Consider the following 288,358-nt stretch of genomic DNA (forward strand, 5'->3'; position numbering starts at 1 on the left):
CGTTTAGCTCTGATAGCTCGAAAGGCATTACTTTCAGTTCAAAATTACCTTCAAGGTGTCGGGTTGACTCTATCGGGGGAAAAATATGGCTTCATCATGTTTCCAGGTAGAGGAAGAAGGTATGCGCGGCTGAAGATAGACCTTGATCAATCTTGCCTTCGACAACTGAAACACAAGCGCTTTTTGGACGTCATTATTGACTACCGGCTACAGTGGCGACGAGCTGTGGACTCGGTTGTGACATCGATATCTTCGCGTCTCAATGTGATCCGTAGAGTTGCAAGTGAGCAATGGGGAAATCACCCTTCTTCAATGATCAGGTTACACGATGCACTAGTGACGAGTCGAATAATGTATCAGCTCCCTTTAATTTCCTCCTCGATATCACAGCTGGAACGACTTGAGGTTTTGCACAGAAAGGGCCTAAAAAGAGCTCTTGGCGTTCCGCAGACTGCTCCTAACAATGCAGTACTTTATGAATCTCTATCGAGACCTCTTAGCCTAGTCGCTTCACAAAGGTTATTGATGCAAATTGGCGGCCTCAAACAGACGGCAGCCGGCCGAGCCCTTCTACAGCGTCTTCGAAAGAGATCTGAGTCCCGAGCGTACTTGGCACTAAATACTCTTGGTTACCTGGGTCTTGACGCTAGGGGTCGAACTAAGAGGTTTAAACCACCTTGGTCATTCGCGAGCCTCGATTGTTCGTTGACAATTCCTCACGTACGCTCTAAGCGGAGTTCTCCTCTGGCGGCAACGCGTTCGCTGGTACTGGAACATCTTGAGACTGACTATGCACGTCATCTTCAAATCTTTACTGATGGCTCTGTGGACAAGGTCAAAGGATCTAGTGCAGCTGCTTTTCACATTCCCTCGTTGAAGTATGATTGGTCTGTTCGCTTCACTGCAGTCGTGTCTTCCACGACGGCTGAAAGCGTTGCAATTGAGGCAGCTCTAAAGAAACTACGGTTTTGTACGCCTCAATCTTTTGTCATTCTCACAGATTCAAAATCGGCCCTTCAAAGGTTAGAGCACGGGTTCCCTATTGATGCCTTATGTCTTAGCTCCCTATACTCGGTGCACAATCTCCATATCAAAGGCTTCTCCATGCGTTTCCAATGGGTGCCCTCGCACATGGGGATCATTGGCAACGAGATGGCGGACAGCCTCGCCCATAGAGCACTGTCTGGGAATCCTTGGAGAAGAGTGCCTCAAGAGGACAACAGACTCTTCAGAGAAACGGTGTTGTGCCACTTCAGTTCTTTGTGGAGCTCACCTCACAAGCGATGTGTAATCAAGGGTCTCAAAAGAAACCAAGCCACCTTACTGCTCCGCATTCGCACGGGCTCTGCTCGTACCCCTTCGTGGATGTATAAGACTGGCCTGGCGTTATCACCATTATGTTCAACGTGTGGCGTATGCCGTGACATAGAACATTACATAATGTGCTCTACTGTGTATAACGCGGAAAGGAGGGTATTATTCGGGTCCCTCAAGAAGACAGGAGTTTGTCACAGTTCTCTTCAGGACATTGTTTTCCCGCGCGGGAACCGGTTGTGTAGGAAGGAGGTCTCTCGCCTTCTTTTGAATTACCTACAGGACACGGATTTGGCCTCCACATGGTGAACTGAGGAGTGACCATTTATAATTGTGAGGTCTGTGTCTGATTATGTGATTTACTTATTTTAAGTGTCGCTACCGTGGAGCAATTGCCGGCAGCAACTGCAAGGCTAATCCCACCAGTAGCCTACAACAACTCGACTCAACTCAACTCACTAGCTTTAGACCTCTGACACACGCACAAATGTAACGTCCTTGGCACTAAACCCCTTTTGTTATTCTGGGAGACCTTTTGCTGAAAGGAGTTGCGCCAATGACACACGGCCCCGCACTAACCTCTTTAGTGGATCCGCAAATGAACGCTGAGGCAAAAAAAAGGAAAGAAAGAAGAGTTAGCGCTGCTTGCTAGAACAGCAAGAGAAAAAAGATTCAAAGAAAAGCTGCGTATGTAGTCACTTCAGCGATTCTAGAACCTAAAATCATTTTTTTTTTCTATACTTGATGGCTGTTAATGTACATATTCGCTTACTTTCATGACTTTGCGTTCTTAGCAGCAATTTAACTCGGCCCAGGAAATAGGGACGGTCAGTGTTTTACTGTGCATGCTGTTTATTATGGCACTGCCCACGTTTCTGGCGCCCTTTCTCACTTTTGTGTTGGGATACGAACGCGAGTTGCCAGCGTCTGAAAGTATGGCTAGAGTACATTTTCATTGTTAGACAACTCGCATTGCCGCTAAAAATTGAAACATTTTCGCAAGGTGAGAAAAATAGTTATGGGTCGCCGTAATCTTGTGGGACAGGTTTCCTTCTTGTGTCCATGAGCTGTGCACGCTGTGTGCGAGAGTAACACCCTTTCCGTTCGAAAAGCAGATGCACGATCTCCTTTCCGGCAAATCAGCCTTGGCGTAAGGGAGGTACTCCTTGATCGTGTGTCACTGCGCTTGAAGGCCTTTCCAGTAGATGTCCCCTTACCTAAAGTACTTTAGAGTGCCCGTATGTCAGAGGTATTGCGTTATGGCGCCCCAGGGCTTTAGCTCATGAAGCTATTCGTTCTTAAATGCTGTTTGTCATTTGTCAGTCGCCTTCGTTGATGATATTTCCAGCATCAGGATTGGCTAGAATTCACTATTTACGAACAACTGTAGCGTAAGATCGTTTTGTGAGCATTATTCGCACATTTGGGTTTTCTGAATTTCACTTTCACAGGCCCAGGCCTGTGCGAGTAAAGATTCAATGATAGAATAAAGGCGGCACAATTTAGTGAAATAACTTTAGAGTTGGCCTGGGATACAACATTGGTAATTACACTAACAAAACTAGTCGTGAAAGTGGTACGTTGATAGCGAGGCGTTTTAAAGAGTCTTGGGAGAGTGAACATTTTCTCAGCAGCGCTGACGCACGTTGTAGTCGGCAGTACGGGGTTGAACGCGTACGCAACCACTAAAGACCTCACGAGTCCTTTCTTTTTTTTTTCTTTCATGACTGATTGAGAACGCTTTGTCGAAACGTAATATACTGCCTAGAGTGGATAGCCGCTGGTCTATTATTGAACGGATAAACTCGAATGGTGGCAGTTGCGTTAGAAGCTGAAATGGGGCTAGGAAATTTGTTATTAAAGGAACACCTTCTGTAGCATGGACTTCTGAAACGAGAATGCAACCTTTACGCATTGTGAGCACTAAAGAACATGGGTGGAATGTTGATTAACATACGATCTGCTGCGAGTCCCTAGCTAAATCTTAAAAGCTTAATTAGTGCAGTGTTTTTACTTGGGTAATTGTGCGTTGAAAGGATCGGATGCGCATTTGGCAGGTAAAGATGTTGGACTTCTACGTGCGTGTTGCTCGAAGATGCGGACATTGCATCGCGCGACAAGCGGTGACAAGTATTCAGACATTAAACTGCTAATTAACGGTAAATCGCAAATATCTTTTTAAAATAGGCAACGTAGGAATTATTTATGGCATGTGTTACAATCCAGAATTCAAACCCCTCCCTCCCGGCTTTTCTGAAGGCGTGTCCATTGAACAAGAATGCTAACACCATAATACCGGTTTCAACATATCCGTTTCCCAAAATGTTACGCGAGAGACATTCGTGTAAAGCCCCGACCCCACTAGAGGAGGAACGCGCGTCGCGAAATCCCCCGCGCCTCAGCGATTTGGTGCCCCGTGAGGGATTCGTCTTGGACCCATTCTACGCGGCCTGCTGCGCACAGCAGACGAAGGAAACCAATGAGAGCGAGCCCTTCGGTGACGCGCATGCGGCAGACTGCTGTCGCGTGACTGCTCGATTCGCATTTGCCTTTGGTGTCAGCCCGAACGACTAGTTTCGCACTGTCGTCTGCTCGCGTATGCTCTTGTTCGCGCATCATTTTAGTTGGCTTTAGTTGGCATCCTAACGAATCGACACCGATACGTTAGGATGCAAAGGGTTCTTTTTGGAGACAATGCACCATATCCGACTCTGTACGACAAGACGGACCCCGAATGCGAGGACGCGGAGGCGACACCTAGCAAGTCATTATCCTTGTCTCTTAAACCACGCCGACGCCGCAGCAGAAGGAAGCGCTCCGACGTGATTGTGATCGCAGTGACAACGGGCTTGTCCACATCGTCTGGAATGACGCGCGTTAAGGAAGAAATTCGAAGAACGTAAACACAGCGCCGATCTGTCAGCAGACGAAAGAAACGGCGCGCGACATCTTGTATCTACCTACCTACCTCTCCTACAATAAAGGGTTTTCTCTCTCTCTCTCTCTCTCTCACCCTAGCATAAAACTAAAAGATAGGAGGCGAGATTTTCACGCTGTCACGTGACCGCCACAGCGGAGCACCGCCAGCCGCTGTGGTCGCACTGCCGCGTCAGCGTTTTACCGCCGTTGGCGCTCCGCGTTCGTTTTTCCATTCGGTGTGACCTGGGTGTGACTTGGGTGTGACCTGGGTGTGACCTGCCTTACATTCAGTGTTGGCACGCAGTCTGCGATGTAGGCTTTATGGGAGAATGTCGTCGAGCACATCCAGAAAATACTTCACGTTTTCGACCTGCTCTACACACAGTAAGAAAGCAAGACCACTGAAGTTCGTTTCGCGTCTGACATTTTCGGCTCCGCTCTCGAACGTCAGCTCGAAAGCGCTTTCAGCTTGTAGCGGAACTGCGCGAGAAGCTGTTCAAGTGTAAATGGGCGCTCACTACGGCATGACTTTAGGTTTTAACAAAATAGCTTATTGAGACCGGAAAGGACACTTCCACTGACGATATGTATACTCTTGGAGCCTGCAATGTGCTCCTCCAGATGCGTGATAACCATTGTCTACTGCTACTTCCATCAATCTTTGCAACGAGTGCATCTGCACGCCATCCCCGAGCTTCTGACAATTCTTGTTCGTTACTTCCGATTATTTAATTTTTTGCTTACATTTTTTTTTGCACAGCACTACGAGAAGCACGGGCGTCAAAATTGCTTGATGGCTTCAAACATGGATTGATATGGCTTGACAGATGGCAAGCTAACGCAGAAATATTCTTTCTTTCTTTTTCCTTTCTTTCTTTCTTCATTTCTTTCTTTCTTTCTTCATTCTTTCTTTTTTACTATGCACTTTCTCTTCCCACTGAAAACAAGGGACAATAGATTATAGCCGTGACGTGTACTATGGTGAAATGTCAATCCGCCAAGTTCCAGTGCAACGAGGTCCTCTACACCGTCGCAGTTAGAGTCAGGCAACGCGCATGCTGAGTTGGAAACAAAAGAAACATGTCACAAGATGGCAGGGCTGTTGTAGAAAGACCAGACTTAAAACCAGAAGGACAAACTGACGTTGAAAGGTAACGAGGCAAGATGGACATTTCATTCTTGTTAGTGCTATGTAAATTGGTCAACGCAGCAACATTTTAAATTACATAGCATCGCATAATCTTAGCTCGTTCGTTCATACTCGGTGTAAGTGAATCGTGCATCCCATCCTAGGTGGAAATGGAACCGGATGAAGGTGTTCCACTGGGTGTTGGTTGCGTCGGCCGTGATCTACGCCATGTGGAGATTTTCGATGAACGAAGAGAGTAAGTCAATACAGCGAGTATATATCACTTGTATGTTGGAAACTGTTGGTGCAAAGGCCTAAAGAAACGCTACATGGAAGGTGTGTGGGCAGACTTCCGCTTGCGCCTGCCGGCAGCCAACGTAGTTGGCTGAATTTGGCAACCAAATTTCTCTGTACCGGCGTAGTTAGACCTGCAGGCAACGCCCACTGTGTCTGCTCGAATCCTACCCTTTCGCACAGACTCGAACATCTGCTCATCTACATATACAGTTGCCCATCAAATGCACTCATGCTTCTCTAATTCCAGACATATATTTAACGTAGGCATGAAGCTCCTTCGTGTCAGCTTTTTGAATGACGTCACTTCTGACAGGCGATTCAATCATGTGAAGGAAAAGTGCATGCCTAAATAGTTAATCAGTATGGGCGGATCTGGCACTCGTCGAACGACGTTTGGCGCCCGTGAATCCCCTCGAGGTGTTTTAAGAGAGTTCATCAGCCGCGTGCCGCAGCAGGCTTCTTCACGTGCCTGCATCAAACCACGTAGTCTAACAGTTCATTGCTCCGTGACGATGGCACCTGCACGGTGATAACTAAGGGCAAGTGTGGTGCATAGTGTACAGTGAATAGTGAAACTGCGGAAACCTTGAAAAAGCGTCAAGTAGCAGCGACTCGACAACTGTCACGCCAACTGTCACCGCAGCAATGACAGGGTATCTGAAACGGGTGCAGTTTGAGGATGCAGTACTACCTACTGCACCCTCAAACGGGTGCAGTACAGACAAAAATAAACAAATTATGGTGTTTTACGTGCCAAAACCACTTTCTGATTATGAGGCACGCCGTAGTGGAGGACTCCGGAAATTTCGACCACCTGGGGATCTTTAACGTGCACCTAAATCTAAGTACACGGGTGTTTTCGCATTTCACCTCCATCGAAATGCGGCCGCCATGGCCGGGATTCGGTCCCGCGACCTCGTGCTCAGCAGCCCAACACCATGCAGTATAGATAGTATATACATTTGTCCTAAGCTTGCTTTAGCATATATTTGCCTCCCTACAAACATTTCTTATTAGGTATTGACAGCTCATGTACTGTTTGTAGAAACAAATAACCAAAATATTCCCAAGTTTCCAGGTGACATTATTTTTCGCAGACACTTTACAGACGTCAGTTGATAAGCATGAGTGCACCAGTCTACACGTACTCCACAGACTTGATCTGTATTATTCCACAGACAAAATGTCTGTGGGCTATTTAGAAACCTTTGCTTAGGTTAGACTACTCCCCTCAACACTTCAGTTGTACCACAAGCCTGCCGAAGTCCTGTGAAGCTCATAAAGCTAAAATAAATCTCAAGAACTAACAAAAAATTGTGCTGAATAACATCAGAAACATATATTGCGACGGAAGTACATCCGCAAAGACTCGTTGCCAGCCTCCTAATAGGCTATGTGCACACTTAATTCTTATAATAGTAGTCATAACGATAAAAACTTTCAAGAACTAAAATTTGTACGACTTTGTACACACATATGTTTGCCTTCCTTGAGTTATTAGGATAAAAACTGCTTGTAGCAAGAGACACAACGCTCCTATTCCAGGGCGTTTTTCTGGCCACGCTCCAGCGCTCGCTGAATGTGTGCCACGAGAAACCGTTTGAACCATCCAAGCCGGGCCAAGTGGGATGTGGAGCTTTGACTGAGGTTGATTGGTACTTGGTTGAGGTGCGGCCCGATAGTGGGACATTCTCAAACAAACGCTGAGGTACAGCGACGTTTTCGGTCTGCTGAAAATATAAACTGCCTGGTTTTCAAAAATCCACCAAAATGCCTGTAAACGCATCAACCTTCAAGTTCAAGCCGGGAGTCTTTCAGAAGACACAGCCTTCCTAGACGACTTCAAAAGGATTAGACGTATCTGGGATCTGGGTATCTTGTAACCACTTCTAGAAATAAACGGTCAGTGTGATGATTTGTAGATGTTATGTGAACATTTACAATGATAATTAATGATACCCCGAGATGCCGAGAATACATAGCAGTATTCAGCAACTAAGGAAATAATAAATAAAGAGAGTAGGTAGTTTAAGCGGGTGGAATGTGAGACTGTGGCGAAAGTGTTGGGCTGCTAAGCGGGAGGTCGCGGGTTCGAATTCTTGGCGCAGCGGCGGCATTTCGATAAGGGCGAAATGCGAGAACGCTCGTGTACTTCAAATTAGGTATACGTTAAAGAACCCCAGGTGGTCCAAATCTCTGGAGTCCCCCACTACAGCATGCTTCATAATCAGATCGTGGTTTTTGCACGTAAAACCCCATAAAAAATCTTAGCCTCTGTGTCGCTGTCGCCCCCAGCCGTACCACCACCAAGAGCCATCCAACTTGGCGGCCGCGCTCTGCACCAGATGGCGTGGAGCGTCCGCGTTTAATGCTCATCCATCAGGGAGCCAAATACAAAACAGTAAATTCAAAATGTCAAGAGCATCTTTGGTTATCAGGTACAATGAGTGAGAAAAAAACTTGGCTTGGCGTAACGTATTTCTATACCGGAAATAATTGCATTGATAAGGATCAAGAGTTAGTGGAATGCATAAGTACTGATATTAATGGTTTCGGTAATGATGCCGAAATTACACTATTAGTGAAAAGAATGCCCACATACAGGATCTAGATGGCTATGCCGACAACAACGGGAAGTCAATGCTAGATCTTTGTGAGCAACACAATCTCGTTATCGTGAATACCGGGCCTAAGTGTGAAAGGCAGATCACGTGGGAAGTGAGGAACCATCAATCGAGCAGTGATTACTGTCTGATGACAGAAAGAATTCACAATAAGTTGAGAGAAATGGTCATTGACGACGAAGGGTATAACAGCATAGGGACTGACCATAAACACATCATTTCGAATATGGGATAAGCAGTGGGGAAAGAGAGAAAGGAGTGCAAAATGGCCAGTCTTAATTTGAACACTGAACAAATAAGAAATATAGTCACAAGAGTCGAGGTAGAACTCGGCAAATGGCCAAGTAAAGAGTGGGGATATAGCACTAGTATAGGATATAGTAATTAAATGCTCCCCTCGTTCATAGGAGGTCGCATTTGTTTGCTTGAAAAACGAACATTGCCTGCATTGAGCGGCTTGTCTTATATAATTGGCTCACAAGAGGCGAGGAGCATGCTCAAGTTGAGAGGGATTCGATGGGGCTGAGTCACTGCACTGAATATAGACAACCATGTAGAAGGTGGTGCCGGCGTCTGCGATTGGTCCGCTTTCTCTTACTTGGCTTGCGGTGGCTCGTCGACAATCGCAGCAGCATGCAAGGGAAGCTTAAGAATGAGGCTAAAACGGGTCCTCGGCAAAGAAGAGTTGGCAGAACGAGGTCGTAAACATGCCGAAAGTTCTCGAAAACGTTACACGACCATGCGAAAAGTTTTATTACACACAAATAAACCCATGCTCTCCGGCAGGGGCGAGTAGCGAGTGCCTAGGCGATCGGCGGCAGCCATCTTTTATTCATTTCGGAACAGGGCAGACTGCGGCTATTTAGAAGAAAATTCAGTTTTGTTCGGCATAGTAATGCATCTTTAACGCGTACGCGTCACTTTGACGCGGTAAGTTTTTGCGGTGTTGTGGCGTCTCGTGAGAGGCAGGTGAAGTAGGTGCAGCCCGAAAACTTTGACCAATAACCGAGGGATAATGGCAAAGAGGCGCCGAATCCCAAATAATAATTTTTTTGTTCGGTCAAATTATGCATAATCAGTGTGTACACGTCATATCAAGTGGGGCGCTATCGCCGTTTTCGTGACGTCGCGTGACAGACAGGTGAAGTGGGGGTGGTCCAAAAAAGTTTTTGACCAATCGCGGTGGGCTGATTACCGAATTGTAACAGAAAGGTTTGGAATAGTTTTACGTTATAGCGTCCTATATCTCGAAACTGATGGTATATTGAAAATTGGTTCCAAGTGGATCCACCTTGCGAACTCCACGGATATAATTTGTAAATTGCAATATGGGCCATAATGTAATTAATTAAAAACTTAATCAGTTAATGTTTAATAAATAGTCGACTTTGCCTCTCAATTTTTTGCGCAAGTATTGTCCTCCGCTTCGAGTAGACCAGCTCATGAACTAGAATTGTGATATCTGCCACAGGCAACTTTTAAAGATTTTTGAAAGTGTTCGCTGAAACACCCTGCGTTTATGTATGTGTATGTATGATTATTCTTAAAAAGAACAAAATAAAAGAGAGCCCGCTACTTATAGACATGCTGAAACCACCTAACTCCACGCACACATTTTATTCCCTCGTTGTTTTTTCTTTAATACACTTGGCATACAAAGGCCAATATTGAAGAACAACTTTCAGCAGCATGTTTCCGCCATCACTCCCCAAATTTAACAGACCGCAGGCGCTAACGCTACGCTTACTACAGACGCACATGAACCCAAACCGCGCCAAATTACACGTTTTCTATCTCGACGCGCACCCCAGCGCCACGTGCCCCTCGTGCGGAGACACGGCGACACTCGCACACATGCTCTGTCAGTGTAGAAACGCTCTCCCCGACTCTACCTCGGACAAGGGGGAGAAGTGCCTCAAAAGCTCATCCCTACTCGCCGACCAGCAATGGGCCGTCCAGCAGGCCCGCGAAGCGGCCGCCAGGTACTCCCTGTCGGTTCCTTATACGTGGGAGATGCCCGTTACGCGCTAAGCGCGTACCCAAGGGCCACGATAACGTTTTCCAGTCCAGTGTAGTAGCCCGACAGAATTCGGCAGCGCTACCGCTTTGGTTTCACGAATTGCAGCTACTGAATCAGTGTAGCTCGGAATCTGCGACAGTTTCGAATTAACCGAAACCCGAAAGATCAAAATATAGAATTGCATTCAAGTTGCACACTGATGGGCAGGTTACTTCTGACCGATGTCGCTTCTGTGGTAAATGACAAGTTCCTCTTTCCTGTTCCGAAAATGAAACAAACGCCTACGAGACTGGGGGACCATTTTAAGAGCTTTGTTAAAGCGCGCGCTTCACCTACACATTTATCGCTTCCTTTTCACGAATAATTATGTGCGAGTTTATTTCCTGCGATTACGAGGTGTCATCCTGGCGAGTACACTTGTGTATGCAGTGCCACAAAGGACTATGCAAATGAAAGGTCACGACAGTACTTTTACAACTGTCTTTCTTTGATGTTTTCTTTATTAGATGCGTTCCTCCAGCAAGAAAAGCGAGGTGGGTTCAGACCCAGCCCGTACGGCCTTCAGCAAAAACAGGTGAGTATACATGTACAATACAATGAAGTACTTAAAGCATAGGTTTGGTCCAGTGGGTGCTCAGTGTAGCGCAGAAAATGAACAAATGGCAGGGGACGAGGAAGAAGGACGAGCGCTAACTTCCAATTGACTTTATTTATTGCATGTGCACATATATACATGAAAAAAGGAAAGCGTACACAGGAAAAAGTACACATGAACAGAAGAATAAGAAGATTGTCAAAAAAACTATGTATTCTCTGGCACCTAATTGGAAAACAAGATGCCACAGAGAGTCATAATTTCGCGAGCACACACGTTCAGGTATTATTATTTCGCTCAATCCTCAGATATTGCTATTCTTTCTTTGACGGTGATACTGTCGATGGCTTGCACATTCTTCTTTTGTACATGTTATTTTTAGGCTGTCTTCACAAATCTCTTGAGAGATAGAGAGGGGTAAATTTATCTGCAGAAAGGCAGAGAGGTCGGCAAATCTCTCGAGGGCACTGAAAAAAGTAGCCATAAAGGATTGCGCAGTTTCGCATTCTTCTATTGCAGCCACATTTACCACATTCCTCGGCAAAATTCCAGTCGAGCTTTGTAGGCATGGAAAGCATGAAAAAAAATTATTATGAGAGAAATCGTTATTTTTATTCTCGAGGTGCATATGCAATGTTATTGTGGTGAACATCGCTGTTGGGGTGTTAATTTGTTATATGACACCGTTGTTCGCATTATCACTTTAAGTTGGTCTTTGCAATCTGGTCATGTTATTTTTACTCGCATGATTATGACGACGCAACTTTGTTGTACCTATGTTGTATATTCTTGTATGTTAAATGCTGCAGCTGTATTTGGCACCCACTACATGTTCGAGAGCCAAGGATTAGCCGGCACCGTATCTGCTCCCCAACATCTCCTTATATCGTGTCAATAACAAAAAAGAGATGTTTTTCCACATTATGATCATGCTCACGTAGTCAGTCATTGAGGCACCGCTATGTTTCACCATCGTATCTGTTTCCACAGATAATGAAATATTGTACAACACTCCTTCTGTGCATTCGACAAACGGGTTTCTATATTTTCTCGACCAAGCTTTCCTTTGTGCTCTTACCGAACAAGTTATCACGCACCGTTTTTGACAGTTTCTCCAGTGTGGACATTTAAACATCAATGTTCACTTTCTGTCCCAGTTTCTTAAGGTTAGGCAATTACTTTTGCATGGGCAATTGCTTGTTCACGCGAGCTGCTTAGCTTAGAGGAAGCTATAGCTTGGGAGCTCCCGAGTAAATTTATTTAAAGGAGAAATCGTTTTTCTCAGCGACAACAACACATGTTTTGCTGAAGGTTATTGCATTTAAAAGAAAAGTTCAATTCCACTGATTGTAGCAAATAGCTTTTATTTAGGTCGTCATTATTTCACAAAAAATTGTGGCAAGTCGTAAGCTTAAAGTAGTCTCAAGTACCAAGTTTTCTGTGTAAAAAATAACGACATCATAATTATGTAAACTGTACATATTAACATGTAGGGTGGAGGGAAATTATGTATTGTATACCACTCTAAAAATACCACTAATTGGTGAACATGCCTTTAGCAATACCCTTTATCCTCGTCATCTGAAGGCTGTCAACAGATTTTTGTGTGACAGCGGACTGGACAAGAGACTTTGAAGAGTCTTGGAGCATACAAGATTTTCACCACCGTCTTCATCCTCACAATGAACGTATTCTATATTCTCTCTTTCTACAGCCATTCCCCTTCCCCAACATTGAATAGCAGGTCAGAACATTGATTCAGGCCGACCTCTCAGCTTTTCTCTCATAATAAATGCATCTCTCTCTTTGTAAACCCTGTAACAATATCGCACAAGCTGTCAATTCATATGTAAAATATGTCCGTTTTAGTTGCTCTGACGCGTCCACTTTACAGAACCGTGCTGTCTCTTTTAGTTGCGGAGGTACACAATTCTAAAGATCGTGCTTGAGCTTTTTAAACATACCAATATTCGGAAGCTCTTGTAAATAAAATAAAATCTAAATGAAAACAATACTTCCGTCACTCACTACAACTTTGTCTCCAAAATGAAGCGCATTTCACTCAAATCGGTCTCGCGGTTTATTCACCGATTCATCTCTGCGTTTCACACGTATTTTGATGGGGAAATCTGGGTTTGGCCCTAGCGAAAGCTTCCCAGTGTGCTTAATGTATAAATATAGTTGACAGGATTGGAAATCCACAGGCCTGAAACTCGGCTTGGATTGTTCTGCACAGGCGGCTTATATGAGCCAGACCTTGCGGTCTGGCTCATAGTCCAGTATGACGCATAAATGTTTATTGCAAAGAGGCTGCGGTACCGCTTAGTTTTATGTAAGAGAAGGTCCAGTCAGGTATTGTCCCATTTTGCCTTCCTTCCAACTATATAAACTGTCAGACACGAAAAATGAACTCCAATTTCACATCCCTCCATAGTCTTGATAGCCCAAACATTGTGATACTGAGCAGCGCATAATACAGGAGCATTCGTTTTCATGATAACTTGTTCCCTGTCGTTTCGGCGGAAACTATAGCCAGAAACAAAACGCTTTCTCGGAAAATGCGGGCCCAAATATCAATTTTAAACAAGTTTGCATTTTAGCTTAAATAATACATTGGAGTGAAAAAAAAAGGAATTGCTTTTGTCACAAAAGGTGCCTTCGAGCAGCACTGAACTCGTTTCACAAGCGTTTAATGCGTAAGTATTTAATATCAGGGTCCATAATCACAAAACTCCCATTCGCAAACGTTGTCCGCGGTTGGTCATCACACGTGTGCTCACCTCGTTATGACGGTGTTGATATCACGACTGCCTTGCACTCAAGCGCAGACCAGCGAGAAAAAGCACTTACACAGTGATGTTTTGGAATTACGGGCACAAGTAACTGCGTGGTCTATCTGAGAAATGAAGAAAGACTTTAGCTCGCAAGAAGCGTTTTGCATTCGGCTAGTCGACGCTACTTACATTACATTGCGAAGCAGTGGCGATAAAATTCACTTTTCTGAATTCGCGGTGATGGCTCATATTTCAAGCCACGGCAGTTGCAGTCATACGATGAAGGTATCAAAGATGCTATTTATGTTTACAGATTCCGAAACACACTACGAAGTCAAGAGGGACAGAATAAGTTGAGTCTCGAGCGACGTCTATGATACTTCTTGCAAATTTTTTAGGGTGGGGGGGGGTTTCAATTATATTTGATAAATCAATAGAATGGTCCGCGTTCATTCTTACAAATTATTGCCATGCACTAAGTCCTTTTCAATTACGGGCATGGAATTCACATATTTCGGCGCTCTTGTTAATTCCACAATGCGTGGATACCATCTACTGCCAATCTATGTCGTGGCTTTCATTGAACAGGATGACACGAACTGGGATTGGACGACCGTGCGATCTGTTGTTACGTCGAATTGGAAGTGGTTCATTCTGCACCCTTTGCTGAGCAGGGCAACCGCCGGCATCGCGCCGTCGGTAAGCAAGATGTCATGTTTCTACTTAGCGAAAGTAGATGCTTTGTAAAATGCACACGGGCTACGTTGCCTAAGACCGAAAAGCTCTTTACGTCTGTTTAAAGGAATTTCTCTATTGCGTAAAAGGTACCAAGGTCCTTGGGAAAAAACTCTCTTATTGACCTTTGAGAGCCCCCCAAGAACCGAAGCACACAGCCGAACTTAATGTATGGGCAAGGCGCAGAGTAGGCTGTATAGTTTTGACAAAGGTTGTATGCTTACACAAGCACACGTGTACAGACAGACAGACAGACAGACAGACGGACAGACGGACAGACGGACAGACAGACAGACAGACAGACAGACGGACGGACAGACGGACGGACGGACAGACAGACAGACAGACAGACAGACAGACAGACAGACAGACAGACAGACAGACAGACAGACAGACAGACGGACGGACGGACGGACGGACGGACGGACGGACGGACGGACGGACGGACGGACGGACAGACAGACAGACAGACAGACAGACAGACAGACAGACGGACAGACGGACAGACAGACGGACAGACGGACAGACAGACGGACAGACAGACAGACAGACAGACAGACAGACAGACAGACAGACAGACAGACAGACAGACAGACGGACGGACGGACGGACGGACGGACGGACGGACGGACGGACGGACGGACGGACAGACAGACAGACAGACAGACAGACAGACAGACAGACAGACAGACGGACAGACGGACGGACGGACGGACGGACGGACGGACGGACGGACGGACGGACGGACGGACGGACGGACAGACGGACAGACGGACAGACAGACAGACAGACAGACAGACAGACAGACAGACAGACAGACAGACAGACGGACGGACGGACGGACGGACGGACGGACGGACGGACGGATGGACAGATAGATAGATAGATAGATAGATAGATAGATAGATAGATAGATAGATAGATAGATAGATAGATAGATAGATAGATAGATAGATAGATAGATATTATCTGTATCGATGTGGAGAGAGCTGTCGATTTATCTTGACAGGGAATAAAATAGCATAGCCGTCTCGCTCTAAATTTTTTATTAGATTTCAATTATATGGATACTTCAGGCGCACTTTTGCCGTCGTCGTCGCCATGATGTTTTGTATAAAATTCAAGGGCGATAACAACGTCGCGACTCGCCGTATGCTGTATGCGCGAGCGAAACCGAACGAGCGTAAGCCGACGATGGCGGCTCAATCTCACGCACACAAGGGAGCAAAGCGGGTCTTTCGTTGCGCATAACGCACCGGGAGAAAACAGGGGGACGGGGGCGTTCTACATCGCTGGCTGCTGCGTATGGCACAGTCGTGCAGGTCCTATCTTGAAAGCGATCTGCGATGGGGACAGAGAGCCCCGAGTGCTGATAGCTTCGTGTGCATTACCGCTTTCGCCTATTAGTTCAGTTTGAAGCGAGAGGCAGCACGAAAGTTCATTCCCTCGCTGCTGCTACCGCGCTTCCTCACTCCAGCATTCTGACAGCGAGTTTCCGCGGTCATCGAGTAGGATGTGTTCATGTTCACTTCTGCGCGCGTGATACCAGGTTTGTTAATTTATGCAGTAAGCGAATGCTTGCGAGCTTACATGACCGATAACGCTACTATCCTTACTTTGCATACCTTTCTACTAATTTGCTACCGGAATCGATGATTTTCATTTCGAGGGAAGCTGCGACTGTTTCTTTTTATTTTGGCACTATCTTAGACGCTAAAGACTAGCCATTCTATTGGCTGCGGGATGGAAAGAAGCACTCCAACACGGTGTTTAGCGGTTTTCTAATACAGAGATAACATTGCGTAAGAAAAAGATTTATACGCATAGCCCCACATCATGTATGCAGGAGTATAGTGTTTCGCGGCCTAGGTTTTTCCCCTTCTTATGGTGTGGGAAGCTTGAACTATGGTCGGCTATGGAAACGGTCAAGCTTTGCGCAAGAACATCTATTGGTAATGACACATTACGTAAGCGAGTGTTCTGTAATTTTTTCCAAGATAACGCCTATGACACATTTGCATTTCTTGAATTGTAGGCATCTAAATAATGCTACATAGTGTAGCGGAATTGAAATTCAGATGCTGAAAAATGCACTGAAGTTCTCGACACAATATCGACTTAAGGTGATCCGCAGTTCCGGCGTGGATTCGAAAATGAGTGTGGACTTCCATGTTATCTTTTATAAGCTTTACCGCTATGCCGAGACAGGAGATAGAGGAAGTTTTCAAAAGTGGTATGCCAGTTGGAGTACATGAAACTTAGTGCCAGTACACAAATAGCCAGACACCCGCAGATATGCGGCGTGCTGTAGCGACTGTGTACGATCGTTCGGTTCTCGGTGCTTTTCATGTGTTCCAGCAATAAAGGTGAATAAAAACTTAAGCAGCCGTAACAACACGAGAGCTACGCCTAGAAGTTCTATGAAAGCATACATGATGTACATGCCTAAACCGGTATGATGCTTGTCCTAAGTGTCTTTAGAGCGTGCAGGGGCCCAATTGGAAAAGTTTTTTGGTCGTAAGAGTTGCCCGTCTGGCCATCACCCCTCGCCAATGATATGCGCAGCATCAAAATTGTCAGGCATTCAACCTTACGAACAGTTTTAGCGTTAGTGCTTTTCGGTGAATACAGGACAGGGGCCGCATTCACAAGGGATCGTATTCTGCTCTTGGCCATTGGCTGGATGCCCTCACTAATAATATGCACAGCATCGCGATTGGCTGGAATTTCGACTTAAGAGCAAGTCTAGCAAAGGTTTCCGCAAGTGCGAGCTGAAAAGCTCTTAGGCCGTAATTGTTAGGAAAAACGAGTTCTAGACGAAGAATATTCTGGACATGCGATTACTGAAGGCTATCGGGCAGTGGCAATGGGCACCTACGAAACAAGAGCTTAGTGAATTCGGCCCAATGTCCAGCATTCACACGATTCTCCTACGCTATAGAGTTGATCGTAAGAGCAAGTTGCAGCCAACTACGAAGTCAGTCTTATAGGCAGGGAAGGTGGCTGGCCATGGGCAAAAGAACAGTTACGAAGGAAAAGATTGGTGAATTCTGCCCCAAGTATTTTCGTATTCACCCCTCAAAAACTGATTTCCATTTGTCTTTTCAGCTAGTGCCGGTGTTCTACGCTGTCTACACATCGCTCTTTGTGGCTCTCCGGATAGGCTGGGAAGTGGCACTCGCTTTTTTGGGACAGCACACTGCGTTCCTTGCCTTGTCCGCCCTGCGCGTGCCCGCGTTCTGTTACGTCCTCGCATTTCTCATGATCGTGCAGAAGAATTTCTTTGAGACAACCTTCTTCCACGTAAGCGATTATGCTGAAACTATATCCCGTCTGGCTTATTTCTTTCTGTATTTCAGGTCATCATGATTTTCTCATTGCTGTTCGCGGTGTTGTTGAACCGAAACTTAACCCTGCCACTGTATTGGGCACGAGGTCTTCTAGCTTCATGATGCGAAGGGTGAACGAGGGTGGGGAGCGAAGGAGGGTAGGACAAAGAAAGAATGCATAGAGACATCTGAAGAGGGAACACAGTACAGATAAAACCAAATTGAAGTCATGCGCAGCGGTGCTGCCCTTATTTTATAGTGATTCTGTTGTTGTAAAGGCGAACTTCTAGGATGGTATGAAGTTATTCTAAATTTTGCGTTAAATGACATGAGTGCGAGAGACAATGAAGCTAATGAAAGCGGAGATAAAGTAACTAGTCCTTTAGTTAAAAAGAGAATAATTAAGGAAAGGGGAAAGAAAAATAGACGAATAGAAAACTTGATTGTCATTGGTAGGAGCGGGCGCGTCTGTAGAACAATATTTTGACCTTAGGCGCGACGTCGCGCGTGAACGTAGAAGGCGGCAGCTACTTCCTTTTCATACTATCTATCCTCTCTCCCATCCTGACTTCTATTTCTATCTATCTATCTATCTATCTATCTATCTATCTATCTATCTATCTATCTATCTATCTATCTATCTATCCTACTCTGTCTGTCTGTCTGTCTGTCTGTCTGTCTGTCTGTCTGTCTGTCTGTCTGTCTGTCTGTCTGTCTGTCTGTCTGTCTGTCTGTCTGTCTGTCTGTCTGTCTGTCTGTCTGTCTGTCTGTCTGTCTGTCTGTCTGTCTGTCTATCTATCTATCTATCTATCTGGCTGGCTGGCTGGCTGGCTGGCTGGCTGGCTGGCTGGCTGGCTGGCTGGCTGGCTGGCTGGCTGGCTGGCTGGCTGGCTGGCTGGCTGGCTGGCATCTTTATTTGCCGACTACATCTAGCAATGGTTGCAAGGTCCAAGATAGCGCGCCCAAGTGCATGCGTGGCTACGAAGATGTGAAAGGCAGAGCATGTTGCTTTCACTGGTGGTGACACTTGATCAGCGCAACAACGGGCTCTGAATGCTTTAGGAGCCTTCCTAAGAAAGAATGAAACAGTATATTTACAATAATATTGTCTCTCTATCACTAATTTTTCTATTGTAGTTGTCATCGATTTCGATAGTTATTCGAAAGCGATTTTGTGTTTTTGCGTGCGTTTGACTGTACTTATAGTTTTTCTTTTTAATTGCAGCACTCTGCAAACCTCTGCAAGTTTATTCTTTGCTCGCTTAATGTGACTATTCGTGAAGTGATCATCATCGTTATTTAATAAACCCTTAAAGTCTCAGAAGTCATCAGGGGGATGTAATTCCTGTAATGCCTATGAACGCTACAAGACTGTTTTATACGGTCTATAGCTAAAACTATGTGGCAAATTATATATTCATTTACTCGTGCCTTTGTTTCAATTGCGCCTGCCTCGCATTTGGCGGCGAACTGCTAGATGGCTGAAAGGTTGCCTTTCAGTTGTGTAGAAATTCTTCAATCATTAAACAAAAGCCGGTGACAAGATATACTTGAACTTGAAGAAAGAGGTATTACCGAACAAACAAAGAACGCGCACGCAAGGAAAAGGCGTTAGGCACGGGCGGACGCTGGCTATACGCCATACTGGTTACGCCATACTTATACGCTATACTTGTTGCCTACATCTCGAATACATTACTAGTAAATAAATAAATAAATAGATATAAAAATAAAATAGCAGTTTACTTTTGCCGCAGCGGACCTCTCACTTCAGTTTAGATAACAATCAATGGGTCCCTTTATTTGTTATTTGAATTTTAATGTCGCCTGTCTTCTGTGCAAACTAAGGGGCGGCTGTTCCTTTCCTTCGCAGCACATCTTCGACAAATACGGGTACGAGGCTCACATGGTGACCTACATCGCCTTCCACTGGAACATACTGCGCTGCCTTAGTTTCAGCGTAGACCTAATCCGTGCTGAGCGAAACAAGCCCGAGGAGAGTCGCACCACGTGGCCACCATACTGGAAGACGTTGGCCTACGTGATCTACATGCCAATGGTGTACCTGGGACCACTTCAAAACTACGATGACTACTCGGCGCAGGTGCTGTGGGTTCGTAATAAGCGGCGAAAACATAGCGATGTGGTGTCAATGAAAACGAAAATTCAAGCCTACAGTCGAGCGCAAAATTTAAAGGTCCAGAGTGGCCGCTAAATTTCTTTTTTCTTCTCAGCCTAGATATAAAGGCCGAAATCCAGTGTACTGTACACGTGCGCCTATTTGACCAGCGCCTTCTTTTTATAATATTTAACGTTGCACGGCAGTGATAGTAGCAATTATTGTTACTATTTTTGCGTATGCCGTGGTCCGTAGACTTTTGCACTCGACTGTACAAATGTTAATCAAGCTTGTCTCGAGTGGCCCAGTGACCGGCTGCGTGTGCGCTGCGTAGCGTGCTGCCAAAGCCAGGAGCCCTATTAACAAACACGTTCTTGCGTGAAAGCGGTTCGTAAGACAGTTTGTAAGCCAATCGCAATGGTGGACATTTAATTAGTGAAGGCGGTCAGCCAATGGCACAGTGCGCCCCAGAACAAAAAAAGCTTTGCTTCGGCGTGAGCTCCTTAGCAGTTGTTTCTGTGTGAAAATATATGTGCCCATTCACAAATAGCTCTTAAGCTACAATTGTTCGTAAGAGCTAATCCCAGCCAATCTTGTTGTTGCACATCTTATTAACGTAACACTTACGAACAAAAAATCCGATGAGACCTATAAGTGCCTTATAAGTGTTGTGAACGCGAAACCACAAAGGTCCAATTTAAATGCCGCTGAGCGATCATTCGAGTTAGGAACTCCTCGCGGGCTGAGACGCTTCGCGCGTTATGATTCGGCCTTAACGAGGCTCAGTTAGAAATCAGGGGCGCTATAACGTAAAACTATTCCAAACTCTTCTATTCCAATTCTGCTATCAGCCCTCCACGATTGGTCAAAAACTTTTTTGGACCACCCCCACTTCACCTGTCTGTCACGCGACGTCACGAAAACCGTGATACCTCCCCATCTGATATGATGTGTACACACTGATTGTGCATGATTTGACAGAAAAACGAAAAACAGTTATTTCTGATTCGACCCCTTTTCGCTATTAGCCCTCGGCTATTGGTAAAAAGTTTTCGGGCTGCACTCACTTCATCTGCCTGTCACGCGACGTCACAAAGCCGCAAGAACTCACCACGTCAAAGTGACGTGTATGCGATAAATATGCATTAATATGCCGAACAAAACTGACTTTTCTTCGGAATAGCCGCAGGCTGCCCCGTTCCGAAAGGAATAGAAGATGGCTGCCGCCGATCGCTCAGACGCTGGCTACTCGCATCTGCCGGAGAGCATGGGTTTATTTGCGAATAATAAAACTTCTTGCGTGGCCGTGTAACGTTTTCGAGCACTTTCGGCACGTTTACCCCCTCATTCTGCCAACTCTTCTTTGCTGAGGGTCCGTTTTAGCGTCATTCTTGAGCTTCCGTTGCATGCCGCCGCGATTTTCAACCAGCCACCGCAAGCTAAGTAAGGGAAAGCCGACCAATCGTAGACGCCGGCACCACCCTCTTCATCCGGTTATCGACTTTCAGTGCAGTGGTTCGGCCCCATCGAATCCCTCTCCACTCTAGCGTTCTCCTCGCCTCTTGTCAGCCAATTAGATACGACAAGCCGCTCAGTGTAGGCAATGTTATTCGTTTTTCAAGCAAACAAAAGTGACCTCCTATGAACGAGGAGAGCGTTTGATAGGTCTGTTCAGACAAACCTGCGGGTGACCGCCCGGTGCTTGCGTTGGTGGTTACGCAAATTTGACGTCAGGAGATTGGAATAGAAACATATTGGAATAGTTTTACGTTATAGGGCCCCAGGCGAGCGTTTGCACGCACAAGGAACGCGGGGATAGCACTGGCTTCCGAGAGCGAGAGCGAAGCTGGCATGGCATCGTGGCGTTGCGCCCTCCTCTCAAGCCACGCCTGCCGCGCTATCGAGGCAGCACGCGTTCCCTCTCGCCCGCTATGCTACGTCGAGGCGCGCTTGTGACTGTGCGTCGCAGCCAATAGGACTTCAGGTGCCGTTTCGCAGACACAGAATACAGACTTCTCACTCAATGGATCATTTTGCGCTTTAGAATGGAAAATTTTTGCGAGTTCAGCTCCTGCTTGGTATGTAAGGTCGTAGACGGAGCATGAGGCGTGACAATGCGTCATCTCATGGCGGTCCGGGCCCGTAGTTTTTTTTTTTCATTTATTTTGCTATTATTTTCTTGCAAAAGATGGCGACCTAATCGGCCGGCTGACCACTTTATAGACAAGTGTGATTCACACCTACGTAACGGCACAGTGGAAGAGACAGAAAGGAGCGAACTCACGGAAGTTTTGCACACGCGCTAGTTTAGTCGTTGGCAACCTGAAAATACAGTTCGCAAATTCGCCGTTGTCTAAGTCGGAGGGAACTTGTACAAGTGTGCAAACCGATAAGGGTTGAACACTTCCGTGACATCATGGCACAGGCGAGGTTCTTTCCGTTTTGATGTCTATTGGGAACTGTGTTTTGGAGCCTGGAGGCACAGATGACTGTTGCAGAGCAATTTCTTTGTTTGTAAAGCCTGTATTAAATTCTTAGAATGTCATCCAGTATAGTTCACTGACGAGTTACTACTGCTGTCGCTGCTGCACCGTAAGCTACTGTTGTAGTCATTGCGGTGTGCGCGCTTTATTTCGCCAAACTAAAATATTTGCCGAACAGTCAGGTACTTTTTCGTAAGGCATGTAATGCACCGTGGCTAGAACAAGCTGCTGATGAGAAAGAGTGGAGATAACGCAAAATGCATTTTACAATACTGGCCACAGTATGCTGTGAGGAGTAGTTCTGGCATTTCAAAAATAAAAAAAAAAAATAATACTTATTCGCACAGTGGCCGCATTATACGGCTGAACCTATTATACGGGTTGGTCATTTATTAATATTTAAGATTTTTGATTTATAAAGATCGCCACTCTGAGATGAAACAGTTCTAGCTCTAGCTGGATTATTCAGAGAGACGGATATCCCTGGCACGAAAAATGGAAACACATATTCAGCTGATTTTACAAATTCACTAATTTCCGCCTTCATCATTTACTTTATGGCACATATTGCAATTTAGCAATGGTAGCCTTAGAGTTTAAAAGGCGCATCTACTTAGTATTATATTTCTAGAATGACACTAGTTTGGATCTAATAAGTTTAAAGTGCGAACGAAGAGAGGCCGCCAAGGGACACAGGCAAGAGCTTGTCTGTGTTTCTTGTTCTGTCTTTGCTTGCGCTTTGAACTTATTAAACTGTGGAATACCAATTCGGTGAAGCTGCAAGTATACTAGCTTGTAGTAACGCACCATTAATATCGCTGTGAAAATTCATTGTTGTTCTATTTACTTCTTTAACGATACCTTCTTTAATGCATTGAAGCAAAAAAGTAACTGGAAAGCTAATGTATTCTGCCCGATACCTTGGGAAATAATATATTGAAACATGGTGTCAACCTGGAGATTAATTTCCAACGTATACATTTTTCTAGCTCAGAGGCTACAATTCGTTAATTACAATATGTGCCGGAAAGTAATTAACGAGTTACTTAGTGATTCTTGCTAATTACTTCAATACGTGTTCCGATTTATCGTGCTACTAATGTAAGTTTCTTTCCAGACTAATCCAGCTCAAGGAAAAGAATGAGTAGATCTGCCACAGGAGATTTTGTTTTTATTTTCCGGGAAATCACCTCGCATAACGACTCTTTTAGGTTTCGCTTCTGTTTGCTGTTTGTCATTGCATGGCAGAACGCCACGGCACTGTTATCCCCGCTATCGACCGCACGTTGCGATGGTAGTTAATAAAAGATCGCAATCAATGGAAATGATTTATTACATGATAGCGCACCAGAACCAGATTAGGAAACGCTTCCTTTATAGTATAAAAGCAGACTAAATATGAAATAACGATCACCTAAACGGCTAAATGAACTTGGTTTCCGGAAGTGCAACAATACAGGAACTTAGGGTCACAGAATTTGGAAATAAGCTTGCTATTAAATAAGGTATTTTACGGTAATTTCTGTATGAAAAAACAAAAGAGAAATAAACCCGCTAGGGAGATGAGGCGGTTGAAAATGTCAGAACGAGTTACGTGCCAAGTCTTTCTTTCTTTGTGTTTATTTGTAGAAGGACTGACTGTTGGTCTCAATTGTCTGGAATTCTCACTGTCGTAATTCCTTTAGCCCAAAATAGCGAAGAGACATAAAAAAAGAAGAAAACATACAAGCTCGTTGTACCTTTTTTTTCTTTGTCCACCTCTCTGCCATAAAGCGGTTTATGCCAACGGCAGGCTAACTCTACCACATGCTGTTTGGATGATAAAATTGCGTTGCCAATTTTGAAGCCACATTTTATTCGACTTTGCTGTTAGGTACTTCCAATATTATAAGTACACGACTGGATCATGGGTGCATTTTGTTGATAAGCGGCTGATATCTAATTAGGAGTGAAGCGTTTAATGTTGTTCCAGTAGAGATAGCCTGTTTGAAACTGCAATCACTTTCCTAACGCATTATAAGTGTTCCAAGTATGCCTGCTTAGTAGACCAATGAAGTGTCGATGAGGCAATGGTAGATTTTTTGGCACTTGCCAATGGCGTGAATGAAAAACGATAACTTGCAAACATACTCGCTGTTCATTAGGGCATATACAGTCTAGAATGATATCGTGATAGCTCGCTTACAGAAATCACATAAAAGGTACTTCACCTATCCGAATGAGGTGGCCATAGTGAAGCTAGTCATCCTACTAAATTAATTACACATTCTTAAACTAAATACGTTGCTTACGGCACTTTTATTGACTTAAAGTTTCTTAGGTGCTCCCTGCATAATTCAACAGAGTAAATTTATTTTCCTGGCAGGCGCGAAGAACAAAACCATAAAAGTTTCTCGAAAAGTTTGGCACTTGAGAAATCAGTCCCGATCCTAGGAGCGAATCTAGAACCGATGCCTTTTTTGGGTGGTCATTCTCCCATTTCAGATTACCAAGCTACTAATGATCGCAGAGCCTGGATGAATTATACGACAGTTCGAATCTCAGAGGCACTGAGTATGAAAAATCAGATCGGCTAAAATCCACGGCGCTCTTGGTGATTTCTTAGTAGCTTCGTGTTATTGCCGCGCGGATTGCAATTTTAAGCATGAAATACTTTTAACTTCCCGTTTTTGTCGACTTTCAAGTGACCTTGAGCCAGCTGCCAGAGCTGTTATCCGGACACTCAAGCGAGAACATCCGGGCAACGACTCAACACTTAAGGAAATGCAGCCTACAACCCTTTGTACAGGACCACATTAAACACGTTAGTTACTGCCCGTACTACTAGTTACAAAAAATATTGCTTCTGAGTTCTTCCTATTATTTGTCAACAATATCACTAAAGTGGTAACTTCCATTACGCTAAGGTTTTATTTCTCACTTGCTACAGCGACATTCAACAAGCTGATACATGGCACCATGCACTTCATTTTCACCTCTTGGCGCTGAAACAGGGTGCCTGCCTGTGCTCTTTGGAACGCCAACGGTCCATGATTTCCGAGCGGCGCGAGTGTTGCCTCAGCTCGAGAGGTGGCGCCACGCTGAGCGGTGCCTGCTTCAGGCGCTTCTATCTGTCGCGGTGGCTTAGCGGTTATTGTGTTCCGCGGTTAAACACGAAGTCGCGGGATCGAATCCCGGCCGCGACAGCCCCATTTCGATGGAGGCGAAATACAAGAACACCCATGTCCCGTGCATTGGGGGCACGTTAGAGATACCCTGGTGGTCAAAATTATTCCGGAGTCCTCCTCTACGGCATGCCTCACAATCAAATTCTGGTTTTGGCACGTAAAGCCACAGAATTCAAATTGTTCTTCTTCTATCTGGGCAGTGCGCTCTGTCGCCCTGGCGTCTTTCGCTCCCTGTCGCACCACCTTCAGCCGGTTTTCTTCCAGCTGGGCAGCGTACATATTAACCAGTGCGCAGTATGGCGTGGGGTCGTCTGTTGTGGTGTAGTGTGGGGGGGTGTGGTGCAGTGTGGTGGGATGTGACGTTGCGAAAATTGACTACGTTCATTTTAAGACTGGCTAGTATCATCTCCAAGCAATCTGCTTTGCCTGTTGCTATTTCATGGTTACACCTGCTCACTATTACGGGAGCGGAAGCAACTTTTCTTTTATGCATCCACCACGGCGATTTTCATGTGATTCATAGGTGATATCTTTGCATAATTCAGTCCAGCTTTCTACATGTGGGTGAAGCGAAAAGGGACGGGTTACCACATCTGAGAAGCCATGACAGACAGACAGACACACAGACAGACAGAGAGACAGGCAGACAAAGAGCTTTATTAGGTCCAGGGAAGCGCCACACTTAGAACAGCACCGCGGGCCACTGCCACGTGGGGACGGGGAGGCCTAGCCTCACCGCCGCATCATGGGCTCTATGGACAGCCCGGAGTAGGGGAAGAAACTCGGAAGTTTTGATGGCAGAGCTCCACTACTCCTTGATGACTTGATTGGGTCCCCGTAACGAGGGGCACCGCCACAGCATGGGGTCCAAGCTGCTAACCAACCCGCAGTCCGGGCAAGTAGACTTGCAGGTGTGAAATGCCACATAACTTGTTAAATCAGCCGCGTCAGCCTTTCGATGCTTATGCCGCAGATGCGATGGACGGCTAACAGTTCAATGGACCTTTATATTTTTACAAAGATTTCAAACTTCCAACAGGTAGACAAGCCAAGGCCACCATGCACTCCACGCGAAATAGGCGCCGCCATCTTGGGTGTGCTGCGGAGCGCGGTGCACTTTCTTCTGATGGAAGTCATGACCCACTACCTCTACAGGTGCGTTCCGTTTTGTGCATTTTTCTTTTGTTAGCGGTATATAACGATACCTGAACGAGGGAGGGTAAGCAACACATTTACCCCCAAGTGTACATGCCCCGTCTGTGGAACCGGCGATTATTATATTTGTCGCCGTGCGGGAAGCGAGCGCTGTAGCGGAAAGGCGCCTGGAGGCGGAGAAGAGAATATCCGCGTTCGCGTCGTTTCCCTTTGGGCTTCCACCCTGCAGTGCTCGCTGTAGATGTTCGAGGCGTCTCTTATTTGCCCGTGAAGCAATATGAGATTTCCCTGGGGCACACCAGGCGTCGCCCCATCGAGAGCAATGTAACGAACACGTTCGCACTCTATCCGTTTGTGCTTCGATGCCACGGTGCTCTCTCTGCATGTTCGCGACGTTTCTTATTTGCACGTGGTGTCCTTAATCAGAGAGCTCAAGTTCGAATAGTTTTTGTATAGGCATTGTTATATCAAAACCTCTTTGTTGCTTCAGTTTGCAGGAGCGGACATGACCGTCTGAACTTCTGAAAACCTCTATGAGGCTTCGGAGCTTCTTCATTTGTCAGGGCGAGGTCTTAGAATGGGCGTTAACGCTGTCACTTTCCTTTAACTCGAAGCTGGTCTGGTGCCTACGAAATCAGAATATCGCAGTTGCAGCAGATGGCCCTTTCGCCATCGCTTCCAGAAGTTGTCTGTGCACGAGTAGCTTCAAATAGGCATGTCGATGAATGGCAACTGCTCGCATCGAATTGACGTTGACTTCAGCTGAATCGTATGGTATGGTAGCGAACCGTCGTCCAACAACTATATCGGTAGGCGTCAAAGGGCACGGTCCTGCTTCGTCAGTCTCAACGAAAGTTAGAGGAGGCCTTGAGTTGATGACCACTTCGACCTTTGTAAGCATGTCGTTATTTTTTCAATGTTGACGGAGCCTCTGTAAGCATATTACGCAGCGAAGCCTTCACTTGTCCAAACAGCCAATCCCACCATATATCCCACAATGAATTATTCGGCACTATAAGGTTCCCTTATAACCCGCTGTCGAGAGATGTCCTGCGCAACGCCCTTTTCTCCTGACATGTGAAAGATCATTTTTATCTTTGCCGACGTTTCTTGAAAGGGCCGTGCATTGTCCGAATATATAGCGCCGCAGACGACATGCAGGAAACGAGCTCCAGGAGAAACTGCTCCCGATGCAGCAGGCGTGAAAATTCCCGGTTCACCAGATTTCGACTGGAAATTTGGAAAGCAAAAAGGTTTGCGTCAAGATGGTGCCAAAACTGCTGACTCCCGAGCAAATGTTGCGACGAAAACAATGTTGCATTGATTCGGAAACATCGGACGACAGTGATGAACCTTTGCAAAGGGTCGTCACCCAAGGTGAAACTTTGCGACATCGAGCTGAAGTCGCAGAGCAAGCAGGTGATAACAAAGTTGAGCCAAAGCCGTAATAAAGTTCGGCAGCATGTTATACTCCTGTTACATGTGAAGGTGAATGCATCCTTGACACGTGGTGCCTCCATTAAATCATACGATTGGAGGGGTCAGACTTGTTGCAAGGCATAACGAGCCACAGTGCAAGGCAACCGTATGGCGCTGCAGGTCCACCTCCTCAACTGCACATGCGAGCACCTAATGCACTACTTAAAGGTTCTTTCGTTCTCTTTCTTTCTTTCTTTCTTTCTTTCTTTCTTTCTTTCTTTGTTCTAGCTTTTCTCTCTCGTTCTTTGTGTCTTTCCTTCGTTCTTTCGATTCTTCTTTCATATTCAGCCATTGCATCTTTGCTTCATTGCGGGAGCATGAGCCATACTGATGATATTTTTTGTCTCACTGGACTAGACGCCGCTTTTTTGCGGCTATGAGCCATTCAGCAAGGGACCTAAAGCTTTCGCCTTAAAAGGGCAACGTAGCATATCGTGCTGAAAGCGGGCCGTCCAAGTCCAGACGAACAAATTCGAAAGGGCTTGTCGTCGTTATCCGGGGACTTGACAAACGTGCGGTTGGACCACTTCCTGCGCTGGCCGTGAAATGTTTGCACACATAGCGACGTGTGAGCGCCCCACACGTGTGACGCGCCCCCGAAGTACCTGTATAAAGTTTTACCATACCATACCATTTCGGCCATGCATTACCTTTTTGACTAGAATGCGCGCTCGACAAATCCAGTAGGAATCTCTGAGCTGCTAAGCGCGCCACGCATGCCACCATGCAAGACTTGGTCATGAGCTCTCAGAACCAATAGAGTTGACTAAGGATGATTTGCTGGGAATATTATTCGATGACTCACACCTTGCGGTGAATTCATTAGCGGCATCTGCCTACCAACTCTGAAGATGCCGTCAATATTTATGAGTGCCTGAAGATCAGCGATATATGTGACGTGGATTTCGCTGGTGGCGCTCGTGCCATGCTACTGAATTCTGTATAAACTACTTCATTCTGCAGAAAGGTCAAGGTTTCGTAAGTACTTAATCCAGTATTAAGCACGCAGGATTTCTGTCGCCGTCAGGTCACCCGCTTTTCCGGTCTTGTGCGTGCAACAGTCCGTAAATCTAAACAACCAAGCTGGATTTACCCACGCATATTAGAAAAAAAAAGCTGTGATTCTCAACAAGCGGTGAAGCATGCTGAAACGCTCAACCTCTACGAGTGAACTAGAAATTCTTGCGGCCGTCGCTGCATGATGTTCTGCTACCTCGTTTCTCACAGCGTCGTGAACGTCGTACAAGTTAACTGCTCTAACTGACACTCGTTGACTGGTCCGTGTAGCAAGGTAGGACCATGCCGCTGTTTGGCTCTTCAAGCCACTTTGTGAAGTGCTACATTACACGTCATAAGATCAGACGTATTCTGGGATCCGAGGCAATAACCCCACTGGGATGGTTCTGTTCTGTACGTAAACTCTCTAATTTGATTTGCCATGAACTGCTTCCATTTTCTTTCTGAAGTCTCCTCTAATCCCCGAAAATCCAATCATATAGGCGGTCTACTCAATATGAATGCTACTAAGTGCACTGCTGCCCTAGGTCAGCAGTCTTGCGTCAACCAAGACGCCTAAAAGCTCCAAACTGGGCAGAGCCATACGTGACTAGGCGATTAGCGAAATCGGTGGTCCAGCCACGTCTGTCACTGCGTAAAATTGCAGCTTCGTACTCGGCTGTTACATAACACCGTTATTTTGCTGTAGGCGCTGCTGGCTGATGAATTATTACAGCGCCATTCTTGTATGTTGGTAATTGACATTGGAAATAATTGTTTGAGTAGATTACGGCTTTGTTTTCAACATGAGTTGCTCATTGACTCATAGCATCGAAAGTTAATGTATGGGCTTGCAGACAAACTTAATTTTTATGCATTTTCTAGATGAGGGGCTTAAACAAGAGGATAACCCTGTCGAAAAAATTGCTAGTAAGCTGCCGACCTTTTAGGAGGTAGCCCCTACCAAACAAAACGAGTCACCTGAATAATATATTTGTTAAAGACAAGGCGCGTTTTAATAAGACATAGTCTTTGCACATGAAATTATTCATATATTAGAGGGCATCCAAATTCGGGGCACTAAATACTGAACAAGAATGTTACTGCTCATTACAACTTAACCCGCAGTTCTTGAACGCTAAGAAGTAGCTTTGATAACTTTTGGATGGTTTTTATCGTACTCATAATATATGCTGGTTTGAGTGGACATTGAACTTAACGAAGTTACAAAGGATTCTTGCGTAAGAGGTATTTCTCACTCGTTGCCCGATTTCTATAATGCGTTTCTTCTCACCAGATGCTGGCGTTTGTTCTTACAAACTTATCCAGCTGAGGAAATAATACCTACGCTAGGAATGTTATTGGGAGAAAATGTCTGCCAAATGTGAGGTCAAACACTTCCTTTGGACCAATCCCGCAACACAATATACAAGAAAGACATTTGCTGGAGCATATGGTGCAACCATTTATGAGTAACACATTTCCACACCGCATAATCTCCGTATGTAAACACAGAGGCACCGTTGGGGAATTCACCGCAGAAACCGTCCTCATGCGACTGACTTGAATGGGCTTAAGAAACGATAAGCTCAACATGATTTTATAACACAGAAAAACAACGTTCATACCCTATCGAGGCCGCAGTGCCATTCTTTATATTAATAGAAATTTTATTTAGTGATTCACACATTAGAAAAAGAGGTTACCTCTTTCTGACTCGTCGTTTCGAAGCACACTTCAAGCTGCCTTCATTTTGTTTGAGATGACTTGGACAGTAATACGAAGAGTCGCGTAAGGAACGTGAAAGCCTTCAAGCAATGCACCCCACCACAGGACCGCATACAACAGTAACACCCTGACTTGGTCGCTTTAACACGCAGTTCGGCCATGTCCGAGTGGCCCTGGATGGTCGGGAAGCTTGATCCCACCAGCCTCGTCGGCTTCGGCCTTGCCCTACTGTTCTTCTTCTACGTTCACTACACGTTCGCCTACGGCTTCGCCGGTGCCCTGGCCCGTGCCGAAGGAATCGAGATCCCGCCGCGCGCCAAGTGCATAGCGAGGCTGAACCGATGCTCTCAGTTCTGGAGGTGAGTCTTTACTAGGCGAATAAAGAAAGGGCACTAAAGAGTGAACAAGTTAATTTATTCTGCTTTAAGTACTTCTTCGAATGTTTACTTGCACTTATCACGGGAGATGGACTTAATCATTAGCAAAAAGAGCGAACCGCAGCGATTGCTTGTAACGCGGCGCTAGTGCGTTTGTATAACGCTACAGATTTCAATAGCGTCTCGAATATTTCTGCCGTTTAGCTCCAAAAAGCAAAAAAATTCACATTTAATTTTTGGTTTCTTAAGAATGCAGTGCTCTGCACGCTTAACGACAAAACTATTAACTAGCCCCGAGTTGTCATGGTTTAAATCCCGTAACCACACCACGAGCTGGCATAACAACTCCAAACCGTCTATCGCTTTTGCCTGTTTTCTGGCCTACCAAGACGCCTGTCACAATTCAGCAGTGATTGTTCTTGAATTGCAGACTTGTATATCGCCAATACAGCTTCACATTTCTCTGATGTGTCTATAAACGTGTACCTGTGACCCACATTTGCGTAAGAACAGCAGTGTTGCATCAGTGCGCGTAACCACAAATAAAGTTTTAACCTGTTCCACATAAAGCGCATTGCTTGCGGTTTCGCACTGGTGAATTCGCAAGCGCGGCGAATGGCGGCCCCTTCGTGCATAGGATTTTTTGAAGTTTGGAGGCGAGGAACGTCTTGGCAAATTCGCACTCAGGGCGTTAATTGGTCGGGAAGTAGAAGGAAGGCGCATCGCCAGCGGCGTCACCGTCGCATGCTTGCTTTCTTTTTGACAGAGTGAGGAATGTAATTACAAAAAAGCTTCATCAGAGCAGTTTATGATTTTTTTTCTTTAGTTGCTTCTTAATAAGACAAACGCGCACTGAATAAGCAGACGCCAAAAACAACCAGGCATTCTACAAGGCGCTTCGCAGATGCGAAAATTGCAGCCGCGGTGATTTTCACGTCGCCGTTTTCGTCACGCTGGGCTTGACAGTCGAAATTTGGATCCAAGTAGCATGGCGTCATAAGCAGAGCGCACAGGCCTGCAATCTATAAGGCGTTGGTATGGGACGCGTGTGACAGCTTCAGAAGGCGACGAAAAGCGCTGCTGTGATCTCTGAAAGGCAACCGGACTGAGCAAACCAGCTGTGACACAACTCCCAAATTTCTCGTTACCTCGGTAATTCAATGCAAAGGGGAAAACTCCCGGCAGTCAAAACTGATCCCCAATTCTGCACTACGGCATCGCTCATAGATCACTGTGCAGTTTACAGAACATAAAACAATATATATATATATATATATATATATATATATATATATATATATATATACTATTGCCTTTCTCTCCTTTATTCAGTTTTCCTTTCCCTCAGTGAGTTATAGTCATCCGGGCTCAGTCCTTGTAAACTTCCCTGCCTTTAAACTATTCTTGTTCTTCGGTCTTTCTCAATCTGCATTGCATCCTCCAACGAAATCGCCTTATTTATGTTTTGGGTAACTCTAAGTAAGCTGCTACATCACGTAACAATGTAAACCACCATCCGTAACGTTCCGCAAAGGTAATTTGGTAAGAAGTTCGCTGAATTGTGAGCTACTGCGCTGTCTTCACTGTGTGACACATCACTTCGGTGGTGACAACTCTAACCCCAAGCAACATTTTCCTCTCTCTCTCTTTTTCTATTTACTGGAACGACAAAGTAGTTTTCCTACGCACAACAGGGTGGCCCTTATTATTCATTTGCCACAGTCGCAGCCTGATAATGAAAAAGAAATATACATTTTTTTATAAAGGGGATGAGAAAGGCGTGAACGAAAGCAAAAAGCAAGCCCGCGCTGCGCCTAGCAGTCTTATATCTTTTAGAGATGTAAAACCGGCGCAAATAGAAGTGTTGCATTTGAACTCCATGTAGGAATAAAAAATACGCCAAAAAAGGAAAAAATGGCTATCGGCAATGTAGATTAATCGGAGATTATACTAGTCACAATCTTAAAATGGGTGTAGTGCATGTTGGCAATAGCACACCTCACCAGATCACACCACACCACACCGCACCACACCCGCAGCACGCCATACTGTGCGCTGGTGCATATAGACGCAATGGTTTCCGGTCACATACAGAACCTCATTGCAAGTCTGGTCTCGGTAAAACAGCTCTTCACGTCACGCCAGACGCTATCGAGCGCCGCGCAACTCGCGGACCGCTGGCGTTGAAAAGAACACTCAACGCCAAAAGATGGCAATCAAGTATATAGCCCCCCGTAGCTTCCTTTTGAACATCGCTATTGGAAATGATGAATAAAACATCAGCGTACTAGAACTTACAGCTTGAGTGATATTGTGAACAAACATAAGCAAGAACTCCGAGGTAATATTTTTTGTGCGAAGCGTGTATTGGCTCACAAGTGGCGTTGTCATGGTCACGCAAGAAAACCCAGTTGCTCCCAGAGCACAGAAGTTGCGGGGAAAGGGCGGTTTGATGAGTTGACAGCTGCGCCGGTGCCGGAGCGTGCGTCATTAGCAAGGATTCCAGCTGCATAGGCGCGCGCTAACGTCCCGCGCACAACCAATCAGAGCCGTTTCGCTTACGCTGGGGACGAAAAGGGTAGGAAAATGTTTCGCGCGCTGCGCCGGCTTCGTTTCCATTCAGTTCAGTCACGGAAAAAAAATGGGACCGCCACGCGTTGTGCGTTCCCCCGAGGCACGGGCAGCGTTCAACGAGCGGTGGCGAGAACTCGCCCGTGAACGGGCTGGCCGTCGGCGCACTGATCCATCCGTGAGAGCCGCCCGAGTCCAGGCATTCCGACAGCAACTAGAAGAAAACCGCGAGTTGAGGGAGCGGCAGGCCGAAGCAATCCGGCACCGTTGCCTGTGGGTTACTTAACCGTGACCAAGGACATGTGCACTGCAGGACAGGATTCGCTTACCCCCATTTTCAGCTAGGGGAAGGTTTGGTCTTTTTTGTAACTTGTTTGGGATGTAACTAGAATAAGTAATGCTCTCTTGTGAGGTTGCCCAGAAGATATCCTTTTGTTCTCACTACTTGTCCGGATGTTCTCGTTATAGTGCCTGAATAACGAATCTGGCTTTAGGCTCAACGTCATTTGAAGGTCGCGGCAACGGGAGCTAAAAGCATTTAATGCTCAGAAATTCTTCTGAATTAGTAGATTGCAGGCCGACGATATAAAATGCATCACTCTTATCTTCGGTTGGAGCTTTGCTAAAAATTAGAACATCTGCGAAAGTGAAATACTGGAGGCGTGGCCACCTTGATCATGGCACACCAGCCTGCCAAGGAGTCATTGATTTTCACAGCGTCTGCTTGGGTCAAGTCATTCTTCAACTGGTATGATAGATCATAATATACCCACAGACTGCACTTGACCAGTTGAAAGAACGCTGACTGTGCCACAAGGTTCTAGCTACTAAAAATTATGTTGAAATTCGCGATGTCGGAGGGATGTTTGGGAAGAAAATTTGAACACATTTCGTTGACAAATTTTTTGTAATATTCAACCTACTACCACAAATGTTAGCTAAATACTTGGTGAAATAACATCTTATTAGGGAAAAAAATTTACTATCTGCCTTTACATTCTCTTTACCGATAGGCTGTTGAATAGAGGAGACCTCCACGTGTGAGCCGCTATGCTTGCTGAATATCTGCAGTGCCATGCGAGTTTTCTTTTTTTTTTGTGTGTGTATGTAATGTCAGAACGTTTTTTGCTAATATTCCCGTGGCCTGCCTTCATTTTAGGTACTTTGACAGAGGAATGCACCTATTCATTCGAAGGTACGTAAAACTCACTTGAATATTATAGTCAGCGATTTGTCGTTTCAAAACAAAATACCAAGAAAGCGTGAAGCTCTATATTGTCGGAAGATCTTCCATGAGATGCTAATTTTTGTACCTCTCCAATCTTCTGTTGAAGAAGATTCTGAAGTTGACATGAAAAGTTCTTCACTACACTGTAGGGAGTGAAATAAACGTTCTACACATCTGTACATAGTTTGCGGCACTATTATGGAAGAGACACCTTCGTTTCATCGCAAAATGCACTGTGTCACATGCGTACGTTTTCTGAACGTCACAACCCCGGAACCAATCCCAGAGATAATTTACTTTCGTTCAGATTCAGTTGTGAACACAAATACACACAACGATGTTTTTCCCTTCTCAACAGTCCGGACCACCACGAGTTCTCAAAGATCACGTAAAATACTAGAAGATGACAATTTGTTTCCAGAATGGTTCACGGGACATTAGAAGCAGCCTTATATACACGGGTCCCTGAATTCACTTTAGTATCGTATAATATTTATTTCTAAATGTATGCAAGGTCAGCATGGCGTTGAAGGAGGAGCAGAAATATGCATAATTTTTCAGATTGCTTTTAAGGGTGAAAAAAATGTACAGTAGAATGTACAGTAGAGGCTGGTGTAGAGGTACCTCATGTGTCTCATTTCTCATGTAGAGGTCTCTCATGAGAGGCTGTGGTAGAGGCCTCTCTCTCATTGCTTGCTCGTGTTTCTATTGTTGACCCAAATCGAAGAACATCAACATCTTTGCGCTTCCTTGCTCGTTAGAATATTGTGAATCGTGCTCAATAGGGAAAGTCTGGAAACAGAGGAGTAAAGTTGGGTAGCTTATGTCGCACAGTTTGTAGGGCGACAAGAAAATTGGTTACAAAGCATGAAAACGAAATAACGACAGGTAGTGCGCAGGCTTATATGCACATATTCCTGCACGTGCTTCTACGCGCTGCATCTCCAGCAGGCTTTCTCCTGTACAATGCGAAAACGGATGCTGAGCTACCGCTACAGGCGCGGTGGCTGAACCACTTTAGGCAGTTTCACGAGCGACATTACCTTCTGACTATCCTTGGGCGCTATGGAGCACAATGTTTGCTCCAGCGCGGTATTCATAGGCGTACCATAGCTTCACGTCTAGCCGAAACTTCCCACCTAGTGTGGGATTGGCCATGGACAGAAAACCAACCAGAAGCTTCTCGCATCGCTGTGGCCGGCAATTTTACAACAGTGGATAAAGCCAAAAGGAGAAATCCTCATCAGCATAATTCTAACCATCATCATCGTCGTCATCTTCATCAGTCTATTTTATGTCCACTGCCAAGACGAAGTGCTCTCCCTGCGATCTCCATTAGCCCTGTCTCTCGGCGCCAACCGGTTCCAACTACCGCCCGTGAATTTCCTAACTTCATCGCCCCACCTAGTCTTCTGGCGTCCTCGACTGCGCTTCCCTTCTCTTGGAACTAGGATACGGGAAACGCATCTTAGGCTCATGCATGTAACATCTCCCAGAAGCACAGATGCTCGTGTCCTTCGTAAATTTCTTTTTTAGTTTTCTTTATTTGTAGACACTGCAGGACTGAAGAAGTGCTAAGGCAGGAGGGGGTACACGATACACCCTTTTCTCATAAACCAGCCCCCTTTCCCTTCCATGTAGCTCCTGAAACGGTAACCACCAAGAGACGATGTCGTAAACGCGTAGAGTAAATAAAAAAATTTATCCATTGCGAAAATTGCAAAAAATTTATTCGTGCCCCGGTAGGTATTTCTACGAGCCCGTGGTAGGCAGCTGCAGAGGCGCTGGGTGGCTACTGCTGGGAGCTGCGGCATCGTTCGCCTTCACCTGGTTCTGGCACGACATGGAGAAGGCGGACGGGATATTTTGTGCGCTCAGCCTTCTCGGCATCGCCCTGGAGGTACTAGTAGCCGAGGCCAGGAAATCGGCGTTCGCCAAAGCACTCGAGGTATGTTCTAGACCTTCTCGACTATTCATGGTTACGAGCCTCGTCTCCTTGTAGCAATTCGCGTGGTTACACTAACGGCGTACACTAAATCTAACTAACTAACGATGTACACTAATGGTGCAAAAACTAAATAACGGTGTACACTAACACCTCCGTGTACGCTAATATGGCGGTAGTACCCTAAATGAATTAATGTTTGGTGAAAGTCTAGACAGTTGAAACAGGGGAGAAAAACGAAGGATCACCGGATTCGCTGGCAGCAATGTTGTTTTTAAGTGCGAAGATCTCTTTCTTAAGGAAAGCTTTTGGGAAGACCTGTACTCGGGGACAACTTTACTTGCCGGTGCAGTGAAAGCTGTGGGAACCGAAAATAGGTGCCTCCCTACGCGACACGATTGTCTCCAAATTTATCTATAATTTTCACATTTTTCGAGTTTAAATAAGTTCCGCTTGATTTAGTATTACGTTAAAATTGTCATGGGAAGTAGTACATATTAAAAAAAAAACACTTGTTTACTTTGGAATAAAATATTTTCAGTATCTTTCTTCGCTTCCTTGCTTTTAATTTCGTTTCTCGGACAGCGCGCTACACTTCCTACCGACTTTTTCTACAACCAATATGGCTCATTCTCTCGCGCGATGGAGTTGGGGGGGCACGTTCGTAACCCAACGTCAACATTAAGTATTTAAGAACAAAAAAAACATTTCACAGGAACATAGTTCTCACAAAGTTCTGATGTTTCAATATTGCACTTGCAACGGTAAAATTAATACTTCGGCATATGCTATTGAACATACAGGTCTATTCTCGAAGCTGTCAATATAGGCAATGGGTGTACACAGCATGTAAGGAAAACCGAAACTCGAACCGAAATCAAGCGGCTGCACTACTTGGCGGAGCAACGCGGTTTTGCTAAAGCTTTGCCTCCCCAGCCCTAACTTCCCTAGCCTTCACTCCACTGGCAAGATAAGTTGTCTCCGTGTATAGAATATCTGTCAGTGTTGATCTACGACGCCTTAATATACAGACTGTCTAGTCAGCGCAGTCATCTCAGTGAAACGCTAAAATACAATGTCGTAGGGCTCATAACTGCATTGACGATCTATAAACATTTTGTAGACTACATAAATCTCTCTCATCGGAAACTTTTTCTTCAAGAAAGAAGAAACAGCGCCCAAATGCAGCAACACAGAAAACAAAAAGGAAAATGTTTCTTTTTTTCTTTCGCTTTCTCGCGATTTCTTGCGTGCTTTCATTTTTGTCACACGACGAAAACCAGTAATTCCTAAGCTCACCGCCACATTAAGTGGTCACTGACCCCCGCCGGCAGCAGGCTGACGCCCGCTACCTCCCTGATCGCGATTCATTTGTAACTAAACTTATTAGCCTAGAAGATAATCATTGCTATTCTTTATCCCCAGCAAGTGCTCACGCAATTGCCTGGCTGTGGCGAAGCAAGCGTTGCGGGAAACGAGTAGCGAACACCAAACCTAAGCTGATTAAAGCGCGTGCGGAAAGCGCTTGCGCTGGTGTTCACGAACACGTCCTTACGCTAAAATTGTCCGTACAAGCCTGAGGCAACGAATCGAGTTGCGAGACGTATTATTAAGGCAAAGCTTTCCTTGCGAAGCCTGCCAGGTCAGGGAAGTCCGGAGTAGGTTAGCAAAGAAAGCTTACCCAACCCCCTAGTCGCAAGCATGCTCAGATCGCGGACAGTGGGCTCACTGTCAAACCACCTAAGACGAACCGAGTTTCACTTGTCACCTCGTGGTTCGTTGACAGACACGTTCTGCGTAGCACGCTTACTCAGTGAAGATAGAGATTGCATACGCGCCGCCGTCTCTGCGAAACGACATTTCGTTCAGTAAGTGAAACAAAGAGACTATATCAGTGTTTGCTTTTCTCACCATCAAAAGAAAAACGCAAGCTTCAACGTTTGTATATTGTAGCCTTACAATTTATACTGACGATGAGCATCACTTATTATCTAATACGGAATTTACGAAATCCCACTGTTGTTTTCTTCCTTTTTTTTACCAACTGTCGCCCGGTTCATGGTCGATCCCCTGTAGTGGGCCAAGCCACAGGTATCGGCACCAAACAAAACGAAACCGAACCATATTGTTTTGGGCTGCAGGGTCGGTACCTGGCTACGCCTGGACGAATGCGAGAGGCCAGAGCGTTTCTGGGCTCCCCACACTACCTGCTCACCATCTGCGCTTGCATGTTCCACCTGGCTGAAATGGACGTCGTGCTGATCCTCTGCAGAGGAGTACTTCATGGTAAGTCAGTAAAGCTTTATACTGCCTTGGGTGGTGGCTCACCCTGGCTGGTAATCACAGACCTCTCTATTGTGAAAATACTACCATCGACGCAAAAGAAACAGGCCGACAGATAGGTTGTGGAAAATAATAACCTCTATAATATTTCTCAATATGCTACCCGTCTATTCAGAATATCTCATTTAACATCCAGGGACGATGTGAATAGAGCTCTGTTTGGTTCTCCTATTTACAATGATGGTCGCTATAGACAAAAAAAAAAGCTATTCACAAAACATTCTCGTAACAGTGGTCAAGATTTCGTTTGCCTTAATATTGAGTCTATATGTCGTGTGTTGACGGGCTCCTTTTAGCTTCAAATAACGCGGCGAGCATGAAATATCCGTTTCCAAAAAAAGAAAGTTTGGCTACTGTATGCGTGTTTCTTTAGGAATCAGATTTATCCCAAATTTACCGCATATGAATGGCATGAAAGCACTGGTCACACATCGACAACCGCAGACAAGCTTAACAAATTGAGCATTTGACGATAAACTCGTCAGATATGGCAGGTTTGCAAGTCGGACTGTAGGGTTGCACGCAGCGTTTCACAAAAAATAAAAGACTCAAGTAATAACCAATCTCTCAGCACATCGAGCAATACATTTATCTGAATGCGAAAGGTGGCGCAGTTCTCGTTTCTTCCTTCAGAGTTGTTTCCTAATGCATGTACTCTGTACCGCTGGAGACAACAAGCAACAAGTTATGGCAAGAATGTCACCGGTTAAACGCTCAAACTCACAACAAATCACTAACGATGCAGCGCAAACAATTGGCCTACACCAGCTTCGGTGTACCTTTCTAAAGATAATTGCTGCACACGGAGTGCATGAACAAAATGAGCACAACAGATGTACCCCATTTCTGACAAAGCAATAGGTGGAACAATCACAGGCACAGCCGTGAGCCTGTCCAACATGCATGGCTGGCATATGATTGGACAGTTGTTACTCAAATGCAGAAAAAAGAAATGAAGCAACACGATGTGTAGGGGAAGTGCACAACTTATTTCGATATAGCGTTTTGCAATATTGTGACTTATACTGCTGTGTATATACTACGCACATACATATTGTGTGCTCAAAGGGATCTTTACTGTGGACAACTAACAGTGCAGAACACCGACAATAGGTGCACAAGCACCGTCGGATGCGCTCACTGATAATCAATGTGCCTGGACTCAATGATCGACTGGAGCCTGCGACAGCGATATGTAGGTTATCCGGTATCGGACATAAAATATATTAACTATACTAGCACTAAAGAGATAACTCTGAAGACCGCACATCATCAGAATAACGGCACAAATTGTATGTGGATGCCTGGGATTCAAGTGCTTCTTGGAAAATTTTTGAAGTTCTTGTACCTGTTCCACGAATGTGTCATGTAAACTTGCTTCAATAATAATGAGAAGAAGAAAAAGAAGAAGCAGCGTGTATTCAAGTGCCCAGGAACAACCTCAAGGGACTTGGTGCTGGCGCACTCGGTAAAATAATGCACATGAAGAACAGTGCAAGCTCACACACACATACACACGCACGGACACGTGAAAAAAGAATAATAATATCAGGAATAGAGATTTCCACAGAGCATACAATGTGTACACAAAGACAATACGAAGCAGAAGTGGAGAAACAGAAAAAAAAATATTACAGAATGACCAGACACACAACAGATATGAGAATTTTCGTTCAGATATTGAAATATCTCTGCAACTCCTTTCAGGAATATATTAAAATTAGGCATAAAGATATTCAGAAACTCTGAATGGGTATTATATGTCGCCCGCACCTTAGATTGAGGGTCACAAAAATCTGAAGGCTGGAAGTCGCGCTCTTCCTTTCTGCCTTTCTGTGGATTGTAAAAGCGCACATTAAAAAGCAAGTGTGAGCACCAGATTTTTTTTATGTATTAATTTGTGGAGAAAAAGAAGATCCGATTTGGTGCGTCAACAAGTGAGGGTAAGTAACGTGAGTGTCAGTGTTAGCTCTATGGATATGGCAGGCTTATAATAATAATACTTTTATTTCTCATGCTTCATACATGTACATACATGAATGAAGCCTGCCGAAGCATCATAGGGTTTGTAGGGCAGGGCATCACAGACAGCCAAAGCTGTGCGTGGTACGCAAATGCATGTTGCTTAAAATAAGCAGCAAAAAAAGGGTAAGGAACATAGCCGTTTAATAATTACTAATTATTGCACAGAAATCTAAAGAAAGCAATGAGGTTGCCACGGAGAAGGGTCATTGTAAATTATGTTGAACTAATGATGAATAAATACGAAACAAGGCAAAGGCGACATGATCTTATGGGCCCATCTTGTGAATATAGTATGGCCGATTTAATTACACCCATGTTACTGTCTAAAGCAAAAGACTTCAGGAATATTTCCAAACATAGAATGTCACAATAACGCTTAACATAAACACACGTTACGCTAGAAGCATTGTTTCTGCAAACGTCATGCATGCAAATTAATTGATGGCATAGAAGCGTTATAACTGTATTGGATGATTAACCCGCATCAGCTATTCCATCATATGTTTTGTGTAGCCAAAACAAAGAGACTGGGTGTCAGTTCATTAAAGGATGTTCTGACATAGCAACGGCGAGTTCGCCTACTATACCTTTAGAATAGCTTGGTATGCATTGATTTTGTTTCGGTCTGATAGATCGTTATGAGGCATATAGAACTTTGTGTTTATTGGACCAATAATGCTGTAACACGATTGCGTAGGCGCAGAGTGAAATAAAGTTAGGCAGCCTTAAATCCGTAACAACATCTAACTGAGACGGGAGACCCAAATTATCAGCAATGTTTTTCAATAGTGAACCCAACATGCAGTTATTTGTTTTGTCATCGAAAGTAGACTATCAACCCATAACGCGGCGTGCCGTAACCTAATGCATGTGTGATAATTCGGAGAGAAAATGGCATGTAATAGGTAATTGTGCATCAAATACAAGAAACAGAACGAAGGGTTTGACTGACATAACCTAAATGTGAGTTGAAAAAATTTAAACCCCAGCATTTACCGACTCAGTCTGTTGAAGAGGTTTGTATGTGCATGGCCCACAACTAGATCTATGAAAGTATCAGGGATTGAGAATGACCTTTTTCAGTGGGTTATGAAAACAGATAATCTTTGTTTTAATCATTTTATGATTGATTAGATTAACACGCAGCCAATCCAAGTTTTTGTGGGATGCTTCCTGTAGTGCAGACATAGCATTTGAGTAGCGTTTCGACTGAGATAAAAAACTATGTCATCAACACACTCGAACAATGGGACAGAAACAGCCTACACAAGTTGTTGACAAAGTTATTATTTAATAAAGAACTTTGCATGGAACCTTGAGGTACGCCTGTCTTTTTACCTAATTGTTTACTGCAACCTTGGAATATAGAAGAACACTGCGGTCTGTCTGAAAGTTACTCAACAATGACAAAAATGCATAAAATGCACGAATGTTGAAGGTTATTCTATTCTGCTTTTTTTTTTCAGCGAAGCTCACTATGGCTAGAATCTGGCTTATCGCGTCGGCGCGCACACCAACAGATTTTCGTACGTGTGCCGATGCTGAAGATAGCACAATGCCGGGCCAACCAGTGGCGGAGGTGAAGCAGGCGTTAAGCACTCCTCAAACGTGGGTCAATTCCGGAGATAGTACAATACTGGCCCGATCCGCGACGGAGGTGCAGTTCACCATTATGGGGCCCACATACACAGCTTCATTGGCCATCCTTCTTCACAGAGTAGAAGGGCACTGGGTTTTTATAGCTTTTATTTATTTTACTGTTCGTCTGCAACATTGGTTTGCAGCGTTGTGTTGGCTGTATATTTGGACGGATGGACGGACGGACGGATGGATGGATGGATGGATGGATGGATGGACGGACGGACGGACGGACGGACGGACGGACGGACGGACGGACGGACGGACGGACAACCAACGTTGCAGAGGAACAGTAAAATAAAAGATTCAATAAAAACTCAGTGCCCTTCTACTCTTCCATGGATGGATATCCGCCTACTAAATTTCCCACGTCTAGTATGTTAACTACCAACAACGCTGTTGCCTGAACGATGGTACTAGTACCTGGCAAACAGTCAGAATTTGTCCACTCCTTTGGTCCAAATATATTTCTGGTTGGAATGCTGACTCATCGAAAGTTAAGTGACCGAAGCTTCCTAAAACTGAAAAGATCAACCGACGTCAAGGGGACATGGATATGCACAAATTGGGCATGTGCCTGTTGTTTGCCAATACCCCGGAATGAATGTGGCAATGTAACACAAGGTGCATGAAGTCCTAAATATATATGAGTATGTGTCGTAATTAACAGTGCCCGCACACCTCTGTTCCATATTCTTCTCTCCACAAGCATTATGAACTGCCTTCGCTACATAGAAAGCTGTGAGCTACAGGCGACGAGACTGCAGTGCTCGTGTCATCTGATAGTGCTTCTACCTCGCTAACTGAAACATGCATCGCGTCCTTTAGATTCTAACATTGTGTTGTCTCGGCGCGTTTCCATTGCACTTAGCCTTCTTTGGGAACTAGCCACGGTTTCTTTGAACTGTCTAATCCGCTTTCGGGCGCCGATCTCGATTGTAGTGATGTTTAACACAGCGGTAAAAACCTAACGATGGTATGGTACCACCATTGCATTTTTTTTACCTTTGTGACAGCTAGCGTTTTGAGACGCTGTCGTTGACATGATTCGCCACTGGTCGATGACTCAGGTCGTGTCACGCTGCTCCTCTGGTCGCAGCGACGAGAGGCTATCGCGCGACGCTGCAGTGGTTCCCGAAAAGGTCCTCGAGGAAATGGCGTTTGAAATACTGATTGGCTCCTGCACCAAACGAAGGAACAGTGACAAGAGCCCGTAATACACCATCCACCGTAATGCCACAAATCTCCAGCTCCCAAAGAATGCTAAATGCATGGTTGAGTAGCCGCCAGGGTTGGAACTTCATAATTTGTTTTCTCTCTCTGTTACCAAGCGTACTAAAATTTGACCAAGTCTATTCTTTCCCGTTCTGCAGGTTTTCCCTTCCCACTCGTACCTGTGTTGGTGGTCCTGTACAGCACCTGCCACATCTCCTTCGACGTTACAGAGTGGGAAGCAACGGCGAAGGGAAAACAAGCTTAGCCACTACGAGACACTGTGTTCTTCCATGAAATCATGCGCCCGACTTGGCGGCTGGGGTGGAAAGCCAGTCTCTTCCTAACCTTTCCTTGCTCATCCCATATTTTGTGGAATTTCGCTCCATAGCTAGTTCCTTGTTTATTTGTCAATAAAGAAGACGTTTATTTGAAACTTGGTATACAGCAAACAAACTAATTTCTTTGTTGCCTTGTTTACGCGCTGCAACATCATTATTTTATTTTATTTTTTGTTGGCAACCCTACTCTTACTGCAGACCGCGTTTAACCGGCTCGACACCAGAATACTTTCCTATGCGGGAGCTGTGACCAAAACCATCGCTGACGCAAAATGCTGCGCAAGCACTAATGCAGTTACTGCAGCGCACCTGAATAACCTTTTACACTCCTCCTCGGCGTCCTTCTGCAGGGCGTGTATTAGTTACTCACTTTCTATTTTCCTCTTTCTGTTTCGTTACGCCTCGCGTAGATAACGAGCCGAACGCTCGCCTGACTGATTTCATCGCCTTTCCTTCGATAAGGCTTCGACTGGGGCTATTTGTTTCGGCATCGTTCTGCTTACTGCACTATACTGTTCAGACAAAGGAGACAAAAAATCAAACGGACACACATGTGCACAACACATTGAGCACATGTGTGTCCAACATTTGTATTACACGTGCCTCAGAGCAATTAGACCATGTGCACAATATGGCTTCACCGGAACCTGCCCATTGTTCCTGCAGATTTATTTTAGAGAAAGAGATTAAATTATGGTTTTACGTGCCAAAACCACTTTCTAATTATGAGGCACGCCGTAGTGGAGGACTCCACAAATTTCTACCACCTGGGGATCTTTAATGTGCACCTAAATCTAAGTACAGGGGTGTTTTCGCATCTCGCCCCCATCGAAATGCGGCCGCCGTAGCCGGGATTCGATCCCGAAACCTCGTGCTCAGCAGCCCAACACCATAGCCACTGAGCAACCACGGCCGGTTATGTTATTTTAAAGACCGCCGGGTACACTCTCAATCTGTTGTCTGCAACGGATGCTTTCTGATAGCCATTTTGTTCTACCCGTTCCTACCGTCAGTTCAGAGGAAGAGCCGCAGGTGTCGACATCTCGCTAAGCCTTCCTTAAGCAACGTGCGTAGGAAGTATATTTCAAATATCACATGTGTTAAACTCATCGGCTGGCATTTCCGTAGAAACATGCTGCAAACGAAATATGGCTCATTACTTCACCAAGAAAAAGCATGATAAAAATGAAAGTTCAGAATCTTTTGTAGTTGAAAACATTGCTCCGACACGCCGCTACTGTATAGTATTGCTGTTCATGGCGCCGGCCTCCTCTAGCAGCGTCACCACAAACAGCCAGTTCTCGTGCTTGTAAAGTTTTGAGTCAATTTTTATGAGATATATTTCTGGCTTATGTGAAACTATTGTAGCGTTTTTTGTTTGACTTTAGTTATCTTGCGGAAGGCTGCATGGGCATGTAAAGTAGCCACTTCGCTGATACGGCGAAAGAGATATTCATTCGAGTTTATCTTAGTTTATATTACTGGACGCGAATGCAAGCTCGTTGTTCGCTGCAGTCGCACACGATTGTAAAAACTTTGAAGAAAGCAATGCTTAAACAAGGCAGTAATGCCGTAGGTCAAGCTTGACGCGACTCCGGTTCACTAAAGGTCACGCAGAGAAGCAGCTGTGTTCTGCATGCTTGTCGCCAGAGAGATCACGAGTCTGAAGCGCTTCCACAATGCGGTGTTAGACCCATACTTCTGCAGATGTCTCACGCCTGCCGCCTTGTGACCTTATAACTTGCGCTCTTCGCCCAGCCGAGATCCTCGAGAACACCCGGCAAAAGTCGATAGTCTTGAGACGCTTGTCTTGCGTCGGCAGCGGAAGAGAGACATAAACATGATGATCTTTAGGTTCGCCACTTTTCTTACATACCCCTTCGCTTGCGTGTAGCTTCCCTCCCCTCCCTTCTTTCTCCAATCACAGAAACAAAATCCGCTTTATTAGGTGACAATGAACAACTGTTGTCAAGTGCAATTTTATATTGAATTTTCATTTCCTTTTTTCATTTTTATAGGTAAATAAACTTATTTTTCTTTTTTCCCATCTCAACTCAACTTGTTTATTTCGATACGCCCATGTAAGCAAACAAGGAAAATATCATATGGAATACACCAAGCAATTTCTATCCGTCATTGATATCTATACAAGCCTACACGTCGTCAACTTCAGGATTCCCTCGTCGGCGTTGAATTCCATGTTCATGTTATGTAGCATCGTTTTCTTGGCACTGCACTTCATGGTCGGCATCTACTGACTGCGTTTTGAGGTTTGAGACTATCGATTTCAAGTATCAATAAGCTAAGAACTTTTCTCCTGTACGGTGACTCTGTAACGGGATCCTGTGGGGTATCCTTGTGATGGCGTGTGGAAGTGTCGTAGTTTTACCAAGAACGGGATGGGCTGAAGTTTAGAAATGTGCCGATAATTCCGCACAGCGCACAGCTGCCTTCGCAGCGCTCAACGAACGAATGAAAAATGACGATTGAATGTATGGCATCCTTGTACCGTTGGCGCGATGCTGACCTTTACAGCAATGCCTAAGCACTCTTTCTTGGCGTTTTTTTTTTCTTTGCTACACATTTGAAAAGGTTACCACATATGGCTCCTATTTGGCCCAGCGGCTTCGTCTTGCCAGGTTCAACGATAATCTTGGCAGTGTTCCATGAAGGCAGCATAGTTTCCATCTGGAATACAAACCAGTGGATGTTTTGGTTTCCCATAGAAGTGATTGGGTGAGTGAATGTTGTGGAGTGGCCGACCAATACGTGTAGATCACTGTGATGCTCGCATTGAGACAGCAATACATTTTTCTTACGAAATCGATGTGGAGAGCAGAGAAAGAGACAGAGAGATAGCTGATTATCTACAACGAGACGGGAAACGAAAGGTGCGTACCATTTCAGCCGGCGTCGCAGATGGTGACTAAGCATGTCGACTCGTGGCACGTCGGAAGGACGGAAACAAAAAACCGATACTGACGGTCGATACAGTGACCCTGAAAGGTAGGAAGTGCCAAAAAAAATATGCAGCTCAGTCCGTTTTTTTATGTTCGTCTATTGCGCGGCCATTCAGGGGATTCAATGTGCTCTCACTAAATTTGAAAAACGTGGTCTCTGCTCTCCAGCTTAAAATGGAACATCGTCAGCCTGCTTCACTGGGTCGTTGGAGTATCAAGCTTTGCCTACGCCGTTTGGAGTTTCGCCATCGACGACACAAGTAAGTTGAAGATCGTAAACGTCTCGAAGTAGGGTTATCGGAGACGCCATTGGGGCGAGTTTCACCAAGCGGGACGACGGTTCACGGCCACCTAAATCTAAGTACGCGGACGGTCTTGTATGCCGCCTCTACAGAGGGGCGGCCATAGTGGCCGCGGGAATGAAGTCCGCAACCATGAGTCCAGCATCCGCGTGGCGATATGAAAGAAAGTGAGTCACACGAGCTTACTTTCGACACAACTTGGATGTGCCAATAAGTGTAGCATAATGCAAATGGGGCTGAATACATAAATATTCTTTCGTAAGTGTTGTGCCCTGTTGGCCAGCCGCCTTCGTTAATTTGTCCAACATCATGATTGGTAGGCTTCTCCTCTCACAAAGAGTTCAATCCTAAGAACTTTTTCGCGAATGCAGCCTACATTGACACTTATTCCATAGCGTTGAAAATTATAATATCAATAGCAACCAGATGTCATTTTTGTATTACTCGACTGAGGTAAATTCTACTCGAACATCACGTTCAGTGCCGCCATCGATTTGATCGCTGACGCAGTAGCTTGCACTAGTCCGCGCTCACTCGTCATCCTACTGACGCCCAATCATATTCCTGAACACCGACTATCATTCATATTCACACTTTCAAGTACCCGCTCCCACAGGTATTCCCGTCCACTCGCACTCGCAGTCACTCACGTTCATATATATGCTGACGTTCACTCATCGCTTCGTCACTAACTTTTCCTCAAGACTGCTGAACGATTGTGGTGTGAAAATGAACCACTGTACTTGTTATTGAATTTATCGACCTATGACCACGTATGCCATGGGTAAGTGGCATTACATCGTCCAATGAAACGTATAATAAAAGGCTGCTTAGAGACCTTGAATGAGGAGCCGGGCTATGTCCCCATCGACTCGCACGGCTTACAAGAGAGCCCACATTGCGGCATTCTAAGATGGAAAAGTAAGGAGAGGATGCGATGCGAAAAATGTTATCAATGTTCGACTTATTAAGAAACACACCGGAAGTATACCAATGAGAAGCAGTTTTCTGCATAAGGTGCTGCATCAAAGATAGCAAGATGATTGGTGACGTGTGACTTGCAATGCAATCGAAAGTACCATGAACTTGGGATTGCAATTGACCATCCCATGCTCACGTTTGCGCGGCGTTCACACAGCTGCTCAGACACTAACCAGCATGTGCAGAAATGCCTCTTTACTTGAAGCCCAGGCTTGACTTGATCTAAATGGCGCCTATTGTTAACGCACCGAAGGAAACGCTGTGAGCGTCCTTGGTCACGCTAACGCCAGGCGTCATTCAAATCAAGTCAAGCAGGGGCTTCAACTTAAGTTGCATTTATGAATAGGGGGGCGGTTCAGGACTATGCAAGCGACGTATTAGCGAAAATAAATGCAGCTCTAAAGGCTACCAAACAATTGCGTCGATAGGAAGAGACAATGTTTAACATTCACCTGATTTCTAAAAAAGAAAACTACAGATTGGATTGGATTGGAAAAACTTTAATAGGAGTCCTGCAGGACGCACGTCAGCGCGCAGTGGGCGTCTCCCACGCAGGGACCGACAGGGAGTACCTGGCGGCCGCTGCGCGAGCCTGCTGGACGGCCCATTGCTGATCTTGTAGGAGCGGGCTTCATATCGTCTTCTCCCACTTGTCGGAGGTAGAGTCGGGCGGAGCGTTTCTGCACTCCCAGAGCACGTGTGCGACTGTCGCCGTGACCCCGCACGAGGGGCACGCATCATCTGGGTAGACGTCCGGGTAGATTATGTGTAAGGTGGCGGGGTTCGGATAGGTATCTGTCTGTAATAAGCGTAGCGTTAGCGCCTGTGGCCTGTTTAGTTTGGGGTGCGGGGGCGGAAAGAGACGTCGTCCCAAGTAAAAGTGTTTGGTTATTTCATTGTAGGTTACTGGGGCGTCCCTGTTCGCCTCCAACACATCGAGACGTGGTTGCCCGGGGGTGACGGCGCGGTCGGTAAGCGCGCGCGCAGCGTCGTGGGCTGTCTCGTTGAGGTTGGGCGGGGCGCCCGGGATCCGACCCAGGTGGGCGGGAAACCCGACGACGGTGTGGTGTTTGAGGGTGCTTGGATCAGCGCTGCTGAGAATGCGTAACGCCTTGACGGAGACGACTCCTCTCTCGAACGCTTTGATGGCCGGTCTCGAGTCGCTGAATATTGTCGTTCGCTTATCGTCCAGCATTGCCAGGGCTATGGCCACTTGCTCCGCCACCTCGGGATCACGTGTGCGTACCGTTGCGGCGTTTAAAGTCCGTTGCGAGGACGAGACGGCTACCGCGGCGAAGGCTCGGTTGCATCGGTAGGCGGCGGCGTCCAGGAAAGCGACGTCGTCCGCTTTCTCGTTTATTCGTTTGAGGTACGCGGTGGCCCGGGCTAGGCGCCTGCCTCGATTTTGTTCCGGATGGACGTTTCGCGGAATGGGTGCGATTGTGATCAGGTCGCGGAGCTCGCGGGGAACCGGCGTAAGCACCGGTGGATCCTGGGTGTTCGGTGGAAAGTACCCCAGCTCGCGCAAGATGTAACGGCCAGTCTTCGTCATCGTCAGACGTATCATCTGCGCTCTCTCCTGAGCCTCAGCGATCTCTTCGAGGGTATTGTGCACCCCGAGCTCGAGGAGTCGAAACGTCGGCGCCGTGATCGGGAGCCCAAGGGCCCGCTTCACTGCCTTTCGTATGAGTGCATTGAGCTTGTCACGCTCCGATTGTTTCCACTTATGCATTGCTCCGACGTAAGTGAAGTGGCATAGGACGAACGCGTGTACGAGACGCAGCAGATTGTCTTCTTTGAGGCCGTGGTGACGGTTGGCCACCCTGCGTACAAGTCGTATTGCGTTGTCCGTCTTTGTCGTGAGATTGTGGACCGTTTGGATGTTTGATCCGCCCACCTCGATAATCATTCCCAGTACTCAGATGGAATCGACCCTGGGGATTGGGCGACCGTCTCTGGTGCGGACAGTGATGTTGCGCTCGGTCGGTGGTTTCCATCCCTTAGGCCTTTTTCCTTGTCGTTTTGGGCTGTACAACAACAGCTTCGATTTGGCGGAGGAGCATTTGAAGCCCGTGTGGTCGAGGTAGAATTCGGCAGTTTCGATTGCCTCCTGCAGAGCGGATTCGATGAAACCTTCCGACCCCGCGGAGCACCAGATGGTGATGTCGTCCGCGTATACCGTATGGTTGAGGCCTTGTATCTTCGACAGGCGTTCGGAGAGCCCAATCATCACCAGGTTGAACAGCGTCGACGAAAGGACGGAGCCCTGGGGGGTGCCACGCTGTCCGAGCTCGACTTCTTCCGACGTGAGGTCTCCGGCACGGAGCACGGCCTTGCGACGCGTTAGGAAGGAGCGGACAAACTCGTAGAACCGGTGCCCGAGCCCTAAGGCCGTGATCGCCTTTAGCATTGCCGAGTGCTGGATGTTATCGAAAGCCTTCTCCAGGTCAAGGCCGAGTATGGCGCGGGTGCCCCAAGTATCCCCGGCGTCTATGATCTGGTGTTTCAGGAGAAGCATCGTATCCTGAGTAGAGAGCCCGGGTCGGAAGCCGATCATGTGGTGTGTGTAACAGTCCTGGTCTTCGAGATACCGGCCGACTCTGTTGAGTACGACATGCTCGGCCACCTTACCCACGCACGACGGCAGCGAGATGGGGCGAAGGTTATCGAGGCCAGGCGCCTTGCCCGGTTTCGGAATGAGGATCATCTGGGTGAGTTTCCAGGCATCAGGTAACTCGCCCCGCCTCCACACGTCATTGATGGCGCCCGTGAGGTACACGACCGAGGGGTCGTCTAAGTTCCGCAGGAGCTTGTTGGTTATGCCATCGGGGCCCGGGGCGGAACGGCCGTTTAGTTCGTGGATACAGACTACAGACTACAGACTACAGACTACAGGCTCAAGGAATCTTTTTCCAGAGCCACTTCTGAACCCCTCGCCAAGCATAAGTGCGTTATTGAAGTATTTACATTTCTCAAAGTAAAATTCCTCATAAAATTCGTAAATACAGATAGCGAGACTATCTACAACCAGCACAGGAAGCTCAATGCTGGACAAGATCACAATCAACGCCATTACGGATCTAGCGCAGTACACTAAAGTTCATCAAGAATTCGCAGCCAACATAATTGTCGCACCGTTACCCAGGAATATGCACCCAATACGTAACATCAACAGGAGAGTTGCACCAGTCAGGGCGTTAAGAAAGAAAATGAATAAAGGGGGCACAGGAACCTGCTTTGTTGTTTCGGCTGCCTACAAGGATAGAACTAAGTTCGCGGCGGCGGTAGTAGATCACCAGAGCAAATGCACCATCTGCGCCACGGTCTACACTAGCAAACCTGAAGTCGCTAAACAAGTTGCTATTGCATTGACACTAACAGACGATAGATTCACAGAAATATATAGTGACTTGAAAACGGCTATTAGAGCTTTCAATCGGGGAAATATTTCCCTACAGGCTGCGAAAAAGGCAGGCAGGCAGGCAGGCAGGCAGGCAGGCAGGCAGGCAGGCAGGCAGGCAGGCAGGCAGGCAGGCAGGCAGGCAGGCAGGCAGGCAGGCAGGCAGGCAGGCAGGCAGGCAGGCAGGCAGGCAGGCAGGCAGGCAGGCAGGCAGGCAGGCAGGCAGGCAGGCAGGCAGGCAGGCAGGCAGGCAGGCAGGCAGGCAGGCAGGCAGGCAGGCAGGCAGGCAGGCAGGCAGGCAGGCAGGCAGGCAGGCAGGCAGGCAGGCAGGCAGGCAGGCAGGCAGGCAGGCAGGCAGGCAGGCAGGCAGGCAGGCAGGCAGGCAGGCAGGCAGGCAGGCAGGCAGGCAGGCAGGCAGGCAGGCAGGCAGGCAGGCAGGCAGGCAGGCAGGCAGGCAGGCAGGCAGGCAGGCAGGCAGGCAGGCAGGCAGGCAGGCAGGCAGGCAGGCAGGCAGGCAGGCAGGCAGGCAGGCAGGCAGGCAGGCAGGCAGGCAGGCAGGCAGGCAGGCAGGCAGGCAGGCAGGCAGGCAGGCAGGCAGGCAGGCAGGCAGGCAGGCAGGCAGGCAGGCAGGCAGGCAGGCAGGCAGGCAGGCAGGCAGGCAGGCAGGCAGGCAGGCAGGCAGGCAGGCAGGCAGGCAGGCAGGCAGGCAGGCAGGCAGGCAGGCAGGCAGGCAGGCAGGCAGGCAGGCAGGCAGGCAGGCAGGCAGGCAGGCAGGCAGGCAGGCAGGCAGGCAGGCAGGCAGGCAGGCAGGCAGGCAGGCAGGCAGGCAGGCAGGCAGGCAGGCAGGCAGGCAGGCAGGCAGGCAGGCAGGCAGGCAGGCAGGCAGGCAGGCAGGCAGGCAGGCAGGCAGGCAGGCAGGCAGGCAGGCAGGCAGGCAGGCAGGCAGGCAGGCAGGCAGGCAGGCAGGCAGGCAGGCAGGCAGGCAGGCAGGCAGGCAGGCAGGCAGGCAGGCAGGCAGGCAGGCAGGCAGGCAGGCAGGCAGGCAGGCAGGCAGGCAGGCAGGCAGGCAGGCAGGCAGGCAGGCAGGCAGGCAGGCAGGCAGGCAGGCAGGCAGGCAGGCAGGCAGGCAGGCAGGCAGGCAGGCAGGCAGGCAGGCAGGCAGGCAGGCAGGCAGGCAGGCAGGCAGGCAGGCAGGCAGGCAGGCAGGCAGGCAGGCAGGCAGGCAGGCAGGCAGGCAGGCAGGCAGGCAGGCAGGCAGGCAGGCAGGCAGGCAGGCAGGCAGGCAGGCAGGCAGGCAGGCAGGCAGGCAGGCAGGCAGGCAGGCAGGCAGGCAGGCAGGCAGGCAGGCAGGCAGGCAGGCAGGCAGGCAGGCAGGCAGGCAGGCAGGCAGGCAGGCAGGCAGGCAGGCAGGCAGGCAGGCAGGCAGGCAGGCAGGCAGGCAGGCAGGCAGGCAGGCAGGCAGGCAGGCAGGCAGGCAGGCAGGCAGGCAGGCAGGCAGGCAGGCAGGCAGGCAGGCAGGCAGGCAGGCAGGCAGGCAGGCAGGCAGGCAGGCAGGCAGGCAGGCAGGCAGGCAGGCAGGCAGGCAGGCAGGCAGGCAGGCAGGCAGGCAGGCAGGCAGGCAGGCAGGCAGGCAGGCAGGCAGGCAGGCAGGCAGGCAGGCAGGCAGGCAGGCAGGCAGGCAGGCAGGCAGGCAGGCAGGCAGGCAGGCAGGCAGGCAGGCAGGCAGGCAGGCAGGCAGGCAGGCAGGCAGGCAGGCAGGCAGGCAGGCAGGCAGGCAGGCAGGCAGGCAGGCAGGCAGGCAGGCAGGCAGGCAGGCAGGCAGGCAGGCAGGCAGGCAGGCAGGCAGGCAGGCAGGCAGGCAGGCAGGCAGGCAGGCAGGCAGGCAGGCAGGCAGGCAGGCAGGCAGGCAGGCAGGCAGGCAGGCAGGCAGGCAGGCAGGCAGGCAGGCAGGCAGGCAGGCAGGCAGGCAGGCAGGCAGGCAGGCAGGCAGGCAGGCAGGCAGGCAGGCAGGCAGGCAGGCAGGCAGGCAGGCAGGCAGGCAGGCAGGCAGGCAGGCAGGCAGGCAGGCAGGCAGGCAGGCAGGCAGGCAGGCAGGCAGGCAGGCAGGCAGGCAGGCAGGCAGGCAGGCAGGCAGGCAGGCAGGCAGGCAGGCAGGCAGGCAGGCAGGCAGGCAGGCAGGCAGGCAGGCAGGCAGGCAGGCAGGCAGGCAGGCAGGCAGGCAGGCAGGCAGGCAGGCAGGCAGGCAGGCAGGCAGGCAGGCAGGCAGGCAGGCAGGCAGGCAGGCAGGCAGGCAGGCAGGCAGGCAGGCAGGCAGGCAGGCAGGCAGGCAGGCAGGCAGGCAGGCAGGCAGGCAGGCAGGCAGGCAGGCAGGCAGGCAGGCAGGCAGGCAGGCAGGCAGGCAGGCAGGCAGGCAGGCAGGCAGGCAGGCAGGCAGGCAGGCAGGCAGGCAGGCAGGCAGGCAGGCAGGCAGGCAGGCAGGCAGGCAGGCAGGCAGGCAGGCAGGCAGGCAGGCAGGCAGGCAGGCAGGCAGGCAGGCAGGCAGGCAGGCAGGCAGGCAGGCAGGCAGGCAGGCAGGCAGGCAGGCAGGCAGGCAGGCAGGCAGGCAGGCAGGCAGGCAGGCAGGCAGGCAGGCAGGCAGGCAGGCAGGCAGGCAGGCAGGCAGGCAGGCAGGCAGGCAGGCAGGCAGGCAGGCAGGCAGGCAGGCAGGCAGGCAGGCAGGCAGGCAGGCAGGCAGGCAGGCAGGCAGGCAGGCAGGCAGGCAGGCAGGCAGGCAGGCAGGCAGGCAGGCAGGCAGGCAGGCAGGCAGGCAGGCAGGCAGGCAGGCAGGCAGGCAGGCAGGCAGGCAGGCAGGCAGGCAGGCAGGCAGGCAGGCAGGCAGGCAGGCAGGCAGGCAGGCAGGCAGGCAGGCAGGCAGGCAGGCAGGCAGGCAGGCAGGCAGGCAGGCAGGCAGGCAGGCAGGCAGGCAGGCAGGCAGGCAGGCAGGCAGGCAGGCAGGCAGGCAGGCAGGCAGGCAGGCAGGCAGGCAGGCAGGCAGGCAGGCAGGCAGGCAGGCAGGCAGGCAGGCAGGCAGGCAGGCAGGCAGGCAGGCAGGCAGGCAGGCAGGCAGGCAGGCAGGCAGGCAGGCAGGCAGGCAGGCAGGCAGGCAGGCAGGCAGGCAGGCAGGCAGGCAGGCAGGCAGGCAGGCAGGCAGGCAGGCAGGCAGGCAGGCAGGCAGGCAGGCAGGCAGGCAGGCAGGCAGGCAGGCAGGCAGGCAGGCAGGCAGGCAGGCAGGCAGGCAGGCAGGCAGGCAGGCAGGCAGGCAGGCAGGCAGGCAGGCAGGCAGGCAGGCAGGCAGGCAGGCAGGCAGGCAGGCAGGCAGGCAGGCAGGCAGGCAGGCAGGCAGGCAGGCAGGCAGGCAGGCAGGCAGGCAGGCAGGCAGGCAGGCAGGCAGGCAGGCAGGCAGGCAGGCAGGCAGGCAGGCAGGCAGGCAGGCAGGCAGGCAGGCAGGCAGGCAGGCAGGCAGGCAGGCAGGCAGGCAGGCAGGCAGGCAGGCAGGCAGGCAGGCAGGCAGGCAGGCAGGCAGGCAGGCAGGCAGGCAGGCAGGCAGGCAGGCAGGCAGGCAGGCAGGCAGGCAGGCAGGCAGGCAGGCAGGCAGGCAGGCAGGCAGGCAGGCAGGCAGGCAGGCAGGCAGGCAGGCAGGCAGGCAGGCAGGCAGGCAGGCAGGCAGGCAGGCAGGCAGGCAGGCAGGCAGGCAGGCAGGCAGGCAGGCAGGCAGGCAGGCAGGCAGGCAGGCAGGCAGGCAGGCAGGCAGGCAGGCAGGCAGGCAGGCAGGCAGGCAGGCAGGCAGGCAGGCAGGCAGGCAGGCAGGCAGGCAGGCAGGCAGGCAGGCAGGCAGGCAGGCAGGCAGGCAGGCAGGCAGGCAGGCAGGCAGGCAGGCAGGCAGGCAGGCAGGCAGGCAGGCAGGCAGGCAGGCAGGCAGGCAGGCAGGCAGGCAGGCAGGCAGGCAGGCAGGCAGGCAGGCAGGCAGGCAGGCAGGCAGGCAGGCAGGCAGGCAGGCAGGCAGGCAGGCAGGCAGGCAGGCAGGCAGGCAGGCAGGCAGGCAGGCAGGCAGGCAGGCAGGCAGGCAGGCAGGCAGGCAGGCAGGCAGGCAGGCAGGCAGGCAGGCAGGCAGGCAGGCAGGCAGGCAGGCAGGCAGGCAGGCAGGCAGGCAGGCAGGCAGGCAGGCAGGCAGGCAGGCAGGCAGGCAGGCAGGCAGGCAGGCAGGCAGGCAGGCAGGCAGGCAGGCAGGCAGGCAGGCAGGCAGGCAGGCAGGCAGGCAGGCAGGCAGGCAGGCAGGCAGACCTTTAATGAGGTTCTGAGAAGCGCCGCACATAGAGCAGCACCGCGGGCCACTCCCACGTGGGGACGGGGAGGAGCACCTTGCCTCGCCTTGCCGTAGCATCGTGGGCTCTCTCGACAGCCCGGAGTTGTAGGAGAAGCTTGGCTTGATGGCAGAGCACCCCTCCTCCTCGGTGACTTGATTGGGTCCCGGTGACGAGGGGCACCACCACAGCATGGGGACCAAGCTGCTAATCGACCCGCAGTCAGGGCAAGCAGACTCGAAGGTGTGAAATGCCATATACCTCGTTAAATCATCCATATTAGCTTTTCGATGCTTATGCCGCAGATGCGATGGATGCCTAACAGTTAAATCGGCCTTGGTATTTTTACAAAGATTTCAAACCTCCAACAGGTAGACAAGCCGAGGCCACCATGCACTCCACGCGAAGTAGGCGCCGCCATCTTGGGTGTGCTGCGGAGCGCGGTTCACTTTCTTCTGATGGAAGCCATGACCCACTACATATACAGGTGCGTTCCATTTTGTGCATTTTTCTTCTAATAGGGGTACTTAACGATGCCTGCACGACGGAGGGTAAGCAACACTTTTACGCCCAAGTGTACATGCCCCGCCTGTGAAATCGGCGATTATTATGTTTGTCGCCGCGCGGGAAGCGAGCGCTGGAGCGGAAAGGCGCCTGGAGGTGGAGAAGAGAATATCCGCGTTCGCGTCCTTTCCGTTTGGGCTTCCACCCTGCAATGCTCGCTGTAGATGTTCGAGGCGTCTGTTATTTGCACATGATTCAATATAGGATTTCCCTGTGGCACACCAGGCATCGCACCGTCGAGATTAACGCAGTGACCGCGTTCGCGCCCTATCCGATTGTGCTTCGACGCCACGGTGCTCACTCTGCATGTTCGCGACGTTTCTTATATGCACGCGGTGTCTTTATTCAGGGAGCTAAAGTTCGCATAGTTTTTGTACAGGCATTGTTAGGTCGCTTCAGCTTCCAGACCATCTGAACTTGTGACCATCTGAACTGACCATCTGAACTGACTATCATGACCATCTGACAACATTACCACCTGAACTTGTGAAAACTTCTATGAGGCTTCGGAGCTTCTTAACTTGTCAGGGTGAGATCTTAGAATGGGCGATCACGACGTCACTTTCCTTTAACTCGAAGCTGGTCTTGTGCCTACGAAATGCGAATATCGCAGTTGCAACAGATATCTCTTTCGCCATCGCTTCCAGAAGTTGTCTGTGCACGAGGAGCTTCAAATATGCATGTCGATGAATGGCACCTGCTCGCATCGAGCTGTCAATGACTTCAGCTGAATCGTATGATGTGGTAGTGAGCCGTCGTCCAACAACTATATCGGTAGCCGTCAAAGGGCATGGTCCTGCTTCGTCTGTCTCATCGAAAGTTTGAGGAGGCCTTGAGTTGATCACCACTTCGACCTTTGTCAGCATGTCATAATTTTTCAATGTGGACGGAGGCTCTGTGAGCATCATACGCAGTGGAGCCTTCACTTATCCAACCAGCCACTTCCACCATATGTCCCACAATGAAGTATTCGGCACTTTAATGTTCCCTTATATCCTGCTGTTGAGAGGTGTCCTACGCAACTTCCTTTTCTCCTGACATGTGAAAATCATCTTTAGGTTTGCTGACGCTTTTCGAAAGGTCCGTGCATTCTCTGAATATATACCACCGCAGACGTCATGCTGGAAACGAGCTTCAGGTGAATCGCTCGCGTAGCAGCACACGTAAAAAGTTGTTGGTTCACCAGATTTCGACTGGAAATTTGGAAATCAAAAAAGGTTTGGGTCAAGATGGTGCCAAAACTGCTGACTCCTGAGCAAATGTTGCGACGAAAACAATGTTGCATTGATTCGGAAACATCGGAAGCCAGCGATGAACCTTTGCAAAGGTTCATCACCCGAGGTGAAACTTTGCGACATCGAGCTGAAATCGCAAAGCAAGCAGCTGGAAATGAAAGTTGAGCCAAAGCCATAGTAAAGTTCGGTAGCATGTTATAATCCGGTTACACGTGAACGTGAAGGCCTGCTTGACACGTGGTAGTCCATTAAGTCATACGATTGGAGGGGTCAGACTTCTTGCAAGACATAACGAGCCACAGTGCAAAGCAATCGTGTGGCGCTGTAGGTCCACCTCCGCAACTACAGATGCGACCACCTAATGCGCTATCTAAAGGTTAATTCGTTGTCCTTCATCGCGCGTTTCCTTTTTTCTTTCTTTCTTTCTTTGTTCTAGCTTTGCTCTTTCGTTCTTTGTGTGTTTCCTTCGTTCTTTCGTTTCTTCGTTCATATTCAGCCATTGCATCTTCGCTTGATTGCGGGAGCATGAGCCATTCTGTTGATATTTTTTGTCTCACTGGACTAGATGCCGATTTTTTGCTGGTATGAGCCATTCAACGAGGCGACTTCAGGCTTTCGCCTTAAAAGGGCAACGTAGCATTTCGCGCTAAAAGCGGGCCGTCCAAGTCCAGACGAACAACATCGAAAGGGTTTGTCGGCGTTGTCCGCCAATTTCACAAACGTGCGGTTGGACCACTTCCTGTGCTGGCCGTGAAATGTTTGCACAGATAGCGACGTGGGAGTGGCCCGCTCATGCTGACGCGCGATCCGAAGGACCAGAATAATGTTTTACCATACCATACCATAGCGGCCACGTATTACCTTTTTGACTAGAATATGCGCTCGACAAATCCAGTACAAATCTCGGAGCTGCATAAGCGCAAGACTTGGTGGCGAGCTCTCAGGACAAATAGAGTTGAGCAAAGATGATTTGCTGGAAATATTATACGGTGCTTCACTCCTTGCGGTGAATTCATAAGCAGCGACTGCCCGCCGACTCTGAGGATGCCGTCAATATTTATAAGTGGGTGGAGATTGGCGATACGTGATGTGGATTCCACTGGTTGCCATCGTGCTATGCTAGTGAAATCTGTACAAAAGTCGTGCTTTCGTACATACTTTACGCAGTAGTATTCAGTACGCAGGACTTCTGTTGCCGTCAGATCGCCCGCTTTTCCTTTCTTGTGTTTGCGACAGTCCGTAAATCTTAACAGCCAAGCTGTGATCCTCAACAAGCGCTGAAGCACGCTGAAACGCCCGATGTCTAGGATTGAATTAGAAATTCTTGCTGCCGTTGTTGCATGAACTTCTGCTACCTTCTTTTTCACGGCGTCGTGAACGTCCAAGGAAGTGGGCTGCACTAAATGACACTCGTTGACTAGTCTGTGTAGCAAGTTAGGACTGTGCCACAGTTTGATGCTGCAAGTCATTTTGTAAAGGTTACACCACGCGTCATACAATCAGATGACTTCTCAGATCCGAGGCAATATCTCCACCGGGATAGTTCTGTTCTGTACGTAATCTCCATAATTTGATTTGCCATGAACTGCTTCCATTTTCTTTCAGCAGTCTCCTCTACTCCCCGACAATACACTCATGTAGTCGGCCAACATGGGGTACTCAATATGAATGCTACTAAGTGCACTATTCCCGTAGGTCAGCAGTCTTGCATCAACCAAGACACCTAAAAGCTCCAAAGGGGTGTACAGTCACACGTGAACTGGCGATTAGCAAAATCGGTGGTCCACCCACGTTTGTCACTGCGTGAAATCGGCGCTTCATAGTGGGCTGTTAGATAACATCGTTATTTTTGTGTAAGCGCTGCTGGCTGGTGAATTAGTACAGCGCTCTTTTTGTGTGTTGGTAATTGGGATTGCAAATATTTGTTCGAGTAGATTACGGCGTTGTTTTCAGCATGAGGCCTTTACGCCTCAGACAATAGGTCTCTGGTCACTTAACGGAGTTGCTGGATGATTTATGGCACTGAGAGTTAAGGTTGCAGATAAGGGTCCAAAACAAGTGGGTAACCCTGTCGAAAATAGTTCTAGTAAGCGGCCGTCTTTTTAGAAAATAGCCCATACCAAACAAAACAAGTGATCTACAGAATACATTTCTTAAAGATAAGGCTCGTTTCAATTAGAGATAGGCTGTTCACGTGAAATAATTCATTAATTAGAGGGCACCCAAATCCGTCACAAAATACTGAACAAGAATGTAACTGCTCATCACAATTTGGCCCGCAGCTCTTGAACGCTAAGAAATAGCTTTGATAACTTTTGCATGGTTTCTCTCGTATTGATAAAAGATGCTGGTTTGAGTGAACACTGCACTTCAGTGACCGAAGGCACAAAGAATTCTAGCTTAAGAAGTACTTCTGAGTCGTTGCCCGCTTGCTATAATAAGTTTCTCTCACCAGAAGCTGGATTTTGTTCTTACCAACTTACCCAGCTTAAGAAATAATGCCTACTCTAGGAATATTATTGGGAGGAACTGTCTGCCAAATGTGAGGTCAAACACTTTCTTTGGACCAATCCCGCAACACAATATACAAGAAAGACATTTGCTGGAGCATATGGTGCAACCATTTATGAGTAACAAATATCCCCACCATATAATCACCGTATGGAAACACAGACGCACCGTTGGGGAATTCCCCGCAGAAACCGTCCTCATGCGACTGACTTGAACCGACTTAAGAAACGATAAGCTCAACATAATTTTATAACACAGACAAACAACGCCAATACCCTGCCAAGGCCACAGTGTCATTCCTTATATTAATAGAGACATTATTTATTGATTCACACATTAGAAAAAGATGTTACCTCTCTTCGACTCGTCGTTTCGAAGCACACTTCAAGTTGCCTTCCCTTTGTTTGTGTGATGTGATTTAAAATTGACGTGAAATGTCAGTGATGTGATTGATGTGATTGATTGATGTGATTGATGTGAAAACGAAGGTTCCGTAAGGAGCGTGAAAGCCTTCAAGCAATACACCCCACCACCGGTCCACATACAACAGTAACACCCTGATTTGGTCGCCTTGACACGCAGTTCGGCTATGTCAAAGTGGCCCTGGATGGTCGGGAAGCTTGATCCCACCAGCCTCGTCGGTTTCGGCCTTGCCCTGCTGTTCTTCTTCTACGTTCGCTACACGTTTACCTACGGCTTCGCCGGTGCCCTGGCCCGTGCCGAAGGAATCGAGATCCCGCCGCACGCGAAGTGCATAGCGAGGCTGAACCGATGCTCTCAGTTCTGGAGGTGAGTCATTACTAGGCCAATAAAGAAAAGGCACTAGAGAGTAAAAAATGTTCATTTGTTCTACTTTAAGCGCTACTCCGAAAGTCTATTTTCACGTATCACGGGAGATGGACTTAGTCATTCGCAAAGAGAGTGAACGGCAACGATTGCTTTGTAACGCAGCGCTAGTACGTTTGCATAACGCTAGAGCTTTCAATAGCGTCTCGAATATTTGCGCCGTTCAGGCCCGAAAAACAAAAATGCACTTTCCATTTTTGGTTTCTTAAGAATGAAGTGCTCCGCACGCTTAATGGCGAACTATCAAGTAGTCCCGAGTGGTCATGGTTTAAATCTCGCGGCAACACGACGAGATGGCATTACAACTCCAAACCCGTCTATCGCTTTTGCCTCTTTTCTGTCCTACCCATACGCCTGTCACAATTCAACATTGGTTGTTGTGGAATTGCAGACTTGTATATCGCCAATACAGCTTGACATCTCCCTGATGTGTCTATCAAGGTGTGCGTGTGATCCGCATTTGCATGAGAGAAGCAGTGTTGCATCAGTGCGCGTATTCACAAACCATGTCTTAAGCTGTTTCACATGATGCGACTTTGCTTGCGGTTTTGCACTAGCGTATTCGCAGTTGCGGCAAATGTTGGCCCCTACGTGCGTATGATTTTTTGAAGTTCGGTGAAGGTTGAAATAGCCACTCAGGGCGTTAGTAGAGAAGCGAATGGAATGCACATTGCCAGCTGCATCACCGTGGCATGCTTTCTTTTTTTATAAAAGAAATTAATTATAATGTGGGGTTTAACGTGCCAAAACCACTTTCTGATTATGAGGCATGCCGTAGTGGAGGACTCCGGAAATTTACGCGGGGGTTTTCGCATTTCGCCCCCATCGAAAATTGGGCCGCCGCAGCCGGGATTCAATCCAGCGACCTCGTGCTCAGCAGCCCAACACTTTTTTTTATAGAGTGAGGAATGTAAACACAATAAAGCTTCATAAGAACAGTTAATGTTCTTTTTTTGCTTTCATTGTTTTTTAACTATTACAGACGCCAAAAATGATCCAGCATTCCACAAGGCGCTTCGCAGATGCGAAAATCGCAGCCGCAGGGATCGGTATATATGTGGCGCGGCTACTAAAATTTCGCATTTATGAAACTAGCGGTTGCGAAAGACACATCGCAACATAACTGCAAGTAAAACATACATTGTATAAAAGCGTATTCATACTAATGGGCCTGAGGGCACCCGCATTTCATAAGTGGTAACACCCATTGACCTGATCATGAGGCGGTCGCGGTACCGTTGGCCATTTGCGGGCGGCACCTACCGAAGAGAAAGCATGTCGTCTCAAAATGACAATGATGGGAAACCGCCATTCTTCCTATAACGAAGGGCACTGAGAACTGAAATTTACGACGGAAATTAAGGACGTCATCACTAGTGCCTCACCCCGATTCCAAAATTTCACCCACCGCGGTAGCTCACTGACAGTGGCTTAGCGCTGCTGTGCTCGAGGCGGAGTTTCTGATCGTGGCCACATTTACATGGGGGCGAAATGCAAAAAAAAAAATAAACACTGGTGTACTTAGATTTATATCCTCGTGAAAGGACCCCTTGTGGTCAAAGTTATTCCGGCGTCCCCCACTACGGCATGCTTGTAATAAGTTCGTACTTTTGGCCCGTCAGACCCAAACACAACTCTACCTCAGCAAATTGGCAGGCCTTTCACGTTGGACAAGGTGTCGGAGTATGGGAAACGCCTCCTAGATAGCAAAAGGGCTGTGAACTTCCATCCATGACGTCATGCCACGTTTCCCGACTGCCATTGATTTTAACGGGGACGTTGCCGAGTAAGCCACGCTGATTTTCACGTCGCCGCTTTCGTCACGCTGGCCTGGCAGTCGAAATGTCGATCCAAGTAGCATGGCGGCACAAAGCAGAGCGCACAGGCCTGCAGTCTATGAGGCGTTGGTATGGGACGCGTGTGACAACATCAGAATGCAACGAAAAGTGCTGCTGTGATCTCTGAACGGCAACCGTACTGAGCGAACCGGCTGTTACACAACGCTCAGATTTCTCGTTACGTCGGCGACTCCACGGCAAAGTGCGGAACTCCCAGTAGCCAAAATTGATCCCCTGTCCTGCACTACGGCATGACTCATAACCAATTTTGCAGTTTAGGTACCATAAACAATTAGAATATAACTATATACATATATATATATATATATATATATATATATATATATATATATATATATATATATATATATATATAAGCTCTTGGCTTTCTCGCCTTTCTTCAGTTTTCCTTTCCTTTTCCTTTCCCTCAGTGAGTTCTAGTCATCCGGGCTCAGTCCTGGTAAACTTACCTGCCTTTGAATTATTCTTGTTCTTCGGTCTTTCTCAATCCGCATTGCCGTCTCCAACGAAGTCACCTTATTCATGTTTTGGGTAACTGTAAATCAGCTGCTTCATCACGCCACAGTAAACAACCCTTCCGAAAGTTCCGCAAAGGTCATTTTGTAAGAAGTTCACTTAAGTTTGAACCACTGCATTACCCTCACGGTGTGACACGTCATTTCGCTAGTGACAACTCTAAGGCCAAGCACCATTCCCCCCTCTCTCTATCTCTCTCTCTCTCTCTCTTCTTTTTTCTTTGTACTGGAACGACAAAATAGTTTGGTCTACGCAGAACGGGGTGGCCTTTATTAATTTGTCACAGCCGCAGCTTGATACTGGAAAAGAAATAGAGATTTTTTGTAACAGGGATGAGAAAAGGCGTGAACGAAAGTAAAAAAAAAAGAAGAAAAAGCCCGCGCTGCGCCGAGTAGTCGTATGTATTTTAGAGGTATGAAACCGGCGCAAGGGGAAGCGTCATATTTCAACTTCGCGTAGGAGTGAATACTACGCCAAATAAAGTAAGAAATGGCTACCGGTAAAGTAGATTAGTCGGAGATGATACTAGTCACAATATTAAAATGTATGTAGTGCACGTTCGGAACGGCACACCTCATCACACCACACCACACAGCACCACGCCATACTGTGCACAGGTGCATATGGACGCAATGGTTTCCTGTCAAAGACAGAACCTCATTGCAAGTCTAGTCTCGGTAAAACAGCTCTTCGCGTCGCGCCGGACGCTATCGGTACGCCGCGGAACTCGCGGACCGCTGGCGTTGAAAAGAGCACTCAACGCCAAAAGACGGCAATCAAGTATATAGTGCCCCGTATCTGCCTTTTGAACGTCGTTATTGTAAATGATGAATAAAACGTCAGTGTGCTAGAAGTTACAGCTTGAGTGATATTGCGAAAAACATTAGGATGAACTCGGAAGCAATATTTTTTGTAACTTGCTCGAGATGCACCCAGCGCATGTAATGCGGTCTTGTCTGGTTGCCCAGATTATCTCATGTTGCTGTTCTCGCAACTTGCCCGGATGTTCTCGTTTGTGTGCGCGCATAACGGCTATGGCTTTTGGCTGAAGGTAACTTGAAGGTCGCCGAAAACGGTAGCTAAAAGCACTTCATGCTTTGAAAAGTACTGGATCTCCCGTAATCGAGAGTAGAAGTAAGCATGAAATGGCTACCAGCAAAGCCAGAATCATAAAGCGGGTGTAGTGCAGGTTGGCAAAGGCGCACCCCAACCACACCACGCCGCACAACGCCATATTCTGCACTGGTCCGTATGGACGCAAACATTTTCTCTCACAGAAAGACCCTCCTTGCAACTCTCGTCTCGGTCAGACAGCCATTCGCGGCCCACCTGACGCTGCCGGCACGCCGGGCGATAGCCGGACGTGCCGTGGGACTCAGGGACTGCTGCCGTTCGAAACAGCTCTCAGCACCAAAATATTACAGTCAAGTGCATAGTGCCCTGCATCTGCCTTTTGAATGTCACCCGATTGGATATCACAAATAAAACTTCAGCATGCTAGAAGTAAGAGCTCGAGTGATATCCCGAATAAACATAAGGAAGAACTCGAAAGCAATATTTTTCATGCGAAGCTTGTGTTGCGCAACAAATGGCGTTGTAGTGGTCACGCAATGCAGCGCCGCTGCTCCCAGAGCAGAGAAGCTGAGGCAAAGGGCGCTTTGATAAGTTGACAGCTGCGCCGGCGCTGGAGCGTGAGTCATTAGCAAGGATTCCAGCTGCAAAGGCGCGCGCTCACGTCACACGCGCAACCAATCAGAGCTGTTTCGCTTCCGCCTGGGAGGGAAAGGGCAGGAAAGGGTAGCGCGCGCACTGCGCCGGCTTCGTTTCCGTTCAGTTTAGTCTCGGAAAACGGACGGGACGGCAGCGCGTTGCGCGTTCCCCCGAGGAACGGGCAGCGTTCGACGAGCGGTGGCGAGAACTCGCCCGTGGAAGGGCTCGTCGTCGGCGCACCGATCCAGCCATTAGAGCCGCGCGAGTCCCGGAAATCCGACAGCAACGAGAAGAAGATACCGAGCTGAGGGACCGGCAGACCGAAGTAATCCGGCAGCGTTACCTGTGGTTTACTTAACCGTAACGGTCATGTGCACGCACGAGAACATTAGCTTACCCCCCTTTTCTGCAAGGGGAAGGGTTGGCCTTTTTATTGTTAACTTTTTCGGGAAGTCACTAATGTGCGTAATGCTCTCTTGTATGGTTGCCCGCACAAAATCCTTTTGTTCTCACTACTTGGCCGGATGTTCTCGTTCGAGTGCCCGGATAACGGCTCTGGATTTTGGCTAAAGGTCATTTGAAGGTCGCCGGGAACGGGAGCTAAAAGCATTTCATGCTCAAAAATTCTGCTGTATTAGTAGATTCCCTCTCTACAATACAAAAAAAAAACATCACTGTTATCTGCGGTTAGAGGCTTGCTAAAAACTAGAATATCCGCGAAAGTCAAAGAGAGGAAGCGCGGCCCCCTTGACCATGCCACACCAGCCTGCCGTGGCATCACTGATTTTCACAGCGTCTGCTTGGATCAAGCTATCTTTAATCTGGTAAGATAGATCATATTCTAGCTACAGACTACACTTGACAATTTGTAAGAACGTTGACTGTGCCATAAAGTAGTAGATGCTAAAAAAATTACTTTGAAATTCGTAAAGTCGAGCGATGTTTCTGAACGAAATTTAAAAAACTTCTTGCTGACTAATTTTTCTTCTCATAATCGGCCTCCTACCACAAAGTTATCTAAAATAGTGGGCGAACGAACATTTTATGAGTGTAAAGAAATTTAATGTCTACCTTTAGCTTCTCTTTACCTATAGACTGTTGAATAGCAGAGACCTCCACCCTTGAGCGGCTGTGCTTCCTGAAAATCTACAGCGCCATGTCAATTGCTTTTTTTGTGTGTGTATAATATTAGAGCGTGTTTGATAATATTCTCGTGGCCTACCTTTATTTTAGGTACTTTGACAGAGGAATGCACCTATTCATTCGAAGGTACGTAAAGCTAATTGAATCTTATAGTCAGCTATTTGTCATTTAAAAACAAAATACAAAGAAAGTGTGAAGCCCCATATTGCCGGAAGATCTTCCATGACATGCAAATTTTTGTATCTCTTCAAACTTCTGTTTAAGAATATTCTGAAGTCGACGGGAAGGGTTCTTAACTGCGCTGTTGGGAGTGAAATGAACTTTCTACACATGTGCACATAGTTTGCCGCGGCATTATTGAAGAGACAGCTTCGTTCCTTCACAAAATTCAGTGTGTGATACGCGTACGTTTTTTGAACGTCACAACCTCGGAGCCAATCCCAGAGATAATTTACCTTCATTGATGTTTAGTTGTGAACAGAAATTTAATTACACATACACAAAAGCAGGTAGGATTTTCCCTTCTCAACAGTCCGGACCACCTCGAGTTTTCAAAGATCACGTAAAACACAAAATAGGACAATTTCTTTCCAGAATGGCTCACGGCACGTTAGAAGCGCCCATATAAAAACGAGTCCTTGAAGTTACTTTAGCATTGGATGTTATTTACTTCTAAGTTTATGTAAGATAAGCACGGCATTTAAGGAGGAAGGTAAATATGAATTATTTTCCAGATTGCTTTTAAGCATGAAAAGTATGTATAGGAGAGTAACAATTTATGTATTTTTTCAGGAAATTCTTGAGTCAAAAGAAAAGCATTCGCAATATGAGAGGTTGTGGTAGAGGGCTCTATATAAACTATAGCTTACTCAGGATTTTATTGTTGACCCAAATCGAAGAACACGAACATCATTGCATTTCCTTCCTCATTGGAATTTTGTGAATCGTGCTCAATAGAGAAACTTTAGACACAGAGGGGAAAGGTTGGGTAGATTATGTTGCAAAGTTTGTAAGGCGACAAGAAAACTGGTTACAAAGCATGAAAACGAAATAACGACAGGTAGTGCGCAGGCTTATCTGCGCATATTCCGGCACGTGCCTCTACGCGCTGCATCTCGAGCAGGCTTTCTCCTGTACACAGCGACAACGGATGTTGAGTTTTCGCTGCAGGCGCGGTGGCTGGACCACTTCGGGCATTTTAACGAGCGACATTACCTACTGACTATCCTTGGGCGTTGCCGAGCACAATGTTTGCTCCAGCGCGGTCTTCATAGGCGTACCATAGCTTCACGTCCAGTCGAAACTTCCCACCTAGTGTGGGATTGGCCGCGGCTCACTAGGCATGGGCGGAAAACCAACCAAAAGCTTCCCGCATCGTTATGGCCGGCAATATTGCAACAGTGGATAAAGCCCTGCGGAGAAATCCTCATCAGCATAATCGTAACCATCATCATCATCATCATCATCAGTCTGTTCTATGTCCACTGCAGGATGAAGCCGATCCTGTGATCCTGTGAAGGCGATCCCTGTGATCTCCGTTAACCCTATCCTGCGACGCCAACCGGTTCTAACTAGCGCCCGCGAATTTCCTAATTTCATCGCACCACCTAGTGTTCTGGCGTCCTCGACTGCGCTTCCCTTCTCTTGGAACTAGAAAACGGAAAACGCATCTTAGTGGTCATCCATGTCACATTTTCCAGAAGCATAGATGCTCGCGTACTTTATGTATTTCTAAAATTTTTCATTTGTACGTACTGCAGCCCCATAGAAGTGCTAAGCCATTAGGGGGTACCCGATGCCACTCTTTTCATAGAAACCATCCCCCTTTCCTTTCCGAGTAGCTCCCGAGACGGTAATCACCAAGAGACGATGTAGTAACCGCGGACAGTAAATAAGAAAATGTTACCCTTGACACTGATTCGTACCCCTGCAGGTATTTCTACGAGCCCGTGGTAGGCAGCCGCAAGGGCGCTGGGTGGTTACTGCTGGGAGCTGCGACATCATTCGCCTTCACCTGGTTCTGGCACAACATGGAGAAGGCGGACGGCATCTTTTGTGCGCTCAGCCTGCTCGGCATCGCCTTGGAGGTACTTGTAGCTGAAGCCAGGAAATCGGCGTTCGCCAAAGCGTTCTAGACCTTCTACACTATTCGTGGTGACGAGCCTTGTCCCCTTGTAGAAATTGGCGTGGTTGTTACACTAAATGAATTAATGTTTGGTGAAAATCTAGACAGTTGTAACAGGGGAGAATAACGAAGGATCACCAGATTCGCTGGCAGTAACTTTTTTTAAGTGCGAAGATCTCTTTTTTAAAGAAAACTTTTGGTGGGACCTTTACTCGGAGACAACTTCACCTAAATTAATTTAATTAGATTATCGTGTTTTACGTGCCAAAACCACTTTCTGATTATGACACGCCGTAGTGGTGGACTCCGGAAATTTCGACAACCAGGGGTTCTTTAACCTGCACCTAAATCTAAGTACACGGGTATTTTTGCATTTCGCCCCCATCGAAATGTGGCCGCCGTAGCCGGGATTCAACTCCGCGACTTTGTGCTTAGCAGCCCAACACCATAACCAATAAGCAACCACAACGGCTCAACTTTACTTGCCTGTGCTGTGAAAGCTGTGGGGCCGAAAATAGGTGTCTCCCTACGCAACACGAAGGATGTCCCTAAATTTATCTATAATTTTCCCATTTCTCCAGTTTAAATAAATTCTGCTTCATTTATTATTACGTTAACAGTGTGATGGGAAATAGTACATATTAAGAAAAAGCATTGTTCACTGTGGAATAAAATATTTTAAGTTTTATTTCGTTTCTCGGAAAGCGCACTACACTTTCCACCGACTATTTTCTACAGCCAATATGGCTCATGCTCTCGTGTCCTGGAGTTTCGGGGACATGTTCGTCGCCGAACGTCAACACTATGTATGTGAGAATAAAAAAAAACATTTCACAAGAACGTAGTGCTCACAAACTTGTGCTATTTCTATATGGCAATCGCAAAGATAAAATTAATATTTCGGCATATTATATTGAACGTTCAGGGCTATTCTCGAGGTTGTCAGTATAGAAAATGGGTGTAGACAGAATGTGAGGAGAACCGAAACTGGAACCGAAATCAACCGCAAGCGTCTGCACTACTAGACGGAGCAACGCGATTTTCCTAAAGCTTTGCCCCCCCCCCCCCCTCTCCCAGCTTCTCTACCCTTCACTCCACTGGCAAGATAAGTTGTCTCCGAGCATAGAAAATCTGGGAATGTTGATCTACGACGCCTTAATATATAAACTGTCTAGTCAGCGTAGTCACCTTAGTGAAACGCTAAAATACAATGTCGTAGGGCACATAACTGCATTGACAATTTATAAACATTATGTAGACTATATAAATCTGTCTTATCGGAAACCTGTTTTGCAAGAAAAAAGCAACAGCGTCAAAATGCAGCATCACACACAAAAAAAGAAAATGGTTATTTTTTTTTTTCGCTTTCTCGCCATCTCTTGCGTACTTTCATTTTCGTTACGCGACAAAAACCACATATTCATTTGCGACTAAACCTTTTATCCTGGAAGAGAATCATTGCTATTTATTATCCCCAGCAAGCGCTCACGCAGTGGCTTGGCTGTGGTGAAGCAAGGGTTGTGGGTAACGAGTGGGGGACACGAAACTTAAGCTGATTAAAGTATGTGTGGAAAGCGCTTGCTCCAGTGTCCACGAACACATCCTAACGCTAAAATTGTCCGTACAAGCCTGTGGCAACCAATCGAGTTGAGAGACGTACTAATAAACCGAAGCGTTCTTTGCGAATCCTGCCAGGTCTGGGAAGTCCGGAGTATGTTAGCAAAGAAAGCTGGGACTTGATAAAGCTTACCTAACCCCGTAGTTCCAAGCGTGCTCAGATAGCGGACAGTGTACTACTCACTGTCGAACTACCTCAGACAAACCTAGTTTCTCTTGTCACCTCGTGGTTCGTTGACAGACACGTTCAACGTAGCACGGCAACTCGGTAAAGATAGAGATTGCATACGTGCCGCCTCTGTGAAACGTCATTTCGTTTTGTAAGTGAAACAGACTACTACGATAATTTTAAGAGTGTTTTCTTTCCTCTCCATCAAAAGAAAATCGCGAACTTCAACGTTTGCATACTATAGCCTTAAAATTTATACTGACGTTGTGTATCATTTATTATCTAATACTGAATTTAGAAAATACCACTTAAGTTTTCTTCCCTTTTTTACCAACTGCCGCCAGATTCGTGGCCGATCCCCTGTATTAGGCATCAAACCGAACCAAACCAAACCAAACCATCTTGTTTTGGGCTGCAGGGTCGGTACCTGGCGACGCCTGGACGAATGCGAGAGGCAAGAGCATTGCTGGGCTCCCCACACTACCTGCTCACCATCTGCGCTTGCATTTTCCATCTGGCTGAAATGGACGTCGTGCTGATCCTCTGCAGAGGAGTACTTCTTGGTGAGCCAGCAAAGCTTAATACTGCCTTGGGTGGTGGCTTATCGTGGCTGGTAATCACAGACCTGTCTATAGTGAAAATACTACCGTCGACGCAAAAGCAACAGGCCGACAGATATGTTATGGAAAATATTAAACTGTATATTATTTCTCAATATGCTACCCGTTAATTAAGAAATCGCTATAGGCAAAAAAAAAACTATTTTAAAGAAATTCTCGTAACAGCGGCCAAGATTTTGTTTGCCTTCATACGGAGTCTATATGGAATGTGTGGAGGTGCTTCATTTAGCTTCGAGTAACGCGGCGAGCATGAGATATTCGTTTCCGAAAAAGAGAGTTTGGCGACTGTATGCGTGTTTTTCAGGAATCAGATTTATCCAAAATTTACCGCAAATGAATGGCAGGAAAGCACTGGTCACACATCGACAACGGTAGACAAGCTTAATAAATTGAGCATTTGACGATAAACTCGTCAGATATGGCAGGTTTGCAAGATGGACTGTAGGGTTGCTTGTAGCGTGTTGCATAAAATAAAAGACTCTAGTAATAATCAAACTCTCAGCACATCGAATGGCAATTTTACCTGAACGAGAAAGGTGGCGCAGCTGTTTTCATTTCCCCCTTCAGAGTTGTCCTATTTCACGTACTCTGTACCTCTGGGAACAACAAGGGACAAGTTGTGACAAGAACATCACCGATTAATCGTTCAAACTGGCAACGAATCTCTAATGATGTAGCGCCAACAATCGGCCTGCACCAGCTTCGGTTTACCTTTTTAAAGATAATTGCTGCGCATGGAGTGCATGAACAAAATGAACACAAGAAATGTACCCCACTGTTGGTGAAGGGTAGGTGGAACAACCACAGGCACAACCGTGCGCCTCTCCAACATGCATGGCTGGCCTATGATTGGACAGTTGTTACTCAACTGCAGAAAAAATGGAACAACAGGATGTGCGGGAGAAGTGCATAGCTTTTTTCGTCATAGCGTTTCGAAATATTGCGTTACTTATACTGCTGTGTATATACTACCCACACACATACTATGTGCTCAAAGGCATGTTTATTCTGGAGAACTAACAGCGCAGATCACCGACAACAGGTGCACACGTGGCGTTTAACGCACTCACTCATAATCTGTGTGCTTTGACCCAATGACCAATTGGAGCCTGCGACAGCGACATGTAGGTTTTCCGGTATTGGACGTATGTATTAACTCTACTGGCACTAAAGCGTTAACTGTGAAGAGCGCGCAACATCACAGTCATTGCAGAAATTGTATGTGAATGCCTGGGACTCAAATGCTGCCTGGCAAATTTGTGAAGTTCCTGTATCTGTTCCACGAACGCGTCACGTAAACTTGCTTAAATAATAATAATAATAATAAGAAGAAGAAGAAGCAGAAGAAGAAAAGAAGAACAAAAAGTGTTTATCAAAGTGCCCAGGAACAACCTCGAGGGTCTTGGTGCTGGCGCACTCGGCAAAACAATGCACATGAACAATGCAAGCTCACACACACATACAGACGCACACATAAAAAGAACAATAATTTCGCGAATAGACATTTTAACAAAGCATAAAATGTGCACACGAAGAGGATACGAAGTAGAAGTGGATAAGCAGAAAAAAATTACTACAGAATGGCCGAACACACAAAAGATATGAGAGTTTTTGTTCAGTTATTGAAATACATCTGCAACTACTTTCAGTAATATATTAAAATTAAGCATGGGAGTATCCAGAAACTGAATAGGTGCCATATGTCGCCTGCACTACAGATAGACGGTTACAAAAATCGGAAAGCTGAAAGGCGTGTTGTTTCCTCGTGCCTTTCCGCGGAATGTAAAAGCGCACGGTAAAATAGCAAATGCGAGCAGCAGATCTTTTCATGTATTAATTTGTGGAGAGAAAGAAAATCCGATTTGTTGCGTCTACAGGTGAGGCTAGGTAACCTGAGTGTCTGTGTTAGCTCTATGGAGATGGAAGGCTTATAATAATAATAATATAAATTTTATAAATAATAATAATAATAATAATAATAATAATAATAATAATAACCTTTCGCACGTTTCGAACATGTACATGTATGCATCAAGCCTGACGAAGATGCTTGTAGGGCAGCGTGTGACAGACCGCCCAAGCTGCGCGAGGTACGCAAATGCATGTTGCTGAAAACAAGCAGCAACAAAAGGTAAGGACCATAGCCGTGTAATAATTACGATTTATTGCACAGAAACTTATATAAAACAATGAAGTTGCAACAGAGAAGGGTCAGTTTAAATTATGTTGAACTATCGATGAATAAATGCGAAAGAAGGCAAAAGCGACAATATCTTATAGGCCCATCTGTTGAATATAGTATGGCCGATATAGTTACACCCACGTTGCTGCCTAAAGCAAGAGAACTCTAGGAATATTTCGAAACATAGAGTGTCACAATAACGCTGAACATCAAGACACGTCGCACAAAAAGCATGGTTTCTGCAAACGTCATGCATGCGATTTAATTGATGAAACAGAAGCTTTATAATTTTATTAGATGAATAACCTGCAACAGCTATTTTATCTTATGTTTGGTGCAGGCAAAAGAATGACGCTTGGTGGCAGTTTATTGAAGTATGTTTTCACATAGTGTGTGCGAGTTCTCCTACTATACCTAGCAGAAAAGCGTGGTATGCATTGATTTTGTTTTGGCCTGACCGATCCTAATGAGGCATATAGAACTTTGTATTGATTATATTAAAAATGTTCTAACACGATTGCGTTTGGGCAAATTAATTTGAAGTTACGGGAAATTGAAATAAATATTCCAGGAAATCCAAATTATAACCAATGTTTTTCAACAGTGAATCCAACATGCAGTTATTTTTTTTTCATCGAAAGTAGACTGTCAATCCGTAACGGGGCGCGCTGTAGCCTAATCCGTGTGTGATAATACGAACAGAAAATGGCATCTAATATGAAACAGTGTATCAAATACAACAAACAGAACCAAGTGCTTCACGCGTTATCACAATAAAAATTTAAACCCAAGTATTTACAGACTCAGTGTGTTGAAGAGGTTTGCATGCGCATGGCTAACAACTAGATTTATTTATTTATTTATAGTACCCTCAGGGCTTACAATGAAGCATTATAGAGGGGAGGGGCTAATAAATACAGATAAGTATGCAAGAAAGGAGAAAGAAAACACGAATACTAATTAGATGACAATGCATGGTACAACGTAAAAATAACTCGAGAGCGACACAAAAAACAAAAAAGCATAATGCGGTAAAAATATAATTATACAAAGAAAAACGGAAAACTTCAGTAATACAGATTAAATATAAATACATGGTATATAGGACAGGTTAGAGTGAGACAATAAGCACAGAATGATAGAAAATAAAGCATAATACAGTACACAATGTTTGCAGATTAGGTAGATAATAAAACAGAGGGTTTATCAACAATAATATTCAGGAGAAAGCGGAATTGCTTTATACATTCACATCAGGCATACTAGATAATATTAGTAAGTGCCTTACGGAAGTTATCTGTGTTAGTTATACAGACTAGTGGATCCGGTAGGTGATTCCATTCCTGGCATGTTTTTGGAAGAAATGAATTACCATAGGTAGACGTTTTGTGGAATGGGATGTTCACCTTATGACGATGGTCCAAGCGTGCGGAAGTAAAATGGGCTGGTTCGATAAAGCGTGATTTGAGTGTAGGAATTAAGTGGTATATTTTATGAAACAGACAAAGGCGAGCGATTTTTCTGCGTTTGGAAAGGAGAGGTATGTTGAGGGCAAGTCTGATGCTAGTTACGCTTGCTGTGCGCTGGTAATTGTTGAGAATAAAACGAACGGACCGATTCTGCACAGCTTCTAAGCTGTTAATTAAGGTTAATTGATGAGGGTCCCATATTGAGGATGCATACTCTAGATTAGGCCGAATGTAGGTGACATATAGCTGTTTTTTCAGGGAAGAAGGTGCGAGTGAAAAATTTCGTTTAAGATAGCCCAGCATGCGGTTAGCTTTTGATGTAATGTGTTCGATATGTCGTTTCCATGAGAGATTATTTGTAATGTGCACTCCAAGATATTTATAACAAGATACTGATTCAAGTGGGATGTTGTTAAGATGGTAGTTATAAAAAGATACTTGGCTGCGTGAGATTCTCATGAATTTGCATTTTGAAGTGTTAAGATTCATGTGCCAGCGGGAGCACCAGGTTGTAACGTTATCAAGGTCTGATTGTAATGTAACCATATCAGAATCATTAGTTATTTTTCGGTAAATTACGCAATCGTCGGCAAACAAACAAATAGAGCTAGTGATTTGGTTAGGCAGGTCGTTAATATAAATGAGGAAAAGTAAAGGCGCCAACACAGAGCCTTGGGGTACACCCGATTCTACTGGCACCTCTGGTGAGTCATTGTCATTGATGGTTACATATTGGGTACGATTAGAAAGAAAGCTGCAAATCCATTTGAATATTAAAGGGTCAATATTTAGAAGGCTTAGCTTATAGATAAGTAATTCGTGATTAACTTTATCGAAGGCTTTAGAAAAGTCTAAAAAAATACAGTCCGTCGCAAAACCTGAGTCCAAGAACGCATGCAAGTCTTTAGTGAATGTTATTAGTTGTGTTTCACAAGAAAAAGATTTTCTGAAACCATGCTGATAAGGGCTAAAAAAATTGTTTGATTCAAGAAAGTTTACAAGGTGAGTGAAAATGATGTGCTCAAAAATTTTGCAGGGTACCGAAGTTAATGAGATGGGTCTGTAATTCAAAGGGTGATGTGGGTTTCCCGATTTAAAAAGTGGGGTAACCTTACCGGTTTTCCAATCAATGGGTAGGGCACTGTCGTTAAGTGATCTAGTAAAAATAAAGGTAAGTATGATGGAGCTGTATTCTGCAGTGTTTTGGAGAAACTTGGAATTAATACCGTCAATACCACATGATGATGACCGCTTTATCGTGAAAATTCTGGCTCGGATACCTGCTGGGTCCAGGGTAATGGGATCTATCGCCGGAAAGTTAGGGGATGTAAAAGGGGGATAGTTACTTAAATTTTCTGTGCAAAATGATTGGGCAAACGTGTTGTTTAGTACAGAAGCGCAAAGATGATTCGGAACTTGATCGCCTGAATCGTTTACGAGACTTATAGCGCTATCTTTGGTACATTTCATAACGTTCCAAAAACGTTTTGGGTTAGTTTTTAACAGAGACGGTAGGGTTGAGTTAAAGAAGTTAAATTTGGACATCTTTAAAGCGCTTGTGTAGGTTTTCGCAGCGGATGTATATGCTAGCCATCGATCAGCGTTTAATGACCTTTTGGCGGAACGAAAAAGTCTGGATTTTGTGTTGGATAATCTTTTTAGATGGTGATTGTACCAGGGGGCGTTAGAGGATTGATGAATTATTCTAAGTGGAATATATTTGTAGATAAGATGCATTAGTGTAGTTTTAAAAGACAACCACATTTCTTGAACTGATAGGTCTACATGTGTTAGCAGGAAGTAGTCAAGAAAGGATGATAGCTCAGAGTTTATAGCGTTATAGTTAGCCTTTTTGTAATCCCTAATATACTTGGTGTGTTTCTTTACTTTTGTAGACGGGATGGAAATGTTAAAGTGTAAGATGTCATGGTCGCTTAAGCCAGGCACGTGGGTTACTGGTGAAACCTTATCAGCATGAGTGGTCAGAATCAAGTCGAGCAACGAACTTGTAGTAGATGTGACACGTGTTGGTTTGATAACGAGCTGTGCAAGGTTAAAATCTGCACAAACGTTAAGAAATCCTGTAGCCTCTGCAGATGTTGGATTAGAAAAGGGGCAGGAACGCGACCAGTCGATAGTGGGGAAATTAAAGTCTCCTAAAAGAAACATAGGTGATCCAGGAAATCGAACGGATATTTCGCTTAGGGTGTCATGAATTTTGTCTGCAAAAGTACTATCGGGATTAGGGGGACGATAACACACCCCTATGATTATTTTTTTGAAATTAATAGATAGGCAGCACCAGAGTAATTCCAAATTAGTGGTTACATTCAAAAGGAATGATTCAAAACTAGAGTTAATAGCAATCAAAACACCACCGCCTATTCTATCGGTGCGGTCTAGCCGATATACAGTAAATTTCTTGTTGCATTGAAAGAGTTCGCGTGTCTCTATTTTGTCAGAGAGCCAGGTTTCCGTTAGTACAACAACATCAGCTCCAGTATCGTTAATTAAACTGTTCAAACCATCTCTTTTAGGAAAAACGCTCCGAATATTAGTAAGGATTACGGATGCTGTTGCCGATGGGCCTCCACCCCTCGCGTGAGCCTATTTATTTTCCGCATAGACACGTCCAGAACGCGTTGCTCCTGGGGAGATGGCCACAGCATTCCTCGTTTGACTGCCAGTGTTCACTTCAATGACGGAATTTTCGTCGGCATTGAACATGTAGCACTTTCCTTCCGAAAATAGTCTTTTGTAGTTTAATTTGAAGTTAGTGTTCAAGCCTTTACCAAATTCCAAAAGTTTCTTCCGGGCGTGACGTGTGGCTTCGCAAAAGTCTTCGCTTACGCTGATACCTGTTCCCGCGAAAGACGACCGTTTGGAAAACACCAGCTCTTTTGTCTTGAATGTGGTAAACTTCACCACTAGAGGCCTATTCTTGCCGCTGGCAAATTTCCCGATTCGATGTGAACGCTCTATACTATCAGGTGGTAAACGTATATCCAGTTTATCTGAGGCGATGGAGATAATTGTTTCTTCGCATTGACGCGCATTCTCAGACGGGCCATCGGGTATCCCGAAGAATATAAGATTTTCTCGTCGTGACCTGTCTTCGGCATCGTTAAGTCGCCCACGAAGTGTGGCGGTTTCTCGCTGCACGTGTTTTATATTTTGACACGTGTCACTCATTTCTTGTTGCAACGTCTCAAAGCGAGTAGTCACACATTCTAGAGCTTGTAGGCGTTCATTCATATCGGTGATGCTAAGTGTGATGGACTGGTGTGAGAGTTTAAGCTCTTCTATCGCCTGTGACATACTGGTTTGGTTTGTTTCAATGCGAATACAACGCGTGTTTGTTTCTTTTACAGTTTTAAGCAATTCAGCCATAACGTTATCATTGGGACCAGGGTTTTGGTCTATGTCGCCACTCAACAACAACAGTAATTTGCAAAAAGAACCACACACTGCTTCTGGGCATGGAAGCACAATTATAAAGCGGTCTTCAGACCTGAAACATTTAGTAGGCAGCATAGAAAAATGACCGACCTGCACAAATAGGAAGATACGGTATGAGGCTGTCATCCTGCTTGTACTTCCATGCCCACTGGTGACGACACGGGAGCTGTCGGCTTTTATGCTTGGCGATATCAGGGTTGACGTCACTCTGCCTAGGTGGCAGTGCTGGTAGTGTCCGGGAAGGGCGTCAGGCGCGCTCCAAGTGTCAAAGCCAGGATGCTGACGGATAGGTGGGTGCGATTGCACCCCGTTGACGCGCCTGGAAACTGTATTCATCGAAGAAATGCTGCTGAAGACAACGTCGGGGGCTGCAGGATTCCTACCGGATTCGGTGAGCATCGCCAGAAACTGCACAAATAGGAAGATACGGTATGAGGCTGTCATCCTGCTTGTACTTCCATGCCCACTGGTGACGACACGGGAGCTGTCGGCTTTTATGCTTGGCGATATCAGGGTTGACGTCACTCTGCCTAGGTGGCAGTGCTGGTAGTGTCCGGGAAGGGCGTCAGGCGCGCTCCAAGTGTCAAAGCCAGGATGCTGACGGATAGGTGGGTGCGATTGCACCCCGTTGACGCGCCTGGAAACTGTATTCATCGAAGAAATGCTGCTGAAGACAACGTCGGGGGCTGCAGGATTCCTACCGGATTCGGTGAGCATCGCCAGAAACTGCACAAATAGGAAGATACGGTATGAGGCTGTCATCCTGCTTGTACTTCCATGCCCACTCTAACAATCTAACAATGTATCAGGAATTGAGAAGGAACTTTTTTCAGTGGGTTATGAAAACACATATTCTTTGTTTTAGTCACTTTATTATTGATTACAGTAACATGAAGCCAATCCATGCATTTGTGGGATGCTTCCTGGAGTATAGACATAGCGTGTGAGTAGCGTTTCGATTGAGATAAAGAAGAGTGTCATCGGCCCACTCGAACAATGGAATGGAAACGATGAATTTTTCACCAAACCATTCTTTAAAAAGGGAATTAGTATGGAACTTTGAGGTACGCCTACCTTTATAACTGATTGTTTACTGCAATCCTGCACAATAGCAGGAAACTGCTCTTCGTCTCACAGAAAGTTACTCAACAATGACAAAACTGCATAAAATGCACGAATATTTCAGGTTATGCTATTCTGGTTTGTTTTGTTTTTTTTACAGCGAAACTGTCTATGGCTATGATCTGATGGATCGCGTCCGTGCGTAGACCAACAGTTTTTCATACGTGGACAGATGCCGAAGATAGAGCAATGCCGGGCCGACCCGCGGCGCAGGTGAAGCAGGCGTTAAGCGCCTACTAAATTTCCCACGTCTGTTCAGTTAACTACCAACAACGCTGTTGCCTCAAGCATGGTACTAGTACTTGGCAAACAACCAGCATTTGCCGACTCATTTGGTCCAAATAGTTCTGTTTGGAATGCTGATTCATGTACAAATATGTGACCGAACCTTCCTAAAGCTAGAAGGATCAACCGACGTCAAGGGGACATGGATATGCATAAATCGGGCATGTGCCTATTGTTTGCCAATACGCTGGAATAAATGTAGCAATGTAACACAAGGTGTATGAAGCCCTAAATGTATAGACTTATGTGTCGTTATTAACTGTGCCCACACACCTCTGTTCCACACTCTTCCCTCGACAAGCATTATGCACTGCCTTCACTACATCGACAGCTGTGAGCTACAGGCCACGACACTGCAGTGCTCGTGTCATCTGATACTGCTTCTACCTCGCTAACTGAAACACGCATCGCGTCCTTTAGATTCCAACTCGTCTCGGCGCGTTTCCATTGCACTTAGCATTCTTTGGGAACTAGCCACGGTTTCTTTGGACTGCCTAATCCGCTTTCGCACGCCGATCTCGGGGGTAGGGATGTTTAACGCATCGTTAAAAACCTAACGGTGGTATCGTACCACCGTTGCCTTTTTTTTACCTTTGTGACAGCTGGCGTTTTGAGACGCTGTCGTTGACACGATTCGTTACTGGTCGATGACTCAAGTGCTGTCAAGCTGCTCCTGTGGTCGCAGCGACGAGAGGCTATCGCGCGACGCTGCAGGGGTTCCCAAAAAGGTTCTCGAGGAAATGGCGCTTGCAAATGGCGCCCATCGAAGGCACAGTGGCAAGAGCCCGTAATACACCATCCACCGTAATGTCACAAATCACCAGCTCCCAAAGAATGCTAAATGCACGGTTGAGTAGCTTCCAGGGTTGGATCGTCATAATTTGTTTTCTCTCTCTGTTACCAAGCGTACGAAAATTTTGTCAAGTCTACTCTTTCCCATTCTGCAGGTTTTCCCTTCCCACTCGTACCTGTGTTGGTGGTCCTGTACAGCGCCTGCCACATGTCCTTCGACGTTGCAGAGTGGGAAGCAACCGCAAAAGGAAAAAAAGCATAGCAACTACGAGACACCGCGTTCTTCTTCGAAATCATGCGCCCTCCCACGCCGCTGGAGGGGAAAGCCAGTCTCTTTCTAACCTTTCCTTGTAGATCCCAGATATTGTGAAATTTCGCTCCGTAGCTAGTTCCTTGTTTTTTTGCCAATAAAGAATACGTTCATTTGAAACTTAGTACACAGCAAACTAGTTTCTTTGTTGCCTCGTTTATGCTCTGCAGCATCTTTATTTTATTTCATTTTTTGTTGGCAGCCCTACTCTCACTTCAGGTCGCGTTTAACCGGCTCGACACCAGAATACTTTCCGATGCGGGAGCTGTGACCACAACCATCGCTGGCGCAAAAGGCCGTGCAAGCATTACTTCAGTTACTGCAGCGCACCTCAATAACCTTTTACACTCCTTCTCTGCGTCCTTCTGCCGAGCGTGTATGGGTTACCCACTTTCTATTTTCCTCTTTCCTTACCCTTACGCCTCGCCTAGGTAAGGAGCCGGACGCTCGCCTGGCTGATTCCATCACTTTTCCTTCAATAAGGCTTCGACTGCGACTATTTGTTTCGACATCGTTCTGCTTACTGCGCTATACTGTTCAGACAAGTGAGATAAAAAATCAAACGGACACACACGTACACAACACATTGAGCATATGTGTGTCCAACATCTCTATTGCACGTACCTCTTGGCAATTAGACTATGTGTACAAAATAGCTTCACCAGTAGCTGCCCATTGTTCTTGTAAATTTATGTTAGCGACCACCGAGCACACTCCAAATCGGTGCTCTCCAACGGATGCTTTCTGACAGCCACATGGCTCGACGGGTTCGTGACGTCAGTTCAGAGGAAGCGCCGCTGGTGTCGACATCTTGCGAAGTCGTTCTTAATAAACGTGCGCAGGACGTATAGTTCAATTATAAGATGTGTTATAAGACATCGGCTGGAGTAAGCGCTTCCATAGAAAGGCGAGCTGCAAAAGAAATAGGTCTTATTACTTCTCCAAGAAAAATCGCGAGAAGAACGAACGGTCATTATCTTTCGTAGTCGAAAACATTACTCCGATACGTCGCTACTGCATAGTATTCCCGTTCATGGCGCCTGCCTCCTCCCGCAGCGTCACCACAAACAGGCAGTTCTCATGCCTGTAAGGTTTTGTACCAATTTTTGTAAGACATATTTCTGGCTTACGTGAAGTTATTCCAGCGTTTTGTGCCACTTTTGCCACTTTAGTTACCTCATGGAAGGCTGCACGGGCATGAAAATAGCCACTTCGCTAATACAACGATATCCAGTAGAGTTTACCTTATCTTGTATTACTGGACGCGAGTGCAAGATCGGTGTTCGCTGCAGTCGCACACGAGCGCAAAAACTTTCAAGAAAGCAATTCTTAAACAAGGCAGTAATGCCGTAGGTCAAGCTTCACGCGACGCCGGCTCACTAAAGGTCGCGCAGAGAAGCAGCTGTGTTCTGCATGCTTGACGCCAGAGAGATCTCGAGTCTGACGCGCTTCCACAATGCGGTGTTTGACCCGTACTTCTGCAGATGTCTCGCGTGCGTGCCACCCTGTGACCTTATAACTTGCGCTCTTCACCCAGCCGAGATCCTCGAGAACACCCGGCAAAAGTCGATAGTTTTGAGACGTGTGTCTTGCCTCGACAGCGGAAGAGAGAAATAAACATGATGATCTTTAGGTTCTCGACTTTTCTTACATACCGCTTCGCTTGCGTGTAGCTTCCCTCCCCTCCCTTCTTTCTCCAATCACAGAAACAAAATCCGCTTTATTAGGTGACAATGAACAACTGTTGTCAATTGCATTTTTACTTTTATTCCTCATTTTTTTTTAATTTTTATGGGTAAATAACTATGCAAAAGTTATTTTGCTATCTTGCCATCTCAAATCAACTTGTTAAATTAGATACGGCCACGTAAGCGAATGAAGAAAACATCGTATGGAATATACTAAGCGATTGCTACCCATCCTCTTCAGCGAAATGAGTCTGCACGTCGTCAACTTCAGGAATCCCTTGCCGGTGTTGAAGTCCGTGTTCATGTTATGTCGCATCGTTTTCTTTGTACGGCACTTCATAGTCGGCGTCTACTGACTGCAATATGGGTTTTGAGACTATCGATTTAAATTCACAATAAGCTACCAATTTTTCTCCTCTCCCGTGGCTCTGTAACGGGATCCTGTGGGATTTCCTTTTGAAGACGTGTCGACATGTCGTAGTTTTACCAAGAACACGATGGGCTATAGTTTAGAAATGTACCATTAATTCCGCACAGCACACAGCTGCCTTCGCAGCGCACAACGAACGAACGAAAAATGACGATTAGAATGTTAGACATCGTTGTACTGTCGGCGCGATGCTGACCTTTATCGCAACGCCTAAGCACTCTTTCTTGGCGGGTTTTTTTTTCTTTACTACACCTTTCAAAAGGTTATCACATATGTCTCCTATTTGGCCCAGCGGCATCGTCTCGGCAGATTAAACGATATTCTTGACAGCGTTCCATGAAGGCAGCATAGTTTGTATCTGGAATAGAAAGCAGAGGATGTTTTGGTTTCCCACACAAGTGACTGAGTGAGTGAATATTGCGGAGTGCCCGACCAATACGTGTAGACCACTGTGACGCTCGCATTGAGACAGCAGTACATTTCTCTTATGGAATCGACCTGGACAGCAGAGAGAGAGACAGACATATAGCTGATTCCTGACAAGGAAACGGGCAACGAAAGATGCAGAGCATTGCAGTCGGCTTCGCAGGTGATAACTAAGCATGATGACTCGTGGCATGACAGAACGACGGAAACAAAAAACCGATACTGACGGCCGATACAGTGACTCTGAAAGGTAGGAAGTGCAAAAAAAAATATGCAGCTCAGTCCGTTTCTTATGCACGTCTTTTGCGCGGCCATTTAGGGGATTCAATGTGCTCTCAGTAAATTTGAAAAACGTGGTCTCTGCTCTCCAGCTTAAAATGGAACATCGTCAGCCTGCTTCACTGGGTCGTTGGAGTATCAAGCTTTGCCTACGCCGTTTGGAGTTTCACCATCGACGACAAAAGTAAGTTGAAGATGGCAAACCTCCCGAAGTAAGGTTATCGGAGACGCCATTGGGGCGAGTTTCACCCAAGAGGGACGTCGTTTCGTGTCCACCTAACTCTAAGTACGCGGACGTTTTTGTATGCCGCCTGTACAGAGGGGTGGCCATAGTGGCCGCGGGAGTCAACACTTTAAAAATAGTTTAGACACTTTGGGTTGTATTTTGTCCCTAAACAGTAATCGCCATCTGTCTTGTCCGCATTTCCTTTCTTTAACGCTGCGAGCCCCGTATTTTCTCATCACGAACGGCTTGCGCGTTATCAGCTTGACAGCATTCTCGAGAGGAAAGCAGCGAGCGCCAAGTTTTTAACAGAGGAAACGCAAGCAAGGCAGATGACAATTATTGTTTGGGGACAAGTCCGAAAGGGTGTAAACGTTTTTTACTGTGAAGTCTGCAACCATGAGCCCAGCAATCGCGTGGTGGCAGGAAAGAAAGTTAGTCACCTGAGCTTACTAACGAAGCAACTTGGATGTGCCTATAAGTGTAGCATAATGCAAACGGAGCCGAATACATAAATATTTTCGTTCGTAAGTGTTGTTCCCCATTCACCGACCTCCTTCTTTAATTTGTACAGCATCATGATTGGTTGGCTTCTTCTCTCACAAACAGTTCTAACCTCAGAACATTTTCGCGAATGCAGTCCACATTAACACTGGCTCTACTGCGTTGAAAAATATATTACCAATAGAAACCAGAGGTCAATTCCTGCATTACTTGAGTGCGGCCAATTCTAGGCGAACGTCATGTTCAGTGCCACCATTGATTTGATCGACGACGCAATAGCTTCCACTCGTCGGCAACCACTCATTATCCTCCTCACGCCCAATCACATTCGTGAACACTGACTATCATTCATATTCACACTTGCAATTACCCGCTCCCACAGGTATGGCCGTCCACTCATACTCGCAGTCCCTCACGTTCATATACATGCAGACGTCCACTCATCGCTAAACTGCTAAACAGCTAAACGATTGTGGTGTGAATATAAATCACTGTACTTCTGACTGAGTTTACCGACCTGTGACAACGTATGCCATGGGTAATTGGCATTACATCGGCGAATGAAACGTCTGAAACAGCCCGCTTACGAAATTTGAATGAGGAGTCGCGGTAGCTATCCACTGACGCAGACGGCTTACAAGAGAGCCCACACTACGGCACCCTAGAATGGAAAAGTAAGGCGAGGTTGCGATGTGAAAAATATGATCAATGTTCGACTTATTCAAAAAACACCCCAGAAGTATACCAAGGAGAAGTAGTTTTCTGCATAAGGCGCTGCATCAAAGATAGCAAGATGATTGGTGACGTGTGACTTGCAAATGCAATCGAAAGTATCACGAACTTGTGCTTGCAATTGACCATCACATGCTTACGTTTGCGTTGCGTTCCAGGAAGCCCAACGTGGCACCTAAAATATCGATGCAAAAATCAGCGATCGTATTTTCCTTGCTACTCATCAGTAGTAGACGCTCAATAATCCGCGAAAGCATCCGAACGAGCACTAAAACAAGTGAAACGATGTTTAATAATGGTACTAAAAACCTAAAACTAAACTAAAACTGAAAACCAGGCTGGTTGAAGTGACCAGACGTCAGCACTGCTAATGCCAAAAAGGAAGAAAGCCCGCTTTATTTTCTTGGGGCGTTGTTTTTATGCACCCGGCGGGCCGCCGCACGCTGTTTGTGTACTGACATCAGAACACTGATGATTCTTTAAAACCAAATCAGAAAGGGGTTTGCCGAACGAAATCAACAAACACTCATCTAGGCAGGGCTAACTCTTTCAGGTACAGTGTAGGCCATTTCCTCTTGAAACCAGCAAAACTGAATTTATAACTAGAAAAAAGAAGAAAGCAATCCAATTGTAAGATGTTGCAACTTTACGCATTTGTCGATTTATTGCATACCTCCTCTTATTTGCCTGAGTCGTTAGACTTTTCTTCTAAATTCAACTACTCTAATCTTCTGACAACACCAAATGTATCTGAACTGATGTTCTGCTGATGCGTGATACATGACAAGCTGTCTCGTTTTGTTCTGCCGCCTATAGTAGGCTCAACAGATCATTACGCTCCCAGCGCAGCTCGTTAGAATCATTTAGCACTTATAAACGGCAAGTCGATATGAAGAATTCACAGATCATTCCAGTGACACGTGTGAAATAGTCTGCGCTTTCAAAACCCGCGCTTGCATTTTGGTTGGCTTGCTATTTGTCCTTCAAAGCCGCGCCTAAGCTCAGACAGCTGCTCCGAGACTAACCAGCGTATGTAGAAATGCCTCTTAGCCCATGCTTGACTTCATATAAATGATGTCTATTGTGAACGCGCCGAAGGAAACGTAGTGAGCGTACCTGGGCACTTTAATGACAGGCGTCATTCTAATCAAGTCAAGCATGGGCTTCAACTTAAGTTGCATTTCTGAATAGGGGGGAGGGGAGTAGTCCCTGACTATGCAAGCGACGTAATAGCTAAAATGAATGCAACTATAAAGGCTACTAAACCATTGCGGTGATAGGAAGAGACAATCTTTCAAATTCACCTGATTTCTAAAAATAAGCTACAGACTGAGGTGATCTTTTTCCAGAGCCACTTGTGAACCCTCCGCCAAGCACAAGTGCGTTATGCAAGTGCTCTACGTTCTAAAAGTAAAATTCCTCATAAAATTCATAAATGCGGCTTACACACGACCTAGAGACATGATAGCATAAGGTTGTAGTTTGTATATACGAGAGAACACAATTCTCTTACACGGAAACTCAAACACAAAGCCTTCCAGTGGTCGTTTGTTTTTGGACCATCTGCCTAGCGCAAGCACGCTAACGAACTAATTGAATTTCTCAAAGTAAAATGTGTCTGCGAAAATTGTAAAGTATGACTTACACTCAACCTTCAGGCATAATCCGGGCACGGCAGCTTCCAGAACATGCGGCTGCTTCACAATCAAATTCTCTTTACGCAGATGGCAAGGCAGCATGATAAATCTTTTCCATCTAGAAGAAGCCAATGTTTGCTGATGCTTCCGTGCCCATTGATGATTCTTGTATCGCATGTGGTACTTGATTAACTCCGATTGCTGTTGTTATTTGAAAGTGATATTGAGTCAAATCCTGATCCTGACCTGCAAAAAATTTCGAATCAACTGAAATAAATGGCGTCCGACATCAAATAACTCAAAGACATCAGATTATCCGCTATTGATGTTAAATTGGACGCTCTGGCTATCCTAGAAGAGACAATTTCTTCATGGCAGGACCAGATTGAACGCATGGGAAACACAATCCCGTCACTTGAGGCACGAATTGGCGATTTAGAGAACCATAGCAGGCAATCCCATTTAATCATTTATGGTCTGTCGGAATCTGAGAGGATACCGAATCACTCGAAAAGGCAGTCAATGAGAGTATTTTTCCGGAAATCCTTGAAATTATGACATTGATATCGAGCGCATTGACAGGTTCGGCTGGAAGGTTAAGGCCCGTGATTCTCAAGTAAACGGACTAACATAATAAAATAAGAATTCTAAAGAAAGGTTATAAACTAAAAAAATACTGAATATTCTTTTGGCAAAGATTTCTCGCTTAGAGACCATGACTTCCGAAGAAAGTTATGGGCAAGCGCAAGAACAAGCCGTGAAAAGCATGATAAGGTTTATTTATCTTTTGACAAACTGTATATGAATAATGTGGCCTATGTGTGGGATGAAAACAACAATAATAAGGTGCTTCTGCAAAACAAAAAAACGAGAATGACAATCCAAACTGCCCTTTGGCGCCAAGTTGCACGCATGTGCTGCAAAAAACTTGAACAGTAGAATCCAAACCAGCACTTCATCACGTTTCTACAATGAAACCGTTAGTCATTTTACTCTTCCGAAGCGAAAGAAAAAGTACCTTAGACTTTTAAGTAATAATGCCTGGAGGATTACTAACAAAAATAGTCTAGAATTAATGTTAATTGAACATGACCATCATATTTCAGACCTTACTGAAACTTGGCAGCACAGCGACATAGCAGACGACTGAGTCAGTCTTTCCTTCTCATAACTTTTTCGCAGAGACAGAGAAGCCTGAGGCGGCAGCATAGCGATCCTTGTGAAATCTTCAATTGAGGCAGTAGTACAGGACTTCTTCCACGATCTAGAGTGCTTATGCTTAAGAATATCTTGCTGGGGTCATAGCTTTATCCTGATAGCATGCTACAGGCCACCTGATTCTACTCCTGATTTCCTAATTAAATTACGAGTGCATGTACTTCTGTCTAAATAAAGAAGTTTTGTTGCTCGGTGATCTTAATTTACCCAGCGTTGATTGGGAGCGCCTACAAGGAACTAGCAAATTCACCAGAAATATTAATATCGTGTTCGGTATTATGCTCACTCATGACCTGGTCCAAATTGTCATACAGCCCACTCGCATCCAAAGTTCAGATTGCTTGATATTTAAATTAAATTATGGGGTTTTACGTGCCAAAACCACTTTCTGATTATGAGGCACGCCGTAGTGGGGGACTCCGGAAATTTCGACTACCAGGGGTTCTTTAACGTGCACCTAAATCTAAGTACACGGGTGTTTTCGCATTGCGCCCCCATCGAAATGCGTCCGCCGTGGCCGGGATTCGATCCCGCGACCTCGTGCTTAGCAGCCCAACACCATAGCCACTAAGCAACCACGGCGGGTCTTGCTTGATATTAAATTTGGCGTTTATAAAAGGGAACTTTAGAGAACCCACTGTTATAGTTGAATTTGTTCCTCATAAAACTAGTAGCATGGGCTATTTGGAGATCAGGAAAAAGCTGATGATGCTTCTGTGATTGCGCATATGGAAAATTGCCTGAGTGATCTTGCTGAAAAGCATGATAATGTATCTTTGTTGTAGAAAACGTTTCCCTGATATGTGTAATTATTGTTTGAATACGTTCGTACCAAACAAGCCAAAGGAAGTGCACAAACGTACACCCTGGATAACGCGAAAGATTATTCATTTAAAACGGAAACTAAAATGGGCTAAAAAGTCTGCTCCCAATCCTATCATCATTAATGATATTAAAAACGCTCTCACACGCGCAGTGCACGAGTCTCAGGACTTCTTTTTCACAAATTTGCATAAGTTTACCAAAAATGAACCAAGAAAATTTTGGGATTACTTGAGCGAGGCTGACAGGCACGTGACGCAGGTTTCGGTTGATGGTATCTCTGTTACAGATCGACAAGTTATCGCTGAGTATTTTAATGCTTACTTCACTGGAGTGTTTTCAAAAGCAAGCACACGTGTTAATCTGCGTCATGTGGACGTTTTAGCATCCCAGGTTGATTTTATTTCATATCACGGTGCAGTCGCAATGCTGTTTAATCTGAAAGCAAAATCGACATGTGGTCTTGATGGTTTGCGCAATATTTTTCTTCGTCGTTATGCCGAAACTATTGCTAACTTTCTTATGATTTTGTTTCGATGTTCACTATTAAGTGTGAGGATACTTGATGTATGGAAGACAGCTAAACTTATACCCGTCTATAAAAAAGTTGACCGTTTGTTAATAAAAAATTATCAGACAATATCCTTAACATCTTTGTCGCAACGTCTTCTTGTTCGGAACACGTTGTAGCAAAACGCATGATTCAATTTCTCGAGCAAAACTCTATACTATGAAGCTCTCAACGTCAATTTAGAAGAAATTGTTCTACTGCAACAAATTTCGTCACCCTAGTTCATTCATTTGCAGCATGCATAGATAATAATGGATAAATTGACGCAGTGTTCCTAAATTTTATAAAGGCATTTGACAGAGTTATTTATGAAAATATGGTCGATAAACTCATAAATATTAACCTTTCCGACTTTTTCATCTCTCGGGTTTCCAATTACCTACATAACCGAAGCCCGTTTGTTTCAGTTTATGGTTGTGATTCCTGCAATCTTCCTGCAACATGAGGTGTGCCTAAATCAAGTGCTCTGGGACCCTTGCTGTTTCTTTTATATATAAATGACATTGTCTCTGTAATTACTCCTGGAACTGAAATTAGCCTATTAGCAGCTGGTGTTGTTTTATTTCGTGAAATCACAGGTGTACATGATCAGGTTGAGTTGAATGCGAATCTTACTAAAGTATCTAAGTGGTGCTCAGACTTTGGCATGACTTTTAATACCGATAAAGCTATTTATGCTTCTGTAAAGCTTACGAAAACTCCTCTTAAATATCCTTATAACCTGACATCTCTTCCTTTGAAACAGCTTACCAGTTGCAAGTACCTAGGAGCGACAATCACTCATTACCTCTCTTGGAATCTGCACATTCATAACATTTGCTCGTCAGCTTTCCGCGATTTTTTTTTTGCATAAACTTCATAACATAAACTTCGAAATTCCCCTCCTAACGTCAAACTTCTTAGCTATTTCACATTCGTATGGCCTAAGCTTTAATATTTCGCTATAGTTTGGGATCCCTAAACTTAACATTGAAGAGTTAGAAAGGATTCAGCGAAAAGCTGTCAAGTTTATCTATTCTAAATTTAGGTACACTGATTCTCCTTCTGAGCTCATGAAATATAACAATATTCAACTCCTTGAATCGAGAAGAAAAGAATGTCGTCTGAATTTTTAAACCTTTCTTCTTAACGGCAAAATGGCTATTGATCATACACAGTTTCTTTCGCATCTGTCTGCAAGGCCTACGCGAAATTACCAAACACTTTCTAACCCCTTACTTTGCAAGAGCAAATATTTATGTCTTCCTTTTCTTCCACGTTCTGTTGTGTCCGACTGAAATATCCTAACAGAACCTTATGACGCACTGCATTACTAGCTGATCGTGCCTTTTTTGTGTGTTCTTTCCTCAGATGCTATCATGTTTCTTTTCTTCTTATTGTTGTTCTCTTTTTGTGAAATAGAGATATATTGTAAATTGCATTGCCCATCCTGTTTGGACCAGATTGGTCTGCAGTATTAAATAAATAAATAAATAAATAAATAAATAAATAAATAAATAAATAAATAAACAAATAAATAAATAAATCATAGTATGAGAGTGTAATTCTAATATACGAGAAAGCACAATTCTGTTGCATGGAAACCTCAGCACCTTTTCCAGTGGCTGTTCTTTTGGGCGAGCACCACGAAAAATCACCACCAACTGGAGGCTAACAGCTTCGCTGTAAAACGCTCCTGCTTCAGAACAATTGTTAGGGGAACGAAATGCTTACCAGTCTTGCTCGCCATCCAGAGCTGTTTCGGCGCGTTGAAGAGATGTTCTATCATCTCCATTTCGCACTATATTGTCAGAATTGCTCCATGAATTGGAGCGTTATAGTAGCCACGTCTACCCTCTCAGCAAAATTGCGCAACACATGCACAACAATCTCGGTGCATCACCAGAACACCGCTTAGCCCTTGTATCGTACCTGAGCGCTCGCAAATGACACAGGTTCGGTGTCCTGTACTACTCGATAACTGCAATTAACTGTTGACTTATTACGGCGAAGATCACCAAGAGCAAAAGTTTCCGGCATGCTTGGGTTAGTTTAGTTTTTCTTTGCTAATGGTACGTAATGTAATCTGGGGAATTGATCGAAATACGGTTGGAATTAGAAAAGACATTCTTTTATTACCAAAAGCAGCTGACATTCTTGGGAAGACATGAACAAGAGATTACGTAATGAATGAAGAACTTATCAAGGAAATCACCTTGCAACGAGTAAATATTCCTCCACAACTGAGCAAGTCATGACAGTGTCCAAGAAAGCAGGCTGCTAGAGGAAGAATGTCCGCAATAGAATAACGCGTACCAAGTGCTCAAAACCATACCAGAATAAGAAAACCTGATCGATTGTCTCATGATCTCCTGTAATTGGGCTCAAGGGGAGGGTGCCACCGCAGCCCAGTGACGATAAATGGTTAAGGCAAGTATGTTACAATGCAATGGGTAGAAATTTACTTGAATTTCGCGGGTGTGAAATAAATGTTTCGGCCAAGGGAATAGGAGATGTCGACGATCCATGAAATTGGCTTCAGCTGGGTTTGAAAAGTACTGAATAAGTGCACGCCTTCCAAGTCCGGCATTGCTTACGTAAGTTCCCGTATCTTGTGGTATAAATTCTTTTTCAATGCTAGTCGCATCCGTGGTAGTGGGAGACCAGTTTGCCTTGCTTCTGTCTATACAACTAGTCAACCAAAAACATAAGCCGATCCCTATGGTAGATCATTCCGTAAATGTCGACCGTTATGCGGGTATATGTGCCATTGGGTATTTAGTGCTCTTTCATGAATCTATTTGATACCAACGTGGGTTACTGTAGCACGGGCCCCTGTGTATGCGTGGACTTTGCGTCGGTGCCGCTAGTTAGCAATGCGTCACCAGAGGGACGCGCTAGAAAGGAGTCCAGGCTGCAGTACACACAGCATACATGACACGCTTCGACAATTCATGTACTTGGATAGCCATGGTAAATAAGTTTTCCTCAAGCTTTCTTATCTTTCTTTATCTGCACTGACTTATCACACACGAGCACACGTCGCGCACACTCAACCATTTCGAGATGTTGATAGACCACAACAAGTGTCATCGGTGGGCAAACTTGTATAATGCTAAAACTCCATAGTTATCTACGCTTTGACGAAGAGCGCAAAGGCGCCGAAGCAGCTTCTGCTGTGCGCCGTCAGTGTCATTCTTATCATTTCTCTGTTCATTTTCACGCAGTTATAAACCTACCAACCCAAACGAACACTCTATTATTAACACAACTCTTCTTGGTGTTACCTCTTTGACATACAAAGCGCAGTTTCAAAGAAAAATTGGGGCTAAAACATTTGAAGCCACACACTTCAAAAGAACTGTGATTTATTTTCTTTGTCCACTAGACCGCCTACTTCCTCAAAAGATGCGGGGCGCCTTCAGACCTAGTGCGTATGGATTTCGGAGGAAGCAGGTATGTTTCACTAGGCTTTCTTCTTATTCATAATGCTCATCATCATAATCATCATCATCGTCAGTTATTTTACCTTAAGGACCCCTGTCGGGCACTACATAAACTACATCAGGAGGGTTACAGAAGATAAGAATGGAAACAAGGATATTGTTACAACTTCCTGCAACACTCAGCCTGTGGATTTGCATGAGAATACAAAATAAATGCTAAGAGGTACACTTAATACAATGCACAAGCAAATCAGCAGAACAGTAACAATGTAAAATGGCCATAGCAAAAGAACGAAAACACAGTAACCTCATTATAAAGTTAGGGTTTGAGGTGATCAATAAGCAGCTGTTTGAAGATAACGGGGTTACGTTCGTTGACAACTCTATCTGGAAAATTCTTGCACTCTACGATGGCGCTAGGCAGAAACGATTTATTAGAAGAAAATTTTGAACCACGCAAGCGCTGGATGCTGCAAGAGTTAAAAAGGCAACAAGATGTACGAGTTGGAGCGATTAGAAGCTTTCCATATAGTTATATAGTTATAATATAGTCGGAGCAAAAGGCACGCCTTTGTAATTTTACGGCGGAACACCAGTGGTTCAAGTCGTAGGGATTATTTAATCGCACTGAAACTTTTTCCACGGCTGTACCTAGAAGCGATGAATGAATGTATTCAAGTTTGCTTCGAATGAATGTTTCATAAGCGAGTTTTCTTGTGAATAAGGCGCGCAGGGCACGGGTATGTCTGACCTAAACAAGTGATTTAATGGCGTCGGTAGCCAATTTTGGGATATGACCACACCAGGTCAACTTGCTGTTAATAGTGATACCGAGATAACAATATCACTCAGTGCTGCATAGGGCTGTCGAGTTTAAAGCAGTACAGGTGACTTTTGTTGCAGTGTTTACGAGATACCTGCATAACTTTACCTTTGGAGATGTTAAGCTTAAATAAAGGATTGGAACACCAGGTTTCTATTAGGTGTAAGACTTTCTGAATCATTGCATGGTCGGTTTAGTCTGTAATGCGACGGTAAATTATGCAGTCGTCTGCAGAAAGTCAGATAGAGGATGAAATGCCGTTAGGAAGGTCGTTTATGAAGATGAAAAAGAGAAGGGGACCGAGAACGGAGCCATGTAATACTCCGGAGAAGACAATAGCATTGGTTGAGTAATGATTTCCGATAGCTGTGTACTCGAAGAGATTAGCAAGAAAGCAACGGACCTATGACAACGCGAGATATTCTATTTCACCGCTGGCGCAAATTTTTGGCAGTGGCTCAATCGTGAACGAGTTTCCTTTTGAAATGTTTAAATGTTTTAGACTTGGTTACAGCAATATTAGCTCTGTGTTTGGATGGTTGAGTTCTGCGCTGCGAGGGGGCTGGCACAGCTGAAGTGTACGCCTCCGCCCACCTGGCGAATAGCCCAGTCCGCTTGCGTTTACCGGAGTACTGGACACACTGAAACTCTTTAACAAGCCTCCTCCGTCACCACTGTCTTCTTTTGCTTTTCACCTCCACCTCTTCACAAAGCAATTCAACACAGCCCTTCTTAGGTGCAAGAAAAATGTGTTCAAACAGCCGCTAACGGCAACTCTTACCGGAGCTCTATAGGGACCATGGGGACAAATGGAAACTGAAGATATTGACGCAGAAAAAAAAATAAAGATGGCAATGTAGGCTACCGGGAGGTGAAAAAGATACGCGCTTGCTTTTGAGTTTCTTAGAGCTTGACTGTTACAAGGGCCAAGGAAAATTTAGGCAACAACCGCGCTGTTACGCTGAGCAGCGATGGAGGTATGTGAGTTTTGGCTACAGGTGTAGCACTCGTAAACGAATCGTCAGCTTATGAAAACTGTAAATCGTCTTGGCATATAGGTGTTAAGGCAGCATAGAAGACTGACGGGAGAAAAGTGTGTGAGCTGGATTTCTCGCTGAATCGCTCAGCGGGATGCAGCCCACATATAACGAATCGGCTCGCACGTGTATTAGTGACCCGATTTGTTCTCTGCGCAATCAAAGCTGGGCTGATCCCGAAGGCGGTGTAATTCGCAGTCGCGTTGGCCACGTGATTCGCCTGCTGGAAATATCTGCATTTTGCCGAGCGGACACGTACTCGCTTTGCCGCACAACGGGGGGCCTAAACACGAACGGTTGCATGAGTGTTACCGCGAAACCAGATTGCACCGATTTCTAGGATGGGAGAAGAACGTAAACAGCTACATACGCGTCCTTGCAAATGAAATAAAAGTACACCCATCATGCGTCTCACTTAGGTGAAAAGTTTCAAGAGTTTGTCAGCACAATACAAAGTGGGTGTTGAATTTTGCGACACTGCAGCACCCATATTTAAACGTGAAGGCTATTACGGGTAGTCGTACTACTCAGAATGTATGTTTCCCTAAGCGGAACACCAGGCGACGCTTTCAATGCCAACCAGAAAAGTGAGAGTTAAGTACAAAGTCGTTTAGCGTGCTAGCTAATGGCGCACTTTGTTGACAGAACAGGAGCGGAGGCAAAGAGCAGAAAGGAGCAGTGCAGTAGAAGCGCCGCCAGAGTGTGGCGGCTTGCTCCCCCATCGAAACGTTTCATGTGCTTTGAGAGCAGCTGCGAGGGCGAAAGTGTGTAACTTGACGCCAAATCCGCGGTGATTAGCACAAGAACTTCGCTTCTGAGCCGCCATTGCTGCCGCACAATGAAATAAAACGACGGAAACACAACCAAAATAAAGAGGCATACATCGTTTGCACAACGTGACTTTCTTTACACTCCGCTTTTCTATAGGGAGTAGGTCGAAGTGCTCTTGACTGTTCGTGGGATCGCCAGAGGTTACGCCTGCGTCATGTTGCAAAGGTTGCTCCTGCTATCCCAGTGGATCAAAGCTTCCCTGCTCCCGTTCGCCCGTTGGAACACTGCTACTCTTGCGGGACCACTTTGAGGACGCTTTTGAATGCTCCCGGTTGCCCTGTGGAATTCGTCATAAGTTACATTGTGGGGTAGCAGAAGTTGCCATTGGTACCAGCTAGAGATGGCCAGCGAGAGAGAAGACTAGCAAGAAAGACCATCTAGACAGTGTTGTGCCTTCTTTGCCCCTCACCTAATGGTCCGCTACTGGAAACAGAACGGCAGACTCTGTGCGAATATGTAGTTGCAGTTACACTTCAAAAGTACACTTATCTATCGCATGTTAAGTGTGTGTCTAGATGCCCACGGAGGAATAAAGTGTTCGTTGTTTGAAATGTTTGTGCTTGAAGCCGCAATGTTTGCTTCGTTTTAGCGCCATTCCCTCGCTTTAACATCGCTAAGCTACAACGAGCAGTATCTGCCATGTTAAACTGTATTAGAAGTAAGGTCTAGAGTTAACTACAGGATCAATTAGTTGTTTATGACGGGGATTGCTGATCAGTGGAATTGTTGATTGTATACGGCGCAGAGATATGTTTAGCGCATCTTCCTTACTAAACTGTTGGTTAAGCACCTATTTCTTATACAAATAACTAGTATGTGCATGTGAGTTTTTGTCAGTGTTATTGCCTACGTTTCGAAAATTCGAAAAATTTTGTTTCGTGTCTTAGGTGATACAATTTTGGTGCATACAATGATGATAACGCTTTATTCAACTGCGGCTGCCCCATCGCAAAGTTCTAAGAAATATGCAGCCATTATCAACGGTAGTTCAGCACCATACAATGCCTGAATGTCAAACGGCTCCTCGTATTTTTTTTTCAGCGAGTACACTCAATGTTCGTTAGCACGCAATGATGAACTTGAACATTGGCGTCACCGGTGCACGCAGGACGTGACAAACTTCGGATGGCAAGTCGAGCTCTCGTTCGTCGTAGCGTCCTGGAAGTGGCTTCTGCTGCACCCTATCCTAGCTAGGGCGACTGCTTACGCTGCGCCATCGGTAAGCTCCACACTTTGTGGGACAATCACGTCCCATGTGGTATTCGTATTACGTGATCTGAATAGTGCACTCCATCTGACGATCCCCGTACAGTACGTGGAAAGATAGTAGTCGCGTACGCTAGGTTCCAAAACTAGTTCCACGACCCGAGAAATAGAAAGTCGCTAATCTTTGTGTGATCCGACCGTTCAGCCGGTTCGTGCACGACGGCATTAAAAGCGGATGTTCGATAGAGGGAAGGAGACAGACAGACAGACCGACGGACGGACGGGTGGACGGACGGACGGACGGACGGACGGACGGACGGACGGACGGACGGATGGACGGACGGACGGACGGACGGACGGACAGACAGACAGACAGACAGACAGACAGACAGACAGACAGACAGACAGACAGACAGACAGACAGACAGACAGACAGACAGACAGACAGACAGACAGACAGACAGACAGACAGACAGACAGACAGACAGACAGACAGACAGAGAGACAGACATACAGACAGAAAGACAGACAGACAGACAGACAGACAGACAGACAGACAGACAGACAGACAGACAGACAGACAGACAGACAGACAGACAGACAGACAGACAGACAGACAGACAGACAGACAGACAGACAAATAAACACTGCTTCGATGTGTGGAAAGACATCTCACCTTACCTTAGGAGGACAAAAAACCATTTTTTGTGGCTTGAATTTTCTTCATACCCTGAGGTGACTATTCTGTCACCTTTGTCGTTAAATCCTCGAGCGTTATCCTCCATAGCAGTATTTTGATCCCTCAGTAACTGGAGCGTGGAATGACTCCTCCATTTCGCTGTGTTTCGCGGTGGTCGTGAAATGGTTTTGTAGAACCCGCAGAGTAGCACTGATGCCATTTTCTGGTTCACTTTTGCTTGCTCAGTGAAAATTCCTCAGCGCTGATTGACACGTTGTTTGGCAAACATTGATTGCTTCAATAAAGAATCAGGCACACGGCGAAGGGTGAAAGAAACGCGAACAGCGAAAAACAAAACCGAGGGATTTTAATGCGTAATCACTTCAAATGAAGATTTAACATTTTGAAGCAAAACCGGAAGCTGAACGTGCCTTATAGCCCTCAGAACTATAAGGTCTGGGAATGAATCATAGCACACTGATGAGAATCGAAAACAAAGGATGCGATGCAGTTAGTTTTTATCCGGCTCATGTGTGGTTTCCGCCTGCCTGGGCATACCAGTGGGATAAGCAATCTCAAGTGGAATGATTGCGCTAGCTTCACGTTATCTTCCACTTCTGGCATAGACAGGTCACAAGCAATCAATATACTATGGCAGTAACGTTTCAGGAGACTCATGAGTCCACATATTGGCAAACTTTCTCAACTATGCTAAAACCTCGCAGGAAAGCCCATGCTCCGGCCAACATACCCAAATGCTGTCTACAAAATTTATATTATTCTATCTAGGCCATTCATCGCGAAAACCGACGCATTGTTTCAAAGGAGTTAATTGGCCAAATAGCACGGCACATACGTGCCATCCGTTGTGCTTTCTATATTTGCTCTACGTATTCTATGATAAAATAGTTGCGTTTATTTAGACAGTGTAGATGAAATTTGTTTCGTAACTTCTTTAACGCGGGAGCACTGAAGGTGTGACAGGAGCTCAATGTCATGCTCGACCAGACGTGGCTACCTTCACGCGTGACCGGCACAAGGACGACGGCTCTGCGTTCCTTCATCTGAAATTTGCTTGAATCCAACTTTTTTTTCTCTGTGTCACTGTGTTTTTTCCCGTCCACAAATTTGCAGATACTGCCAGTATTTTACGCTGGCTACTCGGCGCTATTTGTGGCCTCGCTGCTAGGGGCTGAGGTGGCGATGGTCTTCCTGGGCCAACATGCCCTGTTCTTTGCCGTAGCCAGGCTACGTTCAACAGCACTCTGCTATGGAGCTGGACTGCTGCTCTTACTGCTGAAATTTACCGTGCCCCTAGATTTCTCGCAGGTGAGCAAAGAAATAATAACGAAAATTGCATAATAAGAACGGCGTTATACATTATGGTCGATGTTCAGAACGAAAGCTACCTAAAGGGCAGCTTGAGAAAGCAATTCACTCCTTTTGGCAGGTGAGGAGAGAATATCGCGAGAGAAAGTGAGGGACGTTCATCAGGAAACTAGTAGTAGTAATACTTGTAGCGTAGCAGGTAATAGTAGAAATGGTATTAAAAGTAAGAATGGTAGCAGTATTACCAGTATAAATTGTCCTTAGTACTACTGATATCTAGTCGGCTAAACTAGACTGGCACGGGAAAGGACAAAATATAAAGATGAGAGGGAGAGGGAGAAAGATACAGTTCCTTGTATACATGTACGCAAATGCAAACTGTCACATAGTCAAAACTAACACTAAGAGCCAGTCGAACCTTAAAAAAAATTTGATAGCGTAATAAATTTTCAAAGAGCGGACGCAGGAAACAAGGTATAAATAGAAGCAGCAATATAAAGCACATTGTCACTACCATAGAGAAATATTTGATCGAGAAATAGGCAGAAAAGAACTTGCAATGTTCTGAACGTGAATTTGGAACTACACACATTAAAAAGAACTTGCAATGTTGTGAACGTCATTTTGGAACTACACACATTAGAAAGCACATCCAGGCAAAAGGCAATTCTACCAAACCGATACCTAATTTGTATGTCGCCGAAATACGACATAAATACCAAATCGGCAAGGAATTATAATTTAGGCACAGGAAAATGTTTAACGAGGCAGCTACGCAGGGACCTCGAAGTTATAATATAGATAAGTTTATTGAAAGAGCATGATGGCAATGAAAATGCTGCTTGTGCCGCTAACTTACTGATTTTAGTGCAGACGGTTTTAAGAAACAAGTACAGTGAAGGAGTTTATAAACAAAAAGTTATCTTCTTTAGAAATATCGGGAATACGGTATATGCGTATATTAAAAACTGGAAAAATCTAATTTCAAGACAACTCCACTTGATTTGACGCTTTTAGAACATGTTGTTGAAAAATATTAATCATGGCTTTGTAGCGTTATTATGATTCTTTCGCATTCGCAGGAGGAAATCTCAGTACAACGACGAACCCTCAAGGCGACGCGACCCATTGCTCGTTCAAATCTAATTATTTCGACTTAAAATTTTGCTGAAATTAGTCAATAACGTGTTTCTAGAAAAAAAGATACGTTATCTGATATAGGGTAATTTATGTAGTGCACTATTTTAGTTAGCTCATTTTTTTTCCTTTTTGTCTAGAAATAACGAACGACCATTACCAGTTTCAAGAAGCGAAATATTCGAGGTAAACCTTCGAGGTAAAGAAACGACGCTAGTGTTTATTCACGTCGTCTTCACTAAATGAACCCTCTTGCAAATTTTAATGCGAAAGAATTATATTCCCCATGAAGTTGAAAACCAACGAGTGATAGCCAAAATCAGCGTCACCAGTGACGTCATCAGCGTCTTGTATGATATCAGTTGTAATACAGAATTAAAGTACGAACAAGTTATCTTAAGGTGACTTAAGGTGGAGTCAAGTAAATTAAGGTGAAGTGAATGAAGGTGAATTAAAATGGATTGAGGTGGACGAAGGGTTAAGGTGGATTACAATTGGTACAAATCTGTTCTAGGTGGATTAAGGTACGTCTTAATTAGAGCAAGGTGGATTTAGGTATAGTTGTGAAAACCGAGTTACAATGTATGACTCCACGTATCATGAACGTAACCAAATTATTAGAGACACTCACCATGCTTTCGCATTCAAATCCCCTAAGGATAATAAATGACTGTAAAGTTTTATAGGTGACCGTTACCCGAAGCTTTCATCATCCGATTAGCGCACCACAGTGAGACATCCAGGCGTAACGAATGCCACCGATCTATATTCCGGCATTTTTAACTCGCCGGCTGAAAGCGCGCTAGTGCTAATCCCTCGCCGCGACACACGGCCACCATCACCGCTGCCGCCGTGCTGTCCCACTATCAACGGCGCATGCGCGCGCGCGGCCCACGCGTGGATGGTTTGAGCGCCTTCACAGGCGCCCAATACGTTTGACTGCAAAAAACAATAAAAAACACACACAGAGCGAAGTGGATGGCACCACCAACGCTAGGTTCACTCTGCTCAATCGGTGGAGCCAGGCCAACATTCTGCATGTAACTGCCGGTTGAAACGAGGTGCGCATGCTCATTGTCAGCACACTATGCCATTCCTTCCGAGCTGCTGCGTGTATGTAATGGTCGCAATGGAACGAACAGTAAGCGCCAAGCTAACCTTACTTAGCACTGCACTGGCCGCCGAATGACGGCGATTGTTTCGCATCGGTCTCACTTTGTGCACGAAAGAGGTGCGATGTCTCCAACGCCAGTGGCGGGGCTCCTGTGCGTGCGCCGGTATTGTGAGACGACAGCTATAGGTGCCAGGCTGCTCGCTGTTCCTCCTCCCCTGCAACACAGTCGCCTCGCTTCGTGCGTTCTGCCAACGTGTCCCACACCCGCGCGCATACTTGCAAAACCGTCCGAGTTGTTCACGTGCGACGTCAGACCCTTCTGTGGTCACAAAGTGAGCCTTGCAGTCGAAACTGCGCTGCGACTATAAAATGCATTAGAAATGCGTTTGCATGAATCCAGATCTTGGTTTCTGTCAGCTGGGAAGGCGTCTCGAACGTAGAGCGGGCTGATAGGCAGAGGATTGACTGCTCGGAAGGGAGAGCGAAATTTTCTGGGAGTCGCCGACTAAACGCGGCCACAACGCTTGTCGGTGGTCAACATTGATGCGGAGTCCCCCACTAGGGCCTGCCTCATAATTTAACAGTGGTTTTAGTATAAACAACTCCAGAATCTTTATTCTTTTTGACGTTTGTCGGTGATATGTTTCATGTCTCAAATATTCTCGAGGAAATAACTCGTTCATAGAGATTATTCCCATAGCATTGAATTTCTACCTGGCCATTTGTTTCCATATTCAAATAATAATAATAATAATAATAATAATAATAATAATAATAACAATAGTAATAACAATAACAATAATAACAATAATACTCTTATTGCCACTAATAGAATTAGTACGTGTTCTTTCAGGCGTGCCAAAGCTATTGAAGGCTTCAGCGGCAGAGCCTGGCAGGCTGCAAAACCATACACGGTACAATAACAGAATACTATTAGGCAGCGAGCTCCCGCATAGCGTAGAAGAAAAAAATTATTAAAATTTTTACAGTGTCTATGAAATTAATTTTCAATGGGCATACTGAAACACAAACACAAAGCAATGTCTGGGAACAAAACAACCATGCGATTCTAGATAAGCAACCACTGACCAGGTTCTCATGGTACGAAGGGATTGTACATGCGGAAACACAAGCAATAACGGTGAGAAACGAAATAAATACGCCTTTTCGAATAGATACGCCTTAGCAGTCTCTTTAGCTTTTGTTTTGTTTTCGTACAGAAGGTGCTGGAGTGCAATTTATTGAAGTAAGTTGGAACATAATGAGCGCGTACTCAAGTGTCGTACCTTGTGGAACAACGCGGACTCTAAAAGCGGTCATTGGGCCTTAAGCAGGGGGAAGACACGTCCGGAACTAACAGTTCACTAGACTAGAAGTGTTTCAAAACAGCCATTTGCATCCAAAGATCATTAAAATTCGGCACCGAAAGTATTCTGAAACGGTCTGCGTCAGCATTCCACACTCATATCATAAAATACTTTCTTCGATAGGGAGTGCAGTGTAAAATTTATTCTGTTGTACCAGCGAACAGCAAAGTGCCCGTAAATTGTCACTCCATATCGCAGCAGACGGCAGCCCAAAGCGTTATTATTTTCCTTGCCGATAAGGCCATGTAATATCTTATATTGTACAGACGTGATACGTCGCGAAGTTTTTCGCGAACGTTAGCAAGTAGGGTGTTCCAAGAAAGGTTGCTGTCAAGATATAAACCCCGATACTTAACGACAGATGAGTACTGAAATGGTCTACCAGAGTAAGAAATCTGAACCGTACAAAACAAAAGGGTGCTCAAGGGCTACCTTCGTCAAAAGATTATCGAAGCAGAATAATTGTGTATTAGATATATTTTTCTTAAGCAGGATATTTCGTAACTAGACCACAGCTTTTGTGGCAGTAGGCTGCAAGGAAGTGATCGCATCACACTAGCATTTGACAGAAGTTAATATCACCGTGTCATCTGCGCATTGATAAAGAGAAACGGGCATCATGCTATGAAAGTCATTTACAAAAATATTAAATAACAACGGACTGAGTATAGATCTCTGCAGAGCTCCAGCACTAATAGTCGAGAATTTGATACAAGGTTGCCCAACTCAGGCGAGCTGGCGCCTGTATGGAAGGGAATTTGCCAACAACGACCAGAAAACACACCAAAATCCTAACAAGAAAAGCTTATTTAACAACAAACCATGATGAACTATGTCAATAGCCGTGCTACAGTCAAGGAGGAGCGCACGAAGAACTTCATTATTATCGGAAGCTACATTTCACTGATAAGAGAAATCTTCCAGAAGGGTTTGAGTGCCTTTCCGGGGCCGGAAACCATGCTGACTAGAATAAAAACATGCTGTGGGTGTCCAAAAAGCATGTCATCATTAACGATATATGTTTTTCTAACATTTGAGCAATAGAAAGCATAACTGAAACCGGACGATAATTTTTAATCTTGTTACGCGCGCAGCTTTTGGGAAGAGGAATAACTATTACAGCCATCAGTTTTACAGGAATTTCACCACTTGAAATTATGCGATTGAGTAGTACTATCAAAAGCTGTCGAATGTATTCGTATGTTATACGCAAGTCATTAATGGAAACACCGTAAATTCCGGAGACATATTACATATTAAACTGAAGATCATATATCCTAGCTCTTCCTCAGAAATTGAAAGCAGATATGCTGATTCACTAGCGCTGTAATGCAAACTTCACAAACCTACCTGTAAGTTTATGTTTCTAATTACACGAGAATAGTTATTCTGTATGCCGCTACATCAACTGGAAAGACAATAATTCATTATATTAGCGCGTGTATTAGTGCCTCCAATACTGTTAATGAATGACCATGTTTTCTTACTACTATAGAGAGGCGCGAGTCAGAGATGGAAATGATTTCATTGTCCACTTGCGTCGACATACGTGAACTTATATTATCTTCTTGAGCACGAACACACGTACTAGTTTATACTCCAAGTCTTTCTACCTTTTTTTTTCAAATCTGAGTAATTCGTTGCACGAACACATTGTAGCTACGCGTTACGCCAGTTACAAAAGATTTTTATCTTAGGGCTCATTTTCTTTTTCTTTTAACCATCAGCAACTTTACTTCCGATACGGTGCCATGGGTTACGCGGTGACAATGGCTTGCTTCCAATGGAACCTACTGCGGGGCCTCAGCTTCAGCCTGGACTACGTACGCGCGCATAGGCTGGCCCCGAAGCAAAGCGACGCCGGGCCGCCGTACTGGAGGACGCTGGCCTACTCGTTCTACCTTCCTCCGCTCTATCTCGGACCAATGCAGAACTACTGTGACTTCGAAACGCAGGTACGAAGTCGAATATCGATGGGCCTCTTGCTTTGTGCACGCGCTGCGCCCGTGGCATATAAACATGCGCTTTCGCTTTTAAAACACACACGCAGCACAGAACGCTTAAGCAAACACTCCCTGATGGCTCTAAGCGGATGAATTCCCTTTGATGTGCAGTGCTCACGTAAACATATCCCGTTCAGAGAGAGAGAGAGAGAGAGAGAGAGACAATATATGCCGCATACGATGTAACCTAACGTTTCTCGTGTAAAAACCACTTATAGTAGAGGCGTGAATTTCTATTTACTGAATGCATCACAGCAGGCACTCCCTGTGGATCCCTTCGCATCCGAGCGGGTTAAGAGCTCGTAACGTCTGTTACTTTAAAATTATTCATGCTCAGGGAACTGAACGCAGTTGCCAGGACACTTCACAAGCAAGCCTGTCTAGGAATGGCGGGAGCTTTAGGAATTGACGTTGCAATGAGGCTAGCCAATAGCAATGTAAGAGCGAATCAGTAGACAACTTAATTGAGACACTGGAAGTAATCTCTTCCATCTTTCAGTGATTCAGGATGATCCTAAATCTACTTAATGTAATAACCGTACCGCTTACAAGACGAACGCTACTAGCGTTCGTAGCGTTGTAGCCGTTTAGCAGCGACGTCCATCTCTCCACCTTTCCTGTGTGCCCCTCGCAAGCGCTACGGTTATTACTTTACGAATTAGTCGCTCTAGCCCAAGGACAAGTCCTGCTATACACACACCCTCGATCTCGTGCTGTCAGATATAGGAAGTGGTGCGAATGGAATGCCCGCACACAGTGCAGCAATACCTGCATCACCCAGGGCTGCGTGCATTCGTTTGATGTCCTTTTGTTAATTTTTATTAACTGTGCCTTGAGTTATATCCAGGGGAATATATATAAAACGGTGCTGAGCTACAGGTAAGTGTAGTTGCTAAAGCAATTGAATGACGCTTACGTGGCTAATCGCTTCAAGATACAATCTCCGCATTACGGGTTTCATCAGAACTGACGGATGTTACACTGCGGAACGTACCGCGCATGCGCGCAGCTACGATTTCAGACGCTGTCGTTCCTTTCGCTAGTTTTGTCACCTTCGTGCAGGCACGCCTATTTAGGGCTCAACGGTGGTAGGTTCAGAAGTGGATTACCTCCACCTACTCTAGATCGCTGAGCTACCATATTGGCTGGTTGCTGCTGTCTACTCGTGCTCCCGCAACTCTCATGCAAGCAGCTTTCACTGATGCTTTTTTTTAGTCAATGCTAACGCTTTACGCTAGGCGAGTTCAGCAGTTACCAACATCCAAAGCAAATAAAGACATGTGCCTTAATACAGAATCTTAGCGCGTCTGGTATCACGGTATACACGCAATGCCGTTTGTGTAATACCAGGTGAGCGGATGCTGCTAGCGACGTTTCGTCGTGCTTGACATATAATCGCAATGCTTTGTGCCTATAGGTGTTCCCGATTGCACCACTGCACAAGATTTACGCCAGCAGCAAAACAGAATACACATGGGGCCCTATAACGTAAAGCTATTCGAATCTGCTCTTATTCTAAACTCCGGACGTCACATTTACGCAATCTCCGACGCAGGTATCGGAAAGTTGCAGCGCTGTCCGAATAGATCTATCAAACGCTTTCCTCCTTTAGAGAAGATCTCTTTTGTTTGCTTTCAACACGAATAAAATTGCCTACATTGAACGGTTTTTCTTATCTCATTGCTGACAAGAGGCGAGGACCACCTTCAAGTAGAGCGGGTTTCGATGGGGCCGAGCCAGCGCAGTGAAAATAGATGAACGAATATGGAGGCTTCCCCTTACTTAGCTTGCGGTGGCTGGTTTATAATCGTGGCGGCTTGCAACGTAAGGTTAAGAATGCCGCAAAAATGGACCGTCAGCAAAGACGAGTTGGAAGAACGATGTCGTGTACGTGCCGAAGAGGCTCGATAACGTTATACCACCACGCAAAATTATTATGCGCAAATAAATCCAGGCTCTGTGGTAGGTGCCAAAAGGCAGCGCCTGAGCGATCAGCGGGCAGCCATCTTCTATTCCTTTCGGAACGGGACAATATCCGGCTATTCCTAAAGAAATACAGTTTTTCTCGGCATATTAAAACCTCTTTAACGCATACAGGTAACTTTGACGAGGAGAGTTTTCGCGCTTTTGTGACGTCGCATGACGGACATTCGAAGTGGGCACAGCCGGAAAGCCTTTAACCAATAGCAGAGGGTTAGTGGCTAGAAAGCACCGAATCAAATTCATTATTTTTCTTTTACGCGGTTTATTCGGCATAATCAGTGTTCACACGTCATATCAGATGGGAAGGTATCGAGGTATACGTGGCGTCACGTGACAAACAGGTGAAGGTTGGCCAGAACAATGCTGGACCAATTGTGGAGAGAAAGAGTGAGAGAGTAAATTCTATGGAAAAAGAGCACGCGAGCGCAGGTGACTCTTCCGCTGTGCAGTGGCTGGTGCCCTCAGTCCAGGAGTCCAGAGATATTATACCTGCCGTTCTCTATCGGTTGACCGGGTTGATCTGATTCGTCGAGTCGGAGCTGTAGAGTGCTGTCTCCCATTGCCGTGTGGTGGGGTGTGTGTGGATGTGAGCTGTGTTGTGCTTGCGCAAGGCCGCACCATGTGGTACGCCATTGCGCATTGATGGCAGTATGGGCATTTACTGGAATGCAGCACAGGGTGTATTGCGTGCTAAATACTCAAATGTGTATAGGTGTTTCTTTGGAGTTTTCACGATATTACGGCTTCCTGTCGCGTCAGGCGGTGGTAGTGTTCTTCGTGAGTGACGATAGTGTTGTAGGATGTGCGTGTAGGTTAATGGTTAACGGAAGAGATTGCTGCAGAATTAAGAATGTATAGTTTTACATTTCATCATTTGCTTCCGCGTAGCAGCCACTCTTAGTAGCGCACTTAACTAAAACGAGCGTGGAATTTTAAACTCAGATCGTCTGCATCAGCCTTCGATGCCATTTCAAGCAGAAGTGAATGACAAGCAGCATGCGACTTTACCATTCTTGCTGCAATCATCGTTCAGTCTTGAATTAGTCTGAATAACAGTGGTTTCTCTCCTTGAATTCATTTTCATGCTAATCATTGCAGAATTGCACTCGTAATACTGCACATGTGCAGGTTGGATAAAAACATTCAAGAGTTTCGCAGGTGGACAAACCAAGAACGAAGTGCACGCCGGCGGAAGTAATGGCAATCCTGGGAACGTTGGCTCGGAGTGGAGTCCATTTCGTCCTTGTGGAGTCCTTCACCCACTACTTCTACAGGTTATGTCCGTCTACTCTACGAATGCTATGTATCGCAAAAAGTGTTTCGGCCAAAGAATTAGTTGTTGCAGCATAGTATCTCATCCGAGTTTGTTAGCGCTGAGCCAGACATTTCTGGCATAAACGCTGACGACAACAAGGGCTCGTGGCCGTAGCTTTAGCGAATTCTAGCTGCCGCACTCAGTTTCACGCTGCTTAGGTGCATGAAGCAGAATTATGCCTAGTAAATGCAAACATAAACTTTTCTAAGAGCATGAACAAGTTCAAGACTGCATTTTCTAATACACTAGTAAAGCGTAAAATGCTTTCTTAGCGTGCTACAATATGCAGTCTCTCTGCTTTTGTCATGAAAGTCGAGGCCGATTTGCTGTCTGTCGTTTCCTCGGGCTGTGCTGCGTAGTTAAGCTCCTGTACGATTCGCTGATGCAACGAAGCTCTGAAGGTTATCAATGAAGCTAGCATCACGTGAACCGTAATGATTAGACACCTTACAGGTATTGGGAGAGCGTAGCTGATCGTACAGAGCTGTCAAAATGAAGAGGTCTTAGACTATCTCCTCGGGGAATGTGGAAGTAATGGCTTAATTTTGAGAGAGGTGACTTTGTCAAGCTGACAAAGCAAAATTTATTTCTAACAGTGTTGAAATTTCGCCCAATTGATTCACTTTGGTTTCAAGCTTACGCAGCGCGGAACCGGATGAACCAGCAACTTTTTTCTGGTTTGTTCATTTCTGTGCGTTTTAATGCGAATACGATTGTTTGCCTACAAGGTCACTTTGAGCCTGTCTGTCTATCTATCTATCTATCTATCTATCTATCTATCTATCTATCTATCTATCTATCTATCTATCTATCTATCTATCTATCTATCTATCCGTCCATCTATCCGTCCATCTATCCGTCCGTCTATCCGTCCGACTATCAGTCCGTCTATCTGTCTGTCTATCCATCTAACTATATATCTATATATCCGTCCATCTATCCGTCAGTCTAACAGTCAATCTATCCGTCCTTCTATCTATCTATCTATCTATCTATCTATCTATCTATCTATCTATCTATCTATCTATCTATCTATCTATCTATCTATCTATCTATCTATCTATCTATCTATCTATCTATCTGTCTGTCTGTCTGTCTGTCTGTCTGTCTGTCTGTCTGTCTGTCTGTCTGTCTGTCTGTCTGTCTGTCTGTCTGTCTGTCTGTCTGTCTGTCTGTCTGTCTGTCTGTCTGTCTGTCTGTCTGTCTGTCTGTCTGTCTGTCTGTCTGTCTGTCTGTCTGTCTGTCTGTCTGTCTGTCTGTCTGTCTGTCTGTCTGTCTGTCTGTCTGTCTGTCTGTCTGTCTGTCTGTCTGTCTGTCTGTCTGTCTGTCTGTCTGTCTGTCTGTCTGTCTGTCTGTCTGTCTGTCTGTCTGTCTGTCTGTCTGTCTGTCTGTCTGTCTGTCTGTCTGTCTGTCTGTCTGTCTGTCTGTCTGTCTGTCTGTCTGTCTGTCTGTCTGTCTGTCTGTCTGTCTGTCTGTCTGTCTGTCTGTCTGTCTGTCTGTCTGTCTGTCTGTCTGTCTGTCTGTCTGTCTGTCTGTCTGTCTGTCTGTCTGTCTGTCTGTCTGTCTGTCTGTCTGTCTGTCTGTCTGTCTGTCTGTCTGTCTGTCTGTCTGTCTGTCTGTCTGTCTGTCTGTCTGTCTGTCTGTCTGTCTGTCTGTCTGTCTGTCTGTCTGTCTGTCTGTCTGTCTGTCTGTCTGTCTGTCTGTCTGTCTGTCTGTCTGTCTGTCTGTCTGTCTGTCTGTCTGTCTGTCTGTCTGTCTGTCTGTCTGTCTGTCTGTCTGTCTGTCTGTCTGTCTGTCTGTCTGTCTGTCTGTCTGTCTGTCTGTCTGTCTGTCTGTCTGTCTGTCTGTCTGTCTGTCTGTCTGTCTGTCTGTCCAGCCATCCAGCCAGCCAGCCAGCCAGCCAGCCTCTTACGTTTACTTAGTGGTACAAGCTGTTTACTAGCTTGGGCCATTAGGTATGTGCTCGTGGTCGTTATGCCAAGGTGGTTTCATCATCGTCAATCCAGCTTCATCACCAGTGCTCGCCATGCCGTTGTCAAGCATTTTACACTAATTCAGTGGCTCAAGTTGTCTAATGATAGCGGCCACTAGGTATGCGCAACTGCTTGTGATGCCATAGTCATCGCTGCGTTGTCGTCATTCCAGCCTCGTCAGCCGAGTCTCATCATGGCGTCGTTTTCACACCATCGTCGTCACATATTCGTAATGTATTTGTTATCGTGCCGTCATCGCGAAGTCGCCGGGGTCATTCCATTGTCGTCACTCCATCTACCTCATCCAATTTTCCTCCTTCCTTCGTTGTGATGCCATCATCACCTAAGCTGCCATTATATTGTCATTGTCATGCCATCGTCGTAATATTCTGATCTTCATTCCAATGCCCTCAAACCATTGTCACGCCATCGTCGTCATTGTGTGCTCGTCACACAGTGGTCGTACATTCATTGCCCTACCGTCGTTCAGACGCCATCGTGGTCATTCCAATGTAGTCTTTCTAACTTCGTATTCCTACTCTAGTCAGGCCTTCGTCCTCCAGCCATCGTCTTCACATAGTCGCGATCATGCCAGTGCGGTCACGCCATCGCCGTCAAACTGTAGCTTCTGTCATCGTAATCCCTCTAGAAGCGTCATCTCATGGTCGTCGTTCCTTCATCGTTCCATCGACGGCATTCCTTCTTCGCAATTTACAGTAATTATACTGTCATTCTATGGTCATTCGATGGTCATTGTGTCAACACTGTATTCTTGTCAGAAAGTCACCGTACGTATTCGTTGTCATGTCTTCCTCATCATGTCATCGCGATCGTTCCACTGTCGTCATTCCAGCTTCAATTCGGTTGGCGTCATACCTTCGTGTTAACGCTAAAGTCATCATACTGTGTTCGTGAAACCGTCGTCCTGACGACATCGTCATCATACACTCATCGTCATGCCGTCGCCCTCATCATGTCGTCTCCTTGCTGTCTTCATCATACCATCATTCTAATTTCACAATCTTGTTTCATTGCGATAGCAATTAAATGGACACTCCATGCGCATTTCTGCGGTCGGTGTCGCTATCGCCGTCGGCGATTCTACTTTCTTGGCTTAAAAGAACGAATGATGCATGTCATTTTGAGTGTTTTCTTGGTTGTTTCATCCCTTGTTAAAAAATATTTGAAGCACGAACTCGTAAAGCCATGACAATATTTTTGCTATTTCTGAAATGTAATTATAGGTCTATCATCATCATCATCATCACCACCAGTATCAGCAGCAGCCCCCGCCCACGCCGCTGTGTCTTTAAAGCCATCTGCGACGGGGGCACAGTTGGCCGCGCGCTGTGTTTTCGTGGCTTGAATCCTGGTGATGCAAGACGCAACACGAAGATCGATTCGCTCGCTGCTGCATCCGCGCTTCCTCACTCCAGCCTTTTGACGGCGAGTTTGCGAAGACATAAAGTGACATGTGTTCATGTTTGATGGTGCGCGTCTTTCGGGCGAAACTGCAACGTTTTATTGTGTCATGCCATCGTCATCATACCGCCTTCGTCGATGCATGGATAATATTTTTTGTTCATGATTCCATCATCGCCTCGGTCTCGACGTCAAAAAAAACAATCGGCGTCGTACGTCATGTTCACGGGCGATCTTCGCAAGCGAGTGTCTTCGAAAAGCTGGACGGTATCGGAGACAGTGTATGTCGCATTAAGCCGAAACAACAGAAGTTTCGCGGTAATGAAATGTTCAAAAATTGCTTAAATGGTAACCGCATTACCGCCGTCATCGTGAGACGAGTTCCATCGAATGTTTTTAATCGCTGTTTACGGCTCAAGTGAATGAGTTAGCTAGGATGAAGAACCACTCTGCACAAGTTTTTCGTTGCATTCATACGACCAACTTCGCGCTGTTGTAAACCTAACCTAAAAAGAAAAGCTGTAACCAGTCCAAGGTGATTAGGTTCGTTAGCTTAAAAGGAAAAAGTGATGCATGTCATTTTCACTATTTTGCTGATTGTTTCACCCCTTGTTAAACAAAATATTTGAAGAACGAACTTGCAAAACCATCACAAACTTTTTGCTAGTTCTGAAATTTACCTATAGGTCTGTCATCATCATTATCATCGTCAGCAGCAGCAGCAGCAGCAGCCTATTTACATGGTCACGGCAGGACGAAGGCCTCTCAGTGCAATCTCGCAATTGAGTGCTGATTCCATGCGCTAGCTTATTCCAATTTGCGCCAGCAAAGTTCATAATTTCAACGCCCCACTTCATTTCCTGCCGCCCTCCACTGCGCTCATTCTATAATCGTTCTGAACACCCATTTTGCAACGTTAATAGACAACCCATTATCTGCGCTACGCAATACATGGCCTGCCCAGCTTCATGTTTTTTTTTTTTTTTCTCCTAACGTCAACTAGAATATAGGTTATCCCCATTTGCTCTCTGAACCACACAGCTATCTTCCTGTCTTCCAACGTTAGGCCTAACATTTTTTCTTTCCGTCGATCTTTGCGCAGTCCTTAACTTGTTCTTGTGCTTCTTTATTAACCTCAAAGTGTCTCCCCATATACTAGCACAGGTAGCGTGCAATGATTGCATACTTTTCTCTTCGACAGAGCGGTAAACTCCCAGTCAGTATTGGGTGATACCTGCCCTGTGCACTCCAACCTATTTTTATTCTTCCGTAAAATGTCCTTCTCATAATCAGCATCACTTCTTAGTAATTGATACCGATAAACGCAATGCTGCACAGGCTCTAGAAAGGCGGACCGGCGAGCGAAAATTCTTGTTTTCTTGCCAGGCTATCAAACATTACTTTTGTTTTCAGCATATCAATATCCAACCCTAATTTTAGACTTTCTCAGTTAAGGTCCTCAATCATTTGTTGCAATTGATGGCCAGTATTACTGAACAAGGCAATGCCATCTGCAAACCAAAGGCTGCTGAGATGTTCGCCGTTGGTCCTCAGGTATAAGCCTTCCCAGTCTGAATGCTTGAATACTCCCTCTAAGCATTAGGTGAATAACGTTGGAGAAGTTGTCTCCTTGCCTGACCCCTTTCTTGATAGGTATTTTTCTGTTTTTCTTATGAAGAATTAAAGTGGCTATGGAGTCTTCGTAGATATTTATTAAGATATTCGCGTATACTTCCTGTGCTCCCTCTATCACAACCACATTACCCGTGCGTTTAACTCATTCCTGTAAGCGCTGTTGTTGCTAGACGCCAACTTCCATTCGTGTTGGTCCGATGTATCTGATTCTCCTTGTTGTATTGGGCATGCAGTTCGGCGATGTCGAAACTTCTCTGGACCGTCGCGAATCTGCGCACAACCAGCCTTCTGGGATACGGCTTGGCTCTCAACTTGTTCTTCTACCTGCGCTACGTGTTCTGCTACGGCTTCGCTGGTGCCCTGGCGCGCGCCGAGGGAATTGTGCTCCCGCCGCACTCCAAGTGCATCACTAGGCTAACTCGGTGCTCGCACTTTTGGAGGTAAGTGTGTCAACCAGCTTTGTCAGAAATAGCCACTCTTTCGAAGAGAACACATAGAAAAAGGGAAATGCAGGGAGCGGAGACCATGAGCTTTCTCAGATTAAAGCCGAGCGATAAAAGCCTTTCTTATTCTTAACTGTCCGATGCGCTCAGATCTGGCTTGCTACTCGGCATCGAAGAAGGGGAAGGGAAAAGAAAGAACGGTGGAGAAGGAAGAGGAGGAGGAAAATATGCACCAGCGTCGATGATCAGGCGAGATATGCGCGCTAATAAAGAAAGCTCCTCCTCCATCATTCAGGTCAAATTTATTCTCGCGTAGAAAAGCCCGCCCTAATTTTAATTGCCAGATGAGTACATCATCAAGCATGAGTCGTACCCCAAGTTCGACTTTCTCATACGTTTTCTTTTTCAGGTCGACAGCTTGTTTTGCTCTATGCAACAGGTGCTGCCTTTCATATACCATACACAATATGTAGTTAGCGCTGATGGATTAACTCGTAACAAAGATATATGATGTGTACTTTTAATCCACTGGTCATATTCTTGGGGGAGCTTATCCTAGTCTAATTCGGACAGGTAGTAGCCCCTTTATGAGCGCAATGCGAGGTCAACATTAAAAGAGCTGCGGTAAGTCTGCAATGTATTGGCGAGGCCAAGAGGGACACTCCCACTGAAGGGCGGCCGATGGTCCCGACGCTGTACTTGCGCATGGCCAAGGACACTGGGACGGTTGGTTTGCCACTCTACATTGGTGGAGGAGAATAGGAATGGAAAGAAAAAAAGGGAAGTGAATAAATGTACGCTACATTCACCCACCTCAACGTTGGCTACAGAGTTTGTTACAGGCTTCTTGAAACCAATCAGCCCTCTGTTTCTGTGTACATTTGCCCGATTGGTTGCTACAACTAATAAACTGTGCGCGGGCTCCATGTCCAGTGTTTTTATTTCAATGGGCTAGAATTTCACATGTTAGCGAGTATCGTGGAGGGAAGTTGTTTTGACATCGTTTAAAGGATACATGTAGAATAGGCATTACCACTGCTTTTGCCACCCCAAGAGCAGCAGATTGCACCCAGTCATTACGACAAGAATTGGTTTCTTCAAACCGTCATAAATGCGCCGCAGTGTAGAGCAACTTTGTAGGCATAAAATATATTGACCATTAGTACCGAATTCAGTGTAGATGTGAGCTGCAAGGTAAATTCTTTATCATGCACTTTTGTGGAAGAACGCTGATGCATGTCTGCCTATGGCACAATTTTCATCGAATATCAGCAGCTAGGCTAGATGGACTAAAGAATGATGCAAGCCTGATAGCACAGGCGGAGGCTTACGAGCTTTGTGAGGAAGCTACACGGTGTTTCCTGCCAGCTAAATTGAGAAGAAAGAAGCACAATCGCTTGCAGAATTGTTCTGCCTGCAGGATAAAGCAACCATAAGGTCAATGAAGGCGAGTTCGACAAAGAGGCTGGGGCTTCCGGTGCGTTCCTAATTGCATATATATTGGTTAACTTTAAAGCAAGCTGTCCAAATATACTCTCACTTCATTGCAAATATAAAAGTATATTTATTATTCCTTGCATTCTTTTACGCTCAGATACTTCGACCGTGGCATGCACCTCTGGATCAAAAGGTAAGTCAAAACAGCAAACAAAGAATCGTAAAACAGCGAAGTCAAAGAACCCTAAGCTTATGCCACAGGGGCGGAAAGGCTGTATTTGGCACCCATGTAGTTGAGATCATCCTGAGTAATATTCGGCACGCTGAATGATGTTTTACGTGCTTGCAACAGTTTTCTGTGGGCCTTTGAATGTTGCTTGAAAAATCTAAATACCAATCTCTTCGTTATTGAATGAGCATTAAATGCAGACAACGAAGGTGCATCCATATCGCCACAGACCGTCATTTTGCACTCTTTGGTGGACGGCCTACTTAAATTATGCTCCAGTCCTGGCGCAAAGATAGCAAAAGGAACACTTTCGTGGAGAAAGCATCGAATTCAACAACGACGCAAGCTAATTTGCTGTGTAGCAAGCAGGCGACGTAGGCGACGAGGAGAAATAATATTTCAAGCTTTAGCTTGCTCTACAGATTGAAGTAGACCAGTGATACAAGTAGGAGCTGCGGGGTGGAGTGGAATCCAGTGAGCGCCGTTAATCAAACTTATCATCGAGTTAAATGAACGTTTACGAGGCGTGCAGCGTTAAAGCAGCGCTAAATAAAAATATTAAGCCGAGTCTGATCGGCGCATTGTCCGTGTCTCATCGTTTTCTGTGTGCCAGTGAATCCCTTTCCACCGTATAAAATTGGTGCCAAAGTTCTCGTTCCTGCTTTTCAATTTGAACCAACCGATCCGTAAGGGAACAGTTAACGTAATCTCCACGTAACCTCCCTTTATGCCACTGGGAATCAGCCAATGCTGCCGTAACATGAGGGGCACTATAGTCTACTACAGGTAGCGCCGCTCCAATTTTCCTGGTTTCATCATATTTCTCGCTGAATAAAACTCTGTTCTCAATACGAATGAAGGATTTCTTATAATAGAAGCCTAATATGTCAGTTTAGCTCAAGTTCATATTTTTCTTTAGCTTCATTTTAAGTGTGCGCGATCTCTATGCAAGAGGCACGTAATGCATAGGGAAACTCAATTATTGAAAAAGGATACATGCTGGTCGTCAAAGTGCAGGAGTACGTAATTGCTTTGTCACATATATGAGATATATTGAGTAGCACTGCAGCCTCAAACAACATGGCAGCGAAGGGTTGCTTATCCCTACGAACTTCTAAACAAAACAATATGCAATTAGCTTTCCGGTTGCAATAAAATCAGTAATAGAAGGCCAGGGTGAACTTTGTAAAGGCTTGTTTCCATTCCACAACACTGAAGAAGCCGATAAAGACGCCTAGTTGCACAGCTTGGCTTTCTGGACCGTATGATAACACAGCCCCTAACAGAGAGACAAGCAAAGAGAAAAGATCATGCAGAGGAAGATGAATCAAATGCGCGCCCAGTATGCTACGCTACCCAGGGGGGAGGATGAAGGCAATAAATTGTGGCATTGCAGACATTGCACCTCGATGGGACCCGACGTGTGACCGAAGAACAGCTGTCGTCGTTTGTCGCCACCCGATGGATAAGAAATATTTATTTATTTTTCTTATACCAGTGCAAGCACCACGGTGTAGTAAGCGTGCAGCTAGTCAGCAGTAGCGCTAAGGCGCGTGTGCGCAAAGCTCACGCCAGCAGCAGATATGAGAACGCTGCTCTAGCTCCTTCGCAGAGTAGACCAAGCAGAGTGACGGTGCATCCCGTTGAGTTCGTCACTTTTGCAGCCAAACACGGAGACTTTCTAATCCTCCAGGCGCAGTCCGCGCATACACGACGATAGCATGACAGCACGACGGCAGTGTTGGCAACGGTGACCCCGCGAATACCCCTCGAGCGTCCGTACAATTGCTATTGTAATGAAGGTAATAAGGGATAGGAAGGTGGGTGGCAGCATTGCTGACACCCGTGTGTGCCCATCAGGTGTGCAGTCAGCCACTGACGTAAGTCAATTTCAAACATTTTAGAACACCAAGGAGCTACATAGTGAATTGCCCTTCCGCCATTAGCAGGCTGTACGCATTGCGACAACCCTGCAAGATTACCGCGTGGTCCTACCATGGGCTAGCATGGACCTCCAGGCGCTACAGCACGGGAATTCTTGGCTTGCCGGAGACCTCGCACATCGCTGGCATCCTAGTAGAGGCAGTGACTATGCCGCTCTCCTTGCTGCTCCTACAGCGGGGCCTCCATCACGTTGACAAGCTACATCGCACCCCGGATAGCGTGGTTCTGCTCTCAAGGATGCGGAGCCGACCTCACTTGCACATTTAAAGCCTGTGTCAGTTGTGCGACGAGGTCTCCGACCATCCTCCCACGCTAGCCTTACCACCACCTCCTCCGCACCATCAGCCACCGGAGGTGCCTACAACGCTGTATGGCCTCACGAGGAAGGCAGCCTCATCCTGTTCCCTGTACCAGGTGTTGATGTTCCAGGACCAGCTGTATGGATATCTCTACATCTATACGGATGGCTCCGTCCATCCCGCCTCCACATCTGCCACCGCATCTTGTGTTACCCCTGTCTTGGAGCACTCCAGAGTGTGCCAGCTGCCTTTGGCGGCAAGCTCCACCGCTGTTGAGGTGGTTGGCCCGCATCTGGCAGCGGACCTGCTGGTGGAGGACCCCCAGATTCGCCGGTCGTCATCGTTTCCGACTCACGACCGTCGTTCACAGCTTTTCAACGACAGGGAACTGCTGGCCTTGCCGTCGCCCTGCTGGCAGACACTTGTTTCGCGACCTTGTTTCGAGGGGCTTCAGTCTGTCGCTACAGTGTCTCTCCTCGCACGTCTGCGCCTAGGATGACGGCGAGGCTTACTCCCTGGTAAAGACAGCACACCATGCCACTGCACCTGTGACCACCACTGTAACCTTCTTCGACTATGCAAGGCACACGTTGCAGTGGCACCTTATGGCACTCCACTTCGATCGCCGCGTATAGGCAGTGGGAGACCCTCCCCGTTCCCCCGTTCCCCCGTCCCCTTCCTGATTGCCGCCTCACAAGGTGAGAGAAGTGTGTTGTGTGGCGCCTCCGGACCGGCTGCTCCCAGAGGTGCAGCAAAGGCTTCATACGAGGCCTGCTCAGCGTGTGGGGAGGCTGAACCTAAAGGGACTTTAGCTGAAACAATCCAGCATCTTCGTTTTTCGCCACGCTTTCTACAAAGAGAGGGCTTCTCTCTACGCGTCATTTAATCGCCTGGAACTCACTGCGGTCTCGGCATCGCAACTGCTGTTCCCCGACCGGCACCAAAGCTCCACCTTCAGGTGCATTCTCACGTTCCTGGAGGACACAGGACTGCTGAGTAACTTGTGAATCGGGCGCCTGGTCACCACTGACAGCCAAGGGCTCTTATTTTTCCATATATTACCCTCTCCTTCTCGAAAGCGCTGAGTCGTCCTCCCCAAAGGGTTGCAGAAAATATCAACTTTTCCTCATCACGATCTCTCTCTCTCTCTCTACTGTCTTACTATGAAGACACCTTTTTTTGCAGATATGTCTACGATCCCCTGGTTGGCGATAGAAGAGGGGCAACCTGGCTATTACTGGGCGCGGCGTTTGGGTTCAGCTTCAGCTGGCTTTGGCATGGCATGGACAGGCTGGCAACTGTGTGGTCCATTCTCAGTGTGCTCGGCATTGCAACGGAAGTGTTTGCTGCTGAAGCCCGGAAACTGCGGCCGATCAGGGACTTTGAGGTATGGAAACCGCGCTAGAAGTGACGAGACATTAAGCTGACGGTCAGTGTAAAATCGAGGCATGAACACTCAGAATTGACCGTGATCCCCTTTACGCCTTATTACACGTCCTAAAGTTTGTTGCTGGGCGTTTTATTATATTTAACCTGGTATATAAAAAACAACACGCACAGAACACAACAGGTTAAGCGCTACCCACTAACGACGCACATAAAGCGTAGTGTGTTATAATGTTTGTTTCATTTGTCTGAGAAGTAAGCTGAGAAAGAAATTTGAACGCATCTGATACACTTGTAGGAATTCACGTCTTGAACCGTTCTAATTAAATTATACACAAGGAACCACATGATGTCTGCTTACTTCAAAGTTGTGTATTTCTTTATCCGCGCACTAGCTGTAAGGGGGACCTCCTGCTACTACGACTCGCTGCGACAGCGAAGCCGAAACGAAATACACAACGGAACTCAGTCTGATTGCTACCCCTGAGAGGCTCTATTGCGATATCACTAAGATAGCACTGCATCCAGGACTGGCTCGTATTAAAAATTACGTTAAAGCCCTTGTAAATACACGCGGTATGCGTTAGTAGGAGTATCAGCCCCACAAAAACTCACATGTGGTTACGCAGTCTCTAGGTTCGATAGACCCAGATTTAGGTACTCTATATCAAGGTTCAATCCAGTTTATAATTACACGGTCTCACGAAATATGTGTACACAATGAGATACCTAACAGCATCCACACCAAACATCGAGGTGGGAGACAAAGTGTTGCTCTTAAATGGCCGTTTTTTTTTTCGCATCCAGCTGTGGCCAGCTTCATCACAGACCATGCTGCCAGTGCATCCTTAAAGGAGAGCTTTCATGTCTGCTACCTTGTTATCACGCTAGTATCAGGCTTACGACCGGTAATTTGCGTACTTGTTTCTATGTATTTGACTTTCGACCCCAGCATCTTTCAGTGACTAGTCTATGGATCAACGTCGAAGCAACATCAAACCAACAGCGTTCCTCCCACGGGACTAATGGCAACCTATGCACACTTGTGTTTCTTCTGAGAGCCACTCACAATACAAAAGTTCTCGCACACAACAGTGAGAAAATGTTAACATTGAATAGATAAGAGATTGGGTCACCGGCACCATGTCGCCATGTGCATCAACCGTAACTACAATAAGTGACTCAATGGTGATCACTAGGCATGGGTAGGGCTTGGTCACTAGTGAATATGAATCACTTTTTCTACTACCGCTTTCAGTAGCCTTCAATCGGACGCGTCGTCATTGACAGCATTCACATTCTCATACAATTATCAGTTAACTGTATAGTAAACCTGATAAGGCCTACTCACAAGTCAGCAAGAGTTACTTATTGTGTTCACATTAGTGTTAGCGCTCTTTTAAACCCTAGAACGTCGTGGATATGAAATGAAATGTCATAAAACACAAGATTCTACTGCATCTATTAAAAACTGTTGCCCTTAAGTCACTAGTCGTTATGATTCACCTCTTTTCTCTAAGAGTTGCAGTTTTCATTTCTCCATGTCTTCAAAGCTATCAAGTAAAACATCATAAAATGAGCTGTTCGTTATCATTGCCAAATGGTAAATGCACGTGATTAGTGATCACTAGTGATCCGCTCTGTTTGGCGCTCTCCAACTTTCACTCAGCATAGGGTCAGGGTTGTCAAAGGCAGTATTTTAGACAATTAGATCATGATCATTCATTGATGCTTAGATTGAGTCACTAGTGATCATTGATCACTATCTTCAGAGTGGCATTGGTAGCGTTCATTCATAGATGCCCACCATCGTTCGTATCAAGCTGTCGTAAAATGAGCACGTTTGATATCATTACTAAATTATAACGCCGAGTCATTAGGAATCACTAGTGATGCACTCAGTCCGGTGTTCTTGTACTTTAATGCAACATAGCATCATGGATGTCAAATATGAACTAGTTTAAACAACGATTCAATTACGAAAGCTAGGAAGCGCTAGGGTATAGTCGCTAGTTATCACGGATCGCTTTACAGTTGTAGCCATCATTTGGGTACGGCTTCACTGGTATCTGTCAAAACGTCATTAAATTAGCTTTTTTTCTGCTACTTACAGTAAGTGAAAAGCATAACTTTAGTGTACGCTAAATATGATGAAGGCGAAGGCCTGCGCATTCATCAGACATTCATTATGTTCTTGACATTGCCACTCTAATGCCCTTTTGCTTCCTGTTGTTTTATCACACCAAAGGCAGTGGGTTCGAGTGACTTAATTCACTCTACTTCAAATACCTCCACCTTAATTAACTCCACCCTAATTCACACCAAACGTCCTGGGTTCGACTCCCACCAAAGGCCGAGGGTTCAACGGCCAATTTCGGTGCCATAGGAACTTTGGTCTCACTACGCGGTACGGTCGAATTTTAGTTCCGTGAGCCATCTAAGGCTTACGTCTTAATTAATAATGCAAAGTCATTATTTATTACTATCGTGATGAGCTCGGCTCAGTTTTATTGTACTTTCATACAGCATAGGTTCATAGTAATGAAATAAAATCCTATTCAAACAGCTATTCAAGTTTCATAGTTCGGAGATGCTAGGAGTGAGTCATTGTAGATCATAAATTACTATGTATTGTGATTTAGCAATCATAGCAGAAAAAATGCGTATTCACTGCCATTTTGAAATATACCAATGACGACGTGTACCAATGGTGGCTACCACTGCCATACAGAACAAGTCATCCGCGGTCACTAGTGACTAATCCCTAGCCTCTCCTAGTTATCATAATTTGATCCCTGTTTAAAAGAATTTTTGTTTTACATCCTTGATATTATGCTGCATAAAAGTACAAGAACACCGGACTGAGCACATTGCTGGTGGTCCCTAATAAGTTGGCGTTATCAATTAACAATGATGCCAAAAATCCTCATTAGGCGACGACCTAATTTATGCCTATGGCGAGATGCCACCATGGAAGCTACCATTCTCATGCTGAAGATACTAATTCATGGCCACTAGTGACTCAATCCGAGCGTCTTTGAATTATCGTAATTGAATCGTCATTTGAATAAACTTTAATTTGATATACATGATGATATGCTGCATGAAAGTAGGAGAGAACCGAATCGAGCGCCGACACTATCATTTCGCTATCATCTCGCTATTTTATCGCTAAACCACTCTTTTTTTTTTTTTTTTTTTTGTCTAGAGCGTCTTTGGTACAAGTACGCGCTGTCACAGCTCTTCATGATTTTCTAACAGATCGCGCCTTCATGTAGTCTTTTTGAAAGACAATGGATTGTAAACGCCCTCGCTAGCTGACTTTGTGCATCTTGATGTGAACTTGTACTACTTGTATGAGCTTTATTTTTCTCCGTATAGCTTTTTATGCCGTGACTGTTCTGATCGAGTCTTTTTATTACGTTCACTGTCGCTGGACGCTCGCATGTCGCCACTGCTGCGCACTCTACATTGTGTAGCAGGCTACACCTGAGTTAAGTGATACCCTACTCTCCGCCACATTTCCTTCCTTACTTTGCTTCTTCCTTTTTTCGCTTGTATTTCGCTTGCATCTCATGTATTCCTGAATTTCTGGAGTTTGCTTCCGATGACTGGGATAGCCGGTCCTCAGGTGGACTATTTTGCTACTGACCCTTCCTGCTAAACTGTCAAATTTTTTTTACGTCATATATATCGTAACAGGCGCGACACCTAACCACACCTGAGCGGCTTCGGGTGGCAGGGTCTGTTCTCGGCTCTCCAAACTACCTGCTGACCATATTTGCCTGCATCTTCCACCTTGCCGACTTCGACATCTGCCTCATCCTGTGTAAGAGGATACTTCTCGGTATGTAATTCCTTCCCAGTTTCGCGTGTTGAATGTAAAAGCATTCGTTCCTGTGTCATGAAAGATTCCGTAAAGATAAAGAGGTTTCCAGACGAGATCGCGACGTCATGAAATCACAAGCCAGCAGCGCTTGCTGGAAGCACCTGGGTAGATTGACGATATAACATGAAATTAGGCCCAATAATCTTTCCAGGTGCACAAATGTTGCCGCAGTGCATACATATACACAGCAGCGTCCACGTCGTTATGTCGCAAACGATGGTTGTGAACGCGACAGCATACAGTCATCTACGCATAGTAACGCTTGTAAGTTTTCTTGAAACGCTGCGTTCTGCATGTCTTTGTTTTCATAGAGTACATGGCAAAAAAACGATGCAGGTCAGGTTTTCATTGACTAGATGAGCACTGTACTTCATGTAGAGTTTAATTAAAAGCAGGTGGAGGATGTATACAAGGCATGCCGTTTATCATGAACGAAGCTTTCTTTAGAAAGTGGCTTATTCTTTACAAATACGGCCAAGCGAATGTTATTTAGGGTGTCGTTGAGAACACACCAGTGAATTATAGTTCCTGCCATCCAATTATTTGAGTAAAAGTAATTATATAAGTGTTCACTTGTATTAATTGCCAAGGTGTCCATTCCGAGGCAGTAGAGAATCACAAGATACAACAAGATCAGGTGTTTCCACCAATGTACACGTCGCGTGTATACTCCTTTTGTGAAAAAAAAGAACGCTCGCGAAATTTGAAAAATACGATGTGAATCCACACTTGCACGTGGTACAGTTCAGGGACTGTAGCACACATAATTTGGCAGCAGCATCAAACACTATCAGTGGCAAAGCAGGCCGTTCATTGTTAACTTGCAGGATCCCCTAAGTCTTTTAGTACACCCCTTAGTATTCCAGGATCCCTTAAGCAACTTACCTGTCCGTGGTATAGCAGTTCATAGGATTTTCCTACACCTGAGAAGCTTTTGCTAATGGGCTTTCGTTTCCTCAGACAAGTACTCCTTCCTACGCCACTGAGCGTCAAGAAAGTTACGTTCTGCCAGTAAAAAATAAACTTTTTTGTAGCACTATCCTTGAGCTAATGTTCAGCATTGACGCTACCGAATTACTCAAAATAAGTCGTTCGACATGATGGCGCGAACAACGAATCTTTGAGCGGGCAGTACGGCAGAAAGATCCGTGAATATGCGATGTGTAATAAACTTAACTCGACTTATTTTTCCTCAACGAGCGGGTATCATGAAGATAAGAAGCCGCGATTACCCACCCACACCATTCATGGTTCGTTTAGACTTATATGAACGCATAAACGCCTTTGCTTGTTCAATTACGTATTTCGCTATGCTTGTGCGTTTACTTTGACTTGTTTGACAAGGCGAAAATCATCAGCCGGCATTACCTCTATTGCCAACATTATCTGCAGAGGATGTTTTATACGAAAGGGTATCTTGGAACTGTGGTAGCTCATTTAGTTGGCTCAGCAAGTGGCATGATTGCACAGCGAACGATCCTGCAAGTGTGCACACATTTCGGTTAATTTTGCCTTGTTTAACCCTTATTTCTCCTCCAGTACAGGGCAGCAGCCTAGTTAACCTCCCTCCGTATATCTCCCTCTCTCGCTCTAGTCTCTACACACAGAAAGGTATATATATATATATATATATATATATATATATATATATATATATATATATATAAACAGAGAGAGAGAGAGAGAGTTGTCGGACATTAAACTGTGTGTTGGCTAACGCATTCCACTCTATTTACGCTGCAAAAGGAACAAGGAAAGAACACACGGCACGTCCAAGCTAACACACACTCAAACTTATGCACTTTATCTCCCAAATATCACGGATAAGTGACTGGAATCAACTCGCAGAAGCTTGGATGACGACAACACCAAGAACCCATGAATGTTCGAAACTGAACGTTTAGTGATGGTCCAAAGAGTACGCGAGTGACTAGCGATAATGCTTTGCTACAAGCTATCACAATGTACAGAGTATACATGGCTTCCCACGGAACTTGTGCCAAGCAATTAAAATATGCAAATGCAACCTAGCCGAACAAAAGCAAAGGTAATGATGTCTGCTGTCGCTTGGGTATGCTCAGATTACGTTCTTCAGTCCACCTAATTAGATAAGTAATCCAAATTAATTAATCAACTTCTCAAACATAATAATTAGATGAGATGTGTCAATGACAAAATTGCAGAGCAATATGAAAACTCCCGATACAGCTTTCTGTTGCTCGATAAGTGCCACATAAATGTATTTTTACGAGTGTGAAAGATTTATTTTCCAGAAATACAAGAGTTCCTGTGGATATCATAGGCTAAAAGCTGTCGGAAAAACAGCATGACTGTGCCGATGGTTCGTTATAAGGCATACATGGTGGCTGCATCAAAAAATGGGAACATTGTTGGGCGCTCGAAATAAGTTAATTATTTAAATAATGCACAATAACAAGACCGAAAATAGTATAGAGGCTAAGAGAAAACATATTTCGTACACCAGAAAAAAGAAATACATGTGTGTAAGGGTTACAAAATAGTAACACAATTGGCTCTAACGAACGATAAAACAGTCAGTCATCACATGTTTACAAAATGCATTCGAAGTTCCTTGGATTAGGAAGTATATGTACCCTGATTTATTCGAAATATATGGTAGCTTATGTTGTAATGACTGTAGGCTATATTAATTATGAAACCACGGATCAAACCACGTACCACTATTTATCGTACTGGCAGAATGAATTTTAGGATCGACGATGAAGTAGGCACTAGGAAATTTTTGCAGGCAGTAAAAAGAATTTAGAAGGAGAAAAGTGTAGAAATATTCTTAAAATTAAATTATGGGGTTTTACGTGCCAAAACCACTATCTGATTATGAGGCACGCCGTAGTGGAGGACTCCGGAAATTTCGACTACCTGGGGTTCTTTAACGTGCACCTAAATCTAAGTACACGGGCGTTTTCGCATTTCGCCCCCATCGAAATGCGGCCCCCGTGGCCGGGATTCGATCCCACGACCTCGTGCTCAGCAGCCCAGCACCATAGCCACTGAGCAACCACGGCGGGTAGAAATATTCTATTTTCATAATTTTATGCTTTAAGGAAGCTAGCCGCATTGTCTCCCGAAAGCCTATGTTATCAATGTGCCGAATCGTCTTCTTTTGCAAAGGAACGATTTTCTTAATATTCCTATTTCCTGTAATCGTCCACGCTAAGCTACAGCAACTTAAATTGGAAGAAAATAAGGCATACTAAATGTTAACGTTTCCTTTGGGTGGAAGAAGACACCGACATCAATACAGAACACCTGTGATACCAGAAAGTTCTTTGCAGGTACGTTCAATATGTTTATCCCAAGTAAGGTGCGAAAAAAAAAGTACGTCTAATATTCTATGTTCATCAATAATTTGCAGTTCCTTACCAGCGCACACTAAAATTTGGTTACTAATAAGAGCTTTATTTTTTGCGCAAAGTAATGTTAGCTTTCGTAGGGTTTATTTTTAGGCAATTAGCTATTGAACATTCAGACAGCTTTGTGCGTAGATCATGATATTTTCCATTATTGCTTGCGAATTTGCTCAAGAAATAAGAAGAGTTGTGTCATCGGCGTACACGATAAATTTTACAGTTGTATCGATATTAGTCATGTCGTTATAACAGAGGTCAAAAAGCATAGGACCTAATGCGTTCCCGTGTTGCACGTAATTTAGTAAAGGAAGAAAACATGACTTCTCGCGTTTTATGCATACTGATTGTTTCCGATCGGTAAGGTAAGAAAAATAATCTTAATGGAGTGCCCCTAACACCATTCTATGATAATATCTATTGCAAAATTGCATAATTTTTACAATCGAACGCTTGCTGAAATCAATGAATAGTGCCAATGCGAAGAGATTTCTTTCCGTCTTTTTAGTACATGCTCCTTGAGTGTGAGCAAAGCAGTTTTCGTTGACCTGCCTTTACGAAAGCCGAACTGAGCGCTAGATAGAATGTTTTCTTTTTCGTAAAATTTTACACGCGAGAAAAAAATAATCTTTTCTGATGCTTTGGAAGATACCGCAATTATTGAGATGGGTCTGTAAATTCACACTTCGTTTCTGTTACCTGCTTTGAAAAGTATACTTACCCTACTCAGAAGCCCGCGAATACACGCAAAGTGCTTCCAGCGGCCAGTCTCGCGCCAATGTAGCATGCGGCCAACGACCCACATGCGCAGGCCGGCTTCCCCCTTTTACTTTCCACTGCTGCGGGACGGCGGCGCCATCAAGGAGCGATGGCTCACACCTAATACGCCCGCCGCAGCAGAAGGTAGAGGGGGGAAGCCGGCTTGCGGATGAGGGTCGTTGGCCGCTGGTGGAGAGGCTGACGGAGCCATGATCTGGAGAGCCGAGATGAGATGGGAGAGAGAAGGAGTTGCCTCACGGTGCGCATGCGCTGCAGCGCCCTCTACCGAGTGGACGGTCGCAGTTGCGCCTCCTAGGGTAGGTCTGGTACCCTAAACAAATGGCGCAGAAAGGTACGTGTGCTCCTACTTGAGCGTCAAAGTACCAATGTGGCTACCATGAACACATGTGATTAATTGTTACGTTGCACATATGTGTTTTGCTCACAAAGCATTGCATTCCGTCTATAATATTCCCTGAGTAAAGCGTTCTGTTTCACTTTGAACTAGCACTGAATAGACAGAAACACGTATTCCAGCACTCCTTATGCATTTACCGAAACCTTCGCTGTGTACAGATTTCAAGAGGGCACGTTGAATTTGGTTAATTTCTTAGGCTGAGGTTCCCTCTCTCTCTCTCTCTCTCACCCAGTCGTTTTTTTTTTTTTTTCTACAGGTTTCCCGTTCCCTCTTGTTCCTGTGCTGGTCGTGCTCTACACAGCGTGTTACATGCAGCACGACATTGTCAAGTGGGAGACGTCTGCAAGATTAGGGCGAAAAAAAGAAGCTTCATCTTGACAACTGATAGCACCACAATATTGTGCCAGAAATAAAGCAATAATATTAGATTAATAAACTGAACTTCTGCTCATTTAAGTTGTTTCTGCTACGCAACATCGCTGTGGTCCTTGTAATTAACCATTGATGGAGATACACTTATTAAGAATGTTTTGTGATTGCGTGACACCTGTAGCGAAGGAGAGCGAACCCCTACGAGCCCCCCCCCCCCCCCCCCCGCCCCTCTATGGAAACGGAAGTCTTTGACAACCAGCAAATACAGAGGCTCGTGTTACCAATTTCGGAGAACTTCTAGGCCGGCGTCGCGGGAAAATTCAACGTATACTTCTACATAAAAAAGGGTCACCATTTCGTTTGCAAATATTATCTAAATAAGAAAACTGCGGCATGGCGCAACTGCACACCTTCTATATAGTTAAATGATTTGTGCGTAAATCCAAGAGCTAACGAAAGTTTTACCAAAGGGATAACGTAAACCAATCGACACAAGCACAAGATTACAACATTGATACATGCATACTGCATGTTTCTTGCGGACGATGCACGCGGGCACCCCGACGAAGACGATGAACGCTCTCTGGCTCTCGAGCCAGAAAGCGTTAGCCAGAGAGCATTCGTTGTCGCCGATTTTCTTTTAAGCGACGTGATCCTGCATGGCACTCCACACGAACTGCTCACTGACCATGGTCAGACATTTCTTTCTAAAGTCATCGCCGACATCCTGCAGTCCTGCTCAACTAAGCACAAGCTGACTACGTCTTATCATCCACAGACTAATGGTCTCATGGACCGTCAGAGTCCTTACCCGGACACACGTGCTTGCAGAGTATGTCTCATCCGACCATACTGATTGCGACCTTGCCCCACCCTATATCCCTTGTGCATATAATTCTTCGCGTTATGACAGTGCCGGTCATTCCCCGTTCTTTCTGTTGTTCGCCCGAGAACTCGCATTGCCACTGGAGGTGTCCCTTCCATCCGCCGTATCAGCGACCAGCGAGTATGCACTTGACGCCATCACCAGTGCAGCCCGAGCACGCGATATTACCCGCGCTCGCCTCCTGTCCTCGCAAGAGAAGCAACGGCGTTTGCACGTTCGCCAACACAAAGACGTCCACTGTTCGCCTGGATCTCTGGTACTCCTGTGGTCGCCGACTCGTTACGTTGGCCTGTCAGTAAACCTCCTGTCTCGGTACACAGGCTCATATCGAGTGCTGCGTGCCGTGACTCCAGTTACGTACGAAATCGCCCCAGTCAGTACCAATGCCTCATCTGCCCCGAATTCCACTGACGATGTGCATGTCGCACGCCTCAAACCATATTACTCTCCTGTTATCAGCGATATTTAGACGCACTGGAATGGTGCTTGCACCGCCGGGATACATGCACATTGCGTGTTTCTTGCGGACAATGCACGCGGGAGCAGCTACGAAGACGACGAACACTCTCTGACTCTAGAGTTGTCGGCTGAACTGGCCGGCGCTACATTATCCTTTGTAAATATACTTTGTAAGTAGTCTCTAGTCCTTAATCCTTCGTTCGCGGAACATTATAAAAGAAGGCAGCGTCCCGGGTAAGAGAATTGGATACACGGATGAAAAATTCGTCCTTATCAGGGACATTTCTGTGACAAATAGAAAAGGGAGGCACGCTTCTGGCATATCATCATCATGCAGAGTACGTTTATTCTGCGGAAGAAAGAGAGGAAGTTCTGGAAAGCCATGCGACCGGTCTCTGTTGTTTATTGTTGGTGCCGACTGTGACTGTGGCTTCTACTGTAACCGTAGCTGGTATAAGTAAGATTGACGAAGCTGCCCGCGTCGTCTGGAGGATAGCTATAGGGGCTTGTTGGTACGGCATATCTTATTTTGTTGTAGCGCTGTGTGTGTCAGATCTGACTTTGTGTTGTCCTTGTCGTTTAGCGCTGTGTGTGTCCGATGTGCTTTTCTGTTGTCCTTGTCGTTCAGCTTGGGCTACAACAAAATATGTCGTCGGGAGATTAGCGAGGCAGGAACACCTTCTGTTTGCTTCCGCTCTTGTCTGCAGTTGCGCTTCAGCACAACAGCTCGAGGTTGGAAAAGGTATCATGCCGATGGAGATAAGCGAAGTACGTCCTGTCAGCCAAGCCCTCAGATCAGCCAGCGCCTTGCCAGTACTTTTGGAGAGGGTAGGAACAAGGTGGATTTCTTCTGTTGACGACGAGGTATCATGGCAGCGTCCATGGGTCTGGTCTCTCACACCCCCTGGGGACTGAAAGGACTGAAGACTAGGACACAAAGCACCTGAGTGCACCAGAGAGCTCCTTTAGTACGGACGTTAAAAAAGTAAAAAGCTAATAAATTTTATTTCTTTGCGTCACCGACAACTGGGAAGCTCAAGGAACATCTGCGCATCCATGCAGTCGCTATCAGTCATATCCCCATCTATAGCTTCGATGTAGCTGCATGATAGTGGCAGCCTAATTTTGTTAGAAATTGTAAGTTTGCTAGTTTCGTGCGTTAGCTTGATTTAATACGTTCAACCATTTCGTCGTTCCTCCCCAAGGCCGTGTCTCAATTGCAAATACAGAATCCCCATACCACATTTCGACGCATTCGACACGTACACACCCACCCACACACACACACACACACACACACACACACACACACACACACACACACACACACACACACACACACACACACACACACACACACACACACACACACACACACACACACACACACACACACACACACACACGCGCGCGCGCGCACACGCACGCGCACACGCACACACGCACACACACACACACACACGCACGCACGCACGCACGCACACACACACACACACACACATACACACACACAAATGCACACACACACACACAGACAAAACCACACTCGCGCGTGCATTGTGTAGCGATACCTCCTCTTGGTACATGTAATTATGAGAATTGTAAATGTTCTCCCATTTCCATCTTTCATAACGGTCACCTTTAGAATGCCTTTAAAACTAAACAGCTACGAACGATGGTGATGATAACTTCTAGGATGTGTCGGTTTTCTGGCGCGCTATAAACATGATTCTGATTTTTTTTTACCCGCAGAAGTCAATCGCGAACAAAGCTTCGGGCGGAAATGGAAAGTGATATTGTAATGAGGGTATCGCACTGTTTAAATAAGTTTGCTTTTTTAACTTTTATTTAGAACATACTGCAAATCTCATGAAGGATTATTGCAGGAGGGTCACAAGGTCAAACAATAAACTTAATGAAGTCATCGTTTTGTAACCAAATAGTATCACGCTGCTGTTTTATTGTTATTGTTTTTTGTATTGGAGTTGCTTTCATGTAATAAATGTCACAGCTGCACAAAAAAAAATCCACGCGAGAAATGTCATTTTTTAAGAATAAAATATCAAACGTACTCACTACGAAAGCAGCATCAATGTTTAACGGTGACATGTTAAAATTTCCACTGGTACATATACCATTTCGGGAAGGCCACCGGAAGTGGCATAAATTGTTTTATGCGAGCTACAAGCGTCAGGGCGCGATTATGTTGTAGTTGTTTCCTGCAGTTCAGAACGCGGCGCCGTGTGATTACAGCGCGGTAAGCTTCATCCCCGACGCATCATCTCACATTCAAAATGCCGTTGCAACATAATGCACGCTGACCTTCCGTCACAAAAAAAAAAGAAAGAAAACGACACGAACGATCAGAGCTTAGCCACATGCGTCTATATTCTTGTGGAAGCAGATGTGCGTTTGCATTGATTCCTTAGCTTGTTTTTTTTTAGTTCTACTTCCGCCTGCACTCGTATGTCTAAGCAATTAGAGTTGCAGGTGCCTGCCACGTTGGCTCGGTGCTGGGTGAGACATATGCGGATAGCATGTGGTCTCGTTAATTATTAGACGCCAGGCTTCAGGGAAGCTTGAGATGTTTTAATCACAGTGCATTGACGACCACGGCTGCGGTGGCGGACCAGCAATGAAAGAGAAGCGGGCGAAGAGTGCAAACTCGAAAATCAACAGGTAAGAAATAATATTTAAAAAGAAAGCAACCTGCAGTAGTTGATCTGGGAAATGGCGGAAATACAAATAATAATTACAACGAAGCCGCCGAATAAAACAACGGACGAGCGAAGGCGACATGGGACAACCACGTAGGCGCAATAACCACGTAGGCACAATAATAAGTTGCCCAAAACAAGCTCTGAGGAAGACGAAGTTACTCAGTGCTAGAACGCATCTGTCCTAGCTAGCCAGTTTTCGTCAAATTTTCATCAGTCTCTGGGGCATTTTCCGCGTCCTGGCTTGAGGCGATGGACGCGGAACGTTCCGCAGGCCCGTGCTGCCAGAAGTCTGCAACGGCAATCTCTTCTATGAGTCAAGGCACCTGGTCAACCACCAGTGACCGCTCAAGAGAGACTCCTACTCCTGTGGCCATGGATGCAGAGCCTATTGCCGGCCCGTCTGGCAAGATCACTACATTAACAAGTTCCTCAAGGAAACGAGGCACCTGGTCCAGCACCAGCGAAGACACAGAGGTCTACTCCATCACAGGTGACGACTCATCTGATGACAGCTTCGTGTCGGTGAGGAGCCGAAGGGCTAAAAGGAGGCTTATCAAGGCGTCGTCACCAGCGAGTACGTCAACCATGCAGGCAGGTAGTGAACGCTGGCCGCACACCATCCTCTTCATGCCAGTGGATTCTTCTGTCAACCTTCGAGTATTGAACAGGCAAGCTCTCTCTGTTTTTCTTGAGGGAAAGGCGCCAAACGAAATCAAGGAAGTCCGGCTGAACACACGAAAGAATGTTCTAGCTGTCGACACAACCCGTGGAACCACGCTGGAGACGCTACGACAGATAACAGATTTGGGCAACATAAAAGTACGATCGGTCATACCTATGGATGGGGCCTGCACTGCAGGTGTGATCTACGATGTTGACTTGGCTATTTCGAACTCGGACCTGCCAATTCTGATCAAACCGGCATACGAAGGAATGGTCATCACGCACGTATGCCGACTTGGCAACAGCCGTTGTGTGAAGATTGTGTTCAAGGGGGATTCCATCCCTTCGCACGTAAAGGTCGGTCACTTCCGACATGTCGTACGACGGTTTATCCCAAAGCCGCTTCAATGCCACAAGTGCTTTAAGATCGGACATGTTAAGGGCGCCTGCGCAAACTCCCCAATATGCCCCCGGTGCGCGGAGTCACACACGGTAGATGTCTGCCATGCCACAAACTTTAGGTGTGGCAACTGTGAAGGCACCCATGAAGCGACGTCTAAAGAATGCCCAAGAATGAAAAAAGAGTTCGAAGTTCTGAAGCAAATGGTGAGGGATAACTCAACCCATAGAGAAGCCTCAGAAAAGATCCGGCGTCGACGTCGTCATCGACGGAAACGCTCAAGACAGGGTGGAGCTCGTGCGCCGCTTGCGCCAACGCCATCATCTTCAAATAGAACGCCCGAGAGCACAAGGAGGCCTCCGACGGAAAATGCTGCCCCCGTGGAAGAGTGGCCGGCGCTTGCAAGCTCTCAGTCTTCTAAGGAGCCTCCACGCTTGATGCTCCCATCGAAGCCCGCTTCTGTCGGTGAGGCTTCAACAGTCGACTGCCAAATGATCCCGGTGCTGCGATCCATTGTGAATGTCATCAGGGCCATGCTGACAAGCATTGACACTCCATCTGCTCGTAGTGGACTACAAGTGCTCGACGCGCTGAACCCCGTCCTAGCAAGCCTTGAGTGAAGCCATGACTGACAATCACAAGTCATTTCGTAAGGAGGTCAGAGAAGCGTCGATCCTTCAGTGGAACGCGAGAGGTCTAAGATCTCGCATCGCCGATTTTCGTCAATTTGTTCTCACTAACCGCTTTCCAATCATTGTCATCTGTGAACCAAGATTATCCCATCCAATGAGACTATCCGGCTACGAGACAATATTCTCATCAAGGGACATCAAAAGTAGCAAGGTGGTCGTGTTTATTCGCCGTGAACTCACTTACGTCGTCCAACCGGTGCAACATCATGACGACAATCAGTATGTGTGCATGACTGTTAAAAATAGGAAAGTCACCTTTGCACTCTTGGGGGTGTATCTATCTCCATCAAGTCGATTTGACACCAAAAGGCTAGAAGACATCTTGAAAACACAACCTGGTCCATGGATTATCACCGGGGATTTCAACGCTCACCATACCATTTGGGGAAGCTCAAAGGTTAACGCGACGGGAAGACGACTAGCTTCATTAGCTTCCAACAATGGTCTCTACCTGCTGAATGACGCGAGTCCAACATTTCTGCGGGGAATAACGTACAGCAGCTGCCTCGATTTGACTTTCGTTTCCCACCGCCTCGCCACACATGTTAAGTGGTTTTTGGACATTGAAACGCACGGAAGTGACCACATCCCCACTTACCTCAAGATCAAGGGAATGTCCAACACGTCTACGTTCACCACGATACGAAGAATAGATTGGTCTGTCTTTAAATCCCAGATTGAGGACGCTTGTCACAAAGGCCTCTCTTGTGGACTTCAACAAGCTATTAAGAAAACGGCACAGACGGCCACGCGCACACTTACGTGTTCTCCAAGGTATTCTGAATTCGACCTGGAATTGGAGCGGCTTCGTGCGATTCGCCGTCGTGCCGAAAGGAGATATCGACGCACTAAGTCAATTCAGGATCTCAGAACAGCCAGGCGAATGCAAAAGAAGATACAACGCCGAATGGATAAACTTGAGGCTCAGCGTTGGTCGAAATTTTGTGCGTCGCTAGATCCACGCAAACCGCTATCTCAAATATGGAGAACTGTGCGAGGTCTACGTTCTGTTCCGGAACAGCGTTTCCCGTTTAAGGCCCTAGCACTATTCCAGCGCCGACAAGACATTGATGTGGCGGAAGACTTCTGTGCTATGATTGCGGGCCAGCCAACTCGCGCAGGTTCGCTTACATTGAACCGTATTCCAGATTCACGCGATTCACGCATGGATCTGCCTTTCACGACGCAAGAGCTTGACGCGGCGCTCGCCCTATGTAATCGGTCGTCGTCGCCTGGTCCGGATGACATATCTTACCGCATGCTATGTCACCTTGGTGAACGGGCACGAAGTGCACTCCTTCATATCTATAACGAGTCCTGGCAAGAGGGCAAAGTTCCTCAAGATTGGAAGCTCAGCCGCCTGGTACCGCTTCTTAAGCCTGGCAAGTCTCCCTTAGAGATTACTTCATACCGACCAATTGCGCTGGCAAGTTGCGTTGGGAAGGTAATGGAGCGAATGATCCTCGCCAGACTTGAGTGGTATCTTGAACATTACGAAATCTACCCGGACGCCATGGCTGGTTTTCGACGTCACCGATGTTCTATCGACAACGTTATCGATCTGGTAACCTATGTTCAACACCAAAAGACGTGTAAGAGGTTATCTGTCGCAATGTTCTTAGATATAAAGGGAGCCTACGACAACGTTCTTCATGACGCCATACTTGAAGCATTGGAATCGGTGGGCCTAGGCGGTCCATTATATCGTTGGACTCGCAGTTATTTACATAGGCGGTCTCTATTTCTTAACACTGAAGCTGGCCCAACCTCGCAATATTATACGCACCACGGAGTTCCACAAGGTGGTGTCTTGAGTCCCACGCTTTTCAACCTTGTACTCATTGGTCTCGTGGAACGACTTCCGAACACAGTTAAAATTTCAATGTATGCCGATGACATCTGCGTGTGGGCATCTGGTGTGACACGGCCGCAAGTACGCGCCAGGCTTCAAAAAGCTGCCACGTCAACATCGGCCTACTTAAATGAACAAGGCCTCAAGATCTCGCCAGAAAAATGCGCATTGGTCGCGTTTAGCCGGAAGCCAATGAGATCATACGATGTCTCTATCGACGGTCAAAACATTCCTTATGTCAGGACGCACCGATTCTTAGGAGTAATCATTGATCGCGACCTCTGCTGGAGTCCTCATGTGGCCTACCTAAAGAAGCGCCTGACGGATATTTCTAATGTGTTTAAGTTTCTTGGAGGAAATGTCTGGGGTACTTCAGTACATGCAATGATGCAACTGTACAGGACGCTCTTTCTTGGGTATTTGCGATACAGCTTGCCTGTGCTGACCAACACCTGCAGAAGTAATATCCGTACACTCGAAAGCGTCCAGGCCCAGGCGCTTAGAGTGTGTCTTGGATTGCCGCGGTGTTCGTCAACGGCTGAAACCATTGCGATTGCACACGATTTCCCAGCCAAGACCCATATAGTCATGGAAGCACTCAGAGCACACGTAAGACACCTTGCTCGAGCCCCTGCCCATCATCTAGCCACACTGCCGGAGGATCGACCACGTGCTTCCTTTTGTGAAACTGTCCTGCCCTATCAGGTTATACAGCTCCAGCGAAAGTTCCGTTTCCACCATGGTGCTTGGCTCAAGCAAAGGTTCGACTTATCGTACCAGGCATACGAACAAAAGCCCAACTCTCGTCTCCAGCACTCAAGCAGCTTTCACTGCTCTTGCTGTACGAGACGTACAACGATCATCATCATCTGTATACTGACGCTTCAACCACGGTGAATGGGTCTGCAGGATCGGTGATCTTTCCTGCAAAACCTTCCACCATAAAGATTCGACTCTCTCACCAGACTACATCGACTGCCGCGGAGCTTGCTGCTATTCGTTGTGCACTTCGTGTAATTTCTGAAGAAATACCCAAGAAATGGAGCGTGTTCACTGAGTCCAAGGCTGCACTTCATTGTTTGGTTTCTGCCTTACGCCGAGGACCCCACGAACAACTAGTTCTAGAAATCAGACTGCTGCTTCACCACCTCGTCGAGCAAGGACACGACATCACATTGCAGTGGATTCCAAGCCACTGTGGCATAATGGGCAATGAACTTGCCGACGCGGCAGCACGATCTGCACATGAGGAGGGCTTGCAAGACTCCATTCCATTCTCAAGAACAGACGCCGCAACGAAAATTCGTGTGCTTGCAAATGAAGCCATCAAAACTTTATGGAACACACCAAGCTTAAAACATACACGCCTACACCGACTGGACCCATCCCTTCGACTTCGACCCCCATCTGGACTCTCTCGACTAGAAACAGCAGTACTTTGCCGACTGTGGCTTGGTGTCGCCTACACAAGATCCTTCGCCTTCCGAGTCGGTATGGACGACAGCGCGGCTTGCAGACACTGCGGCGGCGAGGAGACCATCGAACACGTGCTCTGCCACTGTCCTCAGTACAGCGCGCACCGGCTGTCACTAGCGACCACGTTGGCACGCCTTGACGACAGGCCACTTTCAGAACAGTCAGTTTTGGAATGCCGACGTGAACTGTCGTCGCAGCAAAAGTCGGTCAAGGCTTTGCTGACTTTTCTACGTGACAGTGGCCTATTAGAAAGACTATAATGACCCCATTTCATCCCTTTTCATATTTTTTTTTTCTCACGCTTTTATTTTTGTCACGCTCTTCTTTCCGTCTTTACTTCCCCTTTCCCTTCCCCTAGTGCAGGGTAGCAAACCGGAGGTTTTAAGTCTGGTTAACCTCCCTGCCTTTCTCTCATTTGCATCTCTCTCTCTCTGCCCAAAACAAGATGGTTGCCCTCCCCTTCGCTACATCATTGAGCATTGAGCCGGGTGTCGGCTTGCCAACAGCGAAGATGTAGATAAGCAAGAGATGCCGACTCAAATAGTGACACCAACTAATGCGATCTTTAGTCATTTCTTCGCAGCTTTACTATAGTGTTCCAATGAAAGAAAAGTGTAACGTCATGAATACTTGGGCATTTATTTTTTTTATAACCTTACATGCGCTATACAGATACACCATGTCGCAACTAGGGCGTACTGTATGCTAAAGTTCATCAGGCGTAACTTTCAGTGTCGCTCGCACTGGGACGTGTTCAGAAGCGCGCAGCTTGTTTCATCAGTAATGTCTACGACTAGTAGTGCAGGCAGGATAAAGCTTAGTCGGGGCAAGGAAGTGTAGAAAAGTTGCTCTCCGGCAAAGTGCTCCCATCTCTTTTTAACAAACCCATTCCGCATCTGCCCGTCGAGATCACGCTATGAAGGTTCTCGAGTACTTTTGTCGCAGCCATGTGTCAAATTCCTTTTAGAGCGCAGCTCTTGAGCGCCTGTTCCTGCGTTGAGCATCGGTGTGGCTCGTCGTAGGCGGTGTCGTCGGCGAACCAGAGCGAACGAGCAGAGCGAAATATGAAAGAGGGAACGCGGAGAGCAGCGGGGGATGAAAAGCGAAGAGAGCGCGAGGAGGAAAGCGGGTGAGAAGGCTACAGTGAAAGCATTAAGCGGAAAGTGGAGGAGGAGGAGGAATGTATGGCGAAAGCTGGAATAGAAAAGCGCAGTGCCGCTCTGCGCCGACGATGGCTACGATGTGGCGCCAGAGTAGCGCACGTCGTACGTTCACCGATGGCGTCGGCAAGCGCGTCCAACGATACTATATGTGAAAACAAAGTGCTGGATAAGCAGAGGTCTGTTTGAGGCGGCTACTGTGAATCAGTCCTACGCGTCACCCACGTGCTGCCTCTCGCGATCTTCCTATTAGCGAGGCAGTCGCGCCGCAATTCGCTCCATTTGCAACGTTTACTCCGCCCCAGCCAATATATCGTGAACAAATTAGGTTATTTAAGCCGCACTTTGGCTAAGACCCTCCGCGATACTAAGCTGATATTATATAAAACGTTAATTCGCCCTGTTCTAGAATATGCGTCTGTCGATTGGTTCCCCTACAAGTTATGTGAAATAAGTTCGCTCAATAACGTTAAAAAATCTATCCGTTTCATTTGCCAAAATTACAGCCGCAGTTCTTCCCGAACACAGGCCCAACAGCCTTCGAACATTGAGCCATTGCTTTCACAGTATCGCATTGAATCCTTAAAACTTTTATGTGCAATTATTACCTCCACCTCTGGTCATTGTGACTGTAACTATATCACATTTACTAAAGCAAGGTACACCCTTAGCTCCCACGCCTTGCACATAATACTTACTTATGCTGGTACTAACACATTCAAATACAGCTTTCTTCCACGTACAATGGAGCTTTGGAATTCTTTGCCTTAATACATTCGTTCACTATCACTAAAACATTTTATAGCTACGACAGGTAAGCGATTCGCTAACATGCAAAGCGCTTCTTTTTGATCATTTATCTTTTTGTGCATGTGTTTATTTTAATGTGTAATGTATAGTAATGTATAATGTTCCCACTCCTGCTATACAGCCCTATATTGGGTTGCAGTATATGTAATTGAATGAAGTAAAACAATAAACTGAAAACACGCATACCGCTGCGCTGAAATTCCGCATTAGGCAGTATCGCAATCGTGGGATAATTTTTTTCCAATGCAATAACAATGTTGAACAACTTGCCGCAAGCCATTGAGGCCTGCTATACGGCTCAGCCATATTTAGGATTCCTTGGTGCGGTAGGCTTTGTGGGCCTATGCACAACGTATTTACTGGGTATGTAATTCTTGCATGTACTGGTTTTGTCGTTAGTTACTTTGTGTTTGTGTATTCCTCTGAAATCTTATACTCACGGCATAGAGTCATTTTATTGCATTATGACGCAAATTTCACGGTCCTCCTTTGTATTAATTACTTGCATGTCAATCCCCACTGCAATAATGCGGGTTGGCCGCAGAATAGCCTTCCCTAAAAAAGTGAAGAAATAAATAGGTAAATAGGCAAAAGTTACTTTTGTGCTTCAATTCGTAAAAGGGCTTCTTTTAAAAAAAGAAGAGTAAGCGGAACAACAGCCCATTGTTAGGGTAAGTTTGATGGCGAATTTCTCCAAACAGGTGTAATCCTGGAAATTCATTCAAAGTGCATAGGCCTTGCAAACTCAGCGGCTACAGTTCGTAAATAGCAATATGTGCAATCAACTAAATAATTCTAAAGATAATTAGTGGATTCTTGTTAATTAGTTGCATGTTTCAATTTCTCGTGGAAGTAATGTCCTCCTCTCTGTATAATCCAGCTCAAGGACCAGGGCTATGCTATCTGCAGAAGGCGATTTTTAATAATTGCATGAAAACTTAAACAATGATCACCCTGTATATACCGGCTGCCCCACGTAACTTGAGCCAAACTGTAAAAATATGCAAATGCCATGTCGCTGAACAGAACTAAGCTAATGGCGTTGGCCGTCGCTTGGAGATACATAATTTTTTTTGCATTCCACCTAATTACATAATTACTCTTTCTTAATTAATCAACTTCTCGAATATTGTAATACCTTATACAGATGAAAAGTGTCAACGAGAGAATTGTAGAGCAACATGCAAAGCTCCCGAAGCAGCTTTCTGTTGGTCAATACGTGCTACATAAGAACGTCTTTCTAAGCATGAAACAAGCACGCGAATACACGAAAAATTTTCGCGCGACTGGCCACTCGAGGTATGTTGAATGGCGTGTGTGTGTGTGTATATATACATATATATATATATATATATATATATATATATATATATATATATATATATATATATATATATATATATATATAACAATGGAGCTGTTTGGGGCAAACCGTAGCCGTGGAGAAGCCCACCTGGGATTCTTGTGTTGCGTATACATTTTGGCATTAACATTCTCCACGAAGAGACGGTGTGACCGCTGGAACAGATGGGCCTTCAGGATGGACGTGGGGACTGGAAAACGTGTACCACTGGACGGTGACTTTCGTAGCCTTCTCGTACATCATGTGGCGGTTCGCTACCAACGAAGAGAGTAAGTGAAAGATCGTGGAAAACACAATTCCCTCTAATGTAAGGGCGAAAGTTCGAATGTTTATCAAAACTTTTTAATAACATTCACATCTTTCATCCGAAATCGGCTTCTTACAGTCGACGTAGCTTTAACTATTCCTCTTTATGCACAACAAACCTCATTAAATTTGGTGCTGTGATCGCCAAAAAGAAAGGCTATTTCTCCATACCCCTAGATTTAGATAGGTGCTCCTGAGCTAAAGCTTTTTCTCAAGCAAGGCTTAGCTGCAGGCAAACTGCTATTTCGTGATGTGTAAAACGGAAGCGCGAGGGGGACAGCGGCGATGACAGTGCAGAATTTAGAGCGTGTCAGTGTCTGCCCTATCGTGCTGCGCTTCGCGCTTTAATATACTTGTTATGTAAGTATATGAACAAAAACTTGCATAAAGTTGAAGCACACTGCCGATGTATGTTTTCCTTGTTCCTCTGTTTTCCGATGTACCCGAGATTATTAATGCGAAAGCATTATATGCCCCACGAAGCCGAAAATCTGGCGTCCGTTGTTAACATCCGATGCTACCAAAAAACCACGTGATCAAGTGATTATGTCACGTTCCCGGCGCTGGACCTGCTGCGGCTAGCACTGCGAAATCCCACGGTGAACCATCACGGCGTCGGATGGACGCCGTGGCCCACTCACAAAATTGGATTAAGGTGGATTAAGGTGGATGAAGGTGTATTAAGTTTGGTACAAATCAGAACAAGGTGAATTAAAGTGCATTTTTATGTAGGGTGATAACTTGGACAAGTTCTAATGCTTTCGCATTTAAATCATGTAAGGCTACTTGAGTGACTTTCAATGTTGACAGCTGGGAATAGACGTGGGAACTTGGATTACTGCGTAATTTCTTCGGTGCTTCAGAATGTTGATGCTTACATTTCGCTTACTCTCTAGAGGCCTTCCTCCTGGACCAAATGAAACGCGCCTTCATCAAGAGCCCATATGGCCTTGAACAGAAGCAGGTAAGCCACTGGGTGCTTTAAAACGATAAGCATTTTTAAGAGTGAAGCTCGAAGGGTTCCAAAAGAATTGGACAACAACTACGTGTACCTTAGTCAACTGCACCTTACACAGTGGTGCAGTTGTTTTCTGATTGGCCAACGCTAGTAAACATTTCAATAAAGGTGTTTGAACGTCAACATCCTTTACATACGAGCATATATAAATATGTCCTTGGATGTTTTTAGCTATTCAGATTACTGCTCTATCCGACAGGACTATAAGACGCAAGCTATTTAATTTTAGGGAAGAGATGGTAAAAATTACACCTGAATCGAATTCCATTTCTCGCTGATTTTCTTTGGCACCACATTTCTTTCCATAGGCGTAAGCGTATTGTCTTACCACATTGTTTGATCTTTGACGCCAGCAAACAAGCACCTCCCCATTTTTCATTGGCTTTCGCTGTAATTAACGACTAAGCAGCGGCACATTATAACATACCGTGGCCATGCAGCCTTGGGCGTCACAATATGGGGCGACAGTGACCACGCGGATTCAGAGAAAGTTGAGTGGTTTGGTGAGCGAATATGATATGGTGACATGTCGCCGTTATCCCCATCCCTGACCGCCACATACAGCCTGCCTGGGCCATGGCGGCCCATCATGCAAGGACTTGAGAACGGGTCCCGGGTGGTATAAGAAAAGTGCCGCATCCAGTCTCGACCTTGTCGTGATGACCATTTGGCATAGTGGAAACCTGATGACACGCTGACTGGGACGCCTTTTAACATTTAATTCCCACACATGCATATCTAAAAATGCGCTGCTTGCAGCTGACCAGTCCTGCTCAAGTTTAATGTAGTTGTACATTCCGTGTACGACACCGGTATTTTTAGCACAGAAAGCCGAGTTATTTACGCATACGGCTACTACATACACAAACTGAAAATTGCGGCACTGGCTTGTGCTGTATACCTGGTAGGAGGGAATGCTTTGTTTCTCTGCGTTATAGTGTGCTGCTTAAGCTCGAGATGAGCACGTGATCTCGTCACAAGTGCGCAACGAAAAAGACGGACGGGCGCACGTAGTAGGCCTCGTTTTCGAGCTCATCCCTTACAAAAGAGTTTATAGAACGTCTATAGACAGTCTATAGACGTCTATAGACTATCTATAGACTTTCTATAAACATTTTTGTAAGGGATAACTGCTGTTGCAGCAAAAGGAAGAAAGTACCCTCTAGTTTCTTAAGGTGCCAATCGGTATCCTGTTGGCAAAGCTCCAGGGGGAAAAGTAGGGCACAAAAATATGAGAAAGAAATAAAACTGACCCTGAAAACTTATTAAATGTTGAGTTTAACGTCCACAAGCTACACATGGCCTATGAGAAATTTCATACACCATGAGGTCCTGGGTTCTCACCGTTTAAGGTCAGAACTCCGGGCTAAAGCGCGCTACACGAGCTTCTTCGCTTTCCACATCCAACCAAGCGCGCCTGCCGCTGCAGCAATTGGAACCCACAAGTCGCGACCCGTCGTGCTGAGAAAAAAAAAAAAACTACATAGTCATCGAGACGCAACCCATGTTTCTGAATACGTATTTGCGGTAGGAAAACGAAACGTCAGTCGATCAAGATAAATCGCAGAAGTTAAATTATGGTAAAGAACACAACAATACTTTTATAGCCTTGTGAGCTGGCAGACAGTGCACAGTTAATTGCCTCTACCACAAAAATCTTTCCCTGGGATGACTAAATATATATGAAACACGTTATGATGCTGCTCATACCTAAATTTTGATAATTTTTATCATTTGCGATTCACGAAGCAAGGTCGTGGTATTGCAGGCGCCAAGATATCAAGCGAAGTATCGCATTTAATGCAGTGAAAGAACTAAAAGAGAACAACTTACAATAGAAGCCATCTGAGGATGACTGTGGATGGTTACGAGATTAACATTCAAGCAATGTAGTCACGCAACATATTGCGAAAGACCCCTCTATTTGAAAATTCCCGTAGTTATCCTTGCATTGCTATTGCATCCGCTATAGGCAACATCATTTGTCTGGAATATCGGGTCACTTTGCTAGGCAGACGCTTGTGAAGGTTGGCCATGAGCATGATGGCATGTTGATGACGCAGTGGCTACGACGGAATGACGAATGACAAATGCCGTCGGTGGAATGACAAAGTCGGCATGGCGGTGAATGCATGACGACACTGAGTTCACGATTCTGAAATCACAGCGATGGCAGGACCGCGAAGTCAGAATGATGACAGTATTACAAGAGATTAATGACAGCGGCTGTCTTAAAACGACAAAGTGCCATGATTACAGCGGCATAAGCACTATTCAGTAACCATACCAGGCCAACCTCTCCTCGTTTCTCTTCATTAAGATCTACTCCTAGAGCAGGATTCAATAGACGCAGAAAGAATTAGGAGACGGAATGACGAAGGTGTTATGACGATGAAGACTACATGACAATGGGGTGGCGTTTATAATGTTGTGATGATGATATGCCGATCACGATGGCATGACAACGACGGCACGACAAGAACCGTATGACAAAGCTACAATAACGATGAAGAAGCGGCGACTGCACGACGAGAGTCGGATGACAAAGCTGGAGTGATAACGATGGAATGTCTAGGGCATCACGACGACGCTATGACAATGAATGAGGAATGTATGACGACAACGGCCTGAAGACGATGGCAAGACGGGAGTCGGATGAAAAAGCTAGAGTAACGACGACAGGACGACCCCAATGGCATCACAACGACGGAATGATAAAGAATGCATGACAACTGCATAACGGCGATGACGTGGGGAAGGATGGAAAGAAGGAACGAAAGGAGGAAGGAAGGAAGGAAGGAAGGAAGGAAGGAAGGAAGGAAGGAAGGAAGGAAGGAAGGAAGGAAGGAAGGAAGGAACGATGGATGGACGGATGGATGGATGGACGGATGGACGGATGGATGGACGGACGGACGGATGGACGGACGGACGGACGGACGGACGGACGGACGGACGGACGGACGGACGGACGGACGGGCGGACGGACGGATGGATGGATGGATGGATGGATGGACGGATGGATGGATGGATGGATGGATGGATGGATGGATGGATGGATGGATGGATGGATGGATGGATGGATGGATGGATGGAGAGTCGGTCAAACTTAATCCGGAGTGCCCCACTACGGAGTGCCTCATCGTCCTATCGCGGTGCTGGCACCGCAAAACCCCAGCATTTAATTTTAAAATTTCAAGTGTAAAGGGTTGCTGCTTAATATGCATGCCTTGACAAGGAGGCGGAAATACCTTTCATAAGTTGCATTGGAAATAAGCCAGCCGACCAAAAGTCTTCGAGTGGGCTTATATTTCGTTGTCCAGCACATTCTCCACCAGAAGTGGCAACCGCATTCTTTCTAACTAATGTTCGTGAAGGAGTAGTCTACCCCTCCTTGGCGCAGGGATATTTGCTGGATGATAACGTGGAGAGTAAATCATCTGTAGAAGTGGAAGCAGCGAAACACTCTCAAGAGATGTGTTTATTTTAGTGGTAGGTAGTGCGGTATCGATAGGTGGCTTAGCCAGGGTTCATGTTTAATATAATGATTATAAAGTGGTGTGTGCTTGGTTTATGGCTCCAAAACTGACTGGAAATAAATTCGTGGATGCAGCATGTACCGCAATAATCGAAGTGGGACGACTGGACGATCGGATGTTGCCTGTGTCGATGCTACTCGAAGACATCGCTCGTCGGAGCGCAAAGCTATGAAGGCACTTTTGTTTGTCTTTTCTGAGGGCCACTGGCCTATGTGAACGCCTTTGACTCGCCAGGCTTTCCACGTACGTGTGCAAGGTCACGACGGCTTTGCTCCTTTTCCCCTTCCTCTCCCCATTTTACCTTTCCATTCTCTCTTCCCGTTCTCCCAGAGTAGGGTAGCCAACCAGTCGCATTTCGGGTTAACACCCCTGCCTTCTCTCTTTATTTCCTCCTTATCCTCCTCCTAATATCCCGCCTCTTCGAAAAATCCTTCATATGCCGGCCATGGTGCTCGAACCCTGCATGCAGGACACGTCGAACTGGGGCTGGCTGACGACTAGGTACGTCGTGATCAACACGTGGAAGTGGCACCTTTTGCATCCCGTACTGGGCAGGGCGATGGCCTACGTGGCACCGTCGGTAAGCAAGACATTTCTTTCATTTTTCTGCTATTCTAATAGTTGAAATAAAATTATTTTTATGATCTTTTGCACACAAGCCCAGAAAGGCCAACAAATGAACAAGCGAACCAACAAACGTTCATCAAGGCAAAAAGTAGGCAGGGCGCTACCAGAAACTTAAACCAATATTTAAGAACTTATAAAATATTTACTAAATATACCGGGTGTTCTTGCGAACTCTGCCCAAAATTGCAAGTATATGTGTGTGTGTATATATATATATATATATATATATATATATATTGCCTATGGCAGATAACACAATATCAATTCCAATTCTGCAGATGTCTCTCGCTGACTCCAGCCTGAGATATATTTTGTTCGACCGCTGTTAATCACTTGCAGCATTCGACAGGTAGAAACGATGATGCATAGCAAAGGCTTTGGCGCATGCATGCTTAGTATAATTATGCATTGAGGCATCACAGTGTATAGAGGGGGTGCAGCAATATTATTCGTGCACTTGTTGCCAAAATAATTGTCTCAATATATATTGTGACGACTCCAGAATGCGCTTTGACCAAAAAAAAATCACGTTATCAAGCAATAACACCTAACGCGGTAAAAATATTTCCGGAAGCTTTCTTTGTGTTCTTTTACGTTTTATCGTAAGAGGAGAAGCCTGCCGGCTAATTCTTTTGTTCTTTCCTTCCTCTCACATCTCCGAACCTTTTCTTTCAGCTAGTTCCCGTCTTCTACAGCGCCTACTCGTGCTTGTTCATGGCCTTTCATCTGGGCTGGGAGGTGGTTCTGGTGTACCTCGGACAGCACGCCGCCTTCTACGTCGCGGCCGTACTGCGGTTCCCTGCACTGTGCTACGCGGTCGCTGCCGTGATCCACTGCCAGAAGTTCGTGATCCCTTTCGAGCCAGCGACTGTGAGTCAAGGAGCTCGGAACTTCGCAAAGCTGTTATGGCGTCATGGCGTTGCGTTGCTGAACGCCGGGTCACACGCTCAATTCCAGACGATGGCAGCTGCCTTTCGATGCAGATATTCTGCAAAGAAAGAAAGCTGATATACTTAAATTAGGGCGCACTTTAATGAACTTCGTGGGGTGAAATTAACGATATTTAGACTCACGTGAATCCACGTTATAGTTAGACAATATGTTTTGGGCACTGTTGCTACCGCGCATGAGACATTTTTCTAATAGAGAGAGAAAATAATGCAGACAAAGGCAGTGAGGTTAACCAGAGGTAGTTCCGGTTGGCTACCCTGCGCAGGGGAAAGGGTTAAGAGGGATAGAAAGAGAAACAGAGTGGAAGGGGGAGATAAAAAGAAAGGGAGACAAGCACGAACAGAGCGCGTACACTACAGAACGGTAGGGGGCGGCATTCTTAGAGTCTGTCGTGAAGCCCCGTAGACCGCAAGAACGTTAATAGCGCGAGTAAGGCCTTCAACGCGGATGTTCTTTCGGAGCATTGGCCTAAAGCTTTTAGTTCTGAAAGTGGACGATTGTCCAGCTGGTCCAGTACCCTGCACATCACTTGTCTCTCAGCACTGTATCGCGGGCAGACACAGATAATGTGTGCGAGCGTCTCGTCGATGTTACATGTGTCGCACGTGGGGCTAGCTGTTGGCCATTCCTATGAGGAAAGCATAGGCGTTTGTAAAGGCAACGCCTAGCCACAGACGGTAAAGCATGGTCTGTTCCCGTCGTGGTAATCCAGGCGGGAGGTGCATCCGTATGTCCGGAGACAACGAACGCAACCGACACATGGTGAAAACATTTGAGTCCCACAGGGGCAAAGTACACTCGCGGGACATCAATCGCAGCCCAGCCGCAGCGTCTGTTCGCGAAAGCGGAATGAAGACTCGTTGACCACTTTCATGTGCAGATCGGGCGGCTTCGTCGGCTTGGTCATTCCCGCTGATGTTACAATGTCCTGGAAGCCACTGAAAGATTATGTTGTGTCCCTTATCATAGCTTTGATGATATATGTGCCGAATTTCTGAGGCCAGTTGTTCATTGGGCCCGTGGCGCATTGGGCTTCGTATGCACTGAAGGGCTGCCTTGGAGTCACTGAAGACTGTCCATTGTTGTGGTGGTTTCTGCTTAATGAAATCAAGTGCAGCACGGAGCGCCGCGAGTTCTGCACCCGTCGATGTGGTCACACATGAAGTTCTTAATTTGATTTCCTCAGATTGTGCCGGGATGATGACTGCAGCAGCAGCGCTGTTGAGTTTTACTGAGCCATCTGTGTATACATGTTTCCGGAATCTGTGCGCGTTGTGAATGTGCTCCAAAGTTGCTTGCTTCAAAGCTTGCAATGGCGCTCCAGCTTTCTTTCTGACTCCTGGAATTGTCAGTTGCACTTGCGGCCGGTGCAGACACCACAATGGATCTGACAATAGTGAAGCGGGCGTAAATTCTGATGGCAAGTAAGACTGATGTCTTACAATAGTTTTAGCAAAAGCTGAAAGTGGCCTTTTTGCTGGCAAGCAAGCAAGATGGTGTGAGGGAATCCGAGTCAGGTGTCGGATGTGCGCTCTCAGGACATCTGTATAAATGTAGACTGTCAAAGGCGCGTCTCTGGCTATGGCCACTGTCGCAATCGATGACGTTGTTTTGGGAAGACCGAGGAAAGTCCTGAGTGCTTGGGCTTGCACGCTCCGGAGTTTGCGAATATTCGTAGTACAAGTATTACCTATTACAGGTAAGCTGTACCGCAGGAAGCCCAAAAACAGTGCTTGATATAGTTGCAACATTGACGGTACTGTTGCGCCCCAGGACTTCCCGCCGAGAAACGCAAGAAGGTCCACAATGGCGGCCAAACGCCTTGCCATGTACGAGATGTGAGGGCTCCAAGACAAGTCTCTATCAATGATGACGCCAAGGAATCGGTGCGTTCGTCTATATCGTATGATTTGGTCATTAATCCGCAAAGCATACGGGGACATCGATTTGCGAGTAAAAGCAACGACTGCACATTTCTCAGCAGAAAGCTCCAGGCCTTGTCTTCTTAGGTATCTTGACACAGCCGTTGAGGCTTTCTGAAGTCGTGCGCGGACTTGTACACGAGTCACGCCTGAAGCCCATATGCAAATGTCGTCTCCATATACGGAGAGCTGTACAGCTTGCGGTAAGGAATCAGCGAGACCAACGAGCACCAGGTTGAAAAGGGTAGGGCTGAGTACTCCGCCTTGCGGTACACCACGACTGGTATAGCTAGATGGCGTTGGTCCGTCTTCAGTCAAAATAAAGAAAGATCTTCCATGCAAATAGTTGCATATCCAGCGAAAGGTGCGTCCACCAATCCCTACAGCTTCTAAGGCGTCCAGAATTGCCTGAGGATCTACATTGTCGTACGCACCTTTAACATCAAGGAATAGGGCCGCAGTGATTCGTTTCAGATGTTTCTGGTGTTGTACGTATGTTACCAGGTCGATAACGCTATCTATTGACGAGCGGCCACGTCGAAAACCAGCCATTACCTCTGGATAGACGTTGTAGAATTCCAAGTACCATTCTAGCCGTGCAAGTATCATTCTTTCCATTACCTTGCCGACACAGCTGGCCAGTGCTATTGGACGGTAAGATGACAATTCCAACGGGGATTTGCCAGCCTTGAGGAGTGGAACAAGCCGGCTGGATTTCCACGTTGTAGGGACCAAGCCGTCACGCCATGATGCGTTGTATAGGCCAAGAAGGGCATCTCTGGCCTCTTGACCAAGGTTTACAAGCGCAGAGTATGTGATGCCATCGTGTCCTGGTGACGAAGATCGCCTGCAACCAGCAAGTGCGGCCTCCAGTTCTTCGATGGAGAAAGCAGCGTCCATACGAGGATCCCGGGAGCAAGGGGGCACCATGGGAATAGGTGCGCAAGGTGAATACGTGAGCGCCGGACCCGCGATCCTTGCGCAGTAATCTTCGGCTACCTCAACCTCTCGGCGTCCTTGATGTAGGGCTAGAGACTTAAATGGACGACGCTGTTGAGGAGCTGTTCGAAGACCACGGATTGTTCTCCAGACAACCGACAGAGGTTTACGTGGGTCGAGAGCCTCACAAAACGACTTCCAGCGTTGATTGTGCAGTACAGCAAGGCGACGCTGAATTTTCTTTTGAATGCGTCTGGCCTCTCTAAGGTCGTAGAGTGATTTAGTCCGTCGGTACCGTCGCTCCGCTCGCCGGCGGATCGCACGGAGGCTCTGTATTTCCGAATCAAAATCTGTGTATTTCTCTAATGGCCGAAATGAGCGCATAGCATCCTGCATAGCCTTGGCGATCTCAAATTCTAGTGTGGACGAAATGCCTTCGTGGCATGCGTCTTCCATAAGGGATTTAAACACGGGCCGATCTATTGTTTGTTTAAAATTTGATGGAACGGATTTGGTGAGGCCTTTTATCTTCAGGTAGGTAGGAATGTGGTCGCTTCCGTGGGTTTCTATATCTGCGAACCAATGGACGCAGCGAGTGAGGTATCGCGAAACAAATGCTAAGTCTAATTAACTACTGTATGTCCGGCCGCGCAGAAACGTGGGACTGCCATCATTTAGACAACAAAGTTCATGGTCGCAAGCAAAGGACATGAGGTTTCTTCCTTTCGAATTTATCTTGTTGCTTCCCCAAAGTGAATGATGCGCGTTGAAGTCCCCAACAACAATCCATGGACCAGGTGTTGCATCTATAATGTCACTCAGTCTCTGCCTATCAAAACGACTTGATGGAGAAAGGTAAGCGCCCACTAAAGTAAACGCAAGGTTTTGTTGTTTCACGGTCAAACACACATACTGATTAGTGTCATGCGGCCGCACTGGATGAACAACATAAGTCAATTCACACCGTATGTAGATGGTCACTTTGCTAATGTCAGTACAAGTCGATGACACATGAGGTTCATAGCCTGAGATCCGGACGGATGTCTGTAGCTTCGGTTCACAGACGACAACAATGGGGAATCGATTGGTGAAAACGTAATGGCGAAAATCACTGCGGGATTTCAGGTCACGGGCATTCTATTGCATAATAGATGCTTCCTTGACTTGTCTGAAGAACGGCTGACGCGGTAGAGCCATTGTGCTTGCTACTCGAGGCTAGCAAGAACCGGATCCAGGCCGTCCAGCACTTGTAGTGCACCTCGAGCAGATGGCGTCTGCATGTCGTTTATCAACACGCGAATGACATTCATTAGAGATCTTATTATGGCGATTACTTGCTTGTCTTGACCTCGCACGTGATCTGTGCCCTCATTGGTTCGTCGGTAGTCCACCGTCGACCTTTGTTGGGCTGGAGGACTTAATGTTGGAAGTGCAGGCCAGTCGTTTGTAGTAGAGGTATTCACTGCGTCATCAGACACCGTGTTGTTAGTGTGGGTGAGCGCCTTGGGAGCACCAGCCTCAGGAAGTATCGGCTGTCTTGCGACGGTATCAGTATTTCTAGTAGACGAGGATCGTCTACGGTGACGGCGGACACTACGCCGTCGTACTTTGGCGGCGGCCGCTCTGTGAGTTGAGTTGTCTCTCACCATTTGTTTGAGGACTTTCCGCTCTGTCTTGTGTCTCGGGCAGTCTTTCGACGATGCTTCATGGGGACCAGAGCAATTGGCACATTTGAAGTGAGTCGCACGGCAAGCATCTGCACTGTGCTGCTCAGAACATCTCGCGCACACGGTCGAATTTTTGCATATGGCGCTGACATGCCCGATCTTCAAACAATCACGACACTGAAGTGGTCTTGGAACGAACGGTCGCACTGGATGACGTGCTTGTCAAAGGTAGCATGCTGAAAAGCAAACAAAAAAACAGGCCTTTTCTTGAGCTGCGGTAATATGGATGTAGTTCTGTAGTGTTATCATGTATTGTTTGACCAGATAAATTAAGGCATTTAGTCGCTAACGTTTACGTTTACACATCGCACCCCTTTTTACAAGGTCATCACTATACCCCCTTCTGATTTCGCACGTAACCATATTACATTGTAAAGCATGCCATTATAGGATAGTTGGAAGGCTACTACGTAGCAAAACCGAACATTCCCGACATGTGCAAGCAGGCAGCTCGCATCACAGAGGCCAAGAAACTCCTTTGCTGTTTACACAGGCTTATTGTTGGTGTGCTGATTTCTCTTAAATTTAAGCCAGTGAAACGCATACCACTCGCATTATATATTTCTTTTCCGATGACCGGAACAAGATAAACAAGTACTCATGTCAATATAGTACCGTGCGCGGCATTATTTGTAAGAACATTGCACTTGAAAACACGATTTACCATAGGTTACTTTTCAATCATTGTAAAGAACGCTCTGGCATCGCTACAGCTGCTGTGTCACAAAGGATACTGAGGAATGCAGACAACATGAACAGTGCAAAGAAGAGAGAGAGAGAAGAATACAGGAAGGCAGGGATGTTAACCAGTCAATAGTCTGGTTGGCTACCCTACACTGGGGGAAGGGAGAAGGGGAAGAGAAAGAAGGGAGAGAGAAGGTGTCGGTACGTGTACGGACAGCACTTCAGTTAAAGTCGCTCGAGCAAACCAGAAGTTCTGAGAAAACACAAAAGTGCCTTCACTGCCTTCTGAGCCGATGATCGGTCGGGATGGTGCTCTAATATTGTCTGTTCACTCAGAGGACGATCGTCTAGTTTCCTCAATGTGTCGGACAAATACTGTCTTTGTGCTTGAAATTGAGGACAATGGCACAATATGTGGTCAATGTTCTCCTCGCATGCGCAAACATCACATGCAGGACTATCAGCCATTCCAATTAGTGCTGAGTAGGCATTCGTGAAGGCCACTCCAAGCCATAACCGACACAGAAGAGACGCTTCACGCCGGTGCACACCGGCTGGAGGTCTGAGTTGAAGTGATGGGTTTAGTCGGTGCAGTCTTGTGCGCCTTGTATGTACGGTATTCCACTCTGTTAAGGAGATCGTGCGTGCCAGAATGCCTAGTTGTCTCGCGGCGTCGGTCCTTGAGAGCGGAATGGGGACGCAGCGGTCTTCTTGGTTTGACGTCCGAGCTGCCTTATCGGCGTCATCATTACCAATGATACCGCAATGACCTGGTATCCACTGAAAAGAGATGTCATGGCCTTTTTCTCTTAAGTGATGGACAAGTTCCGCGATTTCGCACGTTAGCTGATCGTGATTACCATGTCGGAGAAATGAATGCACACATTGCAAGGCCGGCCTTGAATAGCAGAAGACTGCCCATTTTCTAGGACTTTCAGTATTTATCACTTGAAGCGCCTCGCGGAGAGCCGCGAGCTCTGAAGCTGTAGACGTAGTGACATGGGAAGTCTTGAATCGCTTGGTTATTCTCATTGCTGGTATAACTACAGCGCCGCCGGAACTGGTTGATGTAGTTGATCCATCAGTGTAGACGTGTGTGCAGTCGCTGTATTTCTCGTACAACAGAAGTAAAGTTAGTTGCTTGAGCGCTGATGATGGCAAGTCCGACTTTTTCTGAAGTCCTGGGACTGTAAGGTTCACTTGAGTACGGCGCATACACCATGGAGGAATAGAAGGCCTTGCCGCAGGTGTGTAACCTGACCTGAAAGAGGCACGGTGCGCGAAGACAGTCCCACTGAATGTCGTGTGGGGCCTATCTACTGGGAGACTTGCTAGGTGGTGGGTAGGGGTCCGGGCGACGTGTCTTATGTGCACACGCATTGTTTCAATGTTAATGTGCGTTCTAATAGTGAAATCTTGAGCGACTGCAATGACTTCAGTCGTTGACGCACTCCGCGGTAGACCGAGACATATCTTGTGTGCTTGGGCTTGGATGCTTTGGATTGTGTTCAGGTTAGTTCTGCAGGTGTTGGACATGACAGGTAGGCTGTACCGCAGGAATCCAATAAAGAGGACCTTGTACAGTTGCAGCATAGAGTGTATTGGCACTCCCCAGGTCTTTCCTGCAAGGAACTTAAACATATGGCAAATTCATGTCAGGCGTTTTTTCACATAATTCACATGAGGGGTCCAGGAGAGATTTTTGTCAAGGACCACCCCCAAAAATCTGTGACTCGTGCTGTACGAGATGATGTGTCTGTCGACGGATATCACGTATGGAGACATTGATTTCCTGGTAAATGCCACCGCTGCGCACTTCTCGTATGATATACGAAGTCCTTGTTCTCGAAGGTAGGATGATGTTAAAGTAGCTGACTTTTGCAGCCGCGCGCGAAGCTGCAGTCGCGTCACAGCCGACGTCCAAATGCAAATGTCGTCGGCATAGATGGAGAGCCTAACGGTGCCTGGCAGGATGTCGGTGAGTCCAAGGAGTGTTAGACTGAAGAGCGTTGCGCTGAGTACTCCGCCCTGAGGCACCCCACGGTTACTGTAATGCTGGGAGGTCGGGCCATCCTCGGTAAGTACGAAAAAGGATCTCTCATGTAGATAGCTACTTATCCAAAAATATACTTTGCCGCCAAGTCCTACTGCCTCTAACGCGTAGAAAATCGCTTCGTGCGTTACGTTATCGTACGCTCCTTTAATATCCAGAAACAGGGCAGCAGATAATCTTTTGCAGGACTTCTGGTGCTCGACGTACGTCACCAAGTCGATAACGTTGTCTATGGAAGAACGGCCACGCCTGAAACCGGACACTGCATCTGGATATACCTGGTAATGTTCGAGGTACCATTCTAGCCGTGCTAGAACCATCCTCTCCATTAGTTTTCCGATGCAACTGGCAAGCGCAATTGGTCGGTATGATGCAATGTCTACAGGCGACTTGCCAGGCTTGAGCAGTGGAATTAGGCGACTGGTCTTCCATTCTTGGGGAACCGTACCTGTCTGCCAGGAGCTGTTGAACAGGAGCAGGAGCACTTTTCGAGCCTCATCGCCAAGATTACACAGGGCACGGTAGGTTATACCGTCGGGTCCTGGTGAAGATGAACGCTTGCACAAGGCCAGTGCAGCTTCGAGCTCGTCCATGGAGAAAGGACTATCCATGCGGCAGTCGCGTGAAATCGGTGAGTGGCGGAGCGTCGATGTTCCAGCGCAACTAGTTTCACCAGCAATCCTCCTGCAGAAAGCTTCCGCTACGTCAATCTCGCTGCATTGTTGGTGAAGGGCCAATGACTTGAAAGGGTGGCGCTGCTGAGGGGTTCCACGGAGACCACGAACAGTTCTCCATATGTGAGACAATGGTTTTCGTGGATCCAAAGATTCGCAGAATGATTTCCATCTTTGTGATGCAAGTTTGTCCATGCGACGCTGAATCTTCTTTTGAGTTCTTCTGGCCAACCTCAAGTCATGTACAGACTTCGTGCGCCTGTATCTTCGCTCTGCACGACGACGAATTGCGCGAAGCTTCCCTAACTCAATGTCGTTTTCGGTGCGTGTAGACGTTCTCAGAAGCGAATGTTTCGTAGCCTCTAGGGCACCTTTTATGATGTCCTCTAGGCTAGTGGACAAGTCATCACGACAGCCGTCTTCGACAATTGACTTGAACATTGGCCAGTCGATACATTGTGTGACGGCGGCTAACCTGGAGTCCGTCAACCCTTCAACCCTAAGATAAGTGGGTAGGTGGTCACTTCCCCGCGTTTCAATATCCGGAAACCACCTGACCTTTCTAGTGAGGGAGCGTGAAACAAAGGTCAGGTCCAGGCAGCTACAGTAGGCAGTTCCACGTAGAAAGGTGGGGCTTCCATCATTTAACAAGCACAGTTCTTGTTCGGAGGCAAATGACACTAATCTTCTGCCTCTCGAGTTTATCTTAGAACTTCCCCAGAGATGGTGGTGGGCATTAAAATCTCCAGTAATCACCAAAGGCTGCGGAGTCGCTGTGGTGATTAGCCGTAATCTCTCGCAGTCCAACCGACTTGAGGGCGATATGTAGGCTCCAATTAATGTGAAAGTGAGCTTGCCTTTCTTCACTGTCAGACAGACGTATTGGTTTTCTTGGTCAGGCGACACTGGGTGATGGACATACGTAAGATCACGTCGCATGAATACGATGATCTTGCTGCATTCTCCGTGGGTGGCGGACATGAAACATTCATACCCGGACAGTCTGATGTTATCTGATAGGGGCTCGCAGATGACGATGACTGGGAACTTATTCGTGAACACAAACTGTCGAAAGTCCGACATGCGTGACTTCAGTCCTCTGGCGTTCCACTGAAATATCGACGCGTTTCGGACTTCGTCACGAAACGACGGCTTCTGGAGAGCCATGATTTTAACCAAGAGCTGCAAGTACTGGACTCAAAGTGTCCAGCACCTGTAGTGCGCTTTGCGCAGACGAAGACTTCATGTTGGTAAGTATAACGCGAATGGCACTCATGAGCGACCGCAGAATGTTGATGACCTGGAGATCATCAGCCAGCGTCGCTTGAACAGTTGCAGAAGCCGTTGAAGTCGGTGCGTTTTGAGGTAACTTAGCAGGGAGTTGTGCCCTCGGTAGCTCAGGCCATTCTTCAGGACGGGCGAGCCTCTCCTCTTTGTTCGCTTTCCTTGTATCTGTCTTGGTGGCGCAGTGTGGAGATGCGGCAGCCCTTCTGACTGTAGCTGGCGTGTACCTATCTGCAGTAGCGGAATTTCTTGAACGTTTTCGGTGCCGATGCCGACGTCGCCGAACAGCAGTAGCAGCCTCTCGATGCGTTGAATTGTCGCGCACCATGCGTTTTAGAATCGTGAATTCCTTCCGCATCCGCGGGCAATCCTTTGATGAGGCCTTGTGAGGACCACTGCAGTTAGGGCACTTTAGAACATGTGCGCTGCAGGCGTCTTCTGAATGGGACTCAGAGCACCGCGGGCACACTACGCTGTTCACGCAGACACCCTTCACGTGGCCAATCTTGCAACACTTGAAACACTGGAGGGGCTTCGGTACGAAAGGTCGTACTGGATGGCGGACATGTCCTACTTTGACGTGGGAAGGAAGGCTGTCTCCTTCAAGCAAAATCTTCACACAGCGTGTGTTTCCCAATCTGGAAATCCTTGTAATCAAATTGCCTTCTGTCGTTGGCTTTATCAGCGTTGGCAAGTCGTCATTAGGAATGGCAACGTCGACGTCATAAATGACGCCCGCAGTACCATCGCCGCCTGTAGGGATCATTGATCGCACCTTTACCTTGTCGATAACAGTTATATTACGTAGGTGTTGTAGGGCACTGCGATGTAGCACATCAACTGCCAGGACATTTTTCCGCGAGTTTATTCGCACGTCTTTAATTTCATTTGGTGCGATTCTCTCGAGTAAGGAAGAGAGGACCTGCCTGTTGAGGAGCCGCAAATTGGTCGCCGGGTCCACGGGCATAAAGAGCACAGTGTGCGGCCAGGGCAGCGGTGCACTCTTCACGGTAGAAGCACTTGGCGACGAAGATGCCTGCAGTAGTCTTCTTTTCGCTGATCTACTCATCACGACCTGGAAGTCATCGTCCGACGAGTCGTAGCTGTCCGAACATATCTCAGTGGCCTCGCTGTCTGTATCGCTTGACGCACTTCCACGTTTCCTGGACGCTAGCCGACCTGACGGCTGCACACCAGGAAAGTCCTCGGAGATTTCTTCATTCATTGCCGCAAGGAGGGAGCGGCAGCTCCCAGAAAGAAGAGTTTCACAAATTTAATTTAGACTGCGCAATATACTTTATACTGAGAAATATATACCGTATCCCGTTCCCCGAGATACGGAAGAACCTGGATGAGGAATAGTACTGTTTGAAGGACAGTGCTTTTACTGTCTCTTGCAATTGATAGTCGTGACATTGTTGAAGCTGTTGAACTAAGCTGTTGAAGGTTAGTTGAGTACAATGTATCTTACTAAAGGTGTAAGGACGAGTACTACGCCCGTCCACAGGTGATTTGTGCAGCTCGTGGTGCAGTTTTTGACATGGTGCCTGCTTTTTGTTTCTTTTACATTCCAGTACATGTATGAACGATATGGACTCATGCCGTATAGGGTGGCCTACGTCGCCTTCCACTGGAACATCATGCGTGGCCTTAGCTTCAGCCTAGACTTTGTTCGAGCACAGCGCCGGACTGCAGCGAAAAGCCGGTGCCGGTGGCCGCCGTATTGGAAGACGCTCGCCTTCGTCGTCTACATTCCCACGGTCTATCTTGGACCTCCGCAGATTTACGACGACTTCGCAATCCAGGTATGTTAAAGCTATGTAGATATGCACGTCACCAAAGGCATCCGCTCTTCCAAGTGTGGCAGTCACCTACGGGTACCTTTTGCATGTATCCTCTTCATAATATTTCAGCGTTTCCAACAGGTGATAGCCATAGTGCAGCCTTGAAAATGGTGGTTTCCGTCGAGTGTATACTACTTGAAAATGTATGCAAGCACAAAACAAGGTTTCACGCAGATGCTAATATAACGTTCTCGCTCTTTTGTTGATAAGCGCATTCGTGGAGTCGTCCAGAATGTATGGTCACGCTGAATTCCCCAACTACCACTAAAATGTTTGTAAAAGAATTATTTGCAAGCACTGCCAGAAGACACGAAAGCTGACCGACTTTCCCGTCTAATAATAGTACGTCATCACCGGCAAGCCTTCGACGAGCAGCTCGTCAACATATGGCGGGCAGCCCTCTTCGGACGGACAAATCAACGCCTTGAAGTAACGAATCAGGAAAGTAGAATCCGATATCATCACTTGTGAGGAGCAGAATAATGCCATTGTTTTAAGGAGCGCAAATAGCACTGAAGGTTTTCGGCAATGGAAAGTAAAGTTTCCCTTTACCTAGTCAATGTGTCCCAGTGCAAATGTAAGCATTTCCACCACTTTCAGATAAGAACTGACAACCCACCTGGGGTTATGATGACTTTTCAAAAGGGCTCTTGCCTGACACGCTAAGGTCATTTGTTAAGACTGATTCCTCCAATGCATTAACCCTAGTGATTAAAACACCATTTGGCTCACTCTGTTCATTTTGCTGTCAATAGCATGCGTGTGGGACGCAGTATTTAGTGCTTCCGTGTGTGAGAGCTAAACAGATAATGTTACTGTAGAAACTGCAATCTTTGTTCTAGATAAGCCGAGCGCAGTTCGCAAGGTTTGTGGTTACGTGCCTCTGTCATATTCTTCCTTTTATCTGTTTGTTATGTATGTTGCGTGATCGATACCTTTACAACATGCCTACTTTGACGAGACCTGATCAGTTTAGAGTCATGATACGATGTTTCTTGTCATGAGCAGAGGTGCTGGTTACTGGCGTAACAATGGGCGTGACCGAAATGAACACCAACAAGGTGATGGGTGGCAATTTGCCTGTGTCCTGCTGCCGCCAACCGGCGCCTTTATTTGCGGTTAAGCAGTACGTTTAGCAGTGATGTTTTCCTAACATGCCACATCGCGGCAGTACTTGCGTTCCTAATGAACAATTGTGTACACAGTGCATTAAACAAAGTGATTTTATTTCGTACTATTACTTTATTGTTGCCAGAAAGTGTCACCTACACAAGCTCAGTCTGATAACGGGCTAAATCATCAGCCGAATCAATTCGATGGTTGTACAGGAGCGTTGACTGTTTTCCATAAGCATACATTGCGCGTACCTTGCAAGAAAAATGTCTTCTACGACGCTGGGAAGTATATCTATCATTATCAGAATGATCAGCAAGCGTTCTCCTTGAAGTCAGTTTGCTGTGTATGCATGTGTACCATCAAGGTGTTTGTTTCCTTCAGCGGTGAATGTTATGTACTTCCAATCATTCACGTAATTGTGAACCGACGCTGAGGAAACCTGCATCTACAGTGTACACCAGCGCCACATCTCCCTCTGCGGTTGGCTTTTGAAACACTGCACTCGTGCAGTTCTTACAGAAGGCATGATGGCAACAAACGCAGTTGGACAAACCGAGACCCAGCTGCACGCTGCGCGAGGTCGCCACCGCCGTGGCGAGGATCCTGCGGAGTGGCGCCCACTTCTTCCTGATGGAACGCATGGCCCACTTCTTCTACAGGTTGGTCTGCGCATTGCATGTGTCCGACGTGTGAGGCCCGCTACTGGTACGTGACTCTACTGACGTCTAGTGAGTCTAGGTTTGGCTGTCAATCCCCGATATTAAAAACGCAGATACACCAGATTATCTGTCATAACGGACCAAATTCAATCTGCTTCTTTCCCAACACAGCGTGTAACAAATGCATGCTTATAAAGATTGTGAGACGCAACGGACGTATTTTCGAGTCGGATGTGACTTCGGTATAGCGAAGTTTGGCTATACTTCCAACAAAATTGGCCCCTTTTGTGATATCTAAACCCCAACAACATGGGCTTTTCTTGTAGCTGGTCACGCTTTGTCCATTTTTACGTGCTAAATGTTGAAACGTTTACGGCTGTTCGACTAGTGAAATTTCTGAATCGAATAGAACAAGAAAACATGAAAAAACGGCCTCAGAATGTCGAATGAAGTATCGTTTGTTTCATTGTTTTATAAAAAATTTAAAAATCTATGTGCAGAGTTCATTCGGTGTACCAAGAGAGACAGTTCTTTAGGTTATTTAGCTATTTTACACTTGCATGTAAGGCTGAATGTCCCCAAACGAATGTCTGCTTTACTGAGGAACTTGTAAATGAGAAACAGCTGCTTTCATTTATCCAGTATGCCGTGACAATGAGTCTAACGAAACCAGGAAGCAGCACGTTAGTACATTCACATGAGTGTTGTGTTTGTTAATAAGATGAGCTTGATACACAAACACTCATTATTTCAAGGTTACCAAATTACCCAAGTTAACAGCCTGTTACGCATTACTTTAAAGGCTGCCAACACGGCTTTGCTGTTCCAAATAAGAAATTGCTTTACCTCAATTGAGACATCCGTTTCGCACAATAAACTTCCTAAAAACAACTTATTTTTATTTAAAGACTCGAAATTATGTAACTCACTATGTCTATCCCGTGCGCACGCCCAGTAACCGATACCGACCGCGACTCATTCAGCAAAACTCGGAAAGGTCGTACTATGCATTATTTCTTTCCTCTACAAACTCCAATGAATGTTATTATTGCGTCGGCGATGACGGCGGCGATGTTCCGTATAAAGTCCAAAAGCGATAACATCCCGGCGTGTGTAGGTGTGAGTATAAGCGAGCGAGGTAGAGCCGAGGATGTTGCTCGATTGCGCGCGCGCAGTGGAAGCAAGCCGGGAGGAAGCGTGCCGTCTTCCGTCACGCGCTAGGTTCCGGGGGAAGGGGATGGAGCGGAGCGTTTCTCCTGGTCTGTGCACGTGTGACAACGTGCTTGTTGATTTAGTTAGTAAGCGAATGTTTACAAGTTGACACGGCCAATAAAACTAGTATCCTTACTTCGTATAGCTGCGTAATAATTTTCCACAGCAATCGATGCTTCGCCTTTCAAGCGAAACTGGAACTTTTTTTTGTTATCGTAGAAACGAATATGCGAAAATTGTTCAGAGTGATTTCTCGAATAGAGTATGCATTGAGTAGCAAAGACTGTTCAATCGGTGTTCAGGCTGTTGAGTATTCGCAAACTCGAAATAATATTGCGAATTCCACGTCCCACATCGCGGTATAGCGCAATACCTTACCCCTGGCAGCTCGGCCATGTCCAAGTGGCCCTGGATGGCCGAGCGACTGGATCTGTACAGCCTGGTGGGCTTCGCCTTTTCCCTGCTGTTCTTCTTCTACGTGCGCTACCTGTTCACCTACGGTGTCGCTGGCGCCCTGGCCCGTGCCGAAGGAATCGAGATTCCGCCGCCTTCCATGTGCATTGCCACAATGTACCGCTGCTCCCACTTCTGGAGGTGAGTACATGACGTCCGAGTTCACTGGGTGGGACAGAATCGCCGCATTCGGCTGGCCTACATTGCGGCGTTTTGGAATTCCATTGTACGGGCTAAGTCCTCACGAAGGGTTCTGACTTCTAATCTTGGGTCGTCGTATACCCAGCATCAGTTGAATTAGGTGCACCACACGTCACAGACGACTTCTGCGGTTTTCTGGTTCGCCGCGCTTCACTTCGAGCTCATCCACTTCACGCTGGCGCGCTATTCTACCAGGCAGCTCGCTATATGTGCGTGCTCTAAGTGCACCCTATAGGTTAAGCGCGGTGCCCGCCCAAATTTTGTAATGCTGTTCTCGGTGTCTAGAACAAACACGGCCTGTTTGAGCTATATGTAAACTGCGAAGGAAATTCTAGTGACCCGAGTTGCGCGAAAAAAAACCATATATCTTTTTTTTTTCCCAAACATGGCTTCGAGCCGGAAATGAAGCGATAAAGCTCACAACTGCGGTGTTCGACAAATACAAGTGCTCAACCCGCATTCCACGTTTGGTGCCTGTGCCATCGGAAATGTAAGCTTTCTGCTCAGGCACAGAAAGTTGCTTAACCGGCGCAATTTCCTTTAAAGATCTGGAGTTCCTCTGGCATACGTGCGTGTCTGAGGTTAACTGTTTCTGCTTGTCGGTGATAGCGCGCCGGCTTTCGCGCGTGGATGCGCGTGTTTGTGCATGCGGAATACCTGTGGAATGATCGCAACTATAAATAGCGCCTTTTTTTACGTTACTTTTCTTTTTTCTAGGTACTTTGACCGTGGCATGCACCTGTGGATTCGAAGGTACGTAAGTGCACAATTTGCAGCTACTCCGCATGCCAGTGAAGCGTAAACTCAAACTAGGAAGTTATTCCTGATTAGAACTTATAATAAGCTGAAGCCCTTTACGAAAGTGTTAATCGTACTTCTCACCATGCTAATGATTGAACGCATGACAAAGCGTCCGTTCAAGCCGCAGAGGTAGTGTTTTCTTCAATAAACTCTATGAACTTGCCCTAAATAAGAAATAAGCATCATTAGATAACTTGTACTTAGATTATTTGCAGTGAGTTTTCTTAGAGCCACTAATTACCTTAGAACTGCATCCACCACTAATGGCAATTTAGGCTTGAGCAGATTCAGTAATAGCGATAGGTATCTAAATAAAGAAACATATTTTTCAAGAACACTCGCCTCTAAAATGTAGATACTTTGCACGAGCAAACATATAGTAACGCATTGGGGGTCTGAGAAACGTGGAGGAAGTCCATACATTAACTAAATTCTATTTTTATAAGGGCGGTACCTGCGGTTCCTAGTAAGCAGACGAAAGACACCACGGCACTACTTTTGGAACAGTTCTGGGCGCGCTCGTTTGCCAAATTTAAAGTTATTTATCTATGCTCCATGGCCCCTCGAACCTTCGCGGATCCGATCCACAGAGGCAGGCGGTAGCCCTCACCAGAGCATTTTTGAAATGTTCCGGGTACGTCCATTGCCCGGATGATTATTTCCATAACGCATCAGCATTGTCTACAACTTTTTTTTCTAATTTCTTTTCGCCTACTTATTCAATCTCAAGGTAGCCGTATCACCTTTGTCACAATTGTACGCGCGTCGATCCGTCACAAAGCAAGAACTGCGGATGCCATAGAGAGCAAAAGTTAGCCCATGACACGGAATCTCGAGGTGCGTAGCGGAAGACAATACTGCGGATACCAATCTTCAATGGAAAGCCGCAATTGTGGCGTCATCTGCATTCGCAGGTACTTCTACAAGCCAGCGGTGGGTCACAGTAGGAGTGCCTGTCGTCTGCTGTTTGGTACCATGGTGGCGTTCTGTTTCACCTGGGTATGGCACAGTATGCACAAAAAAGACGCCATCTGGTGCGCGCTCAGCGTGCTCGGTATCGCACTCGAGGTGATAATCAACGAACTGCGAAAGCGACCTCCTCTCAAGAACTTTGAGGTATGCACAGGCGATCCTCAAAACATTATCGTGCATGGAATCACCCAACAAATTTTTTTTTATATTTCACCCCTGAGCAGATGTGGTACATGAGCTTTGTGTCAATCGGTCTGGGATGTATCCTCCGCACCTTTATAACGGAGGATACAATGACCGCGAACAAGTTTTCTTGTCAGAGCCCAACATGGTGTTTCGCGGTAGTTCTTCCTGTTTTTCCGCATTGTGGGAGTGTGCAACTTTTCCAGCATGTGTCGTGGGACCAAATCACATTCACAAAGCCAAGAAAAGAGCCTTACGGGTAAGCAGGCATTTGCTATGCTGCAGAAACGCGGTGCAGACTAGGAACAGTTCCAGGCGCCTTACCACGAAGTCAGAGAGCGTCAAGCGTCTGTGATGGGAGAAGAAGGTCAAGAGTTATGTGCGTATAGTTAAAATTAAACTTAAGGGGCACGCATCACGCGGATTCTTGCATAGCACTATTTAAAACTCTTTAATAAACGTTTTCTTCGATTCTTACAAGTTCGTTGGATTTGTCGCCTTTTTTTCCCCCGGACATAGTGCTGCCACAATATTTGTGGGCGAGGGGGGCAGGGGGGTATGTTATTTGAGTTTGCAAATTATTATGTGCATTCGAACCACTGGGCAGTTTAGGAAACAGTGTTGCAAAAAGCAGTAGTGGGTAGGAGGCGCAGAAGTGAAGACAAGTAGCGTTTTGCCAATCTTGTGCTAGTGTGCTGTTTTCTATTTTGAGTTTCTATTCTTTGCGTTGTCATCTAACTGACGTAGCAAGGCGCCATGCTAGATGGGAAATTTTCTTTCCCCCATAGGACAAATTTTAGAAACTCGAGTTTACCTGACCATACGTTCCAACACGAACTTCTTGTAAACGTAGCACAGAAGGACCTGCCACCGGTAAACTGCTGAGAGGGTCGGGTCGTAAGAAATATCTGTAAACGAGCACTCAAATGAGGCAGGCCAAAACAAAATAACGCCGTGAAAGATTTGCGCTAAGATGGCGACAGCTAAGACTACGAAGTTATAGGAATGCCAAGAGAAATAACAGAACTGTGGATTGCTTGCCCATAGTCGATCATTTCTGCAATAATTTAAGTGTGTTTTAATGCTTCGCTATATTTGCGAGTGGTTCTGCATCATTCAGTATGTTCCATAGTTTTTCCCCAATGCTTTGTCCTTTTTTGAATCTACATTTATAAGCGAATCGTCCCAAGTGTGTTGTACACACTTGGTATTTAAACACTGAATTTGTTCGCGCCATTTCTCTGTGTTCGTTTGACAATGCCATGATACGCGAAAGCAAGTAGCGAAATTGTACACTTACAGTTTCATCAAACGCATAATTTGATAAGCAGAATACTGCAGAATTATGAATAATGCGAAATGAACGTTAGAAATGTCAGACAGACAGAGATTAAATTGAGTAAGTTATTGGGTTTTATGCGCAGAACCACGATTTGATTATGAGGTATGCCGTAGTGTGGGGGCTCCGGAATAATTTCGCCCACCTGGGATTCTTCAACGTGCACTTAAATCTAAGTACACGGGTGTTCTCGCGTTTCGCTTCCATCTAAACGCGGCCCGCGTGACCGGGATTCGATCCCGCGACCTCGTGCTCAGCAGCCCAACACCATAGCAACCACGGCGGGTCGAGAGAGACTGAGAGGGACAATTACAAAGGAAAGGCAGATAGGTTAAGCAGAAAATTTCTGGTTTGCAACCCAGCGTTGGGTATAAGAGATAAGGAACTTAAGGACATAGGAAGGTTCAAAATTCAAGTGGCACACGTCATTCGCACAGCCTATCTCGTAGGCTCGTACACCACAGGAAGGGTCAGGGGTATCGGATGCTCACACTTGCAGTGTAACTAAGTATGGCCAAAAACCGCGGCTTGTTCACGGCAATTAGTAAATAGCAGGCCACACCAGGTTTATTATTGCACGTGCCCAATTTCGCGCTTCACTTGTACGTCACCGTGGGACGCAACGCTGCTTGTAAGAGAACGGTAATGGGACTTTCATCGGTAAGTGCGAAAAAAATGGCTTGCTTCGAAAATTTGCTGGCATTTTCTTTATTCGCGGAAGTACAGTCTGTCCAAAAAAGGGAATATGTTTAGGCGTTTCCGCAAGTGAATACGAATACATGACGCTGCTTTCAAACGTCAGTGCAACCAATGTGTATCACACATTGATTTTAAAGTACAAACTGCGCGTCACCAGCTGTAACATGCTATCCCTTGTCAGAAGCACTACCTGGCGTCAACTCAGCGGATGCGGGTAGCCAAGGCCTTGCTTGGTTCGCCACACTTCGTGCTTACCATGTGCGCCTGCATCTTCCACCTGGCGGAAGCGGAAGTGTGCCTCATCATGTGCAGAAGGATCTTGACTGGTAAGCACGCGGCTATGAGTGCTGAAACCTCATCCGCGTTTCTAATCATAATTGCAAAGGCGTCATCAAAGGATTGCGGAGTAACCACAGCGCCCTGACTATGCTAGTTGTTGCACACTGTGTTGTGCCGCTCATGCCTTCTCGTGCCTCCTGAGTCTATTAGTGTAATCATCCATTGCTGACAAAAAAATACGGAAAGGAAGGAAAGGCGGGGAAATTAACCACTGCAATTCTAGGTTGGCACTTAGGTAAGAACCAAAAGGAAAATTTAATAAAAAGAAAGTCGCAGTTTTGCCAGAAAGCCGAACCATTGATTATGACAGCAAATTAGCAGACAGCCGTATGAAGTAAGGATAGCACTTTTACCTGCCGAATCAACTTGTAAGCATTCGCTTGCTAACTAAATTAAGAAGCATGCTGTCAGCGTGCACAGCAAACAGGCACACATCACACTCGACGACCGCGGACACTCGCTGTCGAACCACTGGCGTGAGCAAGCGCTGCAGTAGCACCAAGGGAAGTTACCTTCGTGCTGTCTGTCGCTTCAACGTAAACTGAGCACCCGAAACACATAGTAAGCACAAAGCACAAAGCTACGAGCTGTCGACGCACCTAGACTCTGCCCCAGCACTGATTGCTCTCAAGGTACGGCCGCGCGACCGCGCGCAGCCACCCCGTACGCAGGGCCGCTATCTTGTACACGTTCGAAAAGCCGACGTTCGATTTCGCCTCACGTGATTGGACTAGATTGGCGTAGGCCACGATATCGGCACATCCTGGACAATCGCGCGAGGCGAAATCGAATGTCGGCATTTCGAACGCGTACAAGATAGCGGCCCAGCTGTTCCAGCCGGAGTAGAACGCTGCCCCCTCCCCTATCTCTGGTGCCTCGCTATCTCTGGTGCCTCGCTATGTCGGGCGATCGCGCGCAACGGAAAACAACGCGCTTCCTTCCTGCTATCCTCACTTTGCACGGAACATCACGCCAACGCCGACTCTTGCTTTTACAGCCATGATACTCTTGTTGCGAAGATACGCTGTAAAGACAAGACACTCTTGTTTTTACAGCGGAGCTGTCTTTGGCTAGTACCTGAAAATAGAATGAGTCCGAGATGCTGACCAAAACAAATCATCATGCGGGCCGATCCTGGTGATGGTGCAGAAAGGGACCAAGCTTAATGGAAAATACGCCTGTGCGCGTGGGGACCTATAACGCGCCCTTGAATTACCCTTGCCACACATGGGACCCAAAGACGTCCCAAGCACAAGCGTAAGAACAGATGTTTAAAGAAATGTTTTGTACGACATTTTGAAAAAGGACTGTTAAAGAAACTTAGTGCCCTTCCACTCTGTAAAGAAGCATGACAAGCGAAGCTGTGTATTTGGGCTCCTTAATGGCAAACTGCACCTCCGCCGTGGGTCGGCCCGGCACTGCACTATCTTCGGCATCAGCGCGCGTATGGACAGTGCTTAACGCCTCCTTCACTTCCGCCGAGAGTCGGCCAGGTATTGCGCAATCTTCGGGATAGGCCTACGTATGGAGAGTGCTTCACGCCTGTTTCACCCCCATCGGGGGTCGGCCCAGCATTGTACTAGCTTCGCGATCGGCCCACGTATGGGGAGTGCTTAATGTCTGCTTCACCTCACCGGGGGTCGGCTCGGCATTTTACTATCTTCGGGATCGGCCCACGTATCGGGAGTGCTTAACGCCTGCTTCACCTCTACCGTGGGTCGGCCCGGCATTGCACTATCTTTGGGATCGGTCCACGTATCGGGAGTCCTTAACGCCTGCTTCACCTCTGCTGTGGGTTGGCCCGGCATTGCTCTATCTTTGAGATCGGTCCACGTATCGGGAGTGCTTAACGCCTGATTCACCTCCGCCGTGGGTCGGCCCGGCCTTGCACTATCTTTGGGATCGTCCACGTATCGGGAGTGCTTAACGCCTGCTTCACATCCGTCGTGGTTCTACTCGGCATAGCACTATCTTCGGGATCGGCCCACGTACTGGAAGTGCTTAACGCCTGCTTCACCTCCACCGTGGGTCGGCCCGGCATTGCACTATCTTTGGGATCGGCCCGCCTATGGGGAGTTTTGTGCCTACAAACGGACACGATCCAAAGGGAACTGGCGCTTAACAGCTTCGCTGTGTAATTCTCGGCGCCAACCGCGCAATATAGTGGCTCTGCTCGCGCGTTCGTCATCATTGTGTTCTTCCCAGCTGGCTCCATTGGGCAAAAAATTGTCATCATGAACAATGGCTCGATCGTCGTCTTGCAAAGCAGGCCAGGTTGCCGCTCATCATTCCAGCTTAGAATTTGACTTCACTTCTGCCGTCGTAATGGGGGTAAAAAAAGAAGTTAGAAAATAAGAGAAATAAAAAGAATTAAAAATAAAAATAAAGATAGACAAATTAAAAAAGAAACAAACAGCAATGTTATGTGTGTGTGCCTTTATTCAACCACTATAGCATAACCACCATATAGAACTTAATATAGTTATTGAGCAATTCAGTTTCGCTGGCCTTCCATCTTCACATAGTGGAAGGGCTTGGAATTTTTTTCTTCTGTTTTTTGTTTCGGTGTTGAGCGCGAGGGCTCAAGCAGAAGTTACCTGTCCAGAAGCGTCCCACTAAAGACTCGGCACTTGCGCATTTATGACGGTCTGCCGCTCCCTCGGACCAACCACACTCCCTTTCTGGGCTACACATGCTTCCCAAACAGCCGGCGCACTTGTCGCTCAGGGAACGCAAGTACCGTTAGCAGAGGAACGCGCAAGTCTATATATTAAGAAACACCAGGCGCAGTAGTTCTAACAATGCTCCCCAATTTAGATTATACGTTCCAAGATACTCCTGTGTAGCACTAGTCGTCCTTCAGTCGCTCCATCGTATGCGATCCTGCCGTTGTCACGAAAATCTCACGAGGACATCCCGCGAAGAGACCATAACTCAGGGCTGCTATCTTGTACACGTTCGAAAAGCCGACGTTCGATTTCGCCTCACGCGATTGGACTAGATTGGCCTAGGCCGCTATATCGGCGCAGCCTGGGCAATTGTGCGAGGCGAAATCGAACGTCGGCTTTTCGAACGTGTACAAGATACTAGCCCAGTACTATGCACTAGAAGTTCACGCCATAGCCAGTGTTGTTCGTTTTTCTTATTCCTCTGTTTTTATATACCCATCAGACACAGATATCTTCTTCCAATAATTTGCCACAGCTCTACCCGCACCCCAATACACATGCATGCCGCATGTCGGGCACGCAAACCAGTTAATAAGCAGCGAATGTTGCTAAACAAAGTAGTGGCAGTAGGTGCACCTTTGTTAAGTGTAATAAAACAATAAATTCGTGCATATATCAGTACTGACTTATATAACCAACTCTAAGACATAGAGCTCCTTATGGCATGGTGAATGATACTCCATAACTGTACTGATTTTCGAAAATTGCTCATATCTAGGATACCTCACGGTAGGGTAACGATGTATGTGCCCATACCTTTCCTATCTTGCATACTGAGTGTGTACCACTGGTATGGTATGGTATGGAGAACTTTATTGGGTCCTGAAGGTCAACCATACGTTGACGCGGGCCGCTCCCACGTTGGGACTGTCAGGCCGAGCCCTTCAGCCACATCGCGGGCCTTCTGGACTGCCCGTAATTGGTCAGAGAGTGATTCACTATGTAGCATTTGCCGCCACCATTCTTGTTCCTTGTCACGGTCTGTGAAGACCGCGGGGCACTGCCAAAGCATGTGGTCAAGAGTAATGATGCCATTGCACTTATTACAGTTGGTTTGAATTTCCCTCTCCGGATAGATCCTGTTAATAAAATATGGACTTGGGTATGTTCTTGTCTGTAGCAAACGTAATGTGACCGCTTGGGCTCTGCAAAGCTTACCATGTGGCAATGGGTATTCCCTTCTGCTTAAATAATAATGCTTCGTGATTTCGTTATATGTTAATAATCGATCCCTGTGTTCCCACTGGTACTCAAGGAGTATAGCATCCCTAGCAGTAACAATTTATGTGCTGTATTTCTATGTCCATACAGCTCCATATACACTTTCTCTGCACAAGCGTCTTCCTCCTACTCCAACTCCTATTCTTACAGTGTATTGGGACGAAGTCAGTCAGTCGGTCGGTCGGTCGGTCGTCCTCGTGACGCCACTGCGTCGACGCCTCACAGAACGCAACTGAAGTGATACTGTATTTCACTTTCGGCATACCTTGAAAACTGATGAGAGAGCCCTGCATGAGATGGCAAGTTGCACTGGATGAAAACGCAACAGTTAAGAAAAGCATAGCTAATCTTCCATATGGTTTACAATGGTTCCTTGTATGTTTGCTTCATAGCCCATTCTTAAAACAGCTTTTTCCCAATTTTACGCGTCCAATATCTAGGGCGCGGGCTTTACGCGAGGGGACACTATGAGAGATCGAATAAGATTTTCCTTCCTCTGAGTGTACCTCTTATCATGTTCATCACCTGCTTCCAGGTTTTCCCTTCCCGCTGGTCTTCGTCTTCTTGGGCATGTACAGCGGCCTGAACGTTGCTCTCGACGTGGAGGAATGGAAAGCAGCGGCGGCACTCAAGCAGAAGCAAGCATCCTCGTAGACTACTTAATCGCAGGGTTTCGCAGATTGTTTTTAAAACCGACGGACTTGCGGTAGTTTCTTCTTTCCCATTGTTTTATCAGTGGTGTCGGTGTTCATTGAGCCACCCGTAAATCTTGTACAACAAATAAAAGCTGCCCGCGAAAAATAAGAGAGAGAAATGTAAGAAGTTACTCACAACACGCGAACCACTATATCTAACACTACTGCGGAGTTTTCTCAGCATCTGTTCGAAAGGAATAGCGAAAATAATGCTAGAAAGACATTGCTGCGAATGACTGATATCGCAACGAAAGAGCCTGTTTAAGTATCCCTACGCTCTAGCCACCAAGGCGTCTATACAATGCTTCTGGTGTGCGCTTTAATGAAAACCGGATGGTCCGAATTAATCTGAATGCCTCACATGCAGCCTCCCTCGTAAGTAGTGTAAGCACAATAAAGCCCATTATTTACCTTTTTAAAGTCATCGATGTGGGTACGTCATCTCGGGATGTCGCTGACACTTTAGCCTTCCCGTTACTTTAGATGCCTTTTCTAAATAAAAAGTAAATAAAATGCCTCTGGTTGAGTTTTCTTAATTTGAGACGGCAGTGTAGTTTTGTTCTCGCGTGTTATCAATTTAGTATCATCGGCCAACCCTTATTGTGATAATGGCCAAAAGAAGGTCTTCCGGACGATGGACTTGGCATTGCAAGCTTTCTTCCCAGTTCACTACCACTTCTGGCATATGACGCGCTTCTGTCTTTCTTTCTTTTTTTCTTTCTTTCCTTCTTTCTTTCTTTCTTTCTTTCTTCTTTAGGGACCTATTCTACATTTAAGAAATCTCTAGAGCAACAGAAAAGTGCGTAGCTTGTCTCAATGTTTTTTCCTCAATATTCGAGCCCAAACAGGTTCCAACGCGATGACACGTTGGCTGGCTTTTGCGGGAGCTAGAAATATGCACCTCGTCATCTTTTAACAAAGGATTCCACAAGACAATCCTCAGGCATGCGGGCACACCATGAACTCAAGCTAGCCGGCATGCCTGCCCGCGTACCTCCCTCGTTGTAAACATATCAAAAGGGCCAAAAATATTACCTACCACCACATAACCAAGATGCAGTCGAAAGCGTCGATCTGCGGTCAGATACATTCTTCAGGCGAACGCCGCCGCCGCCGCAAGTGTCCAGCGCGCGGCAACAAAGACGAGTCAATCCGAAGGAAGATTAGGTGCAACCGTTATTCCTTGCACTCCAGTTCGTCTGCTCGTAGCGGCAGGCAAGTTGTATATTGACAAGAACGGAAAATCATAATAACTGCCTAATTAGGCGCATCGTATGATTTCTTCAAATGGTGGCCTACATCTACAAATTGTGGCCTACAAATTGTGGCCTCATCTTCAATCGGTGCAACTGTATTTGAAGCCAGCGCGAGAAATAAGAAAGTTAGAATGATATGACAGGTAGTGTTCTTAAGGCGAAGTCATTAAAATGTGGTTAAATTTAGCGTTAAAGAAATTAGGCCTAATGGTATTAAACAAAAAGCACAAAGAGACATTGGCAATACAGGGCCAGTAACTACCTCGCCAGGCCAGCAAAAAATCAAAGTGGTATAGGAGTGCGGCCATAATTAAACACAGAGTGCTATGGTGCTACAACAGGAATGAGGTGCTCCGGCGTATGTGGAAAGGCGTAATAGTTCCAGGACTTACATTTGGAAATGCGTTTGTTTACTTGAAGTGAAGGGTACAATCAGAACTAGATGGCAACCAAAGATCAGTAGGAAACCTCGCATTGGGCGCCCACCGGAAGACCACAAATGAGGCCGTACAGGGTAGTATGGGCTGGACAAGTTTTCAAGTAAGGGAAGCTCGGAGTAAAATTGATTGTATTGTGATATTGAAGTATTTGGACAATGTATACATGCATTAGCCATTCGGAAGGTATTTTTGATATCAATAAACAATTGTTAAAACCAAAAACTCCCACTTCGTTCTTTTCATAGGTATTAAAATGCTTTTACGCTTTCTGACCATAATGGTGGTTGCGTGACCAGCACGCGCCAGCCTGCTTTCTTTTTATTCCTTGCAGTAAAAACCAGCCAACATTCTGCGTCAGGCTGACTGCTACATTTATATTGCGATAGCAACAATATGGAAACTCTAGGCGGATTGTTGCCGTCGTGTTCCCGATATATATATATATATATATATATATATATATATATATATATATATATATATATATATATATATATATATATATATATACGCAAGCCATTCAACGTACCTCGGGCGGCCAGTCGCGAAAAAATGTTTCGTGTATTCGCGGGCTTGTTTCATGCCTGGCAAAATTTTTTATGTCGCACGTATTGACCAACAGAAAGCTGCTGGGAGCTTTGCATATTGCTCTGCAATTATCTCGTTGACACTTTTCATCTGTATAAGGTATTACAATATTCGGGAAGTTGATTAATTAATTAAGACTAATTAGGCGGAATGCAAAAACTTCTGCCTCTCCAAGCGACGGCAAACGACATTAGCTTGGTTCTGTTCAGCGACACGGCATTTGCATATGTTTAAGGTTTGGCTCAAGTTCCTTGGTGTAGCCGATATATACCGGGTGATCATTGTTTAAGTTTTCATGGAGTTTTTAAATATCGCCTGCTGCAGATAGCATAGCCCTGATCCTTGAGCTCGATTATTTAGAGAGGCGGACATTACTTGCACGAGAAATCTAAACACATATTCAACTAATTAACAAAAATCCACTCAATACCTTTATAATTATTTACTGTATTGCATATATTGGAATTTACGAACTGTAACCGGTGAGGTTGCAAGGCGTATGCACTTGGAATGAATTTCCAGGATTACTCCTGTTTGGAGAAATGCGCCGTCAAACTTGCCCTAACAATAGGCTGTTCTGCTTTTTTTTTTTTTTAAGAAAAGCTCATTCATGCATTGAAGCACAAAATAACTGGAACGCCAATGCGTTTGGTTCCACACTTTGGGAAATAATATTTCGAAACTAGTGTCATCCTGGAAATTCCTTTCAAGTGGATACGTTGATTGAATAATTAACACAGCGGTCTTGCAACCTCACAGGCCTCTGGCCTGTGAGGTTGCAAGACCGCTGTGTGAATGAGGCCTAACACTGCTTATCGCTGTACATTCCAAGAAAATTTGCATCCTCAGGGGCCTATCTCATCCCGTTTGAATTGGGTATTGCCTGCTTTCGAGAAATGAGTGGTGGTCTAGATGGCTCACGATTCAAGTAAACCACCGCTACCAGATAGTATGGACCCTTTGTGCTGTCTCGTCGTGTCTTGTAGCACTGTTTCGATCGAATTTTCTGCTTTGGCGTCCACATTCTTGGCTTCCGCCCTCTCCAAGCTGAGTATATAATGTAGCTGTGGTCCCTGATTTAGCACTACCTCGATATGTGTGAGCTACTAAATTGGGGCGTGCTGCTTGAATTCCCTTAATGCGCGGCGAAGGAAGGCAATGCTTTTCGCACAAACGAAGGAAAAGGCAGGCAGGCTTCAGCTTCAGCCCGGCAGAAAGCTTTTGATATCTAACGCAAGAGCGCTATTGGACTACAATACTCAGAACCATACAATCTGTTTACTGCGGGCCCCTTTTCGCCTTGCTGAAACCAAGGTTTCAAAATGCAACAGTACAGCACAAGGTTTCAAAATGCAGCAGTACAGCACCGTCTTCCATATAGACTGTTCGCACAGACATAGTTATCACGGGAGCGATCGGATATCTTCGTTCGAAACGCGCTCTGTTCAGTTGCTGCAACGTCACAAAAAAGGACACTATGCAAAATTTGTGAGAATGGGAGGGAGAGAGCAGCCAATCGGAAAGTGGTAAACTCCTCGGAAGTTTGCGTGCGTCGCTTGCCGTCTCTTTTCAGACACTATGCTACAAAACGCAGTGGTTCTCACCTGCTAATGAATAAAATCTTTAGATAAAAATAAGAAATTTTTCTTCATGCTTAGACACATTCTCAAGAAATAGTATGTGTGGCTACTACAATTTATAGCTATTCGTTTATCTGCGTGGTCGGTAGGTGGTGTAGCACAAAGCGGGAAAAAAAGGAATAAAAGAAACGTCGGCAACAGGGCGCGCTTTTCAAAAATCAACAACAACATACCACTGGCTCGCTGGCGCCCAATGATGGGGTCGAGTTCACCGCACAACCAACGCACTGTTCGTTTCTAGAAACGAAATCGACGCCGCAATTTACTTTCTCCCATCTCTTCAAACTCATTTCGTACCTCCAACCACTCTGCTTCCTCCTCCAACAACACCAACGCAACAATTGAAGCTTTCATTGCAAGCGCCATTTTCTCAAACTAGACTATGGATTCGATCCGAACGTGCCATTCCGTAGCCGCAGCTGCCGTTTGCATCCAATCCAGCAGACGTGCCATGCGAAGTCGGTATGGTAACGAGCGCATGACCGCTCGAACTTCACAGCTCTCGTAGCGTTCTGCTCCTAGCAGTCGGCGTGCTCGGATTCAAAATGTTTGACAGGAGCCTGTCGTCATTTTGACGTCACCAAGAGCGAGGCCGCTCCCCGCGGCTGACGACGTCGGACTGGCCTAGGCCAATCGCGCGCGGCGTAACCAAATGCGCGCTCCGAACAACAATATCCGATCGCTCTCCAGGTGCTTCTCCTTGTAAAGCCGTCCAAGCAACGTCTGTTTCTGTACTAGAGACCTTTGATGTCTGCCGCTCCCGACCGACAGTGCAAACTTTTTAGTAAGCTCTTTCAAGTAACATCAGCCCAACAAATTACGGCAGAACCCAACTCGCGATGAATGTCGACGGTAATGCTATTTGAATTCAAGCAATGCAGCGACATACTGCATTGCTGAAGTCAGGTTCGTTCAACATCTCAGCCTTCAGTTGCATTGGCTACATCCGACGTACACTCTCTCCAGTATCAGCCAAGTTTGCTGTTGCACTCACTTGCCAAGGTCGCCCATAATACCATGTGGCGATGACGGTATGATGTCGCAGTGACGGCAATGGGATGACGATAAAGGAACGATGTCGATGGAATGACAAATACGGTATGACAACGACGATGACATGACGATAATGAGAAGATGATTCTGAAAGGACAAAAGTGGTATGGAATCGACAGCATGACTACGCTGGTACAAGGACAACGAGAAGACCACATGTATATATATAACAATGGCGCGACGATGCTTGTATGCCGACAACCGAATGAAGAAGCTCGAAGGATGATGATGGCATGACCATGATGGCATGGAGACGATAGTGTGAGAACGGATGCATGACAGCGCCTGTTTGACGAAGATGAAGGCGGTATGGCGACTGCGGCTTGACGAGAATGGGATGACATTTCTGAAGTAATGAAAATTATAAAGCGACAGCTTGACGACAAAGGTGTGACGACGGCTGTTAGACGACGATGGCACGACGATTATGGCTTGGAAATAGTTGGATGAGAAAGATAGTACGACGATAGAACGACTATGACGCCATTACGACGATGGCATGACAACGGATGCATGACGATTTCCATATGATGACGAGGCAACGGCTACGATAGCATGACAACGAGCATAAGACCATACGATCACGTCAAGTGTATTATGGCGGCGGCATGGCGAGGACTGTATCACGTATACTGTATAACGCCGACGGTGCGAAGAGGACAACATGGCGAAAGTAAAATGACGAAGCTGAAGTGATGAAAATGGAACCGCCCAGAGAGCCTCACGACGACGGTATGATAGGTAATGTACGGGGGCTGTGTGACGACACTGGGGTGACGACAACGGCATGATGACACTCACATGTCGAAGCGGGGATGACAATAACAGAACGACGACGGCATCACGACCACGATCCTTTGGCCAAACCTACTGAACAACTTGGGTTTCGGAGTTTTCGAAGAAGTGTTGTGTAGAATGCTGTGAGTGAGCGCGTGTGGTGTCTGTTGCTTTTTCTATGCCCTTTCTGTTTTTAGCGCTGTAAGTTTTTATATTAATGTGGACGAGGTAACATCCGGCTGCAGGCACAATCAAGCTCTCTGCTGTGGTGTTCCTGATAGCCCACAGGTGGCTTCGGGACGTAAAGCACCACAAGTTAATATAAAGGCGAACTTGCACATGACTTCACCTAATACAGCACGAGATTCACTACAGTTTGTTGGTGAAGGGCAACAGACTTGAGGAGGCATTGAGACGGCTGCCTAACCATGACTTCATGAGCCAGAAGGCTGTTTTAAGTTGGTATGATTCAGTTTCTGACCCTGTTTAGCTCACTGTAATGGCTCAATGCCAGAGAGCTCCCATTCAGACGTGCTGTTATCACTCGTCTGGTTGATGATGGGCTTCACCTTGTCACTAAAGCCAGGCATCTCCCATACGTGTGTTTCGACGCCCTTCACATGCACAGGCTTGGTCCAGTTGACTTGTGTGACTTTCTCCCCTTCATCAAGGAGAAGGTTGTGCACAGACTTGGTCTTGAATGTGTTGTTCATCGCTGACTACATTCATAATATGTGTCCGAATGAGTTCTATGGGGTTAAACTCATTGTGATGCTCAGGGAGCCTGAGCGCAACACAGCCAGCCCTTTCAGCAGCCGTATCAATCCGGTACTTCATAAATTAGGCTTGGCAGTGGCCAAAGTGCCAAGCAGCTGCTTCTTTGCCATGGCGGCATGGCACAGGATTGCCTTCGAGGCCATCCAGTCTTGTATCTCTGCCTTCCGCCATGACAGCGATGGGATTTCCACCACGTGCCTGGAAGGGTAGGACGCATTGTCCATGACAATGATGCTTCGCGGTGGCAGGCTATCGACGATCGAGCTGAACTACGTATCGAATCAGTTGCCGTCCATTTCCTCGTGGTAGTCCCCTGATTTCTTTCCAGGAAACACATCCAGCCAACCATCGACAAGCCAGTCCTCACTTCCAATATGGGTCACGATGAGCCGCTCTCCTTTTCCCGACGGCTGCTTAGCCCCGTTGTCAAGCCACCCAAGTAGGCGTCGCGTGACGACTTGACTGCCTTATCAGCCTAGACCTTACTCATTGGTGACCAACAGTTACCCATGTTTCTTGAAAGCAGAATATCTTGCGCCCTTCTTCCTTGTACCGAGCAATCTCGTAAAGATAATTGTGCTCCCACCGCAGCAGGCCTTCACGCTCGACGAGTCAGGAGTTCCTGTCAGGTTTCTCCCTCTTGAAGCTGATGTCGACGATCAGGCGGTGCGTGGTCCACGGCTGAATGCTCGGCAGATCTTCTATGTTCGCGGATACTAATTCCGCAGCAGTCTTCTGCACTGTTGGGATCTCGTTGCGGCGGAAAATACCGTGGACGCAGTTTCTTAGCGTGGTCAGTATAAAGATATCATAAGTATGTATGAGGCTCTTACAGCCTCCACTTCTAGACCGCTTCCGTGGAGGCGTCTGTAGTTCTCCATCCATGTTTTTTTTTAGCAGAGCGCCTGACATAGAAATATTTGCGTAAGCTCACACTGGTTAATTCACTCACCCTCTCGCAGATATGCGGGATCGCTGCATTCAGTTGCTCTTTTCGTAGCCTCATATACACATTCAGCAAGATTTGCTGGGTGCCACTGCAGAGGGCACTCCCACTGCTGTTTCTTCTGAACAGCAGTGGGAGTGTTTCTTCGTCGGAATAGCCTAGCACGCCTGAGGAGCACCTGATGGCGACGCATTGGATGAAGGCGAGCTCGACAAAGCAGGTACAGCAGATGCACAATCGAGCACAGCTAGAAACGCTTCGGCAGGAGAGACGTCCATGTTGGAAACTAGAGCATGTCTAAACCACGATTCGCTGTGTTCATGCAAAATTTTTATAACGCAGTAAACGATAATAATAATAATTTTTGGATAGATAGGTTTATTGTAAAACGTTACAGTATTTGCAATCTTGTACAAAACTGTGGCAAATTGTGCCTTATTGCTTCTTGTGTAGATGTGTGGTGCAAGCCGGGTTATTACGTTGGAAGCGTTTCATTTCATTTCAATAAAGAATTAGGCTTTCATCGAAAATTACGCGCTAACAAACTTGTTTTTGTGTTTACCGCCTTATTTAAGTAACAGGGAAAGTTAGAAGTACGAATTGTTTGCAGCCTCTACCATAGACATGACAGCGGTTGCAGGCTAACTTGAAAACTTATGTTGAAGGTACGGTACGTTTCTGCTATTTCTGAAAAAATAAACACCACGTAACTTAGTCAAGCGGACAACTGACCCAAGGCGTGAAAACTCAAAGCAGCTATAAACCACCGTTGCGTCTGGCCGACATCGTAGCAACGTAGAGTCTAGGCGTCGCACTACAATTCAACATCTCTGTGCCAGTCGTGGCAGCTTTGCGGCTATGGCATTGCTCGCGGTCGCGGGTTCGACTACGACCTGAGCGGCCGCATTTCGAAGGCAGCGAAATACAAAAACGCTCGTATATTTGGGTTTAATTGCTCGTTAAAAAACCCCACGGGGTCAAAATAGATCCGTAGTCTGCCACAAAGGCATCCCTCATAATCCCATTGCGGTTTGGCACGTGCAGTCTCATAATTTAATTGAAGTTTAACATGCTGAAAGCAAGCTAATAGGTCTATAATTACTCAATTATTCAACGTCTACCTCCTTATGGATCAGTACAGTGTAGGCATTTTTCAAGTGCTCAGGTACATTTTCAGTCTAGAGGCATTGCGTGTAAAGGATCACAAACTTTTCAAGCACAATATCTCATTAGTCTTTTATTAACTTGACTGTTATTCCATCTTCCCCTGCCGCTTTCCCCCGTGACATATACCCAGTGTCGAATAGCCAGCGATCCAGGTTTGGCTAACGGTTGGTTTCGAACCCCGTTCCCCCAGCACAGCTGGCCTAAGCATTAAACCATGGACTGCCCAGTGGCCCCAAGCTGGCGTGTAAGATGTTAGGCGAGGACAAAGGAACAGACCTAAAGGAAACTTGATGAAGTTCCCCAAGAATCCTAATCAGATTATCATAGGCAGAACCCAACTCACAGTGACTGTCCACGGTAATGCGTTAAGCATTGAATCAAAAATTTGTGAGGACGCTTCCCCTTTAAACGTGGAACGCAATAGCATTCAAAGATCCTTTACTGCATCTCGCGCTTCCCGGCGACTGCAGCTTATGTAGCCGTACTGTTTTCTTGGAAACACTGGTAGCGAACGCTGTGCAAGGAGGAGCTTTCTGGTTATTTCTTATATGGTGTTGCAAGAAACCGACGGGTCGTGCCACTCCTACTAAAAGAGACCTCAAACGGCTGCTGGGAAAGGCATGTTAGAGTCTCCAGGTAACAGAATTATGTTTTCTCGTATATTCAAATTGCAATCTGACGTCATCATGTCTATAGGTTGTGGGTAAGCCGTACTTTACGGATTTTCTGACGCATTTTACTTTGATAAGTTCAATTATTTCAGTAACGCCTATTCGCCACCCGGAGGGCAAGCGTGGTTGCGTATGCGTGGTTCGGGAGGATTTTCTCGGACGCAGACGTCGGATCGCGTTAATAGACACACAACGAATTCCTACCGTCCATTGAGCTGTGTATGAGGAGTGTGCTACAGCGGGACTCCTTTAGTCCTACCCAAAGAACACTTGGCGCCATCTAGCTGGGCCGCCGCGAAGTATAGCACTCCGGTGCGTGTGAAGGCAGAACGCGTCGTCCGGTAACCTGGCTTCTGTCTCGCTCTTTTTTTCTGGACACGCTGCGCAATCTACTGGCTCTTCCTAGAGAGAGAGTGAGAGAGAGAGAGGGAGAAAGAATGATGAATGAAAGGCAGGGAGGTTAACCAATATTAAGCACGCTTGCCTACCCTATACTGGGGGAAGGGAATAGGGGACCGAAAGGTTAAAAGAAGAAGAGAAAGTCCACAGTGGATATCGTCGACATGGTAACAGTTTTCTGCTCCATATCACAGACGGTCACCCAGTCCTGGTCAAAGACGGTCACTCGTTCCGGTAGCTTTCAAAAAACCTCAGCAGCGCTTTTGTGACCTTTTGTAGCTGCGATACGCGAGGTCGTGGTCCCACGCGATTCCTAGACGTCTGTGCGTGGCCTACGAGACGAGAAGCGCGGGGTGCCGGTGCATGCGAACGTGCTAATCGTTCCGTCGCTTACCGCACACCTAGTGACACGTGCTCAGCCACCCAAGTTGACGAGGTGTTCATTGAAGAGCAGCACATATCTAGTGAATTCATGGCGCAGTTCACTAAAGCGTTGGCGTGAAAGAGGTTCATTGAAAAGTGGCAAATACCCAATGCATTGGAGATCGCAGGGAGGGGCCTTCGTGCTGCATTGGACATACATAACGATGGACTGATGATGATGATGAACCGAGTGCATTTTTGGCACAGCATTGCTAAAGCGTCGAGTTGTACTGAGGAACCCTTGGGGCGTGGGGTCGGCACAAGGGTTCTTCAAGGCATTCCCAGTTGCAATTACCCAGTTACCCAAGCTGACGTCAAAGATGTTTATTAGGGAGCGGAGAACACCAACTGGTACAAACCTAGTGGCCAAAGCTGGCATCAAATGGGTTCATTGAAGATCAGCACAGACCCTTTGGCCGACACCTGGTATGCCAAGTGGCGTGAAATTGTTTCCAAGGTCAATTCACGTGGTCATGAAGGCGAGGCTGAAATGCCGTTCCGAAACAATGAGCAGCGACGTCAATTACGGTCGTGCCATTGAAGCGCGATTACATCTCGCGGGACGAAACACTAGTTGATCAAAATTATGCATCTAAAACAACACCAGTGGGAACATTTGAAAAACTACACATAATGTAATTATAATAAAAACATGCGAAGCTGTTCATAATAAATAAATTAATAATGTCACAGGCTGTTGTCTTCCATCCCCGAATAATTATGAGTACTAAACTGTGCAGGTTTGCCTAAGCTTCCATAATTAATTTGTTTGACACAAGAAAGACGACAGGACAAGGCGCTACTCTCAACTGACATCATTTTATTGCGTCACTCCTTTATAGACAGCAGAATCTAGAGGAACATGCGCAGTGAGCACCAAATGCAGGAACCACCAACATCCGATCGCAAGAGCGCACTCACGCGACAGAATAAAAAAAAACCATATTCAGCACTGTACAAGGTTAAAGAAGGCACACTAATGCACTGTGACCCCAATGACTGTACGAAGAAAGCTTCCGATAACTCTCGGGCGGTGGTGTCACGGCTCTTTTTCGGAAGAGTTACCGGAAGCTTTCTTCATACAGTCATTGGGATCACAGTGCATTAGTGTGCCTTATTTAACCACCGAAAGCATCGTACGAGTTATTACCTCAAATCAACTGCGCCAGGACGACTGAGCTATTTTTCGCTAACTGCGTCGCAAGTCTAGGTTCCATGCCGCAAGCCTAATTGCTCGAAATGCGTCGCATATACTGTCAAAGAGGATGTATCGCCTTGCCGCAGTCCAATAGTGCAGTGGTGGCGTGTCGAAGGGCAGGAGAAATGAAAGAATACGCCGCGAGCCCAACAAAGCCGGCTAAATATTAAAGAAAGCAAAGAAAGACAGGCGGACGGGCAGCCGAACAAGTGGCGTGTCTGACACACGACGCATGCATCTGGCACGTCATTAGCCGGTTGCTAGGTAACACGAGAAAAGTGCGTCGCAAAGTATAACATCATTTATACGCGGATATTTTTCATTTTGCCGGGAAAGAACAAAATAAAATAAAACAATATGTCTGTTAACTTCACCTTTTCTCTTTTTCGATGCTCGCAGCAGCAAACTGTCGACATTAATACTAGCGGGGCGCATTTCCTGTTGTCACTTTTCGCCGAGTGTCCCCTCTTGTTGGATTGCTTTCTCTGCGCGTGACGTATGCCGCTTGTGGTGGTGGTGCCTGTGCAATGTTGGCAACAGCTTCGCTGTAAATCGACATTCTCAGGGTGAAATGGCGGACGTACATTCTTCTTTCTTTCTTTTTTTTTCTTCTTTTTTTTTTGACGTGCGCTTCTGTCGGCGTTGTCACAATATGAGGGGACGCGGTGGTTAGCTGCGGCAACCCCGCACTGGCAGGTACTATTCTAGCAACCATAGCAATGGCTACTACGTGCAGGAAAGCGATGACGCAAGCCGGCAGGGTCTGCATCGTCTGCCTATAGGCTGTGTTACAATACGCTCCAGTAAGCAAAGCTGTCTAACCGGAGGTCTTACAACAGAGCTCCTTTTGTGCACCAGTCTGTGCGATTTGAACACGTGCGCGCCTAAACAGATTTCACCACCTGGCGCTCTACTTCTGACGAAAAGGAATAGCCTACTGAGGGATGCGCCGGTGGTCTAGTGGTTGAAGCATCGGAGTGTTGTGCTAGGGGTCCTCTGTTCAAATCCCGCGTTCGGACAACTTTGTCCGTTGTGATGTATATAAATCGGGAACACAGCGGCGACCAGAGGTCTTTATGGCACATATTGGCGCGTTCTTGAGGCTGCACTATCTGCAGGAATATATCCCGAAAGCGATCATAAAAACGTTCTAGGGTGCGGTAAACCAGGGGTAACTCACTAAGAAAGGCCTTGTCTCTAATAAGAATATTTTTGTGTTTAACAATAAATGAGTCGCTATATTCAGCAACGTGCATTGCTCGTCCCGAGAAACGAAAAGTCGCTTCGCATTTGTCTTCACTCGACAGCCTCATAGCCAGACGGCGTCGGCAGAATTCGATCGACGTCATTTGAAATGTTATAGTCGATGCCCTTTCTGGTGGCAGCCGCATGAGCGATGAAAGTTCAGCGCGTGACAATAAAAATTCCTCTGAGCAAGTGCGCGCGCGACGACGTCACTGCATGTTTTCCTCGTTGTCTCCTTCTACATCAGTCGTATCAAATCGTGGTGTGGGCACGCAAAACCACGTCATGGATACATGAAAGTCGTACGAAAGGCGCTGCAAGCCCTTAGTTTTCTTTAGCTATTTCAATGCTCCCTAACAAGACAAATTTCACTGCTCGCAGCTACGAGTAAAAAAAAACAAAAATTTTATAACCGATCTTTTTCTACACAACACTAACAGCTTTTACGATGATGGCGACTTACTTGAAAGTTCTGTAAATGCAGTCCTAGGATTTCAAGTAAATATTACCCTTGTGCATACGTACCTATCATAGGTTTCGTGACACGTTACTGAATACATTGTACACGGCGGCACGCTCGATAATTTCTCCACCTGTCACAGTCGCTTAGCGGCTATGATGTTGCGCTGCTTAGCACGAGGTTGCGGGATCGAATCCAGGCCGCAGCTGCCGCAGTTCGATGGGGGCGAAATGCAAAATAAAAAAAAGCGCCCGTGTCCCGTTCGTCGGGAGCACGTACAAGATCCTCTGGTGGTCGAAATTAATCCGGAGCCTCTCCCCACACTACGGCGTGCCTCATAATCAAATCGTGGGTTTCGGCACATAAAACCTCTGAATTCGTTAATTCATTTCATATTTCTCCGACTCAAATATCATAAGTCATGGGCCGATCGCGGTCGCTAAGCTTCAAGTGTTTCTAGCATTTCACAAGTCGTGACCTTTTCTGTTTTATTCGCTCTCCTTAGAGTTCCGCTTGTATGTAAAACATCCACTGCGCTGCCGTGTTCGAGCGAACGAAATGCCTCGCATGTGACACGTCGGCTCGGCTGTGTTTTTACGCACGCCTTGGAAAAAGGAGTGCAGCCGTAGAAGGTAAACCGAAAATAACAGAGCCGTTGTAGTGTCGAAACTTCAAAATGGGCACGCCGGTTCCGCCCTATGCGAAGATTGATGACCAGAAGGATGCGTCTAGCAAACAAGAAGCAGAAGTGTACAGGTAAGAAACCGAGGAAACGTAATCACTTTTTTATAAGTTGTGAATCCGACTGCATTAATGTCCAATTGAAGAACTCCGCTGAGCGTTCCTTCGTGTTATGGACTCCTCGCAGAAAAGCGAGTGCGTTGAGACACTTATCCACCGCCTCCTAGATGGCACAAGGCCGGTGACCTTCGATCGTGACGTCATGCTACTTTGCCCGACTGCTACAGAATCTAAAGGGGACGTTTCCGAGTAAGCCGCGGTGATTTTCGACGTCAACTCCTTCGTCCCACCAGACTTGCAATGCAAATTTCGCTCCAAGTAGCATGATGTCACAAAGCAGAATGCACAGGCCTGCTCACATTGACGCAAGAGTGGACAGTCCAGCAGGCCCGAGAGGCGGCGACGAGGCAAGGCCTCGAAGTCCCCTCATGGGAGACCTGAGCGCGGGTCGTTAGCCCTCTATTGCACGGCGTTCCATATTTGGCACATACCGGTTACCATTTTTTTCGCGTGTGTGAGATGCCCACTTGAGAATGTGATACCGTCATAGTAATTCTCATAGTTATGCGCACTTATTATGGGCAAGTGCTGCCATCTCTTGAGCGATACGCAAAACGAAGGTGAAGTAGATTTTGGGAAGCGACGTGAAACTCGGAGGGCGCAAACACGAGCAATTGGAATTTTTGTTTGTCTGAAAACGTCTACTGCAGAAAAATAGAAAAATTATTTTGAGATATTGTACGGTCTCAAGAATTCAAGCCAGTTATAAGTTTTCTCAATTTCGTCTAACTACAGCAGAGAATCCGAAATCGGTGTGTGCCATATTTGGCACAGTATGAACGTGAAAGACAAAATGTGGTAACATGCTGCCGTAGATGTTCAATAGCCCGAAGCTGCAGGTGCTATCATATGAAGGTATTTTGTCGAGCGGTACGGTGAGGGCGAATCGTCTACCAAACTATCGCCTGAAAAGCGAAAAGGAACTGAAATGTAAAGGACGTGGTGCTACAGAGGAACTCACAAGCGCGATAGGCGACGTGCAGTTATCGTGTGTGCGGTGGTACGATAGCCACGCCGTGACATTTCTGTCGAGCTTTCTTGGGAGAGATCCAGTCCAAAAGACTAAGCACTGGCTAAGCTCCGCCAAGGAGTTTTGCGAAATTGATTGCCCCAGCGTAATAAAGATCTACAACAGGCACATGGACGGGGTCGACCTGCTGGACTCACTGCTTGGACTTCACCGCATACATATCAGGTTGAAGAAATGGCACTTTCGAATTTTTACGCATATGCTAGACTTGTCGGTAGTAGCAGCATGGCTGTTGTACAGGAGGGTGCAGAAGCAGCTTGGGAAGGAACAAGTACTACCGCTGGCTCAATTCAAATCTGAAATTGCAGAATGCCTTACCTCGCATAACAAGTGCCTACCCAACAAGCGACCAGGGAGGCCTTCTAGTCAAGCCATCCAATTCCAGGTTCAAGTCAAAAAAGCAAAGGGACCAGCGGCCGCAATGCCAACCAAAGACGTCCGATCTGACCAAGTCGGCCACTGGTCAGAATTTGATGAGAAGAAACAAAGATGTAAGCGGTCATCTTGCACAAACAAGTCGTCGGTAAGATAGAAGAAGTGCAACATTCATCTGTGCCTGAACGCAGCAAACAACTGTTTCATTTCATCCCACACATTGCGCTAAAAAACCACCGTCCATGAAACTTTGTTTTCCGCCCATGGCAGCAAGAGCGCTCGGCCATCTTTATGGTGTGCCATATCTGGCACAAAGCTGTGTCTTTATTAATACAGTCGTTACAACTCTGAAACTTTTGGTACATGTGTTTGTTCATTCAATCAATAATAAAACTTGAAAAAATAATTTTTAAAACGACTTTTTCATAATTCATGCAATAGGGGGTTAATCTTTGCCGGATGTAAAATAAAGCTGTTTCCACCCATCCATCCCGGCCGGCTATCTAGGAGGCGTTGGTTTAGCCCAGTGGGTAAGACATCCTTGATCTGAGCGTGGGGACGTAGGCTCGAAACAAACTACCACCAGCGCTTTTCATTTCGAGCGCATTTTGTTTCTTATACATTCATTTCTTTATAGCGATTATCAAGGCGAAGTTAGAACGCTGGCGAGGGCTTGCGGGGATAAGGTACGTGCGAATAGCACAGCCTTCCAAGAACGAGAACGAGAGTGACGTAGCGTCGCGGCGATGCCTTTTCCCCTCATGCAACACCTGGCGCGCCATGACAACAGCACGTGGTCCCTTTCTCCCGCTCTGCTTCGTCGAGGCGCGCACGTGACGTGGCGTCGCAGCCAATCGGAATTCAGATGCCGCTTCGCTGCTACAGACGCTGGCTTTTTCGCTCAATGAGCCATTTGATTCGTTTGCATCAATACAGAGACACTAGTCAGGTGTGCCTCGTTCTCCGTGTGTGTGTGATGCAGATGTCGTCGGCATAGACTGATACTTGAACTGTGTTGGGCAAGCATCTGACTAGGCCAACGAGCACTAGGTTGAATAGCGTCGGGCTCAACACTCCGCCTTGCGGTACTCCACGGAACGTTTGGTGTTGAGTCGTGGCGTCATCCTCGGTCATCACGAAGAAAGGCCTGTCGCGGTCAAATAACTGCACAGCCACCGAAAAGTGCGGCCACCGATTCCAGCTTCAATCAGAGCCTCTATAATGGCACGATGTCCCATATTATCATAGGCGCCTTTTATGTCAAGGAATAATGCCGCAGTGAGTCGTTCCAGACGTTTTTGATGTTGAAAAAACGTGACCAAATCGATGGCATTATCTCTGGATGAGCGCCCACGTCGGAAGACAGCCATAGCATCTGGGTACACGGTGTAATTTTCCAGGTACCATTCCAGATGAGTCAAAGTCATTTTTTCCATTATTTTCCCTATGCAACTGGCCAGAGCGATGGGGCGGCACGATGTCAAATCTAATGGTGATTTACGAAGTTTGAGAAGCGGAACCAAGCGGCTGCATTTCTATTCACGTGGGACCAAACCGTTCCGTCAAGACTCGTTGTAAAGGTTTAACAGCATGAGTCGTGCTTTCTGCCCAATATTGGCGAGCGCCGCATAGGTAACGCCGTCCGGCCCAGGTGACGAAGAGCGCCTGCAAGTCGCCACTGCCGCTTCAAGCTCCCCCACCGAAAACATTACATCCATGCGGGAATCCCGTGGCACAGGAGTGGCACATGGAGTAAGTGCGCGTTGGAGCTGCGAGCTGGCAAGTCTTGAGCAAAATTCTTCAGCAATGTCTACTTCGCAGCGACCTTGGTGCAAAGCGAAGGATTTTAAAGGAAGCCGCTGTTCCAGTGTTCATTCCTCAATAGGAGACTCGCCAAGAAGTGGGTGATACATATTGCGACAACGCCAGCAGCCTGCGGGTTATTAGGATCCCCATGCTATGACAAAATCAGTATCAGAATTGGTTTTTATTGAGATGATTAGGAAGATGACAAGACGTTAATATACAGAAGGACGTCCCGAATTCAAAGACTGCAATGGGACCTCCTTTACAAAGGAAACGTAACAAACAAAGATTACAGCAGTTTCAACAAATCGTTAACATGGAAGAATCACAGGTTTTAGTACGAACATGATTGAAGAATTACATGTGCATAAATATCAATACAATACAGACATATACCCGCAAGGAAGGATCGGCCCAGAAGCGTGCTCGCGTGCCGATTATGATGATAATGATGTCACTACTAAGGCGCAACGTACCCAAAACAGGGGATGAGTCAAGGAGCGTGTCCACGTGTTCATGATGACGATGATTTCCGTACTATGCTCCATACCGACAACGAGGGATCGCCCTAGAAGCGCGTGGTACATATCGTGCCACGAAGTACCTATTTGAGATAAACGCCGCGCGTTGATGATGATAATGATTTGTATGCTGTGACACGCACGCACAACGGGTGGTTTGCCAAAAAGTGGCCTGGCAGACTCAAATTAAGGAGGATGTGAGAAAATATAAGCAATCTAAGGTTCGAAATGCGGACGTAGCACGGGCGAGCTAGAGCGCATGGGCGCGCCTGGTTCCTTGACGCCAAAAAAACGAAGCAACGAAATGAGGAAATTTATAGGTCTTTTAATGACTGCTGCATCAAAGCTTCACTTCACACAGATTCCAACGTGTGCGATGGATTTGCATAATTTGTTTTTGCAATCCGCCCCTACAGTAATGCAGGCCGTTGTGGCTCGGACTCGAGCCCGCAAACTCGTCGAGTTTAGCAGCACATCGTTATAGCCACTGAGCCCCTATGCCAGGCGCGGACGGAAGAGAAAGGCAGCAACCCGACACATGGCTGTGTGGCCAATGAAATACTGACTTAAGGCACAGGAAATATCGTACGGACGGACGAACGTATTTACAGTGCGTTTACAAGACCACCCTAAAAAATCGCTGAGGGTGTGCTCAAGGCCACGACGTGGTCTACAGGGACGAAACTGACGATGTTCTCTTTTTCTTTTTTTTTGCGTGTAAGCGCCATAATAGCATAACATTATTATAACGTAGGCACATCTACATACCCTAAAATTCACATGTAAAGATTCACGAGTAAAGCGGAATACAGGCTAGCCTAAGAAGCGTTAGTCCGCTTAAATATTTAAAAGAGAAACAATTTGTGTTTCATGGCCGCTTTGGAACGCTAAGCACTGAACAGCGTCGCATCCGTTCCAGCGCGGCCATGGAATGATTACTGATTATTGAACAGCGAACTCATCCTCCGCCTCCACTCTCTTAGAATAAATACAAAAATAGAAAGATGTCAACAGCGCAGGCGTAGGATAATAAATTATAAGACAGCCCAATGGCACAATTTTCGGGAAAAAAATTCAGACAAAATGAATTTTCACACATTTAACCTTCCACGAATAAATCCTTTGCCCTAAAGTTTGTTTGACATGCTGTGACTGGAGCGAAAGAAAGTGGTGCAATCGCAAGCGTCACGATGCGATTTTTAGAGGGCTAATTACAGACGATTGCGATTTCAACAATGCGACTGGGACGACACCCAGGGTTGCTTGCTGCCAGGTTTTGTGGAACACGCCGCATAATGCTTTAATGTGATGAACAAAAAACGTGGGTGTTATAATATTATGTACCTGATTTTATTAAGAGGAAATAGTACGCGTGTTTTATAATTCAAGAACGTTTTGAACTTCAAATTTGTCTTAGAGTGCGCAACAGCGGCTCCTAAAGTTCAGTGCGAAGTGTAAATAGCCGTTAATTCGCAGCTGGTTGTTCTGCGCTGTGTGCTGTCTCGTGTCCCTCCTATGTCCGCGTCATTCTGCCTGCGCTACAACAAATTACAAGATGGCCTGCCAACAAACCCGTATGGCTACGCTCAAAGGATATGCGGCATTCGGCTGCAGCGAAGTCGGCGCAACGAAATCTTAGCGCTACCCCGTCCTCAGTGTTCCTTCCGAAGAAACGATGTCTGTACGTTGCTCGTGACAGTGCCTGTCACGTGACTGCGCGTAAGTGGTGCCTGCTCCTCGCAATATTGTTGCACTAAACGCAGTGGCAAGAATCAATCCCAAAAGCCCGCGTCTGCGCCTGAAGGAAGCTGCAAATTATCAGTGTGTGATTGCTGAACGCGGAATGTAATTTGTGTAGTGAAATTCAATGTACTCACTGAATTAAATTCTAGTGCACTTTCTGTTGTGTACGTCTAGGTGCCACGTGTTGATTCTGTTAAAGCCTTCGGCAAGGTACAGCAGAAACGCTTCATTCTTGAAATGAAAGCAATGGCCATTGATTCCTCTCTGATCACCTCGACAGCAGCGTTTCGTTGAAGCCATTTTCAATGCATTGTATGCAGTAGAGCATCTTCTCATGTTTCAGTGCATTAAGGAGTCCATCGGTTAGTTATGCTCATCGTTTCGCCTATGTTTTACGATCGGCCCGATGGCATTTCATCTACTGCGCAACAATTTATTGATGATTGTGTGATATGAACAAACTAAGTTCATGGTGCAATGGCATATCATTTAACGCACATCTTTTATTACCGTGAGATTTATAGGTAAGACAAGTGGCCATCCCGTGGCACTCTACAGCGCAACCTGGACAAACTTTAGGTTTATGGTGCACTATATGGCTTATAAGTACAAATACACACAGCCTTTTCAACCAGGAAAAGCACTCCGAGCCTAGCCTATCAATACTGTTCCTTTTATAAATATTTGGGTGTTCCACTCACTTGTTTGTAAGGCGATACTACGTAGAGCCTGCCAGCTCCACATTGGGTTCCCTTCGCTGTCCTTTCTGTTCCGATTTACGCTGGGAGCGAATGAGTCACTTACAAAATTTTAAGTACCTCGAAGCTTGAACATGCATCCGTAATTAAAATACTCATTCAGTTAGCATGACAAATCGCTTGGGGCCTTTATTAAAGAAAACAGTTTGTCTTATTCGTCAATGAAAATTAATTTAAATTCCCGAGTTTTACGTGCCAGAGTCACGATCTCGTTACGAGGTATGCCATAGTAAGGGACTCTGGATAAATTTCGGCAATCGGGGTTTCCTTGATGTCCACTCAACGAACAGTACACGGGAAGCTTTTCCAGTCTGCCCCGATTCAAATGAGGCCGCGGTGGGTGGAATTCCATCCCGTGACTTCGTGCTTGGTAGCGCAACGCCATAACCCGTAAGCCTCCACGACGGGTACGATTTTATTATTTCCTTTTACATCAGGCAACGTAGCCTCTGCTGTAAAGGAGGCTGTCTCTACAAAGTTTTGCTGATAGGCACTCTCTTCATTCTTTCACGAGCGCTATTGCACAATGCCCTCTAATAATGTTTTGGTGCTTATGGCCCACTAAAATTTGCCAGAACGCACAACTCTCTAAAGAGGTCTTCTATCTACCGTGCGCATGATGTAGTATGAGCATTCATATTTTTTGACATTTATATATCTGTATAACCACCTACCTAATACGGTACATACTATTCCTGATCCTAATAATTTGTGCAGCGCTGTTGAACAATGCATACTGACAAAATGAATGTTTTTCACATTCGAAGTATCGAAAAGGCGCTTGTTTTGCAACTGTGCCCTTTGCTTTCGGTTGGTGTTAGTAGTGCTTGTTAGATTTTGGATATGCGTGTCTCCCTTCCGCAAAAGTCATCGGAAGTTTAGGGATTCAGTGAATTGTGATGAACAAAACCTAAGAGCAAGAGCTTTTATTTATTTCCCTGTGACTTCAACCGAACTGCCATTGCCACGGCTAGCAATCCGACACCTCACCTTGTGTTAGCAGCGGTATGCCATAGCCAACAGGCAGGTGAATAAATTGAAGTAAAATTTCGTTGTCGACATATTTGTTTTTGTTTTCTTGCCTGCATGTAGGTCAAAATGCAATAAATGAGTGTCATTGAGAAAAAGGCTGTTTGTGCCCCTATATTCAATAGGCTGCATCTTGTGTATACTTGAAATGCAGACATTTCTTTCAGGATCCCAAGGTAAAGTATTCTGCAAGTAGCATGATACCTCTCTACTTATAAAGGTAATAATGACAGAGGATAAATTTATATGGGTTCAGAGACTAAAAAATGTGATCACAAGCTTATTGGAAACGATATTAGCTGTGTACGTGCGAGAACCATTTGTACTTAAAGGATACAAACATCCACAGATAGGGGTGCAACTGGTTGACTGAACTTCACAGTTTTGATTTGCTTTATTCTACTGGTTCACCTACATAAGAACAGGCTGTTTGCCTGCTTTTCGTATTGTTGCATGAGTTTCACATGACGTTGCGGGAGGGTTGCCACTATATCACTATATATCAAGCAAATAATGTTATGCAAATTTACAGTTATTTACAGTTCAAAGTAAGGCTTAATGCAACTGCAGTAAGGATACAAAGTCCGCAACATATTCAAGGTTTATTAGTTTCTGCACAGGAAATACAAAAGATTCTCCATCAGAGAAGAACTACAGGTTAACCTGCATGAAATATTCGCAAAGTGACGACGCTGTTTATTCAAGCCACGTAGTTAATGTGCTGTCGTAGAAAATTCATTACGATAGCCTGTTCATCTGGCATATCAAATTTAATAAGCAAGGGTGGCAAGATTACATCTCAAGACGCATCGGAAAATTTACGTGCGACAGGAAACGAATGCAACTACATGGTCACGTGTTCACCGCAAGCTTCAAACATGGGGTACTTTGCTGTCCTGTCACGTGCACTTGCCAAGGTTGCTAATATTATTAAACTGCTCCAAACGTGCGATTTTAATATGCTCTTCATGAATTAACAAAATTGTTAATTGTTAACAAAAGGCTGTTTCGTCTCCTGGTGATCGAGCACCTCGTAGAATTGGCAAGTCGTAAAGGTGTGTAATAAGTACTATAGATCTATAGCATACGAAGCAAACGTGAAAATGCAATTAGGTTGCTGCATAGCGTATCAACAAGCGCATAGAAACTCATCGCACCGGAAGTGCGGTGAAAATCGCATCATGGAAACAGGCGGAAATAAATATTTCAGTTGCTACTTAGCGACGCGTCAAGTTGCCTAATTCACGACCTGTCGATAAATTTAACTTATACTTTACGATAGCTTGTGAGTATTTCAGAGTTTCTGGGTCTGTGTTTGCGTTCATGAAAAAGTCTGCCCCCCGCCGCCCTATTCAGCGTGCCCTCCCTCCCTCCCACTACAACGGCGGCACGCGCACTGGTGCTGCGCAGCGAACATTTTCTCCCTCCTCGCCTTCGGGTTAAGGGGAACCTAGCTGCCGCTACTCTCCGCCCCCTTGCGTTCTCCGTTTTATGTCTCATTCGTCCTGCTTCTTTATTTCTCACTGACCTGCTTCCCTACATATATAGGACTCCACCTTCCTATTGCCCTGCATCTTTGAATATTAAGGCAGCTGTAAATCTGCGAAAGTGCCGAGAAAAAGTCAATCACTGTGACAAGTGTCCCTTTCGGCTTCATGAACCAGAGAAACGACAGGGCACCCGGTCTGCTGTCTTCACCATCAGTGCCGAACTGCCATTTTCTTGTAAACCCTGAAGAAGATCAGTTCACCAGTCGAAACTGTTGAAATTAACTACTTGTTCTGTTTACCTTGTAGCATCGCTCAAGTTCTTTACGTTTGAAAGGTAGCCTCAAGAATTTATCTTTACCCATATATATATATATATATATATATATATATATATATATATATATATATATATATATATATATATATACTTGTGTGTGTGTGTGTGTGTGCGTGCGTGCGTGCGTGTGTGTGTGTGTGTGTGTGTGTGTGCGTGTGCGTGTGCGTGTGCGTGTGCGTGTGCGTGTGCGTGTGTGTGTGTGTGTGTGTGTGTGTGTGTGTGTGTGTGTGTGTGTGTGTGTGTGTGTGTGTGTGTGTTCCTGCGTATGCTTGCGTATTGGTCCGGCGTGTTTTTACGTGTGCACATGTGCATTTTTACTACAGTTAAGGTTGCAAAGAAACGACGTCACAATAAGCATCGAGGCAATTTTCAACTTTCAAGGTGGACATGGACTCCAGAAAAGGTCTACCACTGGGCGATTTCCTTCACACTCGGCTTTTATGTCCTGTGGCGGTACGCGACCAACGAAGAGAGTAAGTGGGCCACTTTCGTGCATGTTTATGCATTTCCTCGCGCTCTTTTCGAGCCGCGCGTGAACATCGTTTCGTGAATTTTTGGCGCGAAACAGTCGTTCATTAAGACCGGCGTTGGGGGTCACTTTCCCAAAACCGCATGCAACGATAACATCCGAGAACGCTATCGCCTATAATCTTTGCAACCGTACTAACCATGCGGTTTAACTTTTGTATCGTTGCCTAGAAGAAGGAAGCCATTACTCGATCATGTGTATGTGCCATGTGCATGGACAGCGGCATTGTCGCGCCACTCACGACCCGATCGGATGCTAACGAAACTTTTGTGCAAGGGGTCGCGTGAGGCGTAGATTGGCAGTACGTTTGTCGATTACAGCGGGAGCGGCCGCATTTGAGAGAGCTCACTCAGCCGTAGTAGGTATAGTCCGTGTAACTGAGGCCCGTGCTCACGACTCGTTATAACATCTACGAGGGCGCAATCTGTTGGAGAAATTTTACGCGGGCTCGGCTATCGCGCCCACTTCGTTCGAGACTTGCTGCCCAGAAGTGGCGTGGCTACGTACTCCGGCAGCAAGACAGAGCGACACCCAAACCCTATTTTTAACCGCAGCGGTAAGTGTCCGTCTCCGTCGCCTGTGCAAGCGCAGGAACCCCAACCATCTCCGAGAACCTGCGGCTCGAGTGGCGTAGGACAGTCCCGGGCGCCAGCACCAGGGTGACTATTTCGGCACCCTGTGGCCCAAACACCCTTTGCGAAAACGGGTGCCCTTCGAGCGGGGAGCGAGCGCGGTTTTCAAGCTCAAACCGCAAGGCCCTCTCTAGTCGTAACATAAGTTAGGCTTGTAGGGTGTCCAATGCTGTAAACGAACGTAAGTTGTGTATTTGGCTACGTCGTTTCTGTACCCTATGCCCCTACACCCTCTCCAGGACGCGCAAAGCATTTGACGCGGTCCGCTGCGGCAGCGTCTCTGACAGAGTCTAGCCAATTAATTCCTAAGGTAAACAAAAAAAATCGGCAGAACAATTAAAACAGCTTCACAAGACGAAAAAGTTTATTGTATAGGCAAAAATTTCCAGCACCTGCTGGTGGTCGCCGCGTTTCAATTAAATGTTATTATTATTATGATGACGATGATGAAAGTGTGAGCGATGATTGGGGGATGCAGGAAGGACGCTGGCGCGAACGGCTCACGGCCCATTGGCGGTCATCACTTGCCTGTGATGGCGGGTTTTGAAAGCGCTGCAGCCCCCTTGTCGCCTCTGGTGGCTTGCAAATGCGTTCTTCGCCACCGTCACTTTTTTCTACGATATTATAATATCACAGAGATAAGCGAAAGCGCCCTGAAGCGTCTCCTGCATTACTGCATTGGCAACCTTCGCGCAAATGGACAAGCTTTATTTTCCTGCAAGATATGCGAAGTTATACGGGATTTCTTCTTATTTATTGTTCTCTTTTTTTCTTGGGGGGGGGGGGGGGGGGCGGAGGCCGTGTCTAAAAAGAATAGACGACATCTAGTGCGCTGTACTTCGTTATTTAAAAGGCGAGTAACATGCTTGTGGCATGCGTTAATGGTACGCATTGTGCGCTGAATGCGATGAAGTCGGCGACGTCGAACATTTAGTCTATTCTTGCATCTAGTCCCGCTCGTTCTTAAAGGAGGAGTCGTCTGGGCCGCGTGGGTAAACGAGGCTTTGCTCACGAAATCGTAGAACAGTATAGCGGGCAAGGAAGTGCCGCACATTCTTCTCACATTTCTCGCGAGAGGAGGAACTGGCTGACACGTGGTGACAAATTTGGCGTGGAAGGAGACGCGCGGGCGGAGCGGTTGCCCGGCCTGGTCTGCCTGGTTAACCTCGCCCCTAGCAACACCATCACCAGAACGACCACCACAAACGCCCGTATTTGAAAGGGGGAAAAGAACTGCATGACGATTTATGTTGTTATTCCCCTATAAACCGGGCGACGACAAATAGTCCCCGCACCCAGCCTTATCTAATCAGGTGGCATGCATATCCATTACAGACCGTCGTTTTGCCTATATCTGCTTGATCTCTTTTTTCTTCTTTTATATCTCGTTATCTGTATTGTACAGTTAAAAAAGCATGGAACAACCCTGGCTCTATCAATTTCTTCCTCGCGTTTTTTTTTCTTTTTTTACCAATAAAGTATCTTTCTCGTCTCCGACCGCTGACCACTTAATGTTTCCATCCTCTTTAAATCCCAGCACTTTGGAAGTTGGACATTCCCTACGGTTCTTGCTAGAATAATACCTGGTATCGCAGTAGAATACGTTGAGTCCTCTCCGGGATTTTGCTACAGGATATGTTCAGATGAGGACACTGTAAGGCCAGTCCCGACTATGTTAGGCTCCAGCGAAATATTTATGAGGTGGGAAAATGTCTATGTTGAAAGGAATCAAACCCTGTTTCGCAAAAATTAGCACAGATTCGTGGAAAAAATTCGTATTCCATTAAGGATAGGAAAGTGTGTCTTAATTACTTGCATATTTTACAAATTCGATGACTATCACTCTAAAATTAAAGGCGACCCAGCAGGCCTACGAAGCGGCGAAGAGGCAAGACCTCGACGTCCCATCGTGGGAGGCCTAGGCCCTGCCGACTGAACTGCTGGTGCTCATTAAAGTTGACTCTCTCTCTCTCTACTCCACCAAGATTTTTTTTTTTGTAAATGTGTACGACTATTACTGTTTACCCACCGCAAGTTGAATTTATGAAATCCACAGTATCTGCTTGAAAATTTTCCAAACATTAGTTTCACTCTGACTGGCCCCGAAATAAAGGGTTCTTCTGGACCACTTTAGCTAAGGCGATGAAGCTGATAATTTTTCATGAAAATTTTCGAAGGGTTTTCGCAAACTTAAGAAAAATAGAACTATGCAGCTGCTCGACGTATATATTTCGTTACAAAATCCCGAAAATGCCAAAATTGCAAAAATAGTGAGAATTCTTACATTATAGAGAAATTTCCATAAAAACTTTATAGAATACCCATCCAGGACTGGTATATATAGTAGTGCAAAAACATGTTCAAATATTCCATTCTAAGTGAGAAAATTAAACCCATTTTATGACCCATGTATGGTCATCTCAACGATGTGTCTCGTTCGTGTTATAAAATTTAAATCACGCTCACACTGAATTCTGAACTCACTCTTTTTGGTGCAGCAAGGGAGAGTGACTCATGTTGTGTCTTTCGTGCCTCTTTTTAGCGACGAAATGAGTTTTCAGGCTTTCTGCGTTCGTATTCCTACTGTGTACCGGCACGTTGAGGTAGCAGACACTCAAGAGCACGTACAGGGAGTTTTTCAAAAGCAGTCAGGGGAACCTGTTTTCGGCATTGATCTCTAAATATATATTCAATGTGAAATGCTCCCGGCGTGCATGACGATGCGCAAGCTTAGCGGGAAAGCGCTATGACGCCGGTGCAGTGGACGTTCAGATGAAGACAGTCTCAAAACGGCACCCGCATAAATATACATATATGTGCATATATAATTTAGGTGAAAGTGATATATATATATATATATATCATTTTCACCTAAATTTTTAGGTTAAGCATAACAATCCTTTCACACAGCCGAACTGCGAGTTCTTTCCGAGAAACGTTTTTTTTTCACACACAAGAAATCTTAACAGAGACAAGGGGCAAAAATCCCGTTATCCAGTCGCAAAATGTTGGAAGCTTTAAAAGCGCCTGGCATGGAGAACCCAGTTCTCTACACGTTAACCCTTTTACCTGATATCTATACCACCTTTGAAATGGAGTTAAGGCAAAAGATTAGCGTACGTAGAAGCGGTTTAAGTAAAAAGGTTTACGCGTACGAGTAGAAAACTGTGCTCACTATACCGCGTTTCTGAAGTTTGCAACGTTTTGCGAGTTGATAACGAGATTTTTGCACCGTGTCACGGTTGAGATGTCTTGCGAGTGAAAAAAATGCACCTTGGAAAAGTAGTCGCATTTTGTGTGTATGCATGTATTGTTAATTTTGATCGATTAGAGTATTGGTGATTTCGTATATATTGCAATGTTCAATTTCAATTTTGCAAGTTATGTACATTTCCCTACAATAATTTATTCTTTGAACTGTAAGTAATCCTAATTGCTGATAAATCAATCTTGTCACCTCCTAACTAGCAGGCCAATTTTGTTACGTTTCACTCTCGTATGAAGTTCAAAAACGTATTTTTGGAGTTCGCGATTTCAAACCTAGAACCAGATTTCAAAACCTTGAATTGGTCACAGAGTTGGTAAGCTTTTCATGGTACAGGCATAATTATCTCTAAGGTAGTCAAAACTTAACCACATCATCATCAATGCACTATCTCCGGGATTGGCCCACCTGACCATTTGGTTAAATAAAACAAAAAAGGTTCACGTACCTGCGCGTAGAAAACAAAGGAGCGAATGAAAAAACTCGACATCATTCGAATAAATAGATGATCTGAGAGAAAAGTTGATTGCTTCTAGTGCCATATGTCAAATATACCTTAACTTACGCGAACGCGCAGGGTATTCTGGATGTACCCGCATGTCATCGCGCTTCGAGTTAGCGTGCTATAGAAGACGTCGTCTTTGCGCACTTCAAACAGGTTTGGCATATCGGGGATATGTTTATCGTATAGCCGCTTCCAGAGCAAAAAAAAATATGGATCAACCAAGTGTCTATGCTAAAGAAGACAAGGTCAGCGTAATCCTGTGTGCTAAATATGATACGAGTTAGATACGGAATGAGTGAATAATGAACCAGGAAAACTAGGCCAAGAGACCGAATAGACAGTTACATTTAACATACAATCCCGTAAGTCATTTGAATGGACATTTACGTCTACTCTGGCTTTTCTTAGCGCGGACATTTGATTGACCATTTCTTTTTTCATACGATTCATGCTTTATTGTAGTCTGAGACATCACTGCTAACACCTAAAATTCGGTTAGCCCGTATGTTTTGCTACTGCTAAGTTCTGTTACACAAAATTAACCAAACTCGGTACTGCAGGTCTTATTCGCTCTACTATTCAGTTTGCTGAAATATAAGCATAAACTCTAAAACGCCCTGTGCAAAGAAAAAAATATACGGCCGAAACTCCGATGATGATGAAAAACGTTTATTTTCTCTATTTTGCAGTGATTTTTGCGGCTTCAGATGGAGTCTTCCATCTTCTCTCCGAGCTATCGTGGTGCGAAGCATTATACAGTGGCTCCTTATTTGCGCGCTTGTGAGCTAAACGTTCTTGCTTCTCCTCTTCCGTTACATTAGGGCAGCGCTAACTATCCCTGGCTGTTCTGGCGCATGACGTAGAAGCAATGCTCACATTCATTAGTCGATGCCTGTTTGCAGTGCTCTTGAGAGCAGGGAAGGCATTCTGTAAGAGTCCACCTAGTGGACTGTCCATTTCGGCCGCTCCTGATTGGGTGAGGCCGCTCACCTCCTCCTCGCTCGTACATCTGCATCCAATCATCAGCGGCTGAAGTGGACAGTCCACTAGGTGGACTCTTACAAAATACCTCCCCAGGAGTAGCTGCGGGTAGGGAGGAGCCTACATGCTAGGTCTGCAACAGTGCTCGCATGTAGGCTTCCTATGCCGTGGGGGATGGCGAGTGGCACCTGGTGTCCAAAGATTGCACTAATGAGCGCGTGCCTCCGCACCAGTTGCGCGGTGGCGGCGCCTCTAGCGTGTGAACGGGGCGGAGCTTAGGACTGCTGCGGGTCACGTGGTGACAGAGGACACAGGACCCCTAAATTATCGCGTGGTCATGTGACTCTCCCTAAGTGAACCCTTATTATAGTGCTATTCGCTATTTTCAAACTCCTATGTTCCTTTATCACGTCACACTCCTCAAGAAAGCAAAGAAATTGAGTTCCATTTTAAATTTGAATGACTACCTAGTACATATATCCGCATGACTTTTCGGTATTGTAAACATTTTTAGGTCTAGTTTAAGATTGTTGTATTATTTTGCCGGACTTGTAAGCGAAGAAAACCAGTTTTATAAGGTGAACCAAAAATTAAAAGCGACTTGCGTTACCTTCCTGAGAGCCTTCTAGATAATTATTGGGATTATTAAAGTATATCTGAATTCTTCATAACCTCGCGGTGCCATCTATATTCTTTTTTTATTTCTTAGACACATTTCTCCTGGAGGAAATGCGGCATTCCTTCAGAGACAGCCCATACGGTCTTCGGCAAAAGCAAGTACGTTATTAGTTGTTTTATGCAATAGGCGTTATGACAACTTTTTCGCATTTTAAAACTATTTGCTATGGATGAATAGGGGATGGCGGACCACAAAGTACGTCGTAACGAACACCTGGAATTGGTACCTTTTGCATGCCAATTTTGGCCGGTGAGATGAATACTGCAGTAAAGCCATCACTTCACAACTTCGCAGACGCATGAAACGATGAGTGTTCTTAGCGTGACCCCCGCACGAGAATTCGTATAAAATTTAAGGCAGAAAGGTAAAAAGACATGTTCCAGCACGTAAAGGAAAACGCGGGAAAAGCACAGGGAAAGAACGCCTGCTGTTAAGAATGGCCGTACGGGCCAGCTTTCAGCCCGCTGCACGTGTTCCAAGCCTACCAGACAGGGAGCCCTTCCGAGAACTGCGGACGGCCGGCAGCCACGTGGCGCGCGATCAGCTCAGGAAATTGGTACTTGGCGGAGCCATCCGGGACAAAGCAGTTCTACGAAGCCCTCTGACGTCGGCACTGAAAGCTGGGCGGTACCGAGAACTGCGGATGACCGGCAGCCACGTGGCGCGCGGTCAGCTCAGGAATGTGGTACTCCGCCGCGCCACCCGAGACGGAGCACAGTTCTACGAAGCCCTCGGTTGTTGACTCCGGAGCCTTTGTGTGTGTGGGCGTAAACGATACTGCGGAACGGCGCCCCTCTGTCGTCGGCTCCAGAGCTTCGCACCTGTGTGTTTGCGTGTGTGTGGGCGTAAACGATACTGCGGAACGGCGCCCCTCGGTCGTCGACTCCGGAGCCTTTGTGTGTATGGGCTCGAACTTGTGTGCATTAGTGTGTGTGAGCCATAGTGTGGGGCGGCGGCAAGTTTACAAGGATTGGACGAACCTTCCCGACCATTCCTGCTCCGTCCACGCCGAACGATGACGTCGAACTATGACGTCAAGCGGAGAGTTTATAAGCAGCGTTTGCCGGCTGCTAGAGGGTGCTCGTGTCGTGCTCGTTGTCGGGAGCTGAGTGCTCTGTCATACTAGAAATGTACTAGTGAGCTGTGTGCTCGTAAACTGTTTGCTGTATGTTAGTTTTGCGGGCTGCATATGGGAGTCGCGCTAGACTGCCAATGTATGTCCTGTTTCTAAAAATAAATCCTGTTCACCGAGTTCCTCTCTACGACCTTCAACTCCTTCAAATGGTGGCAGCGGCGAGTTAGTCCGACGACTCCTACATCTGGTCGACAGCGGTAGGATCGTCCGAGAAATCTAATACTGCCCAGCAATCTTTTTTCTCTGTGCTCTGTGATTTTTCTGTTTCCTTTCTATTTTTCTTATGCACTGGACAATGCATATGAGTTTACCCATCAACTTACGCAGAACTTGTGCTTTCGGAAGATAGTCGCAGAAATGCCGAATATAGGTTTCACGCCTTCAAGCGGCGTGCTTGAAGTAGTGGGATCAGGAGACGCCTTAAGACTATTCCTCATTTCGTTTTCTTTGTGCGTCCAGCGTTTGTCCTTTTCGCCAATGCTGGCCTTACGCAATTCCTCCCGGCCAAATAATAAGCACGCAAATAGCGAATTAAAGATGAGTCGATCCTTATACGTTATTGTAACAACTGCAATTAACATTTTTTTTTTCTGGGTGCAAGGCCGATCCGCTTGTGCAAGGCCTTTCAATCCAGGCATATGCTGGGGGCTCTCACATGCAGAGGGAATCTGGCAAAATGCAGTGAACGCGCACGGAATCAAGAAAAAGGAAGCACCCGTGAATAAACCGGCACGATATATCCTACCATGATCGTGCTGCTAATAATTTAGAGCATTAGCCTTCAGCATTCTTCGCTAGCTCACTTGCTAAAGATGATGGTACCTGACTGGAAGCCGTTAGGGCTGCAACATGTATGTTCAGCATCAGTCGCGCGAACACGTGTTGCAGTCTTCAGGCAAGAGAACAGCGTGACTTCATGCGCTCGTGACAAATCTTGATTCCACTACCACTGCACTTTGTCGAAAGAGCTAATGCAATAAGATTGTGCTAGTTGTTCAGCGTCTTATGGAGTTGACGGGTTAACCACGTCGTTTAAACTTTGTCGTCACCGATCAAATTCACCTGTAAGTTAATGATCCATTTTTTCCAGAGAAATATTGTCGATTTAGTAAGGCTAAAGCTGCTGAGAGCTTTACGTAGTTCATGAAAACACATTTGTTATCTACAGCATACCAGAGCATATCATGTTAACGGCTCTGATGCTGTTGCCAGCTTGCCGAGCTGAAAGTTACTTTAAGGGCAAGTTTCGGAGGGATATGGTTGCTTTAATCTCTAGATTGCCAACATGTCATATGAAGTACGCGAAGCGATACACGTTTCCAATGATGCAAAAGACCTTAAAATGCCTTGCCTTTTGCCACTGCAGTTCTAGCTGTGATGACATATTTATCGTAAGGTATTTCTGAGTGGTTGTTTTGAATGAAACGCTATCTCGAGAAAAGTTAGCTTAGAGTTATGCAAGTCAAAGAAGACATCACACGTATCAAACAAAATCAGTTATTACCAGGCGGAGTTCCATGGGCTACCCAGCCAGAATAAAACGGTGTTTTATTTTGTTTCCTGCAAAGCAAATCCCTCACAATGACATAAGCCTTTCACAATGTGTTCAGTTGCTCAATTTTTAATAATCATTAACATGTCAACACAGCGTAAAGAGCACCCGTTTGGCAGCATACCATAACGAATGCGCGTGATACGCCACCACGCAGGACATGACGAATTGGGGATGGCGGACCACAAAGTACGTCGTGACCACGATGTGGAAGTGGTACCTTTTGCATCCCGTGCTAGGCCGAGCAACAGCCTACATTGCGCCGTCGGTAAGCACTGTCTCCTTCACCAACGCATTACTGCTTAGCGCACCTACTGAAATTCTCGGAATTTTCTCTGTTGAATTTCGGATATTCGTAAAGCCAACAAAGCTACCTGGAGGCTAACACAACTTCCCGCTATAGCATACCGCTAAACCTAGTGGGAGAGTAGCAAAACCGCCGATTCAAGGTGCTCAGCATAAAACCCGTTTCAGGTGCAGCCAATTGCAAACTTTTATTCAGGCGCTCAGGCTGCACTATAGCAACACGAGTACACCGAGTGACGCACTGCTACCCTACCAGCGGGAGAGGGTGCTCGCAAATTGGAGGGCTATGGTCGCTGCGTCGATGAACACTCGAAGTCGGGACATGCGAAACAATCCTTTCCGAGGGGCAGCACGACGTTTGCACGTGCGACCCCCCTGCACGTACATCCCAGCACATGAAACAGGCTTAGGGACGCTGTCGCCGTCAGCGACAAGGTGACACAGTATTATTCGCAAATAATTTGACAGCTTTACAAAAACACAATCAACTGTAACTTCATGAAGTGCCCAACGATAACATTTACACTAGAAATTCTTGTGGCTTGTCACGAGGCCTCCGACGCCACATAGTGATGTGCGTACAGTGCGGGTTACAAACTATTACAGAATATCACATCGGCCTCGGGCGATGCCTCGCTTGCCTACACTTTTGAGTGCTTGAGTGGCACCTAATTGAAGCGTTTCGAAAGCATTCCTTCGCTACATGCTTTGAGACATTAAAGACAATAACTCCGAATACCAATTGTGTTTTATGTGGTTGAATGCCTTAAAACACCTTTTTTAATGAGTTAAACATTCAGCGTTAAACAAGGTTATGTCGGCAGGAACGATGCAATTTCAACGTTTGCATTCTTGCTTAGTTTATTTGTGAGCTAGATACTGTTGTATATTCAAGTAAGCAGTAGCCTACTTGCCGAGACACAGACAATACAGTGAAACGAACCACAAGGAATTTACGTGGCCGTCTCATACAGCTAAAGAGAGCAACTATTCAGTGACATCAGGGAGCCATACACATGCACGTGTGTTCTATCTTAGATACAACAATCCAAGGCCTCAGTGACATCACAGCACCACTAACACACGTTCTATCTAAGGGGTGACGACAAAACAAATACATCTGAACAACCCATAACTTATAATACAGGTTCATCCCCACCTATAAAGGGTGTCTTTTTTTCTTCAGCTGCACCAAACTTTTTCAAGATTGCCTACGGCAATTACATTTCACAGTGTCCGACGAAATACATTGGGGTTCAAGTTGCTTTAATGCTTAAATGCATAAAACAACGGTTTCTTTTAAAAAGAAGTAACTGGAACGCCGATGCATTTCGCTGGACACTTTGAAAATTCATATTTGCTAACTAGTGCTTGTTGGCGTCTCGGTGCTGACGCCCGTTATTGCAAATGGGTCGCAAGCCCCAAGGGTAGCGTTGGCCTGGCGGCCTGGGGCACTGGAAGCATCCGAAGGTCCCGGCAAAGCAAGAGAAGACTGGTAACAGAACAACTGGTTTATTCTAACATAGCAAAAGAGCGGCCGGTCAGGTCGACCGAAGTGGAGAGACGGGAGAGCACGTAACTCAACAGAACAAATCGGAGCCTCTCTCCTGGCGTCCGGGGGCAGCTGCTCTTATACTCTCGGCGTCGCGGGCCAGAAGGAAGGTCACGGGATGAGCCCACGCGACGGCGGAGCATGAGCCCACGCGACGGCGGAGCATGAGCCCACGCGACGGCGGAGCATGAGCCCACGCGACGGCGGAGCACGGTCGAGCCGCGAGACATGTTGAGACGAGTGTAGTGACGCATCGCCAACCCGCCGACGGACAGACCTCCTGGCTCCTCACTGGGGGAGCTCCGCTCCCCGGCTGCCGCGCTTTGACAAGCGTGGGCACACACACACACACGCACATACGAAGACACGTGGCACTGAAACACGCCTGGACACGCTTGGCGGGGAGGCGTTGCGGCGGCGTCGAACGGGCCAAAATGTCCGCCGCTTTGAACGAAGCCCCGGCGTCCGTTGCATCCGCGCCGGCATTACCGCGCGTTGTAGGCGAAACGTAACAGACCGCCCCGCCGGGGGAAGGAGATCCCGATGGTCAGGGGACTGCATCCGCTGTCCGGAGGGATGTCGCTCGATGATGCTCATAACCGAAGTCGGGCGTCCTTTGGCGTTTCTTGAGCGCAGCGCACAGAGAAGGCCTCGTTCTCACGTTCAGGTGCACACAGGACACTGCAAAGTGACTTCGGGAGAGTTGACATTTTTGTTCTCGTTTCCGGCAAGCGTTAGAACTACGCCGAAAGTCAACCGCTCAGTCAGCAAGCACGGCACAACCCTCACTAAGCCCTGCCAGGCTCTTTCCCCTTTTATACTGCTGCCTAGTTCCTTACAGTAGTTTAGCAGCACTCAGAACGCGTCCACAAATCGGAAAATTGCACTAGAAAGCACATCATCACTTTGAAACACTACACAAAAGCAATAGGTTAAATATCCTGCCTCAGGAAGAAAAACATCCGTAACAAGCAATTTTGAGGCTGATTCCCACGTTAGGGGCTTCGACTTAAGCCATCGGCGTTACCGTTGAGACTCCCCTTTTTGTAACGCACCTCAAAGGAATATTGTTGCAAAGCGAGGCTCCAGCGCAGGAGGCGGCCATTTTTGGGAGAGATGGTCTGCAGCCATTGGAGAGGGCAGTGATCCGTCTCAATGATAAACCTCGAGCCAGCTAGGTAACATGACAATTTCTGAACGGCCCACACGATACACGCACACTCTTTCTCGGTGGCGCTGTACGCCTGCTCACGACTCGTCAGCTTACGACTAGCATACAGGACGGGGTGTTCTACTTCTCCATTTTCCCGTTGGCACAGTACAACGCCCATGCCTCGCTCACTAGCATCGCACTGAACAACGAACCCTTTTGTGTAGTCGGGCGATCGTAGCACAGGCTGGCTTGTTAGGGCGCTCTTTAGGGCGCTAAAAGCTCTTTCCTTTGTCTCGTCCCAGACGACTGTTTGCGGCTCTGTCTTTCTTAGAGCATCCGTTAGGGGAGCCGCGATATCAGAGTACCTGGGGATGTACCTCTGATAGCAGCCGGCGACACCTAAGAACGACCGAATATCGGTCTTCGTGCGCGGTTGCGGGAAGTCTCGCACAGCGGCCACCTTTATTTCAGAGGGGCGGCGACGACCCCGACCAATCACGTGTCCGAGGTAGACAACCTCGGCCTGTGCTAACTGGCACTTGGGAGCCTTGACTGTCAAGCCCGCATCGCGCAGGCGGGTTAGCACTGCCCGCAAGTGCGCCATATGCTCAGGCCAGGATGCGGAGAATATCGCTACGTCGTCTAGATACGGTAAAGCGAATTCTTGCTGTCCCCGCAACACTTTATCCATGAGGCTTGAAAAGCAGTATGGCGCGTTCTTCAAACCAAAACTCAAAACTTTAGGACGGAATGTCCCCATTGGTGAAATGAACGCCGCATACCTACTAGCCTCTTCTGTAAGTGGAACCTGCCAATAACCCCTGACAAGATCTAGGGTGGAAATAAACTGAGCGCTACTCACTCTCTCAAGGCGCTCCTCGATGTTAGGGATCGGATAAATTTGATCCTTAGTGATGGAATTAAGCCTGCGGTAGTCGACGCAAGGACGAGGTTCCTTGCCCGGTACCTCAACTAAAATCAAAGGGGAGGTATAATCACTCTCACCCGCTTCAATAACACCGAGCTGTAGCATTTTCTTTACCTCAGCCTCCATAATATCGCTCTGGCGGGGTGACACCCGGTACGCCTTGGATCGTACTGGCTCTGGGGAGGTAAGTTCTATGTCATGAGTAAGGACAGAAGTCCTACCAGGCCTCTCAGAGAACAGGCCTTGAAACTCTTGTAAGAGCTGGTGTAGTTCGGTTTTCTGCTCAGGCGACAGCGATGCTTTACTTATTAAGTCACTAATGACTTGATCGGTGTCTTTCCTGTTCGTCACTGAGCCTAGTCCCGGAAGCTCGAGCGGAAGCTCTTCTAACTTTCCCGCATCGGGAATTTCCTCTCCAGTATCTGGTGCCTTTAACGCTACAGGCTCAATTTTATTCCGTTCGGGCGTGCTCTGAATACCAGCTTGCTGCGCCTCTGACCCTTTCTCATCGTTCAACAACGTCGGCCCCGCAACTACCGCCTTTGCAGCGAGCTCCCGAACCTTCGATCTGGTTAAGGCCTGAACGCTAGCCTCACCAAACAAAAGCCCCTTCTCGCGCAGGAGGTGATCGGACCTGTTCGAAAATAGGTACGGGTACTGGGGGGGGCAGCATAGATGACACTGCGGCCTCCGTCTCAAGTGCTCCGAAAGGTCCTTCAATAAGCACTTTTGCTACCGGCAGACACACGCTATGAGCTTCCACTGCTTGCTTGATCCATGCGCACTCGCCCGTGAACATATCGGGTTCTACGTAAGAGGGGTGAACGACATCCATCGTAGCTGCGGTATCGCGAAGCACTCGGCACTCTTTCCCGTTCACGAGGAGGTCTCGCATGTAAGGCTCGAGAAGCTTCATGTTCTCGTCAGTGCTGCATAAAGACAAAAACACGACTTTTGGTTTTGTTTCTGGACACTGCGCCGAAAAGTGTCCCGGCTTCTGGCACGTATAACAAACGCGCGCTTGCCTCGTCTCGAACCGCTTTCTGCGTTCGGCTTCGGTTGCCGCCGTCTCCGTACGTTCGGTCGGACTGCTTTCACTCGCATCCGAACTACGTGTGTCCCCCTTTGCTCTCATGGGTGTGAACTTTGGCCTCTCAAACTTGGAGCCAAATTCACCCTTTTGACCGTCCTTAGCTCCACGAGCCCGACGCGTCACAAACTCCTCGGCTAGCTCAGCGGCTCGAGCCACCGTACTAACGTCTGGCCTATCCAAGACCCAGTACCGCACGTTCTCAGGTAACCGACTATAAAACTGTTCTAGCCCGAAACACTGCAGAACTTTCTCGTGGTCACCAAACGCTTTCTCTTCTTTGAGCCACTCCTGCATGTTTGACATAAGCCTGTAGGCAAACTCTGTATATGACTCACTTTTGCCTTTCTCATTTTCCCGAAACTTCCGACGGAACGCCTCCACTGACAGCCGGTACTTTTTTAGCAGACTCGATTTCACTTTGTCGAAATCCTCTGCCTCCTCTCTATTCAAGCGAGCGACTACGTCGGCCGCCTCGCCGGGTAGCAAAGTGAGCAAGAGCTGTGGCCACGTTTCCCGAGAGAACCCCTGCTTCTCGCACGTTCGCTCAAAGTTAACCAGGAACAAACCAATGTCCTCTGCAAGCTTAAACGGCCGCATCAGGTCAGTCATTTTGAACAATACTCGTTCTCCTGCACCGTGTGCCTGACTTCCATTACGAGCGCGTTCCATCTCTACCTCGAGACGCTTCATTTCCAAAGCGTGTTCGCGCTCTTCTTTTTCTTTCTGTTCTTTTCGTTCACGCTCATCTTTCTCTTTCTGTTCTTTAAGTTCATGCTCATCTTTCTCTTTCTGTTCTTTAAGTTCACGCTCCCTCTCCTCAATGGTCTCAAGGCATTCCGACAGCTCGTCATCCTCAGCTTCTAACTCAAGAATAGCCCTTAGCAGTTCTGGTTTTCTGAGTTTGTTTGAGACATCCAGACCCAACTCTCTTGCAAGCTCCAGCAATATCGGTTTGCGCAACGACTTCAAATCCATGGCTGCTCTGAATGCTGCTTTCTCTACTGCCTACTATTGTCTTGCCGCAAACTAACCCGGCAGCAACGACAACCACAATTACCAGCTCTGTTTCTGACACTAACAAAAGCCTGGCAAAACTCAGAAGAAGAAAGTCCCGCACTCACCAAACCTCGCAGCCAAGAATTCAGCGCAGTCGTTCCGCTGCAGGCAACCAGTCATCACACAGGGCTCGTTGCACTGCTCCCGGATGGTCGTTGTGCTGCTCAGCATACATTCAACCGCATCTCTTCGCTGCTGGCCTCCGTTGTCGCGATCTCACCGCTGGCAACCAGCTGTTGGGGACTCGGTGCTGACGCCCGTTATTGCAAATGGGTCGCAAGCCCCAAGGGTAGCGTTGGCCTGGCGGCCTGGGGCACTGGAAGCATCCGAAGGTCCCGGCAAAGCAAGAGAAGACTGGTAACAGAACAACTGGTTTATTCTAACATAGCAAAAGAGCGGCCGGTCAGGTCGACCGAAGTGGAGAGACGGGAGAGCACGTAACTCAACAGAACAAATCGGAGCCTCTCTCCTGGCGTCCGGGGGCAGCTGCTCTTACACTCTCGGCGTCGCGGGCCAGAAGGAAGGTCACGGGATGAGCCCACGCGACGGCGGAGCATGAGCCCACGCGACGGCGGAGCATGAGCCCACGCGACGGCGGAGCACGGTCGAGCCGAGAGACATGTTGAGACGAGTGTAGTGACGCATCGCCAACCCGCCGACGGACAGACCTCCTGGCTCCTCACTTGGGGAGCTCCGCTCCCCGGCTGCCGCGCTTTGACAAGCGTGGGCACACACACACACACGCACATACGAAGACACGTGGCACTGAAACACGCCTGGACACGCTTGGCGGGGAGGCGTTGCGGCGGCGTCGAACGGGCCAAAATGTCCGCCGCTTTGAACGAAGCCCCGGCGTCCGTTGCATCCGCGCCGGCATTACCGCGCGTTGTAGGCGAAACGTAACATGCTGTACGCTGGGAATTGTTCCTTCGCCTACCGCCCACTCAGTGGCATGCACACAGTGGGCGGCACACGGTGCACACACACGGCAGGAGGCTCATTGAAGAATGACACGTGCCCAGCGTATCCATGGCACCGTTCATGCATAGCTAGTTTCGATCGTGGCAATACGTTGTTGCGGGTATAATGATTCAATGCTAACGCATTACCGTCGCCAGACATCGTGCGATGTGTTCTGCCGCATTTTAGAAAACTAATTTCGGCTCGAACGTTATTGCGGAGACATTGATCATTGGTCAAGGAGTAGAGAAGTGCCAACACTGTTGAATGAAAACAATAGGTGTCTTTTGAAAAGAAACACTAGGCTTTGTGATTTCCGGGAACTCAAGCAATCGCACTGTCTAAATGAGAGGATGAGAGACAGCATATGCCTATCAAGGTGCGGAGGACACCCAGAAGTAAGTCGGCTACCCGGGCAGGGTAGCCAACTTACTGAGGTTAAGGGCATAGCAAGCAAAAAAGAAAGGAGTCGCACAGAGAAACGTAAAGCGCGTACACAATCCCAAAGAAAGCCCACGGAGTTCTCAAAACCTGTTATGTGTGCACACAGACATCAGAAACAGGAGCAGCGCAGATATGACCTTCTGCGCCGAATTCCTTTAAGAACACTGTACCTATAGGCACTTCTGTTCGGATAGTGGACGAATTTTATGCCCGTCGAGTACGTTTGCACGTTACTTGCCAATAAAGACTGGGTGGCAAGCAGAAGGTAATAATGATCACGACAATTTCCTGCCTGGTTCCGCACAGCAGCTCTGATAGCTGCAAAAATAAAGCGCTATACTGCAGTAATGTTCCTATTTGTTGGTTACCCATTCGAGAAGAAGACGTGGCGTGTTGTGTACAACGAGAAACAAACGAGTAACTACATGAATTTGAAGACACGTGTTCCTTTATGCGTACGCACTGCGGTAATTGTGTCCGTTTTATTCTTCCATTTTCATTGCCCGCAAGGCGCTACATTTTCTGGCCAACATTGCAACCACTGCATGTGTGTGCTGCTCGGAAATGAAAAGCCAAATACGCACAATTTTGCATCACAACAAATACAATTGACACAGAAAATAGTATCATAGCTTGTAAAAAAATTGCCCTAAAAATGAAACTGAAGCTCAGTGAGTGACAGTCCGCGTTCTTTAGAGCAGGAACGACTGTTGCCCTGCAAAATGCGCTAAAAATAGTTTATAGCGAAGGCAAAGCATCGCTCTAGTAATTTTCAACAATTTCTGACACTTCCAAAGACATTTTAAGGCGTTAAATCTACATCGATTATCGCTTTAACAGTACCCTTCTCATCTACTACTTGTACTCCGCTTATGTTGCATACGCATAAAACATTTCACGTGACGCTACTGCCTGTACCCCCTTTTTCACTAGCTCATCCCCCAACTTTCTCGCAGCTCGTTCCCGTCTTCTATGCTACCTACTCCGCCCTGTTCGTGACCTTTGCCTTTGGCTGGGAAGTGACCATCCTGTTCCTTGGACAGCACGCGGCGTTTTACGCCGCGGCCACATTGCGCTTTCCTGCCCTTTGCTACGTGGTCGCCGCTGTGATTCACATGCAGAAGTTTGTGCTTCCTGTCGATCCAATCGAAGTGAGTCAACAAACGATCCTGTTCTAGGGCTAACAGGACACTCATTTCTGCGGCGTTTTTTTTTTTTCTTGTATCGCGCAACGCAACTAGCCCGCGAGTCGGTTCTACCGAATTTTCCTAAAAATAATAGCGATAGGCTTGCATAACTCTTCCGGCTATACCGCTGCCTAAATTGAGCTGAAATTTCGCACGAACGTGCGATTCCACCGCGTGATTGGTCTATTACAGCGTTGTTTTTTGCGCATTACTTGGCCGTTCCGATCACAGTGCTTCAAAAGTGTCCGTCGCCTCCAGTGGCGCCAATCAAGAAATGTGGATTACGCTGCAACGAAAACGTGACGACATCAGTCCCCACTACGGTGTGCCGCTACGGCGTTCTCCGTGTTGGTGAAAGATGTCTTCCCGGTTGCGTTGCAGCGAGAATGAACTTCTTCTGAATAGCGTTACCAAGCACGAAGCGCATTTCATATTTATTGTGCATGAAACGGTTAGCTGGGGGGGGCTCAGATTATGCCGGGAGACGTGAAACCAATTAAATCCAATGGGAAATGTTACTCCTATGCGAAGTTTCAGCTCAAACGAGCCCGTAGTTCAGCTTACAAGGTGATAATTCTTAAATTTTTTTGTAATTTTTAAGAACTCGCCTGAGGTGGATAGAATAATTCTTGCCATTCAGCGTGATTAATCGAAGAAGCGGACATCACTAGCAAGAAAAACAGAAAAACGTACTCAACTAATTAGAAAAAATTCACTAATTGACTTCCTAATTATTTACCTCACAGGAAATATTCCAATTTACGAATTGTAGCCAGTGAACTTGGAAAACGTAAGCCCTTGAAATGAATTTCCAGGATGACACCAGTTTTTAGATATTGTTTACGAAAGTGGGGAACCATATACATGGGTGTCCGGGATTCTTTTCTGCTTCGATGCACCAAAGAATGTTCTGTTTAAAAAATGGTAAGTGGAACAACAGTGCTTTATCATGGCAAGCTTTAGTGGCGCATATCTGTAAACTAGTGTCATTGTGGACATTTATTCCAAGTGAATATGCCTTGCAAACTCACGGGCCACAATTCGTAAATTGGAATATGTGTCGTAAAATAATTAACTAGAACGACGATTAGTGGATGTTGATCAATAATTGCAAATGTGTTATGATTTCTCGTCTAAGTGATGTCTGCTGTTCTGAATAATTCAGCTCGAGTACTAGAATTATGTTATGTGCAACATGCTATTTTTAAGAATTGCATAGAAGTTAAGAATTTTCACCCAGCATACTTATCGCTCATATTGAAACACCACCTGTTACACACTCTATGCACGGTGACAATAAAATGCGTACATTTTTCTAATCTCATGTAATCGCCACTTTTTGTCCTTACACAAAGGTGAATGTCTCGCAGGCTTGGATGTTTTAGCTATCTCTTGTTAAATGTGTGCAGTACGGTCCACTGTTAAAGAGAACACAGGAATGTCAATCCCATGTGAATTTGGCCCTCTGGCAAGTGTACAATCACCGCGCTGAGCAGCATATGGCTTCTGATTGGCGGCGCGGGCACCTTTCTACACACTGGTGCAGTGCATTGACATAGCTTCAGCTTGTACATGCACCTGCAGCACCAACAGAGTGAAAGTCGCACATCAGAGTGTTCCCTTTAACAGTGAACCGCACTGTACATCACAGATAGGTTAATCAACTATAAAGGGCCAATATGCAAAAGTTCAGCCCCCAAAATGCGTCGTCAAGTTATACACACTTGGATATAGTCTCCCTACTTATACATGATGTACCATGACAGCTCGCGTCGCAGTTATGATTTGTGCCTCTACCGTCCACTAAGAATGATGTGAACTTTAGGCCCAAAGAAAAGTATTCAATACATACGAACTCGGTGCGCAGCTCATTTATTTACCTTAAATATCACCAATCCCTTATAAAATTTGATATAGTCCACCCTGGTAAATGTTGCCGTGCTCATAATCAATAGATGTGTTTATTGTTTAGTACAGTGCACAGTGTACGTGTGTGCGTTATTCTGAACTAGCTTTTAAAGGCCCTTGGCCTCGCCCCAACTCCGTGCTATATTATGAAGTAGGACAAGTCATCGTGGATTGTATGTCATTCCTGTGCATGAAATGCGAAGCACGTCTTGAAAGAAAAAGGGACTTCGCCATGATCATGCATTCGGTTTCTTTCTGAGCCGTCCGGATACGTAGATTTCCGCGCGCGTAATGAAATTACGGCACTTTTGTCACACATACTTGTCGTGCAGCGCGATCAGGAAAGGACTCAACAACATCAGTCGAACTCATGATGGAAACCAAACCGCGTTTATGAAAACTACGAAAACCAAACTACAACCACACACAACGTTAAAGCACACGACATGACGCCCAAACTAGGCGAGATGAATCAAGGTGGACGTGTTTCCGAGAAGCAAAACAGTTCAAAACAAGCTCACGGTACTGTGGACAGGAGGCGACGGAAAGATTGCCAAAATTAGGAGCGATGACGTCACGACGTAGAACATGCCTCGAAGTTCGGACGGTGACAAAAAAGATGGCATCTGATGGACCGGGGACGGCCGCTTCGCAATCGGCCTGCCCATCAGACAGCTAGTGCTCCAGCCGCAGTGCTCTACGGATATGCGGCCACGATCGGTCGGGCCATGATCAGGGCTCCGCTGAACAGCTTAAGGATGAGACGACATGCCCGCGATCCGCAATAATGGCGGCAAGGTGTTTCACAGTAGGCAAAGCCACGCTCCGAACTGCAGTCTGAAACGCGTGTCTCGCCACGAAGCATTTCGCCACGTGTTCGTCATGTACGTGGCCCAATCGGGGCACGACCCATCCTCGGAGTAACACAGGAGCGCTATCGCTCATTTGGTTAGGTCACGCGCACGCGTGGTCCAATGGCTAATGAAACCATGGCGAAATTTGTGGTCGTCGGCTTCGTTTTTACAGTGAAGCTGTTAAAGGCTAGTTCCCCCATGGTGGCGTACATGTGTAGACACAAAACTTCCCACACATGGGCCGATCCCGCAGATAGTGCGATGCCGGGCCGACCCGCAGCGGAGATAAAGCAGGCGTTAAACACCCCATGCGTGGGCCGGGCCGACTCACGGCGGAGGTGCCGTTCGCCATTAAGGGACCCGTATACACAGCTTCACTGGTCATCTGTCTTCACAGAGTGGAAAGGCACTGAGTTGATTTTTTTTTTCACTCATAACAGTGCCCTTTAAAGAAGTAGACGTGGTAAAGTATTTAAGAGCTCCCCCACGATGGCATCGCTGATAACGCACTGCTACTACACTCGACAATTTAACTTTTGGGAAATATTCACATCCGTCTCTCATCATATGCCTTGAATACCCTATTTGAAATAACGAAACGCTGCTGATTTTGCCTAAAATTTCATCCTTGTCCCTTCGGTCTCCTCGTTGGATTCAACGTGAAGCTTTTTCTGTGCACAAGTTCATCCGAAGGCTATGGTTATTGTCACGTCGCACCCAGCTGATGCCATTGTACCGCTTCCGAATCTATACATACATAACAATATTTCGCTAAGCATACTAGAAGAATTTTACATTTAGTGCACCGATGGTGAATGTCATGGTGCACAGGTCCATAAATATAGAACACCAAATGTATTGCAAGTAGCCCTGAAATATTCGCCCGCAAATATGTACATGAGAGAATGAATTACCGTCAACATAAGTACCACAGAAACATTGCAAGTAAGAACAACATACGCAGAAAAAATCGAAAGCAAATTTTGCTTTCTCAACGAATGCCCGAAAAGGTACAAAGAAAAGCAATATTCCCATATTACCTATGCGGTTGCTTTGGTGGTTGAACCATTGGGTCTGCTTTCACGAAACCTTTTATGCTGCGATAAATTCACCCTCGAGTAGGAAGCTTTGCGGAAGTGACGGTAACATCGCGATGCACGTCATTCACGCCAGTGGCTCAGCGGCTATGGCTTTCTGCTGCGGCGCATGACTTGGTGAGATCCATTCCCAGCAATGGCGGCCGCATTCAGTTGGGGGCTTAGTACATAAATTCCCTGTACTTATATTTTTATGCTCACAGTGGTCAAAATTAGGAGGCCTCCGTTACGGTGTCCCCGATGACGCACTGTTCAGTTTTGTGGCGCTAAACCCGACAGTTTAACTTGCATGAATAATTTTACATATGTCCTTTTATAAATGATCGGTGCAAGAAGCTACCGTTACATCCGCAAAGCTTTTAAGCTAGAGTAAGAGTAAACAGGCAAGTTGCTCAGATTTGCCGCCAGAGTTCTGCTGGTGGCAAATCTGTTGTATGGAGGACGGCATCCATTGCCATCCTACGGCATTGCGCAGGACGGCATTGATTTCGAAGGTAGGTCAGTTGCTGCAAATGGGATAAATGAGGTGAACTCTTGTTTAGGGGCCAGGACTCTAAGCACTAACAAATTGAAAGGTCTGGCTACATTTTTTTTTCTTCTGTGGTTTTGTGGCAATCTGTGTGTTCGGTAACTGTACATCTTTTCTTCTTCTTCAGTACATGTATCCCAGGTACGGCCTGATGCCTTACAGGGCAGCCTTCGTCGGCTTTCACTGGAACCTCATGCGCGGACTCAGCTTTAGCCTGGACTACATTCGAGCCAAACGCGAGAAGCGCAGCGATGACAACCAAAGCGGGTGGCCGCCTTACTGGCAGTCGCTGGCGTACTTCCTCTACCTACCCACAGTCTACCTGGGACCACCGCAGAACTACGACGACTTCGTAGCTCAAGTATGTCAGAGCTATTGCCACTTTGTTTCGGAGCTTCAGACTGTCATAGATCCCGCAAAGCTCCCGGAAGTTAAAGATTTCGGGACCATGGGTAATGAGCTCTCGAATGCACAAGCTCACCATTACGTTACGGCGCTTTTAATGCGGTTAGCATTCTTCACATACTTGACGCACTTATCGGGGGACGACTTCCTATGTATCTATCTTTATTTGAATCTATCTGTGTATCTGCCTGTATATCTGTGTCCCTAACCATTTCCCTCCAACCTGGGTCTCTGAACGGCCCATGGTTGAATGGGTAGCGCATCGGGCTGCCTTGTTAAGGGAACAGGGGAATTAGTGCAAGCGGAGTAGTTGTGTTTCATCTATCTAATGTATACAGTGATCGTGATATATGCACAAGACACGTCTTTTTTGTCACCGTGGTTCTAGATCGTCAAAAATAAGGGAGTTCCTTTCAATATTTTTTACTATATGTCAATTAACGCTTAGTGCGACACTTTCTGTAGTTGCCCTCCGGATTTCTCGCGTCGTCGTCAGTTGCCATGGTAGCTAGCCTCTGCACCGTCGCCGGTGGTGTTAGGAGGAGGTGCTTCGTCATGACGCCATATGTTTCTCCACCCTAGCATACAAAAGATAGCGTGTCTAGCTTAGCGTTGCGAGTTTTACGCCAAGCGGTGTAAGGTTGCCTCCCCTCTTCCTTCATAAACCATGTCCTAGTAAGGTCCCCCGTCAGTCAGCTTCTGATAGATCACAGGGGAGCACACCCTGCCTACAATTCGAAAACCCGTAAGCATCACTGAGCAGCTGCTAAGCGTTGTCGCTATACGTCGCCCGAACCGAGGGAAGGGTCGACGTGCTGAGATGCAAGACAAGAGGACTGTGCATTTGCTACTCAGTGCGAGGTCTAGAGTAGCGTCAACGCGCGCACACATTTGAAGCGTGGCACAACTAAAGCGGGTCTGATTCTTAGTCGCGATCCTTTAAACGGTTCAAGTGCCGCTAAGTCACACGTCGACACAAGCGACTACCTGGGCATACGCAGATTGTAGAACACAGTAAGGGTAACGTTTAACCATGCAAATAATTATTGTAAATCTTTGGTAATCGTAATGGTCATTTTGGCCATGGTAAGGTCAAATGGAAACGCACCGAGCGTCTGAACACGCTCGCGGGCCCGCTAGGAGTTCATAACTCGAAGGACAGCTCAGCGGGATTAAATTGGACATTGATGTTGCGCCGTCACGTGCTCAACGATACACTCTCCAGGCCGCACGTTTAGTCACCCAGAGGGCTGCGACGTGACGTGCACAGAGAAGCACGCACTGGGCACCACATCCAAAACCGCGGAGCCACCGTGGCGGCGGAAAAGCACGCTCGCCTCGTGTCCCTGAGGCTCGGGTTCGATTCCCACCCAGACCAAAAGTTACCTAATATTGTTTTTGAAAGCAATTATTTACTTCGGTTACAGGAACTTCCCTAGGAAGTTTGACATCAGTCCGAGTATTTCTTTCTGTGGTTTTACCCTTTGATGTCGGTCATTTTCGGTACCATCATTCGGTCTCGCCGCCGACTACCATGCCGGATTTTCACGTAGTGCAGCATGTAATGCTTTCTCATTAAAAAGTCTGTCTTGATCATCTGATTATACCACCCCATTGCGTGCAGAGCACGCGAATGTTCAATTCTGCACATTGTCACAGTTTCACGCAGCCCGCGCTTTTCTAAACATCTCACCAAATTATTTCCCGCGCGTTGTTCAACACAAAGCTGTCCGGCTGTTCTTAAGAAGTAAGTGTGTTCCTCCACGCAGCTGAACAAGACGAGACCCCCATGCACGGTGCGGGTGACTGCTGGCGCCATCGGGAGGTTACTTCGTTCCGGCGCCCACTTCTTCCTCATGGAACTAGCTACTCACTTCTGGTACAGGTATGTGTACTACTTACAGCGAATTCGAATGCTTTGGTCGTTTTGTCGTTTTCCGGAAGCGCATCGGCCATGACGACCGCCCAAAGTTGAAGCAGTATGGTCGTAGTTTGGAATGAGTGCCTTCACATTTTCTATCCCGTTGACCTTAGTGATCGAATCGCACGGGCCTACGCCACCACTTTCGCAAGCATCCGATACTCTGCGTGTCGCATGATAGAAAATGAATCATATCTCGCCTAAATAATCCGTGCCCGATGCGTACCCGGGAGCCGCTTCACATACAAAGCTTCAGGAGCTTGTAAATTTGCCGTTTAACAAACCGTTTCTCTCGTGCGCTTTGCGTCCTAAGCTATTGAGGGACGAAGGAGTGGCTCTCCTGCAAGCGAAACCTCTAACTCTGTCATGATGCAATTCACTGTCAGCAACATCACTAGTGCGAAGTATCGTAGCCACGGACGACTCTACCAAAGGTTAAAATGCGTCGTTTTTGTTGTCATTAAGCACATACCAATCTTAACGTGCACTTGATACTTTGCACAGCCTTTTCCAATGCTCTGGCACATGGCGAAGTACGTTGTGGCTGAAGAAAAAAAAGAATGAGCAGCTTCTAACCAACTCAGTGACTGAAGATGCAAGAGCATTAATAGAACTTATTAATTAAATTCTTATTTATTGAATCATTAGGCGCACTTATTGTTCCAAAGAAACAATGTGGATTATGAGCGATTCCACCGTGCAGCGCTCCAGGTTAACTCGGAGAGGATGATCTGAGCGTACGCTCAAATCTAAAAGGTCTAACGCTTTTTCACTCCGCCTCCATCTCAACGCGGCCGGTTTGATCCGGAATCAAGCCCAAGATTTCTGTAATGCGCAGCGGAACGTCGCAGTCCGTTAGTCACCACACTAAGTGCCCGGACCATTGCTGAGATGCACAAGACTTCTGAGGTTTCGCCTCGGCTTGTAGAAAACATGCGTTGTGTGGTGTTCAACGTTTTCTTTGAAAACCCTAGCTTGTGCAGACATATCCTGCCACTGAACGGTACTGAGGATTGAGGAGCGAGGACGATATGCACGAATAAGTTCAAAGCTAAGCTTTCTTTTGGAACACCGCCCAACCTTGCTGATCGTGGCTGCGGCTGGTGCTTCGATTAGGCCACCGATTTGGGAATGAAGCTGGCCTTATAAAATAGAACCTTACACCGGTACTTGTTGGCCGGTAGTGAACCTCCCTTGCGTGGCAAGTGTGGTGACAAGCTGACCGTTCTCCACGTCTCAGTGGAGTGTCGAGAAGCGGAAGATGAACGAAAATAGCACTTTCCTATAGCATACTGATGCCACATTAGCCTTCATCCGGTATAGTTTCTTAGAGCAGAACCAATTTTGGATCATAAATCAGTCTTAAATTTTTTAACAAGCTGCCGATTTATTTCGCGTTATAAGCCCACGATATTCGCAGCACATCCTCTCGCGAGAGGCTGATGCTGCGGTAGTAGCGACTGGTATGGCGCGTGCTTCCGGGCCCTTGTGCTTAAGTGTCTTGGTGAGGCAGTCGTGCTACGTGCAGTGACATATTTTTGTACATCACCTCTTCGCTTTACATCGTTTCTCCATAGCATATGTCGTGTATCATTCTCTAGTTGTGAATACATCTACGTACATTAAAAAAAACACATTCTTAGGCCTCTACACCGCCGTTTTTCCTTGCCTTGGCCTTCATGGCATCACTTGGTCGACGTTCTCACGGCGTGCATTCGCATGAACTGCTCTTTGAATTTCGGCATAGCTTGTGAACGGTGTGTTGCATATCGCCAAACATTGCCGGAAATTAAAGAGGTGACCTGGGAGGTTCATAAACATAAACACTGGATTAGTGCACACGTTGCACAGAATGACAGGAAGGACAATGGCAGGCATAGCATTTAGCTTTATATATTGGATTTAAATAACCGCTTTAGGAAAGCTTCGCTTCTCATAGACATCAACATATTCTTTGGATTTCGATATCTTTTTTTGTTTTCTTACAAGGCGTTTTCTGCATTTATGACCTTGCTTTGCAACTTAGAATTGGATCTTCGGTGCTGGACACGTCTATGAAGGGTCTATGATCAAGTAGTACTTCTCGCCATTATGTTTTCCTTAGTAATTTCATGCGGTGAAACAATCGCCATGATTGAAAACCAGTCTACCGCCCACTGCTGCTTCCATTTACGTGATCGCCTCTCACTCTCTCTCTCTCCCTCTATCGGGAAACTTTACCTGCAATCGTATCTTTTTGTGTGTGTGTGTTCTCTGGGCTTGCAGTTCCGCGATGGCTGAATGGCCCTGGATGGCCGAGAGACTGGACCAGTTCACTTTGATCGGCTACGTCGCATCCCTGCTATTTATGTTCTACATGCGCTACCGGTTCACCTACGGCTTTGCCGGCGCGGTGGCCAACGCGGAAGGCATCGAAATCCCGCCACATTCTCCGTGCATAGCCATAATGCACAGGTGCTCGCACTTCTGGAGGTGAGTGGAATTTCTGCCGGTTGGTTCTTTGAAGAAATGACGTAAATAACCAAGGCTCTCTAGGCAATGCGATTCCTTAAAAGGAGAAAACTTGAGAATGGGGATGGGGGGGGGGGGGGGGCTTTTCTTACACTACTTTTCAGTGGGATATACGCAGGAGAGCATGTGGCCTCCCTTTACTTTCACGTATTTCATGTAATCTATGTATGTAATATGATAGACGCGACTCGTCTTTTACTCACTTTTGGCCCTGGTCATTTTTTATGGCACATCCAGTCATTATGGTTCATTCCTAAGCACCATATTTAGCGGCCAGCGATTGTAGCGCATGCCACCAGCTCAAGTTCCCCATGGGTAAGGCCTCGGCACACACAGATGCATATTGTGAAGCATGTGCAAGATTTAATTTACTGTGCTGTAAACCCACTAATACTTGGCGCAGCTCGCCTGCGCGTCACCATAGACTTTTCTACAGCAGAGAACTCTGGCGCTATTGGCTACGTGAGCTGAAAGCATGGTGATTCAGCCACTATGGAGATAATGGTTAGTACATGTATTTGATTTCGTCCTCATTGATTCCGAAGGCTTCGCGATTTTTTAAAGTGACGCCATAAAACAAGCTGTTGCAATTCAAATACCATGATTCGCAGCGATAACGCATGTGCGCTAAGTATTTTTGCCTCCTACGTTCGGAAAAAATAGAATTGCTTCGAAATTTGCGCCAGCAAAGGAAGATGAAGCATCGTTAACAAACAACGACTGAAGCCTCTGTTTACAAGCCGGGTTGCCAGTTTATTCGTACTTGCACCATGATGCTCTGGACTAACATGCTCTACCTAAAAAGTAGCGCATCTGCTAAAAGAAAAAGTTGTTGCAGAAACCGTGAAACATGATTGTCAAAGGAAACGAATAGCCTCTATTTCAACCTGCAATACTTTCGAATTATACTGTTGATGTCGATAGCGGTGTTTGAGGACGGCGGCCCAAAATTATCATCGACATGTTTTGATACAGCATCACAGAATTGGCGTTGTAGCTTGTTGTGTGCATATTTACCAGTGTACATGGCCCCTCCTCCTTGGGCCACAAGGTCTGCAGTATGATGTAAGTAATTAAAATAGACAGCATGACGGCATGACGACAAATACGAAAAGAGTGCTGACGATGGAACTGATGACGGCCAAACAGCGACGGCAGTGCGACCAAGGTGACATGACGACATCGGAATCACGACAACGTGAACGGCAACAGCGGCATGACGACAGCAGAATGACGACAGCAGCCTAGTGTAGACTTCGTGGCTTTGTGCACGTGCATTGCTTCGAGCAGTATTCCCTTCGTTGTTTTCCAAGTCCATCGATGCGTGTCCCCACTTTGCTCGTCGCAACTAATCTCAATGCTGAGTCAAGCATCGCAGAAATAGTGATGCACTACAGGCACAACGTTGGAAAAATAAAACTGTACCTTGTAATTTGGTGGCAAGCTTTATTTGAGGCCGAATCCACGTATTTGCATTACCCAATAAATAAAAACAAAAAAAGAATAGCGGAATACATGCGACTCACTCCAATTGGAAACTGTGTTCATCCTAAACATTCGGGGGTGAGGGAATTGTAATTTTTCGGCATTCCGTCACTATCGCAGTCGCCAGCGTGTTATTCAACTGTTGTTACGAAACTGTATGTGCATAATGACGTCTATTTTCTCGTTGATCGTGAAAAGCTGAAAGCCCCTGCTATTTACAAATAGCAAATCCAGTAGAGATTATATACCTACTCAGACGTTTCGGCTAATAGCGGGTGCAAACTCACCGCCCCTTTCGGGAGATCTGTGTGAACCAGAAGCGACCACACACTTTCACCTGCCGTTTGGCCTAGTGAATAAAACAGACAAGAAGAATGACAAAGGCAGAGCAACAGAAGCTGGACCCATATGCTCCACATGAACATCTGAATTTCTGCAATTCAACTATGCGCACTCGAAACTTGCAGTTCACCGGCACATTTTAACGCTCATAACCCAATTTGGGGCAGAAATCTTGGATCTTTTACTTTGGAACATGACCTCTGCCTATTGAATGACGGCATCCCAACATTCTTGAAAGGGCCTAGACCTGAGTTTGGTGTCGCGGTGCCTTACTTCGAGCTTCCACTGGTTTACTGTCTTAGAAACACGTGGAAGTGACCGTATTCCTACTTACATTGCCGTCATTGTAGCCACGCCACCCCTTTAAAGCACTGACTCTCCACCAAGGCTGTTGAGAAGTTGATGTTGAAGAAGACTCTTATGAGGCAATTGCAGGTGACTAAGTGCTAGTAAAAGGTCTCGAATTGTACGAAATTCACTTCATGGAAATTTCGGCAATGGACGAACCTTTTTCCATAGAAGAACTTGAAGCTGCTCTAGCCATTTGCAGGTGTTTCTATTCAACCGGACGTCTCGTGGAGTGACGGAGTTGTTCCCTCTGAGTGGAAGCATAGCCATCTTGCCCCAATATTAAAGCAAGGAAAGTGCCCCCTTGAACTGACGTCATATCGACCGCACGCCAGCTGTGTTGGCGAGTTGATGGAAAGGGTGATCCTCACACACCTCGACTTGTTTCTTGAACATTAAAATGTTTATCCCGTCGCGATGACAAGTTCTCGACGAGGCCCTTCGTCAGTCGACAACGTCATTGATTTTGTGTCTTCGATTCAACAGAAATCATCCAAACGCCTCACTGTAGCGCTATCTTTAGATGTGAGGGGCGCTTATGATTATGTTTCTCACGAAGCCATTCTTGACGCGCTCGTGGGTGCCGCAATCGGAGGCCGCACTTTTCGGTAGATTCAGAGCTACCTGACACAAAATGAGCTTCTTCATATTCACCGAGGATGGTGAAACTACCGACCACTACACCAGTCGTGGATTTCCACAAGGTGGTGTTTTGAGCCAGGTTTTTTTCAACTTGACTCTGATTGGGCTGGCGGAACCCCTGCCACAGTCGGTCAGTCTTCCCATTTACGCGCATTACATCTGCATCTGGGCTTCAGGAGTAACTCGCCAGTAGGTTCGCGCAAGGTTACGAAATGCTCCAACGATGACGCCTGCTTATCTTCAGAAACAAGGACTCGGAGTTTCAAGAGGAAAATGCGCATTAGTCCCATGTACACGAAAATAGATGACTAGATACCCGGTGTCAATTAAGAGCCTGCCAATCTTGTACAAAAGAACCCATTGATTTAAGGACAATTGTCGACCACAACCTCTCCAGGAGCCCCCATGTATCCTACCGAAGGAAGACACTCCTATCAATCAGTCACCATTTCAACGCCATCGCTAGAAAAGCATGGGGACTGTCGTTGCGCTCTACACTGTAAAAATTTTTACAAGCTTAAGGGTGCCTTCTTGCCACATTGGAAATACCGTTAGCGCCTTACAAAAATTTAGAGGCCGACAACGAAGCTCTACGTATACCTGCGAAGAGAAAAGACGTATTTGAAAACTATTCAATCATTCTGACATCCTTGGGCACTCTGAAATATCCGACAAGAGAATTTCACAGGGAGAGATGAAACTCTCCTTTCTGTTGGATATTTCGGTGCGCCCAAGGCTCTCAGAAGGACTAAATAGTTTTCAGCTGTGTCTTTTGTTGTCACACGTCTGGTTAGAGCTTCGTTGTCGTGTATAAATTTTTGTAAGGCCCTAAAGGTAAGGGTGTTACCAGTGCGATACGAAAACACCTTTGAGGGTGTAAACACTTTTACAGTGCACGCTCCAACTGTGGAAAGCACTCTTTATGGGTTTCTTTCATTAGAGTACTCCCGTGTTCTCAAGCACTCGGAGGACAAATCTCAGACTGCTTGAGAGCATGCAAGCTCAAATGCTTAGAACCTGTCTGGATCTATCGCGACGCGCTTCGACAGCCACAATATTTACCATCACTAGAGAACATGCCATGAGTACGTGCATCGCCACAGACGCCCTTAGAAGTCATCTTCATCACCTTACCCGACTCCCCTGTCAACACCTTGGTTTTCCCTCGCAAGGTAGACGAGAGGCAACTTTTTCGCGTATTGTAGCCTCGTACCGATCCTCTCTTCCATCCGATTTTACGCCTGCAGCAAGATCACCTTGTCCTTTGTGCTGTCTCCGGCAGTCATAAGTGTGGCTTTCTATTCCAGGAGTCGCAAAGATGTCGGACTTACCTACTTGTGCGCTGAATCAAGTCACTTTACATCTGCTGCATGATTCATACTCTAATCGAGTTCACATTTATACAGATGGATTTTCGCCTCTAACCAGCTCTATTGATGCGGTAGTCATTCCGTAGATGTCACTCTGCAAGACGATCAAAATCAGCCACGTCACAACATCGACAGAGTTGGAATTTTCTGCCTTCCGTAGCGCTTTGCTATATGTGCAGCAACAGTCACCAAATCACTGGGCTACATTCTGGGACTCAAAGGCAGCCCTTCAATCACTCTTATCAACTCTGCCCCACAGCCCACATGAACAAGTGGTAGCAGACACACTATTACGCTACCATCAAGCGGTGCACAGAGGCCACAGCATTTTATTTCAGTGGCTACCTGGACACTGCAACAGTACTGGAAATGACAGTGCCAAAAAAGTTGCCCCTGTGGCACATGGTGAATGTTAAAGCATCTCGATGCCATTGTCGAGAACGGATGCAGCGCGGCACCTCAGCAGTCTTGCCCACATTATTACTCTAGGGAAATTGAACACACGGGAGTTAACCAACCGCCGCCTATATGTCATGGACCCGCACATGAGATTAAAACTTTTACCAGGTTATATGTAACGGGAAGAAACGTTACAGTGCCGGCTGCGAGTAGGAGTTTCTTTCACAAACGCCGGCGCATTCCGAATCGGAATGGCGAACAGTTCCAATTGCAGCACATGTGGCGTCGAAGAAACGACCAAACATCTCCTATGTGACAGCCCCGCATACGAGGATGAGAGTAGTGACCTTCACACAGTTTTGGGGCACTTAAACGTCTAGGCCTTTCACAGAGGAGAAGGTCTTGGACCCGTGGCGTCATGCGTCTGCAATGTACAAGGCCACAAAGGCGCTGGTGCGTTTCTTGAAACGCACTACGCTGTATGACCGCCTGTGAGTGACTCAGCAATGAACACTTGTTTGTGTAACACTGCAAAATGTGAACTTCTTTCTTAATTTTCCTCTTTCAGTGCCCTTTGCGCCTTTCCCAGTGCAGGCTAACCTACCGGGCTCAGCCTGGCTAACCTCCCTGCCTGCTCCTTATGGGATCTTTCTTTCTGAGCTAACAACAAACAGCTTCAATCCTGAGGTGGCCCATTCTTCGTAAGCTAACTCACGCGTGGTGTGGCTAGGCCACTGAGCTGCTAGGTCATAGAATCAATTTTTGATGTATCCGTCTCTAAACGGCGTTGGCTCTTTGCTCTTTCTGTGGGCGAATATCAGAGAGGAGGTACCCTTGCTGTTCATTATCTCACATTAAAATGGTTCCACAATTGTTTTTATGCATTCCTCTTTTCAGGTATTTCGACCGCGGCATGCACAAGTGGATTCGAAGGTATGCAATGGAGCACTCAAAACGCTTCTCCCATTGTAGTTTAAACGCACAGCCTGGCGTAGCCACACAAACGTTATTAGAAATGTGTCTCAATTAATTACTCTCACTTTTGGGCTAAACAATTCAACCAGGCATATCTTCTGCGACCTCTCGATGTACCGTTTCAGGTTCTATTTGGGGCGCAGCTAAGCTTCGTGACAACTAAAACATTCATATTTGAAAGAGGCCTCAAATTGGACATAGAAAAGGCGAACCAAAAAAATATGCAAAACCCACGCACTATGGGACTCGATGTAAGCGAAGATTTGTCTGCTGTTTGCGTTCATTGACGGTATTTTGTGGTGATATATCGACGGCTTACTACAGTCGGGACGGGATGTTAAATGTTACCTTGCCTGCTCCGCTTGTCGTGTTATTCTTGCTCCGCTCGACGCTTTATGCGAGCATTCGTCTCCTCGGCACTAAACGCACGCTACAGCGCCATTCTGGGTTGTAGCTCACAAACCTGCCTCCTCTCTCTCTCTATTCCCTCACTAACATTCACCCCACCTAGTTGACCTTGCGGGTGAGCACGGAGACAAGCGCGACAGCTCCTGCACTGCCTTTGTGGGGAGTCACGCCTAGTTACGGCGTCCACACGGCATTGTGCAATTGCGGCGCAGCGTAAATGTTGAGACGAGCTTCTCGGATCGCCGTTCCTTTGTGCCACACTCCTGTAACGTACTAACGCGATAGTGTTAAGGGCCCCGTGTCACCGAAAATCCAGTGTCGACGCCGCGGGCATTGCTTGGCGATTTATCATCCTGAACCACTGCCACGCAGGCCCTCCACGTGGCGCATACCTTGCCATACATTCTTGACAAAGTTATTCCTCGTAATTTCTAAAATGACAGCTCAGAAAGAAATATCGTGAACTAAAACACTGACAGCGCAAGCGTGTTATGTTTTTGTGACATGGCCACGTCTCAACCACGTCGCGACGCGGCTGGCGTTAGTGCCGTGCGCTTCAACTACGTCTCCACGTAGCCGGCGTTAGCGGCGTGCAAGACCACAGCATCAGCAACAGCGGAAAGTTGAGGAAAGAGACAAAGAAAGCTTAACCTTTAAAAAATAGCCAACCCTTCCCCTACCGGAAAATGCGGGTAAGCGAAGCTTGTCCGGCATGCAACTGACCTTCGTCACGGTTATGTAACCCACAGGCAACAGTACGGGATCACTTCGGCCTTCCGCTATGTCAGCTCGGCATCTTCTCGTTGCTGTCGGATTGCCTGAGCTCGGGCGGCCGTACCGACGGCGAGCCCTTTCACGGGCGAGTTCTCGCCGCCACTCGTCGAAGGCTGCCCGTTCCTCAGGGGAACGCACAACGTGTGGCTGTCCCATCCGTTTTTCGATACTGAATTGAATGGCAACGATTGCGGCGTAGCACGCGCGACGCCGTTTCCTGCCCTTTCCCTCTCCTGTCGAAGCGAAACGGCTGTGATTGGTTGCGCGCGTGGTGTAAGCGCACGCCTATGCGTCTGGAATCCTTGCTAATGACTCACGCTCGGCCGCCGGCGCTGCTGTCAACTCATCAAACCACCCGTTCCCGCAGGTGCTCTGCTCTAGGAGCAACTGGCTTGTTTTTTTTTTCGCAGGACCACTTGGGAGCCAATAGAGGCTTCGCTTGAAAAGAATAGTGTAAGATGTAGTAGACTGAAGCTGGGACCACATGGTGCGATTTCGGAATGGAATGCCGTAGATGGTGGAAGATGATGGAATGTGTGTGTGAAGTGATTTTTAAAGAGAAATGGAAGAGATAAGTGCAGTGCCGTAACTGTCTCTCACAGGAGGAGGAATGTCGTAGGTCACCCCTGCTGCTGCGTACAACGGTGTATACGGTGCACGCGGTGTAGTCTAGCTCAGATATCTCACCTGACTTCGCAGTGCTAGATGCCGCATAATGTCTTATCCTGCTCGTTGCTATAACTGTGTCACCTGTGCCTGCAGCTACATCTACGAGCCGATCGTAGGTGGCCGTCGCAGTGTTCTCCGGTTGCTGCTGGGCACGGCGGTGGCCTTCACCTTCACCTGGGTCTGGCACAGCATGTTCACGAGTGACGGTGTCTGGTGCGCGCTCAGCGTGCTCGGCATAGCGCTCGAGGTGATCACCATAGAGGCGAGGAAGTGGACGCCCATCAAAAACTTCGAGGTATGGCGCCTATACACGCGTCGTTGTGACAACGCAATGCGAGAGGTCGTGCTGGGCTTCGCGAATGGCGTAGGTTTGGCTGTGTTGGTATTCCGCGTTAGCTACGCGTACAACGCACGACAATGAAGGGACGGCGGAAACAATACAGACGAATCTCAGAAAATTCTACAAGTGTTTGTTTCAGAACGGTGTATGTATGTACAAGGAAGAATCGCAGCTCGCGCAAGGGCTTCACGGACCCTTCAGTTAACAGAGACATGATAGTTCCTAAGAGGCATAAAACAAAAGCGGAAATCACGCCACGAATAAATATAAGAATCAAGTCGAAAAAAAAAATAATAGACGATACTGCAATGCGTCGATTGGTGCACATGGTTCAAATAACCTAACTGATATTTATTATGCTTTTTTTGCGAGAGATCAACATATAGTGCATTATCTTACACTTGGTGTCGAAAGTTTCTAGAACGAAGGATCCAAAAAAAGCTTTACATATTCCCAGCCTCTGCAGGCATTCTGGTATTCGCATTTGTAGGTTGTACTGGACTATAATAGAACAACATGGTGAATATGTTTTCACTTGCTACAGTTACAACTTTCTCGAAAATTCGGCGTTTTCTTAGATACCCCAGTCCGTGAGCTTCTAACTCCGACTGTACGTGTGCCCCACCGTAATCTCTTAGCAGCTTCGCTAATTTGTCGCGTTGTCTGCACAGATCTCAGCACTACGCTGTTTTGTTCGTGCTGGGCGCTAATTACTAATTTTTGCGGCGTTTTAACAGTGCCTACTTGATTGTTTGTAGAGAAAAATTAGTAGCTTTTATTCGAAAGTAATGAGAAGCGCGTGTTTACTACTGATATTTTCCCGGACAAGACCTACATTGAAGCAATTAGGCTATAAATTTTTGACGCCATACGAATGTAGTCGGTGCCGCTACAGTAATAAAGGAAATTGTGAACCTCGTTTTGTTCGACAAGAATGTAACCATTTCTTAGGAAAGAAGTGAAATGGTAGCATATGCGTACTTTTGAAAGACTACCAGTCCGGGCTTTCATACAACGCTTCTCTTTAAAGAGTCCATATGAAGAAAATGTGATTGCATATATCGTCCAACCACTGTGCGAACGACGTGCGATTCTTGTAGCACTTACCACCGAAAGAAAGTTTAGCTTTAAAGTGGAAATGAATTCTCTGAAAATATGGAATGTGCATGAAGTTTCGTGAAGTCGCAAGAATTACCCGTTTGCTCCACAGCCTTAATAATACCGCACCGGCTGCCCCCGCGGATCATTTTCAACCCAACATCTTCGACGAATGGTATTATTGCCGCAGATTTTATTTTGCGCAGGGCATGCAACGTGTTCTTTTGCAGGACACGACAATCTTGGGGCGCTTTCTTGCTACGCTGAAATTACTTTAGAAGTGGGGCACAAAAATTTGAAAGCTAATGGACTTTTTATTTTTTAAGGAGGGTGAGGAGTTGGCAAAGGGGGAGAATTAAGGTCAGCTTCGTAGTGCACGTTGGTGGTAAAGGAGAATTAGATAAAATTTCACTTTAATATCTATACGCGCATTTTGAGACTACCTACTGGCCAGGTGTCTATAAAGACCCACAAGACTGTCAGCGTCAATTCGTCCATTTGAAGCAAAATCAGTAAATGTAGGGTTCTATAAGAAAGGAACCTCAAGCGCATGTATTCGGCATTTACGTTCACTGCTGTCTCAGAGCCGCTACGTGGCGTCAGCTGAGCGGATGCGAGTGGCCAGGGCCTTGCTGGGATCCCCGCACTTCCTGCTCACCATTTGTGCCTGCCTCTTCCACTTGGCAGAGCTGGACGTATGCCTCGTCATCTTGGGAAGAGTCCTAACCGGTAAGCTCCTTGAAATCAGAGGTTTGACGAAAACTCGTGCGGTCAGGGGATGATCGTTGACTGATGAGTAATAACGGGCACCGACCACAAAAATAAGCGTACAAAATAAAGAGGAGACGTTCCGGCTCCAATACGCGAACGTAGTTCACAATCTCGTGGATTGTTAACACGGCTTCCGTATGGGAGTCCGAACGGCTCTTGCTTTTTCTAATGCCTTATTTTGTTGCCAGCTTTCAGGATTATTAAACTGTGGTACGCCTGTTACAAATGTGTCGAGCTGTCCTTCATCGCCTGCTGAGCATCGTTCTTGCCACCAGGCGCCATTGTGGTTCACGCAGTGTCTCTGGAGTTCCACTACTAAGCACGAGGTCGCGGATTGGATTGGCTGCTGCAGCGGCTGCACTGCGATGGCGACAAAAATGCAAAAGACGCACGTCTGCTTGAATTTAGATTCATGTTAAAAGAACGCATGATAATTAAAATTAATCTACATCCTTCTCTTCTGTGTAGCTGATGTCGCCAGTATTGCTTTGGGGACGTCAAACATATCGAGGAACGAGAGGACGTGCCAGACTTCATCCGCAATTGTAAACTTCTGGCTTATAAATACGGTGTCCAAGACGGAAGATTTTCCCTAACAGATGCTTCACCACAAGGTTCACCACAATGTAACGAATGGGCGTGTCAAGTTCAGACAGGGCCAAACCACGCCACGATATCGATTTCGGCCATGCTTGCTGTTTGAACGACAATAACTGTAGCCACCCTTCTAGACTACTCAGGGCTACGTACTTGAGGACTAAGTGCTACAGAGAAATCCGTGTCAACGTACACTATATTTGTCGTTGCTGAATAAAAGCGAGAAAAAAGAGGGAACATTATTTTGAAAATTACAATTCGTATCAGGCCCAAAGCAGTCAAGACAAGCACAGAAATCCAAGAAACGATGTGATTTGAAAGATACCTCAGGAATACTGGGCTAATGGTAGAGATACCCGAGGAGCATAGCGTTTCGCACAATATTAATTAGATGGAAGTCTGGCGCCACCGCCTATGGGAGTTGTCTAACGGGCGCTGTGCCGTTATGGGAATGACAGTATATCGGTGTGCGAGGCCTGTGTTGGCTAGTGCTGGGAAAGACTTCGTCCAAAACCTGGATATGGCTGCGCAGATAATGCGTACTTAAACTGAAATTTTCATAAAAAGGTTCTTATTCACCCATTTTACATCTTTCAATTAGGTTTACTCAACTGCTGTCCCTGATCAAGCAAAGAAAAGCAATAATAGATGACAAACTGTTCCAAAGCGAGCGCGAACCTTGTCGTCTGTCCTCCAACTTTAGCTGCCCGTTAATACTTTTTGCGTTCCGTATAATTCCACAACCAATGACAAGTTGTCATGATTAAAGAAAACATCGTTTTTGTGTAATAACAAAGCCGAAACAGCTTTTTGCATGCTCTTTCAGCAGTAAATGAATCATTGTGACAGACGGAAGAGCGCTAGCCAGAGACGTCTTCACTGTGTGCTTGCTCTCCTAGAACGATGCCAATCCGAATCCACAATATACCGGCATTCCCATGCATACCACAGCGCAGCAGCGCCAGATTTCCCTCTAGGTAATAGTGTGAGAAACTTTATGACGATGAGTAACACATGGTACATAAGCGTAATAGAGTAGATCTGTCAGCGCATGAAAAAAATTCAGGGGACGTTAAGTTTCCCTTAGTGGAAAAGTTGCGCCAACGCGATACAAATGGGCAATATCTGTACCAGGTGATCATTCCTGAGTTCCAAATAATTTTAAAAAATCACCTCCCCCAGACAGCAGATGGTAGATGCCTTGTAATCTAATTGGCTAGATATCGTAAACTGCAATATGTGCCGAGGAGTAATTGATGAAGAAGATAATTAGTGCATTTTCTTCAATTAGTAGTTTATTGTGTGCTTGGATTTCTCGTCCAAGTAATGTGCGCATGTTTAACTGTTCTGCCCATGGAGTAGAATTATGCTATCTGCCCCACGTAGTCTTCAATAATTTCGTAAAACTTTAAAATGTTCACGCGGTATGGGCACTACCCATGGTCAAAGCAAGCAGAATGAACAAAGCTGCCACATTAGTCTCGTCGGTCATGGTGGAATTAGAGGAGCGGCATTCAAAAAAAATGACGCTAACGTCGCCGTGGATATCTTATCCGCGCTGCGATTCCCAGCGTAGCTATGATAGATTAACGCGGCATCGAAAGAGTCAGTGAATTATGGGTTCGTTGCGAAGGGTTGTCGCGTGTTCCCGTGAGCAACGAAGTATTTTATATCTGCTAACCACAGTGTTTTTCGAACACCTCTCAGAAAATGTCGGTCAGCGATTATTGCCTATCCCCTGTCAAATACTGATATGCAAGTAGTCACTTAACCCTTTAAATGGCAAGATAAGAAAGACCTGACCTAAAATGTTATTATTTGTTTATTTCTTCTTGTTATTCTACAAATACATCGCAAACGAATTATGAAAGGGTTTCTCTGAAAACGAAGCGGGATACAGCGAGTCGAAAATATTGTTGACCAGCTGGTTAAAGGCAAATATATGGTCCAAACTTGTGTTTGGTACTTGTGTTTGCTACTGACAAGGTAAATGTGTGTTCTTGAGATGCGTCTTAATGGGGAGGAAAATTTTCGCATTAGCAATAATATGACTGCCACGTTCGCTAACACGATACCGACCAGATCTTCGGGTTTTGTCACGAGGACATCTGCTGCTGCTCAATGTTGACACATTTGTGAGTACTACTATGGCACAACCCAGACGCCTTAGAGGCACATATTTATTGCCCATACCCAATGGTATATACCCAGTCACCCCAGTGACACGAACGCGAATTCGGCAGGGGCACATACCCAATGCCTCGTAACCAGTTGCCCCATTTGCACAAACTCGGTAACTACAGGGACACAGGTCCACGGCATATACCCAGCGGCACCTCGCAAGTCGCCTCAGTGGCACAACCCAGACGCCTTAGAGGCACATATCTATTGCCCCTACCCAATAGTATGTACCCAGTCACCCCAGCGGCACGAACGCGTATCCGCCAGGGGCGCATACCCACTGCACATACCCAGTGCCTCGTACCCAGTCGCCCCATTTGCACAAACTCAGAGGCCCCGTGGACTGATGCCCACTGTACGTACCCACTGACACGTGGACCGTCGTCCTAGCGGCACAAACACAGAAGCCACAGGGGCGCTTACCCCCTGCACATGCCCCGTGGCAGGTACCCCGTCGCCCCAGTGGCTCTAGTACGCAGAAGCACCAAGGAGAGCTATCTGTTGGCACATACCCAGTGACCCTAGTGCAGACACCTAATGCACATACCCAATGCAGATACCCAGTCCCCCATGCAGCACAGCTTTAGGCTGCACCGTCACCGGGACCGAACAATGAAAATGGCGAGATAGGCTCACCCGCCAAAAGCGGCTGGACTCGAAGAAGAATGCTTAGCATTGAAACTGGCATTTTCGTCCGAAAGCGAAGCATTGAAAGCGATGCTTTAGCGCTTTTGCTTCCAAAACGGTGTGCTAACCGAATCTTCGGATGGTCGCTGTGATTCTGAATCTAATCTGGTCGATTCTGGAGTCACTTGGTATCAAGGAAGAGCGAGAGTGATTGCTGAGAGGAAGATGGCCCGATTCGCCCTAGGGGAAGATGGCTTCTTCTTGGGCGAGTTGGTGTTTACCTAACATGGCGCGCTTTAGCGCAAAATTTCGAAGAAAAGAAAACAGAGAGGTAAAAGGAAAATAAGAGAGATAGTGAAAGTGAGGCCCTAGGAGAAAGTGAGAGGGACATAAAGATAAAGGAAGGGAGAAGGTCGCCTGGGAAACAGCGCCCAAGGAGGGCAGCGAGAGGCAAGCACAGAAGTTACAAGTTTACAAGCATGCGAGCGATTCAGGCCTTCTGTACAATAAAATAAAACGATTCGCTGATTCATGCCACTCTGTGGCCCTGGTACAACAAAGACAGCGAAGCTGTATAAGCGACTGGCACGCTCTTGGGAAGTACTAAGCGTGTGATTGTGGGCGTTTCCTACGATGATTCATCAACAACGCCGCTTACACCATCAGTGGCGTAGCTAGGTCGTCTGGCACCCGGGGCCCTTAGTTCTTCCGTCACCCCCCCCCCCCCGGGTGTAGTCGAGGAAGGCGAGGATATCGACAATTTTCGGGTGTCTTCAGACGTATATGACCCCCCCTACTGGCCCTGTGCACCTGGGGCCCAAGGCCACCCCCCCCCTTTGCTACGCCACTGTGCACCATCTCACCAGCGTCCTGGTGATACGCCTGACTCGATGCATCTACGCAGGCCACGATGGTGGACAGTGCCATCGGCTTTCACATCTGCAGCCGTATAAACTTTCCCGCCATGGTCAAACCGCACCACTAGCACGGGGAAATGTTCCACCAGTCCAGTAACCCCAGCACCCCCCCCCCCTCCCCACTTTCAGCAACGGCTGTTCTGCAGTTTGTATATTTATGAAAAGCACTTTCTGTTTCTTTATTGACCTTTTTTTTGCTGAGGAACCTGTGTCTTGTATAACCCTCTTTTTATGTTTATTTTTTTGTGGGACATCTGCATCTAGTGCAGCAAAGTAGTTTCTGTACTATACGTGCCGCATCTGGCTCCTGAAAGGCTTGGCGTTATGGCTGATGGTCCCACATGCTTGGCGTACTTTCTGTTGATAAGAAAGTCGAGGCCTCTGGATCGCAGTATTGTGGCGGTTCGTATCAGAACTTTCATCGGATTTTAAGATACTTAAGTCCACCAGAGACACCGGGCGTAAGGCTAAAGCAACTGAGTATGTTCTGTAGCCGAGCCGCTGTTGAAATTCATGCGCCGCTGCGCAAGACTTGGTCTCTTGTTCTTTTCGTTTACTTCGTTTAAAAACTACCTAAAATCTCATTGTTGGAACAAGGTTCCCTTTTTGTCTCTTCCAGGTTTTCCTCTCCCCATGGTTCCCATCTTGGTGGTCCTCTACAGCGCCTGCAACGTGGCCATGGACGTGGCCGAGTGGCAGGCGTCGGCCGTAGCCAAGCAAAATCAAGCTTGGTCGTCAATTACACTTGACCGCACCGCGTGACATAACTGTTTCGAACGGCATCAATCGCATGTTGCTCCTTTTGTATACTAACATTGGATTAATATCGTTAGTAGTAGAAATATTTTAGAGCTAAGGTGTGTATAAGAGTTTCCCGGTGGTTATTGAGTGGCAGTGGTGGCAGCGGCAACGCGTTTCCGTGTATTGAACATTGTGGTTCTACAGGCGGGCATTGCGCGCAGTGGCACACGCGCTTTGTACAGAGCAGAGCCGGTGCCGTGTAGCCTGCGTGTTACATATGAACATGCCTCTGATAAAGCGGGCGCTATAGTAGCAGTGAGCTAGGATCTAGGGGGCGTTCGGAAACACTCGCCTATTTTGAAATAATTCCAATGAATAGAGTGAAATACTTTCGCGCAGCCTTGGGTAGATATCGGCTACGGGCCAGCCAGGCACAAAGGACTTCGAAAAAAAAGTGTCAGGGATCTATCATACAGCTTCGCTCACTGTGATTCATGAGTTGTTCGCATATGCACACATATACAAAAGCTTTTGTGTGCGTCTGATGTTTCCTTTTTTAATAAAATATTTTCGAAAACAAATCTACGCTTGTTTTGGCTATTTTCGACATAGTAGTTCGCGCTAGTTTTTCCCGGCACTAGTTTGTAGCAGGATAACCATTTGTTTTTGTCTGCACCCAGATTCATGGAGTCACGCTGCTGGCATCCTCTCGATGCACAACACCAATGCGGTTCAGGAAGGGAGTGTAAGCGTTTGGCTGCGACAAAAGCTTCGCTGTTAGCGAAACGAATTCAACGCAACGGCATACCTGTATTCAACAATCGCATGCCGGTATTGCTTAAGAAAATTTCGCCGCACTACAATTTCCGTACGGTTTTGCTTACAGCATCCTAACATAAGCAGCCCATGAACCGCAATAATGAAATATTTGGCGCGCATTCGCCTCTGCCATGATTGTAGCTATGGCAACGCTCGATGAAGAAGGCAGGTATCGTTGTCACCGCAGCTACTAAATCCAAGAGGCGTAAAAGGTCCCTGGAAACATCCGTTGCGATGCGTCAGCGGCAAGGAATCCGTAATAATATAACCTTTAAGAGAGAGCTTTAGATCGGGCCTAACATCAATGAGGCCTATTCAAATGCATGTAAAACGCACACACGCTTTTCTGAGACAACGCTTTAACCGATTTTAACGAAATTCGTTGCATTTGAGATAAATTTTTAAATTGTAGTGTCTGTTGAAAGCGGAATTTCGACTTAGGGTCTGAATTTTGTTTAACAAACTTTGAAAAATTCGATAGTTCAAATAAATAGAAGCACGAAGTTTCCAAATCAACAACTCTGCATCAAGAACAGATATCGTGGTTCTGTGAACGGCACCCTTAGATCATTCAAAGCGGATAAGTTAGATATGTCAATTTATATCTTATGTAAATTCCTTACGTTGTGTACTATTGTTGTATGTGTACGTTGTGCGTATTATTAAGTTTCTTTAGATTGATGTGTAACATATCAATTTTGTCCAATCTAGATGTGCTATTAGATGCAATTTAAATAATTGTGATATCATTTTTCGTTGTTGAGTTGCAGAGTTGTCAACTTGATCATATCGTTTACTACATTTTTTTTTATTTTTGCGAATTGTTAATTGAAAATGACTGCTTAAATCAAGAATTCGAAACCAACAGTCACTATATCTAAGTTTCTTTTCTTTTAAATGGAACAAACCTCGTCAAATTTGGTACAGTGGTTACCGAGAAAAACGAATTCTCCTTTTACATGTAGTTAGACAGGATCACCCGAGCTAAAGCTTCCTCTTACATAATCGTGAAGTCTTCAAACATGGAAAAAGCATATTTTCCTGTCTTTTGCAGCGACAGTTACAATACAATTCATTGCAATGCAATTCTTATTCCTTTCGATATACACGTACTGCTACGGCCCAATAAACCAATGATGACGAAGAGGCCAGTTGCATAAAAAAGGAAGGCAACGATTTGAATCTAGAACGCGCTGTCGCCTCGTGTCAAACATCCGCGTGTCCGTTTTGTAAATGCACTGCCACATCACCTCTACTCTGCGTCTTTCGGTGTGACATTTCGGCGCAGCTGCGCATTCGCTGTCTTCGTCACCGAGCTTCGCAGCGGGCGCTGTACCTCGAGCCTTCATCCATGGCTTTATATCGGCGAATACGGCTCGCCTACGCTGGCTTCAAGACCTACAGCCATCGTGACATACAACGTGTCACTTTGCTCAGCCGCGCCAAGGTGTGCCGGCGTGAAATACGGAACCCTAGACGAGACAACTAGAGCGCTTGGAGCGGCGCATAGCAATGCTAATGTTCGCAAATGACGTTTGCGAACTACTCGATGACGACAATGTGCAGCTGGCGTAAGGAATGCAGCGATCGAAGTGCGATTTCGGAGATAGCCGCACTCGCAGCAAGCTGCCGACCATTTCAGCTCAGAAATGAGCATTCCACTGGCTGCTATGAAATACCATCGGTGCGCTCTTTGATATATTACCGTCGTCACGAGGCAAATCCTTCACTCTTGAAAGCTAAGAGTTGAGAGGAAGTTTTAGCCCGGGAGCTCCTTTCTAGATATATGAGAACGGAGAAATCGTTTTTCTAAGCAAACGCTATTCACATCGAATCAAATTTCATTCTGTTTGCTGCATCTAAAAGAAAAGTTACAAGCTAGATAATCCCATGGGCAAATCTTTTATCAACGACGTCCGAATCTCTAAATCCTTTTACAGCAAACCTGTTCTGTGTATTTTTCGTGTGCGTCAGCAAAAACTATCATCCCTGATGACTCATACCAACATTAGCAAGCGAAAAAGACAATCGCTCATAGACCCGTAAGGCAGAGGCTACAAGCACTCAGCAAAGTGAAGCGAGCACTGCTTACATCATTTCTAACCACGCCTACAACATAGAGAACAGCATGTAAAAAACTGTCATCATCAATGGCTCAAAACCTCGGAAGCAATGCCTCATACGGCTGTCAGCAATAAAAAAATGCACTGGCTCATTGTGCCGTAAGATCCATGGCAACAACATGTACGTACATTTGTCCTGCTCACTCGCAAGAACACAATGCCGACGCCTGTGGGGATGGATATCTGTGCCGTGCAAACGAAAGACGGAAATGTGATATCTACTGTGCATATATATCCAGGCACACCCAATTGTGATGTCGAGTTCATGACCACGCACTTTGCATGGGTTAGCCGTGATAACACAACCACTGTGATCATCGTTGAGGACTTCAATGTGGACACTTCGAAACCAGGAAAGAAATGGCTCACTCAGTTTGTGCTAGCAAAGCTTGCTTTGAAGTGCCCCACCAATACAAGTCACTCAAGTACTCAACAGCGGGCGTGTGCCGTCACCAAATGATGAAAATAAAAAAAGAATTACTGGCTCTTCCGTTATCGAGAGTAGATGTAAGCATAAAATGGCAACCCGCAAAGGATATTGGTCGGAGGTGATACTAGATACAGTGATAAAACTGATGTAGTGCACATTCGCAATTCACCCCCCCCCCCCCCCCCCCCCCACATCGCACCACGCCATGTTGTGCACAAGTCCCTGTGGGCGCTGCCCAGCTAGAATAAAACCGGCTAAAGGCAGCGAAAGACGCCAAGGAGAAGAGCACGCTGCCAAGCTAGAAGAAGAGAAACGCCTGAAGGAGGCGCCACGCATCGTGGCGGCAATAAATATTTTTGTCACTTGCTTGGGCAGACGCTAGCGTATGTAATAGGATCCTGTAGAACCCGTTGGGGGCGAGAGACCGCATTTCTTTAAGCTTTGACTGGTTGCCTGGATAATCTCATTTTGCAAAGCCTTTCATGCTTAGTACATTTACTCTTGTCTAAACCTGTGTCATGAGCTACAGCTACACTGGTCAAGCACCTTCACAGAGTGGAATGGATCCTCAGTTTTTAAATCGGACAATTTCAGAAACCTCAACAATGAAGTTCACAACTTAGTAACTCGGTAATTATAAACAATACTGCAATCCTGTGGACTGCAACTAATAATACGTCGAAAAAGGAGAAACTTTATATGCAATTCACTGGTGTGAAATATACCGTTTAACTGTCAGTAGGCCTTCTGTAAAACCCTCGTAAACATTGTAATAACTTCACGTAAGCTGTAAATTATTACGATGATGATATTGTCACGATTCACAAGCAGCAGGAACTGATAAAGAAAGGGCAGCACACTTCAATTGTAGGCCAACTGAAAAACGATCGGGCAGGGTTGTTGTTGTTGTCCTGAGTAGCCGTGGCACATACCCACAGTGGGGGATTGGCCAAGAATCGGGTGGTTCATTTAGGTGCATAAAAATAATAATAATAACAAGGGAGTTAAGAATTTGAGCGTTGGAGTTTAAAAGTAAACGTTTTGCGTTTGGAGAAAAAAGGAAATAATAAGATGAAAACCGGGTATAAAATAATAATAATAATAATAATAATAATAATAATAGATAAGAAATAAAAGAAAGCTATGGTTGGGAGGGCGAACGATCAGCCTAACATGGAAATCGATGGCTTTCAATGAGGTAATTTTGGATTGCCAAGCAAACATTTCTGTGGCTGAAACCAATAATGGAGGCTCCAAAAGATAGGATCATAGGCACTGATAAAGTTAGACCAATAGAGCGAAGCGGGATATTGATTAGTTGTTTTCTTTTAATAGAAAAACCTCTGCAAGACAACAAGAAATCATCTATTGTCTCCGCTTCGCCACAGAATGAGCATAATGGTGAGGGGACCAAACCTGACCTCCGGAGGTAGACGTTCAATGTAGGTATATGGCAGCGCAGCCTCGGGATGGACACTTCAATTTTCCGTGATCGGCAAAAATCTCTGTGCCAAGGGCGGAGGAGATGTCCGTAATCCACAGAGTTGGTTTGCGGAGCCTGATACTGTCTGTATAATGACACTCCTGCGAAATCTAGCAGCAGTAACATAAGCAGTCAAAGCACAGCAAGGAAGAATCGGGCCACTTTTTGATGCACCTCTTATTCTTCCGCAATGCGCGAGAGCTTTGTCTTCCTCTGCGTTCCGCGTACTGGATCTGGCAATATATAAAGTATTATGGCGCAAGGCCCAAGTATGGCCAAATAGCGCAAATAATTTATTAGATCAAATATGTTCGCTGTAGATGTTCCAACTGGTTCAGTTTACAGAACTGCAGTATCTGTTTTTGATATAGAGTTGCGAATTCGTAAGCTTCGCGTTTCAATTTTCCGAAAACTTACCAAATTTCGGGAATGTTTCACAGTCTTCCTAGCCCAAATGAATCTTGTGCATCATACAGTCACTACAATTTAACGTTCTCTCTCACCTTTAAACCGATTTACTCCAACCTACAACGATATTTTATGAAGTCGTTTCTCGTTTTACATGTATTTGAACAAGTGCCATCGGAGTTGGCCACGAGGTAAAGCTTGCTCTTCAATAAAGCCACTAAAACGTCGTGAGACAACCGAGCAAAGCCTTGTTTGGGGCGGTTCGCTTATTTTGCTTCTATCTTAAAGACACGAAATGCTGATCCCTGTATTCTCGAACGCTCCTCCACTGAAACTTCACCTCAACTCAGGAAAGTTGATGTCAGCGCATCCTCTCGACAAAAGCGGTCACTACGCTACGTGTACACTACACAACAGTCCTAGAGAAGCGTAGTGTGCTTTCCAGTCAAGGGACGGCGCTGTACTAAACCCAATGGACGTACTGAGCGCTCCCGGCAAGACTACTAATGAAGATGTGCAAGGTGATATGGGCTGGACTAGTTTTGAAGTGAGGGAAGCTTACAGTAATATTTATTATGAAGAACGGCTGAAGAATATGGAAGAAAGTAAACGGGCTGGTGGAGTGTTCAGGTATCTGTACATGAAAAACATTGATTCACAGTGGAAGAAAGTTATTAGGAAGCGCACCAGCAAGTATGCAGCCTTTATGGTGAGCAACACAGCAACAATGCACGTCAAGCGGAAAGTCAGGGAAGTTGAAATAATCTCATGGGTGGTGGCAGTAGAAAAAAAACCTGCCATGAGTAATTATTAAGAGGAAAAAATGAAATCAGGAAAGAAACAATTTATGATAACTCAAAGGGAAGTTCATTACTTTTCGAAGCGATATCAGGATGCCTTAGCACACGCAAATATAAAGCAAGATATAAGAACGAAGAAGCAGCATGTGCTTGCTGCGGTAAAACTAAGGAAACGATGGAGCATGTTTTATTAGAATGTGAAGACATCTGCCCAGCGGTTGATTTAGGCACCACTGGCCTCCTTGAAGCCCTTGGGTTTAGCGAGAGCAGTGGAAAAGTAAACATGTGCGCAATAGAGATTAGCAAAAGGCGATTGAAAGATTGGTGGAAGAAAAGTAGGGAAACGACAGAAAACGGCGACGTACAAATGTAAAGTTGTAATACTTGTAATGTAATACTCTGACAAGCGAGTGGCCGGGAGGGCCCGTAGGGAAGATGGGGATGCTCTTCCTGGCTCGTTCGCTCACTTATTTGTCGCGGGAAGGCTGCGAAGGAACAGGCGTCTGCTCTCAGGCGAGCCAATGGCAGGCAGGCGCTGGGAGGAGAATGGGGACTGCGTTGTGCTCCTTCGTTCGTTGGTTCTTTCGCTCGCTCTTTCGTTCGTTCGTTCGTTCGTTCGTTCGTTCGTTCGTTCGTTCGTTCGTTCGTTCGTTCGTTCGTTCGTTCGTTCGTTCGTTCGTGCGTTCGTGCGTTCGTTCGTTCGTTCGTTCGTTCGTTCGTGCGTTCGTTCGTTCGTTCGTTCGTTCGTTCGTTCGTTCGTTCGTTCGTTCGTTCGTTCGTTCGTTCGTTCGTTCGTTCGTTCGTGCTATTCACTTACATTGACAAGCATGATACGTGACTACTGCACAGGTTTTTTTTTTGTTTTTGTTTATTTTACAGTGCACCCACTGGAACGGCGCCAAAGAATCAAGCGATTCTTCCTTGTTTTTTGACGGGGTGATAGAGTAACAATGATCATATGGTCATCCCTGCAGTGAAACTGCGGCTACACAGCTGACTTGACGAGCCACAGGTCCGGCCACGCGGCATTACTTGCGTACGGTATTATAGCGATGTCGAACAAAATGTAGACGCAAAATGCGCACGAAAGGTTATTAGCATCACTTTCGCCATCGTTTCCTTATCCTTTAGCTACAAGAAATACAAAAGTACGGGCGTCAAATGTTTCAGAATAAAATTATTATTATCATCGCCATTATTCGGTTTGAAAGCATATAATGTACTTGAACAAAAAAAGAAATAAGCAAAGCATGGCAGCTGCCATCCGAAAGGGCGGGGAGAACGGGCCAGGATTCATATTCATAAGCTTCTTTCTAGTTCCTTCCTTCTTTTTTTGTCATGGGGTAGCTCTCCTCGATAAGAAGATGCATAGAAATTGTAGATTGGAAGATCGGAATAAAATTGAAAAAGGAGAGCGAGATGACGGTTCGCGATGATCAAAGTAAAACAATGACATTGAATCGAGCGTAGTAGTAGCAGCACAAGAAGTCACGTCTGGCGGTGCTAATAAAATAATGTTAAATATAGAAAAATAGCGTCCGAGGTTCCGTCACTCGCAAAAGAAAATATTCAGCGGCGATTTAGCTGTATCTGTGAGAGAAATGCGTGAGCCTTAGGTCGAGCCTGTTTGACTTCCCGGGTCCATGTTTATACTGCCTTCACCACGTTGCAAAGTGTTGTTCCCTAACTTACTCGGCACACATCCTGCCTCTTCAAGGAGCGAAGTGTCGCTCCTGTCTCTCTCTCTCTCTCGAGCGCCTATTGGCCGCTACACTGCCCTCTCCCCGTCCTTCCCACCTCCGAGTGGCTTTCAGAATGCCCACGCTCTTCCGAGCTCTCCCACCTGTTCTCTACCTCCGCCACGTGACCGGCTTCCCACACTTCACGCACATACATACCTTGTTTTTCCACATGGACACTCCTAATGCTAACGCATTAAAAAATTATTCCATAATTGGGAAGACAAGTCAGTAATTTCCGAAAAACAAGGAGGGCACGATCAGCGTGGTCTCGTCGAAACGCACCCTCACCTTGACACAGGCATTCGTCGAGAGTCGCACACCCGCTGAGAAGAAGGCGATTGTCCCTCAGTAGCTGCGTCCAACAAGAGAACCAGGACACGCGATTACCTGTTGTGAGATATTCAGGAGGTTTCAGACATCCAAGAGAAGTCAAGACAATGAAAGCACGTGAAATAATGCCTCAACAGTAAGACGCCCTAAACTTATTCGGGCGTGGAACACGGTCGCAGCTTCGTGATTGCGAGTGGAAAACCAGACGACAATTGTTCTAAAATCCTGTATTTATTCACTAAAGTAATCGTTACACGCAAGTTATCGTCCCCGTTCATGTATTACTGAGCACATCGTACACATTTTTTTGTAGCGCACTCCACAGTTTTCTCATTCAAAGAACATCAATTTAGCGCTCTACTCCGCATGTGACATCTCCAGCGTTTAGAAAGTCGAAGCCCGTTCTTTTTGTTTGTTGTATTTTTTTCTCTTCCATTGCCTCTGACCTATCTCATGTGCTGACGCACTCGAGCATTCGGTTCGCCTCGTGCTTGAAACGTTGGCTCGGTATATTAATGTGCGAAGCACCGTGGAAAAGGAGGGCAGCCTTATAGTTTAATTGAAAACGAAGGAAATGCTGTAATTTCTACACCTAGAAAGGGCTCATTGGTTGCGGCTAATTCAATGATGGATGACAAGAAGGATGCCTCCCACAAGCGGGAAACCGAACTTAAGAGGTAGGAGATGCCAAGATATAAGACAAATTTCGTTCTGCTTTCTCTTGTGCGACTCCGTACTTTTCTATGTGTGTGGGCTTATACCTGGCGTTTCTTTTTTTATTTTTAGATGTCACAGAATTTTCAAAATTCGCCTGTGGCAGGTAGCATAATTATAGTCACTGAGTCTAATTACTCAAAGAGGCGGACATTTCTTGCAGAAATGAACTTATAATCAAGCATAATCGACATAACAAAAAGTCACTGCTCTATTTCTTTCAAATAATTGCTTTACGGCACAAACTGCAATTTACAAATTGTAGCAGGTGAGTTGGGGAAGGCGTATCCACTTGTAATTAACTTTCAACATTTCACCAGTTTTGAGATAATATTTCCCGAAGTTGGAGACAAAATACATAGGCACCCTAGAGCAAAAGTGCATCCTGACCGCAACATTGACGGCACACACATCAAAACGGGTGCCATCCTCAGTATTCGCTTCAGATGGACATGCGTCGCAAAGTCAGCGGCTTCAACTCGTCAATTGCAATACGAGTGTTTTATTCCTATCAGTCAATTAGGGCACTGAACCCCAGATTTTAAAAAAAAGTAAGTTACGCGGTAGCTAAAGACATCTGGGGCCCGGAAAACAAATGCAGCCATATATTATACAGGGGGTGGCACATAGGCAATTTACGTGAGCAGGCAACGGCGAAATAACATATCGAAAGGACACAAAATGTAACGTGCGATATTGGAGAATGTGGGCCGTAAGGTAAAATAAATGGTCATTCACCGATTGTTTTTTAATTCCTCGATTAAGCATTTCAATTTCCCTTGCGAGTAATGAGAGCCGCCTCTAATAATCTAGCTCAAGTACTACAATTACGCTACCTGAAAAAAGGTGATTTTTACAAATGATGTACGGTACATAAAAAAAAAGAAAACACTCTGTATTGCACTGCGTCGGCGAATCCGTGCCTGCACTCGAATGTTCTTGCTTGTATTTGTGAGTGGTCGTGCGTACGTGCAAGCTCGTGTTATAGTTTACGGGTCTACGGGGGTCTTCTACATAGGCAAGTTATGTCTCTGAGTCTGTTCTTGCAACGCGTGGGCGCGCACGTTCATGCTTGTGTTAGTGCGCATGCGCATGCGGTTTCTGCGCGCCTTCTGCCTGCGTCCGTTTGCGCACATCTGTCTGTGTCGCTGTGCGCGTTTGTGACTGCATGCGGGTTTCGTGCGCTGCGCGTATTACGAGTGTGCTATTTTCGTTACGCATCAAGTTGCGTACAGACGATGCAACAATAACAATAAAAGACAAACGATTTCTAATTTTCAAGGTGGAATTGGACTCCTGAAAAGGTGTACCACTGGGGCTTTACTTTCGCTATCACAGCGTATGCCCTCTGGCGGTTTGCGACTAACGAACAGAGTAAGTGAATCGCTTTGACATGTTTTTTTTTTTTTTTTTTCCGGCACTTCCATCGCTTGTGTGCCCTTGATGAGTCACGCGCGAGCATCGTGTGTTAACTTCAAGAACAATATTTTTGCGCCTACTTCCCCGGGGGTTTCGCTCGGGTCGGTCGCTTAGTTTATGACCTCAGTGGCGAAGTGGAATGGTTCTTAAACTTCAAGATATAAACAGGTAAGTGCAGAGAGAACACCTGGATGTTAACACAGACTGTGGCTGAACGTTAAAAGAAAAATTTTGCTGATCCAACGCCGTTCCTTGAATGTACATAAAGCGAAGTTACAAAGGGGGTGGGCACATGGTTGAACAAGAACAGAATCTTAAATTGCGGATGAAATCAAGAAACAATAGAAAAACAAAGCACACACACACAGAAACCACCTCCTCCCCCCCCCCATAGTGCATGGCTTATACACTAATACTCGATATATTAGTGTACAACTAAACGCAATGGGCGCTCGAACATCTTTATGCTCTTGTAATGAAACTTTAAATTTGATGCAATGTTTATGTTTACGCCCTGCGCCGTTCCCAGAGTATGCCAATACGTAAACAACGAGTTAGCCGCATACGTGCTGTGGGATGAATACGCGACGATGTCACAAGCACGAAAGCTGCGCACGGAGCCGAGTACGTACGTTCCAGAAATAGCGAGATGAAATTCGGGCAGTAAGATAAAGGGGTATCTAACCCCATTTACCGCGGTGGAATTTGCCCGTCTACGTAGGGAGCGCAGGCGCATGAGATTGAGGCAAGCACGTGAACCCGAACCATCTACGAGTCATTTCTGCACCTTAGTTCCCAAACACCCTATACAAGACCAGCTGGTTCACTACGACTTAGGAGCGAGCAGGATTGCAAAATTAGATTGTAAGACGCCCTACAGCTGCAACATGAGTTAGGCATGTCACCTCTGTAATGCGTGAATTAATGTACCACGAGTATTTGATTACGTAATTTCGGTGTACCTAGTGTCCATACACCGTCTGCAGCACACAAAAGATGTTTGACATACCCACTCTGGCGGCGTCCCTGGCACAGCCTTCTCAGTTTTCTTTTTCCTTTCCTTTTTTTTTGTTTGACTCGTCTCGTGTTATTCTGGTTGTGGTGTGGTGTATGAATTTTAGCAACCAGAACTTGAGGCCCTTGTGTTTTGCCACTGCAAAGTTCAGCTGCAGCAGCTAAATGAGACATGTCGCAGCAGGTGTCATTCGATCGTCATTTCATTTTGCGTGAATTTCAACTTACCTCACACTAAAATGTGCTGCGTAAAACCAGCATTTTCCAGTTATTTCTGAGACGCCCATTTCCTCTTCTCCTTAGATGCCTTTCTTTTGGAGCAAATGCCGCGTGCCTTCAGAAGCAGTCCTTACGGTCTTAAGCAAAAACGGGTAACGTATAATTTTACTGTGATTTATTCTAATAGCAATTATATGGATACTCCAGCGCAATTTTCGCCTTCGGAGTGGTTGCGTCGGCGCCGCCGTGATGTTTCGTATAAAGTCCGAATGTGACAACATCCTAACGCGCCCCGTACGCCGTGTGCCCTGGTTGAAAGGATAAAGCTCGCGGGGGTGCGCCAATAAGGATGGTGGCTTATTGCACGTTCAACTTTGGAGCTCACGTGACATGTAGATGCGTAGGTACATGCTCCTTTGGTAACCGCAGACCAATTAATAATGGCAGGTTCTTACTCCGAACTTGCTGTATTGTGTGCTTCGCCACTAGGGGCTTTGTATAGACCGATGCAATCCCGTTTGTACGGAAGTGCCGGTTCTCTCGCGATGCGCACTTTCATCGGCTAGGGACAAAGGGAGGGAAGCATGTCCTCCTCCGTACCTGGGCGCAGTTCCCCAGATTTTTTCTTTCGCACTCACACAGGCGCCCAAGGGTCGGTCAAAGGCGACACAGCTCCTGCGTGTCAGCGCTCTTGAGACGAAAGCTTCTTTTCCCTAGTAACCAGACCTAAGAAGTCCCCAGAGAGAAATGTGGGGACATTTTCCTAGGGAACCTAGCCTCCGTTTCGCCACAACATGTTGAATTCTGAGATGTGTCATGTGCCAAAACTACTATTTGAATGAGGCCCCCCGTAGTGGGGGGCAGCGGATCAATGTTGACCACCAAGGAACCTTTAACGTGGTCCCAATGACGGGACAAGGGCGTTTTCGCCTTTCGTTTCCCCCCATCGAAATGCGGTGGCCGCGGCCGGTATTTGATCCCGCGACATCGTGTTTAGCATCGCGCGCACCATACCCGCTAGGCCAGCGCGGCGGGTGCGGCTCTAAATGTGGCTTTGCGTAAATGCAAATGAGGACGAGGCGCTTTGCTTCGTCGGCCGCCTAAACATCCGTCCGAAACGGGATTACAGTGGCGGTCACAGGATCTGTTATTGAGAAGCGTCAGTCTCTCGCCGTCGGTGGTTGGCCCGTGTCACCGAAGCGCGCGTAACATGAGGTTCGCCGCTTTGCAGCGCGTGTTCGGTGCATTGCCAGTGTCACGTTGGTCGGCGACGGAAGGAGCGATCTGCGCACGCACCGGTCATGAACAAAAACTTCAATATAACGTGCAAATGTTTATTTTACAATAAAACGAATTCGCAGTAACAACGTGTCAGCTAAAGCGGATCTTATTAAGAATTATGGTGGCATTTCTTCTTCTTGTTGTTAATAAAGTACACATTCAGGCAGGGAGGTCAACCAGATGAGCGTCCTGTATGTTACCTTACAGTGGCAGCAATGGAAAGAGGAACAGAAAGAGAAAAGGAAGATTTCAAGATGGATACTGCTACAGGGCTGTTAATTCATGAATTGGCAGACGCGGCCCACGCTGCATGTTCTGAGCGTAGCTTGGGCACAGGAACATGTATTGCGTTAAGCAAAACCTTCGCTTTCAGCATTCAGCGATGGAAATGCAGGAAGAAAAACAGGTTCGTTGACATTATGCGGTGTAAGATAAAGCCTTGTCAGTATTGCTCATGGGGTTTTCTCGTTTGCCTATGTAGTTTGTCTTCGCTTCGCCGACGTTTCTCACTATGCAGTTCATCACCGTTACAGATAAAGCACACGGGGCGAACTATAAAAATACGTTGCACACATTATCATTATAAGCAAGCGGCCAGTATTCCGGACGTGGTACGCGTTTGCTCGAAGCCTTTTCTTCCAGTCTCATTCTGACCTCCATGCTGAGGAAACCAGGCAAAGGCGGTTAATGTGCTCCAAAATGCGGACGACAAAAGATACATGATTAATATATAGGCTTGGCACATTGAATTTACATTTTTCCGCCATAGCAAGCTGATCGTAAGTTCACTTTAGGTCACGAGTGCTATAGGAATGCGTCAATTCAAAAGCATTTTGGTGAAATCATTTGACATTCTTATTCAAACACAAAGGAAAGGCTGCAAGACCTCAAGTCAAAGACTGAGCTCACCACTACCACTGTATGACGCCATGTATTGCCCGTTGTCGAGTGCGATGCCAAGAATGCTTGCAATTTAGTGCTCGGTTAAAAAGGCTTATTATTACGAGCAGGTTACAACACTGTCTACGACCCCCCTGCAGCAGCATAATTCGCGAGATTTTTAGTAATGATGTGCGTTCATTATGTGCCCGCGCCACTGCACGTTGGTAGCGAATCCAAATTAATGCTGGCCAACAACACTTCTTGCCCCTGGCTGCTTATAGGATGCTGTCAACTGGGAATGGGAGACCACGAGGTATGTCGTGACCACCGCGTGGAAGTGGTACCTCTTACATCCCGTGCTGGGCCGAGCAACAGCCTTCGTCGCACCGTCGGTAAGTCCTGCACTCGGCATTGCCAAATTACACACACGCACACATATTCCGTGCACGTGAGCCCTCTATAACTCCGCAGATGCATAACCGCATAACGTTAATTCGCGGTCAAAGATAAAAACAAAGAATTTTCTCAGCCTCCTGCTGTAGCACACCGCTAATGTTACCAAATGATTTTCAGAGCGACAGTTCGACATGCTCCACTTGAAAGACGCCGTCGCAGTAAGCGGCAAGGTGCCCTACGATTACTTCTAAACAAGGTGCTGCCAACAGCTTTACGAAAACCAGATGCATTGTAATAAATTCGTGGGTTTTATGTGTCATAACCTCGACATATATATTGATTATGAGGCCCGCCGTAGGCGAGGGTGGTGAAGGGGGCGAGTGAGGGGTTCGGTAGGTCGTTGGTAATGAATGGCAGGCGACCGACCAATGTTTCAGCTACTCTCGCGTTGATCACGTCATGCATGCCGCCGCCGCAGCCGCTGCTCATTCCCGTCCAGTTGGAGCAACCAAAGTGTCCGCCGTGCCGATGGCAGCCCTCTATGCTTTCTTCCCTGCTATGAACCACGTCACTATAACAAGGTCACCGCCCCAACCAGCCGTTCGCCGTTGCCACAAAGACGCCGATCGCCTTCGGTGCTAGCCTGCCGGTCTTCTTTTGTCATCATCATCATCAGCCTAGTTACGCCCACTGCAGGGCAAAGGCCTCTCCCATACTTCTCCAACTGCCCCGGTCATGTACTAATTGTGGCCATGTTGTCCCTGCAAACGTCTTAATGTCATCTGCCCACCTAACTTTCTGCCGCCCCCTGCTACGCTTCCCTTCTCTTGGAATCCAGTCCGTAGCTCTTAGTGACCATCGGTTATCTTCCCTCCTCATTACATGTCCGGCCCATGCCCATTTCTTTTTCTTGATTTCAACTAAGATGTCGTTTACCCGCGTTTGTTGCCTCACCCAATCTGCTCTTTTCTTATCCCTTAACGTTACACCCATCATTCTTCTTTCCATAGCTCGTTGCGTCGTTCTCAATTTCAGCAGAACCCTTTTCGTAAGCCTCCAGGTTTCTGCCCCATATGTGAGTACTGGTAACACACAGCTGTTGTACACTTTCCTTTTGAGGGATAGTGGCAACCTACTGTTCATGATTTGAGAATGCCTGCCAAACGCACCCCAACCCATTCTTATTCTTCTGGTTATTTCAGTCTCATGATCCGGATCCGTGGTCACTACCTGCCCTAAGTAGATGTATTCCCTTACCACTTCCAGAGTGAAGTACTAAAGCGCCAAACAGACGACACAAGAAGAGACACGGGTGTATTTGTGTCGTCTGTTTAGCGCTTTAGTAGTTCAGTAAAATGCACCAACTAGCCCAACAAAAAGTTGTGCTTCTTTTGTAGGGAGGATCCATTGCGGAGCCAGTGCAGCTTCATGACCGCCCACATACCTCCCAGCATTTAACCAACACAGCTAACCAATAAGTGTCCTCCAGCCGCGTAGCTCAGCACGTTTACCCTGCAGCGATTACTTTTTCACTCGACAGCCATTTTTCGGTGGTTTCTGGGATATTTGTAACATTATCGCTCACCTATCCAGAATGCAGTGAACTTGCAGCCGCGCCCGGATGTCTGCGGTAAGATCATTGCAGCTATCTGGACAATAGCTGCAGTGTTCTTCGGGCATAATAACGCGAAGGGGATGTGAAATGCGCCGAAACAAACGTAACCATACCGACGCAATTACTTGCAGGGGCTCCATTGCGGGCTCGAAATGTGGAGCGTTGGGGACAAAGACAACGGCCAAGCTACTGACAAATGTCGACCGATAAAAAGACAACAAAGACAAACTTACGAAATCCTGCCTTCAGACACACTGATTACTTCCAGCTCAAGAAAACTTGATGCAAGCCAGTAGTCCCATTATGGCGCTGCCCCACTCGGTAACGGGCTTTATATAAAGCACTGCCTACAACCAACGCGTTAGCGGCCCTGTAAGACCAGAAAAAAAAACAATAAATACTTTGAGCGTATGCTCTCATCGTCCGTGTTACGGCAGTTGATACGCGCCGCGGTATCATCTAGATTAGGTGTGGCGTTGGACCGCTCTCTCCGAGATCGAGGGTTTCATCCCGCTGTGGCCGTATTTGGATGGTGGTGAAATGTTAAGACGTTCGTGCGGTTAAATTTAGCTGCACGACCAAGAAGTCCAGGGGTGCAAAATTAAACCTGCTCATACAGGCACAGCAGAGGGTTGACGGGTTCTTCAACGAGAGGGGGTGCCAACATGGACAAGAGACAGGTTGCTGCAGTCCCATACATTCACGGCGTTTCACGTAACCTAATGAGCTCTGATGAGCGAGCTGACATGAGTGTGGTCTTTTCGGCACCGAAAAAACTAGACAGCCGTTGCCTCCTTCATGTACCTTCTTGCATTCTTCTCTGTATGCGCTTCAATAGTTTTTCTTTTTTTTCAAGTTGCTTTTCACATATATCCGTTCTCGATGCATGAATTCAATGGCTCATTTCCACTTCACCTGCGAATTCACGGTAGAACGTGAGGCTAGCAGGAATGCCGCATATCGTCCGTAGCCTGGCAGCGCCTACCACATACAGCTCTTCACAAGGAGTTCGCCAAGCAGTATTTCAGACTTCAAGTCTTGCGCACTGGGATCCACGCCGTTCGCCATTTAGGTCACAACAGTCGCCTTCATTGCATCCATATCACGTCATTGCTTTCGTTTAACTTAAGTGGCATAGGCACTGAAATGTCCCAATGGGCCAAGCAAGCAACCAGAATCCCCCTCCCCCCCCACAACTACGTCCCTGCTCATTCACCTCCTAATCTACTCGTCGCTAACCCTCTCGCAGCTGGTTCCTGTCTTCTACGCTGCCTACTCCTTGCTGTACGTGACCTTCGCCTTCGGCTGGGAGGTGGCACTCCTGTTCGTGGGGCAACACGCCGCATTCTACGCCGTGGCCGCGCTACACAGCCCAGCACTTTGCTACGTGCTTGCTGCCTTCATCCACGTCCAAAAGTTTTTCATTCCTTTCGATGCATTTCGCGTGAGTGAGCCAACTAACCTGTTTGCAGAGATTGCGCATGACTTTCGTTATATTTATTTATTTATTTATTTATTTATTTATTTATTTATTTATTTATTTTTGTGCCATGGTAGTAAGGCGAACACGCGTTTCTGTTGTTGTGTAATAAACTGAGGCTAAACGGCAAGTTTGGCCCCTGTGGACTTTGGTGTTCCAATGTCGTAGCTAAAGAAACGAGAAGAGAAAAAAAAATCGAAATATATGTCCCACTAAAGAGTGATAAATGTGACATTTTCCCAGTACCTTATTGGAAACGAAACCGTTACTCTACACTAAAACATGACGAAAGTTTTCATTACATACATATCATCATCATCGGCCTATTTCTTTAGGTCCACTGCTGACGATGTACAAGGCCTCTGCTCATATATATATATATATATATATATATATATATATATATATCGAACTCATATACGACTCCTTATGTGGAGCCAGCATATATGAGAAGTGCGATGGGCATCACGTTAATTTCGCAGCTTAAAAAAAACAGTCACTCAAGAAAAGTCGTACCAATAAAGTGAGACATGAAAAACGCGCAACACCAAAGCACGCAGAATATGTAGCTAAACTACTCTGAAAACCTTATTGTCATTCGCATAGCGGAATTGTGTTGGATAATACCAAAGAAAACAAATGTGAAACATTTTTTTTTTCCCTTTTGTTCCACGCTTTATGACCGGTGCCTCATGCTGGGTTGCGTATTTTACTTCTTCTTTTTCGTATCCGGGCTATCTTGGCAAACGAATTTCTCGTAACTTTTTGTAGGTTGAGTACCGGGTTCCTTTAGAACATCAGGTAATCCTTTCTTACCGAGAAAACTAGACGGACGCTGCTAGAATTTATGAAGTCAGGACGGCCGGATATGAGAACTAAATTTATCCACGCTTAAAATGATGCGTGCTAATGGCCCTAAGCTCCTGGACTCGTAGTTGCGAAATTGCAATAATTTTTCGGCAAGATTTAGTAGTTTTTTGTGGGGTTCAGCGGAAATAATTCGATGCCCCATGGTAGCGGCAATATTATGAACATGTTCTAGAAAGCGTGAGTTGTGGCTTTCATATGATTTTAAAGGTTATACTAGCGCATTTTCTGATTCAAAGTTCGTAACCCTGCAAAGGGGGCGACACTTGCCTGAAACTATTTTATCTTTGCTGCAAGACAACGCAGTGTCGGTCAACTTGCAATGAATTGCACGAACTTAGATTGGCAGAGACGAAGTTGTCAGCGAGCAAAAGGCTTCGAGCACACGACTGATATTCTACGTTAGTTTCGCGGTACGAAGCATCTTTTACCATGAATGGCACGCTCTGCAATATGTACAGACGCGGCCGCTGCTAGCGGGAACAGGAGAGCCCATGACAGCGCTACTTGGAACGCCACTACCGACGTCTCATGAAGTCTTGGCAGACGACTCACCATAGCAGACGACTCCCCAGGATCTTCGCCAATCGCTTTAATTGCGCCTGCACCGCAAGACTTCATGAGGCCCCGGTGGTGGGGCACTCCGCGGAGCGATGCAATGGGCTCCACGTTGCCACTAGCAGCGACCGTGCCTTTCGGTGACGGGCACGGTGCAATAGATGTATAACACATGGAGGACTGAGAAAGCACAAAGATAAACGAGATTTTTCCTGCGTTGTTTTCTATCTCTCAGCCGTGGCGGCTGTGGAAAAGTGCGCTGCCCACAGAACCAAAGACGTCTATTCTTTTTTTAACCTCCAGTACATGTACCCTCGGTACGGCCTAATGCCCTACAGGGCGGCCTTCGTCATCTTCCACTGGAATATCCTGCGCGGTCTGAGTTTCAGCGTGGAGTTCGTTCGAGCCGAGCGCCAGAAGAATGCCGGTGATGGTCGGCGCAGATCACCGCCATACTGGAAGACGCTGGGCTACCTGATGTACCTGCCTATGGTTTACCTGGGGCCACCGCAGAGATACGACGAATACATAGCCCAGGTATGTCGAAGCTATACATCACTCGAACTTCAGGCTCACTTAGAGGAAACATAGCTCCCGGAAGGAAAAAATATCCTCGGACCGTGACCCACAAAGTATTGCATGCAAACGCCACTGATGCTTTCAGTTCTCTTCTTGGAGATGACCGGACTCCATCGCGACTGTGTTAGTTCGTGCACGAGTGGGCATGCATTCGTTTGCCTCCTATTTTAACGCAATAGCGTTAAGGATCCGTGTCGCAAAAAAAAAAAAATAAAACTCGTTGTCGGCACTGTATCGTGAGCGGAAAATATTTCCGAACCACGCAGATTCAAACACGCAGGCCCTCCACGTGGCGCAGAGGCGTTACTGAACTAATTCAATTTGTCAAAGTAAAATGCAGCAGAAAAATCGTAAAGTTCGACTTACACACAGCCTAGAGACATGATGGCGTCGAACTGTAATTTGAATATACAAGAAAACATAATTATGTTATGTGCAAACGCGAACAGAAACCCCTTTACACAATAGCGTTTTCCAGCTGCCGATTGAGGTCTGTCTTAGTAAGAGCGGTGCGGCCCGCTCGGTTCTTGCAAGACCATCAAGAAAAGAACCAAAAAGCTCGCCTTCGTGCACAGCATTCGTCGACAGTGTTCGCCGGTAAACATTACCGTGACATGAGCTGCAGTTGCCGGGAGGCATGAGAAGCAGCCAGGACTTTTTCGATGCTATCGCATTCCATTCTTAACGGCGAAGTTTAAGCGCCCTCCTAATTTTTCTCCTTATTCGGCCTTGACAGCTAGCGCTCCTAGACGCTGTCTTAAACTCCTCTGCCTTTGGGATCAGCTCACATTTTCAGCCAAACGGATACCTACTAAATGGAGGAGCACCGCCTATAGCACTATCGCATTAAAAAGCAGGCGATGCTAGCTTACTGGGCACCCCTGCCCTCCCCCCCCCCCCCCCCACAGGCACCCAAACCCACTTCCCCATCAAAATGCACATGAAAAAGTTCATTAAAATCACATTAAGAAAAGGTACGCGATGCTAATTGCTGGACATCCCTGCCCCTCAACCTCCCCCCCACACACACACATAATGCCCCATCAAAATGCGCATGCATACCGATCTCGCACATGCCTCGCTTGTGGAAGCTCGAATGGTGACACTGCACTTGCGGTAATCTTGCGAACGACAACACAAAATTCCGCTGCACGAGAGGCATTTGTGATGGCGGAGGGCTGGATGCAGAAGAAAAATGGGAGAGTGAGAAAAGGAAGCGTAGGGGGAAGATAGACAAGATGTTGCTAGGAGATTAGTCGAACGAACTTCTGGTTTCCTGCCTTGCAATGAGCAGGATGGACTGGGTTTGAGAAGCTATAGAGAGCTGAGGGAACGAGCAGACTAGGAGCTCAAAAGTTGCAGTCGACCCTTTCCATCTGCCCAGCCCGCTTAAGGCTTCGCTAAATGTGTTTTCAATTGCACTCCGTTTTCTTTTATTCTAGGCGTATACCGGCTGTTTTTCTTCCTGCATGCGCAGAAAAAAAAAGCGATGAGTCGTTGGACACGTGAGAGCGATAAAATTAGGGAATCACTGATAATTCAATATCTCCGAACATTGCTTCTGAGCACCAAGAAAAAAGGCAAGTACGGCCCTGGATGTCAGTTATTCCCGATCTCCCACATGCCGAGTACGCTTATGTTCTTTTCTTGAGCCTCGCACGGCTCCCACAAAGCGCGCATACTTCAAAGCAACCCTTAACGCAATTTTGCGCGCAGACTGCTGGAAAAACTTTTTCAGGCTGTTCTTAAGAAATATGCGCACGCTTCTGCCCAGTTGGACAAGCCGAAACCCAGCTGCACACCGCGAGTAATCGCTAGTGCAATCACGGGGGTGCTCCGTTCCGGCGCCCACTTCTTCCTCATGGAACTCATGGGCCACTTCTTCTACAGGTACGTGTACGGATTGAACCAAGGTTTCATCCTGTGGAGATCCTAAAAACCCCAGTGGTTTTTTTTTTTAGATTTCTAAGAGACCACTCGGTCGCAGTGTTTGACGCTAAAAGCTCTCTAGAGTCACATTTCGTGATATTTCTTCTCATCTTAACGCGAAGCATTTGTTTTGACTATGACTCGCACTTTTGCAGTACCTCTCACTTACCACGCTTCCGGAGGGCTCCATAATTTCGTGGCATTCTACCAATTACAATGAAACGGCACTCACGGGAGCGAAGCTTGCTTTTCTGCAACACTACTAGACTGTGGCGACCTCCACTTATCCCAAAGCGTGGACAAAAAAAAAAAGGCTCGTGAGGAACCATGACGTGAAGCTATCCTCAGCAAGCCTGTCTCCTCAGATACCACTCTTCCTTATCTGCTGGAGCTATTTGCGCGTTCACTCTTGGGAAATAGGCCTTAAACGCTAAACTTTTAACACCCTTAGGGGTGCAAATGACTTGACCCATGGGTGACACCCTTTTTGGTTGTATTGCTACACCCCAAGCAAAAGAGTGATAAGTAACACCCCAAAAAGGAAAGGGTGTTAAAATGACGACACCCTGCCTATGGGTGTTAAGTAAAAAGCGCCCATTAATACAAGGGTGTAAAACAAACGACACCCTTCCTATATGGGCATAACAGAGACACCACCCTGTCAATATGGGTGTAGCATGGACATCCCCTTTCCAAAAAGGTGCTATTCCAGCAAGTAAAAATTAAGCCCGGGGTCCCGCGCTTAATCATTAACCATTAAGCCCGGGGTCCCGTGTCGAGGCCTACCATTGCACAGCGGTTGGCTGAAGCACGCCACTATCCCAAACCAGGATAGGTGGGGCATGTAATTTTTGGTAGTGGGGCTTGGCATACGCGACAGCCCCTACCGATACTGAATTCCAAAGTCAGATTTTTCGAGTTTCTACGTCTAGATTTACCACATTGTGGGTGTGCCACGGCTACCGCTATAGGCGGTGCATGGAGCAGGTTGCCCGCATACATCCACGCGTGTGTAGACAGGGTTCCGACTCTGGAGGCGCCGGTCGGGGAGCTGTGACTAAAAGGTGACATTGACCCTGCGTCACTCACGGACAGGCCAAAAGGGAGGTTGTCTACGTTGGCAGAGACACTCGCCTCCTGGTAACAAGGCCACGCAAAATTTCAAGTTCACTCTCCTACAATAATAAACCAATATGAAGCTGCTGAAGACCAGCACTACAACTGCTGAGAGGGGTAGGCAATGCTCTATTGCTTTAGTGTAATGGTATTAATGCTATATTAGAGCAATGGTCCTAATTGAAGTAATGGTAATTTTGACAGCACGCTGCCGCTGGTCGCACTGCCTTTTCTTTTTTTCCTTTGCCGCTCCTCATATTCACGCTGCTCCTCGGTAATCCTAAAATCCTCCTCGGTAATCCTACCCATAGCGGTGCTGCAGCAACAGTGAAATCAGTTGCTAGGGTGGTTCTTTCATATACGAAAGACCAGTGACGTCACTCCCCCCGTCGCAAGCTGCTGTCGCCACGCCAGCTTGCGCAACAATAGCCTCTGCCGAGAAACGTATGCGGGGGAGCGCTACGCGCTAAGTGCTTCGCATTCTTTTCAGGAGCGCCTTATCATCAATTATATGGCGCGGATGCTCGTTTTCTATTAAAATTAATGCTGTTCTGTATATCGCATACGTAATTTCAAAGAATGTATGTCTTTTTCCCTTCACATTGCTGAGTGCTTGAAGCCTGCTTCAGCTGCGCCGTGGGTCGGCCCGGTAATGCACAGCCTCCGAGATCGGCCTACATTTCCACCCAAGGACATGGACAGGAAAAGAAATTCAAGGACGCTTAAGCTTCGCCTTTAAGACTGGAACGCGATAACACTCAAATATTCCTGATTGCTTTTCACGCTTCCCGGCAACAGCAGCTCGTGCGGCCATAATGTTTAACGGTACACGCTGGCGGCGAACGCTATGCACGAAGTCGAGCTTTCTGCTATAAATGCGGCTTCTTGCGTAGGCCGATCCAGTAGGTAGTGCAGAGCCGGGCTAAATAGAAAATTACATCATTTTCAGGTTTCTGTTATCATTTCGCACTTTTGACATTTAGCTCTGGGAAGATTTAGCATAAGAAGCATGCGCTGTCGGTGTTTTGTTTCATGACATTTGTTTGTGGGCTGTCATTTTCTCAAAATGCCGAGGAACCGCATTGTCAAAAATGTAAGACAAGGTGTAAACAACTTTAGTGATGGAATGGTGTGGCAATATAACCCGCATACACCACCTGTCATTTAGCAAGGCGTGGTGTATACATAAACCTAAATATATAGTGAAATTATCGCTAACTGACAACTCCGCCGGCGCCGACGCTGACACTGATACCGGAGTTTCTGCGAAACGGGGCCCTTAACACTGTCAGGTTAAAATTCCGACCAACGAAAGCTATGTGTAAAAGCATAGCCTTCGAGATTAGTTTGTGTTACTCAGAGAACGCAGTCGCTGTAACGTGGCTTTGGACACCACTTATAGATTCAAAACAAGGCGTCCATGACGTGTTTCGGGCTTCGGAATCGCTTCCGGCGCGTGCAGTCCGCAAAAGCGCACTTGGCCGTCGCATTATCGTCGGTGACCCACAGAGAGCTGTTGCTGGAGCATGAATTTGGACAGCACATATAGTACACACATGTGCACGTCACATGCAATCAGTTAGTAAAACAATGAAGGGGGCTAGTTGGTGAACGTTCACGATTATATTGCGCTTAGTGGTACACTGACGATATTAAGTGAAGGACAGGACTTGGACGTACGTAGCGCAAGTACGTCCACGTCCTGTGCTACGTACGTCCACGTCCTGTCTTTCCCTTAAAATCGTCAGTGTAAAACTAAGCGAAATGTAATCATGACCGCAATCAGTTACAGTTTCTTTTTTCAATATTCTGGGCTCGCAGTTCGGCCATGTCTAGGTGGTCCTGGATGGGTGAGAGACTGGACCTCTCCAGCCTGGCGGGCTACGCCCTATCCCTAGAATTTCACTACTACGTGTGCTACCTGTTTTCCTACGGCTTTGCCGGTGCCTTGGCCAAGGCAGAAGGCATCCAAGTCCCGGAAACCGCACCGTGCATAGCCAGATTGCACCGGTGCTCGCGATTCTGGAGGTAAGTGGAATCTGAGCACGTTGACCAGCGAACGAAGAGCACTGAATACCCTCTCCAGTACGACACTTTCACGTAAGAAAAGGGCGGCTTAGCTTGTCCTTGTACATAATACATCTACGAAATCCAGGAACGTCGGAAACCTCTGCGGTAGCGGCAGCACTGGTAGCACCATCTTGATTCGATAGAGTTAACTACAACGCCGAAGAAATATTTTTGTGTTTGCGTCGTTCTCGTAGACCGAAAGGAAAAATTTGATAAATTTAGTATTCACTAAGGATTGTTATGCTCGACGCCTTTACACGACAAGAATAACTTGGTCGTTGCGACACTATTTCCGTGTGCTCTGGTACTGTCATTTTTGAGAAATGGCATTGCCATCAGGGCTGTGCATGTTTGGGTCTTAGTTGTCGTGGCGTTCCCTAAACTGTAATACTCGTAAGCCAACAGACAGGATGAAACTATTTATTGCAGTTAACATGAGTAGAGGAATGCCACAAAGTAAATAAAAACGAGTCCAGCTGAATGTCGGAAAAGCCTATGCACGGCGGACATTATTTATCGTCTAATTTTGCCGCGGCTGCACACAGACAACATTGTTTTTAACACATTTCTTCACAACGACCTCTGAGGTCTTCCGTACTCGGCCCTTGGTTTCCGTGATGCTATAAAGCAAGGGCTATTACAAAAGACGTCTTGTGTTTAGGGCAGCATGAGATGACAGCTAGGACAGTGTCAGGTAGCATGGTGACATGCGCTGATGAATTTACTAAAGAATGGTGCTAAGGCGTGGTGAAACCTGTGCTAAAGGACAAAATGTCTCATCGTGAATCCAACATGAAGAGATCTTAAGCTGAAACTACTCTTGCTTTCGAAACATGTAGATAACAGTCGCACAGTTCAAGCTTTCGGGTGATTTGTAACGGTGCGGTTAATTTCGAAATAGAAATGACCATGCTGTCACATGGATCGCGTGGTCACTGAAATCCGCCACGTGGCACTCATGCTAGATGAAAGAAGAATTATAGAAGAAATCCCACACCCCGTTTCTGTTTAAGGTAACCGTGTCTCCCTTTCCTTATCCATCCTATTTCGCCTATCTCTGATGACGAGTAGCACGCTAGAGAAGCTCTTCTTACCGACTTCTCGTTTTTGTTTTGATAAAACAAATGAACTCCTTCTCCTCCTCCTCACTAGCTTGTTATACAGGGCAGGGCACCTCTCGGTTTGCAAAGGAACAGGGTCAGACATGTGCGCGGCTAGTGCAAAACTCCGCGTTTTTATCCCTGCGGTAGGTAAGGTCAAGCCAGTGAAGTGTGTGTCACCACCTGTGTCCGTAAGATACGCCCTGCAAGAAAGGAATAACTGCCCCATGAGCTTCTTGTAGACCTCACGGAGTTTGTGGGTGCATCCGGCGCCGCTGCTATTTCCTTCACCAATTTGGAGAAAAAAGCTCTGTCGAGACGCCAGAAACATCGTGTATTGAGAAAGACCAGCCGGCATGCACAAGAACACTTCGGGAACAGAGTCTTTCAAAACCGCCACGTCAATCATCGCCTCACTAAGAACCTGGATGCGGCTCTGAAGAGCCAACACGACTCTCTGCAGCGTTCGAATTGCTTCCCAAACACATCCAACATGACGCTCGATCTGCGTAGCTTAGACAATGTGAAAGCGTGCTAGCAGATGCAAGCATGACGTGTTTGCATAGCTGAAGCGATAGAAGTTTGACCAATTTGCAATAGTAGTGCACATTCTTCTGATTATAGCACGAAACTTCGGCATACAGCACTGGCATACAGTGGCCCTAACAAAAACGGACCATACTCTCCCACCCGGACACTGTCCTTTTTTTTGTTTTGTTTTTTCTGGAGCCGCAGCGAGCAACGTGTTCAAGCATGAAAACTGGCGTGTTTGCGGAAGGGTCTTTACTGTACGCCACACAATCTTCCGTGCGAAACTTCCACACGATCTTTGCCTTCATTGTCTCACGTTCAGGGTGGGTCCTAATGGTGCGTGACAAATTGTTTCGCCCGCTTGGCATGGGCGATGTTGGCCATGTACGTTTCTTGATAATGTTCTCAGCGTCACATTCTTAAACGTTTACGACTTGGCTCGTTTAGCCGTATGCCACGTGTCCCAGCGCCTGCATTTCACTTCATTTACCTTTCTTTGTTGTATAACCTTTTGTCAAAGAACGACGTGCTCCTATATCAAATGCCGTTTTATTTCATCAGACGAGGCTTTCAACTTATGTTTATTCAGCCTACGTCGCAAGGCATTGGTCAGGAATGATGTTCACGCATGTTTTCACCATGCCAGTATGTTGTGCCACATTCGGAAATCGCCAATTCGCCTGGCGTTATGAATTTTAATTGCGTTAAGAAAATGCGTATGTCACCGGGAACAAGCACATTTTTCTTCGAACTTCGCAATTCAGCGCTTCCTATGACCAAGGTGCGACAGAATAAAGGATTATAATGCAAAACGATATAAAGTTGAGCGAGTTGGTACGGTAACATATTCTTGGTTGGTAGCGCGAAAATGACGCATACACACAGACTAGAGGAAGACAGGACGAGCGCTCCTCCAGTCTTCATCTAGTCTGTGTGTGTATCACTTTGCGCTACAAACCAAGAAGATTAAAGGATTCTTTAGATCTGTGCCGGAACTCGCACCTTAAACAAAATGCCAGAGACTATTCAATATTGTCTGATTGATTATCGGGATGCAGTTCTTTAAGGATGTTCTTCAACGAATATTTTAAAGAAAGAAAGATGCTTCGAAATTATTTGCTTCGCAATCCAGTACACCTCCATATAACAAAAAAAAAAGAAACTCTACTGTACAACCATATTTTCTTTGTTGGGTTACATGGCGTCTGGAAGGCGAAAATCATTCGCAACCAACACTGAACCACTGCGAATAGCCAAAAGCCCCATCTCCAAGCAAGAAACAACTGAAACCCGCGGTATATAAGAGCTGTCTAGAGACGCTGCTCTTGAATGTTTTATGATGGCCTGTCTGTACAGACCGGCGTCAGTGCAGCGTCAAAGGACGTGAACGAGTCGTCGACGTGGACAAGCTGCAGGCTCAAACGAGAGCTCCCCGACTCCACTTGTGACGGTTCAGCAAGAAGTGGCTGAATCCGCATCGATTTATCTTTTCCGATCATTGCTTCAGGCGAGCAGTGCAAGTGCGGAAGCGAATGCGTGGCCAGGCGTGCCGCAGTAGACGTGGAGCTTGGAATGTCAGCGCGAGCAACGACCGTGCACCGAGACATTCTCATCGGGCTCTTTAATCAAGGCCAAGCTGCGGCGAATGATCGACACCCTACAGCTGCGAAAATTCTACAAGCTACAGTCAGTCTCTTGGCTATACTGCAGCTACTCTACCCGCGATGATCCATATGCTGTGCATTGCGCGTGATACGCTTTGCCCAGAAACAGTATACTGTGCAGCTCTCGTCATCGTCAGCATCACCAAAAAATCATGCTTCCTATCCACGTCCTGCCTCTCTTACACCCCTAAACCCCTTTCCCTTTGTGGGGTAGCAGGATAGAGGCAGTTCACCCAGGCTGCCTGGCCTCTCCTTGTTTTATGTTCGTTAATTTGTGTTGGATTTTGCCTGAGCGATAACTTAAGTTCTGTTTTGCGGCACTATAAGTAATGCGGCATTCTTCCCTGTATTTAAATAAAAAATGGGCAGAGACACTTAAGACTACTTACGCGTGGGAATGCAAAAGCTTTATACCGTTTTCGACCTCTGAACGTTATGAACGTGCTAACCTTGTACACTCATGACGTGGCGCCACCTCATCCCCATTGGCTGCGCCGTCAAGTGCGCAATGACGCACCCACAAGGCCACCCGTTTAGTGAGCCCCATAGCTGCGACGTGATGTGTGCAATGACGCACACACCAGGCATAACTTAGTCAGCCAGAACAGCGGTACTGCCGTGGCGTCGGGGCAGCGTGCTCGACTCCCACCCAGACCGAAATCGTCCCTTTTTTTTTCAATGCCGATAATTTACTTTGTTAACGGGAACCTCGCTGTGAAATTTGACGTCAATCTGGGCATTCTTCCATGTGATTTTAGTCTTTGCGCCATCGGCCATTTTTGGTAACATCTTTCGGTCACGCCGACTACGACAAATTTCCGCTAAATGGAGCATTTAATGCTTTCGCATTAAAACTGCTGTTTTCGCCTCGTGGCTCGAGCAGCGCGCTGGTATGCTCGAATATCGCGATAACATTTTTTAACACCTAACTTTTTTTTTATCACTAGGGTAATTATTTTGCAAGAGAGCCGTAGCTAACGGTCACCAAATTCTAGGAGACTTCACTAAGAAAACTTTGTTTTAGAAAGAACGACCGCGAAATACCCTGAAAGAGCCAGATATAGCTGTTAGCTTAAAATTGGTACGTTTTGTTACAGGTTACGTTACGTATAGATGTTTACATTCACAAACTCCACGCAGGGGCGTAGTTAAAATTGTGTATTGGCTCTATGACGTAGGCTGCACAACCACAACAAAGTGTGGTGAAGAGGGGGTTGGGGGCATATTCCACTACAGAATACCGATGTTGTACCACGTCCGTTGTTTCCCACCTTTGCTAGAACACGCATCTTTTTTTTTTTTTTTTGGGGGGGGGGGGAGGCTAAGTCCACTCCTTATGAGCCAATTACGTTGTATTTGATGTTTTCATCTCTGTGCAAGCTGCGCCTGTGAATTGGAAGCTCTGATTCACAGAAATTTGCTATCGGTGGGCGTTTTGGCATAGGCAAGAGCTGTCTGTACAACCTGAGACCCAAGTCAGCGTTTTCCAGATCAGTTGCGGCTAACCAGCGCTCTATGTCATTGAGATATTCACCCGTAACAAGAACGACATCTCCTCGCTAGTGTCCGAAGAAGCCTCCTGTGTACCTTGCTGTTCCAGGAATTGCAAAGAAGGTTCACCTGTCCTCGGCGGTTCTAATGCAGATCACATTGGAGCTTTTACGTTCTTCGTACGCTAGCCGAATCCATGTTTACACGAATGGTTCGGTTCGATGTTATACCTTCTCGATCGGTCTTCATCAAATTTAAAACTTCACACGTCACAATATCTAAGTGTTCCGAACTCGCCGCTCTTCGCGCTGTTGTGTAATACATTAGAAAAAACTGCCTTCCAAATGGACAGTATTTTATGACTCTAAGGCAACCTTCCAAAGCATGCCAAGTTTACAACATGGAAATTACGTCCTACTGGTGTCCTAATCAACCAAAATTGTCATTGCATTTCTGAACAAGGATATGATTTAATCTATCAGTGGCTGCTGGAACATTGTGCCATCGTTGGTAACCACCTCGACGATGACGCTTCCCGACATGCCCAGTCTGGAGCATCGACACGCCTTATACATTTATTAAGAGTTTATACATTTATCAAGAGAGCTTTGCCATTTCGCGCACCATCACGTTGAGTCACTGGAATACTTCAAAGCCCCGACCCATCACTGAAATTGCAGTAACCAACTAACCCTTCACGAGTGACAATAACCGCTGTGTCGTGTGTGGGTATAAGTAGCCTTCACTAACTCTTGGAGCTATCGCATTGTAATAGCTGACTCACCTATGTGCACCAAGTGCAGTTGTGAAGGGGCCATCGCTCAACTCCTGTGTCAGTGTTCGCTCTTCCGTAGACAACACCAGACTCGCCAATGTGCCTTGAATAGATGGGTCATTTACAAAATCAAAAGTTTTGGGAGCCTTGCCTCACATCTAAGGAGTTCAGAAAGCCACTGGAGATTCTATACATTACCTGAAGGTTGCAAACTTCAGTGTCCGAATTCATATACGCTACACCTGGCTTAGTGCATGTGAAAGTGTGGTCAAGGCTCGAGTCTTCTCTCTCCTTCACTCTTTTTTTCACTCCCGCATCCTCCTCCCGTCATGTAGGGTAGGGAACTGGACAAAAGTTTAGTTGACATCCCTGCCTTTCCTTCCTCGTCCTCCTCTCTCTCTTCTCTCTTTTTCTCTCTGAGACTAGACTCATTGCTTCTGGATTGGTCAGACAAACCATAGCGTTTATTCTAGGAACATGCAATCAAAGGATAGAGCGAGTAACCTATCCGGAAGCACCACAGCCCGCAGCACGGCCTTCTGCCAGAAAGTTATTGACACGAAGACGCGTTTGCCTGTTTGATGTGTTCGGTTACTTCAAAAAGGCCGCCACATTTATTTTCACGCATTACTCTTTTCAGGTACTTCGACCGTGGCATGCACCTGTGGATTCGAAGGTATGGACATTCTTCATCCGATATTTTCGTTCAAGGGCACGGCCTGCCATAGCCACACGAACACTATTACAAATATGTCCCTATGGATTCCTATGACATCTGAACTAAACACTCCACCCAAATATATAAATCTTCTGTGTCTTCGCTATACGCTGTTTCAGCGTCTGATTGAAGCTTAAGCTAAGGTCTTGGTGACGCATAAGACAGTCATCAATAAAGCAGACCTCAAATTGGGCGTCGGGAGGACAGACCAAGGAAAAGTGCCACTTCTGAGTTTCTGAAGGTAATTATCCTGAGAGAAATTCGAGACCTACTTACTTGGCGGAAAATAGAGCTGAGTAAATGAACTTAGATTAGCAAGAATGACACTTGATGCCTGAGTTTCAAACGGAAAACTAGGCCGGAATAATGTGAAAATTTCATTCCAATATTATTCCGTTTCGCGCTTACTCTGCCCGCATTATCACCAGAATCCGCCGACCATGTGGGGTGTATGATAAGACAGAGAATAGTGCTAAAGGAATCCGTACATTAGCTAGGCGCTAATCTTCCATAGTAAGCGAACAACACTCTTGTAATCGTCGTATCATCATGATTCGCCAGGCGGCATTGACTTGCCGCGTTCCTAGAAAACGTCTGTTCACATGTCCTCGGCTGCTGACTTGGATAAAAAAGAATACATTGTGTGCTGTGCTGAGTTGCATGATATGTTGCTCTTGTTCTTTCGAGTTGTTAAAGTACAATCCAGAAGCTTCACGACAAACGATCAAATTCTGTGGCACCGTATATTCACTCCGGCAGCATTGCATGTTTTGTTGAGTTTACCTTTGGTTCATTAGCATTATCGTTGACTAATTAGATATTCGCATTTAGAAGACTGTTTTGCATGTAACGCCTAGTGTGACCATTACAGCTCGGCTTTATTCTATAAGCCGTATCCGATCAAGACGAACTAGAAGCTGCGAATTTCATCGAAGCTCTCTTTTCGCAATCCCTAACGTTTTTCCGGTGTACGACACATTCCCCTTGTATTCCACAGTATGAAACAAAATCATATTGCTGGCTTTGCCGGTCTTAGTCAATCTGTCACTTACAGTTCACGACCAAACGGGTTACCTGGTACAGTGCTTAGATCATGGGTCTGTTAATCACAGTCTAATTGGCACAAAGGTTAAAGATCCTGCTCAGGTATGGCACAGCTGGCTATGGGTGAACCACCACGTTGTGTACAAGCTCCTGCGTTGGTTTGATCCCAGCGCTGAGACCTAACCAACGCAGAAGCTTGTACACAACGTGGTGGCTCATAGCATAGCAACTGTAGCATAGAGCGTACAGAGGTTCACCGAAATTTCTGATACTATCATTTCAAGACATGCGCAATAGACAATAGTATCTTCCTCTGGTATGCGCAATCGGAGGTCGGTGAAAGACTCTTATCTTTTATTATGCCTAAAACTGGTGAGTCATTTCACACAGTTATTTGCGTAGTAGACTCATGCGAAATTTTTTTCATGTCGTTGGTTACCTTAGTTGTCTTATGCTGAGTGGTGACGTTGAGCTTAACCCCGGCCCCAGGAGTACGGCGTCTAAAACTGGCAAACCCGACGAATCCCAATAAGGCATTGTTGTGCTACCGGAGATTGGCTGGAATGCTGCCAACTCAACAGAGGTTGACGGCCTATAAGTCATGTTGCTGCGTCGCTACAGCTTCAGTCCTTGGCAGTGCTAAATAGTCATTCACAGGCTCGGTTAGGAGCTTATCTCGCTTCTGAAAACGATAGTGGAAGTAGCTCCGAAGGCTTGAAATTGAAGTGGGTGAGCCAGTAGGACGGCTTAATCCGATGATCTCGACCTTTTATACTTTATGTGTGAGAGAAGAGGTATCGAAAATATCATTCCTGCAGAGAGTGAGACGTACGAGACGTTTTTTGCATGGCTGCAGAACGTCATTTGCTCTGAAGGGTAATTCCATGTGCTACGCCAGGATGATCAGCAAGCACCGGAAACAAACTGCAATATCTTCTCATTGGACATTGGTTCAACGGTTTCCGATGTCTTCTGTGGGTCCCGTTTTCCTAGTCGGTAGTATTAAGCCCCGCTTTATTTCATTGTTTCAACAGTGGTATTCATTCGATGCAAACGTTAAGCTGTCAACTTCGTCGTCGCTCAATCTTCTCGGCCGCTGGTGTATTTCTGGTATACAGCCGTGAGATCTCTCATTGTCTCAATTTGTCCAAGATATCCGAAAAACAATCATTTCTAAACCTTGCACACCCGAAAATAGACTGAGTCTGTTGGATACACTGTATTTGTCCTTTCTCTGTGGAGTACATTGTAAATATATTTCCACTTTGTTTTTTCTTTCTTCACTCTAGCGTCCATGAAATGTTCACATAAGTACATGTCATTTTCAGAACTGAACTGGCACATTTCAATCAAAAAGTGCATAGGCGTTATTAGTTTGTTACTTTAAGTGGTATTTGGCTTCCTGCAGCCAAGGTAACCATCTCGCGTAGAGAGGCGCACAAGTGTTTCCATTACACAAGATTACTTCGCCTGAAACAAAGCAAACCACTGAAGCGGGCTTCTCATCAAAAGTATTGTTATTGTGGCAAAAAAAAAAAGGAGTTACGCAAGCATTTGTAGCGAGCGGCTGGCTCACGCATATACATTTTTATTGCGATAACAATTATACGGGCACTCCAGGAGAATTTTCACCATCGCCATGCCGTTCCGTATAGCGCATCGCACGTTGTGGGCTGCGGATGCGAGGAAAGCGTGCGAGGCTGAGCTCGCAAAAACCATTGCTTGATGCGAGCCGTGTTCCCCTGTACCCAAAGCTGGTGGCAAATTGATCAAGCACGTGACAAGGGAGGAGAGCGCGCACCTCCTCGTCTAGATCAATACAGCCAGCTGGACGAGTTGATGGTTTAACATCTTGAAAGTCAAACAAGGCGAAACGAACGTCCGTTTCGTGATGTTTGGTATTAAAGATTTTATCGTGCCCTAGCCCGTCCGTGCCTGCGCATGGCTGCCCGTGCGGCTGAGTGCACACGCGATTCGTGCGCCGCATCTTGAAGACAATCAGCAGTGCGTTCAAATGTTAAGGGCGAGCCGCGATGGCTAGTGGATTCATGCGCACTGTCTTCCCGCGCGCCAGGTGTCGCTGGCAGCGTAACCGTAGTTCGGAGATGTGGTGAAGAAATAGGGAACACGAAGCGCATGTTCCCCTCTGCCAGCGCTCTTCATCACGTCAGCATCGTAACAGTGATTGCTAACGATACGCGAGTGATATCGATTGATTTTTGTCATTGTGTGCGAGTGTGCGACACCGTGTCTGTTAATTTATTTGGCAAGCGAATGGATACTGCAATTTCTACGGCTGATCAAGATACAAAGCTTACCTCGTGTAGTTGTCCAGTACTTTGCTATTGGTATCGATGCATCGCCTTTCGGGCCAAACATGCAACTTTATTTGTACACGCTCCACAGGCTGCTTGCATGTTCAAAGAAAAAGAAATCATAAACGTAGAGTAAGCCTCGACAACAAATTGTGCATCATAAGCAGTAGACATTGCTGAATAAAGAAAACATGAAATTCCTGAATGATGTGAGGGAATCAAATGCGAAGGTTGTCGACCGCTTATCATCTTGCTTGGCTCCGCAATGGCAAGGCGTCGTTTGGTCAGCTATTCTGCTCCTTAGCATCTCGCTGCTCTCTGCACCACCCGCAGGTACATCTACGAGCCCGTCTTAGGTGACACTCGCACAGCCTTCCGGATGCTGCTGGGCACGGCGGTGGCCTTCACCTTCACCTGCACCTGGCACAACCTGTACGCGGACAACGCCGTCTGGTGCGCGCTCAGCGCGCTCGGCATCGGCCTCGAAGTCGTCACCATGGAGACGAGGAAGTGGACGCCCGTCAAGAAATTCGAGGTACTGCGCGCGTACGCGGCGTTGCAATGACGCAACGCGAGCGGTCGTAGAGCTTCTTGAAAGGTCGAAACGTGTCGATATGGCAGCGTTGGTGTTCCCGCGTGGCGCACCGTTCGCGCCGCACCGAAGGAACGCCGAAACCGATGCGGACGAACCGCTTAACTTTCGGCAAACGTTCACTAAAACCGAAGTGACTAGCGCAAGAGTGGACACGGGACACTAAAAAGGCGACAAGGACGAGCGCAAACTTCCAACTGGTGTTTATTACAAAACGGCATGTATATATACTCTCGCGCACTTCATCATAATCATTTGCAATTTGCAAATGATTTCAATTGAGTATGATCAAGTGAGCGAGAGTATATATGCAGACCTGTTTGTAACAAACACGAGCTGGAAGTTTGCGCTCGTCCTTGTCGCCTTTTTAGTGTCCCGTGTCCATTCTTGCGCTAGTCACTTCAGCGTGGAATACCAACTAGCCTAGTCTCACACCCTGCTTCAGTTCACTAAAAAGCAATACCCACAGTTTGAAGAATAATTTATATGTAGTTCACTCAAGCGCCTCGAACACTTAACCGAGACCTGATCGCCCCCTAAGAAACATACAAAGGAAGCATAAATGACTCAATTGCAGGAAACCGTAATCAGGTAAAAAAAGATTTTCTAACGAAATTTAGTATTTTTATTTCACTCAATATCAAGTCGACCTGCGCACATGCACCATGGGTCATACAAAACACCTTTTTCTAATGTCGATACACGGTGTACGGAGTTATTAATGTTTCGCCCACAAATATTACTTCAGCAGCTTCGACTGTATTCCCTGTCGGCGAGCACCTCACTATTACAACGTACTCACAAGGCTAAAATACCGCAAGACGTCTTCAAGATGAGGAGCCGGGCGCCCGTCCAGTCTTCGTGTGTTCAGCGCTCTTAGGTATACTAGAACATTCAAACCAATTTGTCCAGCTTCCTGCCTTGGCACCTCACAGTTGCACTTGCTCATACTGGGCACGCTCATCTCCGATTTCGGCGGCGTTTGTTCGGCAGCTATCAGACTTCTCATTCAGAAAGAAACGAGTAGTCTTCGTTCGAAATAAAGGGGATACAGCGTGGCCAGAACAAACATTTCTCGCTCAAATGTAGCACGAACGATCTTCTACACTTCAAAGCGTTTACTGCTCTCTCTCTCAGGTCCGCTACCTGGCGTCACCTGAGCGAATGCGAGTGGCCAAGGCCTTGCTGGGATCTCCGCACTTCCTGCTCACCATGTGCGCCTGCCTCTTCCACTTGGCAGAACTGGACGTATGCCTCGTCATTTGCAGAAGGATCCTAACCGGTAAGCCTGTCGCAAAGTCATTAGTGGTCTCACCTCCCCTGCGGCGCATCGCTCTCACCATCCCACCAGCGGTGGAACATGAAGTGGCTATGGGCTTTCTCCTGCTGAGCATGAGGTCACCGGTTCGATTGCCCGCTGCAGCGGCTGCATTCCGACGGGCGCGCAACGTGAAATACGCTCGTTCGGTTTAGGCAGGCGTTATGGAACGGCACGTGCTCTAAAATACTCCACAGTCCTCTACTGCATTGTGTTTCGTAGCGTGACTGTTGGTTCGAGTCATTTAGCCCTACGGATCAGCCAATTAAGCAGGCCCCACAGCGTGCTGAATTGGGCGAACTTACTGTGCGGGACGAAATTATAGTGGCACCTAGTCCAATCACGATTGGCCAGAGGCACGCAAAAGCAAATATCGCGTCATATGTATAAACTAGTTTCACATAGATGGGTGTCTTTCAGCGAATCATAGGATCCCCGAAAGCCTTTGTCTCTTGTATATCGGACTGTTCGTGGTCTCGATACGACACCTGTACGTAACGAATTCCCTCGCTCCTCAATCTAGAGAGATCAACGTCGCAGATTTCTTCTATAGGAGGATTGCCGGCGAAGTAAGTTCCTAGGGAACGACGACGCCCAACCACTTAGCGTTCTCACTTGATCCCAGCATGGACAGTCATTTTTAAGGACGAAATAGAAGCTGCACTTTCTTTATGCCGGCGTTCCTCGGCACCAGGACGTCATCCCCTTACTCACCGGGCTCTTCAACGAGCTCTCAAAGTTATTCTACTGTACAAGGACTTCTGGCCAAAAGGCATGGTTGCCTAGGAGTAGAGCTCAAGGCACCTGGTTCTGCTTCTAAATGCTGACAAGACGCCTTTGAACATTGCGTCATACCATACGATTGCGCTTGCTAGTTCTGTGGAAAAAGTAATAGAAATATTGGTTTTAACGTGTTTGAATAGTACCTAGAGCCTATCGGAGTCTATTCAGACGCAATGACTCAATTCATGCGCGGACAGTAATCCATATGCAACACTGTCAGCTTGATGATTTACGTCCAGCACCAGAAGGCCAGTAAGCAATTCTGAGCGGCCTTGTTTCTTAACATTAACGGAGCTTACGCTACTGTCACCAAAAAAGTCATCCTTAACGCGTTAGTAGTAGTAAGCCCTGGTGACAGCATATATAACTTGATTTGTAGCTACTTACAGGTGGGATCATTCCCCGTGTTTGCCGAGGATGGCCCGACACCCAGTATTAGATATCCACGGAGTCCATCAGGACAGAGTACTGAGCCCATCGCTTTTCAGTCTAGCCCTCATCGGACTCGTCGACAACCTACCAAGCTCCATTCGACTATCTAGCTACGCCGCGGACGTCTGTTACTGGACTCCGAATGTTGCACAACCTCAGCTTCGCGCTCAACTTCAGTAGGCATCCACTTTGGCATCATGCTAACTTCTTAAGCAAGGACTACTGATGTCATGCGAAACATGCATATGGTGGCATTCAACCGAAGGCCAATGTCTGCATACGAGATATCAACCAACGAACAAGTAATCGCGTCCAGCAGAATTCTCAGGTTATGGGGAGTTCGTACTCTCAAGAGTCTGTCTCGAACTCATCAGCTAAACTACGTGAAGACTTGGCTGGCTGGTATTTATCATTTCTTTGTGTTCTTAGGTGAAAACACCTGGAGGGTGTTCATACACTATGTTACAGCTGTACGGTACATTGTCTGTTGAATCCGTTTGGTACAGCCTAGCTGCCATTTCGAACACCTGCAGAACTATAACTTGCATACAATTCAGCGTATCCAAGCCCAACCTCTTAAGATACGCCTTCTGATCCCGCGCAGCACGTCAACGCATAAAACTACTACTACTATAGAGTGTAGACTACACAATCCCTTTGCACAATGCCGCTGCGACAATGAGTGAACACGTCACGCACTTGGCCCCAGGCTTCTGCATACAACATCGCCAGTCTCACCGTACAAATGCCCGACATATCGTTAAGTGCAGCTGCCCGTGCACATTATAGCTTGTCGTTCGTTCCTTCAAGGTGCTTGAGCGCTCTTGAAGTGCACTTCACATCTGCAAGTCTTCATACAAGTCTGACCTACCATCGTCTGCACTAAAACAACTAGTTTACTCATCTTGTACGAGAACTACGGCAACCAAACGCAATGGCTTCACTTCGCCTACCGGATCTTACGGCGCTGTGGTTACCCCGACAAACAGAATAACACTTCCATTTAAGACATGACATGTTACATTGTATACGGCTGCAGAACTCACAGCTCTTCGCAGTGCACTTCAATTGATCGACAGAGAGAGTGCCGCTAAACGGGCCGTGTTTCCGACTCAGAACCGGCTTTGCGGTCTATGCAGTCCATCCTCCCGGGAACGCGGATTTACGGACAGCTGATGTACAATATCGCCAAACTTCCCTACCGTATGAAACGAAAGGGCCCCAAAGTTTATTTGCAACTTGGGATTAGTGGAACTAATTTAACACACAAGGATGCTCGAGCGACACATCAAGGAGACCACATGAGTCCATTTCGGTCTGCAGAACAGACGCTGCAAGGAAGCTTCGCCACCTGGAACGCACACATTCATTAGCAAAGTGATGTACCCCGAATGTATGGCGCACCAGGCTATAGAAATTGACCTTTTTATTGCCACTCCTACCTACACCTGGACTTCACTGACGTAAGTCGTCGTCCCTTCCGTGTCGGCTGTGGTAGGAAGTTGCCTTCACGACGCCTTATAACCCACCAAATGTAATGACCTACAGCGCTGTCAAGAAGAGAAACTTGTGTAAACTTATGGGGGAACCTTATGTAAACTTAGGGAAACTTTTGGGTAATAGCGTTACTACGGGATCTTGATTTAAGAGAATGAAATTAAATGAACTGAAAGAACATCGAACATTTTTTGTGCCACTGTCCTCGATTTGAGCCACAAGAACACCTACTCTCCGATCTAGTTCGACGACTGGACGAACGGCCGCAGTCTACGAAAGCGCTACTCGAACATTGTCTCCATCGCTCCATCGGCGCGCCAGGCACTGAAGGTACATTTGAGGTTCTCAAGGGCAACGGGCCTGCGTGACGCCGTCCACACGGGTGCACGAGTTCACTGTGTCCTTACTTCCTCTTCTCCTTCTCCCATCTTTCTTTTCTTTTTTTTCCTTTCCCCAGTGTAGGATAACCAACCGGAAACTTTTTTTTTATTTTTATTTTATTAGTACTCTTGCCCCCTTGTCCCTATTCGTTTCTCATTTCTCTCTCAGCGCAAAGCTTTAGTCCCTTTTTCGCATGTTTCTAGCCACTTAAAGTCATACATACAGCCATTGTTCTAACGTTGTTGTTTCACGTACACTTCCAGGTTTTCCTTTCCCCATGGTGCCCATATTGGTTACCCTCTACAGCGCCTGCAATGTTGCCCTGGATGTGGCCGAGTGGGAAGCATCGGCCACTGCCAAACAGAAACAAGCTTCATCATGAGCTACTGTACCGCAACAAATTGGGGAATGGTCTCAAAATGCATCAATCGTTTCTTATAAATTATTGTTTATTCTATTTCCTTATACATTTCTTTCATTTATTTTTATTTTTACGGCAAAGTTGCATAAGGGAGTTCCTCAACGGTCTTTTGCACTGATCATGGTTGCGATAACCGGTGGCGGCGCTTTGGGTACTGATGAGACATGCGCCCATTCACAGAGTGGACCAGCTTTAGTATAGCCGGCGTTATATACGTCAACTAGCGTTCCGAAAGACACGGGTATAGCAAAGTGTTTGCCCGCAACGCAATGAAGCATTGGTAGAGTCCCAGGTAGAAGCCAGGCAGAAGCCAGGCTCTTACAGGACTTACGAAGGGTTTGAGAACTCTCCTACACAACTTCGCTGCCTTTGATGAGACTTTTTCTCTGCTCTATAAATCTGCTGAGAAAGTTTTATTTTATTGTTGGCGTTTTTTGAAATACAATGTTTTCGCACAAGCTTCGGCTTTTTATGGCTTTACCACGGGCTGTGGTGCAGAGCCATGCGTCAGCATTAAAAAAAATAGTATTATGGGTTTTTACGAGCCAAAACCACTTTCTGAATATGAGGCGCGCCATAGTGGAGGACTCTTGGATTTTCGACCACCTGGGGTTCTTTAACGTCCACCTAAAGCAAAGTACACCGGTATTTTCGCATTTCACCCCCATCGAAATGCGGCCGCCGTGGCCGGGATTTGATCCCGCGACCTCGTGCTCAGCAGCCCAACACCATAGCCCCTGAGCAACCACGGCGGGTATGAATGAGCATCAGGGCCATGCCTAATAGTCTACGATGGGCGATTCGGCAGTTGATCTTAGCCATGCCATGTGAGGTGCTATAGAAGTAGATCAAAGCTTACATTAATGGCTCCCAATCTGGCGGCAGCGCTACTTTCACCTTGGCCACCGCAATTCCTCCGTTTCAATCAATCGGCCAACAGTATTTTGCACAGCTCGGCTCTTCGACGACTGCGGAGCTACGACGCCTAAGTGGGGGCCTGTACAACGCTGCTCACAGCGACGCCGTCACCTGTGAAATGGGCTTGCGTGCGAGACTCGCGCGCGGCGTTGAGTCGCCTGCCGGCGAGTGGCCGTGTGACAGTGTGTGAGCGCGACATTGTGACTTGTGCGGGACTCATGCGTCGCAGCACTCGTTAAGAGAGCCACGTCGCTTCGTCTCCAGCCGGTGCCGAGGCACTGCGGCATTTCTGGTAATGCGCGAGCGGACCTGCTCGCCGCCGAGGCTCTACTGTAACTACCCAAAGTGATGGCCCACTTTCCACTGGAGGACACATGCCTGCTCATTAGGTGTACATCTCACCACACGGCATCCGGACCCTCAAGTCGCGCGCGGGATAACGAATTCCAAAATATGCGCGCAATCATTAATGCGAAGAGCGCTTGCGGTTCAGCCCCATCTCCACTTAGGCTGCGTGGGGAACTGCGGCGTGAAAGGCTCGCCTCGGACTCGCCCCATCGGACTTGAGCTACCATTGCGCATAAGATGCAGTGCTTGAGGCCACTGATGCTTCACAGTGCCACTTTTTTTCAGCAGCCCGTCGAGCACTATTGGATAGGCGCCGCCCCCTTGACCTTTTCCCTCGACAGCGTTCAATGCCTGCTCCGGCCGCGTGGAAGGAGTGGATCCATCCGTGCTTGAAATCAGGCATATTGTAGCCTGGAAAACTTTGATTATTGGTCAGCAATGAGGACGAGCCTGGTGCACGCGAGTTAGCGCTATTCGCGCCCACAAGGTGTGTCGGCCGTGCCGGCATGTGTTGCTGTGCACGTTCTCGAGAGCATATTTAGCTTATGCCAAAGGACCCGTCAGGTCCGAGCTCTGTCTTTCTTTCTATTTCTATCATCGTTACGTTCCTTCATCTCCTGCATCATACTGCTGACCGGTAATCAGGTGTTAGCAAGGCGCTGTACAAGGTGTGACAGCTAACGTTAGTCAAGTTCTTAAAAATAAAACACGCAATATACTAACATGCATCCCATGGTATTCTGTGAGCAGTGGCGTACCGCACCAGGGGCATTTTATTCTTTCATAATTTATTTATGGATAATAAATTGAGATTAATTAACGAACTTCTTGATTATGAATGGTGGCCGCGAGTTCTGACTGAAAAGTAATCATTACGTCTTAAAAGATCCGATCCAGCTGTTTTCAGTGTGCTATGTCTCGTGTACTTAATTTTTCCGCGTTATAAACAAAACGCGCGAAATATGCAAATAGACAAACGATTACGCGACCGCACGCCGCGGCGCCAGCGGTCCGAGGCGTTACTCGGCAGAATTAACTCTGCTCAGTGCATTTGACCTCCTCCTCAACGCCGCTGCGCGCTGCGTTGACTTCGCCTTTGAGGCGGAAAAGGCAGCTCGCAGTTCGCGCCGCGATCAGCGCCGACACCGACGCCTCGCTACTTTCACGTGACCGCCGAGCCAGGCATCGAGCAGAGTCAATTCCTCCGAGTACCGGCTGGGACCGCTGGTGTCGAGTCGCGCGGACGCGTAATCACGTGCTCTTTTCATATTTCGCGCGTTTTCTTTTTAACGCGCAAAAAAAAAAATGTAATTGCGCGTAATTAGGCGCACGAAGTAGCCCTGGAGGTAGTTATGAGTATGCGCGAGGACAAAGCACACTGACAACTGAATCGCTGTGTTTTAAAACACAATTATTACTTTTCTATCAACATTCGCGCCCTCCATTCAGTAATTAAAAAGTTCGTTAAATAATATCTCATCTACTTATCAATATTTCAATTATGACAAAAATCGTCCTGGTGTGGTGCGACACTGCTGACCGAGCACCATTGGTTCGATCCTTGTATATTCCATTGTTTATATTGAGAGCTGGCTAATGTGAGCTGGGACACCCGGTTTAGTTATGGCGCGGTCATCACGCTTTCCTCTTTTCTCTCAAGCAACACCTCTCTCTCTCTCAACGCACTTGTTCGCACTAGATTTACACGGGCTGCTTTTCAGAAGGTCGTACGCTTACTTGCCCGAACGTGTCTTGTCACATTGCTAATTCCTTTGAATACTCGAGAGTTGGCGCTGACACGGTTTACCAAAGGATCGTATAAGCGTTCGCTCGCGACTACAGCTTCACTGTTGGCCAAGTGCATTCTAGGCAACCGTGTAATTAGAAACCCCAAGTGCTGTTCTACACGAGGACGTTTTGTCGCATAAAAAGGCACATACGTAAACTATCCTGGTATGCAAGCCTCTCTGATTCCAATTCCATACTTGGCGCGCATTCACCTCCGCCACAGCTGCAGCAACGATGACACCCGACGAAAACGCGTCAAACATCGACCTACCACAGCTGCATTTACGCAGCTGTGTTAGGTCGCATGAAACCAAAGGTCGCATGAAACATCTGTCGTGCTACATCAGCTGCCAAGAGACTTTATCCTATAACCTTTAATGTAGGTGTGCAAATTTTTCTACCACGTACGAACAAACACCGTTTGTCTCACTTTGTTTTTTCACAAATTTTGGAAGACAGTTCGTGGGTAGATTACAGAAATGTACGCTTTCACATAGCTCGCATTCTGCCATTCGCACTGCCATTCACGCTGCGTTTATAACAAGTGCAGCTGCTGAATTTGCAGCTATTCGTCTAGTGGAAACTATGGAACCTTTATGGGCCTTGTTGAGTGTACTGTACGCAAAATAAACCGCACAGACAGGCACAGTATTCAGGCAGACGAAGCAACGTTTATGTACACTTTAGTAAAACAGACTACTTTCATTATTCTGGAGCAGCGTTATTATTATTTGACTCCCCACTCCCTCATGTAATGTCTCAACAGAGACCTTTGAGGAAATGAATAAATAAATGAATAAATAAATAAATGTTCGTAACAGTATATTCGAAGTTAAATCGACCTCTTTACTTCATGCACGTTTTCCTGCCGCTGAAATCAGACTGACAACGGAAACGTTTCGGGTCGGCTTTCGCACAGAGGGATGGAAAAGTACGTCATCATTAGTGCCTGCGTTTTGTAGGCCGATTGAAAGATCATTCGATTCCGTACTGAGCACTTTTTTTATATATCCCTGCCACCCCGAGAGAACTTGCAACCTATCAATAAATTTCTTCAAGTGCGATCAGCGCCAGTCGAGGACAAATTTCGAAGGTAGCAAATTATGAGAACTACTTAGTTGACCTCGCCTAACATTTCCCTTTCGATGACTGCTTCGTAAATATTACTGGAACTGCGACCAAAGACTGCGACCGTGGGCGCGCGAAGTGACATAAGGCTTTTCACACTAGCATCCTGCGTAGCACACCTTGCACGGACCCGTCGCGGTGACTCACTGTGTGGTGCCTGATCCGCTGGTGATAACGAGGTCATGGGCACGATTACCGGCCGTAGTGGCCTAGTTTTACATAAGAACGTTATGGTAAAAGTGCCCGTGTGTGATACCTCTGTGTCACGTCAGAAAAAAAAAAGCAGAAGGGCGGAGCGTAACCACCAGGCCCTCTCCCTCGCCCCCGCCAGCTACTCTGGCGTTTCTCGTAGCCTGCAGGTTCCTATGAAACATGAAACCCCATTACTCCAACGGCTTCCAGAGCCGTCAACACAACCTTCAACACAGCCTTCATTGTTGTGGCAGACAAAAAAAAATGAAATTAAGGCTACGTGGTTCATGTGCTTCGACAGCTGCGCGTAACCCGAGATCTGTATTACCGCTCTCATGTATTAGCTGAGCATCGTCTCTGTTCTCATACCAGCATAGTTGCGCAATCCGGGTCACTCTTCGTCGTCTAAGTGCGCCACCTGGAGCAAAGGAGATGACGTGTCTAACTTTTTACTGCAAACGTGCAACGGGAGATCTCGTAAGATGTTTTTGTAATTTCCTGTGCACAGTGTTATCACGGCACTTGTACTAAAAAGTTTCGAAGTTATATTCCGGCTCAAAGTTTCCTCTTCACTTCTGCTTAGAATATAGTGGTGTGGCTGAGGATCGTCACAGTGAGACGACATATTCTGCGCAGCAGGCGTTACGGAGCAGCAAGTGGCAGAAACGTTAGAGGCCCTCTACAAGTCTGCGTCAGCAAGTGTGTTTGTGTGTTCTTTCGTTTAGCAGTAACACAGTACCCACTGTATAACTTAGAGGAAGGTAGCCGGCACGTAATAGTGCCAAATCGCCAACCTCACCAACGAGTCCAGAGAGACATATGAAAGGACTTGTTGATCCGTGTTCGTGGGAGTTCGTAGGGTTTTGTCAGCAGCGACCAAGAACTTCACCGTCATATCATGAACCTCAGAGGAGAGAGGAGAGTACTCGCGATGACTTAAAGTAATGCAAATGTGCCGAATGACGTCTTTTGGGTATTCTGCGTCGACAAGATACACCTGCCTTGAAGAAGGCCGCAACCCCAACTGGGATTTCTGTCACAGCTGCGCTCGCAGCAAAGGCCCGATAATTTATTTTTTTAGATTTTCAATCCACTGGCTGCTGTCTAAAATAGTATCGATGTTCTCTTTGGTGTACTGGCCCTGACGTGAGTCAAGTTCCTTGCTCTTGAATCCCGGGAATACTCAGTGCGTAGAGTGCAGCTTCCATAAATAGACGTACAGCAACGTCACCATAGAACAGAGGAATTATACTCTTCTTTTGAAAGGGTTAGAATAGGAAGGAGGCTAAGGGGCTCCATTACTTTTGACCATGAGCAGAGAACACTTGTCAAAGCAATTGAAGTATGGCTGGGTTTAACAGCTTTAACCTGCTCGGGACCAGTGTCCACACCGGTGGTCAACGGCTTTCTTTCCTCGCAAAACTTTATATAAAATTATATGCTCAGTCATTCGGGTATAAGAAAAAGCTAGATGTAGGCGACACAGTTTGCCAAGCGTGTAATGGTTTTGTTGCCACTGGTTTTCAAGGAGATTGATGCTTTGTGTGAGACGTACCACTGTATTTTCACCAATGGCACAAAAAATCAAACCCGTAGTTAATTTCTGCTGCCACCATACGACGTGAAAATCTAAAAATAAAGTGCACACGAGGAAGCATCATGTGCTGGGAAATCTGTATATGTATGTTGAAGCAAACAAAGGACGCTTATATTAGAACAAACTGGAGAACTGAACTCCTGCCAACATGCAAGTATAGGTGCTCGTGCGAAAATGTATTCCTGCGATCTGATCAAGAAAGCCTAGCTTGTGTTCACAAAAAGCACTTCGCTAGGAGCGTCTTTAGGAGCAACTTCTAGCCAATCCTAACGCTAGACACATTAGCAAATCCCACTAGCCCGTGACAACCACAAATTAGGAGTCCCCAGTTTTCTGGGGTTTTTTTTTTACGTCCTTAAGAGACTGGTTGACAATAACAAGTAGAACTGACCTGAAAGCGCATTTCGTAACTGAGATTTTCCTGGATCTGACGAGTTTAACTACGTGTGATATATGTATGGTGAACTGAATTCGGAAATTTTACATGCCAAAACCACTATTTGATTATGAGGCGCGCCATATTTGATGACTCCGGAATAATTTGGACCACCAAGAGATATTGGACGTGCCCCCAATGCACGGGACACAGACGTTCTTGCGTGTTGCTCTCACTGAATGCGGCCCCTGCGGCCGGTATTTGATCTCGCCACCGTGTGCTTAGCAGCGCAACCCCATAGCTAGCCACCGCGACGGGTGATGTACGTATGATAACGTGAGTTCAATGTAATTACGATGCCGTTTTTTTTTTGTGACAGCATGATGAAACATAAAATAATATACGCATTCGAGACACGAAATTCAATCAACGAAGTAAGAAACGTCATCGCTAAACTTTTCCTTATGTTTTCCTTTTACTCAAATAAAGCAAAAGATATCACAAAAGTTCGCCTCTTAGGCTTTTACTTGTTTCAGAGCTCCAAGACAGGGTAAAGAAACCGGAAGAAACAATGCTGTTCAATATCACGCACTTATTTGCCTCCATCGTTTTGCAAAGAAAAAGTTTTCAGAACGGAGCCCATTTTCACATGTATCTGTTACGCTAGAAGCCAGAAGTGTTCGTAGAAAAGAAACTATGCGAATCTTCATGTTTGACATATCATTGGTAAAGGTGCCTGCTCAATGGCAAACAGCACTTACCAAGGAAAAGCGTTGTGAATTCGACCCCGGTGCTTCTGCCTTTTGCAAAGTCAAAGCCAGTTTCTTTTGCTCGTTGTAATTGATCTTTCTTTTCATTCTTCCGCTCATTGTTCACTTCCCTCACTCTCTGACGTATATGAGTAATCAGATACCTTCGTGTCTGACGCCGTGTCTCGGTACAGTTGTGAGACGCGCTTGAGAAAAAAAAGTGCAACCTATGAGAGAGGTTCCAGCCGCGACGCTAGAAATGCACACGGCAGTTCCGGCTGATGAAAAGATTAATGACACGAAGGAATCGTCGCACATGCAGGAAACTGGACATCACAGGTAATAACTGGCAACAGGTCTCTTCGATTTGTTCGCATTCTTTAAGCTATAGTCATCGAGACTAGCGCACCTGTTTAGAGGGAGAGGTTGCACAGGGAGAGTTTGCACAGAGGAAAGGGAGGCGCTGTTTCTGTTTCCCTGCAGAGAGCGCGGCTCAGCGCCTCGAGTTCATGTCTTGCAAATGCAGTCGTAGAGCGGAAGCTACGGACTCCACGGCCTTCGCAAATCGAGGAGGAAAGCGTAGCCATGTACGAGTTCATCCACTTGCCGCCAGGCAGTAAGGCCTTTTCGACTAATGCGCATTATAGCTAAAGAGAGGCTATGTTTTTCTTTTTCTTTTGGACCTCACAATAATAGGTATATACTTCCCAACGTGTGTTAGGTGGCGCTACGGACGCAACTGAGCTGCTCCGTTCGTGGAAACAACTAAAATGGCGTCACCAGGTAGCGAGGTCGCGTATACGTACGTTGCGTCCGGGAATACGGGCTGCCGAGGTTTTCGCTCCCATGCACTTGTGCGCACACGCATGTCCTTCAGTGGCACAACAGCCTCGAAAACACGAAGGGCCGACGCCTTCCTCGGGAAATTCTGCGTATTTCCGGGGCAGGTAGTTCAAAAAAAAAAGAAAAGAGGAGACACTTATGCACTATACTGCTGTTGATGGCAGTCAGGTAAGTCGCTCTTGTTCATTTTCGCACGCCCATTTATTTAACGTTATTGCGTGCGAAATATTTATCCTTGTCGCGCAGTCAGTCGACGGGGATCTCCCATGCAACTGGTGTCCATTATAAAAGGGGGACACTGGGGCTCGTAGCCTCCGCTGAGTGCCGGGTTGAGCGTCGGCCGGAGCAGGCAGCTTTGCGCAGGTGCAGCGAGTGACGTGATGTGCAATATGACTGCGTGTTAAAAACGAAAACAAGAAGAAAGAGGCGAAGAATTCGTGAATGAATAGAAAAATCGTGAAGAAGCTCGCGTGGAAAGCCTTGTCATAATTACCAAGATATAAGATCGCATCGGGCTACATGACTGTTGTTTGTCGAAACCTTTAGCTGTCGAAACCCGAGTTAATACCCCTGCTACTCAAGCACTTTGGAGTGCTGTCTAGGCCAACACAGAGTGGGCGCTTCTACACGACCACTTTCTACCACGATTTTTCATGATCCGGACTTCGTAGGTCGTGACCGTAGGCTGTCCCCTGTGCTGTCATGCCGAGTGAGCTCAACCAGCTCGATCCCGATTGTTGGACCGTGCAACTGCTGGCATTCTTGATGACGACCGAATATTTTTATCTGTATCGGGCTTGATCCCGATCGAAAGTGCCCGTGTTGCACTGGTGTCGACGAACAATAGAGAGCCAAATTCATTCATGCCAGCACTTCCCTCATCTCGCAACACGACTGGCGGCGTCAAGATGCCCCACAGTGTGATCCGCATTCTTGTGACGAATTGGCTACCTAATCATACGCCTTCGCTAAAGCGCTCAACTTCTTGCAACTTGCTACTACAGAAATGTTACCGATCAAGGAGACGCTGCGAGCGCTCGGAGAGGACGGTCGCACTGCACGTCGGCTCCTGCAATTTTCGGTATTTTCGCCGCACCAACGTCACCGACTTCAATTATTCCTGCACGAGTGGGTGCGGGAAGGTAGCAGAAACCTGCAGACGCCACCCTCTACGTTAAACCTAGGGAGATTCAGTTTTTAGTTTCCTGGATCACGCCGCTTGCCACACTGAGCGTAATGGGCTTAGCGCGAGCACGGCTCCCAGTAGGCTCCACGCCGCAGCAACTGCTCCTTCGACGTGCTCCGCTCGCCCACCGACATGAAGTACGTGGTCAAAGGACAACTTATTTCCAAGGAAGAATGGTCGGACGACTCCTGGAAGTCACCTGGCTACATCGCTCAAGAACCACGACGCCGCGAGCTCAAGACTCAAGGCAAGGAAGTTCCCAGCCTGAGTGCTATGGGAGCGAGCTCCTGTGGCAACGGCCGGAGCACATCGAACCCCAAGCCGCGCCCGCCACCAAAACGCAGGCGGGCACCGCTCTCTGGAATGCCGGCGGACGCCATCCTCATCGTGGGACGCCCGCTGTCACCCATCGATCTCATGAAGGTGCCACCGTGGAAGCTACACGACGCCGTGCTGAAGGCAGCATCTTTGCCCGATCAACCACCAGCGAACCGGGATCGCCTACGGACTCACCCCACCAGCAACACTTTCACGCAGAGCGTCGTCGACTCTCAGAGTGCCCAAGCCTACCTCTGCATCAAATCCATCAGCATTGGCACCCGCACCGTCGAACTCCACGTGTACGCTCCTCCTCCGGACCACGCCGTGCGAAGCATCATGTTTCCCGCGTTCGACGATTTCGCTGCCGAAGAGATATTGGCACACCTTCAAGCCAGCAACCCCGGCGTGCCTGTTGTGAGCGGCAGACGCATGGGCCAGACAGGGCACCTCCGAAGTAAGGACCTCGCGAAGTGTATATTCTATCCCGGCACCGACATCAGACTCTACCCTTGCTACAACTGCGTGGAGTCATGCTACAACTGCCTCGAGGTCGGCCATCGAACGGACGTCTGTCCCTTCCTACGTAAGCAATAATGCCGCCTTTATGACGGAAAGCATCCCCTACCCAAAGGAGGGCGAAACTCCAACATTCGCGCCACGCTGCATCGTCTTCGCTGGGGCACACAGCACCAGCAGTTCAAACTGCAAATACCGCTTCGGCAAGACGACGACGCGCACCTCACAAACGAAGCAAGCGCAAGAAACTTCCCGGGCTACCCGGAGCAGCGCGACCCGCCGCGGCACCTCCAGTGGCCGTTTCCCGCCCCGCTGAGCCCGGTCGACGTCATTCCCGCCGCTAGACTCCAACGGCCAACCTCAACGCCGAGCCAGCAGGTCCCGGTCCAGGACCCGCAGCCCGAGATCTCGCTAAACCCAACAATCCCACTCGGCAAGCCGGCACCGGTCGTCCAGCCTAGATCCCTGAGATCCAGCCAAGATGGTGGCCTAGCACTAGGAACACCCAGCGTCGCTAGCATCCAGCTCACAGGTGAAGGAGACGGCCAAGAAGAATACTGCCTTGAGAGCCCAGATTTCGGCTCAGCAAGCCCAAATCTCCGCTCAGCAGTCCCAGATAGCTAAATTAACTAGCTATATCCAATCTCTTGAAGCAAAGATAGACAGGGCCCTCGCCTCGCACCCATCCACCCCGACATCCACACCCGAGTCACGAACACGGGAATCCTCCCTCGCCTCTACTAACGCGGCACCACAGTCGCAGATCTCAAACTAACGCAAAACAGCCATATCCACTGCCTAGCTCGATAGCTAAGCAGACATTGCCACAACCGTAACGGCGGCCATCTCCGCTCTAGAAACTAAGCCGGAGGTGCGTTTAACGCGATCGATCAACTAATAAACACACATCTTCACGAATTTCACGCGTTCCGCGTGGACACGGTAAAGACATACAACGCACTCAAGAGCTCTCAGGAGGCAACACAAGCCAAACACACTGCACAACTCGCCGAACTACAAGAAAGAACGGACACCCGCCAAAACTACATCCTGGAGGAAATCTGTAAGAAACCAGTCACAAACCCACGCCTGCCCGCCAGGCAGTCCTCGACACTGACGAGCAGCTCTTACAGTATGGCAGTGGAACTGTAGCTACCACACTAAGCGGGGGCACTTAGAGCTTCACATCCAACAAAACACACAAGACACACCAGACATCATAGCTCTCCAAGAGATGAACACTCAAGTAAAACAACCAGGTTACACTCCATACAATGAGCTAGTACCGGCTGACAGGCCTCACCACAACACGGCCATCCTTGCATACCGCAACCTTACAGTCACACAACACGAAATGGAAGGCACAGACATTCAACATACACGCCTTGAAATACTGCCGAGGAGAAGGGTAGACAGCCCCCTCGTCGTCCTCAGCCTTTACATCCCACCACGAGTCAAGTGAACTGACATTCCACTAGTCCTCCGCAAAGCGTCCCTGCTGGCCAAAGGAGCACAACTACTGATTTTGGGCAACTTCAACGCCAAACACACGCAGTGAGATTACCCAAAACCCGACCACAAGGGCGCCTGGTTATGGGAGGCCACACAAAATCGAGGTCTTACTATCCTGAACGACCCACAACAACCAATACGGGTCGGCAACAGTGTGCGTACAAACACCCCGCCAGACATCTCTCTTTTTCAAGAACATACCGGCAGTGTGGCCTGGAAGGCCACGCTGGCTGTAGCGATCATTACATTTTGTCACTGACTTTTGAATCGGCCGTCAGCACGGCGAAGACGACCATTGCCCGCATTACGAAGTGGGATAAATTCCGCCAACTACGGGAAGAAACGGCATCCGATTCCACATCGGATCTCAACGAATGAATCAGGTCCCTGAGCCCCGATCTGACCTCCACGACGTATGAAATGGTGATGCCTCAATAGCAGCCATCGACGGATTTCCGCCTCCTGCACATGTGGAAAGCGCGCGAAAGCCTCACGCACAAGTGGAAGCGCCAACGTCACAAGAACAAGGTGCGACGGCGCACATCGAAGCTCGTACGGGAGATAGAGGCTCACACCTCTACACTGGAACGTCAGCAGTGGAGCCAGATCTGCAAAACTCTCAACGGCCAGCTGGGCTGCAAGAAGACAATACACCTGCTGCGACACCTGCTGCGACACCTGCTGGATCCTGGAAACACCATGTCGGTGGCACGCAAGAAGCTCACGCGAGTAATATCCCAATACCCAGGCACCGACGCGGAGCTGCTTGCGGAGCTCGCCAGCCGGTACATTAACACCTTGAAACAGAGCGACGCACACATGCCACACTACGTCGTAGCTCCCGATGAACAGCTGGATGCTGACATTTTGGAGGCAGAGGTCTGCGCTGCTCTGCACAAGCTGCGCACGACGTCATCTCCGAGCGCCGACGGGGTTACGAACAAGGCGCTGCATAACCTCGACCCGAATTCACTGTGAGCAGTAACCGGATACATGAACGAGTGTTGGCGCTCCGGCCGTTTACCTCCTGAGTGGGAACACGCTCCGGTAACATTCATACTAAAACCGGTCAAGAAACTGAACCTACAGAATCTTCGCCCCGTTTCGCTCACCTTCCGACGAGGCAAGCTCATGAAGCATGTATTACTCTGCTGCTTGCAGACCTTTGCAGATGAACACGAACTCCCACCACCCACGATGCTCGGTTTTCGGGCACACTTGTCTACCCAAGACGTTCTGCTTCAATTATATCACGACTTCTTGCATCCAGACAGTGGTTCGAGCACGACAGCTCTACTTAGTCTTGACGTCCATAAAACTTGTTACAACGTGCTCCACGCTGCCGTGCTCAACAGCTTAGCCGACTTACAACCCGACGAACGAACCTACAACTATATCAAGTCATTCATCACAGGCAGGGCAGTCGAGCTTGCGGTCGAGGACTTGCGCTCACCTGCAATCCGGCTCGGGAATAGAGGCACACCGCAGGGAGCAGTCTTGTCACTATTCCTATTATACCTATCAATGCGCACCCTACCTCCGAAACGGAATGAAGTCCCAGGACTCAGACACACATTATACGATAACGACATCACGCTCTGGACGTGTGAAGGGTCGGACGGCACAGTTGAAGAAACGCTCCAACACGCAACTGACATCGTCATGCAACACGTGAAGGCAGAGGGACTACGGTGCTCTCAGCACAAGTCGGAGCTCCTCCTGATCTGGCTAACCGACCGGAGCAAGCACAAGTCACCCCCACCTCACATCACGGTGCGCGTTAACCGGAAGCCAGTCCCCCACGTCTAGCACATGTGAGTACCGGGCATGCTACTACAGCAGAACCGGTCGAACCGCATCATCTACCGGCTCCACATCACGTGGAACCATACCACTAGACTGCTAAACAGAGTGAGAGTGCGTAAGCAAGGTATGAAGGAGAAAGACCTGCTATAACTCATCCAGGCCTTTGTCGTCAAGCATGTCACCTATGCCCTACCATACCTACAGTTACAGAAGACAGAACGAGCTCACATCGACTGCATTGTGCGACACCGTGTAAGGTAGCCTGCGGCTTGCCAAGACACACGTCCACCGAAAAACTTCTTCAACTGGGAGTTTACAACATCATCGAAGAACTCATTGAAACACACCACACATCACAGGTTCACCGTCTCCAAGGTAGCAAAACCAGCTCCTGGATCCTCGCTCGAATGAGCCTCAGAACGTCCACGACTAGCAGTGACACCGCCGCCATACCATCACACATAATGGGCATATTCTTCATCAAACCGCTACCCAAAAACACACTCACCGGCCCTACATAAAACGTACGGGACCTACTCCGCCATGGCGTACGTCGACGCAGCCCAGAACTCAGATCGACCCTACACCTACGCCGTTTTCGCCGTTCAAGGTCGAGGGCTCAAGGAACAGACGGCTTCGAGCTTCCTACGCGCTGCCACCCCCATCGAAGCAGAAGGAGCCGCCATTGCGTTGGGCGCGGCCTCAATAGACGCCTGTATAGTTATAAGCGACTCCAAAATCGCCATAACAAACTGTGCGCAAGGAATAGTGGCACACACCACACTAAAGATGCTACAGTCACTATACAACAGTGAAGAACCATGCTTAATACAGTTTATATGGGTGC

The 288,358-nt window shown here is 46.7% G+C and overlaps 6 protein-coding genes and 2 long non-coding RNA genes across 12 annotated transcripts in view; 7 read left to right on the top strand and 1 right to left on the bottom strand.

The window, feature by feature from the left end:
* The first annotated feature begins 4,499 nt into the window (after nucleotides 1-4,499).
* LOC126534307 (protein-cysteine N-palmitoyltransferase Rasp-like) lies at nucleotides 4,500-81,184 on the top strand. Of its 2 annotated transcripts, none has more exons than XM_050181583.2 (12): nucleotides 4,500-5,384; nucleotides 5,527-5,618; nucleotides 10,810-10,877; nucleotides 14,261-14,371; nucleotides 17,516-17,710; nucleotides 19,610-19,840; nucleotides 26,545-26,660; nucleotides 31,016-31,222; nucleotides 34,971-35,006; nucleotides 36,786-36,987; nucleotides 71,240-71,384; nucleotides 80,906-81,184. In XM_050181583.2, the coding sequence occupies exons 1-12, from the start codon at nucleotides 5,314-5,316 to the stop codon at nucleotides 81,010-81,012; spliced, it is 1,581 nt and encodes a 526-aa protein (XP_050037540.1). In that variant the 5' UTR covers nucleotides 4,500-5,313; the 3' UTR covers nucleotides 81,013-81,184. The 2 variants fall into 2 exon arrangements, with proteins under 2 accessions (XP_050037540.1, XP_050037538.1); XM_050181581.2 differs by lacking the exons at nucleotides 71,240-71,384; nucleotides 80,906-81,184 and adding exons at nucleotides 39,126-39,270; nucleotides 44,364-44,638.
* On the top strand, nucleotides 65,906-68,899 carry LOC129385744 (uncharacterized). Its single transcript, XR_008613280.1, has 3 exons — nucleotides 65,906-66,092; nucleotides 67,001-67,036; nucleotides 68,844-68,899. It is a non-coding gene; the product is annotated as an uncharacterized lncRNA (long non-coding RNA).
* A 1,605-nt stretch (nucleotides 81,185-82,789) lies between the features above and the next one.
* LOC126534312 (protein-cysteine N-palmitoyltransferase HHAT-like) lies at nucleotides 82,790-127,518 on the top strand. Of its 2 annotated transcripts, XM_055072805.2 has the most exons (12): nucleotides 82,790-83,854; nucleotides 83,976-84,067; nucleotides 92,958-93,025; nucleotides 96,815-96,925; nucleotides 98,726-98,920; nucleotides 104,266-104,493; nucleotides 107,683-107,798; nucleotides 113,103-113,309; nucleotides 114,907-114,942; nucleotides 118,407-118,608; nucleotides 122,310-122,454; nucleotides 127,319-127,518. In XM_055072805.2, exons 1-12 carry the CDS (start codon nucleotides 83,781-83,783, stop codon nucleotides 127,438-127,440), a joined length of 1,596 nt encoding a protein of 531 aa, XP_054928780.1. In that variant the 5' UTR covers nucleotides 82,790-83,780; the 3' UTR covers nucleotides 127,441-127,518. The 2 variants fall into 2 exon arrangements, with proteins under 2 accessions (XP_054928780.1, XP_054928781.1); XM_055072806.2 differs by lacking the exon at nucleotides 98,726-98,920 and having other exon boundaries at nucleotides 82,791-83,854.
* On the bottom strand, nucleotides 85,711-227,709 carry LOC129385743 (uncharacterized). 3 transcript variants are annotated; one of them, XR_008613277.1, is made up of 4 exons: nucleotides 174,197-174,526; nucleotides 138,993-139,107; nucleotides 86,988-87,225; nucleotides 85,711-85,944 (listed from the first exon to the last, which is right to left on the bottom strand). It is a non-coding gene; the product is annotated as an uncharacterized lncRNA (long non-coding RNA). The 3 variants fall into 3 exon arrangements; XR_008613279.2 differs by lacking the exons at nucleotides 138,993-139,107; nucleotides 174,197-174,526 and adding an exon at nucleotides 226,904-227,709; XR_008613278.1 differs by lacking the exon at nucleotides 138,993-139,107.
* Nucleotides 131,314-170,635, top strand: LOC126534306 (protein-cysteine N-palmitoyltransferase Rasp-like). The gene is made up of 12 exons (XM_050181580.2): nucleotides 131,314-131,458; nucleotides 140,057-140,184; nucleotides 141,118-141,185; nucleotides 145,245-145,355; nucleotides 146,078-146,272; nucleotides 157,211-157,441; nucleotides 159,140-159,255; nucleotides 160,855-161,061; nucleotides 161,839-161,874; nucleotides 162,837-163,038; nucleotides 165,297-165,441; nucleotides 169,940-170,635. The coding sequence occupies exons 1-12, from the start codon at nucleotides 131,415-131,417 to the stop codon at nucleotides 170,056-170,058; spliced, it is 1,602 nt and encodes a 533-aa protein (XP_050037537.1). The 5' UTR covers nucleotides 131,314-131,414; the 3' UTR covers nucleotides 170,059-170,635.
* Nucleotides 183,689-235,476, top strand: LOC126534304 (protein-cysteine N-palmitoyltransferase Rasp-like). Its single transcript, XM_050181579.2, has 12 exons — nucleotides 183,689-183,895; nucleotides 193,411-193,502; nucleotides 199,651-199,718; nucleotides 202,465-202,575; nucleotides 210,756-210,950; nucleotides 215,502-215,735; nucleotides 217,549-217,664; nucleotides 219,966-220,172; nucleotides 225,695-225,730; nucleotides 227,717-227,918; nucleotides 229,646-229,790; nucleotides 234,774-235,476. Exons 1-12 carry the CDS (start codon nucleotides 183,816-183,818, stop codon nucleotides 234,914-234,916), a joined length of 1,629 nt encoding a protein of 542 aa, XP_050037536.1. The 5' UTR covers nucleotides 183,689-183,815; the 3' UTR covers nucleotides 234,917-235,476.
* Nucleotides 235,477-243,545: 8,069 nt separating this feature from the next.
* Nucleotides 243,546-274,267, top strand: LOC126534311 (protein-cysteine N-palmitoyltransferase Rasp-like). Its single transcript, XM_050181593.2, has 12 exons — nucleotides 243,546-243,707; nucleotides 245,027-245,118; nucleotides 246,481-246,548; nucleotides 248,841-248,951; nucleotides 251,820-252,014; nucleotides 253,779-254,012; nucleotides 255,829-255,944; nucleotides 258,921-259,127; nucleotides 265,371-265,406; nucleotides 269,141-269,342; nucleotides 270,537-270,681; nucleotides 274,074-274,267. Exons 1-12 carry the CDS (start codon nucleotides 243,655-243,657, stop codon nucleotides 274,190-274,192), a joined length of 1,578 nt encoding a protein of 525 aa, XP_050037550.2. The 5' UTR covers nucleotides 243,546-243,654; the 3' UTR covers nucleotides 274,193-274,267.
* A 7,264-nt stretch (nucleotides 274,268-281,531) lies between these two features.
* Nucleotides 281,532-288,358, top strand: part of LOC126534303 (protein-cysteine N-palmitoyltransferase Rasp-like) — a 41,137-nt gene continuing 34,310 nt past the window's right edge. Inside the window, exon 1 of the mRNA XM_050181576.2 lies at nucleotides 281,532-281,666. Within this exon, the coding sequence (XP_050037533.1) occupies nucleotides 281,557-281,666 (110 nt within the window). The 5' untranslated portion in view covers nucleotides 281,532-281,556. The remainder of the gene's footprint in view (nucleotides 281,667-288,358) is intronic.

The sequence above is a fragment of the Dermacentor andersoni genome, chromosome 7 (genome assembly GCF_023375885.2).
Source record: "Dermacentor andersoni chromosome 7, qqDerAnde1_hic_scaffold, whole genome shotgun sequence".
In the NCBI taxonomy this organism is placed as follows: domain Eukaryota; kingdom Metazoa; phylum Arthropoda; class Arachnida; order Ixodida; family Ixodidae; genus Dermacentor; species Dermacentor andersoni.

Bases quoted from the DNA above. Each gene is read 5' to 3' on its own strand.
- LOC126534311 (XM_050181593.2), top strand. From the start codon at position 243,655: ATGATGGATGACAAGAAGGATGCCTCCCACAAGCGGGAAACCGAACTT. The intron at 248,952-251,819 runs GTAAGTCCTGCA...ACCCTCTCGCAG, and splicing joins CAGCCTTCGTCGCACCGTCG to CTGGTTCCTGTCTTCTACGC. The intron at 252,015-253,778 runs GTGAGTGAGCCA...TTTAACCTCCAG, and splicing joins TTCCTTTCGATGCATTTCGC to TACATGTACCCTCGGTACGG.
- LOC126534304 (XM_050181579.2), top strand. From the start codon at position 183,816: ATGGGCACGCCGGTTCCGCCCTATGCGAAGATTGATGACCAGAAGGAT. The intron at 193,503-199,650 runs GTAAGTGGGCCA...TTTATTTCTTAG, and splicing joins GTACGCGACCAACGAAGAGA to ACACATTTCTCCTGGAGGAA. The intron at 229,791-234,773 runs GTAAGCTCCTTG...TGTCTCTTCCAG, and splicing joins CTTGGGAAGAGTCCTAACCG to GTTTTCCTCTCCCCATGGTT.
- LOC126534306 (XM_050181580.2), top strand. From the start codon at position 131,415: ATGAAAGAGAAGCGGGCGAAGAGTGCAAACTCGAAAATCAACAG. The intron at 141,186-145,244 runs GTAAGCCACTGG...CCCTGCATGCAG, and splicing joins ATGGCCTTGAACAGAAGCAG to GACACGTCGAACTGGGGCTG. The intron at 157,442-159,139 runs GTATGTTAAAGC...CAACAAACGCAG, and splicing joins ACGACGACTTCGCAATCCAG to TTGGACAAACCGAGACCCAG.
- LOC126534307 (XM_050181583.2), top strand. From the start codon at position 5,314: ATGTCACAAGATGGCAGGGCTGTTGTAGAAAGACCAGACTTAAAACCA. The intron at 5,619-10,809 runs GTAAGTCAATAC...TTTCTTTATTAG, and splicing joins ATTTTCGATGAACGAAGAGA to ATGCGTTCCTCCAGCAAGAA. The intron at 35,007-36,785 runs GTACGTAAAACT...GTGCCCCGGTAG, and splicing joins ATGCACCTATTCATTCGAAG to GTATTTCTACGAGCCCGTGG.
- LOC126534312 (XM_055072805.2), top strand. From the start codon at position 83,781: ATGATGACTCGTGGCATGACAGAACGACGGAAACAAAAAACCGATACT. The intron at 84,068-92,957 runs GTAAGTTGAAGA...TTTGTCCACTAG, and splicing joins TTTCACCATCGACGACAAAA to ACCGCCTACTTCCTCAAAAG. The intron at 107,799-113,102 runs GTTATGTCCGTC...TTGGGCATGCAG, and splicing joins TTCACCCACTACTTCTACAG to TTCGGCGATGTCGAAACTTC.